We start from the raw sequence: 235,492 nt of genomic DNA on the forward strand, positions 1-235,492 counted from the left end.
AGCAAGATCCCAAATAGTAGATAGATTCCATGTGGCTACTGGCTTACACCCAAGGATAAGCAGAGGTTTTCCTTACGTCTAATGGGTTAATATTAATTATTTATGGCTTTTCCTCCAGCAATTTGTCCAAACTATTTTTAAACTCAGCTACATTAACTGACTTTATCATATCCTTGGCAATAAATTCTAGAGCTTAATTGTATGTTGAATTAAATTGAATTTTATCTGATTTGTTTTAAATGTGCTACTTAATAACTTCATGTATCTTAGTCTTCTTATTTTTTTGAAAGAATAAACAACTGATTTGCATTTACCTATTCATTCCATATATGCTTTTATAGACCTTTACCATATTTCCTGTCATCTCTTCTTCAATTTGAAGAGCATTAACCTCTTTAGTCTTTCCTCATAGAGGAACCATTCCATTCCCTTTATCATTTTAGTCATCCTTCAATGAAACCTTTCCAGTTCTGCTATATCTTTTTTGAGATGTGGTGACCAGAATTCCATGTAGTACTCTAGGTGTAGTTGCACCATGAACTGATACAGAGATATTATGATATTCTCCATTCCTTTCCTAATAATTTCTAACAATCCCCTATATTCACTAAACCATGATGTTTTATTGCAGGAGGGGACCCACTATCATGGGGGGGTGGGGGTGGGGGTGGGGGGGTTGCCATGATATTGAAGCCCGTCCCCTGAAAAAGCATTGCAGATGTATGGCATATACTTTTATGCCATGGCCAAACATGACTGCACAAAAGAACATGGCGAGCAGCAATCACCATCACCTTAAAGGGCCTTGGCCTGAAAAATCAAAGCTGTGGAAAATGGGGAAGTTGAGCTGGGGTCATTGTTGACCCAAATCTTATACTGAGACTGCCAGTTGAGGTAGCCCCGAATCCCCCCCCAAAATGTAAAATAAATAAATAAAACATACATCCACGTGGCAACAGCTCCATCCTCCCCAAATCCCTCCAAATCAATAAAGGCTCCGGCCCCGACCACCCTTCCAATTCCCTCTCCCACCTCCTAGTGACACAGAAGATCCCTTTCGTCACTTCCGGACGTTGAAGTTTTGCGACCAGTTGATGAATGGTTATGAGCATTTGGTGAAGATGACATATGTTTAAAGTTTTTGGATAAACGAAAAACTGGAAGCAAGTACTGGTGGTGTTGAAATACTGGATTTGTTTGGTTGGTGAAAGTTTCCCCTGAGGAAGCCCACTAGACGGGTGAAACGGAGATCTTCATTGGGATCGACATTTGATTGATCGGGGATTGGTATTCGAGTGAATAACATTGTGGCAGTGGATAATGGAGAGGGAAACAGCGTTGAGAAGCATTTGAATGAATATTTTGGCAGCGGTCAAAGGAGAATAGCCTTGCGGCTGAGAAGTTGTTTAATAACATCGTGACAGCAGTTGAACACAAAGGATAAATTAAGAGTGTAATACACTTGGAGGAAGAGATTAGTCTCTATATGATATTTATTATCTTATAATTACTTTGTGAATAGGATTTACATGAAAGTGACAAATGTATGCCGCCTTTATACCTGCCTATGTATTATTCACATTTTGAGGTTTTTTAATGAGTGAATGAGGGTGAATGATGATTGGTTAGTTAGTGTTATGTGTCTAGTCAGGATGTATTATTCTTAGTAAAACATTTTTTATGTTCATATATAATTTGTGGGATGTGATGATATTTGGGTTCTCATTGGTTGTTGGGTCATCCAGGATGAGCACGGACCTTGGCACTGCTCCAGCGGTTCTTCTGGTGGCCTACTATGGTCTCCGATGCTAGAGCAAACATCGAATCCTGTAATTTCTGTGCACAGCAAAAACCCCCAGTCAGTCTACCTTGGGGTCTTCTATAACCACTTCCAGTGCACGAGGAACCGTGGCTTCACCTGTCTATGGATTTCATCGTGGATTTGCTTCCATCGAAGGGTCATACCGTACTATGGGTAATAATAGACTGATTTTAAAAAATGGCCCATTTTGTCCCTTTACCAGGCCTACCATCTGCTCCAGAGTTAACACGCCTATTTTTCCATCATATCTTTAGATTGCACGGCCTATCCAAGGACATTGATTCGGACAGAGGTCCACAGTTCGTTGCTAGATATTGGCCTGCTCTTTGCAAAAAATTTGGTATTAATACCAGCCTAACAACTGCCTATCATCCCCAAGGTAATGGACAAGCCAAGCGAATGCATCGCTCCTTGAAGGCCTTCCTGCAACCTTACATCAATGACCACCAAGACAATTGGTCCGAACTTTTATCCTGGGCAGAATTTTCTCACAATTCCCACATTGCCACTGCTACAGGCACATCATTGTTCTCTATTGTCTATGGAAAACAACCACGACCACCGTTTCCCATACCTCTATCATTTCTATCCCCTGCGGCACATGCTATTGCGGATGCCCTCAAGACTTTATGGGAGCAGACAAATCTTTGCTTACGTCAGGCCACTTCCCAGGCCAAGAGAACTGCTGACAGTCGATGTCGCTCAGCTCCTGAATTCCTCCATGGCCAGAAAGTCTGGTTAAATACTCGATATATCTGACCAAATACCATCCCAAAGATTCACTCCAAGATATATTGGACCTTTTATGGTCACCCGATGTATTGGACCCATTACATACCAGCTTCAGCTGCCTCCTATGGTGAGAGAGGTAACGGTGGTGGGGCCGCTTGGCTATAGTGATCATAATATGATCAAATTTGATTTAATGGCTGGAAAAGGAACAGTGTGCAAATCCAAGGCTCTCGTGCTAAACTTTCAAAAGGGAAACTTTGATAAAATGAGAAAAATTGTTAGAAAAAAACAGAAAGGAGCAGCTACAAAAGTAAAAAATGTCCAAGAGGCGTGGTCATTGTTAAAATATACCATTCTAGAAGCACAGTCCAGATGTATTCCACACATTAAGAAAGGTGGAAAGAAGGCAAAACGATTACCGGCATGGTTAAAAGGGGAGGTGAAAGAAGCTATATAACCAAAAGTTCTTCATTCAAAAATTGGAAGAAGGATCCAACAGAAGAAAATAGGATAAAGCATAAACATTGGCAAGTTAAATGTAAGACATTGATAAGACAGGCTAAGAGAGAATTTGAAAAGAAGTTGGCTGTAGAGGCAAAAACTCACAGTAAAAACTTTTTTAAATATATCCGAAGCAGAAAGCCTGTGAGGGAGTCAGTTGGACTGTTAGATGATTGAGGGGTTAAAGGGGCACTTAGAGAAGATAAGGCCATCGCGGAAAGATTAAATGATTTCTTTGCTTCGGTGTTTACTGAAGAGGATGTTGGGGAGGTACCCGTAATGGAGAAGGTTTTCATGGGTAATGATTCAGATGGACTGAATCAAATCACGGTGAACCTAGAAGATGTGGTAGGCCTGATTGACATGGTATACACCCCAGAGTTCTGAAGGAACTAAAAAATGAAATTTCAGACCTATTAGTAAAAATTTGTAACTTATCATTAAAATCATCCATTGTACCTGAAGACTGGAGGATAGCAAATGTAACCCCAATATTTAAAAAGGGCTCCAGGGGCGATCCGGGAAACTACAGACCGGTTAGCCTGACTTCAGTGCCAGGAAAAATAGTGGAAAGTGTTCTAAACATCAAAATCACAGAACATATAGAAAGACATGGTTTAATGGAACATAGTCAGCATGGCTTTACCCAGGGCAAGTCTTGCCTCACAAATCTGCTTCACTTTTTTGAAGGAGTTAATAAACATGTGGATAAAGGTGAACCGGTAGATATATACTTGGATTTTCAGAAGGCGTTTGACAAAGTTTCTCATGAGAGGCTTCTAGGAAAAGTAAAAAGTCATGGGATAAGTGGCGATGTCCTTTCCTGGATTGCAAACTGGCTAAAAGACAGGAAACAGAGAGTAGGATTAAATGGGCAATTTTCTCAGTGGAAGGGAGTGGACAGTGGAGTGTCTCAGGGATCTGTATTGGGACCCTTACTGTTCAATATATTTATAAATGATCTGGAAAGAAATACGACGAGTGAGATAATCAAATTTGCAGATGACACAAAATTGTTCAGAGTAGTTAAATCACAAGCAGATTGTGATAAATTGCAGGAAGACCTTGTGAGACTGGAAAATTGGGCATCCAAATGGCAGATGAAATTTAATGTGGATAAGTGCAAGGTGATGCATATAGGGAAAAATAACCCATGCTATAATTACACAATGTTGGGTTCCATATTAGGTGCTACAACCCAAGAAAGAGATCTAGGTGTCATAGTGGATAACACACTGAAATCGTCGGTGCAGTGTGCTGCGGCAGTCAAAAAAGCAAACAGAATGTTGGGAATTATTAGAAAGGGAATGGTGAATAAAACGGAAAATGTCATAATGCCTCTGTATCGCTCCATGGTGAGACCACACCTTGAAACCTGTGTACAATTCTGGTCGCCGCATCTCAAAAAAGATATAATTGCGATGGAGAAGGTACAGAGAAGGGCTACCGAAATGATAAGGGGAATGGAACAACTCCCCTATGAGGAAAGACTAAAGAGGTTAGGACTTTTCAGCTTGGAGAAGAGATGACTGAGGGGGGATATGATAGAGGTGTTTAAAATCATGAGAGGTCTAGAACGGGTAGATGTGAATCGGTTATTTACTCTTTCGGATAGTAGAAAGACTTGGGGGCACTCCATGAAGTTAGAATGGGGCACATTTAAAACTAATCGGAGAAAGTTCTTTTTTTCTCAACGCACAATTAAACTCTGGAATTTGTTGCCAGAGGATGTGGTTAGTGCAGTTAGTATAGCTGTGTTTAAAAAAGGATTGGATAAGTTCTTGGAGGAGAAGTCCATTACCTGCTATTAAGTTCACTTAGAGAATAGCCACTGCCATTAGCAATGGTTACATGGAATAGACTTAGTTTTTGGGTACTTGCCAGGTTCTTATGGCATGGATTGGCCACTGTTGGAAACAGGATACTGGGCTTGATGGACCCTTGGTCTGACCCAGTATGGCATTTTCTTATGTTCTTATGTTCTTATGGGAATACATAATACATTGCATGTACCGCTCTTAAAACCTGTGGTCCTATCCTGGCCTTCCTGGAATACTCTGGAACCACATCCACTTGTGGCGGAAATTTATTCGACGTACAACGTACGTGAAGTCCTTGACGTCCGCCGTAGGGGCCACCAGTGGGAATACCTCTTTTCTTGGGAGGATTATGGACCCGAAGGAAATTTGTGGGAACCAGCTCAGAACATCCTGGACAAAACTCTCCTCCTGAACTATCATCATGCCCATATGGGCAAACCCCAACCTCCAAGAGGGGGCATAAAGGGGGGGGGGGACTGTTATGTGTGCTGTCCATGGCAGACCCGTGGCACGGCCCTCTCAACTTTTCACAAGGACTCCTGCCTCTGGTTCCTCCTTACTGGTGGTGGTGGGCCACCAGCTCCATCCTTGGGCCTCCTCCGGTGTCTCCAGCCCAACTACAGTCTCCAGCGTTCCCGGTCCTGACGCCACTTCTCGTCGGGCTTATCCATGTGGCCCGCAGAGAGACGCCACACGCAAATTTATTTATTTAATTATTTATTTTTTACTTTTCTATACCGACGTTCCTGTATAAAATACATATCACATCTCTGGGGCGATACAATGAACAGGGAATACAATTAATAGTGGTGCGAGGTTATATATGCTTTACAAGAACAACTGAAGCGATAACTGAGAAAACAAAGAGACATTGAACTGCTAACAATTAGCTCTGGGCGATACAAGTAGAAGGGGATACAATTACTGATCCTTATGTGGGGACTCAGCGGGAACCTGGCTGTGGCCCTGGATGATGACGTCAACCTGTTTATAGTATTTAAGCTCAGGCCCTGCTCCATAGCGTTGCCTTTGCAAAAGTTTTACTCGCTGGTCGAGTACTCATTGCTGCTAAGAGATTCGTTTCTATTCTTCGTTCCTGATCCTCATTGTTCCTGGTTCCTGTTCCCTTGTTCCTGCCTGTCTATGCTTCGGATTGATTACACGGACTTTGCCTTCGCTTTGCCTGACTACGCTTCAGCCTATCTCCAGACCCAGACCTCTGCTTCGCCTGACTATGATATAGCCTATCTCCAGACCCTGACCGTTGCTTTGTCCGACTACTCTATTGACCTCTCTGTGATCAGACCACAACATCGCTTGCCACAGTTCTTGGATTGCTGCCGGCCCTGACTCAAGCCTACCATTGGACACCTCTTTAGACTACTCCCTGGATGTGGACAGGCTTCAGCCTTCCTTTGCTTGAGCACCCTCAGACTATAATTGTTCCATTGGCGCCCGAGTTTCCAGAACCTGACCCAGTCCAGGGTAGGACTACACCATTCCTCGTCTGCTGTCTCTGGGCTGAACCTACCTCTTTGCTATTCTATCTCTAGGCCTATCTAAGTCCTGCCAGCTCCAGCACCCAAAGGCTCAACCTGTGAGGAACAAGGGCTGGTATAGGTAAAGCTCCATCGGCCTCTGCCTATCAGCCCACTCCACCTGCCGATGGTGGGGACCCGTAGGTCCCTACCTATGGGTTACATCAACCTCACCTCAGACCAAGGGTCCTCCTCCGACGCAACAGGGGAAACAGGTGTTCCTACCATAATTTAATTCTGCTCTTTCTTGTATCCATCCTAAAACATTTCATCCAATCTTGTACACACATACACACACACACACACACACACACACTGATTCTTCTCCCTATTACCCTCTCTCACACATAGAAACATGCTCCCCAGCTGATCATTTCTCATTTCCCAGAATTTCTTATCAACCCCTTCCCATTATCCCCTCCTATTCTCCTCATGATGGTCCTGCTTTGCTCTGTCTGTTCCAGGTTCATGCACTCTACTCCTATCCCTGAAGGATACGGATAGATTCAGGAGCAGAATAGCTCTTCTTTGGACTGCTATGTCTGCTTCAAGTTCATCCCTCTCCTCGTGTTCCCTGCATGCTGCCTGAGAAGGGAGTAGTTGGATCAGTAAGCAGAGTTCTGTTCTCTGCTGAGAGAGATTCAGCCCAGTTGGAAAGCAGAACATTTTCATTCAGTCAGTCAGCTGCCTCCAGATTTTTGCCACACTATTTGCAGGCCTAGTGTGCCTATTGAGAAATCCAGGTATGCTAAATCGATGGTGACTTTCTATATTCCCAGTAAGATAGAATATGTTAGAGGGAATACTTTAAAAAGATTTCAACTCTCTGTTTCATTGCTCAGTACTCTTTCCACCAACAAATGATGTTTATCAGATCTTTGATTCACTCTTTGTTTAATTTTTTGGAAAATATTTAAGAAGACACACAGCGGACATACCATAGGAATATGCCAAACCTCATTACAGAGCAAATATACTTCCATATAATCAATTAAATAATAGGAGAGGGGGAGAGTTAGATCAAGGGTAAAGCTTCCTCTATATAATTGCATTATTTAGATGAGCCCTGTCCTTGAGCTGATAATTGAGTCAATCTCTTAGCGCTGTTTCAGCAATCATATTATACCAATGAGACAATTATGGATTGGTTTCCAAATGAAAGCAATAATAGCAGCATGTAAACATTGATTAACCAGTATTTTATTGTTCCTGCCCAACAAAATATCCCCCCAAACACCCAACAAGTACAATGCTGGTGTCAAATAAAAAAAAAAAAAAAAAGAACAGTAATATATTGAAGTACTCTACTAACCTATGCACTCCCACCACATAAGGATGTATCATGGACTGTCAGCTGGAGTCAGGGAGCACCCACACAGGCAGGATTGTAGCTTGCCTTCTGCCTGTCCAATCCCCTCCCTGCACATTGAGTCTTTGGGTTCTGGAGGTCGGAAGGGCTTGTCTTCAACTGTACATGATGGTGCATGCTGTGAGCTGGACACAGGTACCAGCTGGAAACTGGACACAGAGTACATGCTGGGGCTTGATACAAACACAGACTGAATGTTGGGACTGGCTTGGACTGGATACAGACACAGACTGAATGCAGGGACTAACTGGAGCTGAATACAAACACAGACTGAATGCAGAGACTGACTGAGACTGGAAAGAAACACAGACTGAATGCAGGGCCTGGTTAGCTCAGGTACAGACACATCTGAACCAGGGAACAGGGCAAGGACTGGGAAACAGATAAATTACCAGACTGGGTGGGCAAGACAGAACAAGGAGAGGACAAGACAAAGACTGGACTAGACAGAACGGGTAACAATAAACAGGGAAGCCCAACAGGGCACAAGGCTGGCTAGGAGAACCAGGCCCAGAGTGTGTAAGGTAAGCAAAGAGGCCCAGGGGGGCCACAGAGAAAGGAAAGGAGGCCCAGGAGGCCACAGAGCAAGGCAGGAGGGCAAGAGAGTCCACAAGGGGAGGCAAGAGGCCTAGATAAGCCACAAGGCATGGCAGGGTAGCGAGACATGACTTGATGAAGAGACATTGAGCAGGCTGGGTTAAGTAGGACTGAGGATTGGGAATAGTAGGATCATTGGAAAGGTAACTGGCAAGGTAATGAGCAAGGCTTGCTGAGGAATCCTGGAGGAGGGAACACTGAGAAGCAGGCTGAACCTTGGCATGGGAAGACTGCACAGCAGGCAAAATCATGGCAGGAAGTATGTACCTGAATTCCCATATCCTTGCCAACACAAAGGACTGAAAGTGCTGAATTTTCAAAAGAATACTAAGTGTTTATATGATCTATGGAACAAATTATACATCAATTATTAGCTTTTATTGCAAATGGATATCTTAGTCTTTGTCCCCCAAGTATGTTGACAGTAATCCTCATCTAAATTCAACAGAATTGCTATATTAATCGTGAATATCTATCCAGATCACTATGTGCACACCTCAAATAGCAATAGATTTGGACAATACCCAGATGGCATGTTTGTGATTGAATCAGGCACTTTTCAAAAACATTTCTTCTATGAAGGGAGGTCTCAGTCCCATCCCTCCCAACAATCAGCTTTCTAATTTGTAGCTATAAATAACACGTATGTTCTGGAAGCTTAAACTGATCCTTCAGGTCTTCAAAAGAGTGAAAAGAAGTACCTTTCCAAATTTGGCCCAGAAAATGAAGCCTCACCCAGTACCTCATCTCCATGTCTGAAAAGAAAGTAACAGGAGAAAAATGAGCACTGGCATACATACAACGGGGTAATAGGAAAGAACCGTGTGTCCATTGGCAGAAACATCTGTTAGTCTGTTTCCAAATTTTAACCGAATGAGAAAGTAAAGGATGTAGCTTGCAAATGTTATTGAGACTATTCACCCTGGATAGATAAAACAACAAAACCTCTACGTTATGATCAAAGGTCTGGAACCCCTTCATATCACTCCAACCCTGAAGCAGATCCACCCCCATCCAACCCCACAGACTGACCAACTGAGATCCAAGATAATATATAAAACAGGAAATTCCAATCCTCCACAATTTTAGGGAGCTGTAAAGTGGTCATGCTAAGACTGCTACTTTGTGATGCCAAATGAAAAAGGAAAAGGTACCACATCTAGTAGCAAAAAAAATGTTATGTGGGACAGAGCAAGGCATTGCTGTAAAAGGTAAAGGAGACCACCATTTTTATAAGGTTCACTCAGCCAAGTAGAGATACAGGCAATGAATTCCACCTATTCAAACATCTTTGCTTAATTTTAACATTTCTTTTTGTTTCATCAAAATGTATTCTATTCATCACTATTATTCACATGTTTTTCAATAAGATGTGCAATGTCTTTGTTGCGCTGGAGGTGGACCCTTGGCCTGGTGTAGGATTGGTACGGCCCTCTGGGCAGACCCAGAGAGCACCTGCCACCAGGAGGTGGCGCACACAGTGAGACAGAGGCTAACTGGAGCTTCACCAATAGCAACCTGGGGTTCCCTCAGGTTGAGCCTTTGGATACCTGGACCACCTGGATTAGGTGGGCCTCTGGTGGTCTCCTGGAGAGATAACGGAGGGGTGTGCCCACCACAAGCAAGGGTGTGCGGCTGATGCAGAATGGATGGACTAAACCCGAATTGGAAGCTCCGGAGACCTCAGGGAGGTAGCAGTCCAGGGAGGCTCTCTGGGCGAGACAGGCAGTGCCTGCGGGTCTATTCAAGTGGAATCCATGATGAGTTTCCAAGTAGGTTGGTCTGGTAGTCACAGTAGGCCAGAAGAGAGTGTCCGAGTGAAGCACAAGGGTCAGAGCCAGAGTATCAATCCAGGAATAGTCAGCCAAAGCAAGGATCAATACCAGGGTCAGTTCCAGATGGCAGATGGGAGAATGGTCAGGCAGGCAGAGGTCAGTTCCAGGTGGAAGACAGAAGAATAGTCAGGCAGGCAGTGGTCAGTTCCAAGTAGCAGACAGAAGAATGGTCAGGCAGGCAGAGATCAGTTCCAGAGGTTAGTCCGAAGAGGTACTACCTGAGAAGGCGAAAGGAACACACAGAGACACAGGGAACAAAGAGAAGCTGGAACAGGAGATGCTGGAACAGGAGACACTGGAACACACGAGGAAAACTAGAGAACCAACGGTGTCGACCCGATTGCCAAGGCGAGGATCAAGGGACTGAGCCCTGTCTTATATCTAAGGTTCAGGTGATGTCATCATGGCATGCCAAGGAGGAGTTTCTCACACTTGGCCCTTTAAATGACTGGGAGTTCCGCACGTGCACGTGATGGGGTGGACCCAACGCCAGTGTGGATGCCGAGCCTCAGCGTGAGGAGCCAGGAGAGGTAGAGGGCCTTGAAGGCCCGGGAGAAGCCGCAGGATACCGCGGATGCTGGGAGCTAGCGGTGGCAGGCCACTGCTCATGGAGAGCCACGCGAGGTGAGCAGGTCTGGCCACGGTGCCAATGTGGCCGGAGCACGCAACAGTACTCCCCCTTCTAGGCCTCCCCCTTACTGGTTTGGGCTTCTCAGGATGGGCACGACGGAAGTCTTGTAGGAGAGTCTTGTCATAAATGTGGTGAGAGGGCTCCCAGGAATTTTCTTCTGGGCCGAAGCCCTCCCATGACAGGAGGTACTCCCAGTCGCCTTGACGGCATCGCACATCTAGGACCTCCTTCACCTGTAAGGTCTCTTCTGGTTCTGCGGTATGCTGTGAAGGAGGAGGTGGCCTTTGGGAAGGCTAGGACAGGACCAACGGCTTAAGGAGTGACACATGGTACATGTTGTGAATTCCCATGGAGGCTGGGAGTTGTAGCTAGTAGGTGACTGCTCCTATGCGTCGGAGGATGGGGAATGGGTCGATTAACCTTGGGGCGAGCCATTGAGATGGCAATCACAGTCGGATGTGCTTTGTATTGAGCCAGACTTTCTGGCCATGCCGGAAAAACAGTGCGGCATGACAATGGATGTCTGTGAAGCGTTTGGCCCGATCAACTGCTTGGCATTGTTTTTCCTTTACTTGGTTCCAAAGCCTGCATATGGTTTATGTAGTAGACTGAGCTGCAGGTGAGGGTACACTGAGTGGAACCGATAGGGGTATGCATGGTTGGTGGCCAATAGGGATGTGAATCGTTTTAGGACGTTTTAGGACGTTTTAGGTTTAGGACGTTTTAGGACGTTCAGCGAGGGTTCCGGCGCCTCGCTGAACGACCTCCTGCAGTCGATCTCCTGCCGGCGCCATTTTCCGTACGGAAACGATTCGCGGCGGGAAATCGCTCCCCGACCCCCGCTGGACCTCCAGGAACTTTTGGCCAGCTTGTGGGGGGCCTCCTGACCCCCACGAGACTTGCCAAAAGTCCAGCGGGGGTCCGGAAGGACCTCCTGCCGTCCAATCTTTTTCGTCTATGGCCGCCGCCATTTTTCGGCGCCATTTTGGAAAATGGCGCCGGCTGAAGACGACAAGATTCAGAGCAGGAGCCCGTTCCGGACCGCTGCCGTTCCGGACCGCCGCTGGACCCGCAGGTTATTTAAGTTATTTGGGGGGGGGTTTGGGAGGGTGGGGGATTTAATTTAAAGGGTCGGGGGTGGGTTTTAGGGGGTTTTAATGTGCCGGTTTTTCGATTTTCGATTTTTCGATTTTTAACGATTTTTAACGATTTTTCACGATATTTTACCCCCCCAAACGGCAACAATACGATTCCCTCCCCCTCCCAGCCGAAATCGATCGTTAAGACGATCGAGGACACGATTCACATCCCTAGTGGCCAAAGGCTACCGCAAAGGGTGAAACATCGGTGGCAGAGGCGATATGGGTGTTATGGGATAGCTCTGCCCATAGCAGAAGGTTGGCCCAGTTATCTTTCTGGTCATTGACATATTATCACAGGAACATTTTCAAGGAGTGATTAGTCCTTTCGGCTTGTCCATTTGCTTGCGGATGGTAGGCTGAAGTTAATTTTAAAATAATATTGAACTTTTTACAAATTGAGTTCCACGATCGGAGACGATTTCTTGTGGCAGTCCATGTAAATGGAATACGTTGGTGAAGAAGAGTTTAGCTAGCTCTGGAGCTGAAGGGAGACCAGGTAATGGGACAAAGTGGGCCATTTTTGAGAAGTGGTCAGTGATGACCCAGATTACGGTATTTCTTTTTGAAAGAGGCAGATCCATGATAAAATCAGTGGAAAGGCTTGACCAGGGCTTGGTGGGTGCAGGAAATGGTTGGAGAAACCCCCATGGGCAGCCATTCAGGGGTTTTTGCTGCACACAAACTGGACAGGAGTCCACTTATTCGAGGGAATACTTTATCATACTAGGCCTCCAATAGTACTTTCAAAGCATCTCAAGAGTCCAGGTCTGACCGGGATGGCCGGCCAGCTTAGATTCATGAGCCCAATGGAACACGCGCTCACGGAGATGGCGGGGGACCACTGTCTTCCAGCTGGTACCATGGTGGTGACTGCTACTGATAAGCAAGTGGGATTGATGATGTGCTTAGGCGTGTCAGGTGTGTCTTCTGGCTCAACGGAGCAAGAGAGTTGATCTACACGGATGTTTTTAGCTGCAGGGCGATAGCGGAGCTCAAAGTTGAAGTGTTCAAAGAACAGGGCCTAGCGGGCTTGTTTTGAGTTAAGTAATTCTGCCTCTTTTAGGTGTTCTAGATTCTAATGGTCAGTAAATATTGTGGATATGTGTTGCACCCTCTCCAGCCAGGGACGCCATTCCTGGAGGGCAAGTTTTACTGCTAGGAGTTCACGGTCCCCTGTAGTATAATTTTGCTCGGTGGAGGAAAATTTAATTGAGCAGAAAGAACATGGTACTGGAGTTCCCTTAGTGGAGTATTGGCTCAAGATCACCCCTACTCTGATGGTGGATGCGTCAACTTCGATGATGAAGGGTCAGTTAGGATCCAGATGTTGTAGTCACGGTCCGGTATAGAAGGCTTCTTTCAAGGCCTGAAATGCTGACTGGGCCTTGGGACTTCACACTCGAAAGTCACATTCCTTCCTAGTCATGGTGGTGAGTGGAGCGGCCAGTGTGGAGTAATTAGCGATGACGTTTCGATAGTAATTTGTGAACCCAAGGAATCTTTGTAGGGCGCGGAGGCCCACTCGTTGAGGCCAATTTCGAATACCCTGGAGTTTGTCAGGGTTCATGGTGAAGCTATGGTTGGAAATGATGTAGCCTAAGAAGGGAAGACTGGGTTGTTAAAAAATGCATTTCTCTAATTTTGCATAGAGATGATGGTCTCTGAGAAGTTGGAGGACTGTTTGAACGTGGGAACGATGAGACTTTAAGTCTTTGGAGAATATTAGTATATTGTCCAGATATACTATGACAAATGTGTATAAAAGGTCCTGGAAGATCTCGTTCATTAACCGTTGAAAGACTGCAGGGGCGCTGCAACGTCCGAAGGGCAATACTACATACTCGTAAACGCTGTCTTTCGTGTTGAATGCGGATTTCCAAATGTCTTCTAGTTGAATCCATACAATGTTATACGACCCTTGGAGATCCAATTTTGTAAAGATTTGTGCCTCCTGCAGGCAGTCGAATATTTCACTAATAAGTGGCAGTAGATAACGGTCCTTATGAGTTACTGCGTTCAAACCTCTGTAGTCTATGCAGTGTCTCAAGCTGCCATCTTTCTTCTTTACGAAGAAGAACCCGGCTTCTGCCGAGGAATTATGGGGTCTTATGAATCCTTTATCCACATTTTCCTTGATGTAGGCAGACATTGCATGGGTTTCAGGGAGTGACAAGGGATAGGTTCTTCCCTTGGGGGGGCATGGTTCCAGGCATAAGAGCATAAGAACATAAGAAAATGCCATACTGGGTCAGACCAAGGGTCCATCAAGCCCAGCATCCTGCTTCCAACAGTGGCCAATCCAGGCCACAAGAACCTGGCAAATACCCAAAAACTAAGTCTATTCCATGTTACCATTGCTAATGGCAGTGGCTATTCTCTAGGTGAACTTAATAGCAGGTAATGGACTTCTCCTCCAAGAACTTATCCAATCCTTTTTTAAACACAGCTATACTAACTGCACTAACTACATCCTATGGCAACAAATTCCAGAGTTTAATTGTGCGTTGAGTAAAAAAGATCTTTCTCCGATTAGTTTTAAATGTACCCCATGCTAACTTCATGGATTTCCCCCTAGTCTTTCTACTATCCGAAAAAGTAAATAACCGATTCACATCTACCCGTTCTAGACCTCTTATGATTTTAAACACCTCTATCATATCCCCCCTCAGTCGTCTCTTCTCCAAGCTGAAAAGTCCTAACCTCTTTAGTCTTTCCTCATAGGGGAGTTGTTCCATTCCCCTTATCATTTCGGTAGCCCTTCTCTGTACCTTCTCCATCGCAATTATATCTTTTTTGAGATGCGGCGACCAGAATTGTACACAGTATTCAAGGTGCGGTCTCACCATGGAGTGATACAGAGGCATTATGACATTTTCCGTTTTATTCACCATTCCCTTTCTAATAATTCCCAACATTATGTTTGCTTTTTTGACTGCCGCAGCACATTGAACCGACGATTTCAATGTGTTATCCACTATGACACCTAGATCTCTTTCTTGGGTTGTAGCACCTAATATGGAACCCAACATTGTGTAATTATAGCATGGGTTATTTTTCCCTATATGCATCACCTTGCACTTATCCACATTAAATTTCATCTGCCATTTGGATGCCCAATTTTCCAGTCTCACAAGGTCTTCCTGCAATTTATCACAATCTGCTTGTGATTTAACTACTCTGAACAATTTTGTGTCATCTGCAAATTTGATTATCGCACTCTTCGTATTTCTTTCCAGATCATTTATAAATATATTGAAAAGTAAGGGTCCCAATACAGATCCCTGAGGCACTCCACTGTCCACTCCCTTCCACTGAGAAAATTGTCCATTTAATCCTACTCTGTTTCTTGTCTTTTAGCCAGTTTGCAATCCACGAAAGAACATCGCCACCTATCCCATGACTTTTTACTTTTCCTAGAAGCCTCTCATGAGGAACTTTGTCAAACGCCTTCTGAAAATCCAAGTATACTATATCTACCGGTTCACCTTTATCCTTAGGTTGGAAGCTGGGCCTTTGGAAAGGTGTGGGGGAAGGGTAATTTCCCAATCCATACAACAGTTTCCATACAACAGGCAGCAGTTCTATGGGATAGTTAAACTCTCAGAGTGGAGGTAAAATGTCAGCATTTTGTTTGGAGAATGCATCCTTGAATTCCAAGTATGGGGCAGGTAACTCAGAGAGGGTTGTAGAGTTGAGGACAGTCACAGATTGAGACACCTGCTGTAAACAGTGGGTTTGATATTGAGGGCCCCACTAAGTGAGTTGCAGGGATTGCCAGTTGAAGTGGGGTGCATGTAACTGGATCCATGGAAGTCCAAGTACTACGGGGTGCGTGGATCGTTTCATGATCAGGAAGGAGATCTCTTCATCCTGGAAGGTCCCAATGGTGAGGCAAATAGTCATGGTACAGTGGGTGATGTAACCGGGAAGATGCTCTCCCTGTATCAAGGCAATACGGAGTGGTACCTCTAGTGGATAGACCAGTATTTGGAGAAGTTTGACGATATCTTCCATAATAAAATTTCCACTCGCCCCAGTGTCCATGAAGGTGGTGGTGGCGAATGCTCGTGACTCCCTAAGGAGGGAGATAGGGAACAATAGTTGAGGGCTATAAACAGTAGTGCCCAAGCTCAGGACCCCCAACGGGCTCAGGTTTTGGAGTTTCCTGGATGCACTGGGCAAGTCTGAAGAAGATGTCCGGAACCACCACAATGTAGGCAAAGGCTCGACTTTCTGCTTTGGAGGCATTCCCCTGGAGTCAGATGGCCGCGATTGATTTGCATGGGCTCCTTGGGAGGCTGAGGAGCTGCTGGTAAGGCCTTCAACTGAAGACTCGCCGAACGGGTTGGTCGTAGAGCAGGAGGTAATAGGACCCTTACCTCCTGATGTCATTGTCGAAGACGGTAGTCAATTCTACTGACCAGGGATCTCACGGGTGGCCAGTTCATCCTTAAGGGCAGGAGACAGTCCCTTGAGGTAGAGTGTTCACAAGCAGTCTTCTTGCCACCCTAACTCAGTGGCTAGTGTTCTAAAATGCTCTGAATACTCAGAGAGCAACTGCGAGCCTTGATGGAGGTGGAGTGGGTGAGGCAGGTGACCGCCTGTCGACCCGTGTCCTCGAAGGTACGTTGGAAGACGGAGATGAATTGAGGGAGCTGGCGAAGAATGGCATCAGAATGCTCCCAGAATGGGAAGCCCATGCCAGGGCCTTCCCCTCAAGGAGTGAAAGGATAAATGTGATTTTTGTTGCCTCATCAGGAAACAATGAGGGGTTCAGTGAAAAATGCATATAACATAGATTTATGAAGCTTCGACAAAGGTGCAGATCCCCATCAAAACGGGGTGGAGCTGGGAGGGCCACCAGTGTCCATGAGGGCAAGGAGGGGGCAAAGGCCCCTGAGTTGGCCATGATGGATTCCTCCAATTCAGAACATATTTTCTCTACAGAAGAAGCCAACGCTTCCATGATCCATTGTTGCTCTCGGACATGAGTGACCAGACCAGGGATGGCTTGCAAGGCAGGAGACTCCACCAAGACCATGGCCTTGGCAACCTGTTGCACTGGAGATGGACCCTTGGCCTGTGCAGGATTGATACGGCCCTCTGGTCAGACCCAGAGAATGCCTGCCACCAGGAGGCGGAGCACACAAGGAGACAGAGGCTAACTGGAGCTTCACCAATAACAGTCTGGGGTTTCCGCAGATTGAGCCCTTGGGTACCTGGAATGCCTGGACTTAGGTGGGCCTCTGGTGGTCTCCCGGAGAGATAGCAGAGGGGTGTGCCCACCACGAGCAAGGGTGCGTGGCTGATGCAGAATGTATGGACTAAACCCAAACTGAAAGCTCCGGAGACCTCAGGAAGGTAGCAGAACAGGGAGGCTCTCTGGGTTAGACAGGCAGCACTTGCGGATCTAGTCAAGTGAAAGCTGCGGTGAGTTTCCAAGCAGGTTGGTCTGGTAGTCACAGTAGGCCAGAAGAGAGTGTCCGAGTGAAGCGCAAGGATCAGAGCCAGAGTACCAGTCCAGGAATAGTCAGCCAAAGCAAGGGTCAATACCAGGGTCAGTTCCAGACGGCAGATGGGAGAATGGTCAGGCAAGCAGAGGTCAGTTCCAGGCAGCAGACAGAAGAATGGTCAGGCAGGCAGAGGTCAGTACCAGAGGTTAGTCCGAAGAGGTACTACATGAGAAGGCTACAGGAACACATGGAGACACAGGGAATGAAGAGACGCTGGAACAGGAGATGCTGAAACAGGAGACACTGGAACACATGAGGCAAACTAGAGCACCAAACTTGTCGACCCAATTGTCAAGGTGAGGATCAAGGGACTGAGCCTAGTCTTATATGCAGGGTTCAGGTGATGTCAACATGGCGCACCGTGGAGGAGTTTCCCATGCTTGGCCCTTTAAATGGCCAGGAGTTCCATGCGCTGTGCTTAGGGGCGGAACTACTTATTTGGTTAAGGTAGCCGAATAAGTAGTTCCTCCCAGTTATGCACCCAGAATGCCTCTTTGTTATCTGGCTAGATTTTATCCAGATAATAATTTATGCAGCTAAAATCTAGCCAGATAAGAGGCTGGGTATGCCAAAACTTGCCATTTAGGAACCTCAGTTTCTGGAGCCTAAAGTTTGGTGCAATTTCAGTGAAAGTTAGGTGCCTAAATGTTGTCCTAAAAAACTAACTTTTTCCTTTTAATACTGAGGCACCTAAATCTAGACACTGATTTACTTCCCCCCTTCCAACCAGACCAATCCACTGCTCAATTCATGTCTTTTTCTTCCTGCCAGAGTTGGCTGATCTAAACGTCATGGCTTTAGGCAGGCCCGATGTGACTAGGTGTGCAAACCATGCAATTGCATAGAGCAACACACCAGGGGAGGCTATTTACAGCTTTTTTAAATTCTTCATTTTCTAAGAGGCAGTCCCAGCTCAGTTACATGCATTCTGCCTGATTCCATTCTTCCTGTCTAATTCTGTGAATGGTCTAAGCCACTATGGGTCATCCAGAAAGTTTCAGAAGCAATTATTTACATGGCTGCCATCATCCCTCTGATTTTCTTCATACTCAATAATTTTTTCCATCTCCTCATTCATTTCCTTAATGTTCTGCATGCTGTTTACCTCCCACTCTTTGACTTTTTGATTTGGCCCATCAACTGCAGACATCACCTCCATCATTATCTGTGATGGCTCCTCTGTTCACCCCTACTCATGGTGCTGCTGATCCACTTTCTCTCTCAGAAACTGGTCCTGCCCCTTTATGGTCTGCCATACCACTCTACCCCCCTGGTCCAGCATGTGTTTCTCCCTTCTTTGTCTCCTTTGCTTCCTCATTTGATGAGTCATGCATTCCCAGCTGGATTTTTCTGTATTGGGTGATATGCTGGAATTAAATGGATCAACTCACATTGTGGACCTTCCTTGATCCCTCAGAAGTGATGTCTGGTTGAGAAGTCCTAGGATTTTGCTTAGGGTATTCGGATGTTTTTGGTCATTAATGACTTTTTTTTCCCAGCAGAACTGGAAATATCAATGATGGAAAAGTTTTCCTTGTCTGTCCTTTTTAGTAATGTTCAGGCTCAAAGAGTCTTGCTTTTTAAAGGAAAGTCACTAATATTCCCTCCTACTCTGCTTTTTTCTGGTCTTCATCAATTTATTGATACCCTTTATGAATGTTTTGTTTAAATATATTAAAAAAAAAAAACCCAATATAGAGCAATTGTCTTAGTATAATTCTATTTTCCAAATAAGATTTAGGTACTTGAGTGTAAATTTATCTGACACAGAATAGAATACAAATATACATATTGAAGTTTGTATGGCTTACAATTCTTGTGCTTTCAGTAAAATGAAATATTATTAATCAGTATCAATACTGTATATCTAAAGTTATTATAAACATTTCCTTCAGAAGCTTGTAACCAGCAAGCTGGAAAGTGAGAACTCTTTCTTGAAACAGAAAACCCCTTGATATTTGAAATGGTGGTAATAAGACACTAAGATTTATATTCATGCCTGAAAGGTATTTCTATATGCAGCTGCCTTGAAGTAGTTCTCTAAATCTCGATACAATTTGCTGTGATTTACACAAATTTAATTGTTGAGCTTTCAAGAGATAAACTTCCCCTAAGGTTTCTGAAGTTCAGGAAAATTTCTGTTACTTGAGAACCTTATTTTCTAGCTTTCTTCTCAATGGTATTTAAAATTATAGCCCAGCATGAAAACTGAATTAGAAGAACCATTGGTGCATAAAAACTGTAGAAGGCAAAGCAATCTACATCAGTTGACAATAAATAATATACAATGCCATTCAAACACCTCGCCTGCTTTTAATAATTGTCTCTCTGAATATGCAATTAAGTTCTGAAATTATAATATATTACTCTGTATGTAGGCAAAATATATTTCTTAGAGTATATTAATAATGTTTGCATAAATAGTTAATAAACTTATTTGGTTGAAAATTGTTTTATTTGTTGTACCTAATTAAATGAGTTGCATTCCGTATACATAAGATAGCATGCCACAGTGCAAGAAGAATCATTAATATACAGATTTGCACTTTGTATTAATGGGAAGATGTACTGCAATAACAAATCAAATTTAAAAAAAACAAAAATACATGGAAACTCATAATGCAACAGCACTTTATTGAGTATAATGAATAGATAAAAGTCTAGTTTGCATGAATCTAACACATTTTACTAAACTATATAAAACTCCTGGGATAGTAACATTTTTTGCAAGAGTCAGCAACAGAAAATCATAACAGGGGCCAATTTTAAAAGGCCCGGGCGTGCAAAAATCGATGGTTGTGCACATGGCCGGGCCCTGCACGTGGCACGCGCATTTTACAAAGGGCCCTGCCAAGCACTTAACCCTCGTTAAATGCAGAAGTGCTGAAATAAAAAAAGTGGTCTGGGGCGTGGTCTGCGTGGGGAGGGTCAGGGCAGGGGGCAGTCCAGGGCAATGCCATTAGACCCTGTCCAGGGGAGTGCGATGGCAGCTGTTCAGCACGTGGAGGATACTTCTGCTCCGTAGGAGCAGTAATTGTTAAAATAAAAAATTAGGGGCTACATAGGGAAAGGTTAGGAGTCAGACAGGAGAGGGGAAGAGGGAAGAAGGACAGGGTTAGGGAAGTTCCCTCCCAGTCCTTTCCTTAAATGGTGTGGACTGGGAAGGAACTGGGAAAGGCCAATCTTTGTTGCCATGTGTATTTTTAAAAAATCTGCCCCCACTGCGTAAGTGACAGACACCCACCCGCACATGCACGTGCCAGTTATAAAATCAGTCATGCAAGTGTGCATGGATATCATATTTTATAAGATGGGTGCAGCAATACGCACATATTATAAAATTGACACATCCATGTGCGCGGCCGGGAACCGCGTGCACATGGACGCGTGTGCGCATCATTTAAAATCCACCCCATAGTGTATAATTGTATTTTCTTCCTGTACAGAGGCTGATTGGAAGATTAAAAAAAAAAGAGCCCTTTAAATCTGTGCTCCTGCCCACGGCACAGCCTTTTCCTGTCTACTTGCCCACACAACCAGCTTGCGCGATCAGCGCGGCCCTTTTGGGGTAAGAGCCCACCGTTCTCCTCCTCTCTGCTCACTCTGCCGCTGGAGACCACAAGAACACCGGACTCCCTTTCCCCGCCGCCGCCAGAGACCACATGGGCACCTCCCCTGAATCCTCCCTCCCTGAGCTCCTCGGATTCTCCAATAAGATAGGAGCTGCGCTGACGTCAGCGCCTGGGAGGGAGGGCAGGAAAAGAAAACCAAAGGAAAAAAAAAGAGCCCTTTAAATCTGGGCTCCTGTCCGCGGCGCCAGGCATCATGCGCCTGAAGGAGCGTGACCTAAGGGGCCTGCCCCTTGGTGCGCCCCTTAGTGTGCCCCCTGCCCCAAACAGATGGGACAGAACTTCCATCCCATTCAACTACTGGCTCCGCAAGCGAATCCAGCCAACCTAAGTTTCTCCCACTGAATTTGACCTGTCTTCCATTCACTGTGAACCTGAAAGACCCCTAAGGGTCCCTGCAGGCTCCCCACTAGGCCCTAAAAGGCCAAAGTGAAGGCCTCCTCAGACCGACCAAGGTAGGCCACAAACACATCGCCGACACCGCGACTGAGACAGGGAGACTCAAGATATAGGCCGCAGACCTGCCCTCCCCCATAGCAGACCCACCGCCCAGATCTACCTCCTCGACAAGCCAAGGCCGGCACACCTACCCCAGGACCTAATCGATCGGGCACTCCACACAGATAGACACCCGGACCTACCTGCATCTACTCAGGCTCCGCCACCCTCTACAGCAGACCGACTAATGCCACAAGCCACCCCATATTCCCAGGAAAGGACCACTGGCCCCTCCCCGGACCCTGCCCATCGACGCACCCAAGGCGGCGAACCTGAACTGGATTGGACATCCAAAGGCCCTACAAAAGAAAAAAGCAGAGCGCCTCTGGCACCACGTGCCTAAGGAGCACTACAAAGGGGCCTCCCCCTCTATATACCCCGTCGTAACACCACTGAAAGACGCCACTCCCCACCCCCCTCCCTCCAACAGAATGGATACAAAACACCCACACTACACTCAAGGATTATACCCTCCCCACAAACACTGCCCTTATAATACACCAACAGGAAACATACACAGAAGACTACTCCAGATTCCCCTTTTCCATGCTCCTCACAAGGCCGCCCTAACAGTTCTCACCCTCTTATTACTGAATGCACAATCCATTACAAAGAAAATCCCCATCATAAACGACCTCCTTTTTGACCTAAAGCCAGACCTACTATGTATCACAGAATCATGGCTCAAAGACACAGACTCTCCTCTCATTAATCAACTTCAAACAATCAATTACAACATCTTCTCCATACCAAGACACAAAAAAAGGGAGGTGGCCTACTGTTCCTAGCAGCCAAAAAACTTAAATTCAGCACGTTCCCCATCAACTCCCTATTACCCATCGAAGTCAGTTTCTTCAAGTCCAAAGCCCTCCAAATCCTGCTGATCTATGCCTTCCAGGCTCACTCAACAAAGACCCTTGCCCTCTCATCGAAACAATCACTTCTAGAACCAACGCCAATCACCCCACCATCATCCTAGGAGACTTTAACCTCCACTTTGACAAGTCTCCCCTCTCCTCTTCAGGCGAGCTCCTCCTCAACTCGCTCTCTGCCATGGGCTTCATATAAATAATAAATTCCCCCACGCAAAAATCAGGCCACATCCTGGATCTGATTTTCATTAACAATAAAATAACACTCAACTCCCCTCCTATCACCTCTCCTGTTCCCTGGTCAGACCACATGATAATAAAGACCAAACTCCAAGTGGACTACACCCACATCCACACCCTAAAAGACAAAAAATGGATAATCTTCAACTATTTCCTTGTGCTTTGTTCTGTTTCTTGTCCCTATTCCTTTGTCTTTGTCTTTCCCTAATAGAGTCTCAAGTTACCTATTGCAGCTGTGTTTTCTTTAGAATAAACACCTTGCTCCAGTGAAACCCTAGAAAACCCCTTACTTGATGCCCTAAAACAACTAGACACCTCTAATACTGTCAATGCAGTCAACTCATGGGCCACAATCAACATGAGACAGCGAAAAAGATCTGCCCAACCATCGAAAAAGATATTGGAACCACAACAAAACACACATCACTCTGGTATAACCAGGAACTAAAAAACATGAAACGCCGACTAAGACAAGCAGAAAAAGCCTGGCGAAGAAACCCCACAAGCCAACTACGTGGCCGATACAGAACTCTCCTATACATATATACAACTGACATCAATGAAACCAAACGGAACTTCTACTCCCAAAGAATTCACAACTACCAATAAAACCCTAGAGTCCTGTTCAAGTATGTAACTCAGCTGACACAACCCATCAACAATCCTTCACAAAAAGAAGCTTCATCAACAATATCCAGCCACAGCTTCAACCAATACCTCATAGAAAAAAAACAGCTAAACTTAACCCAAAAGACCCACCAATCAACCCTGAACACAACACACAAACATCCCTTACAGCAACAGCATGGTCACAGTTTGAGACCATAGCCTCTATTGAAGTGGAAACATCATTCGAAAGATCAATCCAGCAGCACACCCGCTTGACCCCATCCCAACAAAAACACTCAAGCTAATTTCGAACTGTCTAGCTAGACCCATCGCTGACATCACCAATCTCTCCCTCAAGCAAGGAGTACTCCTGGATTCCCTTAAATGTGCCATAGTCAAACCCATACTAAAAAAACCACAACTCGACCCGACCACCCCATCCAACTATCGACCCATCTCAAACCTACCGTTCTTGGAAAAGATCATCGAGAAAACGGTCAACCACCAACTCTCAGAATTCCTGGAAACTCGCAACATACTGGCCCCCGCCTAACACGGCTTCAAAAAATTTCACAGCACTGAATCACTACTACTCACCCTCACAGACACTATCCTACGAGGGTTCGACAAAGGCACATCCTTCCTCCTAATCCTACTAGACATCTCCGCCACATTTGACACCGTCAGCCATAAGATTCTAATTCATAGACTAAAAGAAATAGGCATCACCGGCACCACTCTCCAATGGTTCCAGTCATTTCTCACCAACAGAATTTTTAAAGTAGCCCAAGGAAATACAACATCAGAAAGTATCCCCCTCCCACAGGGAGTCCCACAAGGCTCATCTCTATCCCCTACCCTCTTCAATGTCTATATGCTGCCACTATGCAAATATCTAGACAAAACAGGGCTCACCTACTTTCTTTACGCCGATGACGTACAGATCCTGCTCCCCGTCAGAGACAATGTCAGCAATACCCTAAACCGAAGGGAAACACACCGGACAGATATAACATCCAACCTCTCAGAAATGGCACTAACGCTCAACCTGAGCAAGACGGAAATTCTTCACCTGTCCAGACAATCCTCAATACCCATAGCTGACCACACAACTCTATCCAATTATAACATGCTCCTGACGGTTAGAGACCTCGGAGTCACCCTGGACCAGGAACTGAACTTCAAACAGCATATCAAGACTCTGATAAAAGAAGGATTCTACAAACTCCAGATCCTGAAGAAACTCCAACCTCTACTTCATCCCCCAGACTACCAGACGGTACTGCAATCACTCCTTTTCGCCAAAATAGACTATTGCAATGCCCTCCTAACTGGCCTTCCCACATCCACCCTCAAGCCCCTCCAGCTCTTACAAAATGCTGCTGCATGGTCACTAAAGAATAAGAAAAAACAGATCACATCACGCCCACATTCAAACAACTCCACTGGCTACCCGTCCCGTTCAGATCCCAATACAAAATACTCATGCTCATACACAAATCAATCCATAATGACAAAGCCAGCTGGTTACAAGGACCTCTGACCCCTGCAACCCCACTAGAAATCTCCGCTCAACCAACACAGGCCTTCTCCCCATTCCACCCACCAAAGAAGTACATAGAGTCTCCACTAGAGAACGCGCTGCATCCGTAGCAGGCCCTCACCTCTGGAACAACCTTCCAACCACTCTCAGAACTGACCCATCTACACCCACCTTCCGAAAGAACCTCAAGACCTGGCTCTTCCGGAAAGCATTCACTCTAGATAAATAATCCCACCACAGCCCCTCCTCCCACCATTCAAAAATCCACCCCCCCCCCCCCCCCAGCTTCCCAACCCTGCCACTGTACATAGTTAATTTAACTCTTAATATATTCTGTAAGAAGTTATGCTATTAAGCACATTATATTGTATTGCTATCTTATAAAACAGTTATATGTACATAGCCAGTTACTCAATTAAGCTGTTACATTGTATCATGTCATTATAAGGCTCGCCTTAGACATCTTGTTACATGTAAACCGATGTGATATGTCAAATCGAATGTCAGTATAGAAAATAAATAAATAAATAAATAAATAAATACTTTTAATAGTAATAACACCGAGTCCATGAGTGATTACTTGCCAGCAAAATTACGTTATAACTTTTATAAACATTTTGAAAAAAACAATCAGCAGATGAGTACAACCATTGCAAATCATTAACTCCCCTTGGCAGCAATTCTGTCAGTCTTTCTTTGAAATATTAATGCACAAAAAGGGTAATGTTCAAAAGCATTTCTACAAATAAAACAATGTTAATGTTTTACCTACAGAAATGTTTTTTGTTTTTTTTTATAAAATTGCACACAGGATATTTAGCACACAAACTTACACATGTACATCATGTTCGCTGAAATATACCTGAAGTTGGAGTTGGGGATAAATTCAGACTTACATGCATACTTCTGGATTTTAGAAAGCATCACTGTAAATATTCAAGAAAAATGTATGTAGATATTTTAGCAGTTGTAACTTGTGCAGGTAGATTTGCTGGGATAATTTTCATATTGGACTTATGCATATCATGGTGTAAATATGGCGCTTATTTTCTGGCTACTTTATGGTTGATATTAAAAAACTATCTCCAAATATTTTAAAGGAAGTAGGATCATGCATCACCAGGTGAAAAAAAAAACCACATTTCACAACTAATAATTCAATTAAAATAACAGTATACAGTAAAAAATGCAAAAGTATGGTCTGAATAGCCAACAGCAAGAGAAGGAATTTAGGTGAAGATATGGTTTTGTTTTATCATATGGGGTAACAGGCTTCAAATTTCTATCAAATTGTATATAAGTGCCTACTAATCAATCAGATATCAATAGAAACTAGTGATGTGCATTTTTTTGAAACAAATGGGTAAAATGGGACAAATTATTCAATTTTTATTTTGTTTCAAACTAACTGAAAATAACATGGAAAACACAAAAATGTTTAGTTTTTTTCATTTTCAGCTCATAGTGAGTACTATTAAATCCCTGAAAATGTAAAACATCTGCCTCCCTGAAAAAAATAAATGACTCACAAATAAAAACAAAACTTGAGTGTGCACATCCCTAATAGAAATCTGATTAAACAAGGGGGGTAATTTTGTAACATGCTGCATTACTTTGAATTGGTGAAATTCATAAATGGTATGCCAAATTGCTAAGCAAAGTTATGCTCATAACTTTGCTTTGAAAATTATCTGAAATAATGCTCACAAATTCACTCACACAATTCAAATGTTTCTTTCATCACATAATTTGTGATAATTTACATATGAGAAGATCATTTTCAAAAAGGATTTACATGTGTAAAATCACTTTTGAAAATTGCTACTTTTATGCAAGTAATTTCTAAGCAATGTCAACCCTTTTTGCTGTGGTGATGTTAACACAGCTTATAGGGTAAACCCAATAGGCCCCACTGACTGCTGGTGCAGGTTGCTGGCAAGAAACTGGTCTAAGGCTTCACTTACACCTGTCCCTTTCCCTGCAGGTTGAGCCCTTGGGTTCCAGTGGCCAGAAGGACTTAGGCAAGAGTATCTAAGAGAACAGCATTGGGGGTGGTCTAGTGGTAGGCAATGATCAGATGCAGGCAGTGAGCATGGAAAATCAGAGTCCAGGCAAGGGGTCAGTGGCAGGTGGCAATCAAGTGTAGGTCAGGAGTCCCCCCCAAGACTTGCCAAAAGTCCCTGGTGGTCCAGCAGGGGTCCAGGAGCGATCTGCTGCACTCGGGCCGTCAGCTGCCAGTATTCAAAATGGCGCCAGTAGCCTTTGCCCTTACTATGTCACAGGGGCTACCGGTGCCATTGGTCGGCCCCTGTCACATGGTAGGAGCACAAGATGGCACCGGCCGTCCATTGCTCCTACCATGTGACAGGGGCCGACCAATAGCACTGGTACCCCCTGTGACATCGTAAGGGCAAAGGGCCATCGGCGTCATTTTGATTCGTAGCAGGCCCGACAGCCCGACGGTCCGGAGAGAGAGATCGCTCACGGGACCCTGCTGGACCACCAGGGCTTTTAGTAAGTCTTGGGGAGGGATCAGGATGGTGATGGTGGTGGTGGGAGGAGGGGGGTTGTAATACAATAAATGTGAAGGGTTGGGGTGTTTTTTTTTGTTTTTTTTTAAATGTGCCCCTCCCCCCCACACTAACCTGAAAAATGAATTTTCCCCGAAGTTCAGGGAAAATCCGTTTCATGGTTCGCGTCCCCCGAACCATGATGAATTAGGCAATTTCTTGAAATTGCCTAATTCATGATAAACGAATGCACATCTCTAGAAAGGAGTGCTAGGTGGCAAAGACAAGGTGCTGCTTTGATTTGCACTATTGTCTGACCTGGCTAATGATGGTGATTTCTCCTGTGCTAGGGCTAGGCAAGCTTTTCCTTGATTCCTCTTAGCACACATATTTATTACCCTGTATTTATTTATATACTCATTTGTAACTGCGTATTTGTTTTCTTTTTATGAAATCTTTTCTTGTTATGCCATGTACGTTTGTTTCAAATATCTGGTGAGATCTTTATTGCCAATTTATTTACTAAATAGTCTTTTTCTCCTTAGTCCACTTCCTGATTTCATTTTATGGTTCATTTTGTAGATTAGGTCCCTCCCAATGCAGTTCTTCGAAATATGGTCCATGTAGGGGGGCCACTAATGGCTCTCCACTGTTGAGTTGACTCATAAAATTACAAAAAACTGACCATTCTTTGAACCATATTAATTGGCAGACATTAAGATTTGTTCCTTTACCTCTTGACTTTTACCTAAACATTGTGGTTTGGGGATCTTCCATCCCTATTGTGTTTCTCCTGTGCTACATCTCTCCTCTGCCTCAACCTCTGGCTCTCTAGTTGACAGACGTCCTCTCACAGCAAGCTCTTCATATATGTCAGATTTTTGTCCTGTAGTGTATCTGTTTCACATGTGGATCATATAATGTAGCGAGCATGTATGTGGAATTTCTGATCAGTGGTCTTAGTGTCTCTGTCACCTGCTTTTCCAAAGATACCCGACAGCACAGCACCTCAGCTCTCATTCCCTCTTCCTGTTGAAAGTCCTCCAACTTTTCTAACACGATGATGACTAGGGATGTGAATCGTTTTTTGACGATTTAAAACAATCGTCAGATATATTTTAAATCGTCAAAAATCGTTAGAGCCGCGATACAATAGCAATTCCCCCGATTTATCGTCAAAAAATCGTAAATCGGGGGAAGGGGGAGGGCGGGAAAACCGGCACACCAAAACAACCCTAAAACCCACCCTGACCCTTTAAAACAAATCCCCCACCCTCCCGAACCCCCCCCCCAAAAAAAATGTTTTAAATTACCTGGGCTCCAGTGGGGGGGTCCCCACGCGATCTCCTGCTCTTGGGCCACGGCTGCGTTAATAGAAATGGCGCCGGTGGCCCTTTGCCCTTACCATATGACAGGGCAAAGGTAGCGCCGGCGCCATTTTGGTTCCTGTCACCCGACGTCACGAGTGCAGGAGATCGCTCCCGGACCCCCGCTGGACCCCCAGGGACTTTTGGCCAGCTTGGGGGGGCCTCCTGACGCCCACAAGACTTGCCAAAAGTCCAGCAGGACTTTTGGCAAGTCTTTTTGGCAAGTCTTTTGGCAAGTCCCGGGAGCGACCTCCTGCACTCGGGCCGTATTGCCAATTTTCAAAATGGTGCGGGTGCTACCTTTGCCCTCACTATGTCACAGGGGCCAACCGTCGGCCAATCATCGGCCCCTATGACATAGTGAGGGCAAAGGTAGCGCCGGTGCCATTTTGAATATTGGCAATACGGCCATCCAGTGCTCCTACCATGTGACAGGGGCCGGCCAATGGCACGGATACCCTGTCACATGGTAAGGGCAAAGGGCCATCGGCGCCATCTTTATGAGGGGCAGCCGATGGCCCGAGAGCGGGAGATCACTCCCCGCGCACCCCCTGGACCACCAGGTAATTTTAAAAGGTTTTGGCGGGGGGGGGGGGGGTGTCGGGAGGGTGGGAGAGGCTAAGGGGGATGGTTTAAAGGGTCGGGTGGGTTTTTTTTTTATCGGGCCATCGGCGCAATTTATATTAGTGGCAGCCAAAATGGCGCCGATGGCCCGAGAGCGGGGGATCGCTCCGGGACCCCCCCACTGGACCACCAGGTATTTTAACATTTTGGGGGTGTTCGGGAGGGTGGGGGGTGGTAAGAGATTTGTTTTAAATGGTCGGGGTGGGTTTAGGGGTTGTTTTGGTGTGCCGGTTTTCCCACCCTCCCCCCAAATAATTCCTGTGCCTGATTTAACGATTTTTGACGATAAGTCGGGGGAATTTGTATTGTATCGCAACTCTAATGATTTTTGACGATTTAAAAAATATCTGACGATTTTTTTAAATCGTCAAAAAACGATTCACATCCCTAATTATTAATATTAATTTGTTATACCCATATCCCCAGTAGGCGCTGCAATTCAACAAATTCTGTCACGTGTGTTCCGCTTTCAAAAAATGTTTTTGCATCTCACTTAAAATTGCATTATATGCCTAATGTTAGCATTTTTTCACATTTCTGGATGTTTTGTTTATTTTTCACCAGAAGCCCTCTTTGTGAAAAAAATTTGCAGTATAGCACATCATCCTGTAATTGCAATAGATGCAGTGCAGTAAGGTTGATGAGCAATTATTCATGCCTAATATGCCCCTGCTTCCAAATCTCCTTATATTAAGTGTTTGTAATGCCTTATTATGTATAACATAATGAGAATGCCTCACAAACAATCATAATTCCAGAGCTGAATAGTACCAAAATTAGGACCTAATTCATCAAAAAAAAATTTTTTCCCATAGACACAGAATGGGAAAAAAGAAGCCTTAGAAGTCGATTTTCAAAGGAGCGCACACACATCCATGTGTATAGTTCCAGGCACGTGCACATGAACACGACTATTTTATAACACGTGTGCATCAGCACGTGCAAGTTATAACATAAGATATCTGCACACAGATATGCAGCATATTTTAATATCCATGTGCGCATGTGTGGGCAGATGGACGACTCTGGACTCCAATTAAGGAGTAGAATGTGAGGGAACTTTCCTCTGCCAAATCCTACCCTTCTTACTTCTTACTCTCTCCTCCAAGACCCCTAGCGCCTACCTAACTTACATTTTTTTTTTTTACCTTGCTATTCCTCTGGAGCATCAGTAGATTCTGCACTCTGGCCGGGTCCTGGCATGCTCTTCCTCAGGACAGCATGGAATTGCGCTGCCCTGGACAGGGAGGATAACTTTCAAATAACTGTGGAATGTACATGCATATATGGCTGCACATACATCTACAATAGATTTAAATAACCAGCCAGTATCATAAATATGCAAATCTTTAGCCCGCAACATAAGTGCTTATGAATGCTTACCTGCATTACATTCAGTGTATTGAAAGTGCATACTTTTCCTAACTTTTTAAAAAATATGTATACGTATATTTTGCATGGAAAATTAAAGTAGGAATAAATCAGCATTTACAAGCAGAAGCCAATGTATTTTAAAACATGCTCACATAATTGAAATTACCAGTTTTATAACGTTAGCAGCTGCCACTCACTCTTGCGTCCGTCGTACAGTCTACATAGCAGATCAGTACCCTAATACTTTCAGTGCCTTACCCCTTATACTAGTAATCACACTGAGTCTGTCTTTGGTGTTAAAATGGCCGCAGCTTTATTTTAAAACATAACATGTTAACTTTCTAGGATACCCGAGCCGGTGGCTTTCATGTTCCACTGCCCGCCGCCTGATCTGAGCAAGGCAGCCCAACTCTGTGAGCCCCCCGCCTCGTTCCCAAGTAAGGGGGCCATTGCCTTTTTCGCCTCCTGGCGCCATCGGCTACCACACTGTTATGTGATGACACCAGCACCACTTCTAATCCTGCCCAACCGGCCCGGGTACCGGCCTTCTATCAGCTGCGACGAAAACAGAACAATGAAATATATTTTATTAAACTATCTAACACAAGTCACCTAGCTGCTGGTAATTGCAAAACATGCTGTGAAGCTTTTAAACTATCCTTATTGCACAGCACTCGGGGAGGGTGGGTGGGTCTTGCTCTCTCGTGCGATCCAGTGAAAAGGGATCGCTTGCCGCGTGCCCCGTCCCTTTAAAGGGCGATGCACGTCATCGGAGGGCGCCGGAGGCACCACCCGATGACGTCACAATGGCGGCAAGGTTGCTTGTAGGTAGGTATAGTGTGGGGGGGGTGTTTGCGTCCATCGACCTCCGCTGCGCTCCCCCTCTCCCCCCCTGGTCCTCCGTTCTAAATGTTTTTTGGGCTCACTGCCGTTATGGGTGGGCTCCAGTTATTCTGCACCGGGCCCACCTAACCAATTGTTTCACTAGTTCACCCAGTTCTTATTCAGGTCCTTGAGACCCTCCTGGTTCTCCAGCCTGAATTCCCCACGGTTTACCAAGTCCTCCCACCTTACCAATATTATAAAATAAGCAAGTTAATATTACATATGCAAGATAATTAGCAGGTATAAAATTACATGCATTGGCAAATCAACACAAAAATATAGCAATTTACGCACCCTAGCACAGAATACTTCTAGATTGCCCCCTTATGATGCTCAAAATAAAAAAAATATGTGCATGTTTAATGTTTATAAAATAGCATAAATGCAATTATATTCTACTTATATGTGTATATCCTAATTTTTATGAGTGCAACTGAAAATTCACCCCATTGCTTTAAGCCTCAGCATGATATATGCCTTTAGACATTTTTTTGTTTCTACATCTTTATTTAATGAAGTGATAACCAGTGTGTGTATATTTACATTTCAGTAGATGACTTTGTAGAGGCAAAGTAGAATTAGATATATCACCCAGGTCTTGTAATTTCACTAAATATATTGAGGGTTTCCTTAACGAGGGAGAAAAGAGAGTTCATAAAATGGAGCTATGGTTTCAAAACCTTGGGTTGCTGGTTTTAAGTCAATTTCCTTTGGTTGTAAAACAGGTTTTAAGGAGAAATTCTGCAGGACTGTAGTGAAGATTAAAAATAGCTCCATCTGAGCAATACCCAGTCCTAGACAATTCCGTTTACCTATTAAAAGAAGTAAATATAAACGTAATTATATTATTCTTACAAACTGTAAAGAACAGAATAAATATTCTCCAAGCTAAAAAAAAAAAATCTTCACTGTATCAAAATGATTACAAATAGGTTAAACATTTTTTTCTTGAAAATGATAAATGTCAAAGCAAACATATTTATGATAGAGTTTCATGCAGGAGTTTACAGCAAATTTTCAAATCATCGGTAAAAGTGGAAATAAAATGTTGGAAATTCAAATTATTTCACCCCTTCAGCATAACCACAGGATTTTATTGAAACTCTGACATGATGTCATTTTGTGCAGTAGGGAGTGAAGTAATAAAATCTACGTTTCATTTTTTGTTTCATTTTTGTGGTTATTTTTCCCATGAATTTCATTTTGTGTAATGTTTTTGTTTCTTTAGTTTAAAAAAAGAAAAAAAAAAAAAAAAAGAAATGGGAAATCCCAAGACCTCCCGTGCCCACAACAATCTCTTTTACCCAGGAAAATGCCAGAGCCAGGATTCTCCCTGGCATCCACTTACCTGGTCTGCGGGTGATCAACAAATGAGGCTTAGGTCCAGACCAAAGCCTAGGCCTTGCATAGGGCTTAGGCCAAGGTTGTGGTTACCTACACTGGCCTAGGCCTATGTAAGGCTGAGGCTTCAACCTGGCCTGATGCCAGGGCCCAACCTGGAGTCTGGGCCTCAATCTATGTCAAGGCCTGGATCCAGGCCCCATCTAGAGACCAGCTCCCAATGCCTGGAGCTCAGCCTGGAGCCAGGTCTGATGCCGGGGTCCAACCTGAAGGCCAGATCCTGACACCAAGGCCAAGTGCTCCTGGCCTAGTCCTGACACTGGGGACTGATCTAAAGACCAGTTTCTGATGCCTAAGCCTCGGCTCAGATGCAGGCCTGAGCCCTTTGCTAGGACCTCAGGCGACCTCTGCTGGGGAGGATGCACTAGAGTTAACTCCAGTGCAGCCTGAGTAGACAGCATTATTTCAACAGCAAAGAAAAAAGAAAGACAATATCAGAAGATCTCCAAGTGCTGGGCATAGGGAATTGTCATGACCAGTTTGAAATAACAATACTAGATGAGCATTGTATATTTAGTGTTTTCTTATTTATATAAACGTTTAAGTTAATTACTTTTTATATGATCTTCTGTTCTTTGAGTTTTTATAAAGTAGTTGCCAATTTTTTTCTTTTTACTATTACAAGTTATATCATTGATAATGAATCCCTTTGTATTTTTATTCTCACTTATTGTATCTTCTTGTTTTAATTTTTGTTTTTTGATTTCACTATTATTATATAATTACTCTCCTATTTTATGTTATTATTGTAACATAAAATTATTATTGTAACATAAAAGTATTATTGAACAGTAATATCACTGAAAAAACGGTATAGAAATGTTTTAAATAAATAAATAAATATATGACCCTGGGTTGAGGCTCCAGCATCGCATCCAGGTCTCCAGACCAGGTCCTGGCATTAGGCTTGGGCCCCAAAATTGGGCCTGGGCCCCCAGCCTAGGCCGAGGCCCATGCTTCAGTACCCAGCCTATAAGCCTGTTCCATGCCAAGTCCCAGGCATCAGGACCCGATCTCTAGACTGAGCCCTGGATTAAGCCTATGCTCAGAACCAAGGCTGTTGTGCTGTGCTCTGATATAGGCTGAGATTTCTGTTTTGATCTTCAGCCTATTCCCCTTGAAAGGTCCTAACATCGGGTCTTGGCCATGACCTGATACATCACTTTTTTGTTATTTTTATTTTCAAAACTGTTGCAGAGGTAGACCCCTGGCCCAAGGTGGTGTTGGCCCCACCCATGGGGGAAGCCCCCATGGGTCCCCACCGTTGGGAGGCGAAGTCAAGTGGGAATTGAAGGTCGACTGGAGCTTCACCAATACCAGCCCTTGTTCCCTGCAGGTTGAGCACTTGGGTAGCGGGGCTGGCTGGACTGAGGCAGGCCTCCATGTGGTTGATCCCGGAGAAAATGTCCAGAGGCAGAGTGCCAGGTGGCAGTGGAGGTGGAGGGTTCCAGAAGGAAGAGGCAAGATCCGAGATCAGGTCCAGATAAGAGTTGGGGCAGACGGCAAGAGACAAGGTCAGGTCCAAGCAAAGGGTCAAGGCAGGTGGCTAGAGATAAGGTCAGGTCCAAGCAGAGGGTCAAGACAGGCAGTTAGAGACAAAGTCAAAGCCAAAGAGGACCATCAGAAGCTAAGCAGGAACAAGGATGGGAGTTGGAGCAGGAGCAGGTACTGGATCAGGAACTGGAACTGGAGCAGGTACTGAAACAGGAACTGGAACAAGAGTAGCAACAAAGCGCACAACAGGGAAGTGAGGGAAGTTGTTGCCAAGGCAGGCTCTGAGCGTCTGAGTCTGCCTTATATAGTGGAGCTGGTTGACTTCATCATCCGGGACTGTGGGAAGCTTTTCCACTGCGGCCTTTTTAAAGTCCAGAGAGGTGCGCACGCGCGAGCCTAAAGCTGATGGGCCAGGGAAGCATCTCCCTGCAACACACATAGGAAGGCACGGTCAGCCCCGGAGGAGCCTGAAGTGGCACAGGACGGTCCCGGCGACATGGAGGGAATGTAGGCCAACAGGTGGCTGCCCACTGCCACCAAGGAAGTCAGGCCAGCTCCGGGGACAGACATCCAAGGTGAGTAAGCCCGGCTGCAGGCCTGCCACGGCCGGGGAACACAACTGTCCCCCCCCCCCTTATGCCCCCCCCCTGGAGGTCTGGGCTTATCCGGATGAGTCAAATGGAATTACTGGGGGAGACCTTTATCAAGGATGTTGGTAGCAGGTTCCCAGGAGCTTTCTTCAGGGCTGTACCCCTCCCAAGAGAGGAGATATTACCAATGGTGGCCTCTCTTGTGGACGTCTAAGACTTCTTGCACCCTGTAAAGGGTGTCAGTTTCAGAAACAAGTTGGAGGGTTCAGGAGTTCTATGAGACTGCCATGAAAGCACCAAGAATTTAAGCAGGGATACATGGAATGAGTTGTGTATTCCCAGTGTGGGTGGAAGACAGAGCTGGTAGGTCACTGGGCCGATGCGTCAAATGACTGGAAACAGGCCAGTATATCTGGGAGCAAAACACTGGGAAGCAGGTTTAGACAAATATGGCGCATACTCAGCCATAGCTTGCACTAGGCTGGAACACTGGGGCTGGTCTTCGGAGAGCATCTGAGGATCTTTTGGCACGCGCAGCCGCTTGTTGTAGCCTTTGATTCGTGTGGGTCCACAAGGCCTGAAGAACATCTGCAGTCGCTTGGGCTGCTGGAGAAGGAACTGTGAGGGGTATCGGGAGAGGAGGCCGTGGTTGTCTCCCATATATTAAGGAGAAAGGGGAGGCTCCCGTGGCTGTGGCGATATGAGAGTTATGGGAAAACTCAGCCTACAGGAGCAGTTGGGCCCAATTGTCTTGCTGGTCTTTGGAGTATGAGCGCAGAAACAATTTGAGAGAGTGGTTCATATGCTCAGTTTGGCCATTGGCCTGAGGATGGTAGGATGTAGTCAATCCAATCGATATCCCAAATTTCTTGCATAGAGAACGCCAAAAATGGGCAACAAATTGAGGTCCTTTGGCTGAGGTGATGTGTTCAGGTAATCCGTGGAGATGAAATATGTGCAAAAAGAACAGGCATGCTAGTTTACGTGCAGAGGAAAAGCTAGGAAGCAGGATAAAGTGAGCTATCTTGGAGAACCTGTCATTAACCACCCAGATGATGGTGTTCCCATTAGATACAGGAAGGTTCACCACAAAATCGGTGGCCAGGTGAGTGCAGAGCTCTCTGGGGGCCGACAATGGCTGCAATAGCCCCCAGAGTCAGCCCACAGGTGTTTTTTGTTGTGCACATGTGGGGCAGGAATCCACATAGGCTCGAGAATCCAAGGGCATGGATGGCCACCAATAGTAATGTTGAAGGAGGGATAACATCTGTGCATGTCCAGGGTGTATAGCAATTTGGGAGTCGTGTGCCCACTGTAGTACCTTATCATGAAGCCTGTGGGGCACCACCATCTTCCCCATAGGCACAGTCATGGCAGCAGACAGGTAGATACAAGCCGGGTCAATAATATGCTGAGGATCTTCCTGGGAATCTTCAGGCTTAAAGGAATGAGATAAGAAATCAGCATGTAAATTCTTTTCTGCAGAATGGTAATGTATATCAAAATTAAACTGGGTGAAGAACAATGCCCAGCTGGCCTGGTGGGAATTCAGACGCTGGGTGTGATGGAGGTGTTCCAGGTTTTTATGATCCATAAATATTGTAACTCTGTGTTGGGCACCCTCCAGCCAGGGGCGCCATTTTTCTAGGGCAAGCTTTATCATGAGGAGCTCATGATTCGCAATACTGTAATTCCACTCCATGGAGGAAAACCTGTACGAGTAAAATGAACATGGATGCAAAGTGCCCTTACTGGAATGTTGACTCAAGACTGCCCCTTCTTCAATGGCAGATGTGTCCACTCTGACGATAAAAGGACGATTTGGGTCCGGATGGTGTAAACAGGGTCCACATACAAAGGACTCTTTTAGGGCCTGGAAGGCTGCAATAGCCTCTGGAGTCCAGTTCTTGGTGTCATTTCCATTACGAATGAGAGCCATAAGGGGGGTTGTGACTAGAAAGTAGTTGGCTATAAGGTGTCAATAATAATTTGTGAAACAGATATCGCTATAATGCCCGTAGGCCCGTGGGCCGAGGTCAATCTTGGATGCTCTGCTGTTTACTAGGGTCCATGGAGAAACCTTCTCTAGATACAATGTACCCTAGAAAGGGTAGGTTCTGCCTTTTGAACAGATACTTGTCCAACTTGGCATAAAGACGATTGTCACGCAGGCGCTGAAACACAGCGCAGATATCCTGATGATGAGTGGCGAGGTTCTTTGAGAAGACAAGTATGTCACCATATAGGCAACTTTTGTATACAGCAGGTCATGGAATATCTCAATTATCATCTTCTGGGCATGTACAGATCAGATTGTAAGCTCCTCCCAGATCTAATTTAGTTAAAATGATGGCCCCTTGGAGGCAATCAAATAGTTCGTTGATCAAGGGCAGACGGTTCTTGTCCTTGTGAGTGATGGCATTTAGGCCATGACAGTGAATACACGGTCGTAAAGACCCATTTTTTTTGATAACGAAAAAGAATCCTGCACCAGCAGGTGATGTGGAGGGACGAATAAACCCCTTAGCCAGGTTTTCATGAATGTAGTCCGACATAGCTTTGGTTTCTGGTACAGAAAGAGGGTAGGTTCTTCCCCTGGGAGGCGAGGATCCAAGCAAGAGGTGGATAGGGCAATCAAATTCTCAGTGTGGCTGAAGAATGTTAGTCTTCTGTTTGGAGAAAACATCCTCAAAGTCAGCATATGGCATGGAAGGCCTAAGACAGTGTCCACCAGCGGTAGCACGGAGGTTGGTTCCACTCTTCTTAAACAAGAGTGGTGGCAGGCAGAATTCCACTCTGAGAGTTACAGAGTCTTCCAATTGAACCAAGGGGAGTGACACTGAAGCCATGGTAAACCTAGCACTACTGGGTGGATGGAATTATCCCGCTTCCTCCTTGTGCAAGGTTCCAGTCTGAAGGTGAACAGGGACGGTGACTTTGGTGATCCTCCCAGATAACGAGTCACCATGGATAGAGGCGATAAGCAATGGTTTCCCAATGGTATGAGAGGGATGCCCAGGTGTTGGGCCAGATCCCTCACAAGGAAGTTTCCACCAGTTCCTGAATCAACCAAAGCCAGGGTAGGAAAGGAACAGGAGTTCCAGGTCAGAGTAACTGGGAGTGTCACCTGGGGGGCTGGAGAGGTGGTGCCAAAGTTCAGGACCCTACTGAACACAGTTAAGCAAGTTTCCTGGATGAATGGGACAAGAAGACAGACAATGTCCTAGAGCCTCACAATATAGGCACAGGCCTGAATGCCTCTTTCTGAGATGTTCTTTTGGGGTAAGACATCCATGCCCTAGCTGCATGGGCTCCTCAAGTTTGTTAGAATGTGGATCTCCACTGAAAGCGAGCCCTTTAGCGGGAAGAGAATGAGAACATTCCACAGCTGGGCGACAAGGTGCTTGGACTTCCCAGTGGCACTCCTGAAGGCGATGGTCTATGTGACCCGTGAGGTTGATAAGGCACTTGAGAGAGGTCTGTAGTTTGCGGGCTGCAAGCTCATCCTTGAACTGAGGCAACAGACCATCTAGGTAAATGGATCGGAGGCAATCTTCTTGCCAGACCAGCTCAGTTGCTAGGGTACGAAATTCAATATTATAGTCATTGAGTGCTCAACAGCCTTGCCATTGGTGCAGAAGATCCAAACTCGCCATTGCCTGCCTTCCTGGATCATCAAAAGTCTGACGGAAGGTGGTGACAAAACGTGGTAACTCTTGAAGAAGAGAGTCCACTCACGCCCATAAGGGAGAAGCCCAAGCCAGCGCCTTGCCTTCTAGGCGAGAGAGGATGAACATCACTTTCGTGATGTCATCCTGGAACATGGACAGTTGCAAGGCAAACTGCATATAACACTGGTTTATGAAGCTCCTACAAAGTTTTGGGTCCCCATTAAAATGGGGCAGAGCAGGCAGGGAAAGTGGAGCCCTGACCGAAGTAGCCAGTGCTAGAGAACTGGATGAGACAGGTGTGGAAGCCTCTGAACCTGTATAAGAGTCTAGACGAGCATTGAGTCACTCGATGGATGTAGCCAATGCCTCAAGGACCTACTGCTGTTCCTGGATCTTCAAAGTCAGGCCCGGAATGGCCTGGAGAGCTGATAGTTCTTCCAGGTCCATGACCTTGGCAACCTGTTGCGGAGGTAGCCCCTGGCCTGAAGTGATGTTGGTGCCACCAGTGGGGGAAGCCCCCAAGGGTCCCCACTGTTGGGAGGAGAGGCCAAGCGGGAAGCGGAGGCCGACAGGAGCTTTGCCAATACCAGCCCTCCTTCTCCGCAGGTTGAGCCCTTGGGTACCGGGGTCAGCTGGTTTTAGGCAGCCCTCTGCATGGTTGGTCCCATAGAAGATGTCCAGAGGCAGAGTGCCAGGTGGTAGCAGAAGCGGATGATTCCAGAAGGAAGAGGCAAGATCCAAGGTTGGGTCCAGATGAGAGTTGGGGCAGATGGCAAGAGACAAGGTCAGGTCCAAAAAAAGGATCGAGACAGGTGGCTAGAGACAAGGTCTGGCACAAGCAGAGGGTCGAGGCAGGCAGCTAGAGACAAGGTCAAGACCGAGCAAAGGATCAAAGCCAAGGCGGTCCATCAGAAGTTAAGCAATAACAAGGATGAGAGCTGGAACTGGAACTGGAACAGGTACTGGATGGAACTGGAGCAAGTACTGGAACTGGAACTGGAACCAGAGCAGGAACTGGAGCAGCTACTGGAACAGGAACTGAAACCAGGACAGGTACTGGAGCAGAAACTGGAACCCGAGCAGGTACTGGAACAGGAACTGGAATAGGAGTAGCAGCAAAGCACATGACAGGGAAGCATGGAGATCTGTTGCCAAGGCAGGCACTAAATGTCTGAGCCTGCCTTATATAGTGGAGCTGGTTGACGTCATCATCCGGGGCAGTGGGAAGCTTTTCCGCCACAGCCCCTTTAAAGTACAGAGAGATGCGCGCATGCACACCTAAGGCTGATGACCCAGGAAATAGGAAGTGGTGGAATTTCCCCACGGCACACGTGGGAAGGCCCTGTCAGCCCCGGAGGAGGCCACAGCGGCACAGGAGGGTCCCGGGAACATGGAGGGAATGCGGGCACGCAGATGGTTGCCCATCGCCGCCAAGGTGGTCGGGCTGGCTCTGGGGACCCAGCGTCAGGGGTGAGTGAGCCCGGCCATGGGCTTGCCTCAGCTGGGAAGCGCAACAAAAATGAAACATTAAAACCAACAAAATGTTGTCAGATTTTCAATTTTTTCGCTTTGAGAATGAAATGAAGTGAAATAGGAAATTGTATCTCATTTCCTATTTCTTTTCTCCTGAATACCTATTCCTATTGTGCAGTACAACTTTGGTATGATTTTGGAATAAATAATTCTTATTGGAGTGCAGTGTGAGGACCATCCGCAATGTATATGTCCCTATTTGTTGTATTCGTGGGGAAGCAAAACGTATTGCGACTCCCCACGAATATAACGTATCATCCGTTCCATACGTTTGGCGCCGCGTGCTTTTCTTCACCACCATTTGTAATCAGAGGACGCCATTTGGGTGTATCCAGAGCCAAAAACCAGCCTTTTCCTGTGAGTCATCAGTGACCTCACAGCCCTGTCAGAGTGGGTCGACAGGTTGGCACGGATAGGGGAATGCAACATATCAGAAATAACATTTTTTGAAATGCACTGAATGCAGCCAATTGCGCTGTCATTAAGTGCTCGGTGACGCTTTTCCTGATGACCCAGCACTATATATCCTTATGCACACGGCGTGTCACGTGCTTTCGTTGCAGCGGTGTTGTGGGGAGGTGGACTCTGCGGAAGGTGGCTGCACTCAGAGCTAGACTGAGTTCTCAAATCTGTATTGAATTGCTAGCTAGGCTAGTTACTTAAGAGAAAAAAGATATTTATTCTTTATTTGGCTGCAGTGCCAGCTAGCCCTGTTTGTTTTTTAAGCAGTTTATTTAGGTGATCTGAAATGGTCTCTCTGTGCCAGGGACAGAAGCTGCTAGCAGTGCCATTTTGTTTAATTCACTCTCTGGGCTAGGCAAGGCACTGTGACAGTGGGCACTGGGTAGTTTAGCAGACTCAAGTTTATTATTGGGACAGTCTGTGCAGTAAAATCCCCAGTCTGCCTCTTTTGTAGTTACAAGCAAGCTCTGTGTGTGCACACTACACACATTACATTAGTGCTAGGGGTGTGCATTTGTTTGCAACGTATTGGTAATCCACAACGTATAGAGCCATATTCGTTGTATTCGTGGGGAAGCGAAACATATCGCGATTCCCACAAATACAACAAATCTTCACCAAATTATTTGGCCGTCTAAAGGAGCAAATTTAAACAAAACCCCCACCCTCCTGACCCCCCTAAAACTTACCAAAACTCCCTGGTGGTCCAGCGGGAGTCCGGGAGCCATCTACTGCAGTCACGTCATCGGCTGCCGATATTCAAAATAGCCCCGATAGCCCTTGTGACATAGTAAGGGCAAAGGCTATCGGCTATCGGCGCCATTTTGATTACTGGCAGCCAATGGCCCGAGTGCAGGAGATCGCTCCCGGACCCCCGCTGGACCACCAGGGAATTTTGGCAAGTCTTGGGGGGGTCAGGAGGGTGGGGGGTTGTAGTTAATTAAATTTTAACTGGGAAACAAATAAGAATGGAACGCATGAATGGATCAGGGCCCCCCTTGCCGAATGCAACGTATCTGCCCCCCCCCCCCATGAATACGAATACCAAATGTAATGTATGCGGTCCCTCTGCACATCCCTAGTTAGTGCATATCAAGGCACTGTGACAGTGGGCTCAAGTTTATTATTGGGACAGTCTGTGTAATGAAATCCCAGTCTGCCTCTTTTGTAGTGACAAGCAAGCTGTTTGTGTGCACACCACACACACATTACATTAGTGCATATCAAGGCACTGTGACAGTGGGCAGCCAGTAGGCACTAGGCAGTGACATTAAATCCATAATGTCAGGGAAAGCTAGATGTGGTCGATTGATTGGGACTGGCAGAGGAGACACTTCAAAAGGCACTAGAGCCAGTCCCCCATTAAAGTTAAAAAGGGACCTGTTGCAATCTAAACTCTTTGTAGTGGCAGGCAGTTCCATCCGGAAAAAAACGAAATCTAAACATGATACATCACCACCACCTATTTCTGACCTGTAGTTTTGGAGGTGAGGGGAGGGGAGGCTAAGTCATGCCAGTCAAAATGTCGACACCCAAAAGCAGCAGTGGGACATAAGTCTCGACTAAGCATTGACAATGTAGCGCAGGCACTGTTTGCTTCTGATTCAGATGAACAATCATCTTGTGTGGGATTTTCATCAGAAACAGAAGAAGTAATAGCTGACGACGTTTTAGGAGGATCAGTTAGTCCTGTCTTAGCCTCCATTTCAGTGCAGCAGGAGAGAGATGAAACTGATGAGGAGGAAGAGAAGTCAGCACAGGCACAGAGGGTGACTGAGACCCCTGGCATTGCTTCTCAGGGTGCACCTACTACTTCAGCTCCAGTGTCAGCATCCACCCCCAAGGCTATAGAGAAGGGACAATCACGAAAGACATCTGCGATCTGGAGCCACTTTAAAGTGATGGAGGACCCGTGTTTTGCTCGGTGTAATTACTGTGGCAGGGATATTAGCAGAGGCAAGCAAATGGGACATCTATCTCATTTTGGCATGTCACATCATATGAAGAGGCAACACCCAATAACAGTACTGTCATCTGGGGATGGTGGCAGTACCATCAGGGGACCCCTTCCAAGCAGCATAAAGTGGTTCTAAAAGCAGCAGAGTCAGCCCACGCCCTCATCCCCTTCCAGCAGTCAGATGGCAGACCTGCAACCCCATGACATGTGGCAGAAGCGACAACCCACCATGGAGGAAATGGGGTGGAGTTCGGTAACGCTATCCTGGTGTAGGAGGCAGGCAGCCTCAAACGTTATAAGCAGGAGCATTGGGGAAATGATTGCCCTTGATGACCAGCCCTTGCAGTTAGTGGAGAATGTGGGTTTCAAGCGTTTTCTGAAGCTCGTAGTTCCAAATTACAAAGTCTCCTCCAGAACCACATTTAGCAGAAATGTCCTCCCCAGCCTGTACAAGAAGTATCGCAGTCGCATCCAAGCGCTGCTAGCTAAGGCAGAGGGGAATGTGCATTTCACCTGTGAGATCTAGTCAGCCATAAATGCTGCACACTCTTACCTCTCCCTGACAACACACTGGTGGGACCTGGCTGAGGCAGGGGCAGGCAGCAGCTCTATTACTGAACAAGTATCAGGGTGGAGGTGGGCTTTACTGCACACCCACCTGATGGACCAGGCCTATATTGCAGCCAATATTCTAGCATGCATCAGACAGATGCTGGAGGGATGGCAACTACACCAGTGAGACAGGAATCCTCATGCAGTGTTCTTTGTCACAGACAATGGTGCAAACATGGTTAAGGCAAAAAATGATGGGCACTTTAAGAACATCTGATGTTTTGCACACACTCTGCACCTGGTAGTGAAGTCAGCTCTGGGGATGGTTTCCAATAACCAAAAGAATGAATATCTGCATAGGTTAATACAGAAGTGCAGGAACATACAGCGCACTTCCACAGAAGTGTGAAGGCGGGCAGGTTCTCCGACAAAAGCAGACTGATTTGGAGATGCCTCACAAGCAACTCATTCAAGACATTGCCACCCGGTGGAATTCTACCTTTATGATGTTTGAGAGGTTAGTGGAGCTGCAGACACCCCTTCATGAACTTTCTGGTACAATGGACATAGGTGTGCAGAATCCCCCCAGTGCATCATGATTGGTTAGTCATGAGTCAGCTGGTAAAAATCCTGCAGCCCTTCAAGGATGTCACAGAGGAGCTGAGTTCCAGAAGCGCCACCTTGGCTGACATCATCCCTATAGTTAATTTCCTAGATTAAAATTTGGAGGCCTTTAAACAGGAAGAGGGAATGACAGTTGAGGTGCTGCATTGTCTGGATATTTTGCAGCAGCAGGTGGAAGAGAGATTAAGGCCTTTAACAGAACAGAACACTTACATGCTCGCCACAGTCTGTGATCCCCGTGTGATAGGGAAACTCGCCTTACAGTACGATTGTCTCTTATTGGTGAAGGACCTGCGGTTATCAAATGTCCATGTACAGGAGCGCCATATGCAGAGACAGATTAGGTGTGAAGCAAAGGTGGAAACAGTGGGTACTTCAGAGAGTTGTGGTAGCCCAAGCTGGAGCAACACTCTGTCAGTCACAGCTAGTACCTCCTCCTCCTCCACTTCAGAACGCCAAAGGCATGTTGCCCATAAAGATTAATCTGTTGTGCTACGGGCTAGAGAGAAAGCAGCTGGCATGAGTGACTCTCAGCCCACCCAAGCAAAGGACACACCAGCACAGCTGTCAGTGACAGGGTATCTCTCAGAGCTGACAGAGAACATGCAGCGAGATCTGCTTGCATATTGGGCACACAAGTCCACTATCTGGCTACACCTAGCCAATGTGGCTCAGCAATATCTGTCACGTCCACCAACCAGTGTGCCCAGTGAACGTGTCTTTTCAATGACAGGGGATATCATGAGCCCTCACCGCTCTGGGCTGGCACCTGTGTTGATGGAAATGCTAGTGTTTTTGAAAGTAAACCTGCCTTTGCTTGGGTTTCCAAATTTTCCCTGTGAATGGCAAGATAAATAAAAGCAATTGAAAGCCTTGCAGCAGCTCCAACTGCCACCTATGCTCCAGATAATATAAGCATTGCAGCACATGTACCTGGCTTGAAACACTGTGCCTGTCCATCCACTGTCCAGGCCGTATGTCTGTACAAGGGCCTGACCTCTAATGCTGTGCCTGTCCATCCACTGTCCAGGCCTTATGTCCTTACAAGGATTTGACCTCGATTGCTTTGCCTGTTTGTCCAGGCCTTATGTCCCTTTGTGGGCTTGACTTCTGTCCTTGATTGCTAAGCCTGTTCGTCCAGGCCATATGTCCCTCCAAGAATTTGACCTCAATTGCATTGCCTGTTCTTTCAGGCCTTATGTCCCAACGTGAGCTTGACCTCTGTCCTCGATTGCTGTGCCTGTCCGTCCAGGCCTTATGTCCCTACGTGAGCTTGACCTCTGTCCTCGATTGCTGTGCCTGTCCATCCAGGCCTTATGTCCCTAGGTGGGCTTGAGCTCTGTCCTCGAATGCTGTGCCTGTTTGTCCAGGCCTTATGTCCCTACAAGGGTTTGACCTCGATTGCTATGCCTGTTCGTCCAGGCCTTATGTCCCTACGTGGGCTTGACCTCTGTCCTTGATTGCTTTGCCTGTCCGTCCAGGCATTATGTCCCTACGTGGGCTTGACCTCTGTCCACAAATGCTGGAGGCATTCCATGAAGTTAGCAAGTAGCACATTTAAAACTAATCAGAGAAAATGTATTTTTACTCAAAGCACAATTAAGCTCTGGCATTTTTTGCCAGAGGATGTGGTTAGTGCAGTTAGTGTAGCTGGGTTCAAAAAAGGTTTGGATAAGTTCTTGGTGGAGAAGTCCATTAACTGCTATTAATCAAGTTTACTTAGGGAATAGTCACTGCTATTAATTGCATCAGTAGCATGGGATCTTTTTGGTGTTTGGGTAATTGCCAGGTTCTTGTAGCCTGGTTTGTCCTCTGTTGGAAACAGGATGCTGGGCATGATGGACCCTTGGTCTGAACCAGCATGGCAATTTCTTAAGTTCTTATTTAAAAAAAAATGTGAATATGGATAGGAGTAGATGCTAGAGGGCCAATTCTGCCTCAGAAAAAGCTGCTGGATATGAAGTAGGGGAGATCTTGTCTTAAAACATTTGTAGCCTTTTTCATGCTCACTACTGATGATTGTGTTGAGCACAATTCAGTGGAAATGAATCAATGATTGTAGACACCTTTTCACATACTGATATAATTTTAAATTGATTAAAAGGAAAGGTTTCAAGATAAGAAGTGCAGGTGTATTTTTGTCAGTGCAAAAATATTCTTTGAGGCTGGTCTATTCGTAGACAAGAAGTTGTTAATGATTGGATCATCTATAGTTGTTCCACCTGCTCTTTGTTCCAAATATCTTTTTTTAGCCACAACAAAATCTTTTAGATCACTCTGAATATAACCCAAATACCAAATATCCCCTTCTATGATTGTTGATATTTGGAAAAATTCACATATCTACAGATACTTATTCTTCAGATCTCCAAAACATGGGAGAGGGAGTGAATCTAACCTTCTATTTTAAGTAACAGAATAAGTTAAATGAATACACTAGAACAGAAAAGTTTTAGTGTTAATGTGCGACAAGGCTTGGCCAGTCACTAGAGATGATCCCAGGTATATTTTTCCAGCAATGGGTAGTGGGAACGGTTTTGAAAATTTTGGATCCTCCTATATCCATAAACCCACTTTTAAGGGAAAAAGGCTTCTGTGGATATATATATAATCCCTTGGAGCATGTTCATTTTTTAGTGGGATATGAGTAGGAGAGGGAAGGAAAGATAAGCTAAAGATCTTCCTTGGATCTTAAGCAAGAGGTTAGAGAGAATAATTTTCTTAAGACTGGTTCAGCCTGGATGGGCATGCCCCCAGAATCCTGAAGGATTGAATCCAGAAATTTCTTTTTGCCTGAGCTAAAGGAAAAGCAAGAGTGAAGAGAATTTCAAGTGAACTCTTGTATTAGAGACTAGGGGTGTGCAGAGCAAAATTTTATGTTCATATTTTTTATGTCCGAAAGGGGGTCCCACTTGCGGCCAATATGGACATAAAAAAAATCCAATGAGTTGGGTATATGTACATATGTGCAAAAAAAAAATTTAAACCCCCTCACCCTCCTTAATCCCCCCCCCAGACTTACCACAACTCCCTGGTGATCGAGCGAGGAGTGAGGACGTCATTTCTGCAATCCTTGGCGAGAAGCATGTGACGTCGGTGGCACGTCGAGTGACGCGGCGTCACGTGATTCCCGGCTCGTTCGCGCCGGACGGCTCGTTCGGCCCAAAAAGAACTTTTGGCCAGCTTGGGGGGGCCTCCTGACCCCCCCAAGCTGGCCAAAAGTTCTTTTTGGGCCGAACGAGCCGTCCGGCGCGAACGAGCCGGGAATCACGTGACGCCGACGTCACGTGATTCCCGGCAAGTTCGCGCCGGACGGCTCGTTCGGCCCAAAAAGAACTTTTGGCCAGCTTGGGGGGGCCTCCTGACCCCCTCAAGCTGGCCAAAAGTTCTTTTTGGGCCGAACGAGCCGTCCGGCGCGAACTTGCCGGGAATCACGTGACGTCGCGTCTGAGTGACGCGGCGCCACGTGATTCCCGGCGAGTTCGCGCCGGACGGCTCGTTCGACCCAAAAAGAACTTTTGGCCAGCTTGGGGGGGTCAGGAGGCCCCCCCAAGCTGGCCAAAAGTTCTTTTTGGGCCGAACGAGCCGTCCGGCGCGAACGAGCCGGGAATCACGTGACGCCGGCGTCACTCGACGTGCCGCCGACGTCACATGCTTCTCGCCAAGGATTGCAGAAATGGCGTCCTCACTCCTCGCTCCATCACCAGGGAGTTGTGGTAAGTCGGGGGGGGGATTAAGGAGGGTGAGGGGGTTTATATTTTTATTTTGGCTCAACAATCGCGATTTCCCACATATCGAACATATCTATGTTCGATATGTGGGAAATCCGATCGTTTATGTCGAATCAATTTTTTAAGTAAAAAAAAAATATGAGTTGCGTTTTACTAATGCGGTCAATCCGAATGCACACCCCTATTAGAGACATCTGAGAAGAAAGGTTGGACTCTGGTATTAGAGAGGGCTAGATATTTTGTTTGATATTTGAATTACAGTTAAAGAGTTTTGACCCATGTTTGGGAGTTTTGATATTTTTGATATTTTATATTTGGGGATATTTTTCCAACTTGACTGGTCTATGCTGGAACTGTATTTTAGTTAACCTACCTTACATGGGGAAGGTATTCTGGCTATGGATGAAGGTGCAAGAGAGCCTAGGAGGGAGTTAACACCTAAAATGGACAAAGTATCTATTTTTGTTGCAATTATATTATTTTTTATGAATTTTTGGATCTTTGGAATATTGGAATGGATCATACTATTTAAGTTAAAGACTTAAATTTGAACAACACTCAAGACATAGCAACAAAGCAGAAGCATTGGAGTTTCTCAATTGTAACACTTGGCTGGCCACTGGTCAGCCCACGAGTGGCCACATATATCTTTATGCAGCCAGAGCCATTTCATGGCAAGTACACTGACTTCAGCCTCTTCATGCCACACCCACACCTGAGGTACGCGTGCACACTTGCTCGCATTGTCTAGGTCCCATAGCAGGAGAACAAGACTTGGCAATCTCCGATAATGTCAGGCCCCTAAGTTCATTAAAACTCCATAGATCTTTCAATCAGCACCCCAACAACAGGTGGGGTGCTGATTGAAAGATCAGCACCCCACCTGTTGGATCTTTCAATGCATTGGAGAACAAGACTTGGCAATCTCCGAAAATGTCAGGCCCCTAAGTTCATTAAAACTCCATAGATCTTTCAATCAGCATCCCAACAACAGGTGTTTCTAGTTTTCTGCAGTGCATGTTGCTGAGTCCTGATCCTGCATTCCTGATCCTGCCTTGCTCCTTGTTCCAGCCTGCATTGCTCCTTGCTCCAGCCTTGTCTCATATCCTTCTCCTGTCTTTGTCTCCTCTTGCTCACCTGGTACTGATGATCTCTGCCACAGATCTTCACTACACCTTGCTCACTGCCTGTCCTGACCCTTGGACTGAATCCAGTAGCAGTCTGTTTGCTACCTGCCCTGACATCCACCCATCTCTGGACATTCTCTCTCACCATCCTAGGGAATTTTTTATCTTCATCTTGTATTGACATGCTAGTACCTTTATTTTAAATGTTTTATTAAGTATCTTATGTAATTTATTTTTCTTAGGTTTTTGGAAGTCAAAAGTTTTAAATTTGCATTTGATGATACTTTGTAAACCAATGTGATGTTTGTCTCGAATGTCGGTATAGAAAAATGATTAAATAAATAGATAAATAAATAAATAAATAAGTCCTGCTGGTCCCTAGAATCCAAGGTCTCACAACCGTGACAGATTGCTGAGATCATGAGCTCAGCAGACCCATCCCCGCTCAGGCCATCTCCAGGTTGGTGCTTCAATGCAACAACCAGGACCAGTTGAATTCCATGTCTGGCCTCCTACAAGCATGGGCAGCACATCTAGAATCCTTCTGCAACCCTGTCCCAGCACCAGTAACTCACCTGATTTCTCCACTTGACCACTGCCATGTTGCACCTTCCACCACCACCCAGGTATGAAGGTGACCTAAGGGATGCAGAGGGTTTATCAATCAATGCAAGATGCATTTTCAACTCCAGGCCACCCACTTTCTTTCAAACTATGCTAAAATTGCATATATATTTTTCTTGCTGGGTGGTCCTGCCTTGCCTGGTCTTCTACCTTGTGAAAATGAGATGATCTACTCCTGCAGAACCTGAACAATCTTTTACAGCAATTTCATCTGCTATTTGATTAGCCAGGTTGGACTTCATACACAGCCATGGAGCTGCTGCAAATCTGACAAGAAACTTACACCATAGATGAATATGAGATACAATTCTGCACCTGGCCTCCCAGTTCCACTGAGCTAATGACAGCCTAAAATTCATATTCTGGCAGGGGTTAATATGGCAAATAAAAGATGAATTGGTAGGCCGAGTTATCCCTCCCACACTGGAAGGTCTTATCACCCAGGCTATCCAGATGGACTTGAGATTCCAGGAATTAGCCTGGGAGAAAGGAGAACACTGCCGATCTGTCCACTTGGCATCAGAATTCCAGCACTTCCTGCTTTCCTCCTCAGACCCTGAGTTGTCAGTCACCCCTGATGAACCTATGTAATTGAGCTGATCTCGACTCCCAAATGAAGAGAAGCAAAGACAGAGGCAGTATAACCTATTTCTACAGTGCAGCTCATGGGTATTTTTCCACCCACTTCCCCAAAAGGTTGAGAATGACTTCAAACTTAGGGTCTGTTGGAGAGACAATCCTAGGACCACCTGCCTCTTCTCTGTATCTAGTGGTACCTGTTTGTTTCGCCTTCAGGGAGACTGCCATTCAAAGCAAGGCACTGCTAGACTCCGGAGTGAGTGACGGCTTTATCGAGGAGTTATTGTTTCATTTGTATAACTTGTCATGACCATGCTGGCTCCACCCATCATCATTTCCTCAGTATATGGTGAACCTCTGCCTGAGCGCTTAACTGAGATTACCATGCCCCTCATCATGCAGATGGATCTACTTTACCATGAACATATACTGTTCTAAGCCCTATCTAGAGCAGACAACCCATTTATTCTTGGGCTGCCCTGTCTCAGATTCCACCAACCTGCTATAAATTGGGTTATATTGCAAATTGCCCATTGGGGGTGCTTCTGCCCCTCTCAGATCCTGCCATTGGTTACAGTAGCTTGGACAATCTTCACTGACATACTAAGCCTGCCACAATATATGCAGCAAACAACAGCCTAAGACCCTGCCAGCTCACAGCTTTGGCAACTGCCCATGTGACCTATACCCAGAGAAAATGCCCATTGGGGCAGGATCCATTCATTATCCACAATGAAGACAGAATCTATTCAGGTATGTAAATCACTCAAACTAGAACTCTCATGTCATTCCTGACCCCAACACTAGGATCCCTTAAACCCATCTTTGTGGAGCTAGAAGCCACTGCCATTGAAGTATGGACTGTCCTCAACCAAAACAATGACTAAGGGACTTACAGGCCAAGCCTTCATGCCTCCAAAAGATTCACCCCTGCATTAAAGGACCAGCGGGCTGATGCCCTTTCACACTCTTCCAAAACCAATGTTACTTGTCCCGGCTGTGCAAGGTCCACGCCTGGACCTACTCACCCCGGGAGCTCAGTTGCCAGCTCTGGTTCACCTTCGCTCACGGTGGTGTGCAGCCACCTCCATCCCCGAGTGCCTGTAGCCACCTTTTCCACTTCTGAATCCTGTGCCCGGAGGTCCTCCCTTTGCGAGCCGCAGAGTGACGCCACTGCCCTACTTCCTCCGGGCTCCGGCTTAGGCACACGCACGCGCCACTTGCACTCTTTTAAAGGGGCCATGGTGATGATATCACTGGGCTTCTGTAAAAAAGGCAGGGCCTAGCCACTTGTTCCTGGCCTAGGAAACAGGTCTCCATGATTGCTTGTGTACTAGTTGCTCGTTCCTGGCTCCTGGTTCCTGTTCCTGTCTTCGTTCATGTCTTCTGTTCCTGTCATCGTTTCTGGTTCCTGTCCCTGCGTGTGCCCTTGTCTGCTCCTCATTCCTCGGACTGATTCTCTGGTATTGACCCTGCATCACCTGGACTATGCTTGGACTGATTCTCTGGTATTGACCCCTGCATCACCTGGATTACACTTGGACTGATTCTCTGGTATTGACCCCTGCATTGCCTGGACTACGCTTGGACTGATTCCCTGGTATTGACCCCCGCTTCATCTGGGCTACGTTTGATCTATCTCCTGGCTCTGACCTCTGCTTTGCTCCTGGTTCTGTGCCTTCCTGCCACCAGCCCTGACTCCAGATTGCCTTGGACTCTCCTTGCCTACTACGGACCTGGCCTCTCAGGCTTCAGCCTATCTTTACCTGGATGCCCCCTGTTCTCCTTTGTTCCTGTTGGTGTCTGGGTCTTTGGAACCCTGCCTCGTCCAGACTGTCCTCGGCCTTCCAATACCTCTGTTGGTCTCTGGTGTACTCTTGTCTACATCAACTGGGAGTCATCTCACGGAGCCCCGCCTAAGTCCAGCCGGCTCTGGCACCCGAGGGCTTAACCTTAGGGGAATGTGGGCTGGTATTGGTAAAGTTCTAGTCGGCCTCTGTCTCCTAGCCTGCTCAACCACTCGACGGTGGGGACTCGTAGGGCTTACCCTGCAGGTAGCACCAACCCCACCTCCTGCCAAGGGTCCACCATCAGCACAACAATCAAAGACTCCTTGCAATCTCATCTTAAACTGGCATCTATCCTCTATCTTACTGATGCTTTCCCCAAAAGTCCAAACCAAAACACCTGGGGAGGAGGCTTAAAGGGGGGTATAGTAATGCTTTGCTGGATGAGGGCAGCCCACGACCTGCTGCACATACTCGAATGCTGCTAAAGTCCCTTCAGTGCTGATATTCGTCTTCAGCCTCTTCACACCGCACCCACACTCACTTATTTAGGCCCTGTGGTGGGGGACAAGGATTCTGCACTCTCTGATGACATCAGGTCCTTAGAGCCAATCAAACTCCGTTGATCCTTCAAGTGGTGCCTCAGCAACAGGTTCTCCTGCTTTTCTGCAGAGTGTGGGCCGTATTCCTGATCCTGCCTTGCTCCTTTTTCCAGCCTGCCTTGCTTCTTGTTCCAGCCTTGTCTCATTAAGGTTCCATGTCCTTGTCAAGTCCTCATCCCCTCTTGCCCACCTTTGTACCAACCTATGCTATGGACTCTGACCATGTTCTTGCCTGGTACTGACCTCTGTTATGGACCTTGTCTATGATTTATTCACTGCCTATCCTGACCCTTGGCCTGAAGCTGGTAAATATCTGTTTGCTGCCCACCCTGACTTCAGCCCAGCTCTGTACATGCCCTCTCACCACCCTAGGGACATTCACCTAAGACCTGCCAGTCCCTGGAACCTAAGTGCTTACAACCATCATATCTATCAGATGAATGAAATGGAAGGGAGATAACCAGGGGTGGTTCTACCATGAGGCAGGTTGATGCTGCCGCTTCAGGCAGCAGAATTTTGAGGCAGCAAAAAATGCCCCCTCAGCACGCCACTGTGGCGTGTCCCTAACCCTGCTAAATCTGCCACAGTTGCCAACCCAGGCCGGTGGCAGCAGAAAAGAGGAGGGTTGCTACTGTGGGCTGCTGCTGGAGGCCAGGCCAGTGGCAGGGAGGAGGGCTGCCAGGGGCCAGGCTGGTAGTGGTTGAAGTTAAGAAGGATGGGGGCTGAGTGATAGAGGGGAGGGGCGAGGTGGTGCCATCTCATCCCTCATCTGAGGCAGTAGCTCACCTTGAGCTGCCCATGGTGACAACATTTCTGACTGCACAAGGTATCAATTGTCACCATGAGCTGAATGGCAAAAACATAGTTTGTGTCATGAAGTTGAATGTTGAACATTTTTCAAATGTTGACATTCTCTTTTTCCTGGTTTGAATTGTGGACCAGTCTTCATCACATTTTGAATGTCAGCTGAAAGCTAACGGGGAACTGAGGTTAGCAGTGTTGTTTTTATTCCTGTGGAAGCATTTGTTGTTCATTTATTCCTCCATAGTAATCTCCTCTAAATCCTAATCAGGAAATAGAAATGTGAAGATTTGGAACCTAGAGCTACCTGATTTCTTTTTTCATAGAGCTCATTTTTACTTTCCGTATCCTCTGATATTTGTTTTAGTACATATTGCAAAATATGTCTGCAGGACTTGTCTGCATTGACAAATTATAAGTAGCCAAACATGTGAGGAAAACATTCAAGTGCAATCAAAGAGACCTCATATGCATAATGGGAAATTGATTAATTCACTTATTTGTGATTTGAACCTTACAACCACTTCGAATGATTAAATGCAGAAAAATCACAAACTGTGTTATGGGCATATCACACAGCTTAACACAATGGAAAAAGGTGTAGTTATTTTTGGCAATATTGTGCATTATGGCTTCACAAAGCCAGCCCACTTTTTTGAAAACCCTGCCCCAGACTCCTCCCCAGTCCCTCCCCTTTAAAACATTTGCATCGCACCAAGCATTATTGCGCTTAGCGCATGTGTTAGGGCATTTTCACATGTGATAAGGTGTTTTTTGCATGCAAAAATGCCATAACGCGATTTGATTAATGACCCTGTTTCATGACATTTATATTTAGTAACCCAAGTGCCCCGATACTTTTAAATGGCTCCATTTCTGAAAGTTTCAGTCTAGGAAGAGGAGTGTGGCAAGGTTTCTCCCTGTCCCCTTTTCTATTTCTTTTCACAATTGAGCCTTTGGCTAAAAAATTCAGAAAGAGAGGGCATTTCAAGGAATCAAGGTGAGACACTCTATACTAAAGATTTTGCTCTTTACAGACTATATTTTGTTTTTTTCAGTGATCCATTAAGAAGTTATTACAGTTTTACTTGCTTCAAAGGTTCTCAGTGCCCTGGTTCAGCCTGTTCTAGAGTCTCCCCTCCACCAGGGGTCCTCAGCAAGCCTCACCTCTAGCCTTGCCAAGATCCTTCTCACTGCTCATCCAAGCTCCAGCCCCATTTAACCCTGCCTTGCCTCTTCATAGTGTCACCCTTGGCTCTCTGATCTGGCCGTTCTTATCTTACTCTATGTCTTATGGCCTCTAGGCCTTCTGTTTCCTTGTTACTTGTCTTGCAGCCTTTCTAACTCTCACCTTGCCTTGTGGCCTCCTGGACTTCTGTCTCTTTGTACCTTGCTCTGTGACCTTCTCAGGCCTTAACTCACCTTGTGGCCTCTGGGCCTGCTCTTACCTTAGACCTTGCTAAGACCTCTCCTCACCTAGTAGCCTCTGGGCCTTATACTTACCAACCTACGGGCCTTTTGTATTGCTGCCTTTGGGCCTTAGTGTTCTTTGTTCTATGTTGTCTTGTCTAGCCCTTGTCTGGTCCTGTCCTAGTCTGTCTTGTCTTTCCCTGACAAGTCAAGTTCCTAGTATCCATTCCCTTCCTTCCTATTGCCTTGCCTTGCCCCAGTCAATATCTAGTCCCAGTCCCTGCTTAATGTCCTACCCAAGCCAATTTCTGTATCCAGTCCTCATCCCTGCTTAGTATTCTATCCAGTCTTGACCCGCCTGTTCCAGTATCCAGTTCTTAGCTCCCTACCTTTTCCATTCCCAGACTTCTGATTTCAGTCTGTCTCTTTCCACAATGACCAGCCTGTGCCAGACCTCAATTCCAGCTTGTACGTGCCCTGCCTTGTTAAGTCTGTCCAGCCTGTACCACCTTCTCCAGCCTCATCCAGCTAAGCCTTACCTATTCCCTGAACATAAGGGCTCAACCTGTCGGGGAAAGGGCTAGGCGAAGTCCAGCTCAGTTTCCAGCCATAATCAACCATGATGTTCTTTTGCTAAATCCAAGCACAACTGGCCCCCAGAACCCAAGGGCTCAACCTGCAGGAGAGGGGACTGCCTAGATAGAAAACCAATCCTTGCCTAGCCCTGGTGTTCTGTACTACACATGGGTGGTATATCCTAACTCTAGTGGGCAGGGGCACCCCATTTAGGAAGTTTGCTGATAAAATACAGGATCTGTTTGAAAAATGTCAGTCTTTTGCAGAAATAAAATGCAATTACGAGAAGTCAGAGGCTCTGTCTTGAATGTTGATCTTGTTCATAACTAGCCAGGCACTTTATCTTTTAAATGGGTTGTCTATAATGTGAAATATTTGAAGGATTGGATACCAAAAGATCTTGCACTGTTATATTCCTTAAATATAACTGAGCGTATCACCATAGTATAAATGAAACTACATATTTGGAGAGATCTCCCAGTATCTGTTATGGATGGTGTATACTTTTAAGAATAATGATTCTGTCTAAATTATTATATGGAATGCACATGCTTCCTTTTGGTTAACTAGGGCTGATGTTTTTCTTCTCTAATCCTATTTCAGTAAATTTATTTGGAGGGGAAAACATGCCAGGGTGGTGTATTATAAATTGGTTAATAGTAAAGAATGTGGTGGGCTTGATCTTCGAATCTTAAATTTTGTAATGTGGCATGACAATTGCACTGTCTTGGAGATTGGTACACGTGTTGTTACAAATACTGTGAACAAAATATGCTGAATGGTATGCCTGCCTCCTAGTCACCTGTGTTTCTACTTCATACACAAGATGCCAAGCTGGTAAAATTGGTGAACAACAATGTTTTTCTTTGGGATGTCAGGCTAACTTGGCAGTGGTTGCATCACTGGTGGGGCAGGGACAATGATACCTTTATATTACTCCCAATTGTGGATATTAAAATGTTCATACCAGTTGTGGAGCATAAATTTGTTTTTCAAGTTTGGTCACAGATTGCAATTAAAACTGTTGATCATCAAAGTGTGTTATTAATGCATTGATAAGAAAAAGGAGTGTGTAGAGGAACATTTTAGAATTACCACACCATATCACCATATCACTTTGCATCATGCAGTAAACTTATCACACCCCACAATAACTCCCATTTTAGAGAGAGAGAGAGAGAGATACTGACTGAGTCTATCTCCAAGGCACTCATAGTAGCCAAGTATTTGTATGCCTATAGGAAGGCCATCTAATAGCTTGAGGTGAGATGTTAGTGGTAGTTTAGTGTTTAGGGGCCAGTTTTTCATGTAGAGTGAGACCTACAAACAGCACAGTTCACCTCGGTGAAGATTTTATGTCATTTGGATTGAGGAAAGTCTCACAAAGATGCCATTTCTACTATGTTCTCACACCCTAGCTTGATGAACTCTATAACAGGGTACCATCAAGCTAGGGTAAGATAACATAGTACAAAATTTCATCTTTGTGAGACTTTCCTCTGTCCAAATGATTTCAAATCTTCACGAAGGTGTACTGTGCTGTTTGTACATCTCACTCTACATGAGAAACTGGTCCCTAAATCCTAAACCCTATCAACACCTAACCTCGACTTATAAGTTGGCCTTCCTGTAGAGATGTAAATACTTGACTACTATGTGGGCCTTGTAGTTGGTCTCTCGCTTTCTTTCTCTCTCTCTCTCTCTCTCTCTATCTCTTGTCCAGAAATGGCCAAAATACAAATCTAAAGATTTATCATAAATTGCATTATGGCCATTTCTGGCATATCGCACAGCCTAATCCCAGGAAAAAAGGTGTAGTTAAACCATGTGATAGCATGAGTTATGCTATTGTACGGTGCATTATTGGCCATTATTTTCCTAAATCCCGCCAAAACTCCTCCCTGATCCCACCCCTCACAAAACTTTACATTTGTGCCATGCATTACTGTTCTTATCACATACGTTAATGACATAATGCACTTTGATGAATGATCCTATCAGTGACAAGTGTAGGAGAGGCAAACAATTCAATTTCTCAATGGCAAGTTTTATGCAAACAGCATCTTTCTCAAGAGAGGATGGCTTCATTGAGTAATTACTGGAGCAGGGTGCTACACACATCTATTACATCTGATGATGTGCAGAAATATTAAATAAAATGTTTGTTGATATGGTCTTGCGGGAAATGCTGTTTAAAGTGGTACATCACATGTACTTGATGATATTAAACAGTGATATGAAATTGTCTGTTTCCCTGATTTGTATTAGGTGCAAGATGGAAAATGGCATTATGGTTCATAGATTTTTATATTGTTGTAAGCTGATCTCCTTTTGGAAATCTGTTGTAGCAATGTTGCATGGCTGTATGGGGCTCCTGCTACCTCACCAGGGTGAAATACTATTATTGGGAACTTGACATGAGTTCCAGGGTTTGCTAAGCCTTTGCCTGGTACTTGTAGTAGCATGAAAATGAATTTTACTTAAGTAGAATGAGGAGGAACCACTCATAAAAGGCTTGTGGAAAGCAAGAATGCTCGAGTTTATGCTGACGGAAAGGCTTGATGTGAAATTTGCTAGTCAAAAAGTAACTGAAGATTATTTAGTGGCGTGGAAGAAGGTGTTTTGATCAGTTACCAGAAGACATGGAAAATCTATCCTTGAACATGGGTATGCTGTAGATTAGTAACTCTACAGAAAATAAAGGAATCCACTGAACAGGATAATAATGATTATAACAACAAATGAAAAATCCCGTATAAATGGAGCGGCAGTAGCGCTTCAAGAGACCTCATAATAATTGTCAACTTTTTAAGCTGGCATGTAAGCTTATATTGGCTCAAGCTTTACTTTACTTGTAATCATCGGTCTCTGTAAGCATGAGATGCTCCTGCAATAGGTAGCTATCTCGCGGCACGGTCAGTCTCTATTAGTACTCAAATGAGTCTCTTAGTTTACTTAACTTGCGATTTTAATGTCCGTAGACGAACCAGTATTGTTGATGCAGGTATAATCCGATGCTATTGCCGACACGGCGTGTTTCGGAGGAAACCCTCCTTCATCAGGGGCTCGGATGTCACTAATGCCGGTTTTTCACATAACTGCAATAAAGTAAATAGACCAGACAGTACCAAGGTATGCCGCAAATTTAAGGCTAGCGTAAAGAATGGGAGAAAACACTTACTTCGTGGGAGGCAAGTTATGCGGCTGTATTATAGCGTCTCAGATAGTTCTGTAAAGCGAAGAATTGACATTGATGAAATATCCACTTGGTAAAGAACTAGATAAAAGATACCTTTTCTCCATATCGTACTGGCTTCCAATGATGCTGGACTTGCATTCGTGGAGCCGTGCGAGACGTCTGTCAGCGGCCGGCGCGATACAACCGCTAGCTTTTTAAAGGAGAAAAAAGGCGCCAAAACGATGTCTAAGTCCTGAAATGGGCATTTGCGTCACTGGCAGGCGCCATCTTAGATCTAGACTATCCATAAAAGGGAAATGACGTCGTTAGACGCCATTTTGAAAAATTCTCAAATACAGGATGTCCCCCTATCTATCCATAATTGGGTTTATGCGTCACTCAGGATGCCATCTTGAACTGAAAAGGAAAAAGTAATAGCGGGGATCCCAACAAGAGTTACAATTAGATCAATGTGTACCACTCGATCCTTTCATTGAGACCAAGTGGTTCCACAGATTGGAGACGGTGTATCCAATATTGTTCTTTCCAGTTTAAAATAGAAATTCTATCCCCACCTCGCCATGATTGAGCAACCTGCTCTATGATTAACCATTTGAGTTGTTCAAACGTGTGTTGATATGTAACGCAATGTTGCACTACGGGGGCCTTGAGGTCCTGATTTTTAATTCGACTTTTGTGTTCAATAAGACGTATCCGGATTTTGCGCTTAGTGCGACCTACATATATTTTATTGCAAGGGCATATTAGACCATATATAACAAAATCTGAATTACAATGGATGAGATGTCGCCGTGTGATTTGCACCTGCGTATTGGTATCTGTCCATTCAATGCCCGTAATCGCCTGAACACAAAAACTGCAATTGCCACATTGAATTTGGCCAGGGGGACCTGGAACTTGATCGAGGTATTGAGTTGCCCGGACCACATGTTGTTTAATGTTAGTGCCCCGGCTGTATGCAAACATGGGCTGATTGCAAAAGATGGGGTGGGGGCTTAGAACATGCCAATTGCGTTGTATAGATTGTCTAATTTGTTGGGTGAGGTCAGTGTGTTCCAACACACACACTAGTTGTGACATTTGAGTCTTACTCTTATAGTGTAACAGGGATTCCCGTGGAGAGAACTTAGCTCTTTTATATGCTCTCTTGATTGCAGTCCTTGGGTATCCCCTGTCTCGAAATCTGTCACCAAGGATGGCACTTTGATGTATGAAATCTTGTTGATCAGAACATATCCTCCGAATGCGGAAAAACTGTCCTACTGGGAGCCCTTCCTTGAACCTTCTTGGATGGTGACTCTCAAATTTTAAAAAGTTATTGCGATCAGTGGATTTTCTGAAAAGAGTGGTATGAATAGTACCTGCATGTTTTGAAATCAGGATATCCAAAAAAGATAGTCGGTCTCTGTCGAACACCATGGTGAATTTAAGATGCATGCTGACTGTGTTAAGCCATGTAAGAAACTCAGTCAATTGTTGTGCTGTATCATTCCAAATGAAGAATATGTCGTCTATATATCTTGACCATTGGATAATAGATTTAAAAAAAGGGGAAGGATATATAATTGTTTCTTCTAATTGAGTAACAAATAAATTGGCAATATCCGGGGCCATTGGGGACCCCATAGCGACCCCATGAATCTGTAAGAAGTATTCCTGTTGGTACGCAAAATAGTTCTTAAACAGTACTAATTCCAATAAGGACACTAGAAATTCTGCAGGTATGCGTTGCGGACGTGTGAGATTATTAAAAATAGTTGTACCCAGTTCTAATGCTTCTTTTTGTGGTACATTGGTATAGAGTGATTCTATGTCTAAACTCACTAATAACGCTTCGTTTGGAACTGTCTGCAAATTTTGAAGTAGCCGTAGCATGTGAGATGTGTCCTGTATATATGATTTTGATGTACTGACAACAGGTTGAAGGAAATGATCCAAAAATTTGGCAAGTGGTTCCAGCAGCGAACCATTTGCAGATACAATGGGCCGACATGGTGGGTTTACCAAAGTTTTATGTATTTTGGGTACCCCATATATGACTGGTGTTCTTGGATGTTGTACGTTGAGAAACCTATACTCTTTTGTGGTGAGGAATCCTCGTGATGAGGCTGTTTGTAATATATCTTGGATCTGAAGGAGAAGGTCTGCTGTAGGATCCGTTGTTAATTTACGATAAAATTTTTTATCATCAAGTTGTCTATGAATCTCTTGTTGGTATGAGGTGTGGTCCATGATCACGACCGCTCCCCCTTTATCCGCAGGTTTGACTATGATATCGGTATTTTGTGCTAGCTGTTTAAGTGCCTGATTTTCATTTCTAGGTAAGTTGTAAAAAGTATGTCGTGGTGTAATCTCCAAATTAGTAACATCTTGAAGGACTAATGTTTGAAAGGTTTTTATGTGAGGGTCAATGGGACCCGGTGGAAGCCATCGGGACTTCGGTCGCACGATGGACATGTCTTCGGCGATATCTATAGTTGAAAAATGATGTTTAATTATAAGAGATCGAAAAAATCTATGCAGTGCTATCCTGGTAGTAAATGGATTGTGTCTATTGGTTGGAACAAAGGCTAATCCCCTGTTAAGTACCGATTCCTCATCTGGTGTTAGGTGGTAATGCGATAGATTGATCACTGACGATTGGACTGGGAGCGAGTGAACGGTTTGTGCCACATCGCATCTTCGTCTCGGGATGGTTGATGTGTGGTTTTCTTGCCTCGTGCTCGTCCTGGTTTGGGAGGAAATCTGCGTTTGTCTAAAAAAGACTTCTTGCGTGTGTCTGAAGTGGCATCTGAGCCATTAGAAGACTCCTCTGAATCAGCGAAAGCAACTTTTCTGGGTGGATCTGTGGATGTTTCCTTATATTTATTTAACCACAGATAGATGTTATCTTCATCGTAGTCGTTTTTGTCGCGATGGAATTTAGTAATCTTCCTGCGTTTAATATCCGTCCTGAGTTTTTCAGTAGACCGTTGAAGTTCTTCTATGGATGTCTGTGCTATTTCTTCAGAGGTACTTTGTTTATATTCATCCTCAATAACAACGATTTCTGCTTTAATCTCATCAGTGACTATTTTAGTGTATTCAATAATTAACAGCATAAGGTCTAGGGAGCACTTGTTGAGAATGGCTACCCATTTGGTAAGAAAATCTGGTCGTTCAGTGAACATAAGAGGTTCCTTATTCATTCTGAGGCCCCTTGGGATGTACTGTTGTTTCACATATTCAATTAAAGTAATACCATGGAGTTCCGCACGTACATTACGTTTATGTAAGTTGGTAAGATCAGCTAAAGCATCTGTGGTTGGTGGAGGGGGAGCTGAATCTGAGAATAGAGATTGTTCTAATGCTATAGTTGCCACGTGATCAGCTGAATAGCTGAAAATGTTCTTCCAATCTACAGCTGCCATGGGTAATGGATATTTATCGTAACACTACAGAAAATAAAGGAATCCACTGAACAGGATAATAATGATTATAACAACAAATGAAAAATCCCGTATAAATGGAGCGGCAGTAGCGCTTCAAGAGACCTCATAATAATTGTCAACTTTTTAAGCTGGCATGTAAGCTTATATTGGCTCAAGCTTTACTTTACTTGTAATCATCGGTCTCTGTAAGCATGAGATGCTCCTGCAATAGGTAGCTATCTCGCGGCACGGTCAGTCTCTATTAGTACTCAAATGAGTCTCTTAGTTTACTTAACTTGCGATTTTAATGTCCGTAGACGAACCAGTATTGTTGATGCAGGTATAATCCGATGCTATTGCCGACACGGCGTGTTTCGGAGGAAACCCTCCTTCATCAGGGGCTCGGATGTCACTAATGCCGGTTTTTCACATAACTGCAATAAAGTAAATAGACCAGACAGTACCAAGGTATGCCGCAAATTTAAGGCTAGCGTAAAGAATGGGAGAAAACACTTACTTCGTGGGAGGCAAGTTATGCGGCTGTATTATAGCGTCTCAGATAGTTCTGTAAAGCGAAGAATTGACATTGATGAAATATCCACTTGGTAAAGAACTAGATAAAAGATACCTTTTCTCCATATCGTACTGGCTTCCAATGATGCTGGACTTGCATTCGTGGAGCCGTGCGAGACGTCTGTCAGCGGCCGGCGCGATACAACCGCTAGCTTTTTAAAGGAGAAAAAAGGCGCCAAAACGATGTCTAAGTCCTGAAATGGGCATTTGCGTCACTGGCAGGCGCCATCTTAGATCTAGACTATCCATAAAAGGGAAATGACGTCGTTAGACGCCATTTTGAAAAATTCTCAAATACAGGATGTCCCCCTATCTATCCATAATTGGGTTTATGCGTCACTCAGGATGCCATCTTGAACTGAAAAGGAAAAAGTAATAGCGGGGATCCCAACAAGAGTTACAATTAGATCAATGTGTACCACTCGATCCTTTCATTGAGACCAAGTGGTTCCACAGATTGGAGACGGTGTATCCAATATTGTTCTTTCCAGTTTAAAATAGAAATTCTATCCCCACCTCGCCATGATTGAGCAACCTGCTCTATGATTAACCATTTGAGTTGTTCAAACGTGTGTTGATATGTAACGCAATGTTGCACTACGGGGGCCTTGAGGTCCTGATTTTTAATTCGACTTTTGTGTTCAATAAGACGTATCCGGATTTTGCGCTTAGTGCGACCTACATATATTTTATTGCAAGGGCATATTAGACCATATATAACAAAATCTGAATTACAATGGATGAGATGTCGCCGTGTGATTTGCACCTGCGTATTGGTATCTGTCCATTCAATGCCCGTAATCGCCTGAACACAAAAACTGCAATTGCCACATTGAATTTGGCCAGGGGGACCTGGAACTTGATCGAGGTATTGAGTTGCCCGGACCACATGTTGTTTAATGTTAGTGCCCCGGCTGTATGCAAACATGGGCTGATTGCAAAAGATGGGGTGGGGGCTTAGAACATGCCAATTGCGTTGTATAGATTGTCTAATTTGTTGGGTGAGGTCAGTGTGTTCCAACACACACACTAGTTGTGACATTTGAGTCTTACTCTTATAGTGTAACAGGGATTCCCGTGGAGAGAACTTAGCTCTTTTATATGCTCTCTTGATTGCAGTCCTTGGGTATCCCCTGTCTCGAAATCTGTCACCAAGGATGGCACTTTGATGTATGAAATCTTGTTGATCAGAACATATCCTCCGAATGCGGAAAAACTGTCCTACTGGGAGCCCTTCCTTGAACCTTCTTGGATGGTGACTCTCAAATTTTAAAAAGTTATTGCGATCAGTGGATTTTCTGAAAAGAGTGGTATGAATAGTACCTGCATGTTTTGAAATCAGGATATCCAAAAAAGATAGTCGGTCTCTGTCGAACACCATGGTGAATTTAAGATGCATGCTGACTGTGTTAAGCCATGTAAGAAACTCAGTCAATTGTTGTGCTGTATCATTCCAAATGAAGAATATGTCGTCTATATATCTTGACCATTGGATAATAGATTTAAAAAAAGGGGAAGGATATATAATTGTTTCTTCTAATTGAGTAACAAATAAATTGGCAATATCCGGGGCCATTGGGGACCCCATAGCGACCCCATGAATCTGTAAGAAGTATTCCTGTTGGTACGCAAAATAGTTCTTAAACAGTACTAATTCCAATAAGGACACTAGAAATTCTGCAGGTATGCGTTGCGGACGTGTGAGATTATTAAAAATAGTTGTACCCAGTTCTAATGCTTCTTTTTGTGGTACATTGGTATAGAGTGATTCTATGTCTAAACTCACTAATAACGCTTCGTTTGGAACTGTCTGCAAATTTTGAAGTAGCCGTAGCATGTGAGATGTGTCCTGTATATATGATTTTGATGTACTGACAACAGGTTGAAGGAAATGATCCAAAAATTTGGCAAGTGGTTCCAGCAGCGAACCATTTGCAGATACAATGGGCCGACATGGTGGGTTTACCAAAGTTTTATGTATTTTGGGTACCCCATATATGACTGGTGTTCTTGGATGTTGTACGTTGAGAAACCTATACTCTTTTGTGGTGAGGAATCCTCGTGATGAGGCTGTTTGTAATATATCTTGGATCTGAAGGAGAAGGTCTGCTGTAGGATCCGTTGTTAATTTACGATAAAATTTTTTATCATCAAGTTGTCTATGAATCTCTTGTTGGTATGAGGTGTGGTCCATGATCACGACCGCTCCCCCTTTATCCGCAGGTTTGACTATGATATCGGTATTTTGTGCTAGCTGTTTAAGTGCCTGATTTTCATTTCTAGGTAAGTTGTAAAAAGTATGTCGTGGTGTAATCTCCAAATTAGTAACATCTTGAAGGACTAATGTTTGAAAGGTTTTTATGTGAGGGTCAATGGGACCCGGTGGAAGCCATCGGGACTTCGGTCGCACGATGGACATGTCTTCGGCGATATCTATAGTTGAAAAATGATGTTTAATTATAAGAGATCGAAAAAATCTATGCAGTGCTATCCTGGTAGTAAATGGATTGTGTCTATTGGTTGGAACAAAGGCTAATCCCCTGTTAAGTACCGATTCCTCATCTGGTGTTAGGTGGTAATGCGATAGATTGATCACTGACGATTGGACTGGGAGCGAGTGAACGGTTTGTGCCACATCGCATCTTCGTCTCGGGATGGTTGATGTGTGGTTTTCTTGCCTCGTGCTCGTCCTGGTTTGGGAGGAAATCTGCGTTTGTCTAAAAAAGACTTCTTGCGTGTGTCTGAAGTGGCATCTGAGCCATTAGAAGACTCCTCTGAATCAGCGAAAGCAACTTTTCTGGGTGGATCTGTGGATGTTTCCTTATATTTATTTAACCACAGATAGATGTTATCTTCATCGTAGTCGTTTTTGTCGCGATGGAATTTAGTAATCTTCCTGCGTTTAATATCCGTCCTGAGTTTTTCAGTAGACCGTTGAAGTTCTTCTATGGATGTCTGTGCTATTTCTTCAGAGGTACTTTGTTTATATTCATCCTCAATAACAACGATTTCTGCTTTAATCTCATCAGTGACTATTTTAGTGTATTCAATAATTAACAGCATAAGGTCTAGGGAGCACTTGTTGAGAATGGCTACCCATTTGGTAAGAAAATCTGGTCGTTCAGTGAACATAAGAGGTTCCTTATTCATTCTGAGGCCCCTTGGGATGTACTGTTGTTTCACATATTCAATTAAAGTAATACCATGGAGTTCCGCACGTACATTACGTTTATGTAAGTTGGTAAGATCAGCTAAAGCATCTGTGGTTGGTGGAGGGGGAGCTGAATCTGAGAATAGAGATTGTTCTAATGCTATAGTTGCCACGTGATCAGCTGAATAGCTGAAAATGTTCTTCCAATCTACAGCTGCCATGGGTAATGGATATTTATCGTAACACTACAGAAAATAAAGGAATCCACTGAACAGGATAATAATGATTATAACAACAAATGAAAAATCCCGTATAAATGGAGCGGCAGTAGCGCTTCAAGAGACCTCATAATAATTGTCAACTTTTTAAGCTGGCATGTAAGCTTATATTGGCTCAAGCTTTACTTTACTTGTAATCATCGGTCTCTGTAAGCATGAGATGCTCCTGCAATAGGTAGCTATCTCGCGGCACGGTCAGTCTCTATTAGTACTCAAATGAGTCTCTTAGTTTACTTAACTTGCGATTTTAATGTCCGTAGACGAACCAGTATTGTTGATGCAGGTATAATCCGATGCTATTGCCGACACGGCGTGTTTCGGAGGAAACCCTCCTTCATCAGGGGCTCGGATGTCACTAATGCCGGTTTTTCACATAACTGCAATAAAGTAAATAGACCAGACAGTACCAAGGTATGCCGCAAATTTAAGGCTAGCGTAAAGAATGGGAGAAAACACTTACTTCGTGGGAGGCAAGTTATGCGGCTGTATTATAGCGTCTCAGATAGTTCTGTAAAGCGAAGAATTGACATTGATGAAATATCCACTTGGTAAAGAACTAGATAAAAGATACCTTTTCTCCATATCGTACTGGCTTCCAATGATGCTGGACTTGCATTCGTGGAGCCGTGCGAGACGTCTGTCAGCGGCCGGCGCGATACAACCGCTAGCTTTTAAAGGAGAAAAAAGGCGCCAAAACGATGTCTAAGTCCTGAAATGGGCATTTGCGTCACTGGCAGGCGCCATCTTAGATCTAGACTATCCATAAAAGGGAAATGACGTCGTTAGACGCCATTTTGAAAAATTCTCAAATACAGGATGTCCCCCTATCTATCCATAATTGGGTTTATGCGTCACTCAGGATGCCATCTTGAACTGAAAAGGAAAAAGTAATAGCGGGGATCCCAACAAGAGTTACAATTAGATCAATGTGTACCACTCGATCCTTTCATTGAGACCAAGTGGTTCCACAGATTGGAGACGGTGTATCCAATATTGTTCTTTCCAGTTTAAAATAGAAATTCTATCCCCACCTCGCCATGATTGAGCAACCTGCTCTATGATTAACCATTTGAGTTGTTCAAACGTGTGTTGATATGTAACGCAATGTTGCACTACGGGGGCCTTGAGGTCCTGATTTTTAATTCGACTTTTGTGTTCAATAAGACGTATCCGGATTTTGCGCTTAGTGCGACCTACATATATTTTATTGCAAGGGCATATTAGACCATATATAACAAAATCTGAATTACAATGGATGAGATGTCGCCGTGTGATTTGCACCTGCGTATTGGTATCTGTCCATTCAATGCCCGTAATCGCCTGAACACAAAAACTGCAATTGCCACATTGAATTTGGCCAGGGGGACCTGGAACTTGATCGAGGTATTGAGTTGCCCGGACCACATGTTGTTTAATGTTAGTGCCCCGGCTGTATGCAAACATGGGCTGATTGCAAAAGATGGGGTGGGGGCTTAGAACATGCCAATTGCGTTGTATAGATTGTCTAATTTGTTGGGTGAGGTCAGTGTGTTCCAACACACACACTAGTTGTGACATTTGAGTCTTACTCTTATAGTGTAACAGGGATTCCCGTGGAGAGAACTTAGCTCTTTTATATGCTCTCTTGATTGCAGTCCTTGGGTATCCCCTGTCTCGAAATCTGTCACCAAGGATGGCACTTTGATGTATGAAATCTTGTTGATCAGAACATATCCTCCGAATGCGGAAAAACTGTCCTACTGGGAGCCCTTCCTTGAACCTTCTTGGATGGTGACTCTCAAATTTTAAAAAGTTATTGCGATCAGTGGATTTTCTGAAAAGAGTGGTATGAATAGTACCTGCATGTTTTGAAATCAGGATATCCAAAAAAGATAGTCGGTCTCTGTCGAACACCATGGTGAATTTAAGATGCATGCTGACTGTGTTAAGCCATGTAAGAAACTCAGTCAATTGTTGTGCTGTATCATTCCAAATGAAGAATATGTCGTCTATATATCTTGACCATTGGATAATAGATTTAAAAAAAGGGGAAGGATATATAATTGTTTCTTCTAATTGAGTAACAAATAAATTGGCAATATCCGGGGCCATTGGGGACCCCATAGCGACCCCATGAATCTGTAAGAAGTATTCCTGTTGGTACGCAAAATAGTTCTTAAACAGTACTAATTCCAATAAGGACACTAGAAATTCTGCAGGTATGCGTTGCGGACGTGTGAGATTATTAAAAATAGTTGTACCCAGTTCTAATGCTTCTTTTTGTGGTACATTGGTATAGAGTGATTCTATGTCTAAACTCACTAATAACGCTTCGTTTGGAACTGTCTGCAAATTTTGAAGTAGCCGTAGCATGTGAGATGTGTCCTGTATATATGATTTTGATGTACTGACAACAGGTTGAAGGAAATGATCCAAAAATTTGGCAAGTGGTTCCAGCAGCGAACCATTTGCAGATACAATGGGCCGACATGGTGGGTTTACCAAAGTTTTATGTATTTTGGGTACCCCATATATGACTGGTGTTCTTGGATGTTGTACGTTGAGAAACCTATACTCTTTTGTGGTGAGGAATCCTCGTGATGAGGCTGTTTGTAATATATCTTGGATCTGAAGGAGAAGGTCTGCTGTAGGATCCGTTGTTAATTTACGATAAAATTTTTTATCATCAAGTTGTCTATGAATCTCTTGTTGGTATGAGGTGTGGTCCATGATCACGACCGCTCCCCCTTTATCCGCAGGTTTGACTATGATATCGGTATTTTGTGCTAGCTGTTTAAGTGCCTGATTTTCATTTCTAGGTAAGTTGTAAAAAGTATGTCGTGGTGTAATCTCCAAATTAGTAACATCTTGAAGGACTAATGTTTGAAAGGTTTTTATGTGAGGGTCAATGGGACCCGGTGGAAGCCATCGGGACTTCGGTCGCACGATGGACATGTCTTCGGCGATATCTATAGTTGAAAAATGATGTTTAATTATAAGAGATCGAAAAAATCTATGCAGTGCTATCCTGGTAGTAAATGGATTGTGTCTATTGGTTGGAACAAAGGCTAATCCCCTGTTAAGTACCGATTCCTCATCTGGTGTTAGGTGGTAATGCGATAGATTGATCACTGACGATTGGACTGGGAGCGAGTGAACGGTTTGTGCCACATCGCATCTTCGTCTCGGGATGGTTGATGTGTGGTTTTCTTGCCTCGTGCTCGTCCTGGTTTGGGAGGAAATCTGCGTTTGTCTAAAAAAGACTTCTTGCGTGTGTCTGAAGTGGCATCTGAGCCATTAGAAGACTCCTCTGAATCAGCGAAAGCAACTTTTCTGGGTGGATCTGTGGATGTTTCCTTATATTTATTTAACCACAGATAGATGTTATCTTCATCGTAGTCGTTTTTGTCGCGATGGAATTTAGTAATCTTCCTGCGTTTAATATCCGTCCTGAGTTTTTCAGTAGACCGTTGAAGTTCTTCTATGGATGTCTGTGCTATTTCTTCAGAGGTACTTTGTTTATATTCATCCTCAATAACAACGATTTCTGCTTTAATCTCATCAGTGACTATTTTAGTGTATTCAATAATTAACAGCATAAGGTCTAGGGAGCACTTGTTGAGAATGGCTACCCATTTGGTAAGAAAATCTGGTCGTTCAGTGAACATAAGAGGTTCCTTATTCATTCTGAGGCCCCTTGGGATGTACTGTTGTTTCACATATTCAATTAAAGTAATACCATGGAGTTCCGCACGTACATTACGTTTATGTAAGTTGGTAAGATCAGCTAAAGCATCTGTGGTTGGTGGAGGGGGAGCTGAATCTGAGAATAGAGATTGTTCTAATGCTATAGTTGCCACGTGATCAGCTGAATAGCTGAAAATGTTCTTCCAATCTACAGCTGCCATGGGTAATGGATATTTATCGTAACACTACAGAAAATAAAGGAATCCACTGAACAGGATAATAATGATTATAACAACAAATGAAAAATCCCGTATAAATGGAGCGGCAGTAGCGCTTCAAGAGACCTCATAATAATTGTCAACTTTTTAAGCTGGCATGTAAGCTTATATTGGCTCAAGCTTTACTTTACTTGTAATCATCGGTCTCTGTAAGCATGAGATGCTCCTGCAATAGGTAGCTATCTCGCGGCACGGTCAGTCTCTATTAGTACTCAAATGAGTCTCTTAGTTTACTTAACTTGCGATTTTAATGTCCGTAGACGAACCAGTATTGTTGATGCAGGTATAATCCGATGCTATTGCCGACACGGCGTGTTTCGGAGGAAACCCTCCTTCATCAGGGGCTCGGATGTCACTAATGCCGGTTTTTCACATAACTGCAATAAAGTTACATATCAACACACGTTTGAACAACTCAAATGGTTAATCATAGAGCAGGTTGCTCAATCATGGCGAGGTGGGGATAGAATTTCTATTTTAAACTGGAAAGAACAATATTGGATACACCGTCTCCAATCTGTGGAACCACTTGGTCTCAATGAAAGGATCGAGTGGTACACATTGATCTAATTGTAACTCTTGTTGGGATCCCCGCTATTACTTTTTCCTTTTCAGTTCAAGATGGCATCCTGAGTGACGCATAAACCCAATTATGGATAGATAGGGGGACATCCTGTATTTGAGAATTTTTCAAAATGGCGTCTAACGACGTCATTTCCCTTTTATGGATAGTCTAGATCTAAGATGGCGCCTGCCAGTGACGCAAATGCCCATTTCAGGACTTAGACATCGTTTTGGCGCCTTTTTTCTCCTTTAAAAAGCTAGCGGTTGTATCGCGCCGGCCGCTGACAGACGTCTCGCACGGCTCCACGAATGCAAGTCCAGCATCATTGGAAGCCAGTACGATATGGAGAAAAGGTATCTTTTATCTAGTTCTTTACCAAGTGGATATTTCATCAATGTCAATTCTTCGCTTTACAGAACTATCTGAGACGCTATAATACAGCCGCATAACTTGCCTCCCACGAAGTAAGTGTTTTCTCCCATTCTTTACGCTAGCCTTAAATTTGCGGCATACCTTGGTACTGTCTGGTCTATTTACTTTATTGCAGTTATGTGAAAAACCGGCATTAGTGACATCCGAGCCCCTGATGAAGGAGGGTTTCCTCCGAAACACGCCGTGTCGGCAATAGCATCGGATTATACCTGCATCAACAATACTGGTTCGTCTACGGACATTAAAATCGCAAGTTAAGTAAACTAAGAGACTCATTTGAGTACTAATAGAGACTGACCGTGCCGCGAGATAGCTACCTATTGCAGGAGCATCTCATGCTTACAGAGACCGATGATTACAAGTAAAGTAAAGCTTGAGCCAATATAAGCTTACATGCCAGCTTAAAAAGTTGACAATTATTATGAGGTCTCTTGAAGCGCTACTGCCGCTCCATTTATACGGGATTTTTCATTTGTTGTTATAATCATTATTATCCTGTTCAGTGGATTCCTTTATTTTCTGTAGTGTTACGATAAATATCCATTACCCATGGCAGCTGTAGATTGGAAGAACATTTTCAGCTATTCAGCTGATCACGTGGCAACTATAGCATTAGAACAATCTCTATTCTCAGATTCAGCTCCCCCTCCACCAACCACAGATGCTTTAGCTGATCTTACCAACTTACATAAACGTAATGTACGTGCGGAACTCCATGGTATTACTTTAATTGAATATGTGAAACAACAGTACATCCCAAGGGGCCTCAGAATGAATAAGGAACCTCTTATGTTCACTGAACGACCAGATTTTCTTACCAAATGGGTAGCCATTCTCAACAAGTGCTCCCTAGACCTTATGCTGTTAATTATTGAATACACTAAAATAGTCACTGATGAGATTAAAGCAGAAATCGTTGTTATTGAGGATGAATATAAACAAAGTACCTCTGAAGAAATAGCACAGACATCCATAGAAGAACTTCAACGGTCTACTGAAAAACTCAGGACGGATATTAAACGCAGGAAGATTACTAAATTCCATCGCGACAAAAACGACTACGATGAAGATAACATCTATCTGTGGTTAAATAAATATAAGGAAACATCCACAGATCCACCCAGAAAAGTTGCTTTCGCTGATTCAGAGGAGTCTTCTAATGGCTCAGATGCCACTTCAGACACACGCAAGAAGTCTTTTTTAGACAAACGCAGATTTCCTCCCAAACCAGGACGAGCACGAGGCAAGAAAACCACACATCAACCATCCCGAGACGAAGATGCGATGTGGCACAAACCGTTCACTCGCTCCCAGTCCAATCGTCAGTGATCAATCTATCGCATTACCACCTAACACCAGATGAGGAATCGGTACTTAACAGGGGATTAGCCTTTGTTCCAACCAATAGACACAATCCATTTACTACCAGGATAGCACTGCATAGATTTTTTCGATCTCTTATAATTAAACATCATTTTTCAACTATAGATATCGCCGAAGACATGTCCATCGTGCGACCGAAGTCCCGATGGCTTCCACCGGGTCCCATTGACCCTCACATAAAAACCTTTCAAACATTAGTCCTTCAAGATGTTACTAATTTGGAGATTACACCACGACATACTTTTTACAACTTACCTAGAAATGAAAATCAGGCACTTAAACAGCTAGCACAAAATACCGATATCATAGTCAAACCTGCGGATAAAGGGGGAGCGGTCGTGATCATGGACCACACCTCATACCAACAAGAGATTCATAGACAACTTGATGATAAAAAATTTTATCGTAAATTAACAACGGATCCTACAGCAGACCTTCTCCTTCAGATCCAAGATATATTACAAACAGCCTCATCACGAGGATTCCTCACCACAAAAGAGTATAGGTTTCTCAACGTACAACATCCAAGAACACCAGTCATATATGGGGTACCCAAAATACATAAAACTTTGGTAAACCCACCATGTCGGCCCATTGTATCTGCAAATGGTTCGCTGCTGGAACCACTTGCCAAATTTTTGGATCATTTCCTTCAACCTGTTGTCAGTACATCAAAATCATATATACAGGACACATCTCACATGCTACGGCTACTTCAAAATTTGCAGACAGTTCCAAACGAAGCGTTATTAGTGAGTTTAGACATAGAATCACTCTATACCAATGTACCACAAAAAGAAGCATTAGAACTGGGTACAACTATTTTTAATAATCTCACACGTCCGCAACGCATACCTGCAGAATTTCTAGTGTCCTTATTGGAATTAGTACTGTTTAAGAACTATTTTGCGTACCAACAGGAATACTTCTTACAGATTCATGGGGTCGCTATGGGGTCCCCAATGGCCCCGGATATTGCCAATTTATTTGTTACTCAATTAGAAGAAACAATTATATATCCTTCCCCTTTTTTTAAATCTATTATCCAATGGTCAAGATATATAGACGACATATTCTTCATTTGGAATGATACAGCACAACAATTGACTGAGTTTCTTACATGGCTTAACACAGTCAGCATGCATCTTAAATTCACCATGGTGTTCGACAGAGACCGACTATCTTTTTTGGATATCCTGATTTCAAAACATGCAGGTACTATTCATACCACTCTTTTCAGAAAATCCACTGATCGCAATAACTTTTTAAAATTTGAGAGTCACCATCCAAGAAGGTTCAAGGAAGGGCTCCCAGTAGGACAGTTTTTCCGCATTCGGAGGATATGTTCTGATCAACAAGATTTCATACATCAAAGTGCCATCCTTGGTGACAGATTTCGAGACAGGGGATACCCAAGGACTGCAATCAAGAGAGCATATAAAAGAGCTAAGTTCTCTCTCCACGGGAATCCCTGTTACACTATAAGAGTAAGACTCAAATGTCACAACTAGTGTGTGTGTTGGAACACACTGACCTCACCCAACAAATTAGACAATCTATACAACGCAATTGGCATGTTCTAAGCCCCCACCCCATCTTTTGCAATCAGCCCATGTTTGCATACAGCCGGGGCACTAACATTAAACAACATGTGGTCCGGGCAACTCAATACCTCGATCAAGTTCCAGGTCCCCCTGGCCAAATTCAATGTGGCAATTGCAGTTTTTGTGTTCAGGCGATTACGGGCATTGAATGGACAGATACCAATACGCAGGTGCAAATCACACGGCGACATCTCATCCATTGTAATTCAGATTTTGTTATATATGGTCTAATATGCCCTTGCAATAAAATATATGTAGGTCGCACTAAGCGCAAAATCCGGATACGTCTTATTGAACACAAAAGTCGAATTAAAAATCAGGACCTCAAGGCCCCCGTAGTGCAACATTGCGTTACATATCAACACACGTTTGAACAACTCAAATGGTTAATCATAGAGCAGGTTGCTCAATCATGGCGAGGTGGGGATAGAATTTCTATTTTAAACTGGAAAGAACAATATTGGATACACCGTCTCCAATCTGTGGAACCACTTGGTCTCAATGAAAGGATCGAGTGGTACACATTGATCTAATTGTAACTCTTGTTGGGATCCCCGCTATTACTTTTTCCTTTTCAGTTCAAGATGGCATCCTGAGTGACGCATAAACCCAATTATGGATAGATAGGGGGACATCCTGTATTTGAGAATTTTTCAAAATGGCGTCTAACGACGTCATTTCCCTTTTATGGATAGTCTAGATCTAAGATGGCGCCTGCCAGTGACGCAAATGCCCATTTCAGGACTTAGACATCGTTTTGGCGCCTTTTTTCTCCTTTAAAAAGCTAGCGGTTGTATCGCGCCGGCCGCTGACAGACGTCTCGCACGGCTCCACGAATGCAAGTCCAGCATCATTGGAAGCCAGTACGATATGGAGAAAAGGTATCTTTTATCTAGTTCTTTACCAAGTGGATATTTCATCAATGTCAATTCTTCGCTTTACAGAACTATCTGAGACGCTATAATACAGCCGCATAACTTGCCTCCCACGAAGTAAGTGTTTTCTCCCATTCTTTACGCTAGCCTTAAATTTGCGGCATACCTTGGTACTGTCTGGTCTATTTACTTTATTGCAGTTATGTGAAAAACCGGCATTAGTGACATCCGAGCCCCTGATGAAGGAGGGTTTCCTCCGAAACACGCCGTGTCGGCAATAGCATCGGATTATACCTGCATCAACAATACTGGTTCGTCTACGGACATTAAAATCGCAAGTTAAGTAAACTAAGAGACTCATTTGAGTACTAATAGAGACTGACCGTGCCGCGAGATAGCTACCTATTGCAGGAGCATCTCATGCTTACAGAGACCGATGATTACAAGTAAAGTAAAGCTTGAGCCAATATAAGCTTACATGCCAGCTTAAAAAGTTGACAATTATTATGAGGTCTCTTGAAGCGCTACTGCCGCTCCATTTATACGGGATTTTTCATTTGTTGTTATAATCATTATTATCCTGTTCAGTGGATTCCTTTATTTTCTGTAGTGTTACGATAAATATCCATTACCCATGGCAGCTGTAGATTGGAAGAACATTTTCAGCTATTCAGCTGATCACGTGGCAACTATAGCATTAGAACAATCTCTATTCTCAGATTCAGCTCCCCCTCCACCAACCACAGATGCTTTAGCTGATCTTACCAACTTACATAAACGTAATGTACGTGCGGAACTCCATGGTATTACTTTAATTGAATATGTGAAACAACAGTACATCCCAAGGGGCCTCAGAATGAATAAGGAACCTCTTATGTTCACTGAACGACCAGATTTTCTTACCAAATGGGTAGCCATTCTCAACAAGTGCTCCCTAGACCTTATGCTGTTAATTATTGAATACACTAAAATAGTCACTGATGAGATTAAAGCAGAAATCGTTGTTATTGAGGATGAATATAAACAAAGTACCTCTGAAGAAATAGCACAGACATCCATAGAAGAACTTCAACGGTCTACTGAAAAACTCAGGACGGATATTAAACGCAGGAAGATTACTAAATTCCATCGCGACAAAAACGACTACGATGAAGATAACATCTATCTGTGGTTAAATAAATATAAGGAAACATCCACAGATCCACCCAGAAAAGTTGCTTTCGCTGATTCAGAGGAGTCTTCTAATGGCTCAGATGCCACTTCAGACACACGCAAGAAGTCTTTTTTAGACAAACGCAGATTTCCTCCCAAACCAGGACGAGCACGAGGCAAGAAAACCACACATCAACCATCCCGAGACGAAGATGCGATGTGGCACAAACCGTTCACTCGCTCCCAGTCCAATCGTCAGTGATCAATCTATCGCATTACCACCTAACACCAGATGAGGAATCGGTACTTAACAGGGGATTAGCCTTTGTTCCAACCAATAGACACAATCCATTTACTACCAGGATAGCACTGCATAGATTTTTTCGATCTCTTATAATTAAACATCATTTTTCAACTATAGATATCGCCGAAGACATGTCCATCGTGCGACCGAAGTCCCGATGGCTTCCACCGGGTCCCATTGACCCTCACATAAAAACCTTTCAAACATTAGTCCTTCAAGATGTTACTAATTTGGAGATTACACCACGACATACTTTTTACAACTTACCTAGAAATGAAAATCAGGCACTTAAACAGCTAGCACAAAATACCGATATCATAGTCAAACCTGCGGATAAAGGGGGAGCGGTCGTGATCATGGACCACACCTCATACCAACAAGAGATTCATAGACAACTTGATGATAAAAAATTTTATCGTAAATTAACAACGGATCCTACAGCAGACCTTCTCCTTCAGATCCAAGATATATTACAAACAGCCTCATCACGAGGATTCCTCACCACAAAAGAGTATAGGTTTCTCAACGTACAACATCCAAGAACACCAGTCATATATGGGGTACCCAAAATACATAAAACTTTGGTAAACCCACCATGTCGGCCCATTGTATCTGCAAATGGTTCGCTGCTGGAACCACTTGCCAAATTTTTGGATCATTTCCTTCAACCTGTTGTCAGTACATCAAAATCATATATACAGGACACATCTCACATGCTACGGCTACTTCAAAATTTGCAGACAGTTCCAAACGAAGCGTTATTAGTGAGTTTAGACATAGAATCACTCTATACCAATGTACCACAAAAGAAGCATTAGAACTGGGTACAACTATTTTTAATAATCTCACACGTCCGCAACGCATACCTGCAGAATTTCTAGTGTCCTTATTGGAATTAGTACTGTTTAAGAACTATTTTGCGTACCAACAGGAATACTTCTTACAGATTCATGGGGTCGCTATGGGGTCCCCAATGGCCCCGGATATTGCCAATTTATTTGTTACTCAATTAGAAGAAACAATTATATATCCTTCCCCTTTTTTTAAATCTATTATCCAATGGTCAAGATATATAGACGACATATTCTTCATTTGGAATGATACAGCACAACAATTGACTGAGTTTCTTACATGGCTTAACACAGTCAGCATGCATCTTAAATTCACCATGGTGTTCGACAGAGACCGACTATCTTTTTTGGATATCCTGATTTCAAAACATGCAGGTACTATTCATACCACTCTTTTCAGAAAATCCACTGATCGCAATAACTTTTTAAAATTTGAGAGTCACCATCCAAGAAGGTTCAAGGAAGGGCTCCCAGTAGGACAGTTTTTCCGCATTCGGAGGATATGTTCTGATCAACAAGATTTCATACATCAAAGTGCCATCCTTGGTGACAGATTTCGAGACAGGGGATACCCAAGGACTGCAATCAAGAGAGCATATAAAAGAGCTAAGTTCTCTCCACGGGAATCCCTGTTACACTATAAGAGTAAGACTCAAATGTCACAACTAGTGTGTGTGTTGGAACACACTGACCTCACCCAACAAATTAGACAATCTATACAACGCAATTGGCATGTTCTAAGCCCCCACCCCATCTTTTGCAATCAGCCCATGTTTGCATACAGCCGGGGCACTAACATTAAACAACATGTGGTCCGGGCAACTCAATACCTCGATCAAGTTCCAGGTCCCCCTGGCCAAATTCAATGTGGCAATTGCAGTTTTTGTGTTCAGGCGATTACGGGCATTGAATGGACAGATACCAATACGCAGGTGCAAATCACACGGCGACATCTCATCCATTGTAATTCAGATTTTGTTATATATGGTCTAATATGCCCTTGCAATAAAATATATGTAGGTCGCACTAAGCGCAAAATCCGGATACGTCTTATTGAACACAAAAGTCGAATTAAAAATCAGGACCTCAAGGCCCCCGTAGTGCAACATTGCGTTACATATCAACACACGTTTGAACAACTCAAATGGTTAATCATAGAGCAGGTTGCTCAATCATGGCGAGGTGGGGATAGAATTTCTATTTTAAACTGGAAAGAACAATATTGGATACACCGTCTCCAATCTGTGGAACCACTTGGTCTCAATGAAAGGATCGAGTGGTACACATTGATCTAATTGTAACTCTTGTTGGGATCCCCGCTATTACTTTTTCCTTTTCAGTTCAAGATGGCATCCTGAGTGACGCATAAACCCAATTATGGATAGATAGGGGGACATCCTGTATTTGAGAATTTTTCAAAATGGCGTCTAACGACGTCATTTCCCTTTTATGGATAGTCTAGATCTAAGATGGCGCCTGCCAGTGACGCAAATGCCCATTTCAGGACTTAGACATCGTTTTGGCGCCTTTTTTCTCCTTTAAAAAGCTAGCGGTTGTATCGCGCCGGCCGCTGACAGACGTCTCGCACGGCTCCACGAATGCAAGTCCAGCATCATTGGAAGCCAGTACGATATGGAGAAAAGGTATCTTTTATCTAGTTCTTTACCAAGTGGATATTTCATCAATGTCAATTCTTCGCTTTACAGAACTATCTGAGACGCTATAATACAGCCGCATAACTTGCCTCCCACGAAGTAAGTGTTTTCTCCCATTCTTTACGCTAGCCTTAAATTTGCGGCATACCTTGGTACTGTCTGGTCTATTTACTTTATTGCAGTTATGTGAAAAACCGGCATTAGTGACATCCGAGCCCCTGATGAAGGAGGGTTTCCTCCGAAACACGCCGTGTCGGCAATAGCATCGGATTATACCTGCATCAACAATACTGGTTCGTCTACGGACATTAAAATCGCAAGTTAAGTAAACTAAGAGACTCATTTGAGTACTAATAGAGACTGACCGTGCCGCGAGATAGCTACCTATTGCAGGAGCATCTCATGCTTACAGAGACCGATGATTACAAGTAAAGTAAAGCTTGAGCCAATATAAGCTTACATGCCAGCTTAAAAAGTTGACAATTATTATGAGGTCTCTTGAAGCGCTACTGCCGCTCCATTTATACGGGATTTTTCATTTGTAGATTAGTAACTGACACATGCAGGGCTGCTTGCTGGTTGATTCCCTTTTATGTCCTGGGAGTCAGTGCATGTGTGTTTTTGTTTGTAAAATGTAGAAAGTATTGGTGGGTCGGTGGATGACAGCATAGGTATGTATGGGTATGGAGAAGGTATGTAAGGATGATTGATGAGGTATACATTTCCTCTCGGGTTTTGAATGAGGTTCAGTTATGTTATATTTAAAATGGCAACTATGCAGTTTACAAATTAATGTATAATTGCATTTCCTGAGGTTATGCTGAAACACATTCTAATATGAAGATTTTTGTTCTGAGATCTGTTGTGATGAATTTTGTAATGTGCACTTTGCTGAATAAAAATTATTTTAAAAAAAAAAGAAATATGATGATATTTTCTTTTGAGAAAAAAACTATCCTTAGTTGTAAAAAATATAATAGTCATTTACCCATAGAAAATGGAACAAATGCATCATTTGCCTTAAATTCACCATTTTCATCCAAGAAATGTCCTGGGTTGAAGTTCTCTGGATCTCTGAAATATTTGGGGTCAGACAATACAGAAGACAGAAACATGCAAACATCGGTACCCTGAAATTAGAAATTAAACACAAATTGAAATATCAGTCAATCTAAATATTGCTTTATTTATAAAATGCTTTTCTCCAATGTGCCTGTTAACAAAGATCCCAATATGCTACAAAGAAACAGTAAATTAAATGCACCACAAATTAAATGAGTTAATAGCAGGAATGCTGGAAATCAGATAGAAGGAAGGACAGATAAGTAAAGAGCAAAGGACAAAGTCAAGGGCTTTTTTTCAGAAGCATATTAAAAACTAATGTTAGTTCCATGATTAAAGGGTGTAAAGCCTCTAATGAATACTGAATTAACTTAGTTTTACCATAGCTGTTAATATAAGTAGGTTACAATATGTAATCATGCTACTATTCTACTCTGGTAATTTGTCTATATTACAAGCCAAGGCAGGAACAGCTGATCCCCTCTTCATGACTAAAGCACCCATGGTGGCATGAGTCTCTCTCCTGGATTGTGTGCAATACCCAAGAGAAGACAAAGGGTGGGAGGACCTGGAGAGGATCTAGGAGAGGTGGATGAAAGATAAACAGGCCTAAAATCCCCTTTGTCTGTTCCTAAGGTAAGATTCCTTTGCTGCTGAGGGATATTGTACTGAGGGGAAAATCATTAGGCTGCCATAGCAAGCCGCAGGTGCCTCATCCATGGGGAGGGGACATCAGGCTGTAGTGGGCCCTTTCTTCTTCCAGGGGGGAGATGGGATTGGAGTAGGTATATCAGCAGGTATAGTTAACTTTTTAAGAATCCAATCATGTGACTTAATGTGATTAGAGTTCTTCACCAGACAACTAATAAAGGAAGGCAAAACGATTACCGCCATGGTTAAAAGGTGAGGTGAAAGAGACTATTTTAGCCAAAAAAAATCCTTCAAAAATTGAAAGAAGGATCCATCTGAAGAAAATAGGATAAAACATAAGCATTGTCAAATTAAGTGTAAAACATTGATAAGACGGGCAAAGAGAAAATTTGAAATGAAGTTGGCCATAGAGGCAAAAACTCATAATAAAGACTTTTTAAAATATATCCGAAGCACGAAAACTGTGAGGGAGTCGGTTGAACCATTAAAATGTGGAGGGGTTAAAGGGGCTCTTAGGGAAGATAAGGGCATTGCAGAAAGACTAAATTAATTATTTGCTTTCGTGTTTACTAATGAAGATGTTGGGGAGATACCAGTTCCGGAGATGGTTTTCAGGGGTGATGAGTCAGGCGAACTGAACCAAATCACTATGTACCTGGAAGATGTAGTAGGCCAGATTGACAAACTAAAGAGTAGCAAATCACCTGGACCAGATGGTATGCATCCTAGGGTATTGAAGGAACTGAAAAATGAAATTTCTGATCTATTAGTTAAAATTTATAACCTATCATTAAAATCATCCATTGTACCTGAAGACTGGAGGGTGGCCAATGTAACGCCAATATTTAAAAAGAGCTCCAAGGGCGATCTGAGTAACTATAGACCACTAAGTCTGACTTCAGTGTCGGGAAAAATAGTAGATCATATAGAAAGACATGGTTTAATGGAACACAGTCAGCATAGATTTACCCATGGGAAGTCTTGCCTAACAAATCTGCTTCATTTTTTGAAGGGGATAATAAACATGTGGATAAAGGTGAACCGGTAGATGTAGTGTATTTTGATTTTCAGGAGGCGTTTGACAAAGTCACTCATGAAAGGCTTCTAAGAAAACAAACAAGTCATGGGATAGGAGGCGTTGTCCTTTCGTGGATTACAAACTGGTTAAAAGACAGGAAACAGAGAGTAGAATTAAATGGTCAATTTTTTCAGTGGAAAAAGGTAAACAGTGGAGTGCCTCAGGGATCTATACTTGGACCAGTGCTTTTCAATATATATATAAATGATATAGAAAGCAAAACGATGAGTGAGGTTATCAAATTTGCGGATGATACTAAATTATTCAGAGTAGTAGTTAGTAGTTAAATCACAAGCGGATTGTGATACATTATAGAAGGACCTTGCAAGACTGGAAGATTGGGCATCCAAATGGCAGATGAAATTTAATGTGGACAAGTGCAAAGTGTTACATGTAGGGAAAAATAACCCTTGCTGTAGTTACACAATGTTAGGTTCCATATTAGTAGCTACCACCCAGGAAAAAGATCTAGGCATCATAGAAGATAATACTTTTAAATTGTCGGCTCAGTGTGCTGCAGCAGTCAAAAAAGCAAACAGAATGTTAGGAATTATTAGGAAGGGAATGGTTAATAAAACGGAAAAAGTCATAATGCCTCTGTATCACTCCATGGTGAGACCACTCCTTGAATACTATGTACAATTCTGGTCGCTGCATCTAAAAAAAGATATAGTTGCGATGGAGAAGGTACAGAGAAGGCCAACCAAAATGAGAAAAGGGATGGAACAGCTCCCCTTTAAGGAAAGACTGAAGAGTTTAGGGCGTTCAGCTTGGAGAAGAGATGGCTGAGGGGGAATATGAAAGAGGTCTTTAAGATCATGAGAGGACTTGAACGAGTAGATGTGAATCGGATTTTTACACTTTCAAATAATAGAAGGACTAGGGGCAATCCATGAAGTTAGCAAGTAGCACATTTAAGACTAATCAGAGAAAATTACTTTTCCCTCAACGCACAATTAAGATCTGGAATTTGTTGCCAGAGGATATGGTTTCAAGAAAGGTTTTGATACGTTCTTGAAGGAGAAGTCCATTAACTGCTATTTATCAAGTTTCTTAGGAAATAGCCACTGCTATTAATTGCATCAGTAGCATGGGATCTTCTTAGTGTTTGTTACGACTGTCACTGCCCGACATCTCCACTCTGCCCTCCTTAAATCTTTGGCGACTCCTCCTGTGGTTGACGGATATTTGGCTGCTGCGGCGTATGTCTGCCGTCCTCTCCGGCGACCCTGGTCCGGCTTGGGTGCTGCCTCCCTCCATGTTGTCCAGTTGCCTTAGGGCGCATGCGCCATGTGGCCCTGTTTCAAGTACCTTCTTTGGCGCGATCCTCAGTGGCGTCCCCCTGTGATGACATCACGCATCCCGGATACAAATAGCCTATGCGATTGCTAGCTGTCGAGTTAGCAAAGGTTTCCTAAAGGACAGGATTTGCTCTCTGTACCTAGCAACTCTGCCTCCACTTGGACTACTCTATTTGGGGTACCCGCTCCTCGAGGACCTCTCTCTCTCCCCTCTCTTTCAGGTCGCTATCTGGAACCAGCACTCGCTCCTCTAGGGCCCATGTTCCTGGACTCGCTACCTGGACTTCTCTTCTGCCTGGAAGACACCGCTGCCTATACCATCTGTGAGTTACCATCTACTTCTCTCAGAGCTGTTCCCTGGAACCAGGTACTTGCTCCTCGAGGGCCTGCTTTTACTTCAGCTCCTGTGCTCCATACCGAGAGACCACTGTGTGAGTACTATACCAATGAGGCTCTATTCCTGAACCCTGCATATATTGCTTGTACTCACGATCTCAGTTTCTCTCCACTAAAGCACAGCCATTGTGGGTTCGCTGTTCCATAGCCTGAGGGACTACAAGCCCAGCCAGGCTACATTCCTACTCACTACCACCACCTCTGGTTGTTCCTTAATACTGTTTAATAAAATATCTAACTGTGTATGTGTCCTAAAGCTGAGCCTGACCTGTGGCCCCTCATGGGACTTCCCCCTGTGGGCATGGTCAGCAGCCACAGAGTCCTGGGGTCCACCCAAAATCCTTACAAACAATAACAGATTGCTAACTCCATGGATCCGGCACAGCTCAATGCCCTGCAGGCCATTCCGGGCCTGGCTCTACACATTTCCGAACAGCAAGACGCCTTGGAGAAACTCACTTCAGCGTTTCATCAGCTGCATGCACAGAAGACCCGAGGCGCTAATTCCAGCAATGAAGGTCAGTTACATGAAGTAACTTTAAAGACTGCTGTAGTGCTGGCTGCTCCAGTTCATTTCTCGGGAGAGATTCAGAAGACTATGGGCTTTTTAAACCAGTGCTGCATGCACTTTGCACTACAGCCTTCTCAGTTCCCTACAGCTTTTTCCAAGACTACTTAGATTCTATCTTATCTTGATGGAAGGGCCTTTTCTTGGACCTCTATACTGTGGGAATGCAAGGATCCTATTTTGCAGGACATAGATGGATTTATGGACTTATTTAAATCCGTTTTAGATGATCCTGCTCGAGTTACCATTGCCGATTCTGCGTTAGTGGACCTGAAGCAAGGCAACCGACCACTAGCTGATTTTGAAATAGAGTTCAAGACTCTTGCTACAGAACTCTGCTGGGACCCGAAATGCCTGAAGACCCTCTTCTTCAGAGGCCTGGATTTTCGCTTAAAAGACGAGCTGGCCGCTCAATAAAAACCTGACTCGCTGGATGAACTAGTGGCTTTGGCTACGAGGATCGATCACCGGCTTCGTGATAAGGTGAAGGAGCTCCGGCCTACTAGAAGATCTGGTCTGAAAGAGGTCAGTGCTAAACCTGCACCTTGGATGGTTCCAGTAATTCCTGCTGCCAGTGAAGATGAACCAATGCAACTTGGTCATGGACATTTGACTTCCAAATAGAGGAGACTTCGGAAGAGGCATGGCCAATACATGTACTGTGGCCAGTCTGGTCACGATGTTCCTACATGCCCAATTCATCCGGGAAATGGACGGGCCTAAGTCCTGCAGGAGGACTGTTCTTAGGCCTCACAATGCCCTGTCCTCCACTCTCTCTCCCAGTCTCCTTGATCTGCGGACCGTCTACGTTCAAACTCTTGCCTTGGTGGATTCAGGGGCAGGAGGCAACTTTATTCTTCGACGCCTAGTGGAATATCTGAGGATTCCCCTCATCAGCTTGAAGGTTCCACTACTACTTTCCTCCATCCAAGAAAGCCTTTGCCGGATGACATGACCTGCCAAACGGTACCAGTAATTCTCTGCACTGGAGCTCTCCATATGGAGTCAATTTCCTTCTATGTGTTAGAGAAGGCCATGCACCCTATTGTCATGGGATTACCCTGGTTGCAATCACACCAACTCCAATTTGACTGGGCATCCTTGGAACTCTTCCCCTGGGGCCCAGATTGTCATGGGAAATGCCTTAAGGAGATTGTTCCTGTCATCTGCATGCCTATAACTCCAGCGATGCCGGGACTGCAGCCCCAATATGCATCCTTTAGTGATGTGTTTTCCAAAGAAGCTGCTGATATCCTTCCTCCGCATAGGTCCTATGACTGTGTCATAAGACTTAAACCCAATACTGAGCCTCCTAAAGGACATATCTATCCTCTCTCAGCAATTGAGAACAAGGCAATGTCTGAATACATCGAGGATAATTTACAGAAGGGGTTTATCAGACCATCGAAGTCTCCAGCCGGCGCAGGCTTCTTCTTTGTGGGAAAGAAGGATGGTACTCTATGTCCTTGTATCGATTACCGAGGTCTGAATGAGATCACAATTAAAGACCACTACTCCCTGCCTTTAATCCCGGAGCTGTTTGACTGGCTTCAAGGGGCCAAAATATTCTCAAAACTCGACCTGAAGGGAGCCTACAACTTAGTTCGCATTTGTAGTGGCGACGAATTGAAAACAGCTTTCAACACTCAAGACGGCCACTTCGAGTACTTAGTGATGCCCTTCAACCTGTGCAACGCACCCGCCATATTTGAGAACATGATGAACGACATCCTGCGGGACCTGTTGTACAAGAGTGTCATGGTATATCTGGATGATATCCGATCTTTTCCCAGGATTTGCCCACGCATATCGAGGATGTCAAACAAGTACTCCAATGACTCCCTGAACACCGGCTCTATGCCAAACTCTCCAAATGCAAATTTCACAAAGACTCAGTGCCTTTTCTTGGTTATATCGTGTTTAAAGATGGCTTCCAGATGGACCCTCAAAAATTTCAGAGTATCAAGAAGTGGTCCCAGCCTACCAGCCTGAAGGCCCTGAGATGATTCCTGGGGTTTACCAACTATTATAGAAGCTTTATAAAGAACTATTCTTCTTTAACCGTACCCCTGACCGTGATGACCCACAAGGGTGCCAACTCTTCAAAATGGTCTGCGGAGGCCATTTCCGCATTTGAGAAACTGAAGACTGCCTTTTCCACAAAAAATGCTTGCAGCATCCTGACCCCAACAAGCCCTTTATCGTTGAAGTTGATACTTCAGATGTCGGCTTGGAGGCCGTACTGAGCCAGACAGGAGACTCTAAAGCCTTACATCCCTGCTCCTTCTTCTCATGACGATTCTCCCCAGCAGAGAAGAACTATGGGATCGGTGACAAAGAGCTCCTAGCAATAAAGCTTGCATTCGAGTAATGGTGGCTTTGGCTCGAAGGCACTCAACATCAAATAACCGTATTCACAGACCACAAAAATCTAGAGTATCTCAGCCATGCGCAACGTCTTAACCACATACAAGCCAGATGGTCCTTGTTTTTTAATCGTTTCAATTTTGTGCTTAAGTATCGCCCCGGAGACAGAAATATCAGATGCCTTGTCATGCTCCTTTCTCTCGGAGGATGTGCCTGAAGAACCTCAGCACATAATTGACCCAGAGAAAGTCATCTTGGTGACTACACATTCTGTGCCCACAGGTAAGACCATCGTACCTAAACACCTCAGGAAGAAAGTGCTGTTTTGGGCGCACGATTCCAAGCTGGCTGGCCATCCTGGTCAACACCGTACCCTGCTCAAGATCCAGAAGTTATATTGGTGACCTATGTTCAAGAAGGATACCCTATCCTAGGTGGTATCCTGTACCAACTGCATCAAGAACAAACCTGCTTCTGGCCAACCGTGGGGTTTGCTGCAACCACTGCCAGTTCTGGAGCAGCCCTGGTCACACATCGCTACTGATTTTGTAATCGATTTACCCCCTTCCGGAGGAATTAATACCATCTGCATAACAGTTGATCGCTTCAGCAAGATGGCCCATTTTGTGGTGCTGTCTGGCTTACCTTCAGCCTTGGAGGTTGCGAAGCTCTTCATATCGCGCATTTTTCACCTTCACGGCTTACCAAGACACATTGTCTCAGACCGAGGATCTCAATTCACGGCAAGATTCTGGAGGGCTTTGTGCAAGTTATTCGACATCTCTCTAGACTACACTTCAGCCTATCATCCGCAATCAAATGGCCAAACAGAACGGATGAATAGAACTTTAAAATAGTTCATACGTGCCTACATCAGTTCCCAAACTGTTACCATGGGCTGAATTCGCCATCAACACTCATCCAGCAACATCAACTGGATCAACACCCTTTGAAGTGGTATATGGACGCTCTCCACCACCACTTCCACTGAAGCTCTCAGTGATGTCCCCAGCAGCTCAAACTACTGCTGATGAAATCCATAATCTCTGGACTCAGACGAAAGACATGCTAATCAAAGTGAGTGACCGTGCTAAGAAGATCTACGACGCACGCCATTCTCAAACCTGGAGATAAAGTCTGGTTATCTACCAAACATCTCAGACTGAAGTTACCCTCTACTTGTTTCGCTCTTCTGACGTCTTGGCAACGTCACTTACAGTCTGAAGCTACTACCTGGACTCAACATCCACAACACTTTTCACGTTTCACTCTTGAAACTGCTCATTCTCAGTGAATTATCTTCCAAAACTCAGGAACCACCTGTTATCAACGCAGAAGATGACCTAGAATTCAAGGTTGAAGAGATCTTGATGTCCAAAGATAATGCAAAACATTTGAATACCTTCTTTCTTGGGAAGGTTTCAGCCCCGAAGAAAACTCTTGGGAGCCTTAGGCTAACATCCTTAATAAAGAGATGCTCCATCAATTTCATCTCGCGCATCCTTCTAACCTAAACCTGGTACCCGAAGAGCAGACCGCCCTTTGAAGGGGGGTACTGTTACGACTTTCACTGCCTGACGTCTCCACTCTGCCCTCCTTACCACTTTGGCGACTCCTCCTGCGGTTGACGGACGTTTGGCTGCCGCGGATTCTGCCTACCGTCCTCTCCGGCGTCCCCGATCCGGCTTGGGCGCTGCCTCCTGCCATGCTGTCCAGTTGCCTTAGGGGTGCGTGTGGCCCTGCTTCAAGTACTTTCTTTGGTGCGAACTTCATGGGCTTCCCCCTGTGATGACGTCACGTTTCCCGGATACAAATAGCTTACGCGATTGCTAGCCGTCGAGTTAGCAAAGGTTTCCTAATGGATGGGATTCGCTCACCGTACCTAGATACTCTGCCTCCACTTGGACTACTCTATTTGGGGTACCCGCTCCTCGGGGGCCTCTCTCTCTCCTCTCTTTCAGGTCACTGTCTGGAACCGGTACTCGCTCCTTGAGGGCCCATGTTCCTGGACTCGCTATCTGGACTTCTCTTCTGCCTGGAAGACACCGCTGCCTATACCATCTGTGAGTTACCATCTACTTCTCTCAGAGCTGTTCCCTGGAACCAGGTACTCGCTCCTCGAGGGCCTGCCTTTACTTCAGCTCCTGTGCTCCATACTGAGAGACTGCTCTGTGAGTACTATACCAACGAGGCTCTATTCCTGAAACCTGCATATATTGCTTGTACTCACGATCTCAGTTTCTCTCCACTACAGCACAGCCATTGTGGGATCGCTGTTCCTGAGCCTGAGGGACTACAAGCCCAAGCTGGGCTACATTCCTACTCACTACCGCCACCTCTGGTGGTTCCTCAATACTGTTTAATAAAAGATCTAACTGTATGTGTGTCCTGAAGCTGAGCCTGACCAGTGGCCCCTCATAGGACTTCCCCCCCGTGGGCATGGTCAGCAGCCACAGAGTACCGGGGTCTACCCAAAATCCTTACAAACAATAACAGTATTTGGGTAATTGCCAGGTTCTTGTGGCCTGGTTTGGCCTCTGTTGGAAACAGGATGCTGGGCTTGATGGACCCTTGGTCTGACCCAGCATGGCAAATTCTTATGTTCTTATGTTCTTAAATTGATTTGTGATAAGCCATTTTAATATTAATAAGTTGCTTTGCATGCATTTGCAAGCGACTCAATAAAATGTGGTTGTATTTTGTTTTACTGGTAACTCAAATGTGTGCGTTTTAAAATGACATCAACACTTATTAATGGTAACAATTTAGATTCTGTAACTAGTGTTACAGAATTAATACGCTATAGTCAATAGGTTCCAATGTAGTTTTTGGAGAAATAAACACATTTTAAGGTGTTTTTTAAAGGTCTGGAAGTCAAGGGTTGAAAAAATAATCCAAGAATGCCCCTTACCACTTTAAAAATAAGAAACATTTTTCAGCTAAATACAATATCAAGATTAATTAATTACCTTAGGAATTGTATAACCTCGGAACTGGGTATCTCGCACCACTGAATGCATACCTCCCATTGGAGTTATATCAATGAATCGTTGTATTTCATGGATCACAGCATTGGTGTAATGTAACTTGCGTCTGTCCTCAATGGATGGACTATGGTTTCGCCCAACCACACTGTCAATCTCTTCATGTATTTTTTCTGTCAAGAGTTTGTAAAGGAGAAAATAGCACAGACATGCATGTAATTATAATTCCAAAAAATATGTGGCACTACGGTACAGGTTGTTCAATACATATATGTACTGCTTTATTTGTTTAGAAGCCAACAAGAAAGAGCACTCATTTAGACAAGAATTTAGACTAGAATTTAGTAAAACCAAAACATATATATAGAATACACAAATATAGTTCTCTGAGATCTACTTGATTACACTATATATACCTTCAAGAGGTGTGAATCGGAACTGGAATCAGTTCGGATTCCGGCTCCGATTCACATGTGTTTTTTTTCCATCGGGCCCGATCGCGTTTTATTTATCGGCTGCGCCCCAGCCGATAAACAAAAAACCCACCCTGACCCTTTAAAAGTAACCGCTTAGCTTCCCCCACCCTACCGACCCCCCCAAAAAACGTTTTACAGGTACTTGGTGGTCCAGTGGGGGTCCCGGGAGCGATCTCCCGTGATCTCCCGCTCCGTGCCGTCCTCCTGCTCCCGTGCTGTCGGCTGCCACTAATCAAAATGGCGCCAATGGCACTTTGCCCTTACCATGTGACAGGGTATCCGTGCCATTGGCTGGATCCTGTCACATGGTAGGAGCACTGGATGGCCAGCGCCATCTTGTGCTCCTACCATGTGACAGGGGCTGACCAATGGCACCAGTAGCGCCTGTGACATAGTAAGGGAAAAGGCTATCGGCACCATTTTGAATACTGGCAGCCGACGGTCCGAGTGCAGGAGGTCGCTCCCGGACCCCCGCTGGACTTTGGTAAGTCTTGTGGGGGTCAGGAGGGTCCCCCAAGACTTGCCAAAAGCCCCTGGTGGTCCAGCGGGGTTCCGGGAGCGATCTCCTGCACTCAGGCCATCGGCTGCCAGTAACCAAAATGACACTGATAACCTTTGCCCTTACTATGTCACAGGGGCTACCGGTGCCATTGGCCAGCCCCTGTCACATGGTAGGAGCACAAGATGGCGCCAGCCATCCAGTGCTCCTACCATGTGACAGGATCCGGCCAATGGCACGGATACCCTGTCACATGGTAAGGGAAAAGGGCCATCGGCGCCATTTTGATTAGTGGCAGCCGACGGCCCGGGAGCCGAAGGACGGCCTAGAGCGGGAGATCGCTTCCGGGACCCCCACTGGACCACCAGGTACCTGTAAAAAGGTTTTGGGGGGGTCAGGAGGGTGGGGGAGGCTAAGGGGTTACTTTTAAAGGGTCGGGTGGGTTTAGGGGTTATTTTTGTGTGCCGTTTTTCCCACCCTTCCCCAAAATGATAAGGGAACCCCCACAATCAATATCGTGGGGCTTTCCTATCGTTTTGGGGGAGCCCTCGATTTCTGACGATTTTGAAAATATTGACGATATTTTCAATTGTCCGAAGCCCGATTCACATCCCTAATACCTTCTCCTATTTTATTTTAATATACATAACACACAATTCTCAGAAGTGTTGGTACCTAACATTATAGAAACAAAGTAGTCTGATACTGCAATAATATAAATAAATGACTATAGCTAATTAAGCAGCTGGGACTTACTGGCAGGCTGCAACTAACTAACTAAGGAGGTCATTTATCAAAATGCGCTAAGTCATTTTCGCATGTGTTCGCATGCAAAAACGTCTTTAACGCATGCGATAGCACCATATCGTATGGTGCGATGCAAATCTGGAAAAGAGGAGGAGTTAGAGGCAGGGAGTGGACTGGGTATGCCAGTGTGCGAAATACTATCGCACGGAATTAACGCCGATTTTAACTACACCTTTTTGAATAGTGTTAAGCCATGTGATAGCTTGTGTTACCGAGCGGTAAGGTTTTATCGCATTTTGCGATGTCTCCTGAAACGCCTGTTTGAGTAGATTTAAAGCTCCTGAGAGAGAGAGAGAGCGCGAGAGAGAGAGAGAGAGACAGACTAGCCATAGCAGCCTCTCCCTAGATAGGTATCTGTATCCCTATGGTAGGCCCACCTAGTAACTCGAGGTGGGGGTTAGGGGCCACTTTGACATTCAATGTGAGATGTACAAACAGATCAGTGGTCTCTTGTGAAGATCTGAGGAGAGAGGATGTGAAGATCGACGGAGAGAGGAAACTCACTCCAAGATGAGATTTGGCAATGTTGTCTCCACCTAGCTTGATGGACTCTCTACCTGGGTAACATCAGGCTAGGTGGAGAGAACATTGCCCAAATCTCATCTTTGGGTGAGTGTCCTCACTCCAAGGATCATCAAATGTTCACGAGAGACCACTGTTCTGTTCTTACGTCTAAAATTGAATGTCAAAGTGGCCCCTAACCCCCACCTCGAGTTACTAGGTGGGCCTACATAGGGATACAAATACCTATCTAGGGAGAGAATACTATGGCTAGGCTCTCTCTCTCTCTCCTTAGCATAGGTAAATTGTGATAAACTGTAAATTAGCATAAACCACACCCCTTTTGCTATCCCATGCGATACTTATCGCATTTTGATAAATCCAGGCCAAAGTACAGCAATGAAAAAGTCATAGCAGAAATGCAGAAGCTCATATAACCTGGTTTGTTTGGCAGGCTATGCAAGAGATTTAGGAGACCTAGAGCCCGATATTCAAATGACATTTGGCCGGTTATGTTCAGCAGCTGTCAATTAGCTGGATAACTCACTTATCTGCTAAGTTTTTAGCTGGATAACTTGTAGGCAGTCAGTGGGTGTAATGGGGCAGTGCTACTTAGTGGGATAAGTTATTTGTCTAGATTAGAGCTGCTCAATGGTAGATCTAAATTTAGATGGATAAGACTTATCCGGCTAAGAAGCACCAAATATGGGGATATTCAGATGCATAGCCATGCAGGTGAATATCCCATCTAAGTTAGCCGGATAAGTCTATCCAATTATTTTAGATGATTGGCTTTGTTTTAAATATCTACCCCAAATGCTCAGGTAACAACCTTGTGATTAGATATGGGTAGAGATGGTTACTGGGAGTGAACTAAGAAAGAATATGGTATATTCATCTACCAAAGAAGGTGGATTAGTAAAGAGGAAGATGACAAACTGAACTGGATAAGGAATGATATCTAACAAATGGTCACATTCTATAGCTGGCAGCTTGAAGGTACCATTATTTGTTTGTTTGTTTATTTGAGATTTATTTTATTGCACACTTTCCAGAAAATAACTGTTCAATGTGGATAACAGGTGTTTTGGTTTAGACATTGAGTCGTGGGCCCTTGGTCACTGCAAGAGATGACACCTCCTACAGAGTGGAGCCCAGTGGGGACTTGTAGCGATAGGCTAGCTCTAGTACTAATGGGCACAGCGGAAGGCAAGTCTTTATTGTACTGCAATATAATTGGTAGACCCGAGGAACGGGCAGTGATCCTTAGCCAGTAGAGGAGGGTCTCTGAAGGTGTTGTCCAGTCTGTATTCCACAGCATGGAGATGTAGATCTAGAGTCTCACCAGGTCATGGGAAGGTGATGGGTCCGGTAGTGGTCCGCAGAGTGGGGTAGGCCAAAAACCCAGGCACCGATGGTATGCCAGTGAGGGTAGATCCAGTAGTTGTCCGCAGAGCAGGGTAGGTTGAGAATCTACGTCGGACGAGATGAAACAAAAGTAGAGACAGATCAATGGCAGATGTACTCACTCTGATGCTGGAAGCTGTTGTAGAGGGAGACACCCAAGAAGCGGAGGTCTGGAATGGAGCAAGGCCCTCTAGGAGCGAGTACCATAGGCGTCCTTGCTGGAAGCTGGTAAGCCCGAAGGGTAGGTAGAAGCGAGGCAAGGCCCCCGAGGAGCGGGTACCTAAGTCATCGTGCTGGAAGCTGATGACTTCGAAGGGTAGATAGGAGCGAGGCAAGGCCCCCAAGGAGTGGGTACCTAACTCATCCGGAGCAAGAACCCAGAGCGAAAGCATCTGGTAACAATGCAAAGTTGCAGGAAGGAATCCTTGCTAACTTGTAGTTGGTATTAGGGATGTGCAGAGGGACGCCATATGTTGCATTTGGGATTCATATTCGTTGGAGGGCAGATACGTTGCATTCGGCAAGGGGGCCCCCCGAAACGTTTATACGTCGATTCCTATTTGTTTCCCCACTAAAATTAAATTAACTACAACCCCCCACCCTCCTGACCCCCCCAAGACTTACCAAAACTCCCTGGTAGTCCAGCGGGGGGTCCTGGAACCATCCCTTGCACTCAAACCCTCGGCTACTCAGCCCCTGTGACATAGTAAGGGCAAAGGCTATCGGCGCCATTTTGATTACTGGCAGCTGACGGCCAGAGTGCAGGAGATCGCTCCCGGACCCTTGCTGGACCACCAGAGACTTTTGGCAAGTCTTGGGGTCCCTCCTGACCTCCACAAGACTTGCCAAAAGTCCAGCGGGGGTCCGGGAGTGACCTCCTGCACTCGGTCTGTCGGTTGCCAGTAATCAAAATGGCGCCGATAGCCTTTGCCCTTACTATGTCACAGGGGCTACTGGTGCCATTGGTCAGCCCCTGTCACATGGTAGGAGCACAAAATGGCACCGATGGCCAAGTGACAGGGGCTGACCAATGGCACCGGTAGGCCCTGTGACATAGTAGGTCAAAGGCTATCGGTGCCATTTTGAAACCGGCAGCCGAGGGTGTGAGTGCAGGGGATGGCTCCCGGACCCCCCACTGGACCACCAGGGAGTTTTGTTAAGTCTTGTGGGGTCCGGAGGGTGGGGGGTTTGTTTAAATTGGCTCCTTTAGGCGGCCAAATAATTCGTCAAAGATTTGTTGTATTCGTGGGGAATCGCAATACATTTCCCCACGAATACAACAAATATGGCCCTATACGTTGCAGATTCCCAATTCATAGGGAACAAATGCACACCCCTAGCTCGTATAGCGAAGGGAGTTTAAATATATGGAGTCTGTGACGTCATACGGAGAGGACGCCCCCGAGGTTCCTGCCATGACGCATGTAAAGAAGGAGGCAGCGCGCACGTGCCATAGATGATCCCTGGAGAAAGATGGCGAACGCAATCACCCATGCTGGTCCAGGGACGCCGGAGGGTTCAGCGTGTTGAAGCGGAGGCAGCCATCTTGCCAATGGAGATTGAAGCAGGCAGGAGAAAGGTGAGCAACAGAGGGCACAGCCGTCTGCGACCGACGGGTGCAACAGTACCCCCCTTCTTAGGGCCCCCCCTAGGGGGTTGGGTTTCCGAGGATGAGTCTGATGGAAACATCGTAGCATGTCTTTGTCAAGGATATTTAAGCGGGCTCCCAGGAGTTCTCCTCCAGTCCATAGTCCTTCCAAGAGATAAGATACTCCCAACGTTTACCTCTATTGCGGACATCCAGGATGCCATCGACTGTATATGTGATATCCTCCTCAGCATCAACCGGTGCTGGCTCCTGAGTCTTGTTGGAGAACTCGGAGAGAATGAATGGTTTTAGCAGTGCCACATGAAAGGCATTGTGGATCTTCATGGATGGATGTAGCTTCAAACTGTACGTCAGAGTTCCAAGTCGTCGGAGAATGGAAAAAAGTCTGATGTATCGGGGTGCGAAGCATGCAGAAGGTAATTTGAGGTGAAGGAACTTCGCACTGAGCCATACCTTGTCTCTAGGTTGGAATTGAGGTGCTTTTCTTGTTCCACCTTGAATAGCAGCTCTTTGGTTTGTTTCCATAATTGTTGTAATTCCACTGCAGTGGTTTAGGCTGCTGGAGAAGTCACGGACAGTGGCAGAGGAATTGGAGGTAATGGTTGGCGACCATACACAACTTGAAATGGGGTAGACCCCTTAGCAGAAGCAGGATGCGAGGTCAGGGTGAACTCAGCACAGGGGAGTACTTATGCCCAATTGCTTTGTCTAGAGTTTACATACGAGCGTAGAAATTGTTTGAGTGTCCGATTCATTCTCTCTGTTTGTCCATTGGATTGTGGGTGATAGGCTGAGGTTAGATCTAATGAAATGTCGAATTTTCGGCAAAGCACTCTCCAGAAGTTTGCAGTAAATTGAACGCCACTATCCGATAATATGTGTTTGGGCATACCATGGAGGTGGAAGATGTGTTTCACGAACAACTTCGCAAGTTCGGCAGCGGATGGTAATCCTGGCAGTGCCACAAAGTGTGCCATGTTCGAGAATTGATCAACGGTTACCCATATTGGGGCGGATTTTCAGAGCCCTGCTCGCGTAAATCCGCCCAAAACCGGGCGGATTTACGCGAGCAGGGCCCTGCGCGCCGGTAAGCCTATTTTACATAAGCCTACCGGCGCGCGCAGAGCCCCGGGACTCGCGTAAGTCCCGGGGTTTTCGGAGGGGGCGTGTCGGGGGCGGGCCCGAACCGCATGGCGTTTTTGGGGCGTGTCGGGAGCGTTCTGGGGCGGGCCCGGGGGCGTGGCCGCGCCCTCCGGACCCGCCCCCAGGTTGCGTCCCGGCACGCAGGAGGCCCGCTGACGCGCGGGGATTTACGCCTCCCTCCGGGAAGCGTAAATCCCCCTAACAAAGGTAAGGGGGGGGGTTTAGACAGGGCCGGGCGGGGGGGTTAGGTAGGGGAAGGGAGGGGAAGGTGAGGGGAGGGCAAAGGAAAGTTCCCTCCGAGGCCGCTCCGATTTTGGAGCGGCCTTGGAGGGAACGGGGGTAGGCTGCGCGGCTCGGCGCGCGCTGGCTATACAAAATCCATAGCCTTGCGCGCGCCGATCCAAGTTTTTAGCAGATACGCGCGGCTCCGCGCGTATCTACTAAAATCCAGCGTACTTTTGTTTGCGCCTGGAGCGCAAACAAAAGTAGGCTATTTGCGCTCCTTTTAAAATCCGCCCCATTGTGTTGTTCCCACCAGAGGGAGGCAAATCCACCATGAAGTCAGTCGCAATGTATGTCCACGGTTCCTCAGGTACTGGCAGATGTTGGAGGAGGCCCCAGGGACGACTGGCAGGAGGCTTCTGTCCCACGCAGGTAGCACAGGAAGCTACATATGCTTGGATATCCTTCTTTATAGTAGGCTACCAATAAAAACATTGGAGCATGGCTAATGTGCAACCTTGCCCAGGGTGACCGGCCAGATGGGAGTCATGTGCCCATCTTAAAAGTTTCTTCCTCATTTCCCGAGGCACCACCATCTTACCAGCGATGACCGCATGTGTGGCTGCCAGCAGCACTTTCTCTGGACTGAAGATGTGGATAGGTTAGTCGGGTACATCCTCCAGGGAAAAGGAGCGTGAAAGGGCGTCTGCCCTGACATTCTTTTCTGCAGGACGGTATTTGAGCAGAAAGTCAAATCGCTTGAAAAATAGTGACCATCTGGCCTGCCGGTGGTTACGGCAATGTGTATGTCATAGATATTCCAGATTTTTATGATCCCTATATACATTATCTGGTGTTGCGTACCTTCCAACCATGGGTGCCACTCCTTGAAGGCCAGTTTTATAGCTAACAATTCTTTATTTCCAATTCCATAGTTCTTCTCAGCTAGAGAGAAATGCCGAGAGAAGAATGAGCTGGGATGGAGAACATTGGTGTCACTGTATTGGCTCAGTACTGCTCTCACGCCGAAGTCAGAAGCATCAAATTTGACGATGAATGGGCAACGAGGATCGGGGTGGCGAAGACAAGGGGTTTTTTTTGGAAGGCCTCTTTGAGTGTTAGAAAGGCCGCTACAGCCTCAGCAGACCATTTCGATGGGTTGGCCCCTTTTCTAGTCATGGTTGTAAGTGGTGCTGTTAAGGTAGAGTAATGTTTGATGAACGTACTGTAGTAGTTTGTGAAGCCAAGAAAATGGCATAGTGCTTTTAATCCTGTAGGTTGAGGCCACTCTTGGATACTCTTCATCTTCTGAGGGTGCATCTGAAAGGCATCTTTGGAAATGATATAGCCTAGAAAAGGCACAGATTCCTGATGAAAAGCGCACTTCTCAAGCTTCGTGTAGAGATGATTATCCCTTATTCTTTGAAGTACCTTTCTCACATCCATCTGGTGTGTCTGGAGGTCTTGAGAGAAGATCAGGATGTCATCTAAATATACCACCATGCACTGTTACAGTAAGTCTCGCAAAATTTCATTCATCATATTCTGGAACACCGCTGGTGCATTGCACAAGCCGAAGGACATGACTAAGTACTCAAAGTGTTCATCATGGGTGTTAAAGGCTGTTTTCCACTCATCCCCGTGACATATTTGGACCAGGTTATAGGCCCCTTTTAGATCCAGCTTGATAAAGATCTTGGCCCCTTGGAGTCTGTCAAATTACTCGTTGATCAGCGGAAGAGGGTAGCGATCCTTGATGGTGATTTTGTTGAGACCTCTGTAATCGATACAAGGGCAAAGGGAACCATTCTTATTCCTAATAAAAAAGAACCCTGTACCTGCCAGAGACTTAGAGAGTCTGATGAAACCTTTCTTCAGATTTTCTTGGATATACCGTGTTTCCCCGAAAATAAGACATCCCCCGAAAATAAGACCTAGTAGAGATTTTGCCAAATTGCTAAATATAAGACCTCCCCCGAAAGTAAGACCTAGCACACAGTATGGTCGGGCAAGATGGTGGCATAGGCGGAACGCTGTTCGCACGCTCCTGAAATCTCTTCACGAATTCAAGTTTCTTTGAAATTATGCCATCGAAAAGGAAGGGGAAAGTAAGGATTTTCCCACCCGAATCCTTACCTCTCCTAGGGCAGCTGGATATCTTGCGCTACATGCGCCAACTGGACCTTGAGGGAGCCGGGGAATCCGGTGCGAGCACCAGTGAGGGAGAGCTGGGCGCCCCTGTGGACGAGGCGTCCCTTAGCCCTGTTCTAAGACCGCCTCCAGCGCAGCGCGACCCTGACCGAGTCATCCCCCAGTCGCAGGTCGATGACGTGGCCGGAGCGACCGGGGGGGGGGAGGGGTGGAGGTAGACTCGGTGCAGATGCCGACAGTGAGGGAATCCGCTCGGGAGAGCAGCGTTGCGATCGCTGCAGAGCCCCGAGGGAGTCCGGAGATGGTGGTTTGCCTCGGAGAGGAAACTGGGGAGCCACTACCAAACGGACAGCTGGGAGTAACATCACCCGATGCTGATGGTGAGTCTTTCGCTGCAATACTTAGACCGGAGGCAGTGACCCTAGAGTCACTGTGGGACTTAATGGCGGGACAAGGACAGGCTATGAAAAGACTGGAGAAAAAATGGATTCCCTGAATTATAACATTCAACAAAGAATTCAGGAGGTGCAAACACAAGCCACTGATACTACAGTAAAAGTTTCTGAGGCTGAAAAGAAGATTCAGTCACTTCAAGTAGTTAATGCAGCAGTCATTAGAGAGCAGATGGCCTGTTCTAGACGTCTGGAAGTTCTAGAAAATAATATACGGCATCTTAACTTACATATGCTGAACTTCCCCAAAATAGCTGGAGAAATTCCTTTCACTACTTTAAAGAGACTTTTTAAAGAAGGTCTGGGCTATACGGAGCAAAATATGCCCTCAATTAATTTTTGCAGATTTGTGAGCAACAGATCTTCTACTATAAGGCCTTCTGTAACTCCAGCTATCCCGTTGAACCTGACCAGCTTTTTGGAGAACTCTGAGACTGATGTTTTGGAAAGAAGTATATTGCTTGTGGCATTTATAACTGTGCAACACCTAAATGGAGTCATGAAGAATTACTTTCGTAAATTTCCCCTATTATTCTATGGTCAGGCAATACGTATCTATCCAGATTTAGCACAGATTACGCAGATCAGAAGGAGAGAATTCCTAACGCTAAGACAGGATGTTATTTCTTTAGAGTATTCCTTTACACTCCGTTATCCCAGTAAATGTATTTTGAGGAAAGGAGACAAATGTTTTATCTTCTTCCAGGTTGATCAACTCCGTCAATTTATAGATGCACGTAGACCCACCACTTCTTCCCCTGTTGATTAGCACAGAGCTATAAAAAGTAAATGATCCAGTTTAGTCCTATGTTATCGCTATGATATTGGTTGTATTTCCTAATTACTCCCTTTATAATTTCCATTGCCCCCCCACTGCTCACATTGAATGCCACTAAATAGAAAGATTAAATTTATATATAGGTATGATTATGATTGAAGGATATCTATTGTTTAAGTTCTAATTTTCCATATGAATAGAAACTGGATATAATATAAGTTTACTGTATCTAAGAGTTATATTCTATAATTTTTTTCTTTAATCCAGAATGAATGTAATCATATCAAAAAATTTTCTTTATGTATTTTTAAAAATGGATAAATAAAGAATAAAAAAAAAAAAGACCTAGCACATATTACATGTAAACGATTAGCTACGGTATTCCCTCCCATATAGTAACGCGCGCCCTGCCATTTTGCCGCACGTTTAACCTGCTAACTTACCACCTACCCTTACCCCTGCGTTAGAGGGAGGGGTAAGGGTAGGCGGCAAACTTTCCCCCAGCCCCCACTCACCTGCCCTGGCCGCGTCCATGGGTGCTGGTCTCCGGGGCAGCCCCAGTCCTCTCCCCTCCTCCCGAAGCAACGAAAGCGGAAAAAAATCAAAAAAGAAAAAAAAAAGTGAAAAAAAATAAAAGTTGCAAGAGAGGGGAGAGAGGACGGGCAATCCTACTCTCGGGATTGCCAGTCCTCTCTCCTCCCGAAGCAAGGCACGAAAAGCAGCCTTGCTCCTGGAGGAGGGGAGAGGACTGGCAGTGTAAAGCAACAAAGTGAATTACTTTTTCACAGCCCTCCTCCGGAGACGGACATCGACGGACACGGATCGCGGCTCCCCTGCCTCCCGGAGGCGAAGATGGATGCCTGCACGGGCAAAAGCAGACCCTGTACATGCGATTGGGCTGCTCAATGCGTGACGTCACATGCCCGTGACGTCAAACGTCACGGGCATGTGACGTTTGACGTCACATGCCCGTGACGTGACGTGGAGAAGAGAGAGGACTGGCAATGCCCGTGACGTGACGTGGAGAAGAGAGAGGACTGGCAATCCCAAGCGTAAGAGAACCATCCACTTCCTGGTACCTGTCATTTCAAATGTCATTTGAAATGTCATTTGAAATGACATTTGAAATGACAGATACCGGTACCAGCGTGTCCGTGAAGCGTTAGGCCAGCGCACCCAGGATACTGTATAGCGCTCTATACAGTAAAATGGGTTGCCCGGGCCTAACGCTTCACGGACGCTTCTTACCGTAGACGCAGCTTGCATTTTTTAAAATTACTGTATAAAGAGCGTCACTCTTCTTTTTCAGTCAATCTGTGATTCTGTGAGCACGCAAGCCCAAAGGGAAGAGAATGCAAGCTTTGTTTTGTTTTGTTCAGCAACTGCCCTATATATTGGTGATATAATTGGACATCTAGATTAATAAAATCTCATACAAATTGCTATAAGAAGGAAGGAATCAAATTAATCAGATTAGTCTGAGTTTCCTTTCTTCTGCATTCTCTCAAAGATCAACAAATGAATGGAGAAGAATGGATGGAAATGGACAATGTGCTCAATGCCCCGTTCTCTCAGGATTCAGTAACATCAGTGGTCATTTTCTTGGTTTGAGTCAGCAGCAGCCTCCACCTTTCATTTTTTCCCAATGGAGAAAAGGAAGCAAGTTAAAACCAGCAGGCAGAAGTATTGAATACAGGCACCGAGGCAGGGAGAGCAGGCCCTCAAGGAGCGAGTTCATTTTTTTGTTCAACAATATACCGGTATGTGAATTCTTCTTCATGGAAAAATAAGACATCCCCTGAAAATAAGGCCTAGTGCATCTTTGGTAGCAAAAATTAATATAAGACACTGTCTTATTTTTAGGGAAACAGGGTAAGCCGACATGGCCTCAGTCTCAGATAACAAGAGGGGTATACCCTTCCTTTGGGAGGCTCCAAGTTAGACTTGAGGTTTATCGCACAATCAAAGGTTCTATGTGGAGGTAAAACATCTGCTGCTTGCTTGGAAAAGACGTCCTAGAATGATGCATATTATGGTGGTAATCCAGGTGGTGATGGAATAGTTGACATACATGGCAAAGGGGTGACTCGTGATAGACATCGGTCATGGCAACCAGGTCCCCACTGCAAAAGCGCCATTGTAGCCCAGTTGAAATGGGGCATGTGTTCTTGTAGCCAGGGCAGGCTGAGCACCATTGGGTGAATGGCCTTCTCAAGGACTAGAAAAGAGATGGTCTCAGAGTGTAAGGCCCCTGTGCGAAGGCATATGGGCTGTCTAATAAGGGAGACTTCTCTGGCAGTGATCCACCAATCTTTTAGAATAAAGTTTCCTCCGGCACCTGAATCTACGAGTGTGAGTATCTGAAACTCAAGGCTCCCAGAGATGAGAGAGACAGGGAATGGAGGAGAGGGTATAGTCAGACCTAGAAAGGGTCCTCCAGCGGATCCTAGGTCCGTAAGTTTCCCGGACAGACAGGACAGGTCTGGACGGCCTGGCTAGATTGACTGCTGTACATGCAGAGGCCCATGCGTGTGTGAAAACACCTCTCCTTAGAGGTTAAGTGGCTGCGGCCTAGCTGCATGGGTTCATCCTCTTTGCTGGGTGCAGAAGGTTGAGTTGAAGCCGTATGCATAGTTCTGGGACGAATACCTCCCGTGATGTGCTTCTTGGGGCTCTTTGCTTCCTGAGTTCGATCACGTATCCGGTGATCAGTCCTTCCAGCTAAATCAATGAGAGATTCCAGGGTGTCTGGCAAATCACGAGCCATAAGTTTGTCTTTTATACGGGAGTTGAGGCCCTCTAAGAATATAGCACATAGGTATCCCAAGTCCCAGTGGAGCTTAGACGATAGTGTTTTAAATTCAATAACATAGTCTGGAAGAGGCTTGTTTCCTTGATATAGGTGCAGAAGAGTAGACCCCACTATGGTCTGATGGGCTGGGTCATCAAACACTGATTTGAAAAGGTTTTGGAACCCAGTTAGATCACTTAGAACAGGATCGCTGCATTCCCAAAGAGGTGAAGCCCAGGCCAGGGCTTTTCCATCGAGTAGCGACATAACATAGGTAGACTTGGAAACAGCATTGGGAAAGTAATTCGGCTGCAATGAGAAGTGCATACAGCACTGATTAATAAAGCCCCTAAACATCAGGGCATCACCAGAAAAGCGTGTAGGTACTAGTAATGGTACAGTGGTATGAACAGCAACCACTTTTGGAGAGGAGTCTTTCTCTGGAGCTGTTGGCGTATTCAGTCAAGCATTCATCTGGTTGAAGCGATGATTAGTGTCTCCAGATTTTTCTGTTGCTTGGAGATCTGTTAGTCCAAGCCAGGAATGAGGGTTGAGAGCTGAGCCGGGTCCATGGAGTTAGCAATCTGTTGTGGTTTAGACATTGAGTCATGGGTACTTGGTCGCTGCAAGAGATGACACGTCCCACAGGGCGGAGCCCAGTGGGGACTTGTAGCGATAGGCTAGCTCTAGCAGTAATGGACACAGTGGAAGGCAAGTTTTTATTGTTCTGCAATATAGTTGGTAGACCCGAGGAATGGGCAGTGATCCTTAGCCAGCAGAGGAGGATCTCTGAAGGTGTTGTCCCAGGTCTGGGACGGAGCAAGGCTCCCGAGGAACGGATACATTAGGCATCCTTGCTGGAAGCTGGTAACCCCGAAGAGTAGATAGGAACGAGGCAAGGCCCCCAAGGAGAGGGTACCTAAGTCATCCGGAGCAAGAACACAGAGCGGAAGCGTTTGGTAACAAGGCAAAGTTGCAGGAAGGAATCCTTGCTAACTCAGCTGGTATAGCAAAGGGAGTTTAAATATCCAGAATCCATGACATCATGCGGAGAGGACGCCCCCGAGGTTCCCTCCATGACGCACGTAAAGGAGGAGGCAGTGCGCGCGTGCCTTATGTGATCCCTGGAGAAAGATGTGAACACAATCGCCCATGCCGTTCCGGGGACACTGGAGGGTTCGGCATGTGGAAGCGAAGGCAGCCATCTTGCCCATGGAGACTGAGTCAAGCAGGAGAAAGGTGAGCAACAGAGGGCGCAGCCGTCTGTGACCGACGGGCACAACAACAGGTTAACATACATACTGCACTAATCTGTGGTAATGAGTATGCAGATTTGTGAATCCACGGTATTTTCCATGCAACTTAGCTGAGCCCAGAAAGAATGTGTGATGCAGGACCCAGAGCACAGGATGATAATCAGTAGGGCTGTCATAAGCCCACCCTTATCCTTCCTCTCCACCTTTGGATTATGTGATAAGAATATAATGAAAAGGTATAAGTGAGGTGATAGTAGCCTCTCCCCATCCCCAAGACCCTCCATTTTCTGTCAAAAAATTATCCACCCAGATGCCCTCATACCTTCTGTACCCCATTCTGGTTACTTTTATCCCTGGTGGTCTAGTAGTAAAGGCTGTAGACCCATCTATGGATCCTGGATCAGGGATGTCATATCCAAATGATTCAAGCCAGCTGGTGCCATTTTGGATATAATGTTCCTAGGCCTGGATGTATAGAGGGTACTGCAGCCTTCAGCACCAGGTTATCAGGAATAACAGTAAGTGTACTGGGGTACTGGGAAGTTGGGGGAAGGTGAAAGAGGCCTGGTGGATCATTGTTTAACAAAGGGGGAGAGCTTGGGGATGGGATAGACTACCACCCATTTACTTAAACCTTCTGTTTTTACACTTATACCACATAATCCTGTAGCAGGGAGAGAGGGACTCTCATGAGACCCACCTTCATTTTGATACTCTGCTGAGGGGGGGTGGGGGTGGGGGACACAAAGGCTAGAGTGCAGTGGCACTGGAACTTGCATTAACTTCCTGATGCTCCCAAGGAAAGTTACTACACAGTAACTGTCATTCAAATAATGCAAATTATGTAGTAATCTGCATTATTTGATTTGCATCATATATTCTGCTAATGAGCTGGTTTGCATGGATTTGCATGAAAAGCAACTCATTTTAACACCCATACTATGCTGTTTTTTGTTTTTTTTTGAGGGTGCAGGGACATAAGGCATGGTGTTTGAAATACTGTTAGCTATGTTATTGCACACTTTTCCATTTGCTAACCATCGTTTATTGTTAATAACAGGTGTTAAAACCATACATTTGAAAATAATCAGTTGTCAGTCTTTTCTTCTATTGCCCCTGTTCTCTGGAATAGCTGCCTTCAGAACTTCAATTCTTTCTCACTATAAACATTAAAGACCTTCTTATTTAATAAGCTTTTAAGAGGTCTTAGTAACTAATAACATTTTATTTCTGTTACACTCTGTTTTATATATGTTATATGTATTAGATGATTGAAATTGCTTGTCTGTTTTTTATGCATTTTTTATTGGTTGTTGTATTAATTATTGTACTGTTATTGGTATTTTATGTATATATTTTGTTGTTATCCACACAGAACAGATAGTCTAGTAAGTAAGACGAGTAGACGTTTCTATAAATAAATAAATTAAGACATTTACAGCATGGTAAACACATTACCAATACCATGCTGTAAATTCCTAACACTGCTTAGTAAATGATATAAAAAATATATGTGATTTAGTTTCAAAAATAACTATTGGATGATAACAATCATAATATGTCTGGAAGGGCCAGTTTACAAAAAGGAGGGTAAAAAAAACAAAGAAAGAATAAAAGAGATTGTGATGAACAAGATGATTTTTGGAAACTTCTTAAAGCAATGTACTTTATCTTTCCTCCTGGCATTCCCAACCTGCCTTGATATGCATCTCTGAGAGTCAATGGCACTCTTTTGGATTTTCGAGCACTATTGCAGAACAGAATCGGTCTCCTTCCTGCTGGTGATGGTTTATTTACGCATTTGTAGTAAGCGAGTTGGGTATGAGGGTGGCTGGAGTATATGGGGTCCAAAAGTCCCTGTTTGACTTGATAGGAATGAGGATCTAAAGGTTAAATTTGATATGTTAGGAAGTAGAGATGGAGGATATGGGCACTTAAATGCTCAATTTTCTTTCAAGTTGGGGAGTTAGTGGAGCCTGGAGGAGCCTTGAATCCAATTTCGACATTCAGGCTGCAAATGGGAGGCTTGCCTGTGCTAACTGGCCATTTGCTTTGGGTGTGTGAGAACTATAAACATGATGTTGTGTCCCGTGCTCGTGGAAGGCCACGAGCGCGGCCCCCTACCTTACCCGTGACAGCGACCCACCGCGGGAACTCTGGGGGAAACCCCTGACCCGATGCCTGCCGCTTCGGCGCGGGCTCCTGCCCTGGCCACCGGGTGGGGAGCCATCCCTGCTCCTCCCTCGCGGCGTCCGGCTGCATTTCCTCCGCGGAGGAAATCCAAGATGGCCGCCATCATCTTTAGGCACGAGGCCGTGCCTCCTCATTAGCTTTAAAGGGACATGATCCCTTTAACCAGGTTCAGTTGTTGCCTATGAGCCAGAGCAGAGGAAGTATAAAAGAAGACTTCCTCTGCTCATTCCTCAGCTTGGCAACGTCCTTCGTTCGTCAGGTCTGCTTGCTTCGGTAAGTCTCCCTGTACTTTGGATCCTCGTTCCTGTCTTGTCTTGGAGTTCCTGGATCCTGACTTTGGATCGGCTAGCGGTGATTCCTGGTATTGACTTCGGATCGGCTAGCAGTGATTCCTGGTATTGACTTCGGATTGGCAAGCGGTGATTCTCTAGTGTGTGACTTCGGACTGGCAAGTGGTGATCCCTCGGTGTGTGACTTCGGACTGGTAAGCGACGACCCTCTGGCACTTGACCTCGGACTCCTTCTTGACCATCGTCTCCAAGGGCCCTCCTAAGTCACAGCGGCCCAGGTCTCTACGGGCTCCTCCCGGGGGGACCGCGGGCTTCCAGGGGTGAAGCTCCAGTCAGCCCTTGCACTGAACTTCTTGATCTCTCAAAGGTCCACCTAAGTCCCAGCGGTCCGGGTCCCTACGGGCTCCTCCTGGGGGGACCACGGACTTCCAGTACCGAAGACACTCTTCCTTTATTCACCTCACGACTCTTCATCTGCCTCCACAATCGCCTCTGTCTCCTGTGCCGAGGGTCAGCTGGTCATGTCTTCTGTTCCTGCCTCGCCACCCGACGGGAGAACCTACGGACCATCATCCCACGGTATTCCATCCTCCCGTCGGCCCAAGGGTTCACAAGCCTGAGCATAACACAAGAGTTACCTAGTTTGGCTGCATTGTATAATGTAGTTGTGTTAATGTTGATATATAATATCATTATTTTAGTACGTCAAGCATTAAAGCCTGATCTACTGGCTATGATGAAACAGCTGGTACAGTGCATTCATCTGCTAGTTTTAAAACATGTTAATAAACAGATTGCTTAGTTTGTATTTGGTGAGGATTTGTTTGCTTTCAAAGTGTGACAGAGGTGAGGAATTCCAGTGTGTGGTGTTCGAGTTTCTGTGCATGGATCTATAGCAGTTCAGTTTGTTATATTTTCCAGGCTGTACCTCACAATAGGAGATTTATTTCTGTTGAAATGCATTTAGTAACATTTGCAATGTTTGTTTTTCATAAGTAGGATTGCTGCTCTTTTTGTCATGGGAGTTAATAATGTAATGGTATGGTAGGCTTACTATAAAGTTGATGAGTATGACATTTGCAGGGTTTTGTTTTGCTCCACAAAGTACCTGCTACTGGAGAGAGTTTGTTTTGCTGTTGACGATATGGTAATGAACCCTTGGTTTCCTTACCAAAGGAGTGTACAAATTTGCTGGGGAGGATCAGAAAGATTTAGTTAAGAGTGTATTTTTGCTCTCCCCATGTGGGAGACTGCAGATGGTATGCTCTAGCTTCTTATCACCTCCAGGCACCATCTTAGGGTGTGGGTTTTTTAGTTATCCTTTCAGATAACTCTCTGGGTCAGATTGTCAGCCTGACTTATTTTTCATTGATTTTTACTTTTTTAAGTCAAGTTTTGGAGACCTGCCCTGTGAGATCCTTGGCACCCCTTCACAGAGGGCTGAGGCATCACTGAGTAAGGTTAGATGAGGGGGTTGGGAAGATTCTGGCAGTGTTTTATCACTTCTTCAGGGGATAGACCTGTTTGATGACTCCATGCAGCTGAGTTTCAATTTTGAATTATCTATCTTCAGTGACTACCTTCTCTGTTTGGAAGCTAGGAAGTTTTTTCATTCTTCCTGTCTGTTTTATCCCCTTTTGAGTCAAAGTATTTTTGTTCCACTTGGAGGTGAGTGATCTTGGTATCTGGGAATCAGAGTCCAAGCTACTTGGAGGAATGGCATCTTTCACCTAGGAAGAGCCTGAGGAGTAAAGGAGTCATCTGAGAGGAAAAGGATTCCTGCCCTTTTTCTAGATGGAAGAAGTTAAAAGTATTGAATCAACAGCAACAGTGTTATTCCCCAAGTGAGATGCATATGAGAAGAGAGTGCACACATGTGCTTTCAGAAGGATATCTAAGATATTTCAGAAGACTTTGGAAAGATATGAGAAAGGAAATTTCTTCTTACTTGCTCATTTTCATTCCTGGAATACTACAGATCAGTCCAGACTCCTGAGTTTTGCCTCCCTGCCAGCAGATGGAGATAGAGAGAAAAGCTTTACTGACCCTGCTGCTTAACCTACTGTGCCACCTACAGTTCCTCAGTATGACCTGTGCCCAAGTCAAGATGAGATATACTATAAAAATAACTGAGACCTTCAACCCCCTAAGCAGGAGCAAGACAGAGCCCCAACTCATAACTCTGTGCTCAGAGCCTCCATAATCATGAAATAAAGCACTATTAAACCCAATAAGCAATTCTGTACCATGATAGTCTAATATGAGCAGACTTTCTTAAATGGGTGAGGTCTGGACTGATTTATGGTATTCCAGGAAAAAAATGTAGCAGGGAAGAACCAAGATTCCTTTCCTATCCATATTCTGGGATGTACCCAAGCTTCCCTAAACTGGATGGGACTGAGATAGTTCTGCTCACAGCACACTCTCCTAAAATCCCATGGAGTCCGTAACTCCTTGTCATCAGGAGGCAGCTTCAGGAGAGAAGACCTTAAAGGACCTTCAACTATATCAGCCCACGTTCCATGCAGGTTGAGCCCTTGGGTCCCAGGGCTGGAAGGACTTAGGCGCGGGTCTCTCGAAGATAACAATCCCAAAAGGAAGGAGGTTAGAGTGATGTCAGAAGTATCAGGGGTCAGAGCAGACAGCAGACAAGAGGAGCCAGGCACAGTCCAAGAGTCAGGGCAGGCGGCGAACAAGAAGAGTCGGAGAACAGACAGATGTCAGGGCAGGGGGAAGACAGGCAGAATCTGGGAATAAAGCAGAGTCAGAGCCAGGAAAACAGTCTGAGGGGAGTGAAGAGCAAGGACAAGAACCAGAAACCAGGAACTGGGAGCAGGAATCAGGAACACAGGAACCAGGAACAGGATTCAGGAACAGGGAGCAGGAAGCAGAAGTCACTACTCGCACTCTGGAAGAGTAGGACCCGTTGCCGAGGCGAGGTCCTGGTGGTCAGGCAAGGGTTTAATAGTCCCTTGTCCTAACATCATTGGTGGGGGCTGCAGGAGGTTTTCCCGCTGCTGGCCCTTTAAGAGCCTCGAGGGATCGTGCACGTGCCTGGAGGGGCCAGTGTGATGTCGGCATCGGCAGTGGTGCGGTTGGTCGGGAAGAGGAACATGGAGGGACTGCCCATCGAGAGCCAGGAGACCGCACAAACGTGAGGTGCTTGAGTGGCTTCCCTGGTGCCTGAGGTGAGGGATGCTGGTAGCAGCCTCCTGCAGCTGGCGAGCGCAACACATGCCACTGAATATTTCAGCTAAGTCAGCTGGATAAGTTTCCTAGTCACCCAATAGCTGAATATGGAGTTCTTAGGGTCAGGCCAAAGAATGCATAGTTCCCCAGTGCTGATCCTCCTCCCTCCCTTTATCCATGCACCTGATAGCAAGCTAAGATAATTTCACCTCACATACTGATCTCTAAAACAATACTCCTGCCAAGCCCCCCTTCCTCCTGAGATGTAATAGCTGAAGGCTGATACTCCCTTCCAATTCTCCATTTAAAAAATGTATCCACCTCTTTCCCTTCAGGAGTCCCCAAAGTCATCCGAGGGTCACTAGGCCTCATTGTTTCCTTCTTCCCACTCAGCATCCAGTTCTTACAATGATGATCCTCAGCTGGAATCAAATCTAGATCATCTGCATTGAACTGAACTGAACTCAACATTGATCCACTGCACATAATGTATCATGGATGGGTCTGGATGGGCCATTACCCACCCACCTTTTGCTCAGGCCCACCCAATTCTTTTCAGAACCAATAGGAACTTGCCAACCACATCAGCAGCAGGGCAGAACCCAGCAGAAAATTAAAGAGTTTGTGGAGTCAACAAAATAAGTGGAAGAGCACTGTGGTTTAGGCTTCAATGGCTGATGGGACACTCTTAGTGCAACTGCCTGCCTGATATAAGTTAACAGCAGCAGCAGCCGTAAGTTTATCTGCAGGTTCTTGCAGACCCAGGACTCCCTCACACTCATTCTCCCCTCCAGGTGACAACTTCCACACTCTCATTCCCTCCGCTCTCTCTTCCACCACTAAGAGGAATGTTAAGAATCCTGCCGTGCAGCCACCCTCAGCGAACAAGCCTCTCACCTCTTCAGTTGTGCTGTCTTCGCGGCCCGGTGCCGCCCTGAAGTTTAGCCTTTTGCAGAGGGGAACCCCTATGCAGCCGGGACCCGCTGCCAGTGCTGCGGCCTTTATCCTGCGGCCTGGAGGCTTCCGCTGTTGACGCGCTGTTACGGCCTGGATGGTCGCGCCCAGAATCATCATCTCGCGGCATAGAGCCATCGCTGAGATCTTCCTGGAGCGGCAGGGGAAAGCCGCTGCCATTCAAACGTCATTCCGTAGCCTGGAGGCTGACCCGACGCTTGCTTACCTGCTCCTTCGCCTGCGCAGCAGAGGATGCTGCTGTCCAGGGTCCTGCTTCTCTTCAGGGCCTCCTCCTAGGTGCCGGCTCGTGCCTCTTCATGTTATTTAAAGGGCCCATGGCCGGATATGCCCCAGGCCCCACGTGATGACTGTTTCCTGCTTCAGCCCTATAAAAGGGCCCTGCCTTCCTTCATCCAGTGCCTTCAGATCGGGCTTCATGGTCGTCTGTATCCTTTCTTTGGTCCAGGTCCTCTGTGGTCTTCTCCTGCTTTGACGGCTTCATCTTCATATTCCTGATGTCCTTCGTTTGTGCCTCCAGATGTCTTCGTGTTCCTGATGTCCTTCGTCCATACCTCCTGATGTCTGATGTTCCTTCCTGATGCTTTTGTCTTCACCTCTGCCTCCAGTTCCTTGGTTCCTGAATTTCCACTTTCACGGCATGCCATTGTTGTGGTCCATGACCAGCTGTGTAGGATGCCTCATGGCACATTGCCATCTTCATCTCCGCAGTTCTAGCCTCCGGAAGACTTCTGCTTGTCCCATGTCTCTTGAATCCCAAGTTGTCGGAGAATCCTGTATCCTGTATCCTAAGCTTGTGTCCTCTCCTTGTCTTCGGTGCTCCTTGCATTTCACCCGTCATGCCTAAGGCTCTGTTTGAACCTGCTCTGCTTCAGCATGGTCTGCTACCAGCCATGGGCGGCTGTGTAGGGCGTGCCCCGGTGCAGGCCTCTTCAGGATCTTCGCCATGTTCCAGTCTCATCTACTCCACACCTCGTCTAGAGCCTGCTTCGAGCCCAGTATGGCCCGTGACCAGCCCCGCGGGTGGGATGTGTAGGGCGTGCTGCATCGCAGTCTCAACCCAGTACTTGATCTTGCTCCTGTATATCTTTGTCTGCAGTATCTTGCTCCTGAACCTTCATCCAAAAGTCCTTGCCTGAATCTTCGCCTATATCTATTTCCAAGAGTCTTCGCCTATGTCTACATTCAAGAATCTTTGCCTATGTCTTCGTCCAAGAGTCTTCCATGTTGCAAGGCCTCCATCTGCCCTCGTCCTCCCATTACCCAGTGGCAGGTCCAAAAGGGCTTGGAACGGTTGGAGGACTGTTCATTGACCAACATTGCGTTGCTGGTCTTCTTGGGGCGTGCAGGTCCGGTAGAGGGTCAGACCTTCAGTCTCCTTGTCTCACTTCAGCCTTCTTCTGTTTCTTGTTTGCCCGTGCTTGCATTGGCTCAACTTTTGCTGCGCTCTCGGGGCTCCTCCCTGAATGGCGTGGCAATCCAAGGGCTCACATCTCCCGTCAGAACCAACCGCACCTCCGTGCTCGTAACAAGGAATCTGTATAGAGGTGAATTCAGTAGCGGCACATGGGTAAGCCCTGGCCTAGAAGGAAGTCAAAGCATCTGGTCTGGTGCAGAATGGCACATGGCACATGGCACAGGACAGGATTGCACTGCACTGTGCACCATCTGTTCAGCATGGCAGGGCCAGGAAAGCATGAGGATCGATGTTGGTGACTCAGCAGTCACCGCTGTCAGTGGAGTGGAAGCAATCATGAGGTTGGTGTGTTGGTCCCAGGAGCCATGTGCCTGCAGAGCCTCTACAACCACCATCAGATCCTGTAGCAGCATGTTTCCTATGCAGCGACAGCAGTAGCTACTGCCACTGCTCTCCTCACACCTGCCTTTTCCTTTGTCTTAGAGTGCAGATGGGAGGCAGCCCAGGGACCTTCCATCCCTGCCTCACTATTGCCCTCAACTGCTGGCTCCCCTCATGCTGGGCCCATGGCAAAATATAATAATAAAAAAAACCCCACCATCGGGGCCATCCAGCCCCTTTCCACACCAAAACACACCACTTTCTGATCATGAGCATGAGCCAACCTCGATCCAGTTATTTTGAAGGCACTATGCTTATTGAATCCTCCCTCCCTGACCACCAAAGTAAATAAACATATTTTGTTTGTTTTATGGAGGGAAGAAGCATGAGAGAGCACATTTTTGGGATAGGTAGCATGTGTGGGAATGTGTGACAGAGGGAGAGTGTGTCAGAGAGTGTCTGAGAATATGTATGTCTGTGTGGATGCACATGTGTAATCAGCTTTGAAGTGCCAAAAAAGTGTGAAAAGTGGATTATAAAAAATTTAAATAAATAAAAATCTGAAAGTAAATGTGAGCATCTGAGGGAGCATGTGTATGTGTGAGGGAGCATGTGTGGGAGCATAAGAGACAGTGTAAGTAAGACAGCATGCGTGTGTCAGAGAGCCTCTAAGAGCATGTGTGTCTGTGTATGTGTGCAGGAGCATGTCTTTGAGCATCTGAAAGTGAGGGTGTGTGCTAGTGAGCATGTGGATGTGAGAATGTGCTTGTGAATGCTCATTCACAAGCACATTCTCATATGAGAGAGTGTGTGTATGAGAATGAGAGTTCTTTATAGAAGAGAGAAGAGAAATTTTGTGCATACTCCCTCACCCCCAACTAATCAAAAACATTCTCAGAATGACTGGAATCAAAAGTTCCCAAATATGGAGAGGAGAATATTTATTCCCTTACTAGTTTTAATGAGTGGGTGTTATTTGATATGCATACTGTTTTAAAATTATTTTGTGGTGTTTAGGACAATTTTAAATATTTTTATATAGTTTTTAATTATTAGATGATCTTTTCATCAGCTGTTTTGAAATATTATTTTTATTATTATGATTATACTGTTATGATTGAATTTTTATATTTTTTTTATCCTATAGTTTTATGAGAAATTCTGGTGATTCTGTTTTTACATTGTTGCATCTGGCTTGTTGTGGTTTCCATGGTGTTTATTCTGTATTTAGTGAGATTCTGTCTTTGTTCTGCATGTATAACTGAGATGAGGTATTCTTCTAGCTTGTAGTTTTTGTGTACGGATCTATAGCAGCCTGGCTTGTTTTGTTTTCCTAATAGGAAGTATATTGGTGTTCCAGTGCTACCTTTTCATATGTAGGGTAGTTGCAGGGCATGTGTATAAGAGAGGGAGTGTGTCCGAATGAACATATGTGTGTGTGTGTGTGTGAGTGTTGGAGTCATGTTTTGTTACTTTGGATGAGGATGTATATAAAGGTTAGGCCGAATGGATTCAGAGTTTTCAACTAGACACAAACTAGCTTGACGGCCACAGGCCAACCTCTGAGTGAACTCCTATGTACAGTCTTGTACTGTAAAATGTTTACAAACAGGCAAGAGTCTGCTTTTTTTAGTTATTCCACTAGGTTTGTGATGAGTTTTTCTAGCCTACATTAGGCTCCGTTTCATTTACTTTATGTTGTTAACCCCATATATCTGTATCCAAGTTCTATTGACCTGTTCATTGTAAGACATGTACTTGTCATTGTTATTGTTTAGAATGTAAACCGAATTGATCAGTAATTCTGTTATTGGAAAGTCGGTATATAAAAATGCTAAATAAATAAATAAAATGAGAAAGTGAAGGTCACACAGCTGCACTTGAGATTTGATAAGAAATCAGAGGGAGGGAACATCGCTGCTTTCACAAGTATTTTTTAGTGTAAAAGGAGAGACAGTGAGAGGGAGAGAGGGGGAGAGAGCTCTGGATGTGATGGTGAGGCTAATCCTTTGGAAACATGTAAGCTTATATATATATATATATATATATATATATGCTAAAAGTCACATAGATAAATAGATGTATATTTCTTTCTCTGTCTCAGCTAGTACTTTTAATACTGTTTCCTAATTGAATTTATAATGAAATCTTGGCAACAGATTTTTCAGTTCACCACTACCTGTGCTGGATTATTTCTTGCCACACTCTCAATAATACAGTGAGGAAGATCAGCCTAAATATACTTGCACAATTATGTGAAACAATTACAAGCAGTTAACAATAGTAAGTTTAATATAAATTGTCTTTGTATTTAGCTTTTACCTTCTATTTCTGGGTGTTTTAAAAGAACCAAAAATCCATATTTCAGAGTTGTGCTGGTGGTTTCTACTCCCCCAATGAAGATATCAAGGATTGTCATGAGCAAGTTCTTTACAAAAAATTCAGAGGAAGGATTTTCTTTTTCCTAATAAAATACAGTAAATGGAAGGACATGGAGAGCAAGTTAAGCATCCTGGCTTTCCCCCTAATTAGGAAATCTCTTCCTGAATTTATAGATGAATGAATAAATTTTGACAAAGACTTGAATTTGAGGCTATGAGTAGTCATTGAATACTGTGCACTCCCATAAAATTTATAAAAAAGTGACACTGCATTTTCCTAAAATAAAAATGTAATGGACAGTGGGACATAAATTAACTGCTATCTGTTCATTATATACTGTGACATCCACCATAGCAGTGAAAAGATGGGGGTTCATGAAAGTGCTAGCTAGTCAAACTCCTCAAAGCTTAAATGGCAGTTATGAAGGAACAGATTCCTCATTCCTATTAACCTTAGCAGGAAGAGGCTCCCAGAATCCTGCCTTATGAAAAACAGGCAGCCAGAAAGATAAGACTACAAGGGAAATTGTTGATTCATGCAGCCACACCCTGTTCCCTCCTAGAAAAAAAATATTTCTCTTCCAGAGGACTTCTGGAGTGATTGGGTACAGCAAAGGTACAGTAGAGCATATGTATTGAACCCAGACAGCCAAGTAAGCCAGCTACAAAATGGTAGCAGTGAGAGAAGCCCTTCCCTCAATAAATTGTCCCTTTACTGTCAACTAGGCTGATATAATACCTGGCTATGACTGTCTCTCTGGGAATGCATTTAACCCAGGCCTGGGCTCATGGAATTACGTAAACTCTGATGGTTTTAAAAGGATCAGGACAGTGCTATATTCTTTAATTGCTCAGCCCTGACATTCAAGGTAGGTCTTTTCCAGTCCTGCCTCCTGTAGACATTCAACCCTAAGATATTAGCGGGTAGATCTTTGTCTGAGCTAACTTAAAATGTCCTATGGTTGTTTCAAACCTCTGTACATGCTTCTGTGTAAATGGCCAATGGGCCAGAGGCCAGGAAGTGTTTTATTTTGTTTTACTGAGGCTGGGGATCTGGACTGACTATATTTTGCCCTAAAGTTGTTTGTGAAGTAAAAGTTCCTTTCTTCTAGCTTTGCTGATTCCACTTTGTGAGAGTGTTAGTTCCCTGGCTCTCTCATAGCAACTTAATGCCACAAAAATATTCAATTTTGTACAAGTCTTAGTTATCTAGCCTTTTCCAAAGGTTAAAACATATCTCATAACATTCTTCATTCAAATCACAGATATTTCTGTAATGGATGCCATGATCTCAGTCATTACAAGAACACATGCACCTTTCTACAGTAATATCCATTATCTCAGAAACCAAGAAGAAACCAGAAAGGGTAGATCTCAAGATCTGAACTTACTGTATAATTTATTTTCTTAACCCAAAAAATTGGCTTCATTATGAAATAATCAAGGCTGATTAGTCCTTTGTTAGCACTGTTCAAAAGACATGATATTAGTAATCACAGATTAGGGATGTGCATTCTTTTACAATGAATGTCTCATCCACAACAAAAAAGGTCCCTATTTGTTTCATTCATGGGACCGTGATATGAATGATGATCCCCCACGAATGAAACATATCAGATTAGTTTCATTCATTTGGTTCACAGTGCTTTCTTAGCAGCCTTTTGCAATAGGAGAAGGCCATGTGGGAGTATCCATAGCAACCAGCCCTTTCCTGTGAGTCATAAGTGACCTCACAGACCTGCCATAGAGTGGGTCAGACAGGTTGGCAAGGAGAGCAGAATGCCAACATATCAGAGCGATGCATTTTTTTATTTCAGCCAATCGCTGCTTTGTGATGCTGATCCTGGTGTTTTTTCTACCTTTTGCAAGTGTACCATAGTGCATTTTCTTCTTGGGTTCTATCTGAGAATGTTGTTTGCTGATTGAGCTCTCTCAGAGTATCTCAATTCTCTATTCAATTGCTGGAAATCAGAGCTATTGCTGAAAAATATTTTTCTCCTTTTTTGCTGCTTTGCCAGGCAGCCAGGCGTTTTTTTACTGAACTTTTTTAACTGCACTCAGACTGTTCCTCTGTCTCACCCACTGAGATAAGCTGCCAGCAGTGGCATTTTGCTGCTGATCTTTCCTCCCTGAGGTAGGTTGCAGGCAGGGTTTGGGTGGTATGGGTGGGAGATGTTGCAGTGGCTGTCTGGCAGTGGGCATTGATCAACTACAAGCAGCATCATAGTGAGTACTGTAGGAATTTGGCTTGCAGACTCACAGCAGGAGTAGGCAGGCTGAGGCTTCCAGTCTTTTATCTGGAGATTCAGTTTTTGTGCACATAGAGCAGTCTCAGTTGTAGTCTACAGCAAGACAATGCACTGTGTGTCTGAGTGTGTGTGTAGTTTACCACACTCATATATTGGTACAGTGGTGTTCAGTACAACCAATAAATAAATAATTATTTTAATCCAAATCCCCAGTAGGCAGTGCCATTAAAATCCATGATGTCAGGGAAAGGTATACGTCACGTGATTGGCACTGGCAAAGGAGACCCTTCAAGAGGCAGTCCCCCATTAAAGTTAAAAAGGGACATGTTGTAATCCAAAATCTCTGGAGGGGCATGCAGTTCCAGCCAGAAATAAACTTAAATTTAAAGATGATACACTACCACCAACTGTTTCTGACCCTGTTTTGGAGGCTGAGCCATCCAAGGCATTTGGGGTAGTGGAAAAAGCAAAAGAGCGAGACCCAAAAGCAGCAGTGCGACAGCATACTCTAGATAGCACTGACGATGTAGCACAGTCACTGTTTGCTTCTGATTCTGATGAAGAATCATCTTGCATGGGATTCCCTTCATCAGAAATGGAAGACATAATAGCTGAAGAAGGTTTAGGAGGATTAGTTAGTTCCGTCTTAGCCTCCACTTCAGTACTGGAGGAGAGAGAGGAAATGGGTGATGATGATGAGGAAGAGCAGTCAGTGCAGGCAGAGAGTGTGACTGATGCAGCAGTTACTACCATTAACCATTAAGCCCTATGCTTACCTTTGATGCAACTCCAACATTACTCTCTGCATCAATGGCAGGAGGTGGTAGGAAATATGAATCAAACAGTTACCAACAAGGGCCCTGAAGTTGGTCGTCGGTGAAACAGCTAAGTATGGGAAAGTATGTGGGAGCTTGCTGGGCAGACTGGATGGGCCTATTGGTCATTATCTGCCATCATTTCTATGTTTCTATGATGCTCCTGGCATTGCTTCTCAGGGTGCACCCACTTCTTCAAATCCAGCGCCAGCATACACCCCGAAGGCTATAGAGAAGGGATCACAAAAGAAATATGTGATCTGGAGCCACTTTAAAGTGAGGGAGGACCTGAGTTTTGCTCAGTATAATTACTATGCCAGGGTTATTAGCAGAGGTAAGGAAGTGGGCCATCTAACTAATTCTGAAATGATGCATCATATGCAGAAGCAACACCCAATAGTACTGACATCTGGGGATGGTAGCAGTACCAGTCAGGGGACCCCTTTTTCCAAGCAGCGTAGAGTTGATGAACAGGAGCAGAGTCATCCCATGACCTCAGCCCCTTCCAGCAGTCAGGTGGCAGGTCAGCAGCTCCCTGCCATGTGTCAGAAGCGATAACCCACCATGGAGGAAATGGGGTGGTGTTCGATAGTGCTAGCCCGGGGAAGGAGACAGGCAGCCTCAAAAGTTTTAACCAGGAGCACTGGGGAAATGATTGCCCTTGATGACCAGCCCTTGCAGGTAGTGGGGAATGTGGGGTTATTTATTTATTTATTTATTTATTTATTTATTTATTTATTTATTTGATGGCATTTATATACCGACGTACGTTGGGAACATCTCGTCGGTTTACAAAGAACAAAACTAGCAACGGGCTTTACAAGGAACAAGTAACAGTAAGAACAAGTAATGCTAGGGTTAAAGGGAAGTTAGGGAACACAAGAACTAAAGGAAGGTAGGGGGGCTGGGATATGATTATAATAAAAATATAATATAGTTAACAGCACATATTTGCAAGGAGGCAGTAGAGTTTACATCACATATTTACAGGTCTTAGCTCCAAATTACAAAGTCCCTTCCAGGACCACATTTAGCAGAAAGGTCATCACCAGCCTGTACAACCAGTGTCGCAGACAAATCCATGCACTGCTAGCTAAGGCAGAGGGGAGTGTACATTTCACCTGCGATATCTGGACCACCATGAATGCTGCACACTCTTCCCTCTCCCTGACAGCACACTGGTGGGACTTGGCTGAGGCAGGGGCAGGCAGCAGCTCTATTAGTGACCAAGTATCAGGGTGCAGGTGAGCTTTACTACACACCCACCTGATGGATGAGGCCCATACCTCGGCCAATACTCTGTCATGCATCAGAGACATGCTGGAGAGCTGGCAGCTACACCAGAGAGCCAGGAATCTTTAGGCAGGGTTCTTTGTCACATACAATGTTGCAAACATGGTAAAGGCAATGTCCGATGGGAGCTTTCAGAACATTCAGTGCTTTGCACACACTCTGCGCTTGGTAGTGAAGTAAGCCTTGGTATGTCCTCTGTTTTGTTTTCTCTTTTAGATTTCTTGTTCCTTAATAAGTTCCTTGTTATATTTATGTCTGTTGTTTTTCCTAGAAACTTCGTTGAATGTCATTTTCAACCTGAATGATTTAACAATGCTTGTTTCGTTAAATGAAAGAATGTTTGGCATTTTGTCTACTATACTATATGAACTTTTATTTACAATGGTTCTCCTGAACATTCTAGCAATACACGTCAGTTTATGATTTATTATGAATGTGTTTGCACTGTACTCCACTTTTTTGTGGTATTCACACATTTAATAGGGATGTGCAGAAGGAAAAAATGTGTTTCAATTTGTTTTTCGTTCGCCGGGACCCAAATTCTTTGCATTAGTTTCATAGGGGGAAAAAACAATTCATTGATTAGTTTTATTCGTTTTTCGCTTCCTATTCAAGTCAATGGGGGAAGTATTTGCAGTCTGTTTTTGGCTGCAGAATTGGGGTTTTCTTATCAATTCTGTTGAAACTTCTGGGGAGCAATCATCAGAACAAGAAAAGAGCTCCAAGGTACTTAGACTGTGGCAAAGTGGCACCAAAGTGGCATGAATAGCCTAAGGCACTGTAAAGGGGCAAAGTGGTACCAGGAGTGGCAAGAGGGCTTTAACAGAGGTGCAAAGCAGCTGCGAGAGTGTCTAAAACACACCACAGCTTCAAAAGAGAGTACTGATAATAGTTGCATGCGCCCTCGAAGACAGCATGACAGTCAAAGTGGCAAGACAAGTGGCATCAACATCCTACAGCACAATGAAGGAGGAATATAGCAAGCAGAAAGAGTGTCAGAAAAAACCACAAGGTGCCGATAAAGGGACAAAGCAGCAGAAAGACTAGCACCAACACACTGAGGAACCATGATAGTGGCAAGAACACCACAAGGAGTAGAGTGTGTCATCTGGTGTATGGCAGCAAGACAGAGTGGCAGAACGTTTATAGGGGCAAGACAAGCTGGCAGAGTGGAGATAGTCTGGTCCCTGTGGTTTTGATAGGGGCAAGACAGGCTGGCCCTGGAGAGAGTTCCCTTTTCTTTGTGCAGGAAAGGGCTCCCTAGAATGGGTTTGCCCTTAGAGTGAGGTGTTTCTGTTGGCGTTGAGTGATCTCTCGCTGATCTTTTAAAATCTGGTGGACGTAGCAGATATACAAACGAGAATTTTGAAGGCTGAGGCAGAAAAGGTTTCCATGTGAACAGCAGTTCAACATGGGTCAGAGGGTGTTAGGAGATAGGCTGGCTAAACCTGGGTAGAGTTCCCTTTCTTTTGCACAGGAAAGGACTCCCTACAATGGGTTGTTTGCATCTAGAGTGGAGCACGAGCCTTCAAAGCATGGCGAGTCAACATGGAGGAGGTTTCCATGTAAACAGCAGTTCTGGTTCAACATGGGTCAATGGGTACTAAGAGTTAGGCTGGCTACATCCGGGAAGAGTTCCCTTTCCTTTGTGCAGGAAAGGGCTCCCTAGAATGGGTTGGCCCCTAGAGTGGAGCATGAGCCTTCAAAGTGTGGCGAGTCGACGTGGAGGAGGTTTCCATGTGAACAGCAGTTCAACATGGGTCAGAGGGTACTAAGAGATAGGCTGGCTGCACCATGGGAGAGTTCCCTTTCCTTTGCGTAGGAAAGGGCTCCCTGGAATGGGTTGGCCCCGAAAGTGTGGTGGTTCCATTGGCATCTAGTGAATACCCAGAAGCTATTAACTGTACTTATGCACTTCAGCTGATGACAAAGGAACTTGAAGATCTCTCAGAAATAAGAAAACTGCTACTCAAGTCCAAATCTACAGTATCAACCTATGTTGACTTTGTGCCCTACAGTGCCTCTGTAAACTATGGGAACACAGAGGATGAACTAGACTACAACTACCACCGGTTTTCTATAGTACTAGAAACAGTAATGTTGGCACCTAAGAAAGACTTAGGGAAAATGGCCCATATTATAAAGTTCATGAAAACTATTGAGCATATGAAATATCCAAGCTCTAAGCTGGACAGACTGGCACAGTGTTTGAGTTAGCCCCTTTTAGGGATGTACGGCCTGGACAATGGACAGGCAAAGCGTTTGAGGTCTAGCACTTGTAGGGACATATGGCCTGGATGGACAGGCACAGCATTTGAGGTCAAACCATTGTAGGGATGTACGGCCTGGATGGACAGGCACAGCATTTGAGGTCAAGCCCTTTAAGGAACGTAAGGACTAGATGGACAAGCACAGTGTTGGAAGTCAAATCCTTGTAAGGACGTAAGGCCTGGATGGACATTCACAGTGTTTGAGGTCAGGCCCTTGTAGGGAAGTACAACCTGAGAAAACAAAGAGGTAGGCGATCTATGATACCGTCAGGTGAACACAAAGGAATAGATGCCTGAATCTTTTTTCAACACTTTATTGGTGCAGAGACGTGTCAAATACAATTCGCCCGACTCAGGCCGAGTTTCGCAGCTTTACAGCCGCTGCCTCAGGGGCTCCACTAATTCAATCAATGATGTGTTTCCTCCAATCAATTGTGACAGTATGCCAGCAGTGCAGAGACTGCGGTTTACTATGCTGGAATGCAGTTTGAATCTTCATACATAAGTTGTTTTTGCACTGCTGGCATACTGGCACAATTGATTGGAGGAAACACATCATTGATTGAAGTAGTGGAGCCCCTGAGGCAGCGGCTGTAAAGCTGCGAAACTCGGCCTGAGTCGGGCGAATTGTATTTGACACGTCTCTGCACCAATAAAGCGTTGAAAAAAGATTCAGGGAAGTACAACCTGGACAGTGGACAGACTGGCACAGTGTTCCAGGTCAGGCCCTTGTAGGGACGTGAGGCCTGGACAGAGAGCCACAGCGTTTGAGGTCAAGCCCTTGTAGGGATGTATGGCCTGGACAGTGGACAGACTGGCACAGCATTTCAGGTCATGCCCTTGTAGGGACGTAAGGCCTGGATGGACATACACATCATTAGAGGTCAAGCCCTTGTAGGAACATAAGGCCTGGATGGACAGGCACAGCGTTTGAGGTCAAGCCCTTGTAGGGATGTAAGTCCTGGATGGACAGGCACAGCATTTGAGGTCATGCCCTTGTAGGGATGTAAATCCAGGACAGTGGACAGACAGGCACAAAGGCGCAACATCAGAAGTCAAGCCTTGGTAAATACCCAGAAGCTATTAACTGTACTTATGCCCTTCAGCTGATGACAAAGGAATTGAAGAGCTCTCAGAAATAAGAAAACCGGTACTCGTCCAAATGTACAATATCAACCTATGTTGACTTCAGTGCCTCTATAAACTATGGGAACCACAGAGGATGAACTAGAGTACAACTACCACCAGTTTTCTATAATACTAGATACATTAATGTTGGCACCTAAGAAAGATTTAGGGAACATGGCCCATATTATGAAGGTCATGAAAACTATTGAGCATATGAAATATGCAAGCTCCAAACATCTTAAGTCAGCTTTTTATGTTCTTACATTCCAAATGTTGCAAAACAGGAAACAGGAAAAGAATATTCTGTAAATAAGTGATGCACAAATACATGAAACTGAAAAAAGAAACTCTAGAAGTAAACTCAGGCAGGCACAGCGTTTGAGGTCAGGCCCTTTTAGTGACATAAGGGCTGGACAGACATGCACATGTTTGAGGTCAAGACCTTATAATGTTGTAAGGGCTGGACAGTGGACACTGCAGACAGGCACAGCGTTTGAGGTCAGGCCCTTGTAGCGACATAAGGGCTGGATGGGCAGGCACAGCGGTTGAGGTCAGGTAAATGTGCTGATATTATCTGGGGCATATGAGGAAGTTGGAGCTGCTGCAAGGCTTTAATTTGCTTTTATTCATCTTGCCATTCACAGGGAAAATTTGGAAACCCAAGCAAAGGCATGTTTATTTTCAAAATTACTAGTATTTCCATCAACTCTGGTGCCAGCCTTGAGCAGTGAGGGCTCATGATATCCCCTGTCATTGAAAATACATGTTCACTGGGCATACTGGTTGGTGGACATGACAGATATCGCTGAGCCACTTTGGCTAGTTGTGGCCAGACAGTGGACATGTTTTTACAATATGCCAGCAGATCTGTCTGCATGTCCTCTTTGGGCTCTGTGAGATACTGTGTCACTGACATTTGTGCTGGTGTCTCCCTTGCTGTTAAAGGTCTTAATTTCTCTTGTACCTGCTTCTGCAAAAAGTCCAGACAATGCAGCACCTCTGCTGTCATTCCCTGTTCCTGTTTAAAGCCCTCCAAATTTTCCTCCAGAAAATTAACTTTAAGGATGATGTCAGCCAAGGTGGCACTTCTGGAACTCAGCTCCTCCATGGCATCCTTGAAGGGCTGCAGGAGTTTTACCAGCTGACTCCTGGTATCATGATGCCCTAGGGGACTATGCACACCTATCTCCATTCTGGAGAAAGCTCATGAAGGGGTGCTGCTCCACTAACATCTGCAGCATCATATAGGTGGAATTCCACCGGGTGCCAATGTCTTGAATGAGACGCTTGTGAGACATCTCCAAATCAGTCTGCTTTTGCCGGAGAACCTGCCCCACCTTGACACTTCTGTGGAAGTGTGTTGCTATGTTCCTGCATTTGTGTATTAACGCATGCAGGTATTCATTCTCTTGGTGATTGGACTCCAACCCCAGAGCTGACTTCACTACCAGGTGCAGAGTGTGTGCAAAACTTCGGGTGTTCTGAAAGCGCCCATCGCATATTGCCTTTACCATGTTTGCGCCATTGTCTGTGACAAAGAACCCTGCCTGACGATTCCTGTCTTGTTGGTGTAGCTGCCAGCCCGCCAGCATCTGTCTGATACATGCTAGAATATTGGCTGAGGTATGGGCATCATCTGTTAGGAGGGTGTGCAGTAAAGGCCACCCCCACCCTGATACATGTTCACTAATAAAACTGCTGCCTGCCCCTGCCTCAGCCAGGTCCCACCAGTGTGCTCTCATTGAGAGGTAAGAGTGTGCAGAATTCATGGTGGTCCAGATATTGCAGGTGAAATGCACACTTCCCTCTGCCTTAGCTAGCAGTGCTTGGATGCGACTATGACACTGGTTGTACAGGCTGAGGATGACCTTTCTGCTAAATGTGGTTCTGGAGGGGACTTTGTAATTTGGAACTGAGACCTTCAGCAAATGTTTGAAACCCACATTCTCCACTACCTTCAGGAACTGGTCATCAAGGGCAATCATTTCCCCAATGCTCCTGCTTACAACTTTTGAGGCTACCTGCCTATTTTCCCGGGAAACCACTACCAAACACCACCCCATTTCCTCCATGGTGGGTTGTCGCTTCTGACACATGGCAGGGGCCTGCTGGCCTGCCACCTGACTGCTGGAAGGGGCTGAGGGCATGGGGTGACTCTGCTCCATTTCAACCACTTTACACGGCCTGGAAAAAGGAGTCCCCTGACTGTTACTGCCACCATCCCCAGATGGCAGTAGTGTTGGGTGTTACTTCTGCCTATGATGCATCATGCCAAAATTAGTTAGATATCCCATTTGCTTGCCTCTGCTAATAGCCCTGCCACAGTAATTACACTGTGAAAAATATGGGTCCTCCTTCACTTTAAAGTGGCTCCAGATTGAAGATTTCTTTTGTGATCCCTTCTCTATAGCCTTCGAGGTGTATGCTGGCACTGGAGTTGAAGTAGTGGGTGCACCCTGAGAAGCAATGCTAGGGGCATCAGTCATACTCTGTGCCTGTGCTGACTGCTCTTCCTCCTCATCATCATGTTTCAGCTCTCCCCTGCAGCACTGAAGTGGAGGCTAAGACAGAACTAACTAATCCTCCTAATCCTTCTTCAGCTATTACTTCTTCCATTTCTGATAATTAGAATCACACACAAGATGATTCTTCATTGGAATCAGAAGCAAACAGTGCATGCACTAGATTTTCAACTCTAAGTGAAGTCTGCTGTCACACTGCTGCTTTTGGGTCTCGCCCTTTTGTCTTGCATGACTTAGCCTCCCCTTCCCTCACCTCCAAAACTACAGGGTCAGATAAAGGTGGTGGCGGTGCATCATCTTTAAATTTCAGTTTTTTCCAGATGGAACTGCTTGCCCCTCCAGTGATTTTAGATTGGAACAGATCCATTTTAACTTTAATGGTGGACTGGCACTGCCTTTTGCCTTTTGAAGTGCCTCCTCTGCCTGTCCCAGTCACTCGACCAAGTCTACCTTTCCCTGACATCATGGATTTAATTTCACTGCCTAGTGTCTACTAGGGATTTCAATTAAAATAATTATTTCTTTATTGGTGAATGAACACGTCTGTCCCAATATAGATGAGTCTGGAAAACTGCATTCAGATGCACGGTGCAGAGCCTTGATGTACACTACAACTGGGACTGCTTTATGTGCACACACTAAACTTGTAACTACAAAAGAGGCCAACAGGGGAATTGGCTTCCAAGAGCACTGTTATCCCAATATATGTGAGTCTGCAAAACTGCCCACAGGTGCTGTGAAATTCCTTGATGTACACTACAACTGAGACTTCTCTGTGTGCACAAAAAAATGAAACAGCAGAGAAAAGCTTGACTGGAAGCCTAAGCCAGCACAATTCCTAGTGATGCTGCTTCTTGTTTGAAAATACCTACTCACACTATCTCCCACCCATACCCTACCTGTGCCTGCAACTACCTACCCCAGGGTGGTAAGATAAGCAGCAAAATGCCACTGCTAGCAGCTTGTCTCAGTGGGAGAGGCAGAGATATCGTCTGAGTTCAATAAAAAAAAAGTGCGGGCAAAAATATGTTGGCTGGCTGGCACTGCAGCAAAAACGAACAAATATATTTTTCAATGGAAAATTCTATCAAAGTAGCTAGCAATTGAATACAGATTTGAGACCCTCAGGCTAGCTCTGAGTAAAGCCACCTCCCGGAACCACCCCCGCAAAGAAAGAGCGTGGCACACCACATGCTTAAGGTATAAATAGTACAGCGTCATCAGGAACAGCATCACAGAGCACTGAGTGAGAGTGGTGATTGGCTGCATTAGAAAAATGCTTAGCTCTGATAGGTTGCATCTTCGTCTCCTTGCCAACCTGTCTGAGCCACTCTATGACAGGGCTGTGAGGTCACTTATGACTCACAGGAAAGGGATGGTTTTTCTTATGGATACTCCCATATGGCCTTCTCCTATTTCCAATGGCCACTAAGAAATCACTGCGAACCAAAAGAATGAAACTAATATGATATGTCTTATTTGTGGGGGATCTTAATGCGTTTCGTGAACCCACGAATCAAATGAACAGGGACTTATGTGTTGCGGATTGCACATTCATTGAAAATGAATGTACATCCCTAATATTTAACACATATTTAGTTATTTGAATGTTGGCAATAAGATAATTTACATAGTCATGCAGTTCATTACTTAATTTTTCAGAGATTACATAATGATGTTCAAAACAGCTAAAAAGATGCACCCTAAAATGGCAAATAATGCATGCAAACTTTCATAAATAGAATAGATCACATTACTTGCTTTTTTATCTGTACCCCATATTCCAATTCAATTTAACTATGACATTTGGAATGGTAAAACTCTGCCTGGTCTGGTACTCTGCTGTTTATTTAATAGATGGTAAAATATAACTGACCTTATATGCAGCAGTTCAGCATTGAAAGTTGTGTTTCAAATATAAAATCACCTTATCCATTCTGATTAAGAAGTAATCAGAAAAATCCCGAGGGTAGCTAGGATCCAAAGTCTCATGATTCAGTTTCACTCTTTGTGAAATAAACTCTGTGAGTCCATGAATAAGTCTGAACATTTGGTTGTGAGGTCCAGGTAAGTAGCACATAATTTTTGGAATAATATCATAAAGCTGTTCAAATTAAAATAAAAGACAACTTTTAATGGCCTCAAAACAAAACCTCTAAACTTTCAAATTGATGGACTTTCTTAATTGTAAACTACAACTTACCTGTCCCCAGAAGGTGCCCTGGATATGGAAGCTTTTGTTCATATTGTTGAGCATGGTCACCCATTCTTTATCTCCATAGTCAAACCTCATCCCAAAGACAACAGAACAAATGATATTGGCACTAGCCTGGCTCAGGTGGGAGCAGGGATCCACAGGTAGCTCTAGGGAATATAGATAGAAAATGTCCTTCAGTAGTATAATAATAGCTGTAAAAATAACAGTCACAATGTTTATAATGAAATCTTGGATGCCGTGCATGTTAAAATGATAACATATAATTTAAACACATGTGAAGGGACGCTGTAATTAGCATCTGATCACTAAAAATTGCCCTTGGCAAAATCCTGTGGGGAAATGCCTTTCAGCCTCCAGTTGTGGGTTAGCATGATGTGTAACGGTGACAGAGGTCATCAGGGAAATTTTGTATATTCCTTTAAGAGAGTGAATGAGGGAGAGCAATAATATGAGATGGTGTGGAACATATGGATTGAGAGAGTACTTATGCAGGGATGAAAGTGGGAATGTTTGCCATTCCTTGAGCGTCAGTGGATTTTAATGTCCAGAGGGACCTAGACATGAGAAACCAGTGAACTTTTACTTGCTTCTTGGGCAGTTTCCAGTTACAGCCTGGGACAATTATGAGCAACAACATTCTGGTGAAAATTATTTTGGGACTGTTTGAACTCTGCTGATGTGTTCATGGTTGAAAAGAATAAAGTGGATGATGTAAGTACTGAATTTCATTTTTGAGCTGCATGCACATTGAAATGTGACCGGCTCTCTTCTGCTATGAGCTAGCAAGGAGATTCCTCATAGCTATATTCCACTCTTCGACTGGAATATCTGGGTCTTGACGCTCTAGGAACCCGCTCCTCAGGGGCCTTTCCGCATCCTGACTAGGATGGAGGGCCTTCCTCGGAGGGCCTTCCTGCCTGGAGAATCCACATGACTCACTCCTTCGGACTCTGCCTGGAACTTCCCTTGTGAGTACCTTACATCGACTCTACGATACCAGCCTTGCTGAATCTACCTTACGGTATACCCCGTGCCTCGGGCCAGTACTACTCTTCCTTCAGCAAGCGTTCCTGCATACCCTGCACTGGAGGGTACTACTTCACCATCGACACGATTCCTTCTGGACTTCAGCACCTCAGTCTTACCATCTCTAGTGCAGACATTTCGGCGTACCCTGCTCTGCAGGCCTCTACCGGAGCTGCACCCCTGAGGTATCTCTACTCTTCAGAACGAACATTCCTGGCATTTCCCGTTCTGCGGGCCACTACCAAATCGTCACATCTGGGTATACCCCGCTGCTCTGAACTGTATTTACATACCCACCCTGTGGGCTCTCTCTCTTCATTTCCAGCCTAATAAAAGTCACTTACAACGGTGTCCTATGCTGCTGAGGCCCCACAGGGCTCCTCCCTGTGGGTGGAGAAATCTCTCACCTCAGCCCAGGGTTCACATCCATACCAAAACATAACAGATAACTCCATGGACCTGGCTCAGGTCTCAGCCCTCCAGGCCATCCCTAGCCTGGCCCAAAGTCTTGCTGAACAACAGAGGACATCAGAGACTTTGGCTACTGCTTTCAATCAGCTAAACTCTCGGCTGGATTCTGCACTAACGCCTGACAAGGTCACTTCCTCTCCTCAGGTGTTGCCTGCACGTATCTCCGTTCCCTTGCCTGCTCCTACTCACTTTACAGGAGATACCTTGTTATGTAGGGGCTTTCTGAATCAGTGCTGTATGCACTTTTCTCTTCAACCAACTTATTTCCTGAGCATGGTATCCAAGTCTACGTATATACTGTCTCTATTAGATGGGAAAGCCTTGTCCTAGGCTTCACCACTCTGGGATCATAATGATCCTATTCTCAGCGATTTGCACTCTTTCGGTCTGTGTTTGATGACTCCACTCGCAAGACTGTCGCTGGATCTACTCTTCTGCATCTTCAACAAGGTGCTAAACCCCTGACTGATTATGTTATTGAATTTATGACATTGTCTTCGGAATTACATTGGGACCTGGGTTGCCTGCAGGCCATTTTCCTGGAAAGTCTTAACTCCCACTTTAAAGGTGAATTAGCAGCACGTCAACGTCCTGATACTCTGGACTCACTTATTGATCTCACGGTAAATTAATCGTCACCTGCAGGAATGATCACAAGAGGTAAAAGTTTCCAAGAAACCTTCATCAGGGGTTCCACACTCTCATCCAGTGCCTGGACTCAGACCATGCCCGCACCCAGTCTCGAGGAGGAAGAAACCATGCAACTAGGCCACAGCCACCTATCAGCCAAGGAAAGACGTCACCGCATTTAGGTCTCTGTATGTACTGAGGTGAACCAGGCCATGCTGTTTACTCCTGTCTCATCTGTCTAGGAAACTTGCAGACCTAGGATCTGCCAGAGGACTCCTCCTAGGTCTAACTTCTTCATCTCCTCCACTGATACTTCCAGTCTCTATTATCTCTGAAACCCTCAAATTTCACACATTAGCATTAGTGGACTCTTGTGCCAGTGGGAACTTCATTTTCAGGCAACTTGTAGAGCACCTACAAATCCCCACCGTTCGAACACCTACGCTGCTGCTATTATCATCTATACATGGCGAGCCATTAACTGGTGAGGTCTCCTTTTCTACATAACCCATTTGTATATGCATGGGTTCTCTTCATTCAGACACTATTTCCTTCCTAGTCCTGGATAAGGCAATATATCTGGTGGTACTCGGGCTACCATGGTTACAGATGCACACACCCCAATTCGATTGGAGTACCCTAGAACTATTGCAATGCGGAACAGCCTGCCATGGGAAATGCCTGAAGAAGGTAAACCCTATGCCTTGCATGACAACCACTACTTCCCTTCCAGGTCTACATCCACAATACTCGTCGTATCAAGATGTGTTCTCAAAGAAAGCAGCAGATACCCTTCCACCTCATCGGTCATTTGACTGTGCCATCAACTTGAAACCCAATTCCGAGCCACCCAGAGGAAGGGTGTACCCACTTTCTCTGTCAGAGACCAAAGCCATGTCAGCTTATATTCAAGAAAATTTGGTAAAGAGATTCATTCTGCCGTCCAAGTCATTGGCCGTATCCGGATTCCTTTTTATGGGTAAGAAGACTGGATCCCTTTGCCCATGTATAGACTACCGAGAACTTAATGAGATCACAGTGAATGACCACTATCCCTTGCCACTGATATCCAAACTTTTTGATAGGCTCCAAGGAGCCAAAATATTTAAAGCTGGACCTCAGAGGGGCATACAACTTGGTCCGCATACATCAGGGAGACGAATGGAAGACGGCATTTAATATCCACGATGGCCAGGGGGACAAGATGGCCGCCAGATAGGGTGCACAGGAAGTGAGTTCCTGCTGAGGCGATTTTCCTTCTTTTCAACTTTCCTACAGACAATGCCTCATGCTAAACGTAAAGGGAAAATCAGGGGAGCATTGATGAGCTCTCCAGTAGTTGACCCTTACCAACCGTGCATCTATTTATTTATTTATTTATTTTATTTTATTTAAAAGTATTTATATACCGTTTTATAAAAATAAATTTTTGTCCAAATGGTTTACATTAGATAAAATAAAATTTTAAAGAAACAATCAAAGTCAAATTAAATTTAAAATATACATAAAATTAACTAAAAGCTAGAACAAATTCTGGCTTAAAAATAAATCAATTATTTACTCAAAAAAATAAATGAAACAAAAATTGTGGCCATGGGACTTACTCTTACTGTGGGGGGGGGGGAGGGGAGGGGCATAAAATTAAAAAAAATTGTGACATAGCTAACGGGGGGGGGGGGGGGGGAGGGAAAGGAGGGAGGGAATGAAATGAGGTAAATCTAGGGTTTCCTGGCCGATGCAATCGGAATGCTAGTTGGGCAGGTCACTGGGGGGATGTTGGGAGAACGAACACATTTCAGACGTCGGAGTTGATGCTGTCCTTAGTCAGCATCGCAACACCCAAACATTACATCCTTGCTCCTTCTTCTCTCGGCACTTCTCTCCAGCCAAGCAAAATTACAGAATAGGAGACAAGGAGCTATTAGCCATCAAATTGGCATTTGAAGAATGGTGCCCATGGCTCGAGGGGGCACAACATCAGATAACGGTTTACACAGACCACAAAAACCTAGTATACTTACGTCATGCACGGCGCTTAAACCACAGACAAACCCGCTGGTCCTTGTTTTTTAATCAATATGATTTTCTTTTGAAGTATCACCCAGCAGACAAGAACACCCATACAGTTGCTCTCTACTGTTCCTTGTCCATGGAGGACGTTCCGGATGCACCACGCCATATCATTGACCCTACTAAGGTTATGCTATCAACTACTCACATGGTCCCAGCAGGGAAGATGGTGGTCCCATGGACACTCAGGAAGAAAATCCTCAAGTGGGCCCATGACTCTCTGCTTGCAGGTCATCCTGGAGAATCCCGAACAATGAATACACTGGAACGATACTACTGGTGGCCTTCCATGAAGGAAGATGTATGGGCCTACATGGAGTCGTCCTACCTGCACAAGACAGAAACCTCTGGCTGGTCACCCTTGGGGACTTCTCCAGCCTTTGCCAGCTCCGAGCAAACTGTGGACACACATAGCCATGGACTTTGTGGTTGATTTATCCATGTCCAATGGCAACAACACCATCTGGGTCAGAGTAGACTGCTTTACTAAAATGGAGCATTTTGTGGCATTACCCAGGTTACCTTCAGCTCCAGAATCGGCAAAGCTGTTTATTCGACACATATTTCACCTGCACAGCATACCTAAGCACATCCTCTCTGACTGAGGGTTTCAATTCACTGAAAAATTCTGGAGATCCCTCTGCAAAAAGTTTGAAATATCTTTGGATCTAATGTCAGTTTACCATTCGCAAGCAAACGGACAAATAGAAAGGATAAACCACACACTTAAACAGTTTTTCCGGTCTTATGTCATCTCCAGACAAAATGATTGGTCCGAGTTGCTCCCCTGAGCCGAATTCACACTAAATTCACACCCTTCAGCTTCTACAGGATCATTGCCTTTTCAGCTCGTTTATGGATGTCAATTGCTACCTCCTTTACCAATAACCTTATCAGTATCATCTCCTGCAGCCCAGGTTTCGTTGCAAGAACTGCATCATATTTGGAAGCACACTAAAGGACTTTTCCAGAAGGCAGGGCAACAGGCCAAGAAGCTTTATGATGCTCATCACAGGGCAGCTCTGCAATTACAACTCGGAGATAAGATATGGCTTAGTACCCGCTTCATACATCTTAAGCTGCCTTCTGCTTATTTCGCGCCTTGCTACATTGGACCTTTTGCGATAATCTGCGACCTGGGGCCAGTGATATACAGCCTGCAGTTGACATCATCTCTTAGGGTCCACAACGCCTTCCACATATCTCTCCTGAAGCCACTCATCTTGTCAGAATTCTCAAAAAAGACACCTGATCTGCAACCTCTCAGGGCAGAAGAGGATATCACTTATCAGGTAGAAGACATCCTTGATGTACGAAGACATGGAAGACGCTGGGAGTACCTCATATTCTGGGAAGCATTTGGACCAGAGGAGAATAGTTGGGAGCCTGTAAGTAACATCCTTGACAAGAATATGATTAGACAATTTCACTAGTCTCATCCCAGGAAACCAAAACCCCCAGGGGTCTCTAAGAAGGGGGGTACTTTTACATTCGTCGGTCACAGATGGCTGTGACCTCTCATGTTCACCTCTTTTTCCCTGCACTGGCAATCCTCTGAAGAATGGCAGCCTCCGTCAGCAAACTCCGACCTCCCTGACGTCCTTGGGACTGTGTGGGCACTGACGACCACCATATTAGACCCGGAATCACAAGGGCCTCCTTTGTACATGTCATGGTGGGAACCTTGTGGGCATCCCCTCCGGATGATGTCAGCCCTTTGCTGTACTTAAGCCGACCGGCCCTCTTCTGCTATGAGTTAACAAGGAGATTCTTCATTGCTATATTCCACTCTTTGATTGGATTTTGTTCCAGTTCTCTCTGGGTCTTGATGCTCTAGGTACTAGGGATGTGCATTTGTTTGTGATGAAATAGGAAATATATACAATATTTCCTATTTCGTCACGGTTCGGGGGCCTGTCAAAACGATAAGAAAGCCCACAAAATTTTGTGTGGTTTTCTTATCATATTTCAGGGGTGGGGAGAAAGGGCACATTAAAAAAAACAAACCCCAAACCCTTCAAATTTAATTAATTGCAACCCCCCACCCTCCCGACACCCCAAGACTTGCCAACCCACCCCCCCAAAGACTTATCAAAAGTACCTGGTGGTCCAGTGGGGGCCCTGGAGCGATCTCTACCTCTCAGGCTGTTGGTTCTCACTAATCAAAATGGCGCCAATGGCCCTTTGCCCTTCCCATGTGACAGGGGCTATCAGTGCCATGGGTCGGCCACTGTCACATGGTAGGTGCAATGGATGGCCCATGCCATTTTTTAAGATGGTGCTGGCCATCCATTGCTCCTACCATGTGAAAGAGGCCGGTGAATGGCACCAATAGCCCCTGTCACATGGAAAGAGCAAAGGGCCACTGGCACCATTTTGTTTACTGACAGCTGACGTCCCAAGAGTGGGTGATCGCTCCCGGGACCCCCGCTGGACCACCAGAGACTTTTGGTAAGTTTTGGGGTGGTCATGAGGGTGGGGGGGGGGGGGGTGTTGTAATTAATTAAATCTGAAGGCTTGGGGTGGGGTGGTTTTTTTTTAGTTTGGGACAGCCAAAAAAATTCGGCCCGAACCATGGGAAATTAAATTTCCAACGGCGGGCCGATAACAAAGGCCGAACCAAAAGGTTCAGCCGAATCGCATCCCTACTAGGTACCAACTCCTTGGGGGCCTTTCCGCATCCTGGCTATCCACTCCTCGGGGGGCCTTCCTGCCTGGAGAATCCACGTGACTCACTCCTTAGGTCTCAGTCTGGAACTTCCCTTGTGAGTACCTTACATCGACTCTATGATACCAGCCTTGCTGAATCTACCCTACGGTGTACCCCGTGCATCGGGCGACTACCGTTCTTCCTTCAGCAAGTGCTCCTGCAAACCCTGTGCTGCAGGGTACTACTTCACCATTGACACAATTCTTTCTGGACTCCAGCGCCTCAGTCTTACCATCTCCAGTATAGACTTCTCGGCGTACACCACTCTGTAGGCCACTACCAGAACTGCACCCCTGAGGTATCTCTACTCTTCATAAGGAACCTTCCTGGCATACCCCGCTCTGCGGGCCACTACCAAATCATCACAGCTGGGTTTACCCCGCTGTTCTGAACTGTATTTACATACTTGCCCTGTGGGCTCTCTCTCTCTTCATTTCCAGCCTAATAAAAGTCACTTACAATGGTGTCCTACACTGCTGAGGCCACGCCTACTGATGTGTGGCCTGTGGGTGGAGACATCTCTCACCTTAGCCCAGGGTTCACATCCATAACAAAACATAACATCCAGGCCATAAGAACCTGGCAATTTCCCAAAAACTAAGTCTTTCCCATATTACTGTTGCTAGTAACAGCAGTGGCTATTTTCTAAGTCAACTTAATGGCAGGTAATGGACTTCTCCTCCAAGAACTTATCCAATCCTTTTTTAAACTCAGCTACACTAACTGCACTAACCACATCCCCTGGCAACAAATTCCAGAGTTTAATTGTGCGTTGAGTGAAAAAGAACTTTCTCTGATTAGTTTTAAATGTGCCACATGCAAACTTCATGGAGTGTCCCCTAGTCCTTCTATTATCCAAAAGAGTAAATAACTGATTCACATTTACCCATTCTAGACCTCTCAGCCGTCTCTTCTCCAAGTTGAAAAGTCCTAACCTCTTTAGTCTTTCCTCCTAGGGGAGCTGTTCCATCCCCTTTATCATTTTGGTCACTCTTCTCTGTAGCTTCTCTATCACAACTATACGTTTTTGAGATGCAGTGACCAGAATTGTACACAATATTCAAGGTGCGGTCTCACCATGGAGTGATACAGAGGCATTATGATATTTTCCATTTTATTCACCATTCTCTTTCTAATAATTCCCAACATTCTCTAAGGAATCTCTAAGGAAATGATGGGAGCTATAAAGCTCAATTAATTGGGAGGATGGGCAGACTAGAAAGTGACATACGATCTTTTTCTGCCATCATTACTCTATGTTCTACCATTGAGTGGGCCAGGACCTGTTCCGCTGAAGGGAGCACCGGTAGCCCGTGCAACTTACTACTGCTTGGGAGAGCAAGTAAGTACCGAAACAAAAAAAAAAGTTATATAGAGGGGTTTTAGAGGTTGGGGAGTAAAGGGGAAAAGGCAGGCAGGGTAGGTGAGGAGTTTAAGAAGTTCCCTCCCAGTCCGCTCCTTTATTGGAGCAAAATGGGAGGGAACTGGGGAAAAGCCCAATCAGGTCCCCGCGCGTTTCTAAGAAAATTCCACCATTGTGCAATCACTGATATAAAATTAGATGCTCATGTGTGCACTTGTAGCGGATTTTATAACATGCTCGCATATATTATAAAATCAGCGTGTTCATGTGCATGCTCTGGGAACTGCACACACATGAACACCCATGTGGTTCTTTAAGAATTTACCTTAAAGTGTAATTACATGGAAAAATTAGAACCTAAAGTCAGCTGGCAGTCTTTTAATTTTGACACCAATGGCTTAGGGACATTGCTTCTATCCATTGTATCCAATGAACTCGAGGCTGCCTTTGAATACATATGGGGGAGACTAAATGGCCAGGCTGGGTACATGAGACCTGGGGGGAGTCTTTTTGAGGAAGTTGGATGGAGGCAGGGTTTTAATGAAGAGAGCAGAACTACTGGGCTATTCTCTGTCGGGGGATCAGAACCCTGCAGTTGCTGTGATAGGGGACCAAATGCATTGGCAGATACATTACCTGTCAATGTTCTACAATGAGATTAACTACACTTCATGAGGTGTAGTTAATTTTCCAAGACTTACTGTAGATTTCAAGGTTTATCACAATATTCCTTTTTAAATGTTATGAACTGCTTTATATTCATTCGCAGGCAGCACAGGTCATTAATATTTTACTTGCATTAGGTATGATTTTTTTTTAGTGTGTTCTTGGTAACACACTAACATGATTTCAATATGTGTTAAATGCCCAAGTAAATATTTAACATTTGTTAATGAACAGCTTAGTAAATAGACCTCTAAGCACGGTGTGGATCAAAGTCCACTTAGAATTGTATTAGAGATATATTCTTCTTCCTCAAAAACAATGGTGAAATACTCTTTTGATAATCAGTGAGGTTGCTGTTCTAGGTCTACTGTACTCAGTTTTTGTAGAGAAAACAAAAGCAAACCATTTGTGTCCTACACACAGTATTAAATCCATGGGTGTGCCACTCTCAGACCACATGTTAATTTATTTGGGTTACCACTATTATTCCGCAAAACCAAATTTATTTCAGGGTAACCATAATCCTATTGATTTCTACTTCATGTTCTCATAGTGTTAGGTAAAACTGTTCTCAGTAGCTCTTCTAATGTCTTGCATGGAGTCATGTTTTAAGGGTTCAGTCTGACTCCCAAAACTCTTCAGATTCTCTTGGATTCAACAGGTTTAGTACAAAAGGGAAATTCTAATGGAGCTTATTGTTTCTGCTTTCAGCAGCAAGATGTCTCTCTCAGTATATGCACTCTGATCCCTGCAATGCAACAAGATCCACTTGTAAAGCCTACCTGTAAGGACCCTTCTAAGATATATACTTTTATTTCAATATATTTAATTTTTCTTTCTAAACTTAAAAAAAAATGAATCCATTTCATAGGGATGTGCAGAGCAAAATTTTATGTTCATATTTTTTATGTCCGAAAGGGGGTCCCACTTGCGGCCAATATGGACATAAAAAAAATCCAATGAGTTGGGTATATGTACATATGTGCAAAAAAAAAATTTAAACCCCCTCACCCTCCTTAATCCCCCCCCCAGACTTACCACAACTCCCTGGTGATCGAGCGAGGAGTGAGGACATCATTTCTGCAATCCTTGGCGAGAAGCATGTGACGTCGGTGGCACGTCGAGTGACGCAGCGTCACGTGATTCCCGGCGAGTTCGCGCCGGACGGCTCGTTCGGCCCAAAAAGAACTTTTGGCCAGCTTGGGGGGCCTCCTGACCCCCTCAAGCTGGCCAAAAGTTCTTTTTGGGCCGAACGAGCCGTCCGGCGCGAACGAGCCGGGAATCACGTGACGCCGACGTCACGTGATTCCCGGCAAGTTCGCGCCGGACGGCTCGTTCGGCCCAAAAAGAACTTTTGGCCAGCTTGGGGGGGCCTCCTGACCCCCTCAAGCTGGCCAAAAGTTCTTTTTGGGCCGAACGAGCCGTCCGGCGCGAACTTGCCGGGAATCACGTGACGTCGCGTCTGAGTGACGCGGCGCCATGTGATTCCCGGCTCGTTTGCGCCGGACGGCTCGTTCGGCCCAAAAAGAACTTTTGGCCAGCTTGGGGGGGGCCTCCTGACCCCTCCAAGCTGGCCAAAAGTTCTTTTTGGGCCGAACGAGCCGTCCGGCGCGAACGAGCCGGGAATCACGTGACGCCGGCGTCACTCGACGTGCCGCCGACGTCACATGCTTCTCGCCAAGGATTGCAGAAATGGCGTCCTCACTCCTCGCTCGATCACCAGGGAGTTGTGGTAAGTCTGGGGGGGGGATTAAGGAGGGTGAGGGGGTTTAAATTTTTATTTTGGCTCAACAATCACGATTTCCCACATATCGAACATATCTATGTTCGATATGTGGGAAATCCGATCGTTTATGTCGAATCAATTTTTTAAGTAAAAAAAAAATATGAGTTGCGTTTTACTAATGCGGTCAATCCGAATGCACACCCCTACCATTTCATATAAGAGATAATTATACAGATGTATTCTGTAAGATCCTCTTCCTCGTAGCTCAGAAGTTAGAGAAACAAAGGTAAGAAACTGAAGTGGGGAGGGGTAGAATGGGTCAGTAAGATGAATCTTAGTTTAACTGTTCCAGATATCATACAGAATTATATTGTAGCAGGGCATGATTTGTCAGTGTGAAGCAGACAGAGACCTGAGACCTATACAAGATTTCAGCTCAGCACAAGATGTCCAAACAAATAATTGCAGATATACAGAGGGTTTTGTTCTTTTTAGGGAAAGTTTATTGTTTGCAGATCATATTAAGGTCTACAACAGGGCAAACACTCCAGATGGAATAGAAAATGAAGAACAAGAAACAAGTGGTTTAATGGAAAGGAAGCTCTTCAATTACAAATTATGATTAAGTGGCTCAAAGGGGATAGAATCAGACTAACATAAGGAAATATTTCTTTACTGAAATAGTAGTAGATGTATGAAATAACCTCTTAGTACATGTTGTAAAGGCCAAAATATAAGACTTTAAAAATATATAGTATAAACCTAGATATTTCTTACATGTGAGGATGTGAGGGTGATGCATCAGAAGAGGTAGGTTCTGCTGTGACATTATATCAGAAATGAGTGGGTCTGATAGGCTTTGCTCTACATTTCTGCAATAATTGTGTATATTTCTAGATAAACACAGCCAAGACTCAAAGCAAGTCAATAAAAAAAGGCTATTCTGGTAATGTCTGAGTGTTTTTATTAGAAGAAATGCTTCTTCTTCTCATAAATAAATAAATAAATAAATAAACAAATAAATAAATAAATACCTGCCTGCACATTTAATAATAGGTTATTATGTGCAATTGTTACAATTATTATTTATAACTATATGCATAAATCTCTATTAAATGGGTAGATAAAGTATGTATGTTCCTGCATTACAAATATACTCATGAATGAATAAATAAATAAACAAACAATTAATTAATTCAATAAATAAATACATTTGCCATATACTAGGTACATGCATGGAAAACAAAATTGCTTCATGTTCATTTGTCATATGTTTCCTGTGGAGGATACTATTATTTTTATGTATTTATTGATTGATTTTAAATTATTTCTTTCCCACAATTTCCACAATCCAAGGCACAGTACATTAAGACATATTATTTCATTTTTCCATGCATATCATTTCTTTCATTTTTTATCATTTAGCTCACGTTATAAAATGCATCTGTTTTTTACAATGCGTGTACTTTTGCAAATAGCACTCTTTGAAATGCATTAGTGCTTTCTGAAATGATATGGGGACCTGTTTACTAAAGTACTATTATTGAATCCCACATTAGTGTTCAGGGTGTTGCCATAAGTGGAAATGTGCAATGGAGAACCCAATTCCATGTTATCATATTTTAAAGAGGCTGCATGGCCCCAGTAAAGAGCTCCCACCTTTGTCCCAGAAATCCCTGGAAATCTAATGGAGCCCCTTAGGCCCTACCACTTGCCCTTTAAAAAATGTCCCAGTCCCACCTTTTCTATCTCATCCCCATGGCTTAATTGAAATCCTGGTGATCTAGTGAGGACAGAAGCAACCTCACTTGCTCCTGCCCAGCCAGTGCCCGTTATTAAAATAGTGTTGACTGATACTCAATGCTGTTTTCTCCTGACGAGTGAGGTAATCAAATTTGCAGATGATACAAAATTGTTCAGAGTAGTTAAATCACAAGCAGATTGTGATAAATTGCAGAAAGACCTTGTGAGACTGGAAAATTGGGCATCCAAATGGCAGATGAAATTTAATGTGGATAAGTGCAAGGTGATGCATATAGGGAAAAATAACCCATGCTATAATTACACAATGTTGGGTTCCATATTAGGTGCTACAACCCATGAAAGAGATCTAGGTGTCATAGTGGATAACACATTGAAATCGTCGGTTCAGTGTGCTGCGGCAGTCAAAAAAGTAAACAGAATGTTGGGAATTATTAGAAAGGGAATGGTGAATAAAACGGAAAATGTCATAATGCCTCTGTATCGCTCCATGGTGAGACCGCACCTTGAATACTGTGTACAATTCTGGTCGCCGCATCTCAAAAAAGTTATAATTGCGATGGAGAAGGAACAGAGAAGGGCTACCAAAATGATACGGGGAATAGAACAACTCCCCTATGAGGAAAGTCTAAAGAGGTTAGGACTTTTCAGCTTGGAGAAGGGACGACTGAGGGGGGATATGATAGAGGTGTTTAAAATCATGAGAGGTCGGGGGGGAGGAAGTGACGTCAGCGAGCTACATGGCTGCCTGAAAAGGGAGCTCCTCGGCAAGCCGCTTCAAATAGCTTTTTTCTGGGCACCCCTGCGAGCTACAACGAGCTCTGCAGCTCTTTGAACAACCTACTACGGTCAGGATGGCTTCCAAAAAGAAATGTATTGACTTACAGTCCTTTTCGTATCGTAAAGACGATATGTCCGGGAGCGCCCACGAGGTAGGAGACCAAGATGGCGCGGCCACGGCAGAGATGGCCGGCGGGCTCGAGGGCGATGCGACGTCCCTAAGCGCTGATGAAGTCCCGACTCGAAAGGAATTTCGGGAATGGTTTTGGGAGTTACGGAAGGATTTAAAAACATATAAAAAAGAAATTGCGGCGATTATTAGTGACTTTCAGGAAGAGCTCTCCTCCGTGGGCAGAAGGGTGGACGATATTGACATGAGGCTAGATTACCAAGAAGAGTCCTCTAAACAACAATCTGAGCTCTTGGTCGATTTACAGGAGGAGAACTCTGTTATGAAGGCCAAACTTGCTGACCTTGAAAATAGAGCTCGCAGGGGAAACCTTAGGTTCCGTGGCTTTGCAGACAATGCTGAAAATACTGATTGTAATGCCCTGATACAGCGTTTCAGTTTATTCTTATTGCACTCCACCACGGAGCATAAAGATGTCACTCTGGATAGTATCAAATTGGATCGTGCCCATAGAGCGCTCCGGGCGCCGGGATCCAATCAGACACGTGATATTATTGTCTGCTATCATGAATATGCCATGAAGGAAAAGATAGCAAATATTGCTAGAAAACAAATCAGATGGGCCTGGGAAGAGCAAGAAATCTCTATCTACGCTGATCTGTCTCAGGCTACTCTCCTAAACAGGCAAGAACTACGGGAAGCCACCGCGTTTCTGAGAAGGGAGAATGTCAAGTACAGATGGCTGCATCCTTTTGGCCTACAATATACTTGGGAGGGCAAGTCCTTCCGCCTTCTCACTGCAGCGGAGGCGGCCACTAAGCTTAAAGATCGTGGCTTTTCCCCAACTGTCGCCCAGCCAGAGGGTCACAGAAAGCAGCTGGCTAAGCCTCAACCCCCCCGATGGCAACGGGTGGGAGCCAGAAACAGCCGTCTGAAAAGAAATTCAGATCCGCGCAGGCCTCTGGATGCTACCTCCTGACATTATGTTATGAGTCCAATTGGCCTCGCAGTTTATTCACAGTCCTAATCCGGTGGACCGGATTCAGTGTGCAAGTTCTTTTCCTACTGTTTTATATCTCTATTGTACTTATAATAGTGGCACTTTTTGCAGGTTTGATGTACATTAGTCCACTTTGATATCTATAATATTTGATGGCTTGCTGGAGCGTACAGCTCTTGATTGTTTTTTTCCTCCTAGAAAGGGTTCTAGATGAGCCTGCATGGAGCTATTAGCAGGCTCAGACAGGGGGATGGGGAGGGGTGGGAGGGGATTATGGGAAGTTCATGTTTTGTTACCAGTATCTGTAAGGGGTGGGGTTGCTTGATGTTCCCACGGGTGAAGTTTTTATTTGCCTTCGGTGAGGGAATTGGATTCGTTCTCAGATTCGGGAGTGGTGGTCCCCTCCGGTGTGTGCAGCAGGGTGTGATGGGGGCGGGGGTGGACATGGGCAGTCTACAGAATGGGTATTTTGTGGGGTGTCTTGGTGGATGCTGCTGGCTACTTTTATCTTTTAATTGGTAGATATGGCCACATTTCGCTTAGTCTCCCTTAATGTTAAGGGTTTAAATTCCCCATACAAACGTCATAGTCTGTTTAAAGAATTAACCCAGCTCAAAGCGGATGTAGCATTCATCCAAGAATCTCATTTGAAGCACAAATATGAGCATCTGCTCAAAAACTCTCAATATCCGTATCAATTTTTTACCCCTAGCAAAACTTCTACCAAGTACACAGGGGTTTGTATTCTGATTGCCCAACATTTGGTGTTTGAATATCGAGCTTGTCTTGCCGACCCGCAGGGTCGCTATCTATTACTGCAGATCGCCATCAATGGAATAGATTATACATTGGTTAACCTATATGCCCCCAACCAAGAGCAGGGGAAATTTTTTGCCGCAATTAATAACCTTATCCTGTTACACGGCAAAGGGAACATAATACTGGGGGGCGATCTCAATGTGGCTAGGAATCCAGGGCTGGATACATCTAGGGGGAGTGCGACTCTGGCCCCGATTCACAGGAAACAATTGCAGACCTTGATGGGGGATTGCCAATTAGTGGACGTGTGGAGAATGCATTTTCCCAAATCGCGCTCCTACACGTACTATTCGGCCCCACATGCAACTTATTCTAGAATTGACTATTTTTTGGTTGATAAGGCGTTACTTTCTTACATATCCAAGCCAGATATCAGCCCAGTGGCATGGTCCGACCATGCAGCGGTCATGCTGGATATCTGTATACCCCACTATGCAAAAGGTATAAGGTTTTGGCGCTTGAATGAATCCCTGTTGTCAGATGATGCTTTTAACAAATCCCTGATTTCCCAGATTCAGGATTATATAAGTTTAAATGACACTGGGGAAGTGAACCCGACCGTGGTTTGGGACTCCCTCAAGGCCTACATTCGGGGCCTTTTAATTTCCAGGGCCTCCTTCCTAAAGAAACGGGACACTCAGAAAGCATTTGAGCTCCGACAGCATCTTACCCGCCTTACCCATATTCATCAAACTACTGGGGCCAAGGGAATTTGGCAACAGATATTAAAGACTAGAGAGGAACTGGCCCGATTGGGAGCGGATTCTCTGGCACATTCTTTGAACATTGCCAAACAGACATATTTCGAAGGGGGAAATAAGGCGGGCCGTGTTTTAGCCCGTAAGCTTAAGCAGATCACTCACCAGAATACTATTGCAAAGATAAAGAATGATAAGGGGGAGATTCTCACCAATAATACTGATATTAGAGGCCGATTCTTGGAATTTTATGGCAAATTATACGCTTCGGCTGACAGTATTAACAATTGTGATATTGGTTCATATTTGGATGGAATCCGTATACCACAATTGTCAGCAGTAGCACGGGAGCGGTTAGATGAGGAAATATCGTCAGCTGAAATCCTTTATGCTATTAAGACCCTAAAGAATGGAAAATCACCGGGACCTGATGGTCTTACGGCCAAATTTTATAAAATATTTGCTCCATATATTGTAGCTTCCCTTCAAAAGGTTTATAATCACCTGAGAGGTGGGGGATATCTGGCCCATAATTCTAATCTGGCAGGGATTACTATCTTGTTGAAACCTGGGCGGGATCCTACTGCCTGCGGATCATATAGGCCCATCTCCTTAATAAATCTCGATTTAAAAATATTAGCCAAAATTATTGCAGCTCGAATGAACTGTTTTATAACGACGCTGGTTCATCAAGATCAGGCGGGCTTCATGCCTGGGCGTCTGGCTGGAGATAATCTACGTAAACTGGTTGATTTGATGTGGTGGGCACACCAACAAAGACAGGAGACCATTTTTCTCTCAATAGACGCGGAAAAGGCGTTTGATATGGTCCACTGGCCATATCTTTTTCAAGTCCTGCAGAAGATGGGGTTTGGCCCTTATTTTTGTGCCTGGATTACTAGTTTGTATACTAATCCTAAGGCGTGTTTAAAAATTAATGGGGGATACTCGGATACCTTTTCAGTGGGCAGAGGCACGAGGCAAGGGTGCCCTCTGTCGCCGTTGCTGTTTGCTCTTTTCCTTGAGCCCTTGGCAATTGTCATCAGGGAGAATGTTGCGATAACAGGCTTTACTTTTGGCCAACAGTCCTTTAAAATCACATTGTTTGCGGACGATATTATGTTCACGCTAACCAATCCGCATGAATCCCTTACGGCCATAGAGAATGAAATCCGGCGTTTCAGTTCTGTCTCAGGTTTCAAGGTGAACTGGGATAAATCCGAAGTCCTTAATGTCACTTGCAGTCCCGCCACGGTCCAGGTAACACAACCTTTACACCCGTTTCGATGGGCAAAGCATACCATTAAGTACCTTGGGGTTCATATTGGCCCTCATCCCCAGGATCTTTATAAATTAAACTATGTCCCCTTAATCCAGAAGATAGTGAAGGATATGGACACTTGGAGTCGGCTGCCAATATCATGGCTGGGCCGTGTGGCGATATCCAAAATGAATGTTCTCCCACGCCTGCTATATCTATTCCAATCCTTGCCAGTTCCGATTCCGCCAGAGTTACTAAAGCAATGGCAGGGCAAATTATTGGGCTTTTTGTGGAAACGAAGGCCACCTAGGGTAGCGCGCAGGGTGTTATATCAATCTAAGCTAGAGGGTGGTCTTGGGGTGCCGAATCTTACCTGGTACTATGTGGCCGCGCAATTACGCCCACTGATAATCTGGCATCAGTCAGATGCTCCTAAACATTGGGCGACCATAGAGCAATCACAAATCCCTATGATGCCACTAGCAGCCTTGGTGTGGCAAGACCATAAGACTTGGCGACCCATGGGTCGCATGTTACCTACCACCAGACTCACGCTAAATATCTGGAAGCGCTGGCGGTCTAATCTGGTGGGGGGCAAGACTTGTTACCATCTTACCCACTTGTTTAACAATACTACTTTTCCGCCGGGTTTACCTCAAAGCGGTTTTACCCAATGGAAAACTAAAAATATTCTTAAGTTTGAAGATATCTGGGGGGGAGAGGACCTTCTGCCATTTGAATCGATAAGGGATAAATACACATTGCCCTCCAGTGAGTACTTAGCCTATCTCCAACTTCGCCATTTTTGCCATAGCGTTCAGGTTAAGGAGCATTTATCAAGGGGAAAGTCCTTGTTCGAAGGCTATTGTTCTGTTCCGAGCCAATATAAAGGCCTTATTGCTAAAGTCTATAAATTATTGAATAGAAAACTTCATGATGTTGCTGCACATGTATCGGCCTGGCAGAAGGACTTACACAAAGAATATTTGGACACCGATTGGCAAGCTCTCTTCGGTTGTCTGAGTAAAGCTTCCATTTCATCGGCATTGGTCGAAAATGGGTATAAACAATTGTATCGCTGGTATCTCACACCGGAACGTATGGCCAAGATTTCAAAGAGTACTTCTAATCAATGTTGGAGAGGGTGCGCGGCCATTGGAACTTACATTCACATGTGGTGGTCGGGTGCTTGCATAAAACCTCTATGGAAGCAGATTGAGGACCATTTATCTACGATATTGCATACCCCGATCTGTTTTCATGTGGATACGGCCCTTCTAAATATGCCAGACGATGCACACCCACGTTCCCACCAAGCACTGATCGTACAGACCTGTATTGCGGCACGACTCGAGATTGCTAAGGTCTGGAAGGCTCGTCAGGGCCCATCATTGGCTGCAGTTTTGACACGTTTGGACCATGTTTGTACCCTTAATCGACTAACCGCAGCAAAACATCATACCATGCCACACTTTCAGAAGACTTGGGCACCTCATCTAGCATGGCTCTCTAGTCGGACTATACCTACGACCACCACTTAACCAGTACTATTTTTCTACAAACTTGGGATGCCAGGACCACACCGTTACCGAAGTGTATGGATACACACAGGGTTACGCATGCACCAGATTACTCCCTGGGCATGTGTGGCTGAGAAGTGACTGGGGACATTAGCGACTCTTGAACTCTAACTGAGTCTTTACTTCAAGGGCGAGGGGAGGTGGGAGGGGAGAAGGGGGGGGTAATGCAATATGACCAAAAGTGTTCATAAGTTTGTGTTTGTATTTGAATTTATGTCAATAAACTACAAATAAAAAAAAAAAAAAATCATGAGAGGTCTAGAACGGGTAGATGTGAATCGGTTATTTACTCTTTCGGATAGTAGAAAGACTAGGGGGTACTCCATGAAGTTAGCATGTGGCACATTTAAAACTAATCGGAGAAAGTTCTTTTTTACTCAACGCACAATTAAACTCTGGAATTTGTTGCCAGAGGATGTGGTTAATGCAGTTAGTATAGCGGTGTTTAAAAAAGGATTGGATAAGTTCTTGGAGAAGGACCATCTCTACACAACAAGAAACTGGAAGGAAATGGAATAGATGAAAATCCTTTTACAGTAGAAAATGTGTGGGAAGAGCTAAAGAACCTGAAAGTGGACAAAGCCATGGGGCCTGAAGGGATTCATCCAAGGATATTGAGGGAGCTGAGAGATGTTCTGGCGGGTCCGCTGTGTGACCTGTTCAATAGATCCCTTGAAACGGGAGTGGTGCCGAGTGATTGGAGAAGAGCGGTGGTGGTCCCACTTCACAAGAGTGGGAACAGGGAGGAGGCTGGCAACTACAGACCGGTTAGCCTCACTTCGGTGGTGGGAAAAGTAATGGAGTCACTGCTGAAAGAGAGAATAGTGAACTATCTACAGTCTGGAGAATTGATGGACCAGAGGCAACATGGATTCACCAGGGGAAGATCCTGTCAAACAAATCTGATTGACTTTTTTGACTGGGTAACCAAGGAATTGGATCGAGGAAGAGCACTCGATATCATATACTTGGATTTCAGCAAAGCTTTTGATACGGTTCCGCACAGGAGACTGGTCAATAAAACGAGAAGCTTGGGAGTGAGTGCCGAGGTGGTGACCTGGATTGCAAATTGGTTGACGGACAGAAGACAATGTGTGATGGTAAATGGAACCTTCTCTGAAGAGAGAGCGGTTTTAAGTGGTGTACCGCAAGGATCGGTGTTGGGACTGGTCCTGTTCAATATCTTTGTGAGCGACATTGCGGACGGGATAGAAGGTAAGGTTTGTCTTTTTGCGGATGACACTAAGATCTGCAACAGAGTGGACACGCCGGAAGGAGTGGAGAGAATGAGACGGGATCTAAGGAAACTGGAAGAGTGGTCGAAGATATGGCAGCTGAGATTCAATGCCAAGAAGTGCAAAGTCATGCATATGGGGAGTGGAAATCCGAATGAACTGTATTCGATGGGGGGGGAAAGGCTGATGTGCACGGAGCAGGAGAGGGACCTTGGGGTGATAGTGTCTAATGATATGAAGTCTGCGAAACAATGCGACAAGGCGATAGCAAAAGCCAGAAGAATGCTGGGCTGCATAGAGAGAGGAATATCGAGTAAGAAAAGGGAAGTGATTATTCCCTTGTACAGGTCCTTGGTGAGGCCTCACCTGGAGTACTGTGTTCAGTTCTGGAGACCGTATCTACAAAAAGACAAAGACAAGTTGGAAGCGGTACAGAGAAGGGCGACCAGGAAGGTGGAGGATCTTCATCGGATGACGTACGAGGAGAGATTGAAGAATCTAAATATGTACACCCTGGAGGAAAGGAGGAGCAGAGGAGATATGATACAGACTTTCAGATACTTGAAAGGTTTTAATGATCCAAAGGCAACGACAAACCTTTACCATAAGAAAAAAATCAGCAGAACCAGGGGTCACGATTTGAAGCTCCAGGGAGGAAGATTCAGAACCAATGTCAGGAAGTATTTCTTCACGGAGAGGGTGGTGGATGCCTGGAATGCCCTTCCGGAGGAAGTGGTGAAGACCAGAACTGTGAAGGACTTCAAAGGGGCGTGGGATAAACACTGTGGATCCATAAAGTCAAGAGGCCGCCAATGAAGAGTGGGTGACTCGCCAGAATGATGGCTACTGCCTGGACACAATACCCGTATTCAATAAACATACACATGGTTACTGTGACTCCAACATCACTCTAAGCTTCAACAGCAAGAGGAAATGTGGAAAAAAGGATTTGCACTCACAAAGCCGGGAGTAGCTGGCTTGTTACGGCGGTTACTACCCCAAACCAAATGTGCCTGATACTTCACTTTCGATGCACATCCAGCATAGCTCTCTGCTCCAACGGCAGGGGAGAAGAAAAACTGATACTTCACGCATACCCAGCATAGCTTCAACAGCAGGGGAGAAGAAAAAAGGATTCACACTCACAAAGCGGGGAGTAGCTGGCTTGTTACGGCGGTTACTACCCCAAACCAAATGTGCCTGATACTTCACTTTAGATGCATATCCAGCATACCTCTCTGCTTCAACGGCAGGGGAGAAGAAAAACAACCAATAAGGGCTGTATAACATAGTCTGGGTTAAAACAAATAAGCATGGGTGTAGCTTGCTTATTGCGGCGGTTACTACCCCTACTACCCCCTAACTAATCAAGCTAGATATTTCACTTGGATGCAGCTCCATCACTGCTCTCTACATTAATGGTGGGGGAGGAAGGGAAATAGAACCAAGAGCTAAAAGAAACAGATAAGTATGAGAGAAAAAATGTGTGAAGCTTGCTGGGCAGACTGGATGGGCCGTTTGGTCTTCTTCTGCCGTCATTTCTATGTTTCTATGTTTCTATGTTTCTATGGAGGAGAAGTCCATTACCTGCTATTAAGTTCACTTAGAGAATAGCCACTGCCATTAGCAGTGGTAACATGGAATAGACTTAGTTTTTGGGTACTTGCCAGGTTCTTATGGCCTGGATTGGCCACTGTTGGAAACAGGATGCTGGGCTTGATGGACCCTTGGTCTGACCCAGTATGGCATTTTCTTATGTTCTTATGTTCTCCTATTTCTCATAGAAAGACAATCTTTTCTAATGAGCCAAGGCTTCTTAACTAGAGGGCAAGGTTTTTATCTAATTTAATTTTTTAGACCACAACTTGCAGAATTGTACACAGTACACCACTTACATGTCAAGTGGGCATGCAGAGATTTATGTTAGTGAGGCACATTTGTTTTGGTACGCATGTATTAATTAATTATTAATTAATCAATCATAAATTAATTAATATTAAGCACTCAATTAATTAATTTATTAGTTAGTCATCAATTAATTGACAATTAATTAATTGATTGATTGATGATGATCCACAAGGACATTATGGGCATCGCCCACCTACATCTAAACACACAACTCCGCCCTCACACATCACAAAGACCCATCAGATACAATTACAAAGGATCATTATATGCTCCTCCGGTCAAATCCTTATTAAGAAAACGAGCACTCTCTACAGCCGGGCCCACCCTCTGGAACTCATTACCTCCGGAACTTCGCCTAGAAACATGCCATCAAACTTTTAAGAAACACCTAAAAACATGGCTCTTCCGGCAAGCCTTCCTGGAATCGCAGGAACACTCAGATACCGGTCAAAGGGCAAAATATAACACAGCAAATCTCTTGAACACCCCCAAACCCCACTGGGCCCGCTTACGCCTTATCCGGACAGTCCACAGGTTATGAAAGTCACCACTGTAGATGCACTAGCTCATTAGCTCTCGTTATGCTCAGGTTATGCCCTTCAACATTGTACACTGTTACCTGCTACACTCAATTTATTTTACTATTTTACTATTTATTGTAGATATTTTTGTTTTTTACGTCTTTTGAACGCTGTTTGACGTGTTATTGATGTCTATTTAATATTTACGTTCTTATGTTCAGAAACTCTGTTTAATATTTACGTCCTTATGTTCAGAAACTCTGTTTAATGCAACGCCTTAACTGCGACTGTTTTTGTTCAATGGAAACCGACCTGATTTGATATGTGTATCGAGAATATCGGTATATAAAAATTCTAAATAAATAAATAAATAAATGCAGGAGCACACACTTTCTCTACCCATTTTATAGAAATACATACTTATAGTTTATGCAAATAGTATTGAAAACAATTTGCATATAACAACCCAGCATTAAATGTGGAGGCAGGTATTTTATTAAGCAGTGGTTCTCAACCTAGTCCTCCGGACACACCTAGCCCTTCAGGTTTTCAGGATATCCACAATGCATGCAAATCTATCTTACAAAGTATGTGCATACACCATTCTAAAAATACTTAGTTGTGTTTGTACATGGAATCACTAGTTCATTGATACCTCCAGCAGTTCACTAAGGGGCAGATTTTAAATACTTGCGCGAGCACGTACTTTTGTTCACACAGCAGGCACGAACAAAAGTACGCTGGATTTTATAAGATACGCGCGTAGCCACGCGTATCTTATAAAATCTGGAGTCGGCGCACGCAAGGGGGTGCACATTTGTGCAACCTGCGCGCGCCGAGCCCAGCGCGCGCTGCCTGTTCCCTCCGAGGCCGCTCCGATTTCGGAGCGGCCTCGGAGGGAACTTTCCTTCGCCCTCCCTACACCTTTCCCTCCCTTCCCCTCCCTAACCCACCCCCCCGGCCCTATCTAAAACCCCCCCTTACCTTTGTCGGCAAAGTTACGCCTGCTGAAAGCAGGCGTAACTTTGCGTGCGTCGGCCGGCTGCCCCGCTCCGTGGTCTGCTCCCGGGGGCTGTTCCAGAGGCCGCGGCCATGCCCCCGGAACGCCCCCGGGCCGAAACCACGCCCACGTCGCCGCCCCCGAAACACCGCGCCCCGCCCCCTAAATGCCGCGTCATCCTGACAAGCCCCCGACAGGAAGCCCCGGGACTTACGCGCATCCTGGGGCTCTGCGCGCACCAGCGGCCTATGCAAAATAGGCGCGCCGGTGCGCAGGGGTTTTAAAATCCGCCCCTAAGGGTCTCATTTATGAAGCATTTTTCCCATAGACACAGAATGGGAGAGAGGCTTTAGTAAATCAGGCCCTAAGCCTTCACTAGTTCATATAGATACCAACCCACTACCCCAGCACATCATTCTGAAACCCTCCATTTCACCCAGACAACTTACAAAAAACTGCAGTCAAAAGACAATACTGATTTGAATTATGTTATTCAATTATCAGGTGGAAAAGTGTTTGGATAAGATTGATAATGTATGTGTATATAATGCTTATAAAATAGCAATTGCATCCTGGAAAGCCTCAATGCCATCCTTTTTTTCCCTGTTAACATTTACATGGAAGACTTGAAATATGTGCGTACTACTGAGGTTTATAAAATTGTAAATTCAACTTCACATGCTGCTTTGGCACATGTAACCTCTGTTTAACTCTGAAAATTACCTCCTTAATGGTTGAGGAGTAGGAGGTTGAAAGAGAGGACACTTGGTGGGGGTGTCTTTTCTGTGGCCATACGGCTCCTTTGAATTCCAACTCACGGAGCATTGGCATGCGTATTAGCATTTGCTACTCCAAGGGGAAAGTTGAATAATGCAGCCATGTTATTCAATGTGCTTAATAATTAGCTGCTTTGCTTGCATTTGCATGTGATGCAGTTCATTACCCTATCCACATTGTGCCTGGTTAATATGCAAGAAAATAACTTGTGGAAATTGCATATTCCACAAGTTATTTCTGTGCTAACATTTTTTAATGCATGGTAAACACCGTTTTCTATATGGCAACAGATTAATGCAGCATATTAAATAGGCCCCTTACTGACAAGGACAATATTATATTTGATTTTTTTGTATAATTTTGAGTGGGAAATGATATAAAGAGATATTGAAAATTGTGTTGATGTTTTCATGCCATTTTTAAAAGAAAGCACATCCTTACCACATACTGTACATGTTTCACAGCTATTAGTATAACCTCTGTAAAATGACTGCTGACACATGGATTTAACATTAGGAAAACCTGAAGTATACAAACGTTTTGTTTTTCTGAATTCTTCCACCAAACACTGAGCTTCTTCCTTCAGCTTCTCCTCAAAATTTCTCTTCCCCATTCCTAAATCTTTTAGTGTCTTAATGGAAAAGGCACGAATCTCCTTCCACCTCTCTCCTTGCAGCATACCAACTCCTGAAAAGAGAGAAATTGTATTTTCTTGCTCCAGGGTTTTTACCCAAACAAAAACTGCTATAAAAACATTTGCAAAGACACCTGCAGTTGCGGTATTTGCATTAATGCAAATGAGTGACCTCACAAAATATTACGTGACAGTGAAAAGAAAGAATACAGGAATCATAGCAGCCATAAAAAAGCCCATTCTATTATTATGGTTATTTTAGGCTGGAAATCACCTCTTCCCCAAAGTTCAATGAATATCTGAAAGGCATATTCTGTAACAAGCTTTAAAGAAACACTATAAAAAGCTTAGGAAACAAGTACCAAATCAATCTTAGTTCACTACTATTTCTTTTCAAATATTGCTCTCCTAAAATGTTGCTGAGACTTAATGGCATATTATTAGAAATCTAAACCTTTCCAAGAATGTGATGTTTTCAGTATTTTGTTTTAAGTAATCTACAGGAATACGGAATACATTCAAAACTTGACAGTTATTTGACAATTTCTTCTAAATAAAATTGAAATTAAATATAATTGTAACACGATGCTGTCCACAGGGTACTGAACAGTGATTGGCATCCAATACCTCAAACTTCTGAGTCCAGCATGATCCCAAGCATCCTAATCCTCTTATGTATCCTGCAGCTTTGTCTAAGGCCCTCACCATCTTAGTAGTTATGGGGCCCAGTGTACAGGATTTCCTGTGGGCATGCCCCGATGACATCACTACTCTTCTATTTAAGGAAGGTCAGTCGGACACAGTGGCTGAACAACAGGATTGGTTACATGATTTTTAGTCTTTTTCTGCCTTTCTCCTGTGACCCAGCTTGATTCCTGACTCTGCTATTTTTGCTGCCAGCCCTGGCCATTGCTTGTCTTTGACACTGAATGAACTCCACTTGCCCCAATCTGTTGCTTGCCTCTTGTCTGTGATTAAACTTCACCTGCCTCCTGACATTCCATGAACTCTGCATGCCTCAGCCCTACCTGTCTTACCATGCTTCAGCTTCTTAATTATGTTCCAGTTCCTTGATCCTGACTGTCAACTCCTGTGAGTCTACCCCCTAGTCCTTGAGAGTAATTATATATGTGGCACGGGCACCAAATCACTTATTTTATGGTGCCTAACTCTTCAACGTATGCTTTCAACTGGAGTGTATGGGCTTGTCTACCCACATTGTTTTTTCAGTAGGGTTTTGTAACTCAAGACACGAAACCAGCCACTTGTGGATATTATGCTCCTCAGCTCTGATCCAAAGTGACTCCAGCATAGCTTCTGGCAGCATGCTGTTCCAAGGACCCAGGATAAAATTTCCTCCAACTCTGGACTGCCTTTCTAGGTCTCCTAGCCAGGACTTCCTGTGGCTCTGGCTGATGTCACTTCATCCAAGAGTATATAAGAACATCTCTTGCAACCAGCCAGCACCTCAGCAACAGGTCTCCTGGTGCATTTGTGTTATAGTGCATGTTGCTATCCTTATCTTGCTTCTGTCTTGTGCCTTATTCTGTGTTCCTTGCTTTGACCCTTGGCTCTGTTTGTTTTCCAGTTCCTTTCCCATCTACTCTCGTTCCAGTTCATACATGTTCCTTCCTTGCTTGCCCTGTTGTTTCTATCTTACCAATCTGTTTGTCACAGACTAACTTCCTGTATCCTGACCCTGGCCTGGCCTTTGTTCTTCTGCTGTCTGCTGCCTGCCCTGACCTCTGGCTTGTTATCTATTCTGCTTTCTGCTGCCTTTAATGACCTTTGGCTTATTAGCCATTCTGCTGTCTGCCACCTGCCTTAACCCACGCTTGCCTGGACTCTTCTCTTGGATGGCCCTGGGGATCCACCTAAGTCCTGCTGGGCCCTAGAACCCAAGAGCTCAACCTGCTGGGAATGGGGCTGGTATTGGTGAAGTTCAAATCAGTCCCACCACAGGGTTTCTCCACAAGCCAATGAGGTGGGTCTAGTGGTCTTGCTCATTAGGCAGTGTCAATCACCTCTCGGCACTAGGGGTGCACTTCTCTAACAGGCATTACAGTGGGTCAATCTGAATTCCTCCTGCCTGTGCCATATCAGATGACCAGGAAGATCCATCTGCTCTACAGAGAAAATGACAGGACTGCTTTCTAATTCAGAGACTAATTTGATATGTTTCCTATTTTATGTTCATCCCTTGTGAGTATAACCTAGTGCCTTTGCAGACAAGGAAGAACATTCCTGCCCCTATCATGGTGTCTGAGATGGCCTTCAGGAAAAGATGGAATTCTGGCTCTTCTTACCTGAGGAATAACAAGGCATAAATTCCTAACCCTCTGCAAGGTAACTGGGACAAGGGCTAATCCTGCTTGTACACAATTTAGTAGAAATAAGAGGCTGTGATGGATGCAAAAGAAATATAATCTTTATTTATAGTTTCTATTTAAATAATTGTATATTGTGTTCTTCTTTGCAGAATTTGTTAAATATCCCTTCATTATCTTCTGTTCTTATGGCCACTAGTAGGTCTAGTGTGTTTTCAATTTTGGGAGCAGAGGTTTAGGAATCTTTATCTTTTGAGATACAGAGTAATAGTAATTATCTTAGAAAAAAGGTAAAAACATTATTTATGAAAGCTTTTAATTGATAATCACAAATTAATGAAGCAACTACCTCTCCTTAATCTAACACGTAACAGAGTAGAGAGGAGAATAAGCTCACATTTAGAAGAACGTTCTGTTCTAATTAAAAATCACTAATAAAAAATTCTTTTGATAAGATAGTTAAGAAAATGGTTTAAATAAAGGTAGTTGGTGGGTGGACAAATGACGGTAAATGATTACAAAAACCAAGCTCTGTGAGCTGATAACAGCCTGCGACCCATTGCGCGGTGAGAGGCTGCAGATTACACCATTTGAGCATAAACATCGTATGATATTGTCATTTGTCTAGTTAGTCACTTTGAGCAAAACAGTTTTTGAAAAACGATTGTGTTAAGATGTACTGAGTGAGCTTATTCTCCTCTCTCCTCTGTTACGTGTTAGCTTTTAATTGATGTCATGTTTTATATGTATAATCTGTTTTTTATTTATTTGTTTTTGTATCTGTGTAATCCATATTGGTAAGTTGGAAAAGTGGAATATAAAACATTATAAAAATAAATATAAGAACATAGAATAAATAAATAAATAAATAAATAAATAAATAAATAAATAAAACAATTCAATTATGTTTAGAGAATAGTAAATCAGCAATGACAAATAAAAGATTTCCATTTCAAGTTTTACATAGAAACATAGAAATGACGGCAGAAGAAGACCAAACGGCCCATCCAGTCTGCCCAGCAAGCTTCACACTTCTTTTTTTTTTCATACTTATCTGTTTCTCTTGGCTCTTAGTAACCTTTGGTTCTATTTCCCTTCCACCCCCACCATTAATGTAGAGAGCAGTGATGGAGCTGCATCCAAGTGAACTATCAAGCTTGATTAGTTAGTAGAGATGTGAATCGTGTCCTCGATCGTCTTAATGATCGATTTCGGCTGGGAGGGGGAGGGAATCGTATTGTTGCCGTTTGGGTTTTAAAAATATCGTGAAAAATCGTTAAAATTGTGAGCCAACCCCCTAAAACCCACCCCCGACCCTTTAAATTAAATCCCCCCCCCTCCCGAACCCCCCCCCCCCCAAATGCTTTAAATTACCTGGGGATCCAGCGGTGGTCCAGAACGGCGGCAGTCCGGAACGGCCCCCTCAATTGAATCCTTTTGTCTTCAGCCGGCGCCATTTTGCAAAATGGCCGCCGCAAAATGGCGGCGGCCATAGACAAAAACGATTCGACGCAGGAGGTCATTCCGGACCCCCGCTGGACTTTTGGCAAGTCTTGTGGGGGTCAGGAGGCCCCCCCAAGCTGGCCAAAAGTTTCTGGGAGTCCAGCGGGGTTCAGGAAGTGATTTCTTGCCGCAAATCTTTTTCCGTACGGAAAATGGCGCCGGCAGGAGATCGACTGCAGGAGGTCGTTCAGCGGGGGTTCCGCCGCTGAATGACCTCCTGCAGTCGATCTCCTGCCGGCGCCATTTTCCGTACGGAAAACGATTCGCGGCAAGAAATCGCTTCCTGAACCCCGCTGGACTCCCAGAAACTTTTGGCCAGCTTGGGGGGGCCTCCTGACCCCCACAAGACTTGCCAAAAGTCCAGCGGGGGTCCGGAACGACCTCCTGCGTCAAATCGTTTTTGTCTATGGCCGCCGCCATTTTTCGGCGGCCATTTTGCAAAATGGCGCCGGCTGAAGACAAAAGGATTCAATTGAGGGGGCCGTTCTGGACCGCCGCTGTTCTGGACCACCGCTGGATCCCCAGGTAATTTAAAGCATTTGGAGGGGGGGGTTCAGGAGGGTGGGGGATTTAATTTAAAGGGTCGGGGGTGGGTTTTAGGGGGTTTTAGTGTGCTGGTTTTCCTGCCCTCCTCCTTCCCCCGATTTACGATTTTTTAACGATAAATCGGGGGAATTGGTATTGTATCGTGGCCCTAACGATTTTTGATGATTTAAAATATATCGGACGATATTTTAAATCGTCAAAAAACTATTCACATCCCTATTAGTTAGGGGGGTAGTAACTGCTGCAATAAGCAAGCTACACCCATACTTATATGTTTACCCAGACTATGTTATTCAGCCCTTATTGGTTATTTTTCTTCTCCCCTGCCGTTGAAGCAGAGAGCTATGCTGGATATGCATCAACTATTAGTTTTTCTTCTTTTCTGCCGTTGAAGCAGAGAGCTAAGCTGGATATGAGTGAAGTATCAGTTTTTCTTCTCCCTTGCCGTTGAAGCAGAGATCTATGCTGGATATGCGTGAAGTATTAGTTTTACTTCTCCCCTGCCGTTGAAGCAGAGAGCTATGCAGGATATGCATTGAAAGTGAAGTATGCATTGAAAGCCACATTAACTATCAACAAATATTGAACAAGCCTAATAATTGGTAATACCTACAGCCGATGAACTCACTGTTATTAACCCCACCCCTGTTTTTTTTTTTTGTTTTGTTTTGGTTTTTTTTATAATTTGGAGATGGCAGCCCTCCATCCTTCCACTCCGTGAAGGTGGAACACCAACCACTGGCCACTGGCATCCCACTCCGTGAATGCCTCTGTGGCTACTGCCACTCCGTGCAGTGTTTTGCTGCCTCCTCTTTATACATGTCCTCTAGACCTGATGGATCCACAGTGCCCCTTTGAAGTCCTTCACAGTTTTGGACTTCACCACTTCCTCCGGAAGGGCATTCCAGGCATCCACCACTCTGTGAAGAAATACTTCCTGACATTGGTTCTTAGTCTTCTTCCCTGGAGCCTCAGCTCGTGACCTCTGATTCTGCTGATTTTTTTCTGACGGAAAAGGTTTGTCGTTGTCTTTGGATCATTAAAGTTTTTCAAGTATCTGAAAGTCTGAATCATATCGCCCATGCTCCTCCTTTCCTCCAGGGTGTACATATTTAGATTCTTCAATCTCTCCTCGTATGACATCCGATGAAGACCCTCCACCTTTCTGGTCGCTCTTCTCTGTACCGCTTCAATCTTGTCTCTGTCTCTTTGTAGATACAGTCTCCAGAACTGAACACAGTACTCCAGGTGAGGCCTCACCAAGGACCTGTACAAGGGGATAATCACTTCCCTTTTCATGTACTCTTCTTGCTCAAAGAGTACAAAAAACATTTTTCAGACAAGAAACATCCAAATTCTAACTAGCTGTATCCAATCTGTACCAGTAAAATGTTGTGGTGCAACCTTTAGTTACAAAACACTTTTTTAGAGTTCTGACGCATCTTAGACATTTCTCATACAGTACTGTTACAGAAATATCTGAACTACTCTTGACAGTGTGTTATGCTTCTCTTAATGCCAGAGTCCTGGAATTCAATAGCTAAGGAAAAGAGGATAAATTGAGTTTCCCAATGAATGTGTTGATACAAACTGTGAGTTCACAATTCATTTGGGCCCTTCCAATGAGGTACTACAGCACAGACGATTCATGATTCCTCTGAAAAATCATTGCTCCCTCTCTGTAGTAGGGATGTGAATCGTTTTTTGACAATTTAAAATATTGTCCGATATTTTTTAAATTGTCAAAAATCATTAAAGAGTGCGATACAATAGAAATTTCCCCGATTTATCGTGAAAAATCGTTAATTGGGTTTGTGTCCACTTACGGGAGTTATTTGGGGGAAGGCGGGAAAACCGGCACACCAAAACAACCCCTAAACCCACCCCGACCCTTTAAAACTAATCCCTTACCTTCCCCCACCCTCCCAACACCCCCCCCCCCCCCAAAACGTTTTAAAATCACCTGGTGGTCCAGTGGAAGCCCCGGGACCGATCGCCCGCTCTCGGGCCATCGGCTGCCACTAATAAAAATGGTGCCGATGGCCCGATAACAAAAAACCCACCCCGACCCTTTAAAACTGACCCCTTTGCCTTCCCCACCCTCCCGACCCCCCAAAAAAAAAACGTTTTAAAATTACCTGGTGGTCCAGTGGGGGCACCGGGAGCGATCTCCCGCTCTCGGGCCATCGGCTGCCACTAATAAAAATGGCGCCGGCCATTCAGTGTTCCTACCATGTGACAGGGGCCGGCCAATGGCACTGATACCCTGTCACATGGTAAGGGCAAAGGGCCATCGGCGCCATTTTTATTAGCGCAATCAACGGCCCGAGAGCGGGAGATCGCTCCCCGCGCCCCCACTGGACCACCAGATAATTTTAAAACTTTTTTGGGGGGGTCGGGAGGGTGGGGGAGGCTAAGGGGTCAGTTTTAAAGGGTCGGGGTTGGTTTTTTGTTTAGCGGATCAGGTGCAGCTGATAAACAAAAAACCAATCGAGCCGGACAATAAAAATTATAAGATTTGAATCAGAACCGGAACTGAACCGATTCCGGTTCCGATTCACATCTCTGCTCTGTAGCTCTTTTCAAGTTTCTTGACTCATGAGGATACCTACCTTTCTGACTTACACAATTCAAATTGAGAAAACCTCTACCTACTCTCAATTTTAGGTTTTCCTTTACTTAACTTTGTGTTACCCTTGGGCTGATTATCCCGATTGAGTTCCCAGCAACCATACCTTATACACAGGGGCACATTCACTAAGCTGTGATAAGTATATAACGTGCAAAAAAAAGTCTTTATCACACATTAAGGGCTATTTATATTGTGATGTACACATCTTGTGGAGATATCATGTGATATTTTATTAAAAAATCGACTCCCTATTGAAATGTCCTTCTTTGCAGGTATTTGCAAGTATATATTTTTCATGTCTATGCAATGCAGCTAATGCATACGTAATCCTATTATAATAAAATAACACAATTTGCCAAAAAATGGAAACCGCATTATTTTAACAAAAATCAAGGAGCTGTAGAAATTTTGCTGCTAGCACATGTCCTGATGCTCCCAAGGCAAAATTTAAAGGACCATGTAAGTTACAAAAATCCACTTGAGGGGGTCTTGGAATACTTCCACCTGTCTCCACTCCCTGCTGCCTCTAGAGGAAGCCCAGCAGGCTGAAAAGTTTAACATATATAAAAAATAAACATATTGACACTCCATCCCCCTCCCAAATCACTCTACTTTCCAAAGTTATCACCTCCTCTGGTTCTAGCCTTCCCCTACCCCCAGTTTCTTCCCTCCTCCCAAGGCTTCCAATTCTCACACCATCCCAGCAACACTTTAAAGGGCTATTTTCAAAGCCTTTCCTCTGGATAATCAGCTATTTAATTGTTGGAAAGGCTCTGCTCTATATTGGAACAACTCCTCTGTGGGTAAAAATATGAATGCTATGAACAATGTGGGGACCCTTATTCATCTCCAAAAGGGACTCAGTTGGAAAAGGGAGAAGTTGGGTTAGGAAAACCCATGCACAAGGAGTTCATTTTGAGAGCACCATAAAGGTTTACATGGGTAAATTTGACCTGCTGCCTTCCCACTGGCTGGATTTTCATGCAGCATGAAAAAGGCTCTATTATGTGCATAATTTATGTATCACCTCTGTACTGATAAAACAAATCGGAAGGTGATCCCACGTAGCCAAGGCAAAAACAACAAAGGGACACCCTTATGCCGTGGAAATAATTTGTATTAATATAATCTGTTACAGAGCCCGACTCCAGCCGAGTTTTGCCAAGATGGCTGTATCCGGGGCTCAAATTCTATTTGTTCATGTTTGATGCCACATAAATAGTCTTGCATGTAGCAACAGATATGAATGAAACAAGACCGCCGCTTAGACTTAATGTCCTTGCCAATTCCAGGCTTAGATTTAATGTCCTTGCCGATTTCAAGCTAGGAATTGCAGTCTTATTATTCAGGCTAGGAAGTACAGTCTCACTGTTCCAAAATGAAATTGTATTTGCGAGTCCTTTATCCTTAGTATTCAGAGATTATCCAAGAAACAAAGCTGACCACTCGAAAACACACAGAAAACACTAGATTCGAATGTGTTAATAGTTCCTACTCAAATGAGATTCCAAAGAGAATCAAAATGTATGTGTCAATGACAGGCATAAAGGTTGAAAATTAATTTCTAATACATAAATATTATCTTTCATGGGGATTAGTAGGATTAGTATCAAGAGAAAGTAAACAATAAATGAATATAAAAATTTTGGCTTGTTAGATCAATGCATAGGATTAAAACTAGAATTATACATTATGGATTTTCCTGTTAAAATATTTACCAGAGCTCTGTAACATCCTTTCCAAAACTGGAATATTTCCTCTGTCGAGAAAGTCATCACCTTGATCAATAAAAGCTTCCTTCACAGCCTGGAATCCACACACCATAACCACTGGGCGATTACCCAGATAAACTGTAAATACAGGACCATATTCTTCCTGTAGCTGTAGTAAAGTATGAAAAGCAGCAGGAAATACTGTGAATCATGTATATTTTAAATTAAGATTTAAGAACCTTAAACATTTTTTATATCATTTTATCAATAAATTCACGTCCAAATGAATTGTTCTTTCCAGAAGGCACTTTAAGACAGTAAACTGTCTTTCAAAGACTATTTTCCTATATGTCAGCTTCCCATAAGGAAATGTGAGGCAAGAGGTTAGCCAGATCAGTGAGTTGAATAGGTGTATACAATATGAGTTGGATTACATAAAGCATGGATGGTCAACTCCAACCCTCAAGAGCTAAACACAGGTATTGTTATCAAGATGTCCAAAATATGCACATTCAACGAAGGCAGAACATGCAAATCTATCTCATGCATATTTAATGTGGATATTCTAAAAACCAGATCCATTTGTGGCTGTTAAGGACTTGAGTTGTCCACTCTGGCATAAAGGTATTTAGAGGATAATAGACTAGGACTCTTTGAAATTATAAGTTCTTTGGATAAGTAGTTTACATTTACATGTATAATTCCTTCACTCAGTCATAATTGCATGTCTTTACCTTCTCAACTTAAGTTCTCTCCATGTAATAACATTTCCTTTTGTAGCCTATGCAATAAACCTTAGCGTGCTTATGTGCAGATTTAAAATAGCAAGCTACTACAATAAGACCTTAATCTATATAAATAAAAATGTAAATGTTCATTTGTTCAAAATCTTAAATCTCCGAAAGTTCTTCACCAATTGCTTTGAAATTTTGACACAACGTTGCATTTGAATACGCGCGTGTTTTTATATACCTATATTATATAGATGTCACACATGTGACAGGTAAAAACATGCTTTTTTGGAAAAACAGCACCATCTGTTGGACGTAAAAGCAACACACGCTATCTACAATATAAATGGGCTCTGACCGATGGACCGCAAATGCGCAGTAGAGAGCAGCTCTATCGTGCATGTGCGAACCATAGAGCTCTGCGCTATGTGCTGGGTGTCACAGAGGGGAGGAGGAAAGGACAGACGATTCACCGCTCCGAGAAATGGCTCAACCGCTGGGGAAGGGGGAGGGAGTAGGGACTGCCGGACAGTTACACACAGGAGGAGGAAAGGGTAGAAGAGTCGTTGAGCAAGTCTGTCCACTGCTGGGGAAGGGGGGGGTGTGGGAGTTGGGACGGCCGGAGCAGAGCAAATGCAGTAGAAAGCGGCTGTGAAGAGGTCACAAGCAGCTGCAGCCTGCGGCAGCCAAAGCGCAAAGAACTGAACAAAGAACAGATTGCCCTCCTCCCCCGCCCCCTGAGTCACGCAGATAAGGAGAAGCCAAGTAAATATCCCACAACTGCGGGGGGGGGGGGGGGAGAGGGAAGGCAGTGCTGTCAAGCTGCCCATGGGTCTCAGCCACCACGGGAAGAGTTTACATGGGCATCGCTCCACCCCCACTCCCAGCAAAGCACCATCACGAAAGTGAAAGCCAGAGCCCTGCTCCCTCCTCCCTCTCAAGCCCCCGATCGGATTTCTTAAAGGCACAGGTATCCCAGAAAGACCAAAGTAAGCTAGGCAACATGTCCCAAATCTGTTGCAGTGCCTGCCGCCTGCCCTTTGTGAGGGGGGGGGGGGGGGACGGAGTGTTTTCCTCACTCTCCCAGACACAACAAGCATGGGAACTTTGCAAGCTCTTGTGAGTGCAGAGCAAAGACTTAGGTGGAGAGGGGACAAAAATATTGCCCATTTTAACTGTGTGAGAGAGAAGTGTGTTAATGTGCGCTGAAGGTGAGTGTGAGTGCCAGAGAGAGAGGGAGACTACATGAGGGATTATGTATGAGAGGGATTAGGCATGCATGTGTGAGGGACAGAGGGAGAGTGTATGTGCAAGAGAGAGAGAGAGAGGAAGCCTATGTAGGGGGCTGTATGAGAGAGAGAGTCTCTACCCTTCCAGCTCTCCACTTATAGGTTAGAGTGGAAGGGGTTGAGTGTAGAGGGGAATGGGAGAGCAAAGGAGTTGGGGCCTGTAAGGATAGAGTGAAAGGGGTCTGAGCCTGTCCCTCTGCCACGGGGAAGGGGGGGAGTGAGTTGGGATGGCAGGACCATTACGCCTCGTGAGATCCCCCTCGACCACCACTGCAGCACTACCACCGCCGCCACCTCTGGCCCTTCATGGTGCTGGAGGGGGAGGGGGAGGCGCGGAGCAAAGCAAAGACGTAGAAGGAGAGGGAACATAAATCTTGCCCATTTTAATGGGCTTAATGGCTTATACTAAATATTTTACGATTCCATTTCAATGTTTCCAATTGCATTGTTAAATTGAATTTTCATACATTTCGATTTATTTTCATTTTGATTTAATTATTTCGCCTGACATTGCATTGGAATTGAGCTGTGTCGTTTACCATACTGTTCATTTACTGAGTATAGTTTATTTTTTTTCTTTTTTCATTCTTTTTCATTTCTAGAATTATGCGGTTTACATCTAGACACGGATTGTTTCTCACATGGACAATTATATGTTGCTTGTTCTAGAGTCGACAAACCAGACAATCTCTATATCTGTACAGACAATGGAACAACAAAACATATTGTATACCCACAAGCATTGTGAAATTAAACATATTAGAAACGTGCGCTTTCTCTTTTCTTTCTTTTCCATTTAACCAGACTGAGCCACAGTAACGCATGGCCGGGTACAGCTAGTATATATATAAAAGTGGTTCAGAAAGAAACTAGCATGAGGACCCTAAAATTGCCACAGCTATGCATGCAAAAGATGAAATGTCATATGCAAATATGATTTAGCATTAGCAAGGTAAAAACAAAAAACATGGTCACCCATTATGCTGTATACTGAGTGATTGCTTGCTATTTTTTTTTTAATACTTTATTGGATTTTTATCAATTCAACATTAATAAAACATAGGTATTCAGGATTACACCAAAATAAAAAGAAACATAATTCCATAGGAAATTTGACAAAGTCAACAACCTGAACTAGTCCACATTATATTTGGGGAGCGTTATAACAGGCAAATGTTTCCTACATATAATACACATCTTGAGAGACAAATTATATTTATTTTTCATCAAACCTCAGCAAATCTCTAGTTTACCCTGGTGTCTGCTCTTTATCTCTAAGGAAGGTTTCCAAATGATTGGGGTCATAAAAAACAAATTTATTTCCCTGAATTGTAATACAACATTTACAGGGAAATTTGAGGAAAAATAGTCCTCCTAAAGCTAATACCCTCTCCTTTAACACCAAGAAATGTTTTCTTCTCATTTGAGTGCTTCTCGCTACATCTGGAAATATCTGGATTTTTTTCCCACAATACAAATAATCTTTATTTTTAAAGTAGTTTTGCAACACCACATTCTTATCTGTTTCATTATTAAAGGTAACTAAAAGAGTAGCCCTTGTAGGGATGTCATCAATTGATGCCTCCAAAAATGATGTCAAATTTGGGCTATTGCCTTGTATTATATCTAATCCTTCTTCAGGCCCTAAAGAACTAACTTTAGATCTGGGTATATAAAATTTTTTTGACAATACCATTTCTTTTTATGAGGTAATTTGTAACACTTCATTCATGTATTTCCGAAGTAACTCAGTGGCCGATAGAAGTCTGGTGATGGGAAAATTTAGAAATCTGAGATTCTTGGATCTCAAGGCATTCTCCATACCTTCAAGCTGTCTAGCTTGCTATTTAACCTCTGTTTGTGGGAAGCCCACATAAAACAGCTCCTTGGATGACTGTTACAGTCAAGCTGATAGTAAGGATGTGCATTTTTTTAAATGAATGGATAAAATACAATGAATGAGACCATTTTTGCTTCATTTGTTGACCCTAAAATGCATAGAGGGTGTCACAAAATTAAAATAAATATTTGTTTCATTCATTTGTTTGCCATTTATGTATATGCTATATTGAAAAATGCTACACTGAGAAAGCTGCAGTATTACTAGTAACAATAACAGCCAACTATTAAGAACATAAGAACATAAGAAATTGCCATACTGGGTCAGACCAAGGCTCCATCAAGCCCAGCATCCTGTTTCCAACAGTGGCCAATGCAGGCTACAAGTACCTGGCAAATGCCAAAACACAAAATAGATCCCATGCAACTGATGCCAGTAATTGCAGTGGCTATTCTCTAAGACAACTTGATTAATAGCAGTTAATGGACTTCTCCAAGAACTTATCAAAACCTTTTTTATTGCCTCTGTGAAGTACCAGCTGGGCTAATCCAAGAAATAAGGAGTAGGCAAGATGAATGACCAAGAAAGTTAAGGCATTTTTTAAACTAGTCTATGGTTGGCATCTAAATCAAGTGATGCTGATTTTCTACGATTGAAAGGACTGGACATGTACAAGAAACTCAATTTTCTCTGTTGGATTTCATGGAGAAAGCTTGTCTTTTTGAAAGTTCTCTTAGAGTCAAATAATTTTGGCATTGTCAAAGAGCTTTTTCTGATATTCACTGCTGCAGTCACAGGGCTCTCATTCTTACAGAGAAACAGAATCCTTACTTTTTGTCTGTTTATTGTGGTAGAGAAGTGTATTAGTGATACAAAAGAAGTGAATGCTGATTATTTTTGTGTCTGTCTGTCTGACTCTGTACAGTGTACTGTACTGATTATCTTCAGACAGATTGCAGTGAAGGGAAGCACTGTTTTGAGGGCCTTCTCAGTGTATTCTCTTTCTGACAATTTTTCTTTGTATATCTGTACAAGGAGTCAGAAGTGCACACATATACACTATGTATGTGTGAATGAGGTAAACATTTTTGCACACAGTATGAGGAATAGCTCAAGAAAGACAGAGATTGAGTTTGAGCCACTAACAAGCTGCTAACTCAGCTTGGCAAGTTTGCAGTGTTGTTAGCACTGAAGTAAATTCAGTCTGCCAACTTGATTGAGTATGTATGATGGACAGACATTCAATCTGAAATAGAATGGCACAGAATCAAAAAACATGTTGTAACATCAAAACTCTCATTATGTACTATAATCAATAGGGAGACTAGGAAAGGGCAGAGAAAGGATTGGGTATTGCTGCAGAGACAGCCCAGCATGTGACAGCTAAAAATAATACTAGTAGCAATGAAAAAAATGAATTATTTTTAGCCTTAGAAATCCAGGAGAGCAAGGTGACTCAAGTTGCAAGAAATAAAAATTGGGAAAGCATATGCCACTGTTACCTGTTCCTCTTTCTCTTGCTTTGGAGCAGGGGCAAAATATGAGAAAGCCATCTGGGGCTGGTATTTTCAGGGCAGAGGAAAGGACAGGGCCGAAGTGCAACACCAAAAAACAGCAGCACACTCATCCATGATTATTACTTCTGGGATAATTGAGGTAGCATTTTAAACAACTAATTCTGTGGAAGAATCATGTCTGGGATTCCCCTGAAGCAGAAGATATTGAAGAGCTCCTGTCAGTAGCATCTTAGCCTGATGGTTTTTAGAGCAATCCTAGGGAAGAGCAGCTACTGCAGGTAGAGAGTAAAAGCAATGCCCCTTGCCTTTTTATCCTGGTGCACTGTCAACCTGAATTCCAGTGCCAGCAGAAGCAGCAGTCCCCAAGAATACAGAGAGGAGATCATGAAAGATGTCCCGTGTTTTGCTCAGTGTATTTACTGCAGTAAGTCAATTAGTTGAGGGAAGGTACTAGGGAACCTGACAAATTCTTGTATGAGGCATCACCTATAGAAAAACCACCAACTAGCATCGGCATCATAAGACAGCAGCAGAAACTAGAGGAAAATGGTTCAAAATGGGAAGACTTTTCCCTAATCTGATCTTACAGTCCTTGGACTGAGGTGGAATTGGCACAACCTGCAGGGTGGAGCCCTGCAGGTCCCCACCATCAGCTGGTGGAGTCAGATGAGGCAGAGGCTCAATTAGAGCTTTGCATATACCAGCCCACATTCCCCTTAGATTGAGCCCTTAGGTGCCAGAGCTAGAGGGTCTTAGATTGGGGGACTCTGCTGATAAAGAGAACATCTGTGGGAGACATCAGGCATGCAGGAGAAATCAAAGGGCAAGTGCATCTCAAGAGAAGCCCAGGAGTCAGTCAGTCAGTGGCAGATGGTGTTCAAGAGATATCCAGTAGTTAGGCAGTGGTCAATGGTAGGTGGCATTCAAGAGAGGTCCAATAAGCAAGCTGAGGTCAATACCGGGTATCCATTCAAGGAAAGGCAGGATTGATAGGCAGGACAGGAAGATGAGGAATGACACAGAAGGCAATGCACACAGAAGAACTGAAGAACTGAAGACTGACCACTGGAGCTGATGGATGAGATGAAGCCCACAGGAACCAAAGACCAGGATGAGAACCTGGAATAGAAGATATGAAGAAGAACTGAAGACATGCTGATGTGACTCACTCTACACAGGCTATAAAGAGGGATGTTTGCCCTGGCCTTATTATGGGCTAGAGGTGATAAGATCATTAGGGAGTGCTAGTCAGGATTTCCCACAGCTGGCCCTTTAAGTCTGGAGAAGTTGGCACACATGTGCTCTAGAAGAGGCGGGACCCGGTGGTGTTGGCAGCATCCTGCCATGCTGGATTTCAGCGGAGTTCCCACTGTGGTTTGGAGGAGAGGCAGGCTGGCAGCATCCCGGCAAGGAGGAAGGCCCGGCCCAAACATAAGTGCAGCAGTCCTTGTTAGAAGCCCACAGACTGCCAAATGCAACAGACCCCTTCAGCTAATCAGGTGGCAGGCCATCAGCCTCCTGCATGCATCTCCAGCAACAAACCACAATAGAGGAAATGGGGTAACGTTCGCAATCACTGTACTGGGGCTAGAGGCAGATAACATCTAAAATGGTGATGAAGTGCATCTAGAAAATAATTTCCCGGATAAATAGCCCATGCAGATAATAAAGAACCTGGGCTTTAAGCATCTGCTGCAGATCTTGGGCCCCAATTAAAAAGTGCCCTGCTGGATTATATTTATTAAGCAGGTTATTCGTACACTATAAAATTAGTGCCAGTTAGCATGCACTGAAGCCATTAAATGCATGCTAAAATGAAACATAGAAAGATATAGAAACATAGAAGTGATGGCAGAAGAAGACCAACGGCCCATCCAGTCTGCCCAGCAAGCTACGCAGTTTATCCATTATTTTTTTTTCCCCCTTTTTCTCCCTCCCACCCGTCTCTATTGGCTTCCAGCACCCTCCGGCCCCAATTCCCTTCCACCCCTCCACCAATGCAGAGAGCAGCGCCATCCTAGTGAACATCCAGCTCAATCAGGGGTAGCAACCGCCGCAACCAGCAGGCCACACCCCTGCCCCTTACCCACCCCTGTTTTGTTTGCTTGTTTGTTTGTTTTTTTTTGTTTTTTGAGATGACAGCCCTCCATCCTTCCGCTCCGTGAAGGTGGAACACCAACCACTGGCCACTGGCATCCCGCTCCGTGAATGCCTCTGTGGCTACTGCCGCTCCGTGCAGTGTTTGCTGCCTCCTCTCTATTTATGCCCACTAGACTTGATGAGTCTAGTGAGTCACCAGTGAGTCACTAGTGAGTCACTAGTGAGTCACTAGTGAGTCTACTCACTAGTGAGACTAGTGAAGAAATGAACCAAAATGATTTTTGTGTCATTATGGATTGAAAATGACACAGAACAAATATTGGTCGTGTTTTCACTGTCTTTTAAATAAAGGCACATTCCTAATGTCATGTATTCCTTCTCTTGTGTACCAGTCTCCTCTTGCTTACTCCCCCCAAACTGATCCATCCCTCATGGATCCCTGTCTCATTCCATCCATATAGAATCCTCTCTGCCATTTCACTCCCTCAGCTTTCTGTTATCCTGCCTTCTCACCCCTTTATAACCTCATCCTGCTGATATCCCTTAGCACAATGTAGGTCAGCAGGAACATAAGAACATAAGAATATGCCATACTGGGTCAGACCAAGGGTCCATCAAGCCCAGCATCCTGTTTCCAACAGTGACCAATCCAGGCCGTAAGAACCTGGCAAGTACCCAAAAACTAAGTCTATTCCATGTTACCGTTGCTAATAGCAGTGGCTATTCTCTAGATGAACTTAATAGCAGATAATGGACTTCTCCTCCAAGAACATATCCAATCCTTTTTTAAACACAGCTATACTAAATGCACTAACCACATCCTCTGGCAACAAATTCCAGAGTGTAATTGTGCATTGAGTAAAAAAGAACTTTCTCCGATTAGTTTTAAATGTGCCCCATGCTAACTTCATGGAGTGCCCCCTAGTCTTTCTATTATCCGAAAGAGTAAATAGCCTATTCACATCTACCCGTTCTAGACCTCTCATGATTTTAAACACCTCTATCATATCCCCCCTCAGTCGTCTCTTCTCCAAGCTGAAAAGTCCTAATCTCTTTAGTCTTTCCTCATAGGGGAGCTGTTCCATTCCCTTTAACATTTTGGTAGCCCTTCTCTGTACCTTCTCCATCACAATTATATCTTTTTTGAGATGCAGCGACCAGAATTGTACACAGTATTCAAGTTGCGGTCTCACCATGGAGCGATACAGAGGCATTATGACATTTTCCGTTTTGTTTACCATTCCCTTTCTAATAATTCCCAACATTCTGTTTGCTTTTTTGACTGCCACAGCACACTGAACTGACAATTTCAATGTGTTATTCACTATGATGCCTAGCTCTCTTTCTTGGGTTGTAGCATCTAATATGGAACCCAACATTGTGTAATTATAGCATGGGTTATTTTTCCCTATATGCATCACCTTGCACTTATCCACATTAAATTTCATCTGCCATTTGGATGCCCAATTTTCCAGTCTTACAAGGTCTTCCTGCAATTTATCACAATCTGCTTGTGATTTAACTACTCTGAACAATTTTGTGTCATCTGAACAATTTTGTCTTATCTGCAAGAAGAAGAATGGTAGTGCTTCTGGTAACATCCTTCTCTGCCTCCTGTAGCCTCAATGGTGCTTCGAATCACAGATAACACTGTAGTGCTGCATGATCCACAGTGCCAGCTGAGCTTTAATTAGGATTGACAACTGGCTTCAGAGTGTCAGGACAAGTTGATCGAGTCTTCGGTTTATTCCTCTGCATGCATGAAGTTGTAATTTTGGGGAAAATCTGAAGACAGATGGCAACGATATTCCTTTCACCTCTTCATGTTAATGGAAAGAGGGCTTTGGGGTTTTGCTACTCTGGGAGATCTTCTGGGAATGAGCAATCTATATTGGACCTATGGCTTTTTTCATAGGAATGAAACTAATTCAAAGGGGTGAGCAGTAAATGGATTAAAGATCTGTTAAAATGAGGAAAAAAGGAACCTTCTTGCCACTATGCTCCTGAGGCTCTACAGCAGCCACAATGCTGCAGAGCCTCACTGGGCCTAGTCTTCCGGCTGTGGCAAGATGGACTCCTCCACTGCAACTCCGCCACTCCGCCACTGCCATAGGACAATTTTGGGGGAACCCTTTTTGCTGTTCCCCATATTTTGCTGCTTGAATTGGCCAAGTCACCTTGCCTCATTATTGAACTGTCCACGCCTGAAATGACTTATATATAAACTTCTATACTGAAACAGGAATAATCCACAGCAGTAAAATCCTAATAATGCAGTAAAACTTACATATCTAAAGAAAACAATATCTAACCATTTTCAATAAAATTCTATATAAGATTATAGAGGTCTCACAAATTTAGCCTTTACTAATAGTGTTATCCCTTATTAGTATGGCAGCAGGAGCCTTTGCTGGTCTGGTTGCAAGTACTAATGTCAAAATAAGTAGTTGGGTTTAGAGAGGCTTGGAACTCTCCAATGGAATGTACCCTACCTATATAAATAAAAATGTTAAATAGTTTGTACGTCGTCGCTAATCTCGCCAACCGCTTAACCGAATGCGTTCAAATTTGCACACAACATTCACTTCCCATACGGGAAGGATCTAATGTACTTACATTACATATAGGTCTCACCTGTGACAGGTAATACAAGTTTAAAAATTGCTTACACAAAACAGCGACATCTGGTGGCCGTCGGCGCAAGCGCAACCTCTTACACCTTTCACACACACTCACACACCACACCCCACCCCCACACAGGGCTATTGTCTTTCATTCACACTCCCTCATAACACACAGAAATCCACACTCATCACACCACACACCCCCACCCACACGCCTGCCAATGTCACTTACTTCACCCACCCTCCCAAAACACACCAAAACACGAATTCCTGCCTGCTACATTGCGAAGCCACGCATTTCACACACCCTCCGATTTTAAATTAAAGTACCCTCTTCCACCCACCCACGCACTGCACTCCGATCACACACTACACCTGAAACAAGTCCGTGCTTCGCTGGCACCACAGGAATGGTCCGGGACACATCGCATTCAGTAGGGCCGTCATGCCAGCAACTAAAATAGTGCTGGCGAACCTTGCCCTTACTATGCTATACGGAGACAACAATGATGTCGGTACACCATGTGACATAGTAAGGGCAAGAGCCCATCGGTGCCATATCCTCAATGGACATTTGCCCTTACTACGTCAGGAATCCTGACGCACCATTTTCACAGGTGAAGTTTTGCGATATGGCAGCCAGCGGAACAAACCCTAGCACACACCCTCGCCACAGGCTGGCAGTTTACACAGGTAGCCGGGGAGGAGCACGGTGGGGGACCGTTCTCATTTTCTGCCGCGCATTTTTCACGGGGGGGGGGGGTCACTCATTCTCCACATCTCCTGAGAGGGGGGCTGTAGCGTGGGTTGCTCTATTTTGCCGGGTTGGGGGGGGCCCAGGAAGGTATGCTTACATATTTAAACTATTCTTTGCTGGTGCTGTTCATTTGGGGTAAAAAAACACAAAAAAACCCCACAAACTATAACCTTTACTGATCTCTGAAAGCTAGCGATTTAGCCCCCCAAAACAAACTTCTCTACAGACACATTACTAGGTGGATTAGGCACTGCATTAATATTGCTTGCAGGAGATTTCAGACAAACCTTACCTATAATATCTCGCTCAACACGGTGGATGAAATAAATGCTTGCCTCAAATACTCAACTTTGTGGCAACACGTCACCACATTACACTTAACAATAAATATGCGTGTCCAGCTGCAAAAATATCCATCGCTGCACCGATTCTCAGAACATTTACTACACATTGGGAACGGAACCATGCCAGTCGATCTTGCCTCGGGACGAATTTCATTACCTCCTAACTTCTGTAATTTAGTCACAACAAAAAAGATTAGGTGGAAAAGGTTTTCCCCAATATTCAACACAATTACAAGAATCACGCTTGGCTTAGTCAACGAGCTATTCTTGCAGCAAAGAACAAAGATGTTTACGAACTAAACAATATTATTCAAGCTAACATTCAAACCCAGGAAATCACATATAAGTCCATAGACACTGTTGTGGAATCAGATGAATCAGTTAATTATCCCACAGAATTTTTAAATTCCCTCGACCTCAGGCATGCCACCTCACATACTAGAATTGAAAATCGGCGTACCAATAATAATGCTACGAAATATCAACCCACCAAAGCTTTGCAACGGCACACGACTTGCTATCAAAAATTTAAGAACCAATATCATAGAAGCTACAATCTTAACAGGACCTTTCAAAGGTGAAGATGTACTCATTCCTCGCATCCCTATCATTCCAACAGATATGCCATTTCAATTTAAAAGATTGCAATTCCCAATTAGATTGGCATTTGCAATAACCATCAACAAAGCTCAAGGACAATCTTTACACCTCTGCGGTTTACATCTACAAACCGATTGCTTCTCACATGGATAATTGTATATTGCATGTTCACGAGTAGGCAAACCTGACAATTTGTATATCTGCACTAACGATGGAACAATAAAAAATGTTGTATACCCACAAGCATTGCAAAATTAAACATATTACAGATATCCCCTGGATCTGTTCTGTTTTTTCAACTTAACCAGGCTCAGCCACATCAACGCGTGGCAGGGTACAGCTAGTGTTTAATAAAATTACTGTTAGAGATGTGCATCGGGTGTCCAATCGTTCATGCTTTTGGGTTCATGTGGCCATGGGAAAATCTCGTTTTCCCACTGATCGATTTTTTTTTTCATGAAAAATTGGTTTTTGGCTTAGTGCGTGCTAACGGGACTTAGTGCGCACTAACAAAAACTAACAAAAAAGTAGCAAAATGTAACAAAAAAAAAGATTTTTGTTAGCGTGCGCTAACCCAAAAACCGATTTTCCACAAAAATTTGGGGAAAATGGAATCAGTTTTCGGTGTTTTGGAAAGGGAAAATAGAACCAAAGAGCTAATAGAACCAAAGAGCTAAGAGAAACAGATAAGTGTTTTGGAAAGGGAAAATAGAACCAAAGAGCTAAGAGAAACAGATAAGTATGAGAAAAAAATGTGTGAAGCTTGCTGGGCAGACTGGATGGGCCGCTTGGTCTTCTTCTGCCGTCATTTCTATATTTCTATGTTTCTATGATGATTTACGGAATTTCATTTGAAATTCCCTATCGTCAAAAAATGAATGTACATCCCTAATTCCTGTAGCTATGTGAGTGCAGAAGGAGTTGTGAGCCCCCTTCAATCAGGAAGGTACTAGATTTCAGTGACTTTCCTTGCATAGTGTGCTGGTGGGATCTTTCTCTCCACAGGAAAAGGATCTAGTAGAGTAGACTCTCTCTTACACAGAAGGATGCTCTGGAATAAAGGTGTTCCAATCAAATGACATAAGATTGCCATACTGGGTCAGACCAAAGGTCCATCAAGCCCAGCATCTGTTTCCAACAATGGCCATTGGCCAATCCAAGTGACAAGTAATTGGCAGGATCCCAATGGATGGAGAGATTCCATGATGCTGTCCCACATTAAGCAGTGGATTCTGCAACTCCAACTTAATAATGATTTATGAACTTTTCCTCCAAGATCTTCTCCAAACCTTTTTTAATACAGCTTTCAACAAATCTCCTGGCAATGAATTACAGAGCTTAATTATGCATTGAATAAATACATATTTTCTCTTATTAGTTGTAAATGAACAACTTAGTATCTTCATTCTGTCTTTGTACTTTTTGAAAGAGTAAACAACTGATTCACATTTACATATTCCACTCCACTCCTTATTTTATAGACCTCTATCATATCTCCCCTGAGTCATCTCTTCTTCAATCTGAAGAGTCCTAACTTCTTTAGCCTTTCCTCATAGGGGAATTGCCCCAGCCCCTTTATCATTTTGGTCACCCTTCTCTATACATTTTCTAATTCTGCTATATCTTTTTTGAGATGCAGTGACCAGAACTGCACGTAGTACTCAAGATGAGGCTGCACCATGGAGCAATACAGAAGCCTTATGATACTCTCTGTTTTATGCTCAATTCCTTTCTTAATAACTGCTAGCTTTCTGTTTGCTTTCTTAGCTTCTGGTGATCAATGAGCAGAAGATTTCAAAGAATAATCAACAAGCTAAGAGAGAATTTGAAAAGAAGTTGTCCGTGGAGGCAAAAACTCAAAGTAAAATCTTTTTTAAATATATCCAAAGCAGAAAGCCTGTGAGGAGTCAGTTGGACCGTTAGATGATAGAGGGGTTAAAGGGGCACTTAGAGAAGATAAGGTCATCGCTAGTGGTGTGCATTAGTTTTCGCCGTATTGGCGATCCGCAACGTATACTGCACTATTCGTAGTATTCGTGGGGAAGCGAAACGTATCGCGATTCCCCACAAATACACAAATATTTGCCAAATTATACGGCCACCTAAATAAAAATTTAAACAACCCCCCCCCACCCTCCTGAACCACCCCCAAGACTTACCAAATCTCCCTGGTGGTCCAGTGGGGGGTGGTCCGGGAACCATCCCCTACACTCACACCCTCGGTGCCGGTTTCATCATGGCGCCGATAGCCTTTGTCACAGGGGCTACCGGTGCCATTGGTCAGCCCCTGTCACATGGCCATCGGCGCCATCTTGTGCTCCTACCATGTGACAAGGGCTGACCAATAGCACCAGTAGCCCCTGTGACATAGTATGGGCAAAGGCTATCGGCGCCATTTTGAGTACTGGCATCAGACGGCTGGAGTGCAGGAGGTAGCTCCGGGACCCCTGTTGACCCCCATGGATGTTTGGCCAGCTTGGGGGGGGGCTCCTGACCCCCATAAGACTTACCAAAAGTCCAGCGGGGGTCCGGGAGCGATCTCCTACACGTTGGCCGTCCGATGCCAATACTCAAAATGGCGCCGATCGCCTTTGCCCTCACTATGTCACAGGTACTGACGGTCGGCCACTGTGACTTAGTGAGGGCAAAGGCGATCGGCCCCATTTTGAATACTGGCAGCAGCCGGGGAGCTAACCCTAGGTCATACCGCTTCTGACTGCCCATGTGTTGTGCCAGTGACCTTAATCCTCCCGGAGGAGGAGTTCGACACGCAAGCTTTGATTGACTCGGGAGCAGGGGGTAACTTCATACTTAAGGAGCTGGTTCAACAACTCCAGATCGGGGTACAACCCAAAAGACCCCCCCTCCGCGTGTCCTCTATCCAGGGAAGAATACTTCCTGGAGTCATCACCACCCACACCGAACCTCTCATTCTTCGCATGAGCATTCTGCACCAGGTGGAGATCTTCTTCTTCGTTTTAGAGAGGTCCATGCACCCGGTCATCTTGGGCCTACCCTGGCTTCGGAAGCATTCGCCCGTAATTGCATGGGATTCCCTTCAACTAGCATCCTGGGGACCTGCGTGCCTTAATTCCTGCCTATCCACGGTTACTCAGCCACCGATTCATCTCTTGACAACGACTCTGGGTTTGCCATCTCACTATCAGCATTATCTCGATGTATTCTCCAAAGAGAAGGCCGAGATCCTTCCGGAGCATCGCCCCTTTGACTGCGCAATTAATCTTCTCCCGGGCGCCACACCGCCACGAGGACGGACCTACCCATTGTCCCTCACGGAGACTCAAGCCATGTTGGCATATATCCAGGAAAACCTGGATCGGGGGTTTATACGACCATCTACATCTCCAGCCAGGGCAGGTTTCTTTTTGTAGTGAAGATAGATGGGTCCCTCTGACCCTGCATAGTAGAGATGGGAATCGTGTGATCGATCGTCTTAATGATTGATTTTGGCTGGGGGGGGGAGGGAATCTGATCGTCGCGGTTTTGTTTTTTTTTTTTTAAATCGTTTAAATCGTAAATCGGGGGAGGGTGGGAAAACCGGCAAACTAAAACAACCCTAAAACCCACCCAGACCCTTTAAAATAAATCCCCCACCCTCTCGAACCCCCCCCCCAAATGTTTTAAATTACCTGGGGTCCAGTGGGGGGGTCCCGGTGTGATCTTCCATTCTCGGGCCACGGCTGCGACCTCATGCACTAGGGCCGTATTGCAAAATGGTGCCGGCCGTATGGCCGTATTGCCGTATTGCAAAATGGCGCCGGTGTATGTAACGCAGCTGGCGTATGGCCGGCGCCATTTTGAAATACGGCAATACGGCCATACGGCCGGCGCCATTTTGCAATACGGCCCTTGTGCATGAGGTTACTCCCGGACCCCCGCTGGACTTTTGGCAAGTCTTGTGGGGGTCAGGAGGCCCCCCCAAGCTGGCCAAAATCCCTCGGGGTCCAGCGGGGGTACGGGAGCGATCTCCTGCGCTCGTGATGTCGGGGGACAGGAACCAAAATGGCGCCACCTTTGCCCTGTCATATGACAGGGCAAAGGTAGCGCCGGCGCCATTTCTATTAACGCAGCCGTGGCCCGAGAGTGGAAGATCACACCGGGACCCCCCACTGGACCCCAGGTAATTTAAAACATTTTGGGGGGGTTCGGGAGGGTGGGGGGTTTATTTTAAAGGGTCGGGGTGGGTTTTAGGGTTGTTTTAGTGTGCCGGTTCTCCCGCCCTTCCCCTCCCCCCTCCCCCGATTTACGATTTTTGACGATAAATCGGGGAAATTCCTATTGTATCGCGCCTCTAACGATTTTTGACGATTTAAAATATATCGGACGATATTTTAAATCGTCAAAAAACAATTCACATCCCTACTGCATAGATTACCGGGGCTTGAATAGTATTACCCGGTGGGACCGGTATCCTCTGCCCTTGATCCCAGAACTCTTGTACCGACTGCAAGGGGCCATGATATTTACCAAACTAGACATTTTCGGGGCTTATAACCTAGTTAGAATTCACCCAGGAGACGAGTAGAAGACCGCATTCAACACAAGGGACAGACATTATGAGTACCGGGTCATGCCCTTCGGTCTCTGCAACGCCCCAACAGTGTTTCAAAACCTCATGAATGAGGTTCTACGAGAAATGTTACACACATCAGTAATTGTTTACCTAGACGACGTACTAATTTACTCCAAAGATCTACAGACACATCGCCAGGACGTTCGTCGAGTCTTACAGAAGTTACGTGATAATCGGCTTTACGCAAAACTCGAGAAATGTTTATTTGAACAAGAATCGTTACCCTTTTTAGGGTATATTGAATCCTCTACGGGATTTCACATGGATCCAGAGAAGTTCACTGCCATAAAGGATTGGCCCCAACCGGTGGGGGTGAAGGCGCTGCAGAGGTTTCTTGGGTCCGCCAACTTCTACCGGCAATTTATTCCACATTACTCCCAGATGGTGGCACCTTTGACGGCCCTCACCAAGAAGGGATCAGACGCAAAGAATTAGACAACGGCCGCCCTACAGGCCTTCCAGGAACTGAAAGAGGCATTTCTCCAGGATCCATGCCTGCGGCACCCCGATCCCCAACAACAGTTTATCATGGAAGTGGATGCCTCCGACGTTGCCATCGGGGCAGTTTTAAGTCAAGTATCCCCTAGGAAGAAGCTCCTGCCCTGTTCCTACTTCTCCTGGAAGTTCTCGTCGACAGAAAAGAACTACAGAATAGGGGATAAAGAATTACTAGCCATTAAATTGGCATTCAAAGAGTGGCGCCAATGGTTGGAGGGGACCCAACAGCCGGTGATTGTTTATACAGACCATAAAAACCTGGAATACTTATGCCGTGCCCAGCGTCTCAACCCCCGGCAGGCCAGGTGGTCTCTATTCTTCTGCTGCTTTGATTTTCATCTCCGCTACCGGCCGGCCGATAAGAATGTTCGAGTGGATGCTCTCTCTCGTACTGCTGAATTGGAGGATGTGCCAGACCCACCACAGTACATCCTTGATCCAGCTAAAGTGCTCCTCGCGGCCGCCAACACAGTCCCGACAGGGAAGACTGTGGTACCCCTCAGACTGCAGAAAAAGGTTCTCTTCTGGGCAAACGATTCTCTAACAGCCGGCCACCCAGGAGTAGCCAGGACCCAGGAATTACTCTCGGAATATTACTGGTGGCACCAATTTAAGAGAGATGTTCGCCTCTATGTTAACTCTTGCCCAACCTGTGCCCGACAGAAGACTCCCGTCGGCCACCCCTGGGGCCTTCTTCAGCCTCTGCCGATCCCCGCGGAACCATGGACTCACTTATCCACGGACTTTATCGTAGATCTGCCTGCTTCAAAGGGGAAGACGGTGATTTGGGTCGTCATAAATAGATTCTCCAAGATGGCCCACTTTGTGCCCCTTTCCAAACTACCCTCAGCGCCTGAACTGGCGAATTTGTTTATGCGACATATCTTTCGCCTTCATGGGCTCCCGCTCCACATTGCCTCGGATAGGGGTTCTCAGTTTACAGCACGATATTGGCGAGCACTGTGTGAGAAGTTCAGGGTTCAGCTTGACTTCACCACCGCCTTCCATCCCCAAGCTAACGGGCAGGTAGAATGGGTAAACCAGACTTTGAAGGCGTTCCTTCATACCTTGTGGGAGATCTGCAAGATGACTGGGTGGCCTTGCTTCCGTGGGCAAAATTTTCTTATAATCACCACAAGCATTCTTCCACCGGCAAGTCCCCCTTCTACACGGTCTACGGCAGACGCCTGCGGCCTCCTTTACCGGTACAGTAGATGTGCCGTCTCCCACCGTACAAACCACCGCCCGACGGTTATGCCAGATCTGGCATTCCACCCGGAAGAGACTCCAGCATGCGGCGGTTATTATGAAGAAACTGGCCGATTGTTTGCGACGGCCAGCCCCAGTGTTCCTTCCTTCGTCTACGGCTTCCTTCGATGAGGTTGGCTCCTAAGTACATTGGTCCCTTGGCAGTTAAGGACAGGATTGGGGCAGTCTCCTATTGCCTTCAACTTCCACGCACGCTCAGGATCTACAACTTCTTCCACGTTTCATTGTTGAAACCCTTGGTCCTTTCTCCGTATCACAAGAAGTCACCCACACCCGCCACACCTGAGGCACAGGAAGATGCCATCTATCAAGTTAAAGACATGCTGGATGTATGGCATCATCACAGGCGTTGGGAGTACCTTCTTTCCTGGGAGGGTTATGGTCCTGAAGAGAATTCCTGGGAGCCCGCCGTCAACATCCTTGACAAAAACCTTCTCCATCAGTTCCATCTGGATCACCCAAGTAAACCCAGACCTCCTGGGAGGGGGCGTAGGAGAGGGGGTACTGTTGTGGTCCCGGGCTGTGCCCTGGTCCTTCCACATACCTCGGGGGTGGTCCGGGCCGTTTCCTGTCTTCCCCGGGCCGTTGCCAGCATTTCCCGGGCCTGCAAGCCCTCCAGCGCGTCTCTCCCTCCTCGGGAGAGACGCCGACACTCCGGCACGGATGGCCCCGCCCCTTGATGCGCGCGCGGGGAGGAGCCACATTTAAAGGGGCCAGCGTGGGAAAACCTCTCCCGGGCTGAAGATGACGCCAGACGCCCTCAGGGTGTAAGTACCCTGCAGCTAAATCTCTCCTGTGCCTTGCAACAAGGTTCTTGGTCTTCGGCCTGCTGTTGCTGTGTTCCTGGTTCGCTCTTCGTCCCGCTTCTGCCTTGCCCTCCTCGCTGGATTGATTCTTCTGGACTCCAACCCCTGGACTGGCTTTGGACCGCTCGCTGGACTACGACCCCTGGATTGGCTTCGGACCGCTCTCTGGACTTCGACCTCTGGATTGGCTTTGGACCGCTCTCTGGACACCGACCCCTGGACTGGCTGCGGACCGCTCTTTGGACTTGGACTCCTGGACCAACTTCTGGATTACCTACAACCTGCTGGAGGCGCCAGCCGTCCGGAACCCACGACCTGCAGGAGGCGCCTGCATCCGGACCATCTTCCACCTTCAGGGAGTTGCCTAAGTCCCAACGGCTGTGTCCCTACAGGCTCCTCCTGGGGGGACTTCGGCTTCCAGGCTGAATCTCCAAAAGTCGCAGCGGCCGGACTCCTAAGGGCTCCTCCCGGGGGAGTGCCGGTCTCCAGGGTGAAGATTCTTCTATTACCAGGGTCCAACATCGGCCATCCTTCCAGGGGGTACAGAGTCCTTGGTCGCATAGGACTCCATCGTGGTCCAGTATCTCAGCCTGCTCTGGGTCTCCGTACCGCCTCCTGGTTGGGACACTTGCTGTGGACCCCACAGCACCCTATCCTCTGTCCCAACCGGCCCAAGGGTCCACGAACATAATAGGTTTTGTATCATATCTAAGCATTAAGACAAGGTCTGAAGTAAGCCATTTACTTGAACGAGTTCCTGCTGGGCCTTTTGCATGAACCTATTCAAGAGACCATTCAATTTGGTTTTTTGCTGTTGCATCTGGGTGGCCAAAGCAGCAATGGTCCATCACGGAGGTGCATTCACTGAGCTCATGGCCTCAGAAACCTGTTGCAAGCATGATAGTGAGCCCCTCTTTCCATGGCGATAGGATCCTAAGGTCCTAAGGTTTGCGGTGAAAGCAGGTGAATGAGTCTTTGCAAGGCCATACTAGGAGAACGTTCAACAATCTGTAACTACGGATGAAGCAGTAGGGCAGGTTGAAGACTATGGCTGAGGCTGAAGATGAAGACAGATTGAAGAATGTGGCTGAGAGTGAAGACAAAGGCAGGCTGAAGATGGTACCTGAGGCAGAAGGCAGCCATGGAGCAAGGCTGAGGCTGAAGCCAGGCAGAGAACAAAGCTGAGGCTGAAGCTGAAGACAAGGCTGCTGCTGAAGACACAATTGGAACACCTTTGCTGAGGCAAGGAAAGGACATCAGGAGAGCCGTTTTATAGGGTGAAGAGTCGTGACATCATCTGAGGGCTCTGTGGGCCCTTTAAAACAACTGAATTTGGACACATGCATACTTAGAGGAAGGTCCAGAGGTGGTGATCCTGGCAACATCCTGCCACAGCATGGCCCCCTGCCTGAAGGTGAGTGCAGCCACTTGCAGGAGAGTGCTACAAGCTGCAAAACATAACAATGGCATTTAGAATGGGCACCTTTTTGGTCCCCTCTGCATCAGCCCCAGGGAAATGAAGGAGATGGGCAAGATTAGGGTGCGCAGTTACTCTTCTCTGTTCTATTTTGTCAGGTCTAGTTTCACCCCCTCCATACTGATCACTGCAGCCTGCTGCCTGGGAAGGGAGTGGCTAGAGTCTAGAGGAGGAAACAGAGGGCTATTCTCTTCAGGGCACTGGCAAATAGAGTTGGTGGACCACTCTAATATACTGGGACCAGGAACAATATAGAACAGAACCAGAACCTGATATTTGTCATAGCTATTAACCATTCTGTACCCTGTAATTCTTCTTACCCCGCTCCTCGGTCTTGTGCCTGTGTTCTATACTGGACTGTCTGTGCTTCCCCGCTCCTCAGGGCCATGCCCATGTGTTTCTCAAGAGACTGTCAGAGCTTCCCGCTCCTCGGGGTAGTGCTCTCATGCTTCACTACGACTGTCAGTGCCCCCTCTCCTTGGGGATGCCTCTTGTGCTCACTGTGACTGCTGCACTCCGCCACCCTCCAGGACTGTTCCTATGACACCAGTAGAGACCTGGCTTGGGCTTCCCTGCTCCGTGTGTTGGCCTATGTCATTACTGCAACACCCTCTACGCTACACAGCTCCGCTCCTCGGGACTGCCTCTCTGGAGTACCTCCTTCATGGCCAGTCTCGTGCCTCCCGCTCTGCAGTCTGTCTGGTGTCTTCCCCTTCGGGGTCTCAACCCAAGGACTGCCTCCAGCCTGCTCCCTACTGGGGTACACTTCAGGCTCCTGGGAACCTCCCATAGCTTTGTACAGAGTTCCCCGCTGTGCCTAACCTCGCCTCCCGATGGTGCGGACCTGTGGGGCTCCTCCCCACAGGCAGCAACAACTCACATACAAATCATAACACCTATAAAACGACATTGGCACATTTGGCAAATATCACCTGTTTATAATAGATTGGAAGACATAAAAAAGATTGAACCATAATAATATATAAAAAATTTGTAGCCAATATTTTTATTTTTGTATTACACATTGATTGTGGTGGTCTTTTCCCTCTATTTGCCTTGCTCATGCCAGTTTCCAATAGCCCTCCCACCTTTTGCACCTTCTGCATAACAAGAGAGAAAGGTGCAGGTGGTAGTGGCACATGCTATCTCAGTTTTAATTTCTTAAAGCTTGAGTCTTCCACTTTGGCTTTTTGTGGGTAAAAAAAAAATGACTTTTTAACTTAGGGAAAGGGCTTCCTTTTTTCTCAGTGCTTCTGCTTCTGCTTTTGCTTCTGCTAGACTTGGCTCATTCTACAAGAACATCCATTCCCCTGCCCCTACCTTTCTTCTGCTCACTGACATTTCTTCCTTTCCCCTTTCCTCACAGTATCCTGATAGATTTGAAAATGACACTATAGGTTTTGACTTCACAAAAACTGCACTTCACCAATACCACTCTAATAGTTACTCTCCATCACATGCACACCAGAGACTGAGTGCACTGCAGATCTTAGCAGGGCACAAATCTCTGCTGGCTGGCTAGGACTATTTACAAGTTCAGATACCCAGTAACATTCACAGTGTTGCAAAAATTATCTCTCTCTCTCTTTCATTCACACAGACACACACACACACACACACACACACTCACTTGCTTCTGACTCCATTTACATACACAGAAGAAAACGACAAAGCTTAGGGCTCTGGCTACTCTCAAGACTAGACTACAGTGCACCAGTGAGGCAGAGAACTAAAAATCACTCCTGTTCACTGCTTCTCTCAACTTCTCCACCACAGTCAACAGATAAAGAATCCCAGCGTCTTCACGGAGAGGGTGGTGGATGCCTGGAATGACCTTCTGGAGGAAGGGGTGATGACCAAAACTGTGAAGGACTTTAAAAGAGCATGGGATAAACACTGTGGATCCATAAAGTCTAGAGGATGTGAATGAAGAGTGGGTAGTTCACGGGAACGACAGCTACTACCTGGAGATAATACTAAAAAGTGGGGAGAAGCTTACTTATTACGGCGGTTACCACCCCAAACCAAATAAGCTTGATACTTCACTTTCAATGCATATAAAGCATAGCTCTCTGCTTCAACGGCAGGGGAAAAAGACTGACACTTCACTTTCAATGCATATCGGGGTAGATCTTAAAAAAGTACACGCGCGTATACTTTTGTTCGCGCAACCGGCGCAAACAAAAGTATGCCAGATTTTATAAGATACACACGTAGCCGCACGTATCTTATAAAATCCTGGGTTGGCATGTGCAAGGCTGCGCAAAATCGGCAGCCTGCGCGCGCCGAGCCACGCAGCCTGCCTCTGTTCCCTCCGAGGCCGCTCAGAAATCGGAGCGGCCTTGGAAGGAACTTTCCTTCCATGTCCCACCACCTTCCCTTCCCTTCCCCTATCTAACCCACCCCCCAGCCCTAACTAAATCCCCCCCTACCTTTGTTGTGCAAGTTACGCCTCCTCGAAGCAGGCACAGGCCGCAGTGCCGGGGGACTAGGGACTGCCCTCCTGGCCCACCCCTGAACCATTGCCATGCCCCCGGACCCACCTCAGACCACCTCCTGACCCCGGACACGCCCCCAGACATGCCCCCAGACTTACGACATGCCCCCTCGGACACGCTCCTCCCGCCCCTTTTACGAAGTCCCGGGACTTACGCGCGTCCCGGGGCTTTTTGCGCACCGGCGGCCTATGCAAAATAGGCACGCCAGCGCGCGAGTGCCCTGCACGTGTAAATCTGGCCGGATTTACACACACGGGGCTTTTAAAATCTACCCCATCTCACATAGCTCCCTGCTTCAATGGCAGGGGAGCAAGACTGATACTTCACTTTCAATGCATAGCCAGCAAGGCTCTCTGCTTCAACAGCAGGGGGGAATATAGAAAGGTGGATCTATATACAGGCAACAACCAACAAGGACTGAATTACATAGTCTGGGTAAACAGATAAGCATAGGTGTAGCTTGCTTATTGCAGAGGTTAATACCCCTAACTAATTAAGCTATTTACTTAGATGCGGTTCCAACACTGCTCTCTACATTAATGGCAGGGATGGAAGGGAAATAGAACCAAATAGGTTACTAAGGGCCAAGAGTAACAGATAAGTAAGAGAGAAAAAAAGTGCAAAAGCTTGCTGGGCAGACTAGATGGGCCATTTGGTCTTCTTCTGCCGTCATTTCTATGTTTCTATGTTTCTATATTTGTCTCTCAGACACAGTAAGCACTGCAACAGTGAAGGTAAGAACAAAGCCAGTTTTTGCCCAACTTCTCTCCCCTTATTTCCTGATAAAAAAGAGTATAATGGTATTATATTCTATAACATATTATGTAAGATATAATTTGAAATAAAATTCAGCAAAACATATTTGAGTTCTATCAGCAAAGCATGTCTTTCATATGACCTACACATTTCACAGCTAGCCAAGAATGCCAGTGGTAAGAAATATCCAAGTATTACTGATGGGAAGGAATGTTACACTTACTGTATATTAGAATAAGAATACTCTGGCAGTGATAAGATGATCAAGGAGACAGAATACAAATATTTTGCATTCAAGAGGCTAAAAGTTATGAAACACGTTTTCTCATATTTTAAAATTATCACCAGTCAAGCAGTTTGCTCAGAAAAGCAGTTTGCTCAGAAAAGCAGTTCACTGGAAGCTGCTCAACTCTGCAAAGTTTTCTAAGTGTTTTTTGGAACGATACCTTTTCAGGTGATTCATCCCATTTTATAATGCCCCTACATCAGCTTTTATCAAGCAAGATATAATTTCATGCAGTCAAATAGAATCAAACTTTAAAAGAAAAAGTGATATGACATATTCTATATACAATTAAACACACTTGGCATATGTTTAGATACTCTTGGGCATTACAGCTTGCTGGATTCAGAAAACACGTTTCTACCTTTATTTAATAATGAAACTTGCAAGTCAAGAACACTTGTAAATTCAGACATTTGTTAAATCAATTGACCTCTTAAAATAATGAAATAGTGAAGATCATGTGAGACTATCCAGTATTACAACTCCCTCTTGATTTTAGATCCTGATGTATACTTCTCTAGAAAAGTGAGTGAAGGAGTAATACAGCATGCACTCCAAAATAGGATCTGTTTGTGGTTTCTATTATGTTCGATTTTTGTGTGATCTATTCTCTACATATACTGATTTAAAATTTAAAACAACATGATAATCTTTAAAGAGATCTAGCTAGCATCACCAAGTTAAGTGACTAACTCCCTCACAGTGAAACATGGCCATGTGTAGCAGCTAAAAATGAAGGCATACTTTCACATGGTTCATGTTTTTAGCTGGACAAAAAAGTAGCTTTCATGGGGGTTTGTAAGAAGGGGCAGTAAATTATGTGTCTATAATTGTTTTTTTAAATGCATGAAAGTAGTTTTGTCCTGGTTCCACCAGCCACAGAATTAATACGTGAATGTATTGTATATGGTTACTTATGTTCCTCTGTATATGTTCAGTTCAAAGACAACCTATCTTGGTAGATTTTCTTTGAAAATTCACTGACACTTACCTGCATAACTTCCAGCTCTGCAGATTACTCAAAACTATTCCCAGAATGCTAGGTCCCCATCCAGTTCACCAAATGATTGTAAGGAAAGTAGACTTACCTTTTTGAATGACTGAACCATCTCCCTACTTTTTATTTGGAATAAGTTGCCTACAATAGGAAAAGGAGTTGGTCCTGGAGGCAAATTTCCTTTTCTATACATTTTTCTCCCTATGGATTGGATAAGAATGCAACAAATACATACAGCAATAAAAGCAAAGACTACACTAAGATCCATGGTGGAAGGTTGATTATCATGAACTGCTCTCCTCTGTATATGTTGAACTTTCTGGATTCATAAGTGAGATCAGATTGCCACAAGCATGCCCAAATATGCAACATTTATGCTAAATTTTGATCTCATTCCAGCAACAAGTTTCAACCCATTTTGTTTAAGTTCTCCAGTGAGAAAGAAACAATAAATTTCCAACCTGTGCCAATAGGCTGCTGTTGTTCATTAAATAGAAAGGAAAGCTCCTTATATTGCTGCTAAACCTAAAATAAGTCTTTCATTTAAAACAGAATTGACCCTACTGGTTCACTTAACCTTTTATTCCAAAAATAACAAAATGTTAATGGTGTAGAGAATTATTATTCAGTTATATCTGAATAAGGAGATGGGGAGGGACTTAGGTTCAGTTTAAACCATTTAAGTCATTCTTTTCAAGAAACTAAGATCATTGTTGTTTGGAGAATCTATTGGCACAAACTTAGTCTATGCTTTCTAGGGATGTCCCTCACAGAGTGTGCAAAAATGTTGTTTGGAGAATCAGTATATGTCAATATTTCTAATACGTTTATTAAATTAATAAACTAAATGTGATGCTCAGTAATTTGAAAATAAGAGCCTTCTTTATCATGTATAGAATGTTTTACTTTTAGATTATTAATGACAGATTACTATCTGTAAGGCTACTGTGTATTATGGGTCATTGTACTATATCTTTCTGTCCATGCTTACTTATCATTATTAGGGATATGCATTTCTTGAAATGACTGTGTGAATTGCAATAAAATAGATCATTTTTGTTTCATTTGTGGATCCCCAAAAGAAATAGGGATTGCCCATGAATTTAAACTAAACTTTTTATTTCATTTGATAGTTTCTCATTCAAGCGAAGCCTATGGCACATTGAAAAGTGCTAAACTGAGAAAGCTGCAGTGAGATTATAACTACAGCAACAAAACCATGCCTTTGTGAGATAGCAATAGGGTCAGAGCTGAGGCTGCAGATGTAGGCAAGTTGACAAAATGGGGGACCAATCAAGGTGAAACATTATTTTAACTAATCTACATCTGGATCAAGTGACACTGACATCCTCCTACAAAAAAGTCTGAGCAGTCTGAGAAAACAAACAAATTAAAAAAAACTCCATATGTTTTCTTGGATATTGTAGCGAAAGCATATCATTTCAGAAGCTCTCATAGCATCAAAAAAATATTTAAAAATGAATAAAAGTGATCTAGCATTGGCAAAGGTTTTTCTCTGATTTTCACTGCTGCAGTCACAGTACTCTGTGACAGAGAAACAGAGGTTTTGCTTTCTGTCTGTTCACTGGGGTCGTGTAGTGGACTGGAAATACAGAATCAGTGAACACAGATTTCTTTGCATCTGTCCGTCTTTGCACATTTTAATGCACTGATTATTTTCAGGCAAATTGTAGTCAAGAGCAGTCTTGCCAGCCTTCTAGTTTATTCTCTTTATTAGTTTTCTTGTATGTACAAAGAGGTCAGTTTGTGTGAGCCAGAGAGAGAGAGAGAGAGAGAGATATTTCCACACACTGTGAGGCACAGCCCTAGAAAAACATTGACTAAGGAGGTCATCTTTCAAAGTGATCACCCCCACCCTCCTGTACCGTGCGATTCAAGATGCCACGCTAGGTTAGAAAATCTAGGCCTAAGACTGTGCCATTAGCAAGCTAGTAACTCTGCAAAAGTGAGCTCAGTCTGTCAACTTGTTTGAATGATAGTGACAGTGAGAGTCTGGATTAGAATGGTAGTGATGATTAGTTCAGTATCAATAAAGTATATTGTGATTTTCAAATCCTCCAGTAGCCAATCATGTCATTATCTAGAAAGGGAAGTAGATGGAATTGACAGGGAAGAGGAATGGGTATTGCTGCAAGGCCAGCCCAACCTAAGAAAACTATGGGGTGGATTTTAAGAGCCCGGTAAGTCCCGCGTAAGTCCCGGGGTTTTCCGAGGGGGGGTGTCAGGGGCGGGGCCGAGCGGCGCGCCGGCTACACGAAATTGGTAGCCTTGCGCGCGCCGATCCAGGATTTTAGCGGATACGCACGGCTACGCGCGTATCTACTAAAATCCCGCATACTTTTGTTTGCGCCTGATGCGCCTACAAAAGTACGCGAGGGCACCCTTTTTGTAAATCTACCCCTATATTTTTAGTAGCAGTGTGGAAAAAGGAAATTCTGCCACAAACTTAAGAGATATTTTAGCCACAGCAAGCAAGGAGTGGAATCTGGTTCCAGTAATAAGAAATTATAATTGGAACAGCATGTGACACCACCATTTTCTTCTTTTCCCTCTTGCTTTGGATTAGGTCAAAAGGTGAGAGATCCCTTCAAGGCTGTTGTTAGCAAGGTAGGGGCAATAGCAAGGGCAGGATAAGGGCAACACCCAAAACCAGTAGTGAATTCTACCATGATTACTGCTTCTGAATAATGGAAGCCGTTTTTTTAACTGAGATTCACTGAATCATAAGATATTGATGACACAGTAACAAAGAGAATATACGTGCTTTAGTTAGTAGTTTTAGCCTGCAGTGAGGAATTGGGAAAGTTAGATGATATTGACATTGTTGAGAACAACCTCTTGGAATAGTAGAAAGGTAGAAAGTGCAGATAGAGAATTTAAGTGATGCTCCTTTGTTTTTTGCACATAGTCTACCTTTAGATTCAAATCCAGTGCCAGCAGAAAGAATGTGAAAGATATCTGCTATATGGAGACACTTTAAAGGAATGGAGGACCTGCATTTGGCTCAGTGCATTCACTTCAGTAAGGCTATCAGTAAAGGGGAGGTACTGTAGCATTTGACAAATGCTGGCATGCAGCATCAACTTCAGTAATACCACCCAGCACCCACTAGCATTGGCAGCAGGGGAGAGTGGCAGTACTAACCTAGGGATCCTCTCTGCCAGTCAAAGCAGAAGTTGTACCAAAAGAAATAAAAAGTGGAAGATTTTTGTAGAGATGTGTAATCGTTTTGGATGAATTAGGCAATTTCAACAAAATTGCCTAATTCGTTCTGGTTCGGTAACCCCGGAAACCAAAGGAATTTTTCCCGAAATTCTGGGAAAATTTGGTTTTCAGGTTAGTGTGCACTAACTCCCGTTATTATGTGCTAATGTTAAAATGTTAGCATGCACTAACTGGGGTTAGCATGCGCTATTGGGAGTTAGCACGTACTAACCCCATTAGTGCGCACTAACCTGAAATTTCGGGTCCAACGAAAAACAAAAGCCCGAATCGTGGGGAAAAATGAAATTTCCCGCGGTGGGCTGAATATGAAGCCCGAACTGAAAGGTTCAGGTGATGTACATCTCTACACTTTTGCACAATCTGATCCCATGATTGCTTTTCCGGTGGCAGGCCAGCAGCTCTCTGCCACACATCTGCAGCAGCACACCAGAATAGAAGAAATGGTATGGCATTCTATTCCACTGTTCCGGGGCAAGAGACAAGAAGCATCTAATGTAGTGAAGAAATGTAATACGAAAATGATTGCACTGTATGACCTACCCCTGCAGATAGTGATGATCTTGGGATTTGAGCACCTGCTGCACCTCTTAGCCCCCAATTTACAAATTGCCCTCCTGGACTACATTCACTAGGCATGTTTTCCCCACTCTATACTATTAGTGCCATAGTCCCATTCAGGCACAGCTGGCCAAGGTAGAGTAGAATATCAGCATTTCACCAGTGACATCTGAACCAATATGAATGCTGCTCATGTCTAACTCTCCCTTACAGCACACTGGTGGTAGCTGGCTGAGGCAGAGCAAGCAATAGCTCCACTGGGGACTGAGCATCAGTGTTCAGGTGGGCAGTGCTGCCCACCCAGATGATGGATACCATGCATACCTTGTGCAATATCCTAACTGCCATAAGTCATATGCTGGAGAGCTGGCATCTACACCATTGAGGCAGTTGTATTGATTGAGGTGTATTTTTGACAGATAGTAGTGCAAGTATGATAAGAGCTATAGAATATGAGGGCCTATCAGGGGAATAATTGCTTTATAAATGCCTTGGGGTGGGCTACAAAGACCAAGGATGCAAGAAAATAACAGGACATTTTCATCATATAATGATGATTTGGGCAGCTTCTACATGAGAAGTAATACAAATTTTGAGATGCCTCAAATGAAGCTCTTTCAAGGTGCTGGAATTCTACCTTTCTGATGCTGCAGAGGAGAAGTGAATCAGCAGACACCCTTTCATGATCTGTCTCTGAAAATGTAGATAGTTGTGGATTTCCCCCTTGGGCATCAAAATTAAGTAGTGATGAGGCCACTGATACAAGTACTGAAGCCCTTCAAGAATGCTACAAAGGATTTGAGCTCCAAAAGCACCACCCTGAGTGGGGTCATCCCCATAGTAGATATTATTGAGGAAAAGATAAAAGGTTTCCATGAGCAAGAGGGAAAAGAAGTAGAAGTGTTGTGGCCTATGGACTCCTTGCAGTAGTAGCTGCATGAAACTGACATGTTTAACAGAAAACATTACTTGCTTGCTTGCCATGGTTCATGATCCATGGGGAAAAGGAAACATCAACCTCCAGTCTCTCCTCCTCTCTTATGTGAAAATGATACTGGCATCTAGGGTGTGTGAACAGAAGCATCAGAAGCAGAAGTGCAGAAGGGATATAGCAAAGAAATAGTGGCCATCCCAAAGAGTAGTTTGAACATGGGCAGCACCCTGTCAGCTATCATTTCCTCCCCCACCTCAATACATCACAGCCACATTGCCCCATACAACCATCTCATACCTAAAGCAGCTGGCCACAGAGACCCTTGCCCCTCCCAAGCAAATGATATTCCAAAAAATATTTTTGTGAAACACTGTCTCCAAGAGCCATTGATGAGATGATCACAGATCTGCTGGTATACTGGGTACATACATCTAAAGTCTGACCAGTCCTGGCAAAGTGGTTTAGCATTATCTTTGCTACCAATTAACCAGTGCACCCAGAGAAAGTGTCTTAAGGTCTCAATGGCAGGGGACATCATTAGCCCTCATCATTCAATACTGGTGCCAAATTTGATAGAAAAGTTAGTCTTCTTGAAAATCAATTTGCCTTTGCTGGGTTTCCAAAATTTCCATGTGAGCGGCTGAATGGCTTAAACCATCTTGGGGGCTCTTGCTTCAACTCTGTCTAGCTGCTATTCTCCTGGCACTACACCTTTGCAATCTTGATGCCACTTTGCCTTGTGGTTCTGACATAGACTAGTTATCCCACCCTGTATCTTTATTAGTTATACTGAAGTGTCTTATCCCCCATAATTAATTTTAAAAATATATATACTAGTTTCTTCTCGTATCCCACTTCTTTTTGGATTCTATGCCTTGTAAACTAATTGAACTATACATTAAATGTTTCCTCTCATACTGAGCCTTTGGAAAAATGCTTAGTAAACAAGTACTAAGTCTGCTCCTGTTAATTGTTGGCAAACTCCTGGGTCTCTCATGGTGTCTTGGAGAACACCAACCTCTATGGGTACCATTGTGCCATTTTGAGTTTCCTTTGGAGAAATTCATGCCACTATTAGTGCTGCCTTTGCTGTAGTTATGGAGCCTTCACTGCTTGAGCTCTTTATGCAACTATTGTTGGATTGCTTTCCCAACTCATTTTGCCTTGGGGATTTTATGCCTTTATTTTGATTGCAATCTCATACTCTCTTTGGCTTTATGGTTCTCCCTACTTAGAGCTTTGTACCATTTGGATGGTGCCCTTTGTTATTCACTTGAAGCCTGGGGGTGTTCTTGCCTCTCTGCAATGCTACTTTTCATCTCTCATGGTGCATTGGAGGCTTAATGACACATTTTTTGCTGCTTAAACCTACTATCACTGCCCTATTCCTGGCTCTTTTGGTCCTTTATTCCTTCATAATGGTGCTTTGGGCTATTCATGCAACACTTACAGGTAAATTTCCAAAAGAGTTATGTGTGTAATTATAGAATATTATTAAAGCAATGTTCAAAAGCCATTTATGCGCATATAATACTCTTACATGGGTGATTACTATGGATAATTCAATGGCATGTATTGTAGTAATTTTCAAAAGCCCACTTACAAGGGTAAAGTACATTTACAGATGTAAAATCCAATTTTAGGCATGTACATGCTTTTGAAAAGTACTCCGTTAGTCCCACTTTGTCTCTCTTGTTTTGCCTTTGGGAGCTCAAGCCACTGTTGTTGGAACCTTTTGCCCTTTTTTTGGAGAATCGGATGTCCTGGTTACTCTTTCTGCTGCTTTGCTCCTCTCATGGTGTCTTCCTGCCACTGCTGGAAGTGTCTTGACCTACATCAGATCCTTGGGATATTCATAGCACTTTTTGTGCCATATTCAAAAAGTCTTGATGCATTAGAATGCCATTGATTTTCTGATGATGTCTACTTCCTAGGGATGGGCATTCAGGAGAAAAGAAATAGGAGATTAGAGGAAATTTCTTATTTTGTTTCATTTCATTATCAAAGCGAAACAATTGAAATTCTGAAGAAATTTAATTGGTTCTCATGTTTAATTTTGAAAAACAAAATTGATGTTTCAGAGACAGGGCCTCACCTAAGAAATAGGCCAAGAGCCAAAGCAAGGGCCTCGGCCAATGCCAGAGTGTTATATCAGGGCCTGGCTCTAGGCCTAGGTCTGAGGCTGGGGTTTCACTGAGTCATAGGACATGGCCTGATGCAACAACTAAGGCCTAGGCCCAAGCAAGATGCCAGGACCTCAGCTGAGGCCCTGGCCTAACATCAGGGCCTTAAACAGGACCCCAAATTTTAAAAAACTTACCCGGCCCAGAGATCCAGCGAGGTGGCCCAGGTCTGACTACTGGACCTTGGCCAAGGACTGATGGCGTGACCCATTCTGGAGATCTGATCCCTATGCTGGGGCCTTGGCCTGGACCCAGGCCTGATGATGGGACTGACCTGGAGACTGGGTCCTAAAGCCAGTTCCTCGGCAAGAACCCTGGCCCAATGCCTGGGCCTCAGTCTAGGCCAGGACCTGGGCCCAGGCTTGATGCTGCAACCTTGTCAGGAGACTGCCTTTGCACAGTCTCCTGGATCTAGGTCAAAAGCCCTAGTCAGGAGACTGCTGCAACCCTGTCAGGAGAATGCCTTCCACGTGCCGCACGCATTTTAGAACAGGCCCAGCACACCAGCGTAACCTTCGTTATGCATAGAAATGCCAGGCCAACAAAAGGGAGAGGTCGGGGGGCGAGGGCTGGGTAGGGCAGGGGCCGGCGGAAAAACTGCTGGTGCGTGGAAGATACTTCTGCTCTGGAGGAGCAGTAAGTATTAAAATTTAAAAAATGGGGAAATCTAGGATAGGATTAGGGGAGAGGAGAGGGGAAGAGGGAGGAAGGATAGGGTTATGGTCAGGAAAGTTCCCTCCCACTTCACTCCTTAATTGGAGCGGAATGGGTGGGAAATGGGCAAAAGCCTGATTGTGTCACCACGCACACTTATGAAATTTCTCCCTCCCTGCTCGCATGAGTCGCGGGCCGCCTGCACATGCACACACAGATGTTAAAATCCAACGCATATGCGCACATGTTATAAAATGATTGTGTCCATGTGCACACACCAGGAACCACGTGCACATGGACGCACATGCAATCTTTTGTAATCGATCCTTAAGTCAGCAGATATTTCACCTGAAGAAAACAATGATGAGTTTACTGGAGACAGATATGATGTAGTCATATAGGCTGAGCTCCAGGACAGTTCTTTCTCTCTATGAAGATGTGATATTCAAAGCTTGGTCAAGCTTCTTGCTACCTTTCAGTTTTTACCACTAACCCTTTCTAGAATACAATGGCTATAGTGACTAGTATGGACCAGTCAACATTTTCAAAGCATTTCAGCCAGGTACTGAGGGCCATGATAAGCTGAGTAAGAAGTGTATCAAGCACCCACAGCAGCTTATGGAATAATAGGAGATGAAGTGTGCTTTCTTTGCTATAGCAGACATACTGAATGTAGTGGGCTCTATCGATGACACCTGTGTTGCTCTCATCTCCCCACAAGTGAAAGAAATGGCATACCATAACAGGAAGACTTTCCTGCATATACAAGTTTTGTACAATACACATATGAACATCATCAATGTTGTCTCGAAGTTTTCCTGAAGCAGCCAGGTCTCCTGCATCCTTTTGCAGTTGGTAATAGATCTTGGTAGGTCATCAGGACCTTAGCCTATGCCATGCAAAAGCCCCAGGATTAAGGCCTGGACCTGACACCTGGGCCTTGGAACGGGAATGGGTTCCAAGGCCAGGGTCCAGGCCCTGGCCCTGACTTAGGCTCGATACTGGGCCTGAAACCTGAGGCTAGGTCTTCGGCCCAGGCTTGATGCTGTGACTCAGTTCAGAGATCAGGTCCTGATACCAGGACTCAAACATGAGGCCAGTACCAACACCATGACCTTGACTGACTCCAGGGCCTCAGTCAAGAAACAGGCCCAATGCAGGGACCTGACATGAATGCCAATCCTGATGCTTCAATCTTCACCCAGGCCTCAAAGCCAAGGCTTCAGAGCACTCCACTTCTGTCTTCTTTCTTCATGTATTATACATATCATCTATGGCAAAAAAACAGAATGGTTGAACACAACTATCCATTTACATGTTCTGCAGAGAAACCTCAAATCAGCAAACAAGGCTCTTTTAACTATTCCTTCAATAAAGTCAGCTCACCTCAGTCAGGTTCGTGATCAAGCAATATCAATCGCCGGCCCAAAGCTCTTGAACACATTACCTGTCCAGATAAGACTACAAACAGACAGTAGGAAATTCAAGACAGAGCTTAAGACACGGCTTCTTGATTGTGCGTACGCAAACGCAATCAATTAATAATCTTCTGCTCATTGTATTAGAAATTTATGTTAATGAGTTCTTCTTTTTAAGCTTTTATAAATTATTTTGTATCAGCTAGTTTCTTATGCCTTTTATGATTTTATCTTTATAATAATTCTTAATTACTTACTATTTATAATTATTTATATATTTTAATGAATTATTGCACTTTTATTGCTTCTATGTTTTTTTATTGTAACCGTTACAAAGGTTTTTACTGATGCAACGGTATATAAAAAACCATTAAACTACAAACTAAAAGCCAAATGATGCCATCCTCTGATGTTGTGCTGAAGTTAATTTACTCTGATGCATGCACCACAGTGGATGGCACCATTTTGATGAAGAGCCTTGTACGGCATTGCCATATATCAAAATGGTGCCATCCACTGGGGTAAATGTGCCAAAATTAATTAACTTTGGTGCAACCCCAGCGGATGGTGTCAGTTGGCTTCAAAAGCCAAAGAAAGAAGACAGTAGAGGAGCACTCCAAGGTCTGGGCTCTGAGGCCTGGACCTGACCCTAAGCCAAGGCCTAGGTGTTGGGACCCAGCTTCCAGATTAGATCTCAGCATCAGGTTTAAGTGCGGGCCCTGGCCTAGGCGGAGACCCAGGTATCATGATCCAGCCTCCATATCGGGTCACAACATTGGGCCTGGATCTAGGTCAAAGCCCTAGATCCAGGAGACTGCTGCAACCCTGGATCAGGGCCCCCGCCCTACCCAACCCTCACCCCCGACCTCTCCCTTTTGTTGGCCTGGCACTTCTATGTATAACGAAGGTTACGCTGGTGGCTGGGCCTGTTCTAAAATGCACGCGGCACGCGCAAGGCCCAGCCACGCAGGTAACCCCTGTTTTTTACTCACATGGGCCTTTTAACATCCAGCCTTTAGTGCCTTTCTGCAAATGACTTGAGGCATGACAGCCTGCTCCTCTCAGACCTTCCTTTATCATTGATAAATAATCTTCTTTCTCTCTCTTACCTTTCTCTTCTTTGTTGTAAAACTTCTGCTGTTCTTTTTCTTTGGCCTAGCCGCAAAAAATTACCAAAGCTTAAAAAAAAAAAGAAATCATATGTAATCCATGTTTGCACAGAAAAGCTCAGAGAAGCAGAATCACCCACACAAACCATCGCAATGGACTAAAATGGCCACGAGATATGTGCTTTAACTTTACTCCTGCCTTGACACAGGTGTTAATTTACCCATGTTAAAAAACAACCACCAAGATGTCTCTCTGTAAATGCAGATCTTTACATTGCCCTGTAATTGCTAATACCCTCTTTAACATGCAATTTGCATGTATCCATGCTAAGTGTGTTTTTCAGCACTAAAACCCATATTACATATCTGAGTAAGGTTAGCACCAAAAAAAACCCATGCTAAAGTCAGAGTAGAAACCCGTGGTAGGATAACCACCAGGGATGTGCAGAGCAAAATTTTATGTTCATATTTCTTATGTCCGAAAGGGGGTCCCACTTGCGGCCAATATGGACATAAAAAAAATCCAATGAGTTGGGTATATGTACATATGTGCAAAAAAAAATTTAAACCCCCTCACCCTCCTTAATCCCCCCCCCAGACTTACCCTGGTGATCGAGCGAGGAGTGAGGACGTCATTTCTGCAATCCTTGGCGAGAAGCATGTGACGTCAGCTTGGGGGGGGCCTCCTGACCCCCCCAAGCTGGCCTCCTGACCCCCCCAAGCTGGCCAAAAGTTCTTTTTGGGCCGAACGAGCCGTCCGGCGTGAACTCGCCGGGAATCACGTGACGCCGGTGTCACTCGACGTGCCGCCGACGTCACATGCTTCTCGCCAAGGATTGCAGAAATGGCGTCCTCACTCCTCGCTCCATCACCAGGGAGTTGTGGTAAGTCGGGGGGGGGGGATTAAGGAGGGTGAGGGGGTTTATATTTTTATTTTGGCTCAACAATCGCGATTTCCCACATATCCAACATATCTATGTTGGATATGTGGGAAATCCGATCGTTTATGTCGAATCAATTTTTTAAGTTAAAAAAAAATATGAGTTGCGTTTTACTAATGCGGTCAATCCGAATGCACACCCCTAATAACCACGGCTTATGACATTAGCCTCTTAGTCAACAGAATGCATATAATGTAGAGATGTGCTTCGGGTAAAAATTTCATGTCAGGCTTCGTTTCGTTTTTCCCATGGTTGGGGTTTTTTTTATCGGGGGCCCTGATTTTTGGGTTAGTGCGCACTATTGGGACTTAGCGCGCACTAACGGGAGTTAGCAGCATTAACTCCCGCTAGCTCGCACTAATGGAAGTTAGTGCACACTAACTCAAAAACAAATTTTTCCAGAGATTTTGGAAAAAATCAATCATTTTTCAGTTCTCCCGAACCATTCAGAATTAGGCAATTTCATTGACATTGCCTAATTCGGGAAAAACGATTGCATATCCCTAATATTATGTTATAATAATAGATCTGATTGGGCTATTAGAACAGGAAATGTTCTGGAAGGTATAGAGTAGAGGCGAGGAATATGAAAAAGGGAGGGTAAGAGTAAGGAAGACGTGAGGAGGCAAGAAAGGAAAGACACCACCACAAAGTTGAGCATTTTTTAAAAATCATATTTAGAAATGAAAATGCACTTTCCAGTGTTGAGCAATGACAATCACCATCACATGCACCCTTTCCACCATACACATACTGCTTCTCCTTACCCTGCAAACCCTCCATACACAGTCCCCCGCACACATGTTCCCCCACATACATACCAAATCTGTGACACATACACATACAGAAAAACACATGCACACTTACATTCCCCACCTACCATTCACTTCCAGCCTATACATATCCCCAAATGAACCTTCCCACAAATCCATTTGTTGTACCACTATCCCCAAAACACATGCATTCCTCCAAACACACAATTCCCCTCATTGGATAAAGGGGGGGAGGGGGGAGGAGAGGACTCCAGGAGGAAGAATAGAGATGAGTACACTAGGGTGGGCAAAGGAACAGGAGAAAGGCAAAGGGAAAGGTCCCCCTGGGTCAGGGACAATAGTAGTTATGCAACACAAAAAAAGAAAATGTGCACATCATGTACTTCTTACACACAGCACTCTCCAAAACAAACTGGGGGAGGATTGGCATAGAAATACATTTTGCTTCTCACAAATAATTCCTGGAGGTGATGAATGCCTTTGGAAATATTATGTAATCCATGGAACACACCTTTCCAATCCTGTTTAAAACAAATTAAACACCCCCATAGTTGTTTCATTAGGGAACATGAAAAATAAAAGTATTTGTAGAATTAAAAGTGTTGGAGAAACTTATGTTTGTTATTTGGAGAAATGTAATTTTGCAATGAACATAATTGTGATAATTATTAGTTGAGTTCTGACTTTTTACAGACTAAGCACATTTTCAACTATTTGCCTGCATTAGCTCTTCCCATTTAGAAAACAAAAATCATCCACAAACAAGTTAGCTTTTGAAAAGCAAGTCATACAGGTTACACCCAGTACATTGAAGATTAATTTAAGAAATTATAAATCACAGGTGTAACTTTTGTCAACCTCAAATGACCTTAAAATGCTGTTTAGGAAGATCTATGACATGACAAATGATTACCAGTTAGTTCATTTGATGCAAAAATACTTATTGAAAACCAATATCTTTATGTTGAACTGGAAGGAAAATGCAGTCACTGATATCTACAATGGAAACATATTCTACAAGAAAGGGCACTGGCATTAATCCTATTTAATATCTGCAAAAAAGTGATCTTTCTTCCTCCTACATTGCTAAGTACTAAGCGCTGGTACTGGCACTTTCTATTAATTTATTCACTTCACTCCAGTATAAAGCAGCCAATCCCTGTTCAGAACTCAATACTCAGAGATTGGTCTCTTCCCTGTCATTGAGTGCTGAATGAGGATTGGTCTCTTCCTCTGGCAGGGAAGAGACCAATCCCCATTCAGCACTCACTAGCAAGGAAGGTACCAATCCATTATTCACTACTGAACAGGGGATGGAGGAGAAAACAGGGGGAGAATCAGCACCTCTTTTCCAGACAATTTTTAAAGATATTGGAAGGGGGGAGGAGCAAGATGGCTGCTTGAGTTCAGACTGAGGACGCTGACCTCTCTTCATGTTTCTTTTTTGTTCCTTGAGTATAGGTCCTAAGAGAAAAGGAAAGGTGAGGACTTTCCCTGCCAAGCCTACTCACCTTCCTAGTCAGCAGTCTATCGTTTCCTTTATATCTGGCATGCCTGGTTTTTCCAAGGAGGTCCCTGTTGCACTCATCACTAAGGGATCAGCGCTTCTGCCATGGGAGGAGGTTTCCCTCAGCCCCCAGGAGCAGAATATACCACCAGTTCAGCAGACTAGCATCTCTGAGGAAGCAGAGCCGGTGCTGGAAGATGGCGTATTATTTGCACTCATGCTGGAGAGGGTCGAGGAAGTTTGCTGTGCCCTGTGCCTCACCTACGTGGCAGGCTTAGATTCATCCAGTTTATCACCGGATGTCAGCAGAGAGGTGGCTTCTTTTTCTTCTTTGAAGTTTCCTCAGTCTGGTGTTTACTCTCCATTGACAGCCTCTGATTCTTCAGCTGACTCTGTTATGGGTGAGTTGGCAACTAAACTTAAAAAACCAGCAGTAGTTACTCTAGGCTCTGTTTGGGAAGTAAAGGAACACATTGCATGGTGGTGCTATTTAGGTGGCCGTTGTGTGCCAGCTGCCAGCTTTTGCACTAAATAGCGCCACTGTGAAAGGTGGTGCTATTCAGCGCACTACTGCCTACGATAATGTTTGTATCGTTATCGCCGGCAGCGAAACCACCGCCGACTCCACCCCCACCCCACCCCGACTCCTCCCCACCCTGCCCTGACTCCTACCCTCCCCACCCCAAATCCTCCCCTCCAGCTTATTTGCATCCTATCGCACGTGAAAAGGCTCTTTTTGCATTTGATAGGGGTTTATCTCATGCATTAGGGCCCTAATGCACACGATAAAGGATTAGAAAATAACCCCCTAAATTGGATCCCCAGGTATCAAACCTTGAGACTAGAATTCAGGATATTAGTGTGCAAATTGTTTCTGTATCACAGGCTGTTGAAAAATTCAAGGTGTGCAAGCTGCTATGGCCCAGGAGCATGGTTTTATGTCTTGCTGAATTGAGTTTTTAGAAAACTCTTAGCATAGACTGAATCTCTGCTTTTTGAATTTCCTAAATTTGTAGGTGAGCTTCCTCTGTTGACCTTAAAAAGATATTTTCTAGAGGTTTTGAAGATTGCTCCTACAATAAATAAAATTTCCTTTCTTCCTGTTTTGTATCGCTCTTCTGGTTCAGTAGAGCATGGTCATGGAGACTCACCTAATTTGACATTTTTGGAGACATCTACTTTAGAGATTTTGATTGTTCCAGTCTTGTAGTTTCTTTCATAGCAGATCTTGATCTTTGCCTTATGATATCTATGTATTTTTGAAATCTGAACTCAGTTTTTCAAGGTCAAAAGATCAGAATTTTTCCCAACATCAGCAGAGTCACTCAAGAGAGAAGGAGGGGTTTCCTGGCTTTAAGAAAAGAGATTTTGGATATTGTGGCAACCTTTACATTGTGTCCTCATGGGCTGACACTATCTCCCTATGTAAAATCTACATAAAGACAATTGAACAATGGCTAAGTCATAGCAGACTTAAACTTAACACCAAAAAAACAGAGTTGTTACTGTTAAGTGTGATAGATAATCCCACAAACTGTTCACCAACATCGATTACATTAGGAAATGAGGTAATAGAAATCAAAAGAATAACTTGCAATCTATGAATACAACTGGATACTAGGGGTGTGAATCGTGTGATCGATCGTCTTAACGATCGATCACAATACGGGGCCGTATTGCCAATCTTCAAAATGGCGCCGGCGCTACCTTTGCCCTCACTATGTCATACGGGCGACGGTCGCCCGTATGACATAGTGAGGGCAAAGGTAATGCCGGCGCCATTTTGAAGATTGGCAATACGGCCCGCGTGCAGGAGGTCGCTCCCGGACCCCCGCTGGACTTTTGGCAAGTCTTGTGGGGGTCAGCAGGCCCCCCCAAGATTGCCAAAAGTCCCTGGGGGTCCAGCAGGGGTACGGGGGCAATCTCCTGCATGCGTGACGTCGGGAGCCAGGAACCAAAATGGCGCCGGCGCTACCTTTGCCCTGTCACATGATAAGGGCAAAGGGCCACCTGGCGCCATTTCTCAATGCAGCCATGGCCAGAGAGCTGGAGATCGCGTCGGGACCCCCCCACTGGACCCCAGGTAATTTAAAACATTTTGGGGGGGTTCAGGAGGGTGGGGGATTTGTTTTAAAGGTTCGGGGTGGGTTTTAGGGTTTTTTTTGGTGTGCCGGTTTTCCCACGCCCTATTTAACTATACAATACAAATGCCCCTGATGAAAAATCGGGGGCATTTGTATTGTATCATGCACTCTAACGATTTTGGACGATTTTAAAATTATCTGACGATAATTTTAATCGTTCAAAAACGATTCACATCCCTACTGGATACTAATCTATCTCTAACACATCATGTTTCAAACTTAGTAAAAAACTCATTTTTCAAACTTCATACTTTAAAAAGATTAAAACCCCTTTTATTCAAATCCGACTTTCAAACAGTGCTTCAATCTCTCATTTTCTCTGGTTTAGATTACTGCAACAGTCTTTTCTTAGGCTTGTCTGATTCTACTTTGAAACCTCTGCAGCAGATTCAAAATGCTGCAGCTTGTTTACTGACAGGATCACCAATGAGACATCACATTACTCCCATTCTATTCAAATTATACTGGCTCCCAATTAAATTCTGTGTGAAATACAAAGTATTATCAATAATTTATTCTTAATATATGATCCCGATTTAACCTGGCTATGCACCACATTGCGGTTCTACAAACCAACCAGAAGCTTCAGATCTGCTAGTAAGAACCTACTTGATGTTCCCACAATAAGGCTTGCAAGATTAATCATAACCAGAGAGAGAGCTTTTTCTGTAACGGGTCCCTTACTTTGTAATTCACTCCCAAACGCTCTGAGACAAATCACCAACCATAAAGAATTTAAAAAATTGGTAAAAACATATTTATTCAAAGAAGCTTTTGCAGAACAAGAAGGAATGAATGCATACTCTTCTGTGATCTCATATACTGTTGTGACTTCCAGTTATTCATATTACTGTAAACCATATGAAAACTTTGGGAAGCTTAGTTCTATATTATCTTTTAGCAATTCTAACTTTACTCTGTTTTTGTATAAAATTTAGTATAGTTAAATTAATAATCTAAGGAGATGTAATTTAGAATCAGGGCTTAAAGTATACATTGTATTTTTTTCTTAACTTTATTTTTTTTTCATTTATATTTTTGTGTTTTATTTCATTTTATTTAATTAATTGTTTGTATCTCCTATTTTATTTTACTTTATCTTATTTTATTCTGAAATTTGTAAACCGTTTTGGTCAACTATCATTTCTGAAATATGGTATAGAAATGTTTTTAAATAAAATAAAAAAATAAAATAAATAAATTCATTATGTTATCCTTATAAAAGTTTTCTTAAGTTTAGCTCTGATTTTTATATGTTTTTCTCACTGGAACAGCTTAAATCTTTTTTGAATGCCAGAAAAGTATGGCCTTCATCTTTTGCTTCCCCAGCGTCTTATCCTGTGTTTATATTTCTGGGCATTTATCTCTAACTAATGCTTTGCTTCTGTTAATTTCCTTTTTTCTTCTGTATTTTCTCTGCCCCCCTCATTTTTTTTTTTTTTTATTTATTCTTTATTGAATTTTTCAAATATATAAAGTAAGATACAACTTACAACGGAAAAGAGATATAGCCACTACAGTTATATACATATCCATGTACAATATCACTATACCTGGCCTAATCTTACAAAAGAAATTGAGGAGGTGAATTCATAGGAGTAAATGTAGGTAACTCAATTTAAGAAAATATCAGCTGTCTTATAGTGTCTTTAATATATAAACTAGATCCCACTTAGTGTGTGCTAGGAGATATTACAGTTACAACCCTAGCATTAACAAAAGACTTAAGTTGTTCTGGGTAAAAAAACACAAAACATTCATCTCCTTTTTTCACAATGCACTTACTTGGATATCTTAAAACAAAGGAATATCCTAAACTTTTAACTTGTGCTCTCATTAGTAAGAATTCCCTTCTCCTTTGCTGCGTTAAGCGAGCAAGGTCCGGGTAAATTCTTACCTCTGCTCCATAAAAGGGAGAAGAGATATTCTTAAAGAAATTTCTCATGACGATACCTATATCTTGCACATTGATAAAGGTAACCAAAAGAGTTGCTCGATCATACAATTCTAATGATGAATCCTCTAGGTATCCAGTCAAATTATTCATGATCTCAACCTGTTTTGAGGTAGAAGGTTTAACCAATTGTGGGGTATTAAGGAAAATTTGCTTCAAGATACAGGGTAACCCCTGTTCATTCAGCTTTAAATTTTCAAGGAAATATTTTTTCAAAGTCATCTCTATTGGCTGACCCACAATTCTAGGAAAATCAGGGGGTTCCGGACCGCCGCTGAACGACCTCCTGCAGTCGATCTCCTGCCGGCGCCATTTTCCGTACGGAAAACGATTTGCGGCAAGAAATCGCTTCCTGAACCCCGCTGGACTCCCAGAAACTTTTGGCCAGCTTGGGGGGCCTCCTGACCTCCTGACCCCCACAAGACTTGCCAAAAGTCGGGGGTGGGTTTTAGGGGGTTGGCTCACGATTTTAACGATTTTTCACGATAGTTTACACACCCAAACGGCAACAATACGATTCCCTCCCCCTCCCAGCCGAAATCGATCGTTAAGACGATCGAGGACACGATTCACATCTCTAATTATTATTGCACTGCCAAATTAGATAGCTTCCCTGATTTCTCTTAGCATTTCATCATGTTTCTGACCATTTTGTCCAGGTGGATGGTAGTATACTCCTATCACAATACTCTTACCCAACATACATGGGATTTCTACCCATTATAGATTCTACTGAGCATTTAGTCTCTTATATGATCTTTATCCTGTTGGACTCTATACCCTCCTGGACATAAAGTGCCACACCCCCACCAAGTTGATCCTCCCTAGCATTGCAATATAATTTGTACCCTGATATAGCACTGTCCCATTGGTTATCCTCCTTCCACCAGGTCTCTGAGATGCCAATTACGCGAATCTCATCATTTTCTGCTATACACTCTAACTCTCCCATTTTACTTCTTAGACTTCTGGCATTGGCATAAAAACATTTCAAAGCATGTTTTTTTTTGTATTAACAATCTGCTTTTCAGTTGTAAGGGATAATTTGGAAATCATTAGCTTCGGTGATATTTACATATAGGCACATGGACTACATTTGCTTTTATTGGAATCTCTCTGTTGGGATGCCCTAACTCTCCTGTTTCATTAATATCCTTCAAGGATACATTTCTCCGAACCATGCACTGCTGAGTGACTGTGGGCTTTCCCCCTTGTTCTAGTTTAAAAGCTGCTCTATCTCCTTTTTGAATGTTAATGCAAACAGTTTGGTTCCACTCTGGTTAAGGTGAAACACGTCCTTTCAGAAAAGTCTCCCCCTTCCCCAAAAGTTTCCGCATTTCCTTTCAAAACTCTTCCCTGCACATTCGCCTCATCCACGAATTGAAACTCTGGTGCTCTGCCTGCCTCTGGTGACCTGCACGTGGAACAGGAAGCATTTCAGAGAATGCCACCCTGGAGGTTCTGGATTTCAGCTTCCTACTTAAAATCCTAAATGTGGCTTCCAGAACCTCTCTCCCACATTTTCCTATGTCGTTGGTGCTCACATGTACCATGACAGCCGGTTCCTCCCCAGCACTGTCTATAATCCTATCCAAGTGTCACGTGAGTTCTGCCACCTTCACACCAGGCAGGCAAGTTACCAGGTGGTCCTCACGTCCACCAGCCACCCTGATATCTACATTTCAAATAATTGAATCACCAACTATGATGGCCGGCCTAACCCTTCCTTCCTGGGCAGTAGCCCTGGGAGACTTGTCCTCTGTGTGAGAGGACAATACATCACCTGGAGAGCAGGTCCTTGCTACAGGATCACTTCCTGCTACAACAGGGTGAAGTTCTCCTACATGGAGATGTTTCTGATCCAAGGCAGCACTGGGGCTGCCAGACTGGATTTGGGACTTGGCTACTATGTCCCTGAAGGTCTCATCTCATGATTTTATTTGAGGTTTTTTTTTTAAATTCATTTAAGTTGTTTATATAACGATATTTGTTTCCACACCATATCAGTTTAGATGGAACAGATGTAACAAGGAGAGAGAGAAATACGTGCAACCAATATTAATAACATTAGAGCAGGCAGAATCACAACAGGTGAACATGTAAAAGTAAATCAACCGTGAAGAATTATATACAAGTTATATACAAATTCATATTAGGCAGGATGCAAAAAGAGAGGTGGGAGAATAGGAGGGGAGAGGTATTGGAGCAGAGGATGTGATGGAAAGAAATGTGAGGGGGGGGGGAGAGGGGCAGTGTTATGGGAAAGCCTGTACGAAGAGCCAGGTTTTTAGTTTTTTTTTTCTTTAATTTCTGGATGCAATGTTCATGGCGCAAATCTGGAGGCATGGAATTCCAGATTGAGGGCCCTGCGATGGATAATGCCCGTTCTTTCATGGAGATGAGATGAGTGAGGTTAGGAGAGGGAGTGTATAGGGTTCCTTTGTAGGTAGATCTGGTAGGTCTGTTAGACCTCTATCATATTTCCTCTCAGCTGTCTCTTCTCCAAGCTGAACAGCCCTAACCTATTCAGCCTTTCCTCATAGGGGAGTTGTTCCATCCCTTTATCATTTTGTTGCCCTTCTCTGTATGTTTTCCATCACAACTATATCTTTGTTGAGATGTGGTGGTCAGAATTGTGTTGCATGGGAGGTGGATCCTTGGGCAAAAGTGGGAGATGCACTACCAGCAGGGCAAGCCCTTCGGGTCCCCACCCTCAATAGGTGGAGCTGGCTGACTGACGGAGGCCAGCTGGAGCTTCGCCAATACCAGCCATCGTTCCACACAGGTTGAGCCCTTGAGTACCAGGGCCAGCTGGACTTAGGGGGGCCTCCATCCAAGGTCTTCTCTGGGATGACGAGGAGGTCAGCCAGGGGACTGCAGTGATGGTAGGAACTGGTATTCTGATCTGGAAAAGGCAGAGTCCCGGAGACCCAGGCGCCAAGGAGTACAGCAGGAAGGCAGAGGACGCCCAAGTAAGAACAGGCCGAAACCTGAAAATCCAAGTCCAGAATGAAGATGAGTGGACCATGGTAGAACAGGATGAGGTCAGGGCAGGTGGCAGGCAAGAAGAGTGGCAAGGCAAGCATGGGTCAATACCAGAAGAGAGCAGAGGAATGGTCAGGCAAGGCAAAGTCAAAGCAGGAGAAGGGCAGTAAATTAGTCAGATGATGCCGAGGTCAGTACCAGGAGACAAGCAGTAGTGTAGTCAGATGATGCAGAGGTCAGTACCAGGAGACAAGCAGTAGCATAGTCAGGCGATACAGAAGTCGGTACCAGGAGACAAGCAGTAGCTTAGTCAAGCGAAGCAGTGGTCAAAGCCTGGAGGTCAATCAAACTAACAAGCAAGGTGGGAGCACTGAGAGAAGAGGATCACCTTGCTTGTGGCTGAAAGGAATCAGTAAGTTTTTGCTTGGGACATTGTCTTTTTCAAATGTACTGGGGCAAAGTTAACTATTTGGGAACATTATTTAGTGTGTTTGTGTGTTTGTGCTTTTAATAGTCAGTAAGGCAGTGAATAAACAATTTAGACTGTATTTTTAAATGGTCAGTCAGAAAGGCAGCTAGTCAGCAGTAGTTAGTGTGTTTATTTTTAAAAGTCTGTAAGGCAACTAGTAAGCAGAACTGAGTGTTTGTATTTAAAAAAAAAAAAAAAAGTAGCCAGAAGTTAGAAATAAGCTAGGAGCAGTGTATACCTAAGTAAAAAGGTTGATAAGTTCAGTTCAGTTACTCACCTTGGAAAAGTGTTGAGGTAGTGTGATTTGTTTTGATTAGGTACCAACATTTGATAATCAAGAGATCAGTGAGTCACTCTGGCTGTCTAACTGAAGTTAGACTGTTTGGATTTTCCAACCCACCAACCCCTAGCTCATCCTTTAATTTATAGGCAGGTGCCACTTTCACAAAAACAAAAAAAATTAACAACAACAAAAACTTTATTGAGAGTTTGATCAGTCCCTTGTAGGCCACTACCAGACATATAGTGAATTCACTAATACATTTAAAGGATGTTAATTAGAAACATTTCTACTTCCATAGCAAACTAAAACTTAACTACGAACTGAACAAAATTGAGATGAAGGCAGCAGCCCAGCAGCAAGAGGGGGGCTTCCCAGTCTTTTGCCCGGAGGTGAGAAGTTGTACATGTGCATGCGATGCAAAGAGCTCCTAGCTCTCAGAGAACGAGTCCAATCTCTGGAGGTAGAGTGACAGACCTGGAGGAGCTGAGGCAGAGAGGTAGATAGATGAGACCTTCAGGGGCCTAGTAGCCAAGTCCCAACTTCAGACTGGCAGCCCTGGTGCTGCCTTGGAGGAAGAAGGTCTCATGATTGGAGAGCATCAACTAGGTACAGCAGGAAAGGATCCTGTAGCTAGGACCTGCTCTCCAGGTGATGCATTGTCCTTTCGCACTGAGGATATCTCCCCAAGGCCTACTGCCCAGGAGGGAAGGGTTAGGTCAGCCGTCATAGTTGGTGATTCAATTATAAGGAATTCAATTATAAGTGGCTGGTGGGTGTGAGGATCGCCTGGTAACATGCCTACCTGGTGAGAAGGTGGCGACCTCACACGTCACCTAGATAGGATTTTAGACAGTGCTGGGGAGGAGCCAGCTGTCGTGGTACATGTAGGCACCAACTATATAGGAAAATGTGGGAGGGAGGTTCTGGAAGCCAAATTTAGGCTCTTAGGTAGAAAGCTTAAATCCAGAACCTCCAGGGTAGCATTCTCTGAAATGCTCCCTGTTACATGTGCAGGTCATCAGAGGCAGGCAGAGCTCCGGATTCTTAATGCGTGGATAAGATGAGGCTGCAAGGAAGAGGGATTCAGTTTTGTTAGCAACTGGGGAACCTTTTGGGGAAGGGGGAGTCTCTTCTGAAGGGATGGGCTCCACCTTAACCAGGGTGGAACCAGACTGCTGGCGCTAACCTTTAAAAAGGAGATAGAGCAGCTTTTAAACTAGAACAAAGGGGAAAGCCGACAGTCGCTCAGCAGTGCATGGTTCAGAGAGAGGTATCTTCAAAGGATACTAATGATGCATTAGAATTAGGGCATCCTGATTGTGAGGTTCCAATAATAAGAAAAGTAGTCCAAGTGCCTGTAACTAAAAACTCACCTGAGCTAAAAAATTCTAATTTATCCCTATCAATTAAAAGCAGAATGAAAATACAAAACAAAAAACAAACTTTGAAATATTTGTATGCTAATGCCAGAAGTCTAAGAAGTAAGAAGGGAAAATTAGAATATATAGCAGTGAATGATGACATAGACTTAATTGGCATCTCAGAGACATGGTGAAAGGAGAACAACCAATGGGACAGTGCTATACCGGGGTACAAATTATATCGCAATGACAGAGAGGAGTACCCGAGAGGCGGTGTGGTGCTTTATGTCCGGGATGGCATAGAGTCGAACAGGATAAACATACTGCATGAGACTAAATGCAAAATTGAATCTTTATGGGTAGAAATCCCTTGTGTGTCAGGGAAGACTATAGTGATAGGAGCATACTACCATCCACCTGGTCAAGATGGTGAGATGGACAGTAAAATGCTAGGATAAATTAGGGAAGCTAACCAAATTGGTAGTGCGGTAATAATGGGAGACTTCAATTACCTAGTAACAAGAATTGTGGAAATCGCAATAATGTAAATATTAGCCTAAGAAGGTGTCAGCAAGCCTGACGTTATATGTCATTATAACAGACACTAACCGGTCTACTCAATCATCCACCTTCATCATTTTTTAAATCTTTAATACTGCAAAAAATTATTTTTGTAGTTAAAGGGGCACTTAGGGAAGACAAGGCCATCGCGGAAAGATTAAATGATTTCTTTGCTTTGGTGTATACTGAAGAGGATGTTGGGGAGATATCCATACTGGAGAAGGTTTTCATGGGTAATGATTCAGATGGACTGAATGAAATCACGGTGAACCTAGAAGATGTGGTAGACCTGATTGACAAACTGAAGAGTAGTAGATCACCTGGACCAGATGGTATACACCCCAGAGTTCTGAAGGAACTAAAAAATGAAATTTCAGACCTATTAGTAAAAATTTGTAACCTGTCATTAAAATCATCCATTGTACCTGAAGACTGGAGGATAGCTAATGTATCCCCGATATATAAAAAGGGCTCCAGGGGTGATCCGGGAAACTACAGACCGGTTAGCCTGACTTCAGTGCCAGGAAAAATAGTGGAAAATGTTCTAAACATCAAAATCACAGAACATATAGAAAGACATGATTTAATGGAACAAAGTCAACATGTCTTTACCCAAGGCAAGTCTTGCCTCACAAATCTGCTTCACTTTTTTGAAGGAGTTAATAAACATGTGGATAAAGTTGAACTGGTAGATGTAATATATTTGGATTTTCAGAAGGAGTTTGACAAATTTCCTCATGAGAGGCTTCTAGGAAAAGTAAAAAGTAATGGTGATAGGAGGCCATGTCCTTTCATGGATTGCAAATTGGCTAAAAGACAGGAAAAGAGAGTAGATTAAATGGACAATTTTATCAGTGGAAGGGAGTAGGCAGTGGAATGATTCAGGGACCCTGTATTGGGACCCTTTCTTTTCAATATATTTATAAATGATCTGGAAAGAAATACGACGAGTGAGATAATCAAATTTGCAGATGATACAAAATTGTTCAGAGTAGTTAAATCACAAGCAGATTGTGATAAATTGCAGGAAGACCTTGTAAGACTGGAAAATTGGGCATCGAAATGGCAGATGAAATTTAATGTGGATAAGTGCAAGGTGATGCATATATATATATATACTATATACAAAGTCATCCATCTCCATGCCCCGCTCAATTTACAAATCCCTTTCAAAAATCATACCTCCGCCAGACTCACCAGAGAGTCATATAGACAATCACTTCATGTTCCACACGCCAAAACCTTTCAACACAAATCCTTCAGAGACCGAGCTTTCTCAACAGCAGGACCACCACTATGGAACTCTATCCCATTGGACCTGCATCAGGAACCCTGCCTACCAACGTTCAGGAAAAAGCTCAAAACATGGCTTTTTAAAAAAGCCTTTCCAGACCCCAACTGATCCTTATCTCACTGACATTTTACTAGCAGACTTCTCCAGTACACTGTTAATAACTACCATCACAACTAAAATTCTACAACATTGTAAATAATTGCTCTCTCTGTTATATTCCTATTGCCTTTTTTCTTTTCTGCTCCCAGTTGTGCAACTCCCTGTTTTATTGTAACTGCAATTTTCTAACCACGCACCTGTTAAATTGTATTTTCACTTTGGTTTCTCACCCCCTTGTTAAATGTAAACCAGCATGATGTGACACTTGTCTTGAATGTCGGTATAACTAAAAACACTAAATAAATAAATAAAATAAATAAGTCTCACCAGACTACCATGAAAGAACCTTTGGTATTTTGAAAACACGCATCAGATGTCTTGATAAGATGTGAGAAGTCTTACTTTCTAGCCAAGAGAGGATATGCCATATCTTTGTGGCCAGCTGTATTCTCCACGACATTGCAACTCAGCAAGGGATCCCAGCACCAGAAGAGGTGATTGAGAACATCCTAACTCTGATGCTGACTCCGAAACTGATGTACCAGACATATGAAATCAGGTACCAGCTGGCCAAAATCTAAAACAAAGCTTATTTAAGGAACATTTTAAAGTAAATATGAACTCATAAATGCGAGTGTAAGACAATTCAAAAGGTACAGAGACTGTAACTATGGTTTCCCTCCAACTACTCCACATGTGGATCTTTGTATGTTACAGCTACAGTTTTTAATCACCACCAGGCTGCAAGTATAGAAAACATTTACCTTGGCTGATTTCTAGCCCGTGCTGCCAAGCTACCAACCTCTGAGAAGCATGTAGAAATATAAATGGCTAACTTTTTAAAATATCCACACATCCAAGGAGATGCAACATAAATTAATGAGGTCCAAAACATCAATCAGTTTTATAGAAAAGGACTATTAAATTTTTATTATAATTACATTTCTATCGGCAACTCCACTGCTTATCTGTCAAAGCTATACAGTTTTCAATAGGGTCCCTCTACATGGACCCCATATTTTGCCAGTCGGCTGCATCGGGAGGGACAATAAGCGATGACATTTTCAACAACTGAAACGTAAATACAAAAGTAAGTTTACACATTGTCAATGATAAGGCCAAAACTGTTTAACTCCCTCCCACCCTACCCCTCTGCCCACCCACCCCTAGGTTTGTATTTCTAATGTAGTCATCCTAACTTCATAATAGGCAACCAGATAAATTAGTAAATTGATTATTCCTTAGGTGCACCAATCAAATAACTTACCTAAATGAGTACTATTCAATGCAACTGCTGTGGAGCCTTTATATTGAGGGTAATCATATGGAAACTTAAGGCTTGCCCCTTTTGTTCAAAACTCTCTACCTTGGAAAAGGAGCTGGATGACTTTAAAGCTGAATTAGCTTCAATAAAGAGAGTCTCAGCCACGGTACATTATTCAGGAAATAATTTCCACTTACCACTGAATAACCAAAACTCAAGAAAAAAGAGAAATACCGTGGGCTCAGGTAGGATAAGACCTGTAACCCACAGACACCCATTATTGAAAGCTGTGCAACCCACAACTCTATCCCACCACTCACACAGGCCATTAAGGAACTTAAAAAGTATTACAGTGGGCTCTGGAAGAATAAGACCTGTGTTCCGTAGACACACACTGTATCAAGTGCAACAAGTACAAAATGCCTTCTCTGTATTAAATTCTGAAGAAGTCCTTGAGAAAAAGATTGAAATGTTATCGGAAAAGAGAGAAAAAACCCAATGCATACAGAAATTCCAAATCAGAAACCAAAGGAAAAAGCTCACAGTGATGGATGACTCTGTCATCAGAGGCATTAATATCTTCCCTTGCACAAATGCAAAGAGAAAAGTGGATAACAAAACTCAACTAAATAGGTCACAAAAGGAGTCCAGGAACAGCAGTAACCTGAGCAAAGAAAGCTGGAAAGCTATGAGCACAAATGCTCGTAGTTTGGGTAATAAAATCCCAGAGCTGCAAGCCCTAATGGTGGAGGCGGACTTGGACGTTGTTGCTGTCACGGAAACATGGTTTACGGAATATCATGACTGGGATACGGCAATACCAGGCTATAACTTGTTAAGGAAGGACAGAGAGGATAGGAAAGGGGGAGGAGTGGCTCTATATGTCAGAAACAATATCCACTAATAATTCGTATCCTTCTCCGCATGTGATGAGAAATATCTATGTATGTCTTCCCAAACTCCCGTGTTCTCATCTACAAAAAAAGTTCTAAATGAACCATTCTATTTTTATCATTTATAATAAAATATATATAAGAAGTATATATAGAAGAACGAGGCTAGTTTCATATTATTGGTGCATACCTCCACGGCCTTGCATCCTTCTTGTGCTATAATCATCAACTTGCCTCCTTCCTCCTTTTGTTCTTTTTATTTATTTTATAAATTATTTTAATGTGATATTAATACAAAATTTTTTTTAAAAAACAATTGTAATCTCCACTGTGCATGAAAAAGGATAATCTAATTTATATTTTTCTATCGAATACTTCAATTACGCTATCCCCTTGCTTGTGGAAGATTATATCTTAATCTCCGTTTATATATACGCCTTACGCCTTTCCTTTAAATTCCCCAAAAGGGTTTTGTGAACACCATGGTCTTATATCTTAGACTACCAATGTCCAAATAAAAACTATTAGAGACTTATCTCCCGACACAGCTGCGTTTCGTTCTTTCTTCGTCAGGGGAGTGTGTCCATTCCTGTTATCTGTTCCTTGGTTAATCCAAAATTTATAGCTTGTTTGTTATTTGTTCCGGCTGTCCGTCTCTCTCTCTGGCGTGTGAGCTCCGAGTGGCGGCGTTTTTTAGCGCTTCAACTGTGCTTTAAAAGCTAGTCAGCAGATCACACCTCGACCAATGGGGTTGGATACGTGTAACGTACTGCGTCATCTTCGCAAACGTTTACTGATTGGTGGACTCAAAGTTAAAACACCGCTTATCCCAAGTAAACATATATATAAGTGCCCCTTCCTTTTTAGATTAAACTCGCCCATTCTACTTCTTCGTTTAATCCTCGTGGTACCACGGTATTCAACCGAAAGATCCATTGTTGTTCAATGTAGTTCAATTTCCTCCTTTCGTCTCCGCCTGTATTATTGCTGTCCACTTTGTCAATGACTGTCCATCTTAATTGATCAAAAACATGATCGTGTTCAATACAATGCTGCACCATAGGTGCTTCCACTGTTTTTGTATTTAATTTCGATCTATGCTCGATCAATCGAGTTCTTATAACTCTTGATGTCCTACCTATGTAATTTTTAGGACAAGGGCACTGGATCAAATAGATCACATTTTTGGATGTGCAATCAGTATCTCTTTTTCTCATTATACAGTATCCTGTAACGGGATCCTTCCATTCATTGCCCTCAATGGTGGTTTTGCACATGTCACATCGTTGACATGCCCTGTGATTTCCTTTTATGATTTTCTCTTCAGTTTCTCTAACAATATCTGCATGAACCACCATATCTTTTATATTAGATCCCCTCGTTGTGGCTATTAATGGAAATTCTTCAAAAACCTCATATACTGATAAAATGGGCCAATGTCTTCTTATGGAAGCTGTAATGGATGCCGTTGCTGTACTTTGAGGAATAATACAGGTTAGTCTACCTTGTTCCTTCTTGTTTCGATATTGGAGCAATTGATTACGGTCAGAATATTTTGCTCTTTTGTATGCTCTATTTATGATTTTTTTAGGATATCCTCTATCCTTAAATTTGTTCTTCTTCAGATATCTGAAGAACAAATTTAAGGATAGAGGATATCCTAAAAAAATCATAAATAGAGCATACAAAAGAGCAAAATATTCTGACCGTAATCAATTGCTCCAATATCGAAACAAGAAGGAACAAGGTAGACTAACCTGTATTATTCCTCAAAGTACAGCAACGGCATCCATTACAGCTTCCATAAGAAGACATTGGCCCATTTTATCAGTATATGAGGTTTTTGAAGAATTTCCATTAATAGCCACAACGAGGGGATCTAATATAAAAGATATGGTGGTTCATGCAGATATTGTTAGAGAAACTGAAGAGAAAATCATAAAAGGAAATCACAGGGCATGTCAACGATGTGACATGTGCAAAACCACCATTGAGGGCAATGAATGGAAGGATCCCGTTACAGGATACTGTATAATGAGAAAAAGAGATACTGATTGCACATCCAAAAATGTGATCTATTTGATCCAGTGCCCTTGTCCTAAAAATTACATAGGTAGGACATCAAGAGTTATAAGAACTCGATTGATCGAGCATAGATCGAAATTAAATACAAAAACAGTGGAAGCACCTATGGTGCAGCATTGTATTGAACACGATCATGTTTTTGATCAATTAAGATGGACAGTCATTGACAAAGTGGACAGCAATAATACAGGCGGAGACGAAAGGAGGAAATTGAACTACATTGAACAACAATGGATCTTTCGGTTGAATACCGTGGTACCACGAGGATTAAACGAAGAAGTAGAATGGGCGAGTTTAATCTAAAAAGGAAGGGGCACTTATATATATGTTTACGTGGGATAAGCGGTGTTTTAACTTTGAGTCCACCAATCAGTAAACGTTTGCGAAGATGACGCAGTACGTTACACGTATCCAACCCCATTGGTCGAGGTGTGATCTGCTGACTAGCTTTTAAAGCACAGTTGAAGCGCTAAAAAATGCCGCCACTCGGAGCTCACACGCCAGAGAGAGAGACGGACAGCCGGAACAAATAACAAACAAGCTATAAATTTTGGATTAACCAAGGAACAGATAACAGGAATGGACACACTCCCCTGACGAAGAAAGAACGAAACGCAGCTGTGTCGGGAGATAAGTCTCTAATAGTTTTTATTTGGACATTGGTAGTCTAAGATATAAGACCATGGCGTTCACAAAACCCTTTTGGGGAATTTAAAGGAAAGGCGTAAGGCGTATATATAAACGGAGATTAAGATATAATCTTCCACAAGCAAGGGGATAGCGTAATTGAAGTATTCGATAGAAAAATATAAATTAGATTATCCTTTTTCATGCACAGTGGAGATTACAATTGTTTTTTAAAAAAATTTTTGTATTAATATCACATTAAAATAATTTATAAAATAAATAAAAAGAACAAAAGGAGGAAGGAGGCAAGTTGATGATTATAGCACAAGAAGGATGCAAGGCCGTGGAGGTATGCACCAATAATATGAAACTAGCCTCGTTCTTCTATATATACTTCTTATATATATTTTATTATAAATGATAAAAATAGAATGGTTCATTTAGAACTTTTTTTGTAGATGAGAACACGGGAGTTTGGGAAGAGAAACAATATCCAAGCATCTGAGCTGCAAGGAAGATGGGGCAAAGAAGAAGCACTATGGGCCGACTTAAAAAAAGATGGGGCATCCATTTTTATTGGAGTGGTTTACAGGCCTCCAAACCAAAAGGAAGAGCTGGACAGAGATCTGATTGAAGACATCCATAGGATAGCAAAGAAAGGAGAAGTGGTGATCGTTGCAGACTTTAATATGCCAGATGTAAACTGGAGAATCCCATCTGCAGAATCTAATAATAGTAGAGAAATAGTAGATGCCCTGCAATTAGCTTTGTTCAAACAAATGGTAATGGAACCCACGAGAGAAGGAGCTATACTCGACTTAGTGCTCACTAATGGAGATAATGTCTCAGACGTCCAGGTGGGTGCCCACCTCAGCACCAGTGACCATCAAACAGTATGGTTTAATATCACAAAAAGGACACGGAAAAGAAGCACAAAAACCCAAGTTTTGATGTTCAAAAACACAGACTTTGATGAAATGGGGAAGTACCTGGAGGAAGAACTAAAAGGCTGGGAAAACGAGAGAGATGTGGATCAACAGTGGACCAATCTAAAAGGAGCAATCACCAAGGCAACTAATCTATATGTTAGAAAAGTAAAGAAAAGAAAAAGAAAAATGAAACCTATCTGGTTCTCAAAGGAGGTGGCTGACAAAATAAAGGCTAAAAGAACAGCGTTCAAGAAATATAAAAGATCCCAAAAGCAGGAACACAAAGAAGAATATCTGGTAGAACTGAGGGAGACGAAGAAATTAATCAAGATGGCAAAAAGTCAAGCGGAAGAGAGGATTGCCAAAGAGGTAAAGAGTGGTAACAAAACATTTTTCAGCTACATCAGTGAAAAGAGAAAAGTTCAAAGTGGTATAGTGAAATTGAAAGGTGGAAAGGATCAATGTGTGGAGAGAGACGAAGAAATGGCAGAAATATTAAATGAATACTTCAGTTCTGTGTTCACTAAAGAGGATCCTGGAGAAGGACAGACACTAGTTAACAAGAAACTGGAGGGGAATGGAGTAGATGTAACTCCATTTACAGTAGAAAATGTATGGGAAGAGCTGGTGAAACTGAAAGTGGACAAAGCCATGGGGCCTGATGAAGTTCATCCCAGAATACTGAGGGAGCTCAGAGATGTGTTGGCGGGTCCGCTGTGTGACCTATTCAATAGATCCCTAGAAACGGGAGTGGTGCCGAATGATTGGAGGAGAGCGGTGGTGGTCCCGCTTCACAAGAGTGGGAACAGAGAAGAGGCTGGTAACTACAGACCTGTTAGCCTCACTTCGGTGGTGGGAAAAGTAATGGAGTCACTGTTGAAAGAGAGAATAGTGAACTATCTACAGTCGGGAGAATTGCTGGACCAGAGGCAGCATGGATTCACCATTGGAAGATCCTGTCAGACAAATCTGATTGACTTTTTTGACTGGGTAACCAAGGAATTGGATCGAGGAAGAGCACTCGATGTCATCTACTTGGATTTCAGCAAAGCTTTTGACACTGTCCCGCACAGGAGACTGGTGAATAAAATGAGAAGCTTAGGAGTGAGTGCCGAGGTGGTGGCCTGGATTGCAAACTGGTTGACGGACAGAAGACAATGTGTGATGGTAAATGGAACTCTCTCTGAAGAGAGAGCGGTTTTAAGCGGTGTACCGCAGGGATCGGTGTTGGGACCAGTCCTTTTCAATATCTTTGTGAGCGACATTGCGGAAGGGATAGAAGGTAAGGTATGTCTTTTTGCGGATGACACTAAGATCTGCAACAGAGTGGACACGCCGGAAGGAGTGGAGAGAATGAGACGGGATTTAAGGAAGATGGAAGAGTGGTCGAAGACATGGCAGCTGACATTCAATGCCAAGAAGTGCAAAGTCATGCATATGGGGAGTGGAAATCCGAATGAACTGTATTCGATGGGGGGAGAAAGGCTGATGTGCACGGAACAGGAGAGAGACCTTGGGGTGATGGTGTCTAATGATCTGAAGTCGGCGAAACAATGTGACAAGGCGATAGCTAAAGCCAGAAGAATGCTGGGCTGCATAGAGAGAGGAATATCGAGTAAGAAAAGGGAAGTGATTATCCCCTTGTACAGGTCCTTGGTGAGACCTCACCTGGAGTATTGTGTTCAGTTCTGGAGACCGTATCTCCGAAGAGACAGAGACAAGATGGAGGCGGTCCAGAGAAGGGTGACCAAAAAGGTGGAAGGTCTTCATCAAATGACTTATGAGGAGAGATTGAAGAATCTAAATATGTACACCCTGGAGGAAAGGAGGAGCAGAGGTGATATGATACAGGCTTTCAGATACTTGAAAGGTTTTAATGATCCAAAGACAACGACAAACCTTTTTCATAGGAAAAAAATCAGCAGAACCAGGGGTCACGATTTGAAGCTCCAGGGAGGAAGATTCAGAACCAATGTCAGGAAGTATTTCTTCACGGAGAGGGTGGTGGATGCCTGGAATGCCCTTCCGAAGGAAGTGGTGAAGACCAGAACTGTGAAGGACTTCAAAGGGGCGTGGGATAAACACTGTGGATCCATAAAATCAAGAGGCCGTCAATAAAGAGAGGGTGGCTAGCCAGAATGATGGCTACTGCCTGGAGACAATACCCTTATTCAATAAACATACACATGGTTACTATGACTCCAACATTACTCTAAGCTACAACAGCAAGAGGATATGTGGAAAAAAGGATTCGCACTCACAAAGAGGGGAGTAGCTGGCTTGTTACGGCGGTTACTACCCCAAACCAAATAAGCCTGATACTTCACTTTCAATGCATATCCAGCATAGCTCTCTGCTTCAACGGCAGGGGAGAAGAAAAAATGATACTTCACGCATATCCAGCATAGCTCCCTGCTTCAACAGCAGGGGAGAAGAAAAACTGATACTTCACGCATATCCAGCATGGCTCTCTGCTTCAACGGCAGGGGAGAAGAAAAACTGATACTTCACGCATATTCAGCATAGCTCTCTGCTTCAACGGCAGGGGAGAAGAAAAACTGATACTTCACGCATATCCAGCATAGCTCTCTGCTTCAACAGCAGGGGAGAAGAAAAAAGGATTCGCACTCACAAAGCGGGGAGTAGCTGGCTTGTTACGGCGGTTACTACCCCAAACCAAATAAGCCTGATACTTCACTTTCAATGCATATCCTGCTTCAACGGCAGGGGAGAAGAAAAACTGATACTTCACGCATATCCAGCATGGCTCTCTGCTTCAACGGCAGGGGAGATGAAAAACTGATACTACAAGCATATCCAGCATAGCTCCCTGCTTCAACGGCAGGGGAGAAGAAAAACAACCAATAAGGGCTGAATGGCACAGTCTGGGTAAAGCAGATGGGCATGGGTGTAGCTTGCTTATTGCGGCGGTTACTTCCCCTACTTCCCCTACTACCCATAACTAATCAAGCTTGATATTTCACTTGGTTGCAGCTCCATCACTGCTCTCTACATTAATGGTGGGGGTGGAAGGGAAATAGAACCAAAGAGCTAAGAGAAACAGATAAGTATGAGAAAAAAATGTGAAGCTTGCTGGGCAGACTGGATGGGCCGTTTGGTCTTCTTCTGCCGTCATTTCTATGTTTCTATGTTTCTATAAAAGAAAACAAAATTTAAATACAAATTTAAAAGTCCTTTTTCTATAAAACTGATTGACGTTTTGGACCTCATTAATTTATGTTGCATCTCCTTGGATGTGTGGATATTTAATATTTGGAGTGCAATTTCTCCTGCTCCATTTTTTGTTTTTTGGATTATTCCTGTGTTTTGAAGTCTTTTGAATGGGTACCTCTGCCAATGACCTCACCTTTAGCTACTCAGAGGAAGTGTTTCAGGCAGTTTTGACAGATCCCCCATTCTTCTCAGAATCCAACACCCCTTCATATAAAACCTCTTGGACTGACATTATAAATTTACAAACATGCCTGACACATGCAGACCTGTATGCGTTGACTCTTATTGAATATTGTCAGGTTAAAAGAATCCCATGGGGACAATAAAGACTTTTTAACTCGATGGAATCAGATTCTCAACAAGTGTTCATTTGACTTAATGTGTTACTGATCATCAAGACCACTAAACAGTTGTCCTCTGCATTAAGGGATGAATTAACTGTTCAGTTTGATTCCATCAAGAACTCATCCCCCCTTGAATCCTTTGACCAACAACTGGCTGAATTTAATACTACTTGGGGAAGTTCAAGAGTGATTTGAAGGTGGCAAAATTTAAGAAATTTCTATGAGACAAAGAGGACTATGCAAAGGGATTTGTTTATTCATGGACGTCCAACTCATGCATGGCATGCAAAATAGTGACCTTTGCCAATTCTTCCTCAGACGACTCATCTGGGGATGAGATTGCTTCATCTACTCACCAAAAAGAAACACTTGGCACATCAGTCTTACAGTCTTCTTCTACCTTATTTTCATCTCAACAACAGCCTTTTTTATACCCTCCTCAACCTGGGAAACCCTCGGAGAATCCCAGGTTTCGAGGGCAATCTCAGCATTTCAAACCTCCAGGGTGATCTGCAACACCCGACAACAACAACAACAGTCCAGCAATCCTTGGCAATAACCCCTGGGTCAACAGGCTTAGTCTTTAATTTATCATCACGTTAACTCTCTAGGACTGAAGTTTCCATTTTGGAAAAAGGATTGTCTTTTGTTCCCACAATACCTTATGACTCTTTTGATATACAGGTATATTTATTCCGTTTTTTTCATATGTTATGGATTAAATGTTTTTTTGCTGACTCTCCTCCTACTAATGATTTGACTCTTGTATGGAAGAAATTTAGGTGGCTTCCCCCAGGACTATTGGATCCAATTCTACTCACCTTTGAAAGATTGATACAATCTGACATTCAATGTTTACCATTTAGATCTGTGGTAAATAATTATAATATTTCAAAAGATGAGAAAATAGATGACCATTCTATCATTATTAAACATGCTGACAAGGATTGGATAAGGACTGGGATATTAGCGAGGTAACACATCAATTACTGGATAATAAATGTTATGTCCCTTTGCCTTTAGACCCAACATATGAACTACGAGAAATCATTAAGAATGTTGTACAACAACCATTGGAATTGCATCAGATCACTCCTCGTGAGGCAGCATTGTTGCAGGTCGATTTTCCTAGGACTCCTATGTTCTATATCCTCCCTAAAATACATAAATCCCTACACAACCCTCCGGGATGCCCTATTGTCTCTGGCATAGGGTCAGTTTTGGAACCATTATTTCAATTTGTCGACATTTTTTTGCAAACTCTAGTATGTAAAAGCTGCTCCTATGTCAGAGATCCGAGCCATTTCATCAGTATTCTGAACACCATTTCTCCACCTTCAAAGTATTGTTTTTTGGTGACATTAGATATCATCTCACTTTACTCCAATATCCCCCAAGAAGAAGCCCTAACATTGATTGAGTACCTCCTTGATCATTGTTCTGGATGCACCTGTGTTCCCACTTCTTTTCTACTCATGCTTTCACAATTAGCTCTCACTAAGAATTATTTCCATTTTCAGTCAACTGTGTATCAACAAATAAAAGGGACTGCCATGGGGGCCACCATGGCACCCAGTTTAGCCTGTCCTTATGTCAGCAAATTTGAGGATGATTTTATATATATCCATTTTCATGTTCATCCTTTATTTTCACCTGGCATCAGTATATTGATGATATATTTTTTAGTATGGACGGGAACTGATATTCAGTTTTTTCTATTTCTGGACGGCTTAACAGCTGCAATGAACATCTACAGTTTAATTTTTCCACAGATCTTGTAAAATCACTTTTTTGGATGTATTAGTAATGTTTAAGGAGGGTTTTTTTTATAACATCTATTTATCATAAAGAGACAGATCATAATACACTATTAAGGTTTGATAGCCATCCTCCCTCTGCTTTAAGGATGAAAATTTAGACAGCCAGAGTGACTCACTGATCTCTTGATTATCAAATGTTGGTACCTAATCAAAACAAATCACACTACCTCAACACTTTTCCAAGGTGAGTAACTGAACTGAACTTTTCAACCTTTTTACTTAGGTATCCACACATCCAAGGAGATTCAATATAAATTAATGAGGTCCAAAACATCAATCAGTTTTCTACAAAAAGGACTTTTAAATTTTTATTATAATTAAATTTCAATTGGCAACTCCATTGCCCATCTATCAAAGCTATACAGTTCTCAATACGGTCCCCCAACACGGAACCCATGTTTCACCAGACAGATGTGTCGGGAGGGACAGTAAGCGATGAAATTTTCAACAACTGAAACATAAATACAAAATTAATTTTACACATTGTCAATGTTAGGACCAAAACAAAATGGTGTCCCTTAAGAATATTTTGCCGAAAAACGTACCTTGTATGCAGAACCACATTTAAACAATTGACATGGCAAGGAGAACGGACACTAAAGACAGACTCAAACATTTAAAGGAATTACTGTTTTGGTGCAAAGCAACAGACCGACTCAAGATGGCACCAGCCAATCATAGAGTGAGTAATGTTGAATGACAAAAAACAGAGTAACAGCAATACTAAAATTACAGTGGACAAAAGCTTAAACATTAAATAAAATATTACCATTCTATTTCGTTGTTTGAGCCCTTGGGGGCAAGACAGTCCAATATGTAGATCAATTTCTGCTTCCGACGAAACAACATTTCCGAAAACTTGCCACGCCTGGATGGGAGAGGCAACACATCAATCACAAAATACTTGAGATCAGCTTCAGAGTGTGCTGAAGATCACCAATGAGATACTAAAGGAGCTGTTTCATGACCAGTTCTAATATTTGACAGATGTTCATTGATCTGTGTACGGACTGGGCGGATGGTTTTGTCTACATATAATTTAGGACATTGGCAAGAAATTACTCCCTTAAGGGCCTCATTTTCCAAGCAGTTTACCACGATTTGCAAATGCAAATTAGTCATTTGGTATTCAGGGGGCGGAGTTGGGGCAGAGCATATGTAAAGCAGGAACCAGTTTATCATGTGCAGCAAAACAGCCACACCCAGGGGGGGGGGGGGGGGGGGGAGAGAGAGGAGAGAGAGAGAGAGAGAGAGAGAGAGAGAGAGAGAGAGAGAGAGAGAGAGAGAGAGAGAGAGAGAGAGAGAGAGAGAGAGAGAGAGAGAGAGACTTACTATAGTGCCTATGCCCTAGACAGGTATTTTAATCCCTATGGGAGGGCCACCTACTAATTCGGGGTGGGGATTAGGTATGAGCGTCGGGGGTTGGGGGCCACTTTCGCATTCCACATGAGACCTTCGGAAAGAACAGTGGTCTCTAGTGAAGATTTGCTGGCCGTCGGAGTGAGGAAACTCACTCCAAGAGGAGATTTGGGCAACGTTTTCTCCACCTAGCTTGCTGGACACTCTACCTGGGCAACAACAAGCTAGGTGGAGAGAATGTAGCCCAAAACGGCTTAGGAATGGGATCATAACTGCTCAGTGTACACAATTTCCTGCAAGATCTTGCAGTCACTCACTGAACAAACTTTAGTATACATGCAAGTGTTATATAGAGACAGAAATGCAATACGATGCACAGTGTGAATATATTCTGTCTCTGCCTTTTAATGGAAACTACGCAGGCGATTGCATCAGCATTACCACAGGGCTCAATGGTGTGAAGAGTTGTACACAACTGTATTAGAAAGTGTTGAAGTGTAGGTGTTTGCATCAACCTTTCAAGAAGCTGTGGTGCCATCCACTGTTCAAACACAAAGCTTTATGTACTTGGTGGCCTCTTTCTACAAGAAACCTTCAAATCAGTGTCAGTTATTTATTGCCTTTCCTAGTGTATTGTGCTGGTCTTTTTGTTGCTGGCAATGTGGTTTTAATATAGCTCTTTCTGGTTTCCTTCCATAGCTAAACATTTTTCTTAGAGCACCATATGGTCTACTAAATAGGTTGGCCTATTCTACCAAAAATATGTGCAAGCCATGTGTGAATGCACAGATTACAAAGCTACTGCCAGCAATTTTTAGGACACTTGTTGTGGAATATACTTACCTCTGCCAGATAGTTCATATGGAGTTTTGGAAACAGCTGGCAGCACAGGGAAGTAGCAGCTCCCAAAGGTGCTCAATGTACAGCACCCTTTCATAAACGTGATGCCTTGCCTTAAACTCTATAATGTAGCAGTGCTTCAAATGTGGGCTTTCTCTGGCATAGATGCAAATGAAGGTGATAATTAGGAATGTCATGTTCCAGGGAAAGCGTGCGCCGGCAGCTGGCCAGCTTGTGTAATATACTTCTTCTCTGGAGGAGAGTTAAGTATTAAAAAAAAATTAGGGGCTAGGTAGAGTAAGGTTAGGTGTTGAGGAGAGGGGAAGAGGGAGGACAGATAGGATTAGGGCAGGGAAGTTCCTTAATTGGATTGGACTGGGAGGGAACTGAGACAGGTCTACCTGCGTCGCCATGCGTATTTTTAAAAAATCTCCCCCGCTGCACACATGACAGTCACCTGCCTGCTCATGCACACAATTTTTTTAATCCACCCCAAAGTGTATAATTGCATTTTATACCAGTAGTGAAACTGATTGAAAGATTTAATGGTAGTAACACCGAGTCCATGAGTAGTTACTTGCCAGCAAAATTAAGTTATAACTTTTATAGACTTTGAGAAAAAAAACAATCACTGGATGAGTACACCAATTGGAAAACATGAAGTCCCCTTGGCAGCAATTCTGCAGCCTTTCTTTGAAATATTAATGCACAAAAAGGGTAATGTTCAAAAGCATTTCCACAAGTAAAACAATGTTTTACCCACAGAAATGTTTTTTTATTATAAAATTGCACACTCGATATTTAACACATAAACTTACACATGTACATCATGTGTGCAGAAGTATACCTGAAGTTGGAGTTGGGGATAAATTCAGACTTACATGGATTCTAGAAAGCATGACTGTAAACCATCAAGAAAAATGTATGTAGATATTTTAGAAGTTGTAACTTGTGCAGGTAGATTTGGTAGGATAATTTTATATTGGACTTATGCATATTATGGTATAAATTATATGGTGCTTATTTTCTGGCTACTTTATGGATAATATTGCAAAACTATTCCCAAATATTTTAAAGGAGGTAGGATTAGGCATCACCATGAAAAAATAAGCCACATTTCACAACTAATAATTCAATTAAAATAACAGTATACAGTAAAAAATGCAAAAGTACAGTCTGAATAAATAGCCAACAGCAAGAGAAGGAATTTAGGTGAAGATGTGGTTTTGTTTTATCTAATGGGGTAACAGGCTTAACATTTCTATAAAATTGTTGAAGTACCTAGCAATCAATCACAGTAACAGAAAAAAAAATCAATAGAAATTAGTAATGTGCATTTTTTGAAACAAATGGGTAAAATGGGACAAATTATTCAATTTTTATTTTGTTTCGAACTGAAAATAACATGGAAAACACAAAAATGTTTTGTTTTTTCATTTTCAGCTTATAGTGAGCACTATTAAATCCCTGAAAATGTAAAACATCTGCCTCCGTGAAAAAAATGAATGAATCACAAATAACAAAACTTGAGTGTGCACATCCCTAATAGAAATCTGATTAAACAAGGGGGGTCATTTTGTAACATGCTGCATTACTTTGAATTGGTGAAATTCATAAACGATATGCCAAATTGCTAAGCAAACTTATGCTCATGACTTTGCATTGAAAATTATCTGAAATAATGCCTGAGGCAGGCTTAACTTGCACGCGTCGGCTCGCCATCCCCTGGCACAGGCTGCTGTCCTGGAGGATTCAGGACCACCCCTGGCCTGCTCCCGAACCTTCGCCATGCCCCTGGACCCACCCCCTGACTGCTAGGGATGTGAATTGCTTTTTGACGATTTAAAAAAATCATCAGATATTTTTTAAATCGTTAGAGTCGTGATACAATAGAAATTCCCCTGATTTATCGTGAAAAATCGTAAATCGGGGGAGGGGGAGGGCGGGAAAACTGGCACACCAAAACAACCCCTAACCCACCCCGACCCTTTAAAATGAATCCCTTACCCTCCCCCACCCACCCGAACCCCCCCAAAATGTTTTAAATTACCTGGTGGTCCAGTGGAGGGGTCCCGGCGTGATCTCCCACTCTTGGGCCATTGGCACCATTTTGGCTGCCACTAATAAAAATGGCGCGATGGCCTGATAAAAAAAAACACCCACCCGACCCTTTAAACTGACCCCCTTAGACTCCCCCACCCTCCCGACCCCCCCAAAACCTTTTAAAATGACCTGGTGGTCCAGTGGGGGCGCGGTGAGTGATCTCCCACTCTTGGGCCATCGGCTGCCACTAATAAAAATGGCGCCGATTGCCCTTTGCCCTTACCATGTGACAGGGTATCCGTGCCATTGGCCGGCCCCTGTCACATGGTAGGAGCACTGGATGGCCGGCGCCATGTTTAAAGTTGGTGCCGGCCATCCAGTGCTCTTACCATGTGACAGGGGCCGGCCAATGGCACGGATACCCTGTCACATGGTAAGGGCAAAGGGCCACTGGCGCCATTTTTATTAACGTAGCCAATGGCCCGAGAGCGGGAGATTGCTCCCCGCACCCCCACTGGGCCACCAGGTAATTTTAAAACCTTTTCTGGGGGTTCGGGAGGGTAGGGTAGGGTTTTTTGATTATCGGAATGGGTGCAGCCGATAATCAAAAATCCAATCGGGCCGGGCGATAAAAATGTTAAGATTTGGATCGGAACCGGAACCGATCAGATTCTGGTTCCGATTCACATCTCAACTGACTGCCCCTGACCCCGGACACACCCCATACACACTCCCTTCCCACCCCTTTTATGAAGACCCAGGACTTACGCGCGTCCCGGGTCTTGCGTGCGCCGCTGAGCCTATGCAAGATAGGCTCGGCGCGCGCAGGGGGCAGCAGGGGTAGATTTTCAGGGGTTGCGCATGTATCTTACGCGCACAACCCTTTGAAAATCTACCACTTAATGTGTCAGTCTGGTTTCCTTGGCAACAGATCCCTTACTCTCTGAACTCACACGAGTCATAGGCACATAGACTGATTACTATGGAAACTCCCACATGATCAGCCTCAGATAGGGTCTATTCTTTACAATGCTCTTGACTGTAGTCAATGCTTTTCTATGGGAAATGTAAATAAATAATAAAATGTATGGCATATGTTTAATTCATGGGAAGTACTCATTCTTATTTTTGGGACCACAAATGAAACTAATTAGAGTCATTCATCATGGATTAGGCATTTGTTTTAATTGAATGCACCTGCCTACTCTAAGGAGTGACTTATATTATATCAATTTGTCCATATAAAACCTTTTGAAAATTCAGCTCTATGGACAGAATTTTCATAGAGTTGTGCATTAACATCCATTTTTACATGAGCAAATCCTTTTGAAAATGATCTAAGTATTTAAAAAATAATGCACAGCTTTCTAGCATATATTTTTACTCTTCTAAAGTTCCCATTTATAGTAACACACCAATATTTTTACTAAAAGAAGACAATTTTCAAATTCCAAGTCATGTGTTCATTTGTAATATAGAATTATATATTCTGTAAAGTAAATTATAAATAATTTTGATGACCTTTGACCACTGGTTTTGGATCAAATATATTCAAAGTTCACCATAATCATTAGTCCATAGGAAGGACATTTCTCAAAAACAATTTACCCAGGTAAAGTGGCTTGTATAAAAATTGTCCTTGTGGTCTCTCATTACTCAAGTACCTTTTGTTGGGCTCCACGAAAGCATTCTCAGAGAAGTGTTTAGGTCAGGGGAAGAAAACAGCATGTTGATGAAATTTCCACAAGTATGTGTGATATTTCCCTTCTCTGTCATGTGCACACAAGAGCAGACACTTGTGGCATGCACAATTTTCAAAGAGAAAATGTCTGTATTTTTTCTCTTTGAAAATTTTTCTCAAGTTAGCAATAAGCCCTGGGTTAGTGCAATGCAAACTAGCTAGAGTAGGTTGGATGAAGGGAGGAACCATTTTAATGCAGCCTCTCCTTCTGTGGGGTCTGGATTGGCCTGCCCATTTGTAACAGTTTATATTATAGCCATGCCCTTGCTATAGCTTGGAAGGCAGTCCTTTGAGTTACTACTAAATACAGGAAGAAGAGAGGAATTTAGATTTTGTTGTTTTATAGGCCCAGCCAGTTTTAGCCGAAGCAAGCCCTGTTTGGTGGTCCAGGCCAGGGTTGGGTGGGTTTCGACCAGCCAGTACACAACCTGTCTGATGGGAGTTATCCCTCTGAGTACATTCTTTGTACTTTTACCTTTTTAGTATAGGGGCTTTGCTGGAGCCTGTTCAGCTCCTGGGCTCAGGGAACAGAGAAACCTGGGTTTGTACTTGGGCAGGTTTGGGAAGACCTGCATCCCATTGCCTTAGTGAGAAAGGGGGTGTCAGTGACCTGCTGTGAGTCACCCCAGAGTTATCTTTGGTGTTGTAAACCTAATTTCAAGATCCATGTTAGAAATTCTGACTGCCCTTCCTTCCTTCTGGGAGCATTGAGAATCCTGCTCTAAGGGATCTCACCCATCAGGGATTCAAAGGAAAGAACAAAGGCTGCATAAGAACAAAGCAGGTTTGCATCATCTAACAGTGAGTAAAGGCAAAGCCTACCAGTCAAAGGACACCTGTGGTGATTCTTCAAAACCCTTGGGAGTTTTTACTCTCTGTGCTGTAGTTTAGTATCCTAGCCATCTGGCACGGGCCAGCCATTGCTCCTACCATGTGACAGGGGCCAGCCAATGGCACCGATAGCCCCTGTCACATGGTAAGGGCAAAGGGCCATCAGTGCCATTTTGATTAGTGGCAGCCGACGGCCCAAGAGCAGGAGATCACTCCTGGGACCCCTACTGGACCACCAGGTACTTTAGGAAAGTTTTGGAGGGGTTGGGAGGGTGGGGGATTCTAAATAATTAGATTTAAAGGGTTGGGTGGGTTTGGGGTTTTTTTTTTTCTGTATACCCATTCTTCCCCCTCCTCCAAAATGATAACAAAACCACATTAATTTTGTGGGGTTTTCCTATCGCTTTTGGGGACCCCCCCAATACTTGACGGATTTGAAAATATTGTACGATATTTTCATCCATCAGAAAAATGATTCACAACCCTAGTATTATATCATCTTACATCCATTTGCAACAATAAAGATTTATTTGGACACTAATACAGTGGCTCCTTGTTTTCTTTGGTATATAGCGCACAGTGTATCAGAATGTTCCTAACCCAGGGAATTCTATAAGGAGAGTAGGTCACCCTGCACTGAGAACTGAGAGGACTCCTTTCATCCCCCAGTTTCAAGAGCCTACACCCTGGGAAGAAAGGGATGTTGGAGAGCTAAGCTGAGTTTCTACCCCAAAGACTTATATTGTCTTCTATGGCTCCATTGGAGTGCAGTCTGCGCCCATGGAAGGGGTTACATATGTGTGTTATGGGTCCCACAAACTTTACAAATATTCAGAATATTTAAAATTCCCTTTGGTAGTGAAATGTTCAAAAGCATGTAAGGTAGTTAAGTATATGTTTACTCACATAAAATGCCTTTTGAAAGTTGACCTGCATCTATGCAGCTAAAAGTACATGCACTTCTACAACACTGGACATATTTTTAGTGATTCTGAAAAAGGAGTAGTGACAGATTAGGAGCTGGGACAGGTAGAAATTGTGGCCTCCTGAATCAAATTGAGGCGAAGCAAAAATTAAAGTAAAATTATCCTCTTGTTTGCTTATGTCTCCCATTCAAGTCTATAGCTGTGTACTTCTGAATAAAATAAATAAAACAAAACTGGTAACTATAGCCACCACCTCTTGCCTGTGTGACCTCTAGCCTTATCAGAGCTATGTCAAGTTGGCAAGGAAACAACAGAGAGAACAAATCAAATCAGAGTGTAGCATCTTTTATCTAGCTTATAGCTGCTATCTCAATCAAGTGACACCGACCTACTCTCACTGTAAACTCTGAGCATGAGCAAGAAGCTTTGTATTTCCACTCTAGAGAAGAATATGTTTGGAGAGTTTTAAAAAATCTAGAATGTTTGGTTCTGGTAAAAGGTTGCTTCTGATCTTCTCTAAGCTGTAGTGGTGTCATTCACTGTGCCAGAAGGATAGAGGCAGTGGTATCGTTGCTGATTTTGCTTTTTCTCTTCACTGGGGGAAGGTAAGAATAGGAAAGAGTGTAATTATTTTAGCTTGCTAATGATTTTTTTTTGTCTCTGTCTGGACAACTGAAAGGTGAGAACACCCTGAAAGGCTGAAGAGAAGAATTGTCTTACAAGGTTGCCAGGATTTGGTTCTATTAAGGTTTAACAGTAGTTTTGTGTGTGGATTGGAAATAAAAATGAGTCAGCATTGTGTCTATGTGTGTGTGTGTTTGTGTGAAACAGTTTTCCACACTGTGAATGAGGGTACAGTTACAGTTATAAATTTAATATCCAAACCCCCAGTAGGCACTGCAATTCAACAAATTATGTCATGGCAAGAAAAGTGAGAGGAGGGAATGGAAAGCTTGGTAGGGCAAAGTTTATGAAGAACCTGCCCAGCTGATTAGCAACAAAAAAAAGGTAGTTCTGCCCCTAAATTGAAAATATACATTTTTAGCTGCAGAATGGGAAGAGAGAAAGACAGTTCAAGGCAGAAGCAATTGAAATTTGGTGAGCATGAACTACTGCCACCTGTTACTCTTTCTTATTTTGGAGCAGGAATAAAAGGTGAGAAACCATCCAGAGCAGGGGCATGGATAGGGACAGCAGAAGTATAACAGCCAAAATCAGAATCATGCTCTCCACATTGGTTTCTACTTATGAGGCAATGGAGGCAGTATTTTCAGCAAATACTTCAGAGGAAGAATCTTAACTGAGTTTCCCTGAAATGGAAATTGAACAGCTGATAAATGAAGATTTGGGAGAATTAGTCAGTAGCATCTTAGCCTCCAGTGTAGTGATGGGGGAGATTGATGATAATACTGATAGTTATGAAAACAAACATTAGGAAGAGCAGGCAATGCAGGTAGAGAACATGAATGATGCCTCAAGACATTTTTCCTCAGGCTCCACCCTCATCCTTAACTCTTTGTCAGTATTATCTCCCAAGAATGTAGAGAAGAGATCACAGCAGATATTCCTGATCTGGAGGCACTTTAAAGTGAAGAAGGGCCCATGTTTTGCTCAGTGCATTCACTGCAGAAGGATATTAGTTGAGAAAATCAAGCAGGGCATCCCTGGAAGCAGCACCCACTAGAATTCACATCAGAGGAGGGTGGCTGCACTAGCATGGGGACCCCTTCTGCCATTTACAGTAAATGCCATTGGTCATGGTTTGAAAAAGGGAAATCTTTTTCCCCAATCTGATTGTACGGCCCTTTTCAGCAGTCAGGTGGCAGGCCAGCAGTCCTCTGCCATGCATCTGAAGCAGCAACCCACCATAGAGGAAATGGGACAGTGTTCCATAGCAGAAGCAATTTATTTATTTATTTTCATATGTTTATATTCTACCTTTTGGCACTTCAAAGTGGATTACATTCAGGTACTGTAGGTATTTCCCTATCCCCGGAGGGCTTAAAGTAGGAATGGAGAGCATGAGGGAAATGATTGCCCTGGATGAGAAACCTCTGCAGGTGAAGAATGTGGGCTTTCCAGAACTACATTTAGTAGGCTACATTTAGTAGGCAGGTTATTACCACCTTGTTCAACCAGCACTGAAGTTGCATGCAGACACAACTGGTGGCAAAGGGGTGTAGTTTGCATTTCACATTGATATTTGGACCAGTGCATACACTACAAATCCTTACTAATTCATGATGACACAATGGTGGGATCTGGCTGAGGCAGGGGCAAGCAGGACCTCTTGCGGAGATCAAGCATCAGAGTGCAGGTGGGCTGTGCTACACAGAGGTGATGGATAGCTCTTATAGCTTGCATAATATTCTTTCAACCATAAAAAAAAATTCTAGACAGTTGGCAGCTAGATATTAGAAGCAGGAATCTTCATGTAGTTTTCTTTATGACAGCCAGTGGTGCAAATATAATAATGACAATGGAAAATTGGGGCTTTTGGGGGATCCTTTGCTTTGCATACTTGATGTACCTGGCAGTGAGGAATACACTGGTGTTGAGGCCCTATAACAATGGGAATCTATTCCTCAATAACCTGAGAGAGATATAGAATAATAGCAGGACATTTCCATTAAAGCTTGAAAGATGGGCTGCTTCTCAATGGCAAGCAGGAAGAATTTGGGATTCATTAAAGCATCTGATTCAAGATATTGACACCCACTGGAACTCTATCTTTAAGATGTTTCAGAGGTTAGTGAAGCAGCAGATACCCTTTCATGATCTGTCTCTGAAACAGATATTGGTGTGGGTTGTCCACTAGTGTTATGAATCGGCTCCTGTAGAGGGAGGAGTTAACAATCTGTTACGAATCGGCTCCTAAGGAAGGAGGAGTTAGCAATCTGTATGCTCTACTCCTCAAGAAGGGAGGAGTTAGCAATCTATTATGAACCGGCTGCTGTGGAAGGAGGAGTTAGCAATCTGACATGCTCAGCTCCTGTAGAGGGAGTAGTTAACAATCTGTTAAGGTATAGACTGCGGAATTAGCAAGCTGTTATGAATCTGTTGCTGAAGACTCCTGATGGGGAAGGAGTAGCAATCTGTTACCAGAGGAGTGCTTGGAAAGGGCACTAAGCTTTAGAAGAATGTAGATAGGTGGATCCTTGGGCCGATGGCAGATGACTGTGCCCCCAGGAGGATATCCTGAGAGGGACCTCCGGCTAGGCTTGTGTATGGAGACAGACACAGATAATTATTTTATTAGACAGGTTAGTAGAATCACCACAGGTGGCAGTAGTGAGCTGATATGCCCGGCAGGGCTGAAGTCCCTCAGAAATTGGAACAGCGATCCCAGGGTTGCTGAGCTGTAGAGAAACTATAGATAGTGGGGCGGATTTTAAGAGCCCTGCTCGCCTAAATCCGCCCAAAACCGGGCGGATTTAGGCGAGCAGGGCCCTGCGCGCCGGTGAGCCTATTTTACATAGGCCTACCGGCGCGCGCAGAGCCCCGGGACTCGCGTAAGTCCCGGGGTTTTCGGAGGGGGGCGTGTCGGGGGCGTGTTGGGGGCGGGCCCGAACCGCGCGGCGTTTTCGGGGCGTGTCAGCAGCATTTTGGGGGCGGGTACGGGGGCGTGGCTATGGCCCGGGGCGGTCCGGGGGCGTGGCCGCGCCCTCCGTACCCGCTCCCAGGTCGCGGCCTGGTGCGCAAGAGGCCTGCTGGCGCGCGGGGATTTAAATCCCCTGACAAAGGTAAGGGGGGGGCTTAGACAGGGCCGGGTGGGTGGGTTAGGTAGGGGAAGGGAGGGGAAGGTGAGGGGAGGGCAAAAGGAAGTTCCCTCCGAGGCCGCTCCGATTTCGGAGCGGCCTCGGAGGGAACGGGGGTAGGCTGTGCGGCTCGGCGCGCGCCGGCTATACGAAATTGATAGCCTTGCGCGTGCCGATCCAGGATTTTAGCGGATACGCGCGGCTACGCGCGTATCTACTAAAATCCAGCATACTTTTGTTGGCGCCTGGAGCGCCAACAAAAGTACGCCTATTCGCGGAGTTTGAAAATCTACCCCAGTGAGTAGACAGGGTATGCTGTGTTCATAGCCAGAACTGGATGACAAAACTCACAAAAGGTCTTAAGGAAGCTCAGTAGCTGTAAAGGGTTAGGCCCTCGAGGAGCGAGTATTAGGGATGTGAATCGTGCTTCTGATGATTGAAAATATTGTATGATATTTTAAAAATCATCAGAAATTGGGGGCTCCCCGAAACCGATAGGAAAACCCCACAAAATTGTTAATGGGGTTCTCTTATCATTTTGGGGGAGGGCGGGAAAAACGGCACATCAAAACAATCCCTAAACCCACCCCGACCCTTTAAAACTAATTCCTTAGCTTCGCCCACCCTCCCAAACCCCCCAAAACTTTTTACAAGTACCTGGTGGTCAAGTGGGAGGCCCGGGAGCGTTCTCCCGCTCTCAGGCCATTGGCTGCAACTAATCAAAATGGCGCCAATGGCCCTTTGCCCTTACCATGTGACAGGGTATCCGTGCCATTGGCGGGCCCCTGTCACATGGTAGGAGCACTCGATGGCCCGCGCCATTTTTAAAGATGGCACCGGCCGTCCATTACTGGATGGCCCACACCATTTTTAAAGATGGTGCCAGCCGTCCATTACTCCTACCATGTGACAGGGACTGGCCAATGGCACGGATACCCTGTCACATGGTAAGGGCAAAGGGCCATCGGTGCCATTTTTATTAGTGGCAGCCGACGGCCCGAGAGCGGGAGATCATTCTCAGGACTTCCACTGGACCACCAGGTACTTGTAAAAAATTTTGGGGGGGTTCAGGAGGGTGGGGGAAGCTAAGGGATCAGTTTTAAAGGGTCGGGTGTGTTTTTTGTTTATTGGCTCAGGTGCAGCCGATAAACAAAACCGCGATCGGGCCGCACAAAAAAAAATTAATGATGTGAATCGGAACCGGAATCGGAACCGATTCCGGTTCCGATTCACATCTCTAGTGAGTACTGGTTCCTATCTGCAATCTGAAATAAAGAAAAGAGAGTGAGGCCCCTGAGGAGCGGGTACCCCTGGTAAGTCCATGGAGGCAGAGTAGCTTGGGAGAAAAGCCAAAGCAATCCCCTTGATAACTCGATTCGTTAGTGAATACTGAGACCTTTTATATTGGAAGCAGATGACGTCAACGCAGGGGGGTGCCCCTGAGGTTCATGCTCTTGCTGGTACATCAATCGGAGTGCGTGCGTGAGCGCGCACGCCCTATGTCATCAGGCAACATGGCGGATCCGCAGCATCGTGCCTGTCCGGGGACGCTGGAGGGAGATGGCAAGAAGATGCCGCAGCAGCTAACTGTCCATCAGGCCCGGAGGGAGTCGTCACAGAGGTAAAGAGGGCGGAGTGATGGCTTCAAGCAGTGATGGACGCAACACCTGGGCCATCATAATTTGGTATTTATCAGACAGTTGATAGAAATCTTGATGCCCTTCAAGGATGCCATGGAAGATCTGAGTTCCAGAAGCAATATCCTGGGTGCATAATTTCCTCTAAGGTAAATTAGTGCATGTCTTTGCACAACAATTTTCACTGCTGCACATAGCTTTTACCCCCTGCACAGGACTAAGATCAAGCAAGGAAAAATTAAGCTCTTTTCCAATCCAATCAGTAGAATCACACCTTCCTTCACCTTCTCCCGGGCAGCAGGATTCATGTTTATCCTAATGTCATCTTCTGTTGCCACTGGGCCAGACATGCAGCTCTTACCACATGATCAGCCTGCGGCAGCAGAAGATGACTTTTAGATAAACATGACTCTTATGTCTGCCCACCCCACAACTCTGCAGGCCACCAAGGAGCCTGACCTACGATGGCTGAAGAGAGCGAGAGAGGGATAGAAGACACGGAGGACACCAATGGATCCCATCCCACTGACAACTGAAGACGAGGCCAAGGCCCTTTGTGTATGTGTGTGGCTGGGTGAGAGCCTAGGAACTGGGATGGTGACTGTCTATGTAAGTGTGTGAGTACCTGAGTATGAGAGCCAGGCTTTGTGTGGGGTCAGGAGGGGGCTCCTGACCCCCCCAAGGCTTGCCAATAATCCCTGGGGGTCCAGCAAGGGTCCGAAAGCGATTTCGTTTTCGGCTGCCAGTAACCAAAATGGCGCCTATAGCCTTTGCCCATACTATGTCACAGAGGCTTTCGGCGCCATTGGTCAGCTCCTGTCACATGATAGGAGCACAAGATGGCGCCGATGGCCATGTGACAGGGGCTGACCAATAGCGCCGAAAGCCCCTGTGACATGGTCGTTCGGGCTATTCGGCACCATTTTGGCGCGCGGCTTGCACTGGCACGAACTAGGGCACGGAGGGCATGGCAAATGGAAGCCGGGACTCCGCTGGACCACCAGGGATCTTCGTAAGTCTTGGGGAGGGATCGGGGGGTGGTGTATTATAATTAATTTAAATTTGGGGTGGTTTTTAATAAAAAAAAATAATTTTTGCCCCTCTCCCCAGGCAAACCCGAAAACGAATTTTCCCCTGAATTGCAGGGAAAATTTTGTTTCCGGTTTCGGGGGCTCCGAAATAACGGCGTTTATGTCGTGTTTCGGATACTCCGAAACAGAAACGAATTAGGAAATTTCGTTAAATTTCCTAAATAGGGCGAAAAACGAACCACATCTCTATTTCCATGAGCAAGAGGGATTAGAAGCAGTGGTGTTGCAGTTTCTAGACTTCTTGCAGCAGAAGGTGCCAGTGAGACTGAAATCTCTGACATAAAACAATAAGAATATAAGAACATAAGAACATAAGATATGCCATACTGGGTCAGACCAAGGGTTCATCAATAGTACCAGTATCCTGTCTCCAACAGCTGCCAATCCAAGTCACAAGTACCTGGCAAGTACCCAAACATTAAACAGATCCCATTCTACTAATGCCGGCATCAAGCAGTTGCTATTCCCTACTGATTAATAGCAGTTTATGGCTTTTCCTCCAGGAACTTATCCAAATATTTTTTTAACCCATCTTGATTAACTGCTTTAACCACATTCTTTGGCAAAAAATTCCAGAGATAAATTGTGCATTAAATGAAAAATAATTTTCTCTGATTCATTTTAATGTGCTACTTGCTAACTTCATGGAGTACCCCCTGGTACTTGTATTATCTAAAAGAGTAAATAAGCATTTAATGTTTACCAGTTCAGTTTCTTTCATGATTTTGTAAACCTCTATCATATCTCTACTTATCCATCTCTT

The 235,492-nt window shown here is 44.2% G+C and overlaps 1 protein-coding gene across 2 annotated transcripts; it reads right to left on the reverse strand.

The window, feature by feature from the left end:
- Window positions 1-31,076: 31,076 nt before the first annotated feature.
- Window positions 31,077-185,164, reverse strand: LOC115084910 (cytochrome P450 2G1-like). 2 transcript variants are annotated; one of them, XM_029590322.1, is made up of 9 exons: window positions 184,926-185,164; window positions 159,858-160,020; window positions 151,035-151,184; window positions 126,351-126,511; window positions 126,075-126,251; window positions 113,812-113,953; window positions 88,941-89,128; window positions 79,537-79,678; window positions 31,077-32,463 (listed from the first exon to the last, which is right to left on the reverse strand). In XM_029590322.1, exons 1-9 carry the CDS (start codon window positions 185,100-185,102, stop codon window positions 32,282-32,284), a joined length of 1,482 nt encoding a protein of 493 aa, XP_029446182.1. In that variant the 5' UTR covers window positions 185,103-185,164; the 3' UTR covers window positions 31,077-32,281. The 2 variants fall into 2 exon arrangements, with proteins under 2 accessions (XP_029446182.1, XP_029446183.1); XM_029590323.1 differs by lacking the exon at window positions 151,035-151,184.
- Between the last annotated feature and the right edge of the window lie 50,328 nt (window positions 185,165-235,492).

This window comes from Rhinatrema bivittatum, chromosome 2, assembly GCF_901001135.1.
Source record: "Rhinatrema bivittatum chromosome 2, aRhiBiv1.1, whole genome shotgun sequence".
Lineage (NCBI taxonomy): Eukaryota > Metazoa > Chordata > Amphibia > Gymnophiona > Rhinatrematidae > Rhinatrema > Rhinatrema bivittatum.

What these genes read in the sequence shown, in the direction of transcription:
- LOC115084910 (XM_029590322.1), bottom strand. Translation starts at nt 185,102, where the DNA reads ATGGATCTTAGTGTAGTCTTTGCTTTTATTGCTGTATGTATTTGTTGC. An exon ending in TGGTTCAGTCATTCAAAAAG is followed by an intron (nt 160,021 to 184,925) that starts GTAAGTCTACTT and finishes ACTTTACTACAG; the next exon opens with CTACAGGAAGAATATGGTCC. An exon ending in AAGGATGTTACAGAGCTCTG is followed by an intron (nt 151,185 to 159,857) that starts GTAAATATTTTA and finishes CTCTCTTTTCAG; the next exon opens with GAGTTGGTATGCTGCAAGGA.